This window comes from Acomys russatus, chromosome 26 (assembly GCF_903995435.1).
Source record: "Acomys russatus chromosome 26, mAcoRus1.1, whole genome shotgun sequence".
Taxonomy (NCBI): domain Eukaryota; kingdom Metazoa; phylum Chordata; class Mammalia; order Rodentia; family Muridae; genus Acomys; species Acomys russatus.
Genome location: NC_067162.1, coordinates 41,262,386 through 41,514,027, shown reverse-complemented (window position 1 = coordinate 41,514,027; position 251,642 = coordinate 41,262,386). Strand labels below are relative to the sequence as shown.

General features: G+C 47.5%; 6 protein-coding genes across 7 annotated transcripts; 4 read left to right on the top strand and 2 right to left on the bottom strand.

Moving 5' to 3' along the window:
- Positions 1–11,313: 11,313 nt before the first annotated feature.
- Pkd1l2 (polycystin 1 like 2) lies at positions 11,314–101,603 on the top strand. 2 transcript variants are annotated; one of them, XM_051168732.1, is made up of 43 exons: positions 11,314–11,645; positions 12,280–12,444; positions 12,842–13,027; positions 17,687–17,797; positions 22,036–22,183; positions 28,033–28,262; positions 31,353–31,751; positions 34,049–34,126; positions 34,902–34,951; positions 37,894–38,011; positions 39,083–39,290; positions 41,397–41,517; positions 42,549–42,690; positions 44,133–44,309; positions 47,087–47,232; positions 47,800–47,991; positions 48,842–48,973; positions 51,136–51,318; positions 52,722–52,846; positions 54,269–54,392; positions 55,531–55,662; positions 56,475–56,694; positions 57,904–58,097; positions 63,091–63,321; positions 66,806–66,907; positions 67,221–67,399; positions 69,050–69,196; positions 72,351–72,550; positions 73,515–73,720; positions 75,082–75,298; positions 78,312–78,540; positions 80,243–80,447; positions 82,007–82,100; positions 83,999–84,136; positions 86,240–86,425; positions 88,229–88,556; positions 89,628–89,761; positions 90,267–90,394; positions 92,176–92,336; positions 96,910–97,120; positions 98,797–98,898; positions 99,368–99,499; positions 101,442–101,603. In XM_051168732.1, the coding sequence occupies exons 1-43, from the start codon at positions 11,345–11,347 to the stop codon at positions 101,601–101,603; spliced, it is 7,374 nt and encodes a 2,457-aa protein (XP_051024689.1). In that variant the 5' UTR covers positions 11,314–11,344. The 2 variants fall into 2 exon arrangements, with proteins under 2 accessions (XP_051024689.1, XP_051024688.1); XM_051168731.1 differs by having other exon boundaries at positions 51,136–51,336.
- Positions 101,604–103,905: 2,302 nt separating this feature from the next.
- Gcsh (glycine cleavage system protein H) lies at positions 103,906–115,976 on the top strand. The gene is made up of 5 exons (XM_051168925.1): positions 103,906–104,124; positions 107,435–107,514; positions 109,162–109,225; positions 114,521–114,652; positions 115,477–115,976. Exons 1-5 carry the CDS (start codon positions 103,986–103,988, stop codon positions 115,572–115,574), a joined length of 513 nt encoding a protein of 170 aa, XP_051024882.1. The 5' UTR covers positions 103,906–103,985; the 3' UTR covers positions 115,575–115,976.
- Positions 115,977–128,185: 12,209 nt separating this feature from the next.
- C26H16orf46 (chromosome 26 C16orf46 homolog) lies at positions 128,186–131,046 on the top strand. Its single transcript, XM_051169101.1, has 2 exons — positions 128,186–128,462; positions 129,874–131,046. The coding sequence occupies exons 1-2, from the start codon at positions 128,253–128,255 to the stop codon at positions 130,879–130,881; spliced, it is 1,218 nt and encodes a 405-aa protein (XP_051025058.1). The 5' UTR covers positions 128,186–128,252; the 3' UTR covers positions 130,882–131,046.
- A 7,687-nt stretch (positions 131,047–138,733) lies between these two features.
- Positions 138,734–154,581, bottom strand: Atmin (ATM interactor). The gene is made up of 4 exons (XM_051168712.1): positions 154,258–154,581; positions 145,022–145,147; positions 143,147–143,346; positions 138,734–140,871 (listed from the first exon to the last, which is right to left on the bottom strand). Exons 1-4 carry the CDS (start codon positions 154,579–154,581, stop codon positions 139,068–139,070), a joined length of 2,454 nt encoding a protein of 817 aa, XP_051024669.1. The 3' UTR covers positions 138,734–139,067.
- Positions 154,582–158,136: 3,555 nt separating this feature from the next.
- On the bottom strand, positions 158,137–178,841 carry Cenpn (centromere protein N). Its single transcript, XM_051169090.1, has 11 exons — positions 178,663–178,841; positions 175,366–175,546; positions 172,676–172,721; positions 169,651–169,710; positions 168,934–169,010; positions 167,124–167,300; positions 165,366–165,467; positions 163,607–163,670; positions 162,689–162,801; positions 158,674–158,800; positions 158,137–158,427 (listed from the first exon to the last, which is right to left on the bottom strand). The coding sequence occupies exons 2-11, from the start codon at positions 175,534–175,536 to the stop codon at positions 158,345–158,347; spliced, it is 1,020 nt and encodes a 339-aa protein (XP_051025047.1). The 5' UTR covers positions 175,537–175,546; positions 178,663–178,841; the 3' UTR covers positions 158,137–158,344.
- Positions 178,842–179,645: 804 nt separating this feature from the next.
- On the top strand, positions 179,646–206,529 carry Cmc2 (C-X9-C motif containing 2). Its single transcript, XM_051169050.1, has 4 exons — positions 179,646–179,738; positions 189,364–189,474; positions 201,588–201,659; positions 206,407–206,529. The coding sequence occupies exons 2-4, from the start codon at positions 189,394–189,396 to the stop codon at positions 206,491–206,493; spliced, it is 240 nt and encodes a 79-aa protein (XP_051025007.1). The 5' UTR covers positions 179,646–179,738; positions 189,364–189,393; the 3' UTR covers positions 206,494–206,529.
- The last annotated feature ends 45,113 nt before the right edge of the window (positions 206,530–251,642 follow it).

Genomic DNA, 251,642 nt, shown 5'->3' with positions numbered 1-251,642 from the left:
AAGAATAAATGAAACACAAAACAACTTCAGGGCCTGGGGGATGGCATGTTGTGTGAGCATGAGGGACTGAGAGACAGAGACAGGAAGATCTTTGGAGCCTGCTGGACAGCCAGACTAGCCGAAAGCTTTCAGGTCAACTTGGGCTATCAAGAAGGAGGAACGGCGGCTATCTTTGGCATTAGGATTTCCATGTGTTCGCAGATCCTGAAAGATGCCATTGATTAAAATCTAACATTGCCTTTTCCAGAGCACTGGGTGGGAGTTGGTGACCTCTTGATTCCCACTGCTCAGACTGACACCATCAGCAGCAGGAGGCTGAGGTCAAGCTGCCCTCCACACTACACAACACACACAGCAGTCAACACTTCACAGGACACCTTGTGAATATGTACAATTTCTCTGTTTTATGAAATTGAATGAATTATAAAATTAAACATGATCTGGGGGTGAGGAGCATATTTGACTTGTATAATTCATGTTTTTTGCTTTGTTTTGTTTAAAAAAAAAAAAAAAGCTGGGGTCAGCAGCTTGTATATAATCCCAGTGCTATGGAGGTGGAGGCAGGCAGCTCCCTAGCTGCTGGCCAGCCAGCTTAGCCTCCTTGGTGGGTCCCAGACCAAGGAGAGACCATATTTCAAAAGTCAATAGATAAAGCGAATGGTACTAAAGAAGACAACCTGCCAAAGTTGTCCTCTGCCCTACACACACATACTTACACTGTGAATGCACACTGCACTGGCTCATGTGCAACTGCAGGCACACACACACACACACACACACACACACACACACGCACGGAGAGAGCGAGCCATAGTGCTTGCCTTCACGTAGCCCAGCTGTGGAGAAGGGTGAGAGCTGAGCTGAGAGTTATTCAGGGGTTCAGAACGTTCTAGAACAGGCTGTGCTTCCTCCCAGCCCGCACATTGCCATCACCTGGTGCGAGTTTGCAAAGTGCTGGTGCTGGACTGAGCTCCACACCTACTGCCTCAGAATCTGAGCGGAGCCAGAGGCCAACGTTTCAGTGATGCCTCTACTGTGCGTGGCCGGAGCTGAGGAGCCCATCACCTGGAGAGATATGGAGAGCTTGCCTGACACTGGGCTGGAGTTCCTGTGGGCCTGCGCCATGTTACTCTCTCTGAGCCTCTTTTTCCATAGCTATTGAAGTAGGAGATAATGCTGTCAGAATCCCAGGGCCACTATCTCTTCTCTTTTCTTAGAAGGGACTTCCCTCTGTCCCACATTTCCAGTAAATCCCATGATAACCTACTCTATGCCGCAGTCATATCCAAACACTTGTTTGCATGCCAAAATTATTTATCCCAAGCTGTAAAAGCCACACCCTTGTACAGATGGCTGGGATACACCAAGGGCTCAGAGAAAAGAAAGTTCTGTTGATAGTGCTAAGCTGGCTGAAGAACAAATCAGATAGCCTGTACCTGTAAGCAAGGGAGCAGAGGCATTTGTGACTAACAAATAGTGGGGGTGGGGGCAGTATATCTTAGAGTTTCTGTTGCTGCAATGAAACCCCATGAGCTTCTAGAGGAGGCAAACTGGGGAGGAAAGAGTTTGGCTTACTTTTCCATAGTCATCATCAAAGGTAGTCAAACAGGACAGCAGCTGACCCAGGGGCCATGGAGGGGTGCTGCTTACTGGCTTGCTCCCCATGACTTGGTCAGCCTGCTTTCTTACAGAACCCAGGACCACCAGCCAGGGGAATGGCACCACCCACAGTGGGCTGGGCCCTCCCCCATCAATCCCTAATTAAGAAAATATCCTACAGCTGCATCTTATGGAGGCTTTTTTTTTTTTTTCCTTCTCAACCGAGGTTCCCTCCTTTCAGATACCTCTGCTGTGTGTCAAGCTGACTTAAGAATAGTCAGCACAGGGCACAACGTCAGAAAAGAAAAAAAAAATGGAGAACAGTAAATGTGTGCACTGGTCCACACGTTCAGTCACTCAGCCATCAGTTTCCACGAGTATGGGTCAGCCCTGCCCAGCAGGAGCAGCTCCACACTGCAGGCAAAGGAAAGGGTAGGAAATCCTCAAGCCCGTAAGTGCACAGAGAGTACAGGGGCCACAACAACACGCTTACACAAGGACTAGCAACTGAGCCAAGGCCTGGAGGATGATTGGGTACATCCCACTGGAGAAGAGGAGGAGGGAGGTCCAAACAGAGAAAGAGCTGGGCTGCCTCAGGTGGCCCCAGCACAGCCCCACACACAGAGGACTCCGACCAGGAGAGGTCTAAACGTTGCTTCCGGTGGGGCTGGGGCCTGCAGGAGAGGATGGCTGGCAGGAAAGGAAGGGAGAGGAGAGGAGGGCTGTCAGGTGAAGGCTGGACTTACTAAGAGGAAATGAGAAAAATAGAGGATTGGCATTGCACAGAAGTGTCTCACGCCGGGACCTCCCGTAGGCTTCTGGGTGTAATGTGTTGACTTATTCCTGAGTTATGGAGATCAGCAAGACGGCTCAGTGGTGTAAATGCCCTTGCTTCCAAGTCTTTGTTCAATCCTGGGGACCTACATGATGAAAAGAGAGAACTGACTCCCAAAAGCACACATCCGAGCACACATACACCCATGCACTTGTAATATAAAAATATTTCCTGAAAAAAAAATGTCCATTCAACCCAGACAGGACTGTGTGGTTCTAGCTTGGTGAATCAATGATTTTAGGAGTGTGGGTGAGCCCCAGCTACACCTTTAAAAAGCCCCATGATGCATAGATGAAAGCTCCCCCAGGGATGCTTAGACAGACTCCCCACTATAGTTAATCTTCTACCTCCTGCACACGGAGACCACATGCAACAGGAACAGAATTCCATGTAGCTAGCAAGAGGGTGCAGGCAGGAGGGAGTGGCTACAACTTCAAGTGCAGGGGTGTCTAATCCCCCCCCCCCCAACCAATTCACACTCAACGACCTATACTCTGCGCAGGTCTCATCTCATCCCACTCATCCCATGAATTTTTGCGGAAGCCACCGAGGCTTGGCTGACTTGTGTGCCTCGGGTAGGGATTGTATTCTGTGGTGGGGTGGAAAGTTTGAACACGGGAGCACCTCAGTAATGTGGGCAGTGGGCAGGGGGTCTGTGTCTCCCATTTCTTTTTCTTTTTTTTTTTTTTTTTTTTTTGGTTTTTCGAGACAGGGTTTCTCTGTGTAGCCTTGGCCATCCTGGACTCACTTTGTAGACCAGGCTGGCCTCGAACTCACAGCGATCCGCCTGCCTCTGCCTCCCGAGTGCTGGGATTAAAGGCGTGCGCCACCACGCCCGGCTGTGTCTCCCATTTCATGGGGCAATCTATGCCCTCCCCAACCTCCCCACCCCCAGCAGGATGGATTCATGAGGTTGATAAGCAAATGTGGAGGGTTGGGGAAGTGGCTCATAGCAAAGTACTGGCCATGCAAGAGCGAGGACCCAATTCAATGCCTAGAACTCACATTTAAAAGCTGGGGGTGGGGCTGGAAAGATGGCTCAGTGGTTAAAGCACCAGCTGCTCTTCCAGAGGTCCTGAGTTCAATTCTCAGCAACTACATGGTGGCTCACAACCATCTATAATGCGATCTGATGCCTTCTCTTGGCATGCAGGTGTACATGTGATAAAGTACTCTATACATAAAATAAATACATCTTTTAAAAAAGAATAAAAAGAAAAATATAAGCTTGGTGGGAAGCCAGGCATAATGGTTCATACCTTTAATCACAGCATTTGCAAGGTAGAGGCAGGCACATCTCTGTAAGTTCAAGGTCAGCCTGGATTACATATAGTGACTTCCAGGATAACCACAGGGGCAGAGACAGGTGGACCCCTGGGGCTCATTGGCAACTCAGGCTGGCCTACTTGGTGAAGTCCAGGCCAAAGAGACCCTGTCACAAAAATCAAGTGAAGCATTACTCAAGATCGACCTTTGGCCTGCACATGCATGCACTCCCTCATAGTTAATTACATATTTATTGCTAAAATTCCTTTCACGGTGCGGAGATGTCCACAATGGTAAACTCAGGAGCCATTCCACCCAAGTTCACTCTGGGCAACCCACGAGTCTATCAGGCTGACTTACAGAGCACTGGGAGAGAGGTTACAGTCACAGGCAGGAGAATGAGTGACCTTAAAGCGTCACCCTGGAAGGTCTGCACTCAGTGTGAATGGTGGGGTCCCCTCCTCTAATGCCGCTCTCAAAGACCTTACGTGCATTTAGGGCATAATTGCAAATCGTTGCCGGGAGGGGGGATGGATGCTTACATGAGGGTAGGATGCTCCCTCCTTCCACAATGGATAGTCAACAAGCTCAGCAGTGATAATCTTTTTGCAAGCAGCCGGATCCTGAAGATGGCAGCAATTGGCAATTGTGCTCAGAGGATAGTCCTGTAGGAACACACACACACACACACACACACACACACACACACACACACACACACACACACACACACTCATGCACCTAAGAAGTAAAAGCTGAAATCAGCAAGCTATACAAATTGTGTTATAAAACAACCGGACAGTCTTATTTTGCAACCTTGCACCTCTTGCTAGAAGTTGTTGCCCACAGCCAGTGAGTGTTTCCCTGAAGGAGACAGTGTTATCATATCTAAATTACTTTGCAGTTTTCCAATTAAGTTAACTTCTAGGTGGTGCTGCTAATTAGCCAGGGTGATAAGCTGGGCAGATAATGTGCCCATCTTGGGTCTCAGGTTTAAAGTTGAAAGGCAAAGTCCCCACCGAGGCGGCAGCTGCCCTTTTGGAAGGAGAACAGTGTGTGTGACACACGGTGCGTGTTCAGTAGACACTTGGTGAACAGACACGTGTGTAGTTCGCCGTCCTATGTCCACTGGGTCATGGTCCATTACAAACTGATCAGCTAAAAAACAGGAATTGACCCTCCATTCTGAAGGTCATAAGTTGGAGATCAAGGTGTCAACAGGGCCATGCTTTTTGGAGGGTTTGAAGAATTGTTCTTTCTGCTTCTCAGGGCTTCTACCTCATGTGTGCCATCTCAGTTCTCCTTGGTGTATAAATGCAGTGCTCTAACTCTGCCTCCATGTCCACGTGGCACCCTTCCCGCCATGGATCTACGGCCAAGTTTCACTATTAGGGCTCTGGCCGTGGTACTGGTCTTTTTACTCTTGCATGCCTTATCTTAACTTTGCAAAGTTGGTCCCAAATGATGTCACACTTTGAGGCACAACAGATCTTTCTGAAGAACACAATTTAGCCTATAATACTGAGGAAACAAAGGCTGTGAAAATGGGTGAAGGCATTGGTAGGTTGACCCTCGCAGCCAGGTGCTTTTGGCTTCTCCTGAGCTCTCTCCTGCTCTTTGAAAGCTTGCTAATGTCTTCGAATGAGGGCAGAATGGAAGAGATCAAGCTGCTATGAAGACAGAAAAGAAGAGTCAGTCAGCTCTTGTGAGAGGTTAAAGGGCCTGGGGGGAGAGGTCACCGCTGAGGCTGTTCTAGGGAAAGATTGTGGGCACACGAGTGAAAAAGCCCTTGACAAGACACAACAGCACGTCCAAAGGCTGGAGTGAGACCATGTGTGGCAGACTGCTCTGTGGTGGGTGACAGGGGTGGCTGTAGTTTATGTGTGTGCTGAGCTACTGATAAGAAGCAAGGCTTTGGCTCTATAACACTGTGACCTCCTCCTGTCAACTCTTCCTCCAGTGCCAGCTTCTATCACATTCTCTCTCTCTCTTTCTGCGCACGCACGCGCATGCTGGACACATGTGTGTCCAGTTAAAGGCCAGATGACAAACCTGGGACTGGGAGTCATTCCTTGGGTGCTGACCACTTTTATTTTTTGTAACATGGTCTTTCTCTGGCCTGAAACCTTCCACTTTTGCTACGATGTCTGGTCAACATGTGCCAGAGATCTGCCAGTCTCTATCCTGGGCACTGGGATTGCAAGCAGTCTTCACCACACCCAACTCCATTCTGTACGATTGGTCTTCCAAAGTCCAGGTTATCCTGTGAAATCTGCCAGCAAGCTAGCGAGTCTGAAGGACTCATCTATACACAGGTGTTTATTTATAAAAACAAAACAAAAAAGACGGGTTGGAGAGAAGCACCCCTTGTCAGTTGTCTTCTGACCTTCACACAAGTGCCATGTCATACACACACACGCTGAGGGGTTGAAGAGATGACTCAGCAGTAAAGATAACAGTCTCTCCCAGTACCCACATGGTGGTTCACTACTGTCAGTAACTACAGTTTAAAAGAATCTGACACTGTTTTTTGGCATCTGCGGGCACCAGGCTCACATGTGGCACACAGACACAAATGCAAGCAAAACACTCATACACATAACATATAAATATATTTTTTAATGTTAAAAAATAAGAGAATTCTACTCACCATTCCAACGGCTGAGGCTAGTATTAGTTGCTCCCCAGAAGATGGCTTCCAAATGCTGAATCAAAGAAAACAGGAAGGCACTGCCCAGCTGGGATGCACGCTTCCTAGGACCAGTCTGCCAGGAGGAGTTCTCAAGTGGGATTGGTGACACAAGCCACATTGGGGGAACTAATGAATTTAAATGTAGCATTGAGTTCATGGTGAGAATCACAGGGGTGCCCAAGCCAGGTGGTCCTGGTGTCCCAGTTCTGGGGATACACCTGTGTGAATATGTCACTCCACTGTCTATCAGAAGTAGGTTCCAAGACAAGAGATTTTTTCAGCGGTAAACCCAAGAGATCCCAGCAGGGTGCTGAGGGAGTGAATCAAGGCAAGTGATTAACAAAATGATGACATGATTAGCAGACACTGCGACATTATAAATGGCCTTTAGAAGATGTTGTTTTTAAGACCTTGTAAACAATGGTGAGAAGATATTAACGACACATTGTTAGGCCCATACAGTAACTCAGCCTGCTTGGGGTGCTCCCAGGCTCCAAGGAGTATGTGTGGCTGTGCCTCAGGTGAGTCCCCAGGGAGTCAGGTTCTATCGGTTCCCTTTTTCACTGCTGGGACAAAACACCTGACAAAAGTAACTTAAGAAAAGAAAATGCTCATTTTGGCTCCCAGTTGGAAGGGATACAGTCCATCATGGCGGGAAGGCTTGGCAGCGGAAGCATGAGGCAGCTGGTCACGTGACATCCACAGTCAGGAAGCAGAGAGAGATGCATGCTGGTGCTCAGCTCAATTTCTCCTTTTTACCCGGTCTGGGACTCCAATCAGTGGAATGGTGCTGTTCACATTTAATGTAGGTCTTCTCTGCTGCCAACTAACCTAATCTAGATCCCCCACAGGTGCGCCAAGAAGTTTGTCTCCTAGGTGACTCCAGATCTTGTCAAGTTAACAGTGTTAAACCACCACACACTTCCCATTGGACACAGCACCCACCTCTGACTCTGGCTGGCCATGTTTGTGTTTTCCTGAGAGATGCTGACTTCTGGTCCTTCTATCCTGTCACACTTGAGAAGGGAGGCCAAGAGCGCCATTGCTTGTCTGCAGAAGAGAGGCCTGGGCATCACCATGACAACGGCCATGACCATGATCCTTATCAACAAGGAGAAGGCCTTTGGACTATGCCAGATGGAAATGCAGAGCCACGATGTGGGACACGCACATTTGTGTCTGGGTAGCACCTATCCTCAAGAGATCATGTCCATGAACCCCCTTCTCTGTGAGGCAAACATGTTAGGGTGATGGAGGAACTCAAGAAATAAATAGGTTCCTGCAGAGGGTCCACCAGTGGTTTCTGGGTCTCCTCCCACATAGATTATTTGCAGTAAACCCTCCCCTGTGTTGGCTTCAGAGGAACCCAAGCTAAAATGAATATCATGCCTAGAAGGAAACACTGGGAGCACAAATTATAATGGTTCTTTTTGTATGTATGTATATGTGGTGAATGCACATGTGTGTGGAGACCAGAGAACAACTTTGGGTACCACCCACCTCTGTTTTTCTTTTTTCAGACCAGATTGGAGTTTTCTCAGTGACCCAGAGCTCACAAAATAGGCTAGGATGGCTACCTAGTGAGCCCTGGGCACCTACCTGTTTCTGCCTCTTCAGGGTTGGGATTATAGTCTTGTATAGACATGTATTCCACGCCTGCCTTTTCTACAAAGGTGCTAGGGTCCAAGCTCGGTCCCCGTGCTTGTTAGCAAAGCACTTACCAGTTGAGACATCTCCCCCTGGCGCCTTGTTAGAGTTCTTTTTATGGACCCAATGTTCTATTTAAACCAAGTGAGCCATCTTTCTGCTTTTGTGTCACTGAGTCTACCTACAGGCTCAGATGGCTGACCAGGCCAATAGAAATATGCTCAGATGAAGCCACTTGTGTCCTGACTACTAGAACTGTGACACAGAGGCTAAAGGACATCGAGAGCTGGTGCAGGGACCCCAAGGCTGGCAGCCTACACTTTGTCAGAATTCAAAGAATTTGCAAATAGAACTTAGCCTGCCATGGGAAGTCCCCAAGCACATCTCATTAGAAGTATAAACTAAGCCTTTACCCAGGAGATACACTATCACTGCATGCAGCCTTTCACATAGTTTGCTGCTGGAAAGCACTAGAAGTTTGGCCTCTGCAGATAACAGGGCCAGTTCTGCCCAGTCTGCATTCCAGCCCTTGAGTCACCCGGTGACACCATATCCTGTCCCGCTCCCGCCTCTGTCCCTCCTCTATCTGGCAGCACCACTTCTCGGGGGCTCTGAGAGGTTTGTAGAAATGGGCGTAGAAGGAAGGATCATCCCCAGAAACTGAAGGTGGACCAAAGTGGACACCTTGTGACTCCTCCGGTGAGCCAGTCACGGGATCGACGGGGTTAAAGAGATGCTGCTGTCCCATCCCCCCAGGAAGCAGAGCCTGCAGGCTCTCTAGCTGAAGATGGAGAAAGTGATAAGGTCTGTTCCTAAAGGGGCTGCAGACACTCGACAAGAGGAGGGGGATGAGGTGTGTCCAACATGTGACCAAGGATAGCTGCTAATGTAGCCCAACATAGCATCCTAAGCTTTGGGGCCAGTGAGATGGTTTGGCAGTAAAGGAGCCGACTGCTCAAGCCTGATGACTTGAGATGGAGTCCCTAGAAGCCACAAAGTTGTCCTCTGACCTCTACATGTGCATGTTGACATGTACATCTACTACCTACTACGACTACTAAATTTAGGGCCAGCAAGATGGTTCAGTATAAGGGAATTTGCTACCAACTATGACAGGCCAAATTCAGTTCCCGGGGACTCACATCATGAAAGGAGAGAACCAACTCCCCAAAGTTGTTCTCTGACCTCCATATTCAAGCCATAGCACACGCATGTGCATGTTCATGCAAAGCATATACTAAATAAATATGCAATTTAAAATACACAAATCAGGCTGGAGAGATGGCTTGGCGGTTAAGAGCACTGACTGTTCTTCAAGAGGTCATGAGTTCAATTCCCAGCAACCACATGGTGGCTCACAACCATCTATAATGTGATCTGATGCCCTCCTCTGGCCTGCAAGTGTACATGTAAGCCATGTACATACATAATACATAATTATAAATGAGTAAAACAGAAAATACACAAATCTACAAAAGCTTGCTTGCTTGAAGTGTTAAAGTATCACATGCTTTTTGGGTTTTTTTTGTGATTTTTTTTTTTTTTTTGACACAATCGTGTGGTCCTTAGTGTGAGCTTTGTTTTTTGTTTGTTTGTTTATTTGTTTTATTGTTTGTTTCTGTTTTTACAGGATTGGGGACCGAACTCAGGGCCTCTCACTTGTGAGGTGAGCAAGCCTTCTACATCCCCCGCTGAGTGTGAACTTTATAGACTACAGAGTCACATTACAACGTCAAAAGGTTGTAATGTGCCTGTGAGTACACCCTGGGACATAGGTGAGCCCAGGCAGCCTGATGCTCTGTGAGACAAGCCAGACACAGCAGGTGGCAAACTAGAAGATTCCGTTTGTATGAAACATCCAGGATGGGCAGATCTAGAGGCAGAAATGTGGATTCATAGTTGCCAGGGGTTGAGGTGGGCAGAATGGAGATAAGAGGTGGTAATTACACATGGGGCTGGGGAGAGAGCGCGGTTGGTCAAGTGTTTGCCACCAAAGCATGAAGACCTGAGTTTTATCCCCCAAACCCACATCAGCACTGAGGGCAGCGACACGTGTCTGTAAAGTCCAGCATGGTGCAACAGGAGGATTCCTGGGGGCCACTGGTCAGCCGTCTAGCTCATGAGCTCCACGTTCAGTGAGAGATCCAGTCTCAAAAACTAAAGTGGAGAGATGGTTCGATGAGTGACGGCCTGCACGGGAGAAGGAGAGAGCTGAGTCTGATCCCTGAAACCCATGTAAAGGTGAAACTGACCACACACACACACACACACACACACACACACACACACACACACACGGCGAGGGGTATAACAAAAAGTTTTGGGATGGAAAGCTGGGGCAGCGGGAAAGGCTCGGCAGTTAAGAGCACACACTGCTCTCCCAGAGACCTGACCCTAACTCCTCCCATCTGGCCTTAGGAGCACTGGAATTAAATATGCGCGCCATCACCTCTGGATTATTGTTAGAGTACTAGGTTCAAACGCAGGCTTGGGTGGCTTGTGTTTCAACACCTTGAACCATCTCTCCAGTTTCAGGAAGTAGTTTTTGAGTTAAGCCTTAAAGGATAAGAAGATGGGCAGGAAGGACTGAAATATTTATTGTCAGAAGCCAGACTAAGCAGAGCCTTGTTGACAACGGGGAGACATTTGAATTTTAGCCACAGACCCTGGACGCACACCCGATGGCTCAGGGGATGGGTAAGGATGAATAGGTCTGCATTTTGAATAAAAGGTTATTTGATGACACGAAATAAATTTTGTAGGGATGTTTTATCCTCCTGTAGGTGTAAATGGTGACATGATGAGTCAGAAGGGGGACCTGACCTGTCTGTTCCATCAGATTCTGAACACACCAGGGAAAGACGGTTATCATGTGGGGACAGATGCCATTCCACACAATAGGACTGCATGTGGGTCCCACTGTGTATGTGTGCCATGCCATAACTAACTTTCATGCCAGTTTTATCATATGCCTCCCACATGCTGATGGCTTTTCTGGAAACACTGGGCACTTAGGTAATGGAAAAAAAGAATGGTAAAGAAGCTACTAAACAGGTATTATAGCAAATTCGTCTTTATCTAGAAGAAATTTAAATATGAATTGGTTTTCAAACTGTCATTGAGCAAAGAGCTGGCTGAGGCCAAAACACAGACACATTCACCCCGAGTCTTTTGTCTCATAAACAAAAGAGTTATTATTTGGCATGAAGAGGGAAGGGAAGATGGATGGTGGGGGGTGCCGGGAATGGCAGAATATGAAGGAGTGGGGAAGAGCTCCATCCTGCATCCCCTGCAGCTGTCCCAGGATGAGCATGGCAGGCTTGGTGCTCCTGTGGCTAGCACTGAGCACTGGGGCTGCTGTGGCTAAGTCAGAAGGAAGCGGGCTCTGCTTACGGAGCCAGGTGCTCTTCAGAGACGCTTGTTATGAATTCCTGCCACTGGGACATCCCTTCCAGGGTGCCCAGGGCTGGTGTGAGGGGCACGGAGGCCATCTGGTCTTCATTCGGGATGAAGAAACTCAGCGGTTCCTGCAGAAGCACGTTACCCAGAACAGAGAATGGTGGATTGGACTCACAGGAACCTCAGCACCCAATGGCACCAAGGGAGGTGGGTGCTGTGTGGCTGTGTCTGATGGGGAGTGTGTGATAAACATCCTATGGCTGCCTTGCACCCAGAGGCCCCTGGGGCAAATTAACATGTCCTAATTCTCATGGCCAGGAGACCATCCTCTGGAGTTCTTTCGTAGGTCATGTATAAGAGTTCTAGTAACAGCAGAGGAGCTAGTCTAAAAACCTGTTTGTCATCCTCTTGTTCTGGGGTCTATGCTCTCTGTGCTGTGTCTCTGTACATTCCAGAGAAGGTCAAGTCTTATGCCTGAACAGTTCCAACCACCTTCTTAGGGCTGAGGAAACTTCTGGAGCAATGCAAGGCCCTCTGTACAAGCTCATCCCATGCCCAGACCTCCTGCTCAGGAGTCATTTTCTGTAAGTGTCATGGGACACTCTGGGCTCTGCATCTTGCCACTCCTAATGAGCACCACCTTTTTATGGGTTTTCCAAGATGGTGTCCAGGGAGGTCTGAGCATTTGAAACTAACGATGAGGACACATACCCATTCTCTGCTGTGGGGAAGAGGGGCATTGACTGAGCTCCTATGGCATAGTAGAAGTTGAGTTAGGGCAAACTCTCCACTTAAGAGAGGCAGGTAAGAGAGGATTCCTGATGTACTTGTTTTCACTCAGGCTCTGCGACCTGGCTGGACACTACAAGGGTGAACTACAGCAACTGGCAGGAAGGGCAGGCCACACCTGCCCCAGGGACCTGTGGCTACATCAAGAGTGGATCTTCATCCCAGTGGGCTGCCTTAGAGGATTGTGCCCGGCCCCTTGCCTTCATCTGCGAGTTTGGTAAGCTGGTCCTGTGGGGGCTCCCGCCCTGCCCCTCCATCTCTATCTGCTTATCTGATTCCTTTATAGATCCCCCCATCACTTTATGTTTCTTGTGGCTCTTTCTTTCTTCCTAGCTTAGTCTCTCCTTTGTGCCTCTTTGTGGGTCTCTCTGAGTCTCTTATCTTCTTGTTCATGTGCCTTGCCTGTAGATTTCCTTTGACACCATCTTGTTTCCGTCTCTAGGTCTCCCCTACCCAAGCCTGTATGATGCTCTGTATCTTTCTGGGTCTCCCTTCTTCTCTGGGTCTTCTCTGCTCTCCAGTTGGCCCCACTCCATCCTTGTATCTCACAGATCTGGCCTAGAACTTACCCAGCTCTTGTGTGTTCCTAAGTTGTCACCTTCCCTTTGTTGCAGGGGTTGGCCGTAGCCTGGCCTGTGAGGGCCACAACGCCACCATGCACTGTGGCTCTGGAGAGGTCATCCAAGTCCAGGATGCTTTCTACGGCCGCCAGACCCCCTATTTGTGCACCCGGGGTGTCTGGCCTCCCTCAGACCTGGAGGGAGAATGTGGCTGGGTCGGCGTCAAGGATGAGGTGGCAGGTAGGACCCCAGTGCTCCACAGCTCTGGCTGAACCAGAGAGCAGTTTCTGGTTTTTGAAACACATCAAAGGGTCCTAGAAGATTCTGATGTTTTTCAGACATGGCCTGGGCCTCCTCCATGTGGGGAACCAGTCAGTCTTTGTCTACAGTGCTAAGCTCTTGACCAGGACACTGAGGTAGATCCACCATGGCCATCAAACCTAGCTTCTGGGGCAGGAAGGCACCCCTCCTGGGCGCAGAGAAGGTCAATTTAGTTAACCCAAAACATTTTAAATTTACAGAACTTTTCGATGCTACAGGCGAGAATAAAGACAGCTCGATTGTGTGGCTTACGCCTATAATCCTTGCATTTGGGATATGGAGGAAAAGAGGACCAGGTTCAAGGTCATCCTTAGCTTCTTAGCAAGCTTGGGTTACACCAGACCCTGTCTCAAGCAAACCAGCAAAGAATAAAGAGTTTTGTGATAAACTCCCAGAGGGCTACTACCTATGTAATTACCATGTTAATACCATGTAACCTCGTAGCATTAGCTTAAGATTATTCATAAAGAATGAACCTGACATCACAGGGGCTTCTCCCTGGGCCTATTATTGCTAACAATGCGGTGGTTACTAGCCACACTGCTGGTCCTCAGCTCTGTCTTCTTCCCGTGCATCTCTGAGCCTTGTGTGATCTTGGCTATGGAAATGGTGCTGTCTTCTACGTGTGTCATTCCGCGGCTTGGGTTTTGTGGTTGGCTGTTAGTTTTACAGTTAGCTTCTTGCAGCATAGTGCTTACGGTTGTTGATGAGATGTGTGGTTCAGGTTGTTCTATTTTTAGCTTGTTTCTTATACAGCTCCCACCCCCTGTGTGTATGTAGAGTCAGAAGACGACTTAGGTGTCATCATTTCTCAGGGTTCATCTGCCTTGTTTCTCTTGAGGCAGGGTGTCTCATTAGAGTTGAACTCACTAGGGTAGCAAGCCCCAGGGATGTGCCTGCCTCCACTTCTCCAGCGCTAGGATTATAAACCTGTACCACTATCCCCTGCTTTTTCATCTGGGTCCTGGGGTTGAACTCGGGTCCCTGTGCTGGCGTGGCAGGCATTTTACAGAGAACATCATCTCCCCAGCCACTGGGACAGACATTTCTGATGCTATCTCCTGCATATGTGGCACTTTCCCGCCAGCTCCCCCCACTCCTACCCCTCCTTACTCCATCAAGTACTCAGGGTCTTCCTGGGGATTACAGGGGCTTCCAGGGGTCTCCTGTGAAGACCCCCAGGGCCTTCTTATAGCCAGGACATCAGGGAATCTTTTGACTGGCTGGCTGTTGCAGCGACCACTGTTCAGACAGCAGAGACCTGGAAAGGCAGGTGTTCTCGGCTCTTCAGCTAATGAGGCCAGAACAGTGCGCATGCCCAGCCTGGGAGCCCCAGGGCCTCAGGTCCAACCTCCCAAGGTGTGCCTGTTAGCAGTCCCCCTCTGAGGCTCTGTCTCTAACCAAAGACCTCGTGACAATTATGGGGTGCAGAGTGTTCTCTGAGCCTTCTCCATCTGCGGAGAGCATGTCTCTTCTCCCTTGGAACTCTTCCTTGCCCGCTCCCCTGGGAGCTGGCATGCGGGTAGAAAACTATTGAAATCAGCTTGTACTTCTCAATGTCTCTCTTTTGAGTTCCAGCACTCTGGCACTGTGTCCTCCAAGATGGAAGGACCTCTGCTGGACAAGGTGAGGAAGGCTTCCTCACCACACTACAGTGGAGCCAGGCTGGCTTCTTCCTCACTGGTTTAGCTCCAAGTTTTGGAAACAAGGCACAGCACACCCCAGAGAGAACATTGGAAGGGAACCTCAAACCTCACTGGGAAGGGGGAGAGAACCTGGCAGGGCCCCCAACACCTGACTGTATCTGAGTGCCCAATCACTCAATCATCCAGTGGCCAATAAACATTTATTGAGGACCGATCCTGCTGTGCTACCCTGAGCTGTAGAGAGATAGGATGAATCAAACTGTCTGTGGTCAAAGAGCTCAGAGTCCAGTGGGGAGACAGATAAATGCTGCCATGGAAGGGAGCAAAAGGCACCATGTATTTACTCGAGTAAAACATGCTTTATATGGGGGCTGGAGAGATGGCTCAGAGGTTAAGGGCACTGACTGCTCTTCCAGAGGTCCTGAGTTCAATACCCAGCAACCACATATAATGTAATTTGGTGCCCTCTTCTGGTGTGCAGGTGTACATCCAGGCAGAGCACTGTATACGCAATAAATAAATTTTAAAAAATGCTTTATATCTTCCACATGCTGGCTAACATGTGGATGCTAATGATGTGGGTGCTCATAGGAATATGCAGCCCGATGAAGGGGCATCGCCAACTAGGGCTCATTGGGAATGACTCTAGAGAGCTGGGGGTATAGCTCACTGCACACGGCCTGCCTAGTATGTGGGAGGCCTTAGGTTTAATTCTTAGAATCTCGCCCCACCCCCCAGACTCCCAAAAACCACAATTCAAAGAACCAATGCTTGGTTGGATGCAGTGGCCCATACCAACAGGTCCAGAAACTCAGGAGGCAGAGACAATAGGATTTTTTTTTTTTTTTTTTGAGGTTGAAGATTAAGGTCACCTAAACAGCAGAGTGAAACTCCACCTGCCTCACCCTCCATATTTTGAAATCAATTAGCTGTGGTGGTGCACCTCGTTAACCTCAGCAGAGGTAGGTGGATCTCTCTGAGTTCACGGCTAATTCAAGGCTAGCCTGATCTACGTAGAGAGACCTGGTTCAGCCAGGATGACCTAGTGAGACCTTGTCTAAAAAAAAAAAGAAAAAAAAGAAAAAAGAAAAAAGAAAAAGGAAAAAAAAATGTAGAAAGGAAGAGAAGAAGGAGGAAGGGAGGAGGAGAGGAAGAAAGGAGCAGAGGGTAATAAAACCAAAGAGGAAGAAGAAAATCAATCAATCAATCAATCAATCAATCAGTATGTTAGGTCACTAAACAGGGTGGATTAAAGTTTTCTAAAGTCCTGGAAGTTCTGAGAAGCCAAACAGATTTTACGGTTCTTAAAACTGAGGGTGTGATGAACCAGGCCTTAAATAGCCACTCACAAGGCACAGGGTCTTTGCTGAAGGTCACTGGTCACCTGACTTGGGGATGGAGAGGCTGCCCAGGATTGTCCAGTTGAGAAAAATGTAAACACAGGAGCCCCTCTAGGTGGAACCAGCAGAGAGCTGGGGAGGAGAAGCAACCGAGGTTCCAGATGTGGGTAGAACAGCTGCACTGCTCGGGCTTGGAGAGGCCACATTCAGGGAGGAAGCATTTGACAGGACTGCACTCTGCCTTCAAAGCAGCATTGGCTGTAGTCTTTCCCGGAGCCCAGAGAAAGGAAAGCAGCCCAGGCCAGCCCACCTGGGTTTTTGACCTTTAGAACTGAAGGCCAAGAGTCTATGTTGTTTCAAGCCACTGTTGGAGCAGCTGGAGATGAGGATGTGTCCAGCACATGTGCATGGACCAGGGAGTCAGGAACATGAGCAAACTTGTAATGTGGGACAGAGTTGGATGAGGGGGACTCATGGGCAGGGTCAAGGGTCCACTGACTGGGTGACCCCCCCGGAGGAGTGGGAGGTAAGAGGCTACCAGGAAAAGCGCAGGTGTGGAAGGGAGTGTGAAAAGTCCTATAGGAAGGAGGAGTTTGGTAGTACAGGGAACTCCAGAGTGCATGGTGTGAAGACAGGAAATCCACCTGGACTTTTTCCTATTGGGTAGAGAGAGAGGCTGCTAGGCAGAGGGTGGGGTGGGGTGGGGTGTCAGGGTTGTGGGGCCTGGGACTTGGTTTTAAAGGTACCCCCAAGCTACTGTGAGTGCCTGTGTATGCTAGAACAAACGGGGAGGCTAAGATCTGAAACCTAGGTGGGGAATGCAGGTGGCACATTTGAGAACTGGAAAGACTTTAGACCCAGAAGCTAGCCTCATGGTACTGCTTGTTGGTGGGAGTCCAGGATGCTGTGATGCTTCTGGCTTGGACCACTCTGTGTCCTGAGGTACATAGGGCTAAAAGAGAGACAGAGAGAGGAAGAGTCCCATGTGGAGAGAGAAAAAAAAAAAAAAAGGAAGAGCAGTGTTAAACTGGGGGGTGTCAAGTAACAGACATCAGCTCTCTAACAGTTACACAGGTCAGAGTGCAAGATCAAGATATCAACAGGGCCACAGCCCTTCCCTGCGCCCCTCCCTGCCTCCCCCGCGGAAGCCGTGAGAGAAGGCTTCCCAGCCCCTTCTGGCTGTTTTCTGCTATCTCCTGGTGTCCTTGGCTTTGTGGAATCATCACCGTCTCTTTCTGTTTTACAAGCTGTAGACAGAGAATCACTGGCCCCTGGTTGCTGTCAACGCTGTGATTGAAATCAGCATAGCAAACAGGAAGAAGGGAGGAATCCCAGCCTAGGATGGCATCCGGGGACTCAGGGGTGGGGTGGGGTGGGTAATGTGTCTTCCTGGCTAAACAACTCCCCAGGTACTTAAATATGTCACAGCCTAGAGCAAACATAGGTGGTTTCCCTGTCATCTTACTTAAGGGCCTGTAGGTGCCAGGAGGCATTTGAGCGGATGAAGTAACACGTCTGTGATGCTCTGCTGACTTTGTGTCCTGTTGTCTCTCACACCGTTCCCATCTCTGCGCAATGTGGATGTCTCCCAGGCCAGTGTCAAGGGCTGCAGGCATGCCAGGTGGCTGCAGATGGGACATACTTTGGAGACCCGTGCCCCACGAGGGGCAGCTACCTGTGGGTGCAGTACCAGTGTCTGGAAGGTGAGTCTACAACTAAGTGGATGTGGGTTTTTTTTTTTTCCCCTGCCTCTGCCAGCCTAAAATCCCCCTCCCCAAGAGACAGATCTGATGTGTGAAGTGAACTTCCCCTATAACAACTCCCTGTGGCCAGACATCGCTGCCTGCTGACTTGCTCTCTTGGAGACATTTGCACCCATGCATACACACGATTTCTTTTAAAATAGAATTTTTTAAAAAAGATTTTTATTTTATATGTACGGATGCTTTCTCTCTCTCTCTCTCTCTCTCTCTCTCTCTCTCTCTGTATGTCTATGTGTGTCTGCGTGCAATAGGTGTGTGGTGCCTGCAAAGGTCAGAAGAGGACAGTGATCACCTAGAATTGGGGTTACAGTTGCTGTGAGCCTCCATGTAGGAGCTGGGAACTGAACCCAGGTCCTCTGTAAGAACAACACAAGCGCTCCTAAACGCCAAACCATCTCTCCAGCCTTAACATGAGACCCTTAAAAGTCACAAAATAACCCATATAATCACAATTGGTAAACATTTCATTAAAAAGAAGGGAAAATTCTTCCCTTCAATTTGACAGATCTATTCCCCCTAAGGAAATCCTGTTAATATTGCGAGGACATTTTATTTTCTCTTATATTTTGGTTGTGTGCCTAGTCTCTAATGGCTGAGCCATCTCTTCAGCCTGACATTTTTTTTTCTACACTTAAAAATGCTTACTAACATGGCTATGAGTAAATATATTTGCATTTTGAACTAAAACATAATCATATGAAACATATTAATCTACAGCTCAACATTTTTTTTCATTATATAAACACATACCAGACACATCTCCTAAGTCCCTCCCTTGTATTTTGGAGGATGGAGTAGCTTGGTTTCATGACCCACCGAGTTGAAGCTGGGCCTTGGTGTGAGCATGGCTGTAGCACTGTCCACCAAAGCATGGGCGGTTCAGCAGCGGCTACACCACACGGAAGACTTGACTTCCCCTCCCTGCTGCAGCCCTCCACTACCCATGGCTCCCTAGTAAAGGGTGGGGCCCCAGGAGACTCTCTCCTCATCCTGTGACTGAATGCCACTCACTCAGGGCGGTGCAGGCTACTGCTGCTGTGCGAGCCTAGCTTGACACGGACCTGGCGTCATTTTCTGAGACGAAGTTGCTAGTAGCTAGGGTGCTGAGTGTGTTTAAGTGCTGGTAGATAGCACTGAACTACCCTCCTAAGAGCTGCATCAGTTCACTTTCCTACAGAGAAGGGTGAGAACACCAACTTCCCTTAAGGATGAGACACCGCACTGTACCATCCTGTGACAAATGACTCAGAAAAGCAACTTCTGCCTAGTGCATGAGCAACAAGGACCTGAAAGGAAAAGATGAGTCAGAGTGGGCAGGGTGCCCAGCGGCATCTAGCATGGCAGAGTTGAGGCTGTAGGAGGACAGGTACAGGAAGGGGACGGTGGCAGCCAACAGGCTTTACTCATGGCATTAGTTGGCTTGTCATGTCTGGGTCAACCAAGATGGAGTTTGCCAGTCTCCCTATCTTGTTGTCTGGGAAGAGCAGGCTGTATGCGTTGGCATCAACTTCTGTTTGGTGGTTTTGCTGGTAGGCTAAGAGTGTCTTTTGGAGATCTGCCAGCTGCCGTGTGTCACTGAAGTGTGTGACTTAGGGCAGAGGAGGGATGGGTAGGGTGTGGCCACAACATTTCGCCCTGTCCCTGTGAACCAGTGTGTTCTGATCATAGCTGTCCTCTGATTCACAAAGAGGGAGTCAGTGCCCCAGGTCATGTACTCACAGATCCCCACTGCTCCCTGAGTGCCCCTCACAGGACCCAGCTGTACCCTCAATACCCCTAACAGGACCCAGCTGCACCCTTAGCATCCCTCACAGGACCCAGCTGTACCCTTAGCATCCCTCACAGGACCCAGCTGCACCCTGAGTGCCCCTCACAGGACCCAGCTGTACCCTCAGTACCCCTAACAGGACCCAGCTGCACCCTGAGTGCCCCTCACAGGACCCAGCTGCATCCTCAGAGCCCCTCACAAGACCCAGCTGCATCCTCAGCACCCCTCACAGGACCCAGTTGCACCCTGAGTGCCCTTCACAGGACCCAGCTGCACCCTGAGTGCCCCTCACAAAACCCAGCTGCACCCTAAACACCCCTCACAGGACCCAGCTGCACCCTAAGCACCTCTCACAGGACCCAGCTGCACCCTCAGCACCCCTCACAGGACCCAGCTGCACCCTCAGTACCTCTCACAGGACCCAGCTGCACCCTCAGTACCCCTCACAGGACCCAGCTGCACCCTCAGCTCCTCTCACAGGACCTAGCTGCACCCTCAGCATCCCTCACAGGACCCAGCTGCACCCTAAGCACCCCTCACAGCTGAGGCTGAGAGCCTGATGGCGTTCTGGCTTGCTCCAGGGAGTCTTTCCACACAGATTTTAGCGTCCAAGCACTGGAAGGCTGCAGCACACAGAGTCAAACAGGGCTGCATGGAGTCCTACCCCACCCGATCCAGCTTTTGAAGTTCAAGGCTTACACAGTTTACTATGAAGTGGTTTAGAGTTCAAGTAGACTTTCTTTCTTTCTTTTCTTTTCTTTTTTTGTTTTGTTTTTGTTTTTGTTTTTCTAGACAAGGTTTCTCTATGTAGCCTTGGCTGTCCTAGATTCACTTTGTAGACCATGTTGGCCTTGAACTTACATTGATCCACCTGCCTCTGCCTCCCCAGTGCTGGAATTACAGGCATGCGCCACCATGCCCAGCTTTTTTTTTTTTTTTTTTTTTCTGAGACAAGGTCCTCTCTATGTCAGCCTTGGCTGTCCTGGACAGCCTTTGTAGACCAGGCTGGCCTTGAACTCACAGCAATCTGCCTGCCTCTGCCTCCCGAGTGCTGGGATTAAAGGCCTGTGCCACCACGCCTGGCCCACAAGTAGACTTTCTTAAAGAAGGTTTTTTGTCCTTCTGTCCTTCCTTCCTTTGTTCCTTCCTACCTACCTTTTTAAATTTGAATTAGTTGTTTTAGCCATTATAAAATAGATTTGAATCACTAGTTAAATAAATTAGGTTAAATACATTTTCTCTTCTCTTCTCTGAAGAGAAGAACATGGCTGTGGGACCGGCAGACACACTGATCTCTGTGATGCATTAGGCTAAAAAGTACAAAGAGTATGCACGTTTGTGTGTGCTTATGTGCCTGTGGCTCTCTCTGTAAAGCAACCCAGAATTGTGGTGACAATGCCTGCCACTAGGCACCAGAACAGAGCTCTTGAGGGATATATGTGCTTTCAGGGAGTGAGGTTGTCACCCAGTTGGCAGAGTGCTTGCCTCATATGTGATAGACCCTGGGTTTTCATCCCCAATACCACATATATGCAGGCATAGTGGTACATGCTTTTAACCTCAGCATTCAGAAGCTACAGGCAGGAGGATCAGAAGTTCAAGGTTATCCAAAACTATATTTTGTATTTTGAAGGCTAGGATCTATAGAGCCTGCCTTAAAAATTAAATAAAATTAAAAATAAATAATTAAAATAATTAAATAATAATTAAATGAATTAATTAAATTATAAATAATTATAAAAATAAGTGAAATCATAAATAAATAAAATAATAATTAAGATAATTAAAAATAAAGAAAAAGAAAAAATTTAAAAGGCCAGAGAGATAGCTCAGAAGTGGAGGCTGTTATGGCCTGACACCCTGAGTTCTATACCTGAAGCCCACATGGTGAAAAGACAGGATTGACTCCTGCAGGTTGTCCTCTAACCTTCACGTATACACACATACATACATGTTCATGTATGTCACATACATGTTCATGTATGTCACACACATGTTCATGTATGTCACACACATGATAAATGTTAGATAGATAGCTAGATAATAGATAGACAGACAGGTAGGTAGGTAGGTAGATAGATGATAGATAAATGATAGATAGATAGATAGATAGATAGATGGATAGACAGATAGACAGATATTTCAAAAGTAAAAATAACCAGGAGGCAGAGACAGGAGGATTGATGTGAGTTTGAGGCTAGCCTTGTCTACATAGTGAGTTCCAGGTTAGCCAGGGCTATGTAAAGAGACCCTGTCTCAAAATGAAATGAAACAAAATAGTAAAACTATAATAAACTTTAAATGCCTTGTATAAAAGCAATGGCCACATGGGCAGAAAAAACTGATTATTAAGGAGAAACAAACATCTTTGGTTCACAAAATTCACACAACATCATGCTTGAGTCTGCAGGCTTGCGGCTGGTGGTGCCCAATGGGAGCTTCATCTTTGACAATGTCACCATCTCCCTGACATGGCTCCTTTCTCCCTACATTGGAAACCTGTCCTGCATACTCAGCATGGGAGACGGCCACATTCTTGACCCCTACTACCCACCCAGGTAAGAGGAACCTCAGATCTTTAAGACAGGTTGTATCAGTCAGCTTTTACTGCATAACAAGCTACCTCCAAACCTAATGACTAGAACCATTATTTTCATTTCTGGGGGAGGGCTGGGTGGGCTTCCCAGTTGGGCTGACCCCGGGGGTGGTGACTGGCCAAGGAAGACCTCACTCTCTCACATGTCCCATGGTCAACTGGATGTCAGCTGAGGGCACATGCTGTTCATCATCACACAGGCTGGCTGGGGCTTGATCCCGTGTGGTAGAGGAGTTTTTAGGGCTCCTACAGTGTGCTCAGGCTCCATCTCAGCATTCTGTGCCATCTTCACCTGACCTCTGACCTCCTGAGCTTTGTTTGCACAGTCCTCCTTGGACCATGTCATTTCTCTCCAAGCCTCAATTATTTTGTCCATGAAAACAAGATGTGAGGGCTGGAATCTTAGTTAGGGCTTCTATTGCTGTGATGTTACACCATAACCCAAAAGCAAGTTGGGGAGGAAAAGGTTTATTCAACTTACCCTTCCTCAGCACTGTTTATCACTGAAGGAAGTCAGGACAGGAACTCAAACATGGCAGGATCCTGGAGGCAGGATCTGATGCAGAGGCCACGAAGGGGTGCTGCTTAATGGCTTGAGCCAAATGGCTTGCTCAGCCTGCTTTCTTATAGAAGCCAGGACCACCAGCCCAGGGATGGCCCCGCCCACAATGGGCTGGGCCCTCCTCCATTGGTCACTAATTGAGAAAATGCCTTACAGCTGGATCTCCTGGTGGGCGGTTGAGGCTCCTTCCTCTCTGATGACTCTAGCTTGTGTCAAGTTGATACAAAACCAGCCAGTACAGCCGATGAGAACAGCTCGGTGGTAAAGGACCTGAGTTTTATTCCCCAGAACCCACTTAAAACACAAAAACCCCAAACCCCGCTAGGCATGGTGGTCTATCCTGTCACCCCAGTGCTGTGGATGCAGGAACAGGAAGAGCCCTAAGGCCTGATGGCCAGCCCGCCCATTGTACTTGATGAGTTCTAGGTTAATGGAAGAATCCCATCATTAAAAAAAAAAAATAAAAATAAAAAAATAGGTGGACAAGACCCAAAGAATGACATTTGAGGTTTTCTTTTCACCTCTGCATGCACCCACATACACATGTACATGCATGTATGTGTGCGTGCGTACATGCCTACACATGTCACCCCAGTACATAAGCAATGCTATCTCCCTAATACCTGTCTTGGCAGTAGCTCTAAGCCTAAGCAAAAGTCACTAGAATTTTGTCTCCTTTAAGAGAAATAAGTACAGCCCTCCACCACCACCGCACCTGAGTGATCCAATTTCATCTGCTTTAATGATCCACTGGACCTTGAAATTACCCAGCCACCTCTGTCATTTTTATTCACACTGTGACAGTCCTTTCTCATGCTTTCTTGGTTTGGCCAGCAGCATTAGCACGTGACTCAGTGTGTGGATAACTGCATGGCGTTTTAAAGATTACACAGAAGCCATACTGGACAAATGTCATTATGTTTCCCTCCCCCCCTCCTCTCTTCCCCACTTTCTCCCTTTCCTTCCTTCCTTTATTCTTTCCTTCATATTTATTTCTTCTTTTAAAAACATTTATTTATTTATGATGAGGGGCATGCTTGTGCCATATGCACATGCGAAGGCCAGAGGACTATTTTAAGGAGTCAGATGTCTCCTTCCACCCTGTGGGTTCTAGAAACGGAGCTTAAGTCATGAGACTTGACAGCAAGTACCCTTACCCACTGTGCCATCTTATCGTACCACGCTCCCCCTTCCTCCCTTCTAGATAGAATCTCATTCCATACTTCCCAGGTATCCCATGCTGGCCTTGAACTTCATAGCCTCTTGCATCACACCAAGTGCTTGGATTATAGGTATGAGCCACCATCCCTCCCCCCCCCCCCACCCCTTCACCCTGCTCCCCCCTCACCCCCACCCCTCACCCCATCCCCCTAACTCCCCCCCCCCCCCTCCCACCCCACCCCCCCCTCACCCCGCCTCCCCTACCTCCACCCCCCTCCCCGCTGCTCCCCACCTCCACCCCCCCTGCCCCCCGTCCCCCCCCCCCCTGCTTCCCCCTCACCCCCCTCCTCCCCCCCCCCCCCCCCCCTCCTCCCTCCCCCACCCCCCAGCTCCCATCCTCCTCCCCCCACCTGCCCCCCTCCCCCTCCCCCACCTCCCACCCCCTCTCCCCTGCTTCCCCACTCGCCCCCTCCCCCACCTGCCCCACCTCCCATCCCCCTCACCTCACCTCCCCCACCTCCCACCCCCTCCCCTACCTCCTCCCCTCCACCCCCCCCTTCTGATTTGCATGGTTTTTGCAATGCTAGGACTTGAGCCTAGGGCCTCATGCATGCTAAATTAGGGCTTTACCACTGAACTGCAGAGCCTTGTTGTACTTAGCTACTTGTTAGTCTAAGAGGCAGAAACTCTAAGATTGGACCTCATTCCTAGTGGATACCTGCATGAGCTGAGGGTAGAATCCAACCTCATAGAGAAGCAGCCCTGACAAATCACAGGCTTCTCCTTTGGAAGCACCCTTTTTGCCTTGTGTTTGGTGTCCTTGTCCATACATGTGGCAGGCTGTTCCCTTTCTCTGTCTTGGACAAGCTTCCTCATATCTGAGGTTGTATTATGGCTCTTATGAGTCAATTTATGTAAAGCTGACTTTGTCCAAGCCACAGAATCAGGTAACCACATGCCCCCTGCTGGTACAACTGGGGATTGACTTTTTTCTCTTCCCCACTGGGAGTTGCCTCTATACCTAGGCTGTCTTCAGAGCAACAGTCTTGTTGGGAGGATGCTAATATACAAGGCAACACAAGCCTTGGGGAGGACCAGATGCACACAGGCCTCTGGGAGGCACAGAGGGAGGTGATGGCTGGTGAGAATTTTAAAGCTGCAGTCTTCTGGGTTTGGGTGCAAAAACAGTGGTTTTCAATCTTCCTAATACAGGTTCTCACGTTGTGGTGACCCTAACCATAAAATTACCTTCACTGCTACTTCATAACTATAATTCTGCTACTATTATGAAACACAATGTAAATATCTTTGTTTTTCAATGGTCTTAGGAGATCTCTCTGAAAAGGTCTTTTGAGACCCACAGGTTGAGAAATGCTGATCTAGACTCAGGCCTGGCCCGGACCTGAAGAAGCAGGTTATATGCTGAATACACTCAGTCTTCCTGGTACTCATGGGTATGAAGGAAGACGAAAGGTTCTGGAAAGTTCAACAGTACCCTGGGAGGCCTGGGTAGAAAAAGGCATTAATGCTTGCCTGTGTGAGGAGTCTGTTCCTAGGAGAGGAAGGTGGGTACCCATGAGCAGATACTGATGAGGTCAGGAGGAGGAGGGTACTGAGACAGAGTAGAAGGTGAAGTCAAAGTGGAATGCCGTGGGAGACACTGCTGATGCCACAGAGTTGCAGAGCATGTGCAGCTCTTAGTCCCAGGGAGTGTCATTCACATATTGTCACTGAGCAGCAAATGGATGCTGAATGTCCCTAGGGGACACAATGTGAATTCTTGGGGTGAAGCATCTCCCTTCAACTGAGGGGATTCCTAGAGACACACTCAACGGAGGCTCTTGGGGGAACATGTGTCATCTGCTACAAAGGCAAGAAGACACCTCTTCAGGCTTGGCATGTGATCTGCAGTCTTAGTGCCATTGCCACGGGGATGGAGCAGTGGCTTGCTATGCAAGCACGAAGACCTGAATTTGATTCCCCAGAAACCCATGTGAAACAGCTGGACATGGTGATGCACGGCTGTAATCTCAGAGGCGGGGAGGCAGAGACAGGTGGAGCCCTGGAGCTTGCTAGCTACCAGTCAGGCTGAACTGGATGGACAGTTCCAGGTAATAGCGAGAAACCCTATGTCAGAGCAAGGTGGGCTGGGCGTGGTTGTGCATGCCTTTAGCTCCTGCACCCATGAGATGTAGATCATCATGATTTTAAGGCCATCCTGGTCCCAACCCATCCAGGGATATATAGGGAAACCCTGTTCCAAAATCAAACAAACGACCAAGGTAGATAGAGATCTGAGCAACAACACTTTTTGCCTCCAGCTGCATGGTGGTGTACACATGCAGTGCCTCCAGCTGCATGGTGGTGTACAACTGTAGTGTCTCCAGCTGCATGGTGGTGTACACCTGTAATTCTAGCACTTGAGAGGTGGAGGCAGGATGACAAGAAGTTTTTTTAAATTTGTTGTTGGTTTTTTTTTTTTTTTAAGATTTATTTATTATGTATACAGTGTTTTGCCTGCATATGTGCCTCCATGCCAGAAGAGGGCACCAGATCTCATTATAGATGGTTGTGAGCCACTATGTGGTTGCTGATAATTGAACTCAGGACCTTTGGAAGAGCAGCCAGTGCTCTTAACCTCTGAGCCATCTCTCCAGCCCCAAGTACCAGAAGTTTAAAGTCATCCTCAGCTAGATAGCAAAACTTGAGGCCTGAACTACATTAGGCCTTGTCTAAAACTAAAACAAGATCACACAGATGAACAGGGGAAGGCAAAGCCTTCTGGGAGGAGAGCTACACAATGATTGGTGGCCTTGGAGTGAGACAAAGGAAGTGGAGAGTCCTCTGCATGACCAGTAGGTTAGGCAGGAAAAGGGGCAGGAGATGAGGGCACAGGCTGGGATCGAAAGGGCTGTAGGCCACACTGGACATATTAAGTTAAAATGAGAGGACAAGGTTGCCCATGAGTTTGATAAGTTTCTGTTCACAAATGGCAAAAATGAGGCTGGGAACGGTGGTCTAGAGCAAAGCAGGAAGGCCCAGAGAAGGGGTTCCATGAGCCAAAGTGGGAGTCAGTAGCAGAAAAGAACATTCAGAGGCTGGAGAGATGGACCAGCCAGTAAAGAACTTGCAATGTGAGCCAGGTGCAGTGGCACACATCTGTAGTCCAGCACTTGGGGAGGCGGAAGCAGGTGGATCTCTGTGAGTTCAAGGCCAGCCTGGTTTACAAAAGGAGTCCAAGACAGCCAAGGCTATACAGAGAAACCCTATCTGGAAACAAAACAAAACAAAACCAACCGACCAACCAACCAACAAAACAAACAAAAAACCAACAACAAAAACCAACCCCTAAAGCAAAAACCAAACCAACCAAACAAAAAGAACTTGCAATGCAAGCATGAGGACCTGAGTTTGCTTCCCAGCATCAACATAAAAAGTCAGGCATGATGGCGTGCACTTGCAAAACTCCCAGGCCTGGGGAGGCTGAGGCAAGAGGACCCCTGGAGCTCACTGGACTCTTGAAGAACAGCTGAGATTGACCTCTAGCGCGCACACGCATGCACGTGCGCATGCACACGCATGCACGTGCGCATGCACACGCATGCACGTGTGCATGCACACACACACACACACACACCAGTAAAACAAATAATTGTTTTCAAAGGGCTGGCAGCTGACACTTCTCAAGGCTGGCCAATCCTATTTCTGATCTGCAGCTGAGTTGTTACAGCTCTTCTTCCCTGACACAGACAGCAGGGTGTGCTGTGTGACATCTTTTTCTTTCTTCTGTCATACTTTTATTATTTTTTAGTTTTTAGTTTTTGAGACTAGCTTCAAAGTCACTATATAGCAGAGGATGACTCTGAACTTCTAATCTTCTACCTCCCCCTGCTGGGTGCTTGGACCACAGATGTACTCCATCACACGCAGCTAATAGAGTGCTGGAGATCACACTCTGAGCATGCAAGCTAGGCAAGCCTTCTCCCAGCTGAACCACACGTCCCCCATCTTGTCTTTGCAGAGCAAGGGAGTTGTGAATGTATGCATGCTTCTTAAAGCTTGTATTCCTCTTACCCCCTCCCCCCAAGTGTGTCCAGCAGCGTGACCCACCAGTTTACCTCTCCTGGGGAGTTCACTGTGTTTGCTGAGTGTACGACCAGCGAGTGGCATGTAACTGCTCAGAAGCAAGTGGTACTTCAAGACAAGGTGGAGATGCCCCGTGTCACTGGGTGTGCTGGCCTGTCTGGATCTGGAGCCGGCCTTCTCTGTCAGGTTGTTTTTGGGGAACCACTGTGGATTCAGGTGGATGTGGATGGAGGTGAGTCTGTCGGATGGAGCAAGTTGGGGCAAGTGGGAAGATCCGCCCCCTCCAGATCTATCTTGTTAACCAAAGGCTTTAGTGTCTTAGCTACCATTGTTTATTTATTTAATACCCATGGTGTCTTCACAGCACTAAGCACTTGACCTGTACTGGCCCACTCACAATAGACCCCACATTAATTTACCCCAAGTCAGAAGGCTAGTGAGGCAGTAGGAACCCCCACTTTCCCAAGGCTCTTTCTGTATGTCTATGGGGCAGATTTCAATAAGAAGAGATGGGACTGGGAGGGCTGCCAGCTGGGCCCAAGCCCATCTCACGCCGCCAGCACTGACAATGAGTGTGGTACCATCCTGTGGCCATGAGGCCTGGCAATGTCCAGCTGTGCACAGGGATATAAGCCTATCAACAGTTCCAGCCAGGGCACACTCTGATTGGACACAGTGTCTCCTAATTAAGGAAGAGGCCATTTTGGTTGGTTACAACATCTGCTTTGATTCGTTGAGGTTTCCACACTGATTGGTCACAGCATCCATTCTAATTTATTACAGAAATCACTCCAATTTGCCACAGTAGTCCTTAGCACATCCATCCTGACTGGCTGGTGCTTAGATAGTTTCTACTGATATTTTAAGTAGCACTACTTCTGTGCACAAAGACTCCATGCCTTATGCACAGCAGCCTTTTCCCACAAAGCACAGTCCAGGTAGAGGTCTGAAATGAGCCCTGTTGACATAAATTATGCCGCGCAGAGCTAGGATGATGGTGACAATAATGTGGGGAATGGTGATGGTGATGGTGATGGTGGTGACAATGATGATGGTAACAATGATGATGGTAACAATAATAATGGTGGTGACAATGATGATGGTAACGATGATGGTGGTGACAATGATGATGGTAACAATGATGATGGTAGTGACAATGATGATGGTAACGATGATGGTGGTGACAATGATGATGGTAACAATGATGATGGTGGTAACAATGATGATGGTAACAATGATGATGGTGGTGGTAAAGATCATCAAATGAGTAACTATCTGACTCAGTATGATCTCCTTCACTCTGAGAGTCTTTTCTTAAAAACAAAAAGATTTATTTATTATTTATATAGTACTGCCTGCATGTGTGCCTGCACACCAGAAGAGGGCACCAGATCTCATTACAGATGGTTATCGGCCACCATGTGGTTGCTGGGAATTGAACTCAGGACCTTTGGAGGAACAGCCATCCTCTGAACAGACTCTTCACCTCTGAGCCATCTCTCCAGCCCTAACTTGTGACCGTCTTAATGTGATTGTGATGGGCTCTGACACAGCACACATGTGACTCCTTTCTGTTCTTGAATGCCTACTGCCAAATGAGGGCTGATATGTGCACCTGGGGTAGAGTAAAATAATCTTTCATTGATTTATGTAGTCATTTTGCAAATATAATTGTGTATCAGCTCTTTGCCAGGTGTGGAAAAAGCAGGAATACACATAAAAGTTAAGGGTACTGCTCCTATAGGGCCTTATGCTATCAACAACATCACCAAATGATCACCACCTCCACTATCATCACCATCATCACCAAATAATCACCACCATCACCATCATCACCACCATCACCATCATCACCACCATCACCATCATGACCATCATCACCATCATCACCACCATCACCATCACCACCATCCTCACCACATCACCATCCTACCACCCACAATCCTCAACACCATCCCAACAGCATCACCACCATCACCATCATCACCATCACCACCATCATCACCCATCATCACCATCACCACCATCACCATCCATCACCATCATCACTATCATCACCACCATCACCATCATCACCAAATAATCACCACCATCACCATCATCACCACCATCACCATCATCACCACCATCACCATCATGACCATCATCACCATCATCACTACCATCACCATCATCACCATCACCACCATCATCACTACCATCACCATCATCACCACCATCACCAAATGATCATCGCCACCATTATCTTCACCATGATCACCATTATTATCACCAATATCAGTGCCTCTTCCTTCTCCTCCTCTTCCTCTCCTTCCTTTTTCCTCCCATCAGCATCCAATGAGAAATATATTTGGCTTGGCTTCAACTGGAAAGAATATCATTTGTTACTGGACGTGGTGGCACACGCCTTTAATCCCAGCACTTGGGAGGCAGAGGCAGGTGGATTGCTGAGTTTGAGGCCAGCCTGGTCTACAAAGTGAGTCCAGGACAGCCAAGGCTACACAGAGAAACCCTGTCTCAAAAAACCGGGGGGGGGGGGGAAGAATACCATTTGTTGCACACCTCGCACTTTCAGCCAACTATAATGTTTGGTATCTAGCTAGGACAGTCATATGCAGACTGCTAGGGAGGCCCCACCTTGTGGAGAACAGGCTGAGTTCCATAGAGATCTATCTGTCCCAGGAAGTCATTAATGGATGTTGAAGGATCCACTTCCACCCTCTTTGGCTGAAAACAAGACTTGAAGTTCATTCTCATGCATCAAAATCCTTGTGTCCACTCAGAGGTGCCTTTTTTAAGTTCCCGCCCCAGGGGTGTGGTTATCATCAAGATGGTCTAAGCATTTGCTATAAACTTCTAGGTTCAAGGACACAAATATATAACAGCAAGGCTGTGGCTGCACCTCAGTTGGTAGCATACTTGCTATCTGAGAAACCCTGAGTTTGATCTCCAGTTCCATGTAACCTGAGCATAGTGGTGCTTGCCTGTAATCCTAACACTAGAGAGGTTCAGACAGGAAAATCAAGAGTTCAAGGCCAGCCTCTGCTACATGAGGCCCTGTTTCAAAAACAAACAAACAAACAAACAAACAATATAAAAATGAGCAGAGAGGACCCAGAAAGGAAAACAATAAAAAATTACTTATTAAGCCAAAACTCAGAAATAATTAGCATTTAGGGAGGGTGGTCTGTCCTTGTGTATTTCTCCAGACCCATACCTATGTCTACTGCAGAATCTGACATCAGAACTCAGTCTGCACTATCTTAGAATGCTAGCTGCATAGTTGGTAACAGTCTTCCTCAATTTCCCTTACCCCACCTAGGAGATGATGTGACTTACGCTGTGCTTTCGGGTAATATAACTCTGGCTGAGTTTACCACCCAGAGGGGCTCGCAGCCTTACAATCTGACTCTGGACAGAGAGATCCAGAAACTGCTGGGCCCTGGGAAGCACCACCTGAAGATCCAAGCTGTGGGTACCACCTCTGCCCCCTCTGGGAATGTCACTGTGCACTTTGCGGAGCTGCTGTCGGGGCTGCAGGCCTCCTGGGCTTCTGACCATGTGGAGCTTGGGAGGGACCTGTTGGTCAATGTCTCGGTGGCTCATGGTACCCTGGAGGAGCTGACTTTTGAGGTGGTGGGACTCAACGCAAACTTCTCCCAGAAGGAAGACAGTGTTGGGCGACCCTCTGGAACCTACCGCGTGGCGGTTCCTGTTGAAGGTACTGGGCTTTTCCATTTCTCATTTGGTTCCATCAGGTTTTCTGTGACTCCCAAGTGCAATGATGGCTCACTTGGCCACCCTGCCTACGACCCTCCTGAGTACTATCTGTTACCCTTAGAGTTTCTAGCTGTCTGAAGAGGCGCTCAACCTGGACACTTCTTGTGTCATTTTTGTTGTCTCTTTTTATTCTTTGATAATTTCATATGCGGATATAATGCGTTTTTTTATCATCTTCATCCCTCATCAGGCTCTTATACCCCTCCCACTCCCTCTGAACACCTTTCCCCCAATACTTCTTCCTCTGTGTGTGTCTGTGTCTGTGTGTGTGTGTGTATTTATCCCACAGACTTTAATTAAGGCTACTTGTAGGACATAGGTTATGTCCTAAAGCATGGTCTCATACCACTGACAATAAATGTCTTTTCAGCAACCATTAATTCCCCATAGCTTCTCAGATAGAAGTGCAGCCTTACCTCTGATGTTTGGGACTAGCCAATTCCTTGTCCTTGTGGGGTTTACATTGCATACAGTAGGGTATGTAGCAGTAGCCACGGTTTCTACCCACTAAAGGCAAGTGGTATGTGCCATTGTCCTGGGCTACGACAGCTAAAAATGTCTGAGAACACTGACAAAGGAATTCTGAGAGACACAGTCGACCCCATGGAGAACCACTAGAAGACAGCAGGTGTCTTGAGTGCCTCCCAGCACCAGCATTCCTACAGGAGAGCAGGTTGAGGAAACTTCAGTCTGCTCTGGTGAGAGAGATGAAGACTGAAAGTGGAGATGATGATGATGATGGTGGTGGCGGGGTGGGGAAGTAGGTTGGGAGGAAGCATCAAGACTATGCTGGATGAGGGATGCCTGGCTGGCACCAGCTGGGAGGTCACAGCACACGTTTGCCCTGCATCTGGAATGGACTGACTACCCTGGCAGATGGGTTGATACAATTTTTAGGCTGTGAGTCTTGGGTAGCCTAGGACCCTGCCCACAACTTCCCTGGGGCTCAGAGGAGTGCCAGGAAGGAGGTGACACCGGGCAGGTATGAGGGTCTCAGGCCTTCTGCCAAGGACCTGGCATGAAACAGCAAAGAGAATGGCAGACTCCACAAGAGAGTCCCTGGGGCTTTGCTAAGTGCTGCCCACTACAGCCGCCTCATCCTGCAGAGTCTTGATGGCTCCTTCCCCACGCCCTTCTCCAAGAGTCTTGCTTGGGACAAGAAGGAGCCAAAGGGTGGTGAAATGAGAAAACACACACCATGCTGAGGCTTTAATCCCCACGACAAGTGGCAGACATATCCAATATGTGGTCCAGGATAGATATGAATGCAGTCCAACAGAAAACTGTAAACTTACTTAAAACATTATGAGATTTATTTATTTTATTTTCGGTAACTCAGCTGCTAAGTTCTCGGGTTGAACTTTGTGGGTGACATCATGTCCCAATGCCCTAAGGTGGGCACACCTGCTGGCTTTTGTCGCCATCTGCTCCAGTTGAAGCTATTCATTGAAGTCTATGCCTTTTTAACTGATAGAATCTGGACCAGTCCAGTGGCGTTTTGGCTCATTCTCATATTAACAGATTTCCTTTCTCCCTGAGGCCAGATGATCTGGGCCTCTCTGGTAAGAGAGAGGACACAGAAGGAGCCCATCAGGACTTCTGCCCTTGGTAGACATGTTTGAAATGGCCTCTGTTAGTAGCCTCTGTGGGCTCCTGAGACCAGCTGCTGGGCCCCTCAGACTACAATCTGCAGGGTGGTGAGGGTGGTATCCCCCTTCAGCTGGCTGCACAGAGACAGCATCTTCCTCTCCTGGCCTCTCCTTGCTCCCTCACCATCTCTCTCCCGAAGGCCCACATCTGATCCATAGACAGTTCTTACCCATACTTGGTCCATGTGTTTTCCAGAAGCAGACATGAATCACGTATTCCTGGCCTCTCTCTATTTCCCCACCTTCATCCCCATCACGACTGATCCCAGAGGGCATGAATAAGGAACCTGCCTATGGAGTTCTCCGGCCTCAAAGAACCTTCTCAGCCTTTGCAATGTAGCCCAGTCAGTCCCACTTTCATCTCATGTACCGTACCCCACCCCAAGCCCGCTATATCCCTGTGTCATGTTCTTTCACCTGTGCATCCCCAGAGCCTTGCCTGGTATACAGTAGGACTCACCAGTCCTTAAAGGCTGAGGGATTCCAGGGCTGCACTTAGGCAGCCAGACAGGCACACCTAGGGAGAGCCGTCTCCTCTGTGCCACAGAGTTTGCGACAACGCCAGTGACCCTTTCCCTTTGCATTGCAGGCACTTTTCTGGTCACTGCGCATGTGCGGAACGCTTTCTCAGACTTGAGCTTGGACATTGGAAACATCACAGTCACAGGTAAGGAGTTTGTACTCTCAGGAGTCCAGGGCACAGAATCTGCCCGGGGGTCTAGTGAGGAGCCCTTCAATAAGCCTCTGGACACGGAGCCCATTCCACGGTCTCAGACTCCTCTGCGGGCTCTACAGCTACTGAACGTGCACAGAGGTTCTTCCTGCCGTGACTCCCTGAACTGCACGGCGCAGTGCTCGGAACATAACGTTCATATTATCTCAGGCATTATATCTAGAGGCTATCTGAAGTACGGGAGACAGGCTGAAGCTTTCTTCACCTTCTGTGATGGCCTGAGGGTGTGCCTTAGCCGGTAGAGCTCTTCCTTAGCACACAGAAACCCTGGACTCCCCGCCTCCCCACCCGTAGTGCTACAAAAATATACAAGATGAGGGCTGAGGAGCTAACTCGGTGCGTCAAGAGCTCGCCGTGCAGTTGTGAGCACCTGAGGGCAGACTGCTAGCACACAGGCGAAAGCCAGGCGAGGCAGCTGCAGGTCCATCACCCACAGAACCTTTTTATCTGTGTCTCTATCACCTGAGTGGCTGACATCTTGGGGCATCTTCAACACGATCTCTTTGTTTTTAATTAAAATTTTTTTTTTGAGAGGTGTCTTACTGTTTAGACTTGCCACAAACTCTAGGCTCACATACTCCTGCTGCCTCAACCACTGTCCCCGCCCCCGCCCTGAATATGCGCCACAATCCTTGCATGACTCTGCCTTTGACAATATTTAATAATGTTTCCCACCAAATCTTAATGCTTGTTCTTGTTATCTTCACAGCCCCTTCCAGTCTCCAAGAACCGTCTGGAATAAATGCTGAAGCAAAGAACGTGAGCATCTTTAAAATAATTCAACTTCACAAGAAAAGACTATCCAGGCGCTCTGCTTTAACTTTTGGGTTCAGGATACTCACAGGGTTCCCCGGGAGTCCCATGAGCTTTCTTCCATTTGAAAAGAGGCCCCAAAGCATATGTTCTCTAATCACAAGAGGGTCAGGTTGTAAAACAACAGGCTGGGTTGTGTTGGCAGGCCTTAGCACACTTCTGTTAAAAAAAAAAAAAATAATAGGGGAAATCAGAAAATATTTCATTTCTTTTTTTCTTTTTCTTTCTTTCGTTTTTTAGAGACAGGCTTTCTCTGTCTTGGCTGATTTAGACTGACTTTGTAGACCAGGCTGGCCTTGAACTCACAGAGATCCACCTGCCTCTGTCTCCCGAGGGCTGGGATTAAAGGTGTGCGCCACCAAACTGGCTTCAGAAAATATTTCTAACTAAAATGATAATGGCACTAACTAAAATGATAATGGCATGCAATCGACCCACATTTATGGGCTGTGGCTGACGCAGTACTCAGAGGGAAATTCATAGGGGTTAGCACTAATTTTGGGAAACAAGCTGTTCTGTTTAGTATGTATGCCAGCGTCTTCAGCTCCTTTCCCTTGACAATGGGCAGGCACTTACTGATAACAAAGACCTACTGTGTGTCTACAGTGTTCGAGAAGTGACACTAGGGGCTGAGTTGAGAGGTTGAAAAGGCAGATGTGGGGCTGGAGAGATGACTCAGTGGTTAAGAGCCCTGTCTGCTCTTCCGAAGGTCCTGAGTTCAATTCCCAGCAACCACATGGTGGCTTGCAACCACCTATACTGAGATCTGGTGCCCTCTTCTGGTGTGCAAACTCACATGCAGGCAGAACACTAAATAAATAAATAAATACTTTAAAAAAAAAAAAAAAAAGGAAAGAAAGATAGAAAAGAAAAGGCAGATGTGGTCTCTGCCTGAACCTTAGGGATAAACACCCAGGAAGAAAGAAACTGAGACTTGTGTGTCTAATAGAAACCGTGTGGACTGATAGCAGTGATCAGAGCGTGCCCTCACAGGTGTGCTCAGAGGCGATATGAGGACTGAGAGGATGGCTCAGTGGCAAAAACTCTTGCTATGTGGCATAAACAGGACACAATAGCAAGCACCTGTTATCCTGGTGCTCTGACAAGATGGGAAGTGGGGCCACAAGGATTCCCAGGAGCACAGAGGCCAGGGGAGGATGAGAGCCCGAGTCTCAAACAAAGTGGACAGCAAGGACTGACGGCTGACATGTCCTCTGACCTCCACAGGCTCAGGGCACACACAGGCCATCAGAGGTTGAGTTCCCCTGCAGCCTCATGTTATTCCAGGTCAATGCTTGAGCGAGAGTACCCATAGCTAAGTTGTTTAGCTGGTCCCATCAGCAATTACTTCCGGAATCCACTTCTGGCCTGGTGCTTCCTCCACTGGAACTGACATGCTCTCTGTTGCCTAGCCAGGACTGTCTGTCTTCCTTCTGATGCTTCTGGGAGCAGGTCCCACAGGGAAGCTTCCCTGTCTCCATGGCAACCGTGGGCATCAGAAGCTAGCAAACCCTCAGAGGGACAAATACCTGGAGGCTCAGAACATGGCTGGAGGACACAGGTTCATGACTCTGAGACTTGGCTGGTCCTAAGCCCTGTGTTCTTTTTAGTTTTTCTTTCTTTGTGTGTGAATGTGCATGAGTATGTGGCGACCTGAGGACAACCTCAGGTGTTGTTCTTCTAGAACCATCCACCTTGGTTTTGTTTTGTTTTTGAGGCCAGGTCTCTCTCTATCCTAGAGGTTGTCACGTAGCCTAGTCTGGGTTGCCAGTGCATGTAGTGAGACTTCGGGAACCTTGGTTTCTAAAAACAAACAAACAAACAAACCCAACACAGAAATATTATAAGAATATGTTTTGGTTGTAATCCCAGGTGTGGGGCTATGGGGTTGCTTTGAAGCAGCTGGCTATGATTTGCCTCATGCTGTAGCAGAGGTATAGTTTTGCTATCTGCAGGTAGTTTCTGCGATTGTGTGATGTTTGGAATTCTGGGAACTTTTCAGAGGATATAGAACTGCAGAGGGCCCAACAGGTGGGGTCAGTGGTTTTGCGAAGGGAGCACGGGGTGAGTGTGGCGGCGCGGGGGGAGGGGGAGTTGTGGCTGTAGTTTGTTAGGAGTCATGCTTAAAGAAGAAACAAGAAAAAAATTTAGATTCAGAGAGCTCTCTTTCTCCCTCTACTATTCTTTCTCTCCTATCTACTGAGAGGGGGGTGAAACCAGGGGTGAGGGAAAGAAAAGGTGGGGAGAAGAAGAAACCACAAAGTAGCTTAGACCAGCTACAAGGAAACCCTAGAGATCCACCCGTTTTCACTCCCTCCAAGGCTGGGATTACAAGCAAACATCAGTACCCTTGGTGGGTTTGGGGCTTGGATTCGGGTCATCATGCTTGCAAACCAGCGGCCTTACTACACGAGTCATCTCTCCCTAAATCCCTCAGGCCTATATATTTTTAACTAATTGCCCCATTCTTTCTTATTCTCTTACTTCCTCTAATTGGATCCCCTCTAATGAAACACAGGTGGTATGCTGAGTTTTAAGTGTCCATTAATGTCCCTGTTCTTCCTGGGGACAACAGGGGGTTACTGATGCCATGTCTCCCATCAGCAGCACAAGGCCTGGCCCAGGATGGCCTCTGTCCGTGCAGGTGACTGACTGCATAGTGAGCCCTAAGCCTACATTGGAGATAAAGCTATGTATCCAGTGAGTCTTAGGAAGGCACTCCGTGCCTCCTGAGGGAAAGCCGAGGGCAGGAGACCACCCAGAAGTTTCTCTGCTCTGAGTCTCACCCTGGCACATGCTGTTCTGGTGTGGGGGCAGGTTGGTAGCAGCACTCTACAGTGAAGCCGACTTACGGAGTGTTGCCTCACCGGTGGTCACTTCCTCTGCAGGGAGACAGTGGGAATCTGAAGGTGTTCACTGAGCCTGAACTGTTCGTGGACCCTTTCACAGAAGTCACACTGGGCTGGCCAGATGATGACCCAGGCTTGGACTTTCGCTGGTCCTGTGGTAGGTGGAGCCATTCTCCTGCCCCCCCTTGTCACCGATGAGAGAGCTTGCCTGTTCTCTCTCTTCATCCCTGTGTGTGTCACTGTGTCCGCCATCAGCCTGTGTGCTCCAGAGTGTAAACTGCAGAAACGGGTGTGGAGGCAGCAGCAAACCAAGGAGAGATGGGGGTGGCCCTGAGTTCAGGTTCATCCTCAGCTGGGTTCAAGACTATATGGGATCCTGACTTGAAAATTCTGAACAATAACTACCTTCTCCATGATTAAAAAACCAAGATTGATGTATTCATTTTTATTTTATGTGTGAGTCTTTTGCCTGTATGCATGTGTGTGCACCATGTGTGTGTGTGGTACCCACAGAGGTCAGAAGAGGGTATTGGATCTCCCAGAACTGGGGTTACAGAGGATTAGGGGCTGTCATGTGGGTGCTGGGGATTGAATCTGGGTCCTCTACAAGGTCAACAGGTGCCCTTAGCTGCTGAGCCATCTCACTTCGATGCTGTAGTACCTCCCTGTCCTTCCTGGTCTTCATTGTCAGGACAGCAGAGGGCCAGGGTGCTGTGGAGTCAGTGTTCGTGTGTTTTTCCACTTCTCTGCTCTGATAAACAGTGCTTCCGGTCTTTGTCTTCTCCTGTGGCTACTTTCATAACTGAAAAAAAGTTTAAAAATTGGAGTAATCAGGGCTAGTGAGATGGCTCAGCAGGCAAAAGTGCTTGCCGCCAAGCCTAACAAGTTGATTTTAATCTCTTGGAGCCCACATGGTGGAAGGAAAAAACAGACTCCTTCAAGTGGTCCTCTGCCCTCGACATGCACCCATGACATGTGCACCCGTGTATACACACACACACACACACACACACACACACACACACAGACACAGGACAACTGGAGGTTGGGCATGGTTGCTCAGCCCTGTAGACCTGGCGGTCAGGAGGCAGAAGCAGGAAAATTGAGAGTGTCAGGCTAGCCCTGGGCTGTGCAGCCAGATCTTGTCTCAACAAAACAAAACCACCATTAACAGAAAGAAGCCTTGCTAAACCAGAAAAGTCCACATTTGTCTGCCCATCCCTCTCAGGACATTGCTGGGCGCAGTGGAACGACTGTGTGGAGAGGCACCTGCTCCACACAGACCAAAGGCTGCTGGTGCTCCATTCCTCCTGCCTGCCACCTGTCAACTCTGCTGTCACCCTGCACTTGGCTATCCTAAGGGACCAGGAACTGGAGAAAGAGACAGAACAGTGCCTCTATGTGTCTGCTCCCCTGGAACTTGGGCCTCAAATCAGGTGAGGCATCTGGGCATGCTCTCCATCAACCAGCACCACTCAGGGGTGGGACTTCTGGTCAGGATGGGACTTCCAGATGGGGAGGGACTTCCTGGGTGGGTCAACTACTTCCCCTCTGCTCCCACAGGGATGGCAGCCTGGGGATCAGCAATAAATGGCATGACAGGACAGCAGAAGTCTATGACAACTTCTCCATTCAGGGGACAGAAAGAGCTCCACTGTAGAAGGTGGAACTCAACTGAGACTCAGAGAAGGGGAGTAGGGAGGAGGAGAAAGAGAGAGGCAAGGCCTTGCAGGTCATGCCAGATTTAAGTCGCTCACCCAGGAGTCTCTGGTGAAAACTACCCAAGGTCTCTGGGAAGGAGGGGGCATGATCACAGCTTACTTCCAAACATTCTGCTCTCAGGATAGAAGGGGCTTCGAGGAGATGGCGTAGCATCTTATAGGAGTCAAGACAGGCACTTGAGGTAGGTGGGCCTGTCAGCTCGGTCCCTGCTGGAAGCATATAGCTCCGTGTAGTCAGAACTAATTAAAGGTGGATAAGCATCGTCTTTCAGGTGTGAGGGGACAGAAGTGAAGGAATAGTGAAGGACAGCAGGCAACAGTGCGGGACTACACCAGGGTGGGGCAAGACGTGGCTCCTAGGACTGCAGAGGTAAGAGGGGGCCTGACCAGGATCCCCTCTGAACTGTAGCTGGTGGAGAGAGTGGAGCCATGGCCTTGACCAGAGCATCATTGATTCTGCCACGTTAGCTCTTTGGTAGCCCAAGAATAAATAGCTGCATGCTTTCTGCAAACCAATGCTTTCCACTGGCAGGACCCAAATAGAAGCCCAGAGGGCAGGAGCTGAGATGTTTGTTGCCTCTGGAGAGAGAGAGGGGGGGGGGGGGGAGAGGGAGAGAGAGAGAGCTGAGAATGGCCTGGAAGCTCTGTAGAAACCCACCAGCATGCTTTTACTAGGATAGACATTAGCAAGAAAAGAAGGAAGGTTGGAGGAGTCATGGCATTAAGACTGAGACAATCTGGGGAGGCATTAGACATGCAACAGAGGTCAAAGCACCCTCAGAGGCTCCAGGGATGGGGTATGGCATCATATAGAAGGTTCACGGGGCTGTGGAGACAACAGCTTATTTGATAAAACGTTTGCTGTGCAGGCACAAGGACAGAAGTTCAAATCCCTAGCACTCGAGTAAAAAAGCAGACATAGTACCATGGCCCTATTAAGTTCAGTACAGGGGGAAGCAGAGACAGGGGGAATCCCTGGAGCTTGCTGGCTAGCTTGTCTAGCCAAGCAAGTCATCTGCAGTCTCAGTAAGAGACCTTGTTTCAAACAATAAGATGAAGAGTGAGAGAAGACATCCCAAATCCACCTTTGACCTCCATGTGATTATTGACAAAATTACACGCGTATGCGTGCGCGCGCACGCGCGCGCGCGCGCGCACACACACACACACACACCGAAGCAAAAGCAAGAGAGACGGTCCAGGGTTTGGATCCTGATACACGTTTCATGTTCCATCCACCCACTTAGGAGTCATGTCACCAGGGAGCAATCACGCAAGCCCTCTGAGCCTGGCATGCTCTCAAGTGCCCCAGGGGCTCTGACATGTCACTCTCAGAGCTACCGTATGAGTGCTATGAGGCCACGGCACTGCCACTTATATCAGCACCAAAGAGAATCTCAGAGGCCATGGCACTGTCACTTTTATATCAGCACGAAAGAGCATCTCAGACATCATCTGGCTTTATCCACTTCCTTTGCAGTTAAGAAAACCAAAATCTTATAGTTTAAGCAGCTCCTACAAGGCAAGTCTTTCTAAGTGACAGGGTCAGGATTGGAAGCCATGGCCCTGGCCTGGCCTTCTCCTCCACACAAAGCAAGTTTAGTGGCAAGTGAATCTGGTCATGTCCCAACTCTCGTCACCTGCCTGCAGACCAAGGCTCTGTCTTGGCTTAGGTTGGAGCACTGGTGGCTTTTATTTCATCCTTCATTTGGACAAAGACCATGCCCCATCCTCTCCGCAGACTTGAGAACTGGACAAAGAGCAGGTAAGTGGCCAGGAAGCCCAAGGGACCCTTCTCTCTTTATTCTCTGTACCTGCCAGCTGTGAGAAGAACTGCCGGCCAGTGAAAGCTCACCAAGATATTCTGCTCACAGCCACTGTGGCAGATGAAACCCCAGCGGCCACATTCAGCTGGTACTTAGACACCTCCTCATCAGAGAAGGTGAGATGTCACAACCACTCAGTGGAAACGGAGAGGACCCGACTTGTGTTGCATGCTGGGTCCTGAGCCAGGGTGGGGGGCAGCCAGGAAGATGAGAGGACATATTTTAAGGGGATTTGAAGGAATTTCTAATAGGTGAATGGATACAAAAGAGCCAAGCCTATGGGGAGGCTGACACTGTTGCCCTCAGTCTGAGCCCCTTCCCAGGATGCATACATCACCAGCTGCTATTCAGGAGGCTTGCGGCCTACAACTGATGGACAGGAAAGTCTAACAACCCAGCACCCTTGCCCAAAGGAAGGACATTTCTGCAGCACACCTCTCATGCCCAAGGCCCCACAGGGCCACACTCAGAAGGATGCTTCTTTTTATTTTATTTATTTATTTATTTATTTATTTATTTATTTTTATTTTTTGAGACAAGGTTTCTCTGTGTAGTCTTGGCTGTCCTAGACTTGCTTTGTAGACCAGGCTGCCCCTCGAACTCATAGTGATCTACCTGCCTCTGCCTCCCAAGTGCTGAGATTAAAGGCGTGCACCACCAGGCCCAGCTAGAAGGATTCTTCTTAAAACCACTTGCTCACACTCCCTTCTCTGCCTGGTTTACTTGCCTGGATGATTCCACAGTGAGTCCACCCTCCACAAGTGACCTGCATGCATTCCTCTTTCCTCAGTAAGTGGCCTGTACACATCCTTCCTTAGGCTCCTCCCTCCATAGGTGACCTACACACATCCTTCCTCAGGCTCCTCCCTCCATAGGGGAGGTACCCACACATCCCTCCTAAGACTCCTCACTGCATAAGTGATGTGCACATACATGCCTCCTCAGCCTCCTTTTCTTGGACCCTGAACTCGGACAAGAGGCAAAGCTGGATACTGACTTTTTACTGACCTCCTGGGTAGCAGCAGTGCCCACCATTTGCTCATCAGAGAGAAATTTGACAGGCCCGGGGAGTTGGAAGCCAGGGGACTGAGGATGTCTAGCCATCTACCTACTAGACTCCAGGGCCCTGAGGGCTGTTCTCTTGCAGGCTGAGCCCCTCCCAGTTGTCTGCAGACTCAGAGGATTTTGGCCACGCTCGCTGACCCTCCTTCTCAGCAACTCCTCTATGCTGTTGCTGAACAGCAGCTTCCTGCAGACCTGGGGGCCTGTTATTCGCATCCGGGTCACAGGTGAGACGCTGGCACCCTGTCTCTTGTCAAGGAACCAAGACAAACTTGGAAACACTAAAATAAGAGACTATGGCCTAGCATGGAGCAGGGTATATACGGACTTTCTGCCTGGGAGATTTGGGGCAAAGGATTTGACTTCTTGGTGCCTCAGTTTCTTCAGGGGTGACAAGCTGATCACCCCCCAGTCAACCTGTATGCCCTACCAGGAGGAGCTTAGTCATTAAAATGAGCTCAGTGTTCAAACAGTCACAAAACAAGGATGGCTACACTTACTTTGTCTCTACATTTCCTAAGTGCTAGGCTGGTGGGTAAGTACCACCTGTGCTGGCTGCTGATCCTGTATTTCCTAACGCAGCCCACAGAGCACCCAGAGCCAGGCAAACTGAGGCGGGCACTTGTTCAGTGGGCGTACCTGCTGCTCTACCTCAGGCCTTCTCAACTGATTTAAACCAAAACATCAGTTATAACCAATTAAGATTCTCCTTTGTGTGTGTGTGTGTGTGTGCTGGGGGCTGGAGGAACAGGCTGGAAAGATGGTGCAGCTGTTAAGAGCACTGGCTGCTCTTCCAGAGACAGAGTTCAATTCCCAGCACCCACATGGCAGCTCACAACTGTTTGTAACTCCACTTGTAGGGGTCTGACACCTTCTCATAGATGTATATACAGGCAAAACACCAAAGCACATAAAATAAATAAGTCATTAAAAAAAAAAAAGATGGGCTGGAGAGATGGCTCAGTGGTTAAGAGCATTGCCTGGTCTTCCAAAGGTCCTGAGTTCAATTTTCAGAAACCACATGGTGGCTCACAAACATCTATTGTGAGATCTTGTGCCCTCTTCTGGCCTGCTAGTGTATGTGCAGGCAGAACACTGTATACTTAATAAATAAATCTTAAAAAAAAAAAAAAAAAAAAAAAATCTCCTTTGCTCAGCTCCTGCATCCACGTGCTCTTTTTAAACTCTGTGACTGTGCCAGGCCAAGTGTACATTGCCGCTGGACAGACAGGGCCTCATGATGCTGAGGGTGAGGATGGAAAGAGATTGCTTCTGGGTAGGGTCCACCTGCTTCCGGCTGCCAGCTCTGTTCCTCGCTGGCTTCTGAGTAAGCTGCTCATGAAGTTGCTATGAGGAAGTTATTATTGGCTCCGCCTTACAGACGACAGAGGTTAAATCCAAGGCCACTAGGACAGTAATAGCAGAACTCTAGCCTCCATATGTCTGAGTCTCTCCTCTCACTGCCCATTGTTTCAAAGTGAGTCCCTGGGTCTCTGCATTGGAGATAACTGTTAGATATGAGTATTTGGGGCCCACCCCAGAATCTCCAGAGAGGCCAGAGGCTGTGGGTCTGCAGATGGCCTGGAAATCTTTGTTTAACAAGCTCCCCAGGTTGTGTTGGGTTTTTGGACACACAGTCCCCTAAACATAACAAATCTTCACTTTCCAGCTCTGACAAGCCATTCCTATGGGGAAGATACCTATGTGATCAGTACGCTACCTCGACCTGAGGTCCCTGCCTGCACAATAGCCCCGGAGGAGGGTACTGTACTGACAAGCTTCGCTCTCTCGTGCAACACCTCCACAGCCCCGGGCCCCATGGAGTACTGCTTCTGTCTGCAGACAGGTACTAGCTAAAGACTCTGCTCTTCCCTCAGCCCCTAGGCTCATCTTCTCCAACAATGGGGACTGTCCCTGTCAGGGACCTGTGTTAGAGTATGTTCTGTAATGAGGGGGTCAGACTGGATGAGGGACTCCTAAGCCTTGGTCACCACAAAACACCAGTCCAGTCATCACACCAGAAGGACAGCATGTAACCAAGCCCAGAGGACACAATGACTTTGTCTCAGTGTAGGGTATATGAGAGGGTTAAATGAACAAAGAGTCCCAACAGGTCATACCATACCAGGCCATAGTCCGAGAGAGAGAGAGAGAGAGAGAGAGAGAGAGAGAGAGAGAGAGAGAGAGAGAGAGAGAGAGAGAGAGAGAGAAGCTGTGACTCTGACTCTTTGAGAGTCTGGATTTGGAGCTATCTGGGAAGACAGAGCCGGATCTGGCTCACAGAATTTTCAGCACTTTGACTGACCCTGACTTGTAAATGACAGCAGAGAATGACAGTGCCATGGGACAAAGAAAATTTCAAAGATATCAAAGAGCATTTTCTTTTCTTTTCTTTCTGCGAAGGTTCACAGAGGGTGACCATCAGAGATCTTTCCTACACTGCATGACACCCAACACAGTCAGCCATGCCAGTCATGAAAATTGCAGTTTCAGAACAGCAGTGACTATGAAGGGATGGGTGGCCTGGGGCAGCTCACTCCATTTACTATTCCATTTTGGTGGCCGTTGGTTCTCCCTGTGGACCTGGGCGTTTGGGGACTGTCACACAAGCTCTGTGTGGGCCTTAGCCAAAGCAGAACTTTCTTCCACACTGAGGCACCATGAGTGGTGCTGGCATACTCTGCAATATCCTGCCCCAGACACGACATGACATAGACAGTGTACCTTGACCAGGGAGTGGTGGGTGTAAGCCTTTCTGAGGGAGTATAGTTTTCACGGGGTACCCTGTCAAAGCATATGCAAATGCCGGGCTGCGAAGAAGGCAATGACTGGTTCTGAGTGTGGAAAGAAAAAGAGAAGACAAACAAGGCAATTAGGCTCCATTTCCAACTGCTCCTCCTCTCTGCACCAAAAAGGAGAGGCCATTCCCTGCCCCCACCACCACCACATTTTTGTCCCCAACTCCCATCTCACACAGCTGAGCAACAAGTTAAGGAGGTGTGGCCACACAACAGTGAGTATTCCGTTGCAAGCCAATAGTGTCACAATTGTCTGCACACTACACAGTGACTGGAGACTCCTGTGGTATGTGAGTCTCCTTTAAGGGGAAAAAAAAAATTCATCCAAATGCCAGGCTGTGTTCTGGATGCTAAGTGTGTAGCGGTGAACACAGCAGAGGAAGTCATTACCTTCATGCCCTTTAGCATATAGTAGCAGAGACAACTGGTAAACCAAGACGTGTACCACCGGGGAGTGTTGTTTGAGACATAGGGACAAGGTGCTGTGAGGCTGGTGAAAGTCCACAGGAGAGTGCTTGTCTGGAGTGCTTACATGTGTGAGGCCCTGGATTCCACTCCCACCCCTGTGAAAACACATTAGAAAACTAAGGTGGGCACCAAGGGCGGTGGCTCATGGCTACAGTCCCCGCACTTGAGAGGCTGGGCCAGGAGGACTGCCTTGAGCTCCAAATCAGCCTGGGCTCCACGGTGAGTTCTAGGCCAGCCTGAACTGTAGAGTGAGACATTGTCTCAGGAAAACAAAACAAACCCAGTAAAACCACAAGTAAATAGCAACAAACAAACAAACAAACACAACAATGGGATGACTCGGTAGCTCTGTGGGTACAGGTGCTTGCTGCTTTGGCCTGGGACTTGAGTTTAATCCTCAGACCCACATAAGGGTTTTAGGAGAAAACTAACACCATGAAGCTATCCTCTGCACTCCATACATGTGCCATGATATGTGGGTACTCCTATCACTCACACGAACACACACACATCACATACACACACACACACACTCAGATATTACAACACATCACCCCCCCATGCCACCCACATCACACACCCCACACCACATCACATCACACATATTACACACACACACACACACACAGACACACACACACACAGACACACACACACAAAGACTTAAAACCAAACCAAACTCACCCAGCTTAGTTTGCTGGTTCCTGAAGAGGTGTGCTCTCTTCCAAGGGGAGTTTTGGGGGTCTGTTTCTCTTCCTCTTGCTATTCCTTTCTCTACCGTCACCCTATGACTTCTTTTTGTTCATATTGTCATTTGTTTTTACCACATTAAAGAAACAAAAATCACCAAAACCAAAACAAAGCGCCTTTGGGCTGAAGAGATGGCTCAGCAGTTAAGAGCACTTGTAGCTCCTTCAGTGGACCCGGGTTCTATTCCCAGCACCCACATGGTATCTCACAAACGTCTGTAGCTCCAGTTCCAGGGGATCCAATGCCCTCTTCTGACCTCCTTAGGCACCAGGCATGCATATGATGCGCAGATAAACATGGGGAAAACACCTACACACAAAATAAAAATAATCTAATTTTTAAAAGTTTAAAAGCCAAACCAAAGCAACAAAAATAAACAAACAAACAAAAAACCAAAACCCACTTGAAAATGGGGTGAAGGTCCCTCAATTTGTCACACACATCAGAGAAATTATTCTGAAGGTACAGAAACCTGTGTGGTGGCCTTCTCCCAAACCCTGTGGGTTTCCAGAGTGGCTGCCACACCTTCAGTAGCTAGGGCTTCTCTGTCTCTGTGGACATGGGTTTGGCTCTGCCCTCCTAATTGCTCTAATTCCATTTTTACCAGGTTCCTGCCTCCACTGTGGCCCCAAACCAAGCCTGCCTGCTGTGTACCTACCACTTGGAAAAGAAAAGGATGGCTTTGTCTCGACAGTGGTCATCTCTGTCACCAACCAGGCAGGAGACAGAGAGCAGACCCAAGTGGCAGTTAAGGTGGGTGGCAATTGATGGCTCGTGTTTCTGTACTGGGATGCATCTCTCCACCCAAATGAACTACAAGAACTACAAGGCATGTGGAGGCAGCTGAGGGCACAGGTGATGAATCGCCTATTCGGTCATTCCTTCCACAAATATTTACAAAGCACCGATCCCCCTGTGTGCCAAGTCCTGAGGATACAGCCACAGATACAAGCGCTGCCTTTGTGTATCTTATGACTTAGTAGCCGGAGTATGGGGAGATCCTGGGAGCAGGGGCAAGAGGGAACAGAAGAGCTCAGGGATGAGTTAGGACAGGGATGAGGTGGCAGAGATCTGGGCAGGTGCAGGTGTGGTTGGGGGGGGGGGAGGGACGGAGAGGAGGGAGCGAGCAGCTAGAGGTTTGCCCAAGCTGTGGGGGTGGAAGCCATCCGCTGCCTGGTACCATAAATGGGTCCAGGCACCCTCCAGCCTCAGGAAGTGTGAGTGCCCTTCTACAAGGTCTGCTCTGCTCCCAGACCCATGACTTGAGGAGCCAGCTTCTTGAATAAAGACCACTGAGCTCATTTCTGGCTTCCCTGTCAGGTGGGACACGGTGACACCGGTGTTGAAGAGGTGACATTCCAAAATATTGTGTCAGAGAGAATCACCACGGCTCTGCAAGATGAGAGTGGGCATGAACAGCTTCTCCTATTGGCCAAGGCTGTGTCCTCTGAGCTTAACCAGGAGGACCAGAGCCCAGGTGCTGGGCAGCTTAGAATGGGTGTCAAGCAGAAGGTGAGTGACATGGGTCCTTTAAGGTCTGCACGTGGCTTCTTGGGGTGGGGGCGGGGCTGGTGAATCAGAGGAGCCTTTGTGTGCCTCCCATTGGTCACTGTCACTTCCTGGGACATCCAGGGAAGGAAAGACCCTATTTATTAGTATCCCACTTTCTGGGCTCAACTCCATGGAGCCTTCTGGAACCTGATGGGAAGCTGAGAGCCTCGCTCCAGCTCCCTCACACCAAAGATGACAAAACTGAGGACCAGAGGAGGACAGTGAGTTGGCCCAGATCAGGCATGCTTTGGCAAGGCTGGGAACCTTCTGGAGCCTGTAGGGGAAATGTACTCCTGACTTTTTCTAGCTTCTAGAGGTCATCATCAGCCCTGGGCTAGGAGACCAATCATAGGTCTCCATACTTGCATACCAAGTGTGTTACTAACTGAGCTATCACCCCAGCACCCCCTTAGTACATTTTTGAAACCCTCTCCTCTCCTCTTCTTCCCACCTTTGTGTGCATCACCCATCTCCTTCACCAATGTTCCTGCCCTGTTTCTTGTAGAGACCCTTGTGATTTCACTGTTCCCACCTGTAACTGCCAAATGATGTCCCCATTTGAAGGTGCTGAACTGAACTATATTTTCAGAATGATTTTACCAAAGCATGTTTTCTCTGTGGGGCAACGTGGTCACGGGTTTCTAAGACCCAGATGTGGGTATCTTTTGGTTGTTATCCTGTCTGCCACGCATCCAGATCTACAGAGTCTGAATGAGCCTGGTCATTCCTGGGACCCCAGATTCTTCCAAAATGCCTCCCCAGAGCCTTTGGAATTCAGCTTCCCTCCTGGCCTTTCTCCCTCTGTGCCAAGGTCAGAGAGCTTCTGCTGAGATCACTGTCCCTGGTCACCACTGGCCTAGAGAACATGCAGAGGGTCCAAGGTTTGGCTGAGGCGCTGAGAGAGGTGACTCACCTCAGCGAGGAACTCACCCCTGTGGCCCAGGTGAGAATTTCCCCTGGCTGAGCCAGGCTATTGCACACATTCTTCCCTGGTGTGGGGGTGGCGACTCATTAGGGGATAGATGATCAAAGAAGTCCCTCAGTTATGGTGCTGTCCTGGGGCTACAAGACTTCTGCCATCTTTTTTTTTTTTTTTTGCCATCTTTTTTCTTTTTCTTTCTTTCTTTCTTTCTACGATTTATTTATTTATTTATTTATTTATTTATTTATTTATTTATTTATTATGTATACATTGCTCTGCCTGCTTGTACCCTTGCAGACCAGAAGAGGGCATCAGATCACATTATAGATGGTTATGAGCCACCATGTGGTTGCTGGGAATTGAACTCAGGACCTCTGGAAGAGCAGTCAGTGTTCTTAACCACTGAACCATCTCTTCAGCCCCCTTTTTTCTAAGAGTCCTTCCTGGGTGGAGCAAGGGAAGGTGCTCCAATGCAGGCCCTGGTGCTTCACACTGGGCTAAAGGGCTATGTGCTTGCTGCCCACTGGTGGGTCCCAAGTGTGAGTCCAGATATTGCTGTTGACCCACTGTGTATCACGCTAGCATGCAGCTGCTGGCTTCTGCCGTTCTAGCCTGGGGTCTCCCTGACCCTCAGAACTCTCTCTCTTGCTCTTGTGGCAGGGGGTTCACTCAGTGCTCAGTGGCTGGTGGGTCTGGGGCACATGTACCTCAGTGTCTGGACACTTTTGGTGGGTAAGCCCTGAGCAGGACTGAACCCCAGATCAAACCTCAACAGGCTCGATCATACCTTCTGCGTTGACCTCTGACCCATCTCTCTTAGTTATGGTTTTATTGCTGTGAAGAGACACCATGGCCATGACAATTCTTATAAAGGAAAGCATTTCATCGGGCCTGGCTTACAGTGTTCAGAGGTCTAGTCCATCATCATCATGGCGGGAAGCATGCAGGCAGACATGGCGTTGGAGGAACGGAGAGAGTTCTACATCTTGGTTTGCAGGCAGCAGAAGATTGTGAACCACAGAGTGTAGCTTGAACATAGGAGACCTCAAAGATCACCCCTACAGTGACACACTTCCTTCAACAAGGTCACACCTCCTGATAGTGCCACTCCCTGTGGACCTATGGGGACTATTTTCCTTCAACCCCCACTCCTTCCCTCTCTCATGCGTCCACTCCTCCAGAACGTTCCCAGGGGTCACCTTCAAATCAATGACTTACACTCAAACTCTTGCTTCAAGATCCTCTTCCTGAAGAATTATAGCCAAGTACCACGTTCCTGGGGTTACAGCAGCCCAGGATCAAAACGAAACCACCACAAAGCCACAGAGAGGGGAAAGTGCCCTGATCCTGCCCGGCTGCTCTCCCAGGAGGCCTGTCCTCACAGATCTCCCAGCCCGAAGCCAGCACAGCGGGAACTGTGCCAGGGTGTTGATGGGACACTTCCGTTCCCACCCCATCTGCTCGTTTGTCTGTGTTATGCACCCTTGCATAGACACACCCCTTCCTATATCTCCTATCCCCATTTCTGTGCATTTGTGCTTACACTAATTCACTCATTCTACGAATACCTCTGGAATGCCTGTGTGTGCGGCACATATTGAACACCCACACACATGGACCTCATAGTGCTTCCCAGCTACTGGGGCACCTAGACATTAAACAAGTAATTTTTACAAGCACATATACATTTACAAACTTGGTATGAGTGTTATGTCCAACCATCTACCCTCCATCCACCCCACTCTCCATCCGTCCACCCTCCATCCAGATCTCCTTTCTCTATCAACCCCCTCATTCTTCATTTGTCCTCTGCCCATTTTTCATCTATCCATCCTCAGTCCACCTATTGTCCACCTGTCATCCACCTTCCATCTGTCCCCCCACTCATCCATCCTCTATCCATTCTCCACCCCGCTCATCAGCAAATGTTGCCAAGTGTCTGTCTTGTGTAGGACATTATGCAAAGGATCCTGTGAAAGATTCAGAGGCGGCAGACCAGGGTTCTCTCCCAGAAGAACTGCAATTCCAGTCAGGGGAGAGAAGCCAGTTTTAAGTCAGGCTCTGGTGTAGCTCTTCCCTGGCTTGGGTCTCTCCCACACCCCCTTCAATACACTTCTTGTTCTTTAAATGGTGCCATCCCAGGCAGGGACTCACAGTATTTTTCCTTCTTTGGGTGATCCCAGTGGGAGGCCAGCCGGGCTCTGCAGCATTCCACTGAAGCCCTGTTGGCAGCCAGTGCCAAGGTTCCTCCTGAGGATCATAGACGCCAGGAAGCCACCAGGGCCATGCTTCAGGCAGTGGGGAGTGTACTGGAAGCTTCTGTCAGCCATGGATCAGAAGAGCCCATGGAGGCCAGCAGCAGCCAGGTGGGTGCTCTGGACCAGGTGCAGACCTCGTCCACACACTGCAAGTCCAGCTCATGCCAGCGTTGCTAGGTGATTCCTTCTTGAGAGCCCACATATGAGGAAACAGGTGCAGAGGTTACAGTGCCTCTTGGAAGCTGGGAGGAAGGTTCTAGAAAGCAGTGAATGAACAGCACACAGAACAGGGGTGTTGCCTTCAGTGAATCCCACCTGTCACTTGGGAGCCAAGCCACCCCTCTTCCCCAAGTTTCCTTCCCTCATCTGTACCTGGAGGCACTCTGACTTACCCCATCAGCTGTCCGCTGGACAGGTTATATGAACCACTTTGGGCAATATCCTACTTCCTGTAACCAAACTATGGAATGTCTCTAGGAATCAGCCACACAGAACAAGAGAGAAAGGACAGGTGTGACCCCCAGAGTCACCAGTGGGCCTTAGAGGACTGTCTTTCAGGGCAGCATCATGGCAGAGCCACAAAGCCTAATGGTAACTGCTCCACAGTCCTCTATCCCACGGACCACCTTTCCTATTCTAAGAGAACTGAAAGACAGGCATATGCAAAGATGTCTCACACGTTCAGATACTAAACAGACTCCCAAGATCATTCTTTATCCACTAGTATATGCACACCCTTCCTAGCCTTGTTTGTCATCATAAGGATGTGTCAAACATTTTTAAAAAATATTTATTTATTCAAGGGGCGCACACGACACAGAATGCATGTGGAGGTCAGAGGACAACCCATGGGGACTGATTCTCTCCTTCCACCACATGCGATGAAGTTCTCACATTACTCCTGTGCACATGAATCCCTGGGATGGGACTCGGGTCACCAGGCTTAGTTGCAAGCACCTTACCCACTGAACCAACTATTGGGCACCAAACGTGTCCTAATTGGCAGGAATCTGGGCTTTTCCTGTGGTTCTTGCCTCTCCTGGAGTAAGACCTAAGCCATGCATAGGCACCTGCGGTGCAGAGTCACACACACACACACACACACACACACACACACACACACACACACACACACAGCATGATGCCTCTTTATATGGACCCCAGAGCTAGATTTCTCGAGAGGCCTGGTTCATCTCACCAACATGTGACTTTCCTGAGTCATCTCCTTTCTGTGTTCTCTCCTCTCTTCTGCCAAGGGGAGGGAAAACATTTGCCTCATGGAGCTGCCGTGAGGGTGGAAGAGCCCACGGGAGTCAGGCAAATGGTTTGGATTTTGTAGATGCCTGCTTTGCCTATGACCTGCAGGGCTGTCATGGTCTGTCACTTCCCTGGCCTCTCCTAGTCCCTGCTAAGAGTCCCATGCTTACCTGGTGACAGTAGCCAAGGGGGGCTGTGGTGACGGCCCATAGTCCCACAACATAGAAGTAGTGTTCTGCTTCCATTCATTCCAGGCTCTCATTGGGTCCCAGCTGCTTCAGATTGTGGACCATTTGCAGACTGCTCTTCTACTGGGGACATTGCCAGGGGGCCTTCCGGCCATCCTGGCCACGCCCTCCATCTCTGTGTACACAGACAGGTACTGAGCTGCACTGTGCATACCCAAGAAAGTTGATGCCCTAACCCACATCCCAAGCTACCCAAGGCAGGGTCAGGAGGCCAGTCTTTGGGCTGGAGAAGTACTGGGACCTGGGCCTGGCGTATGGGTGTAGTAGAATCTTCTCACCATGGTAGGTATTTGTATGGAGGGCTAAGGCCAGTGTTAGAGTCACCTGAGCTGTGCAGGTAACGGGGCTAATGAGTGGGACCACCTCCTCACACACGCGATCCTCACTGTGTCCTGGGTGGTCCTGGCTATCCCATTGTCAATGGAAAGTCTGTGGCAATCCCAGGCCTACTTACCTTGAGATTTCCCAGGAAGGTTTGTGTCAGTGAGCACTGACTGTGGTTTCAGGATCCTTTCTGTTGTGTGTGTTTTCCAGGGGAGTTGCTTTGATGTATTGATGTATTTATTTGTTGAGGCAGGGTCTCTCTGTGTAGCCTTGGCTGACCTATGTAGATCAGGCCGGTCTCAGAATTGCAGGAATCACTCTGCCCCTGCCTCTGTGCTGGGGATGTAGGCAAGTGAGCCACTACGGCCAGCCTGGGGCAACTATTTTAATTCACCCACATACAGAGGGAAACAACAGAACAAAGAAATAATGTCACCCAAGTCTAGCTTGGGTACTTAATGAGGTTAGCTACAGGATGTAGGCAGCTTATGGGTGGCTACAGCATCAAAGGGAAGAGACCCACTTCTCAGCAATTATTGCCTGCTTATATGTCGTTGGGGATGGGAGGAGACTTATGTTTCTCTGGGCCCCACAAGCCTTGTGAGCTTTCTTGTGGAATGTTAGTGGGCCTAGTCTTAGGGCCATTAACTGATACAAGATGGTAAAGAGCATGTCCAACTAGAAGAAAACACACACATACCACACACACACACACACACACACATACACATACATACATATAGCACACACATAGCACATACATACACATATACACCACACACACACACACACCACACACCACACACACATACACACAGCCCACACACACCACACACATATACACACATATACCACACACCACACCACACACACCACACACACCACACAGGTGCACACACACACACACACACACACACACAGACACCCCTCAGTGCTACTCCCTGGCCAGTAGGCAAGATGGAGGCTCCTTGACTCCTCATACCAGGATTGTTCTCTTGGGTCCCAGTGGCAGATTCCATAAGCAGAATTCAGCTCTGAAAACATGGACCTCCGATCCACACAGGGGCGCCAGCAGCTTCCGATGTGGCTTCTGTTTGAAACACAGAAGCTGCTGAACACAAAGTACAGCCATCCCTGACAGTAAAGTGGAGCCCATAGTCCCTCTCCCTGCACAAACTGGGGTTCCTCCTCAAACACCAACTTTCTTCCTTTTCTCACTCTGTGCTCAGAATTCAGCCACGGAATTGGCAAGGCTCGTCAGTGCATACTGCCACCAATGACTCTGTGAACTTCACCCTGCCTGCCACCTCTCTCCGCCTTAGGGAGGACAGCCAGGAGCCTGTGGACATAAGGGTAACCCGGCAATGCCTCCTCGGAGACAGCCTTTATAATGTGTCAAGTGCAGACCCTTGCACTTGCTCATTGATGGTGCTAGTAGCCACGCCCCTCCCCCATCCTTTACAAATGCGGTTCAGGGTCTTACCAGAGCCACAGCCAGGAACACAAGTGGACGCAGACCCCCTCAGCTCTGTACACACAAATTCATCCTATTCCAGCAGGCTGCAAGTTTCCTCCAGCGGCCTTGGCTTCGTGTGTTGATAGTGAGGTTCTGCAGACTTCCCTCTGTAACTAGGATGTAAAAGACCAGGGATCCTTCCATCCCACATGAAGGCACATCTAATTCCCCTGAATACTGGTGAAAATAGACCAGCATCTTTCTCTTAGACACTTCTTGCCGCCCCTGGTACCCATGGGGTTAGTTTCTAGAATGTCATGAGCATGAGTTTCAAAGCTGTGGCTGCTCAGTCCTTTATATAGTGTGGTAGAGTAGTCATGCAGAAGGTACACACAGCCTCACATGTACACACACACACACACACACACACACACACACACACACACACACAGGGCAGGGGGTGGGGAAGGAAGGAAGGAAGGAAGGAAGGGAGACTCACTATATTGAGTCTTGGCTGGTCCGGAATTCACTATGTAGATGAAGCTGGCCTTGAACTCACAGAGATCTGCCTCCATCTGCCTTCTGAGGGCTGAGGTTAAAGGCACTGCCACCATGCTCAGCCTACACCTCTGTGTATATGTTAAACCAAGTCAGGGTTGCTTGTAACAGTTTTTATACAATGTAAATGCTAGGTAAATAGTTAATGCTAATGTATTATTTAGGAGAACAGCAAGGGAAAAAAATCAGTACCCATTAGTACAGATGCAATTTTTTCCCCCAAATATTTTCAGTCGACATTTAGTTGAGTCCACGGTCATAAAACTGAAGGTGTGGAGAACTGATTCTGTCAACTCTGGGGGAAGAAAGACTTGCTGATACATGGGGCCAGCCCTCTGAGACCACATCTCTAGAAGGCATCATCAGCTAAAGGGGGGGGTCCTGCATCACCCCATAGAGCAAGGGCTGCTCACTAGGATCGCGTGCTTCCACAGGGCTTGTCACCCCTCATCAGTGCTTCTTGCACTTGCCTTTCAGATGGTGAGTTTCTCACAGAACCCCTTCCCTTCCGGAAGCCGGTTTGATGTCAGTGGAACTGTGGGTGGACTCCACCTGACCAGCCCCAGTGGCCATGCCATCCCAGTGAAGAACCTGTCACAGAATATCGAGGTAGGCACCACGATGTTAGCAGCAGTCGGACAGCACTCAGCTTTCTCTTCAGCTTGGTTTGAGCCAGTTGTGAAAACAGTGGTTAAAGAGAGAAACCACTTGGAGTGCCCCTTGCACTATTAAACATTGGATTCAACTTAAACCCATATGCATGTGACCATTCACACATCTCTGGTGTATGACAGGTTCTCCTGGGGTTATAACCCTGTTGGGTGGAATTCTAATCACGGCACAAACCAAATGTTCATTTTAAAGGCTCAGACTACAGCCCCCAAATGCTTTTCCTTAAACTCTATATGGTTTTCTTTAAAGTCAAACAAGAATGCTAACATGCCACAGTGCAATGGTGCTTGGGTTCTTTTAAGAGCTTATTCACTTTTTTTTTTTAGTCATTTGCTATTTCCTCTCAGTGACCAGTTTTCAGGGATGCCTCCATTGTCACCCATGCATGGTACCCATGCATGTGCCACCAGGGACTTGGCAGAAAGGTGCAGTTAAGGGCCTGGAGATGGGCTGTTACAGCTAGGTAACTCAGGGGCCCAGCAGAGGCACAAGTGACCTCGAGAAAGGAAAGCAGGGTGGGTGGGCATTGACTGCTGTTGATGACGCAAGGAGAGGCTGGAGTGATGGGAGGAACAGACCGGAAACCTAGCCCCAGGTGGCCGGTGGGACTGGAAGGATGGAAAGACAACCTCCCCACCCAAACCTGCAGCAGAGAACTTCTGTGCACATCAGCCCCATAACACCATAGGCCTTTGGATGTGCATCGCGTGTCCTGCCTGATGCCTGAAATTGTTTGTTTCTGAAAACAGATCCTGCTGCCCCGGATTTCAGAACATAGCAAGCCAACGATGCTGAGCCTGGGCACCCCAGAAGTTCTGTGGGTGAATGTGACCGTAGGGGATGCAGCTCTGGGGATCCAGCTGCACTGGGGACCTGGAGTCCCACTCACACTCAGGCTGGGCTATGGCTACCACCCCAATGAGACCAGCTACGATGCCCAAACAGACCTGCCTCCTGTGGCTGCCACAGGTAATCAGCCTCCTCTGATGTTTCTTGAGTGGCCTCCTGGGTGGGGCCAGCTTTCAGACTAAGGTATATATGTATATATATATACACACACACCATATATATGTGAACAACGCTGGGGAGATGGCTCAGTCATTAAAGTATGAGGGCCAAAGCTCCATCCCCAGAAACCACACCAAAATCTTGACATAGTAGCCTATGATCCCCATCCTAAATGGGGAGGGATCAGAGACAGGACAGTCCAGGGGTTCACTGGCTGCCAGCCTAGTGGAATCTGTGAGGCAAGAGGTTTTAGTCTAAGACCTGTCTCAAACAAAAACCAACCAAACCAAAGCAACCAACCAACCAACCAAATAAATAAAAAACCCGATGGAGCTGGAGAGATGGCTGAGGAGAGCACACACTGCCCTTGCAGAGGACCCGGGTTCGGTTCCCGTCCTTCGTGCTGGGTGGTTCACAATCCCCCGGGGACTCTAGCTCCAGGAGGAGCCCTGCCTCTGGCCTCTGTGGGCACCTGCACTTGCAGTCACACACCCCTCACCAAGTTCGGGTAATTAAAAATCATAAAAATGAATCTTTTAAAAAATAAAATAGGATGGAGGAGCATTGAAGAAACCCAGTGTCAGCCTCCAGTCTCACACATGCATAATGTATATGCAAGTGCATATTGCATACACAGATACAGACACACACACACACACACACACACACACACACACTTAATTAAAAAGCAAAGACCAAACTGCCTGCCTTCTTCAGGAGCTTTCATGGACTAGTGTTATTAGTAAACATTTAATACATGCCATGGAGACGTGGATGATCCTGTAAAGAACCTTCCAAAACCAGCTGTAGAAACCTCCACATTCCAGATATGAGCTGGGAGGCTCAAGCCAGGTGCAGAGCAATCCCTGCACTTAGGAACCTGAGGCAAGAGGACCATTAGGGCCAGCCTTGGCTACATAGCAAGTTTGAGGCCAGCCTGGGCTACATAATACTCTGACTCAAAACTACCAAACAAATAAAAATTCAATAGCCAGTCTGATATCACACAGCCAATAAGGAAGGGAGTCAGTCTCAAGCCCTTCATGTCCTGCCATGTCCCTGCTCACTGAGCAAGGAGACTCTGGGGATTCCAGGTAGCAGGTTTACATCCCTGTCAAGTCACCTTGGTGTCCCCTAATTTCATTGAGACCAGAGCCTTGTTTCCTGCAGGTAAGCCCCCCACATGGATCCTGGGTCCACAGGATCTGCCCTTCGGAGAAGGAGCCTACTATTTGAGCGTGGTCCCCAAGGATGACCTGGAGTCCACCTCTGGCAGGAACCTCACAGTTGGCATTACCACCTTCCTGTCACATTGTGTATTCTGGGATGAAGCCCAGGGGACCTGGGACAACTCTGGGTGCCAGGTAAGAAAGTAAAGAATAAGCTGGGGAGACCTGGTGGGCATGTCTACTCTTGTCGGGTCCCCTTTGGACTTCTGGTACAATGTCTCATGCTTTTTTAGGGTGCTCTGCCTATGCCATTTCCAGACTCAGAATGCTCTTCTTGCCCACAATTAGGCCTGTTTTCCTTGAGAAAACTTCAGGGCCCTGACAAGGTCAGATTTCCCACTGTAAACTCTGTGCTCTCCACACTTTACCCTGCTTGGCAGTATAGCCTCCAACCTCTCCCCTGAGGTCATCTAGGGAGCCAGGAGTGCAGGAACAACTGATCACTGAATGAGAATAGGAGTGATTCAGAAGGCTGCCCACTATGTGTATGGTGGGGTGGGAGGGGGGGGGGCGCATGGCCAGCCAGGGTGTCACTTCCCAGAGAATGTCCTCAGCTGTATCCTATGTTCACCTTTACCAGCATTATCTCATCATCACTCAGCTAGCTCCAGGAGACGTGTTGTTCCTATTTCACACAGGGGAGGAGACAATGGATCAGGATACTTGATGGACCTGCCCCCCCCTCCAATGCCACACACATCATGTAGAGGACCTGTGCCTCAGAGCCAGATCTGACTGTGGCCAAATCATCACCATGACAACACAGCTTCCCCCAACTGTTGAGATTCAGAATGACCTTGTTAAGTGTGACCAAGTTTTTACCCACTCTGCCTCATGGAGCTGAAGGCCCAGTGACAGTGCTGGGCCTCCCATAGATTTTCTTCTTACTTATTTCTACCAAGAAAGTTCCAGTAACCCCCATCCCCAAAGCCCACCCCCAGTATCTCCTGGCCTCCCACTCCAGAACTCTCTTCCTGGGGGCCCTTCCAGCTGCCTCCTTCATATTGTTGCCCAGTGTTGGACTTGTTTGTCATCTCATGCCCTACCTGCCTCCATGTAGAATCCAAATGTATCCCTCCTCTCTCTCCATCTATGGACAGAGCATCTTCTTTCATTTATTGGCCACATGTGCAGCCTGTCCCAGTGGAGGGGTTGGATAGACTGGAGAGGAAAACCAGTGAAATAGAAGCCTAGCTGAGGACAGAAACCAGGAGCAAATGATACATCTAAGAGCTGTGTTGCCCTGTAGCTATGGAAGGAGACCACAGAAAGTGAGCTCTTCTGGGCGGTATCAAACTGTACCAACAGCTTGCTTATCAATCCCCACCCTGGCCCTGTCTGCCACATTTAAGACCCAGGTAGCAGGATGGCATAAAGATATTCCTAAGAGACAGAAGGTCTACATGATCCGGGCACCAGCCTCTGCATCTCAGGAACAGGCCTGGGCAGGTTGTGGCCTCCCTGAGCACCCACTCCCCAAAGCCACCTTACATGGCAGACATGGGATTCCCCTGCACCCTGGGGCTCAGGGTGGTGTAGAGTATAGAGGTATGGCGTCTGCCTCTAAATAAGACCTGGGTTTAGTCCTCAGACCTGCTGGATGAACTTGGGCAAGTTGCCCCATATCTCTGAGCTTTACCATCCTAAAATGGGGATAAAGTTGAGTGGAGGTCAGGGATACAAGGAACCACACACAATGCCTAACTCACAGAGTACACTCCACATGTCAAAGGCGATCCCTGTGTTAAAAACCTCTTGTTGTTAAGGGACAACATTGTCTGTAAGATGGAAGCCATGGATTGTGGGTCAGGGGGGTGGCAGGGATACAGCTTGGGATCCGCTTAGCAAGACCCAAGGTTCTGTGTACAGATGTGAGGTCCCAGATGTTTGTGATGCCATTTAAAACACGCTCCCGAGGTTGGAGCGACAGTCCAGTTGAAAGGTGATTGATCTGTAAGCATAGGTCCTGGGTTAGATCCCCAGAGCCCATGTCAAAGTGCCAAGCCTGAAATCACCATGGAGACGCAGAGTCAGGCGCCTCCTTAGGGCTCCCTGACCATTTAGGCTAAGCCATGAGTTCCAGGCCAGTGAAAGATCCTGTAGCAGAGGAAGTGGATAGCTTTCCTGAGAAAGACACTGGAAGTTGTACCCTGCCCTCCACATTCATGTACACATATGCACACAAGTGTGCACTCATACATACACACATAGGCACACACACACATACACAAGTGCACACTCACCCCCCACAAGCATACACACACACACAAGTGTGCATTCATCCATACATACACAAGCACATACACACACACTCACACAGAAGCGCGCACACACACACACACTCAGATAAGCACAGACATAAGCTCACATACACAGTAGCACACACACATAAGTGTGTACACACGCACACACACACATTTCAAAAACTACAGGGGGAGGGGCTTGAGAGATAGCTCAGAGATTAAGAGCATTGCCTGCTCTTCTAAAGGTCTTGAGTTCAATTCCCAGCAACCACATGATAGCTCACAACCATCTACAGTGAAATCTGATGCCCTCTTCTGGTCTGCAGGTGTTACAAGCAGGCAGAACACTATATACATAATAGACAAACAAACAAATCCTTAAAAATAAATAAATAAATCCTTAAAAAAAAAAGTACAGGGGCCAGTGAGATGGCTCAGTGGGTCAAGGAAGCTTGCTGTAGTAGAATGATGGCTTGAGTTGATCCATTCCACCCACATAAAAGTGGAAGGAGAAAACCAACTCCACAAAATTGTCACATGTTGTGGAACATTCAACATTCCCCCCCCCACACAAAATAATTTTCTTCTTTTTTTTTTTTTAGCAACATTTATTTTATTACACATGAATAAAACAAACTACATATGTCAGGGAGAACCATGAGACAATCATGAATTATATAAATGTTACATTCATAGTGATTTGTCAAACTTGAAGTAAACATCTTTTCTATCTTATTGGGTCTAAATTTCTGAGTGAAATTCAATATCTATCCTATCTCATCTCAATTAACTTAAATCCTTTATCTTGATCTAAAAAGATCTTATTCCTTAACCAACTAAACTTGATTGTAAAACTAAACTCTCTGGTCTTCAACCCCCTCAGAGACTTGAGAAGGAATAAAACTTAAATGCCTGAGTGAACCAGTAGTGCAGGTTAGCAGCTCCCAAAATGAAAAAATGACTGAGATAGTTTACTGCCTGAACAGCCACCCACTCTATAATGTTGAAGCATCACCTTCAGCCTTCTAGCCCAATATCTCTTTTTTAAAATATTTATTTATTTATTAATTTTGTATATAATATTATGTCTGCATGTATGCCCGCAGGCCAGAAGAAGTCACCAGATCACATTATGTATAGTTGTGAGCCACCATGTGTTTGCTGGGAATTGAATTCAGGACCTCTGAAAATGCAGACAGTGCTCTTAACCTCTGAGCTATGTCTCCAGCCCCACAAAATACTTTTTAAAGTTTTGCTTATGTATTTATGTATTTATGGCATTCATGTGGAGGTCAGAGGATAACATGTGGATGTGGAGATTGGTTCTCTCTTCCTACCACGTGAGTTCCAGGGATTGAATTCAGATGGCCAAACATGGCAGTAAGCTCCTTAGCTGGGGTGTACCTTAGTGGTGGACTGCTTGCCTAGCATGCAGGAGATCTTAGATTCAGTCAAAAGCACCCCCAAGTGCAAAGAAAGATAATCTCACATGGGGGAAGGTTGGGAGAACCACTGACCCAAGGAGAGGTGGGTCCCTGCTCGGTTCTCTCCTCTGAAGACAGCCTCACCCCTTCCAGTGTACTGCTGGGGTCAGTGATGATGGGAACTCCAAATTCACCCACAGTGCTTCCCTGAAACAGGCAAAGTGGTCTGCAAATTGCTCCCACTGTGAAGGACGGATCTGAAACTGCTAAAGAATAATATTCACAAGCCCAGTGTGGTACTGCACACCTTTGATCCCCGGCACCTGGCACGCAGATCTCTGTGAGTTCGAGACCAGCCTGCTCTACTAGCAAATTCTAGGACAGTCGGAGCTACAAAGGGACACCCTGTCTCAAGAAAACAAAACAGGCCGAGCGTGGTGGTGCACGCCTTTAATCCCAGCACTCGGGAGGCAGAGGCAGGCGGATCACTGTTGAGTTCGAGGCCAGCCTGGTCTACAAAGTGAGTCCAGGATGGCCAAGGCTACACAGAGAAACCCTGTCTCAAAAAACCAAAAAACAAAACAAAACAAAACAAACAAAAAAAAAACCCAGAACAAACAAAAAATCACTCCCCTCCCCCAAAACAAATGAAACCCTACTGGGAAGGTCCAGGGTTTGATCAACCAGCACAATGAAAAGTAAATTATAGTCTCTGAATTTTAAAATAAAATTTCATTTTTTTGTTTTCATTTTCCTCTTTTGAATGTGGGCAAGTGCATATGCCTATGTGTACACATGTATATACAGGCCAGAGGCTGGTGCAAGGAATCACCCTCCTTTTCCCTACCTCAGTCAATGAGATAGGGAGTCTCAGTCAAACCTATAGCTCACTAATGTGACTAGACTAGGTTACCACCTGTCTCTGGAGTCTGTCTTTACCTATGGATGGGATCACTAGCAGGTTAACCAGTCCACTTTTATGCATCCAGGTGGCTTCTTGGACCCTGAACTCTGACCCTCCGTGCTCTCACAGAGAAGCTAAGTTCAGTCAGTACGCAGCACTCACGTCAGCTCATAAACACTTGTAACTCCAGCTCCAGGGGGATTTGATGGCCTAGATAGCCATCAGCCAGAGTCTTGACTAGCCCAGGCTAGCCTTGAATATGTAGCAGGGGATGACCTTGAACTCCTGATCCTTGTACCTGCACTTTCTGATGCTGGGATTACAGGTGCGCACCACCATATGCAGGCTATGTGATATTGATTCAAGCCAGGCCTTCAGCTTTCTACCAACCAAGTTACAGACCCAGCCCTAAAAAAATATAATTTTGATCAGAGGTTGGCTAAATATATGGATCCAAAAGGCTGGCTGTGTGGTGCCCACACTGACGAGTTCATCGCTTTTTCTTCACTGGGCTGAAGCAGGTGCATTTCCAAACCTGGTCTCTTTGGGGTTTGCAGGTGGGCCCACGAACCACCACCTCCCAGACACACTGCCTTTGCAACCACCTCACCTTCTTCGGAAGCACGTTCCTGGTGATGCCCAATGCCGTCGACGTTCACCGGACTGCCGAGCTCTTTGCAACCTTTGAGGACAACCCCGTGGTGGTTACCACAGTGGGCTGCCTCTGCGTGGTCTACGTGCTGGTAGTGATCTGGGCCAGGAGAAAGGACATACAAGACCAGGCCAAGGTGAGGTATGGGCTTCCTGGGAATGGAAGGAGCAGAGGCTGGAGAGGCCAGAGGCCAGGGGTTAGCCCAGGCCTGAACCCCTTGGGTTATCTCAGTCAAACTGGGATCTCAGCCTATGCGTTTATAAAACATCCCCTTCCATCAAATTATCAGGGAGATTATGCACCCGATCATCAATGAAGTACTCACTATGTGCAGGCACTATCCCACTTACGTACACAGCAGCCCTGGGAGGAAGGTACCTGTGTTGGGGTGGGAGGTCACAAGGCCACCTTGTGTAAGTAATTTGCTAAAAGGACTCAGAACTCAGAATAACAGTTGAAGTAATGGTGATGGTTTACTCTTTTTGTTTGTAGGTCTATGTATGCGTAATCCTGTGTGTGTAAGTGCACATGTATGTATGTATGTATGTATGTATGTATGTATGTATGTATGTGTGTGTATGTGCCTCTGAAGACCAGAGGGCAACATCATGTGTCGTTCCTCAGAAACTGCCCTCCCTAAGTTTTGATACAGGGTTCTCTCACTGGGACCTGCGGTTTACACACAGGCTAAACCAACTGACCAGCGAGCTCTAGGGATCCCCCCTCTCTCCAGGGCTGGGCTTACAAGGCTGTGTCACTGTGCCTGGGTCCTCATGTTTGTGTGGCACTTTACTGACTGGGCCGACTCCCCACGGTGGGTACACTAAGAGAACTTGGGTTGAAAGAAGCCGATGACAGAGAGCAAAGTTGGTTCCAGCTTGTTCTCTTGCTGATGACGACAGATGGTGCTTAACTGTCCCTGAGATGCCCTGTGACAACACGGCAAATGCTGCCAATCAGAAGCTCACCTGTGTAGCTGGTCTTTGCGACTTTGTGGGTTCTTCTTTTTACCACTCTTTATTCCCCCCACCCTCAGTTTCTCCCCAAACACTAAATAGGAGAGAAACAAGATAGAGGGGAGAGGAGAATTAGGAATATCCCTCAATCTAATGTCTTTCCTTTTGTGTCTTCTTTGACCATGGCTACTAGCAAACCTCATCCAACCACACTAAACAAGCAACAACCACAGACCCTGCCTTATGTACCCACTGAAAAGTCCCCAGAATTCCAAATGTCACACAATCACAGAAACTATCAGCAGTTGGCAAAACTATGCCTCTGCTAAAGCATGAGGCAAATCATAGTCAGCTGCTGCGGACAGTCCAAAGCAGCCCCACATCCCTACACCTGGGGTTAAAATGAAAGTACATTCTTAGGATATTTCTGTGTTTTAAATAAACCAAAAGCACAGAGTTCTCACTACATGCCTGAGCTTTGGTGTCCTGGGTTTGATTGGGAGTTGGGCCCAGAGGAAGGCATAGCCCACGTGACCAACTCGTGGTCAGCTTCAGACACAGTGTGACCTGAGGTCCCACCATAAATTACATTGTCCCCAGACTGTGTGGTAGTGTTATAATAGAAAAAAAAAGAAAGAAAGAAAGAAAGAAAATTCCAACCATCCAATTTTACCAATGAAGACTCAGAAGCCAAAGGCTGGGGTGAAAAATTGCTAGCTCAGAGAGGCAGAGAAAGCACCCAGCTATGCTGGGCAGTGGTGGTGCACACCTTTAATCCCAGCCTTCATCTTAAGGAGGAGGCAACGGGGGATCAAGAGGTCAGTTAACTGGCTGAAACTGTTAGAGAGGAGCGAGAATTCTAATCCAGATAGGACTCAGGGCACACATGAGATTAGACAACAAACTGTGCAAGGAATTGTTTGGGACAAGAGTTAACAAAGGCATATGGAACGTGGGGTTGGCCTTCAGGAAGTGTTCACGAACGTCTGAGGGAATGTATAGGTGAATGCAAGGGTGAGTGTGGCAGAGCTTGGAGCTGTCCGTCTCTCACTCCCTCCTCTCTGGCGGCACCACTAGGGACAATAACACAAGTGGAATGTCATAAGATGGCATTCAGCATTCACACTGCTGTCTTTGGTTCCTCCATGACACCAAACTTTGATATTTAAACATCTCAGGTTGGGGATATAGAGGAATGGGGTAGTTCAGTAGTTAAGAGCACACACTGCTGGGCTCGGTATAGTAGAGCACGCCTTTAACCCCAGCACTTGGAGGCAGAGGCAGGAAGGTCTCTGAGTTCAAGGCCAGCCTGGTCTACACAGTAAGTTTTAGGCCAAGCATGCATAATGAGATCTGGTCTGAAAATTTAACAATAAAAACAAAACCACAAAAATGGAGCTGGGGAGATGGTTCAGTGATTAAGAGCACTTGTTGCTCTTGCAGAGGGCATGGGTTTAGTTCTGAGCACCCACATGGAGACTCACAACCATTCCTAACCCCAGTAACTCCAGCTGCAGAGGATCCACATGCATGTACATACATACACACATGCAAACAAAACACACACACATATCACAAATAACTAAAAGAAAATTACATACTGATTTTGCAGAGGGACCAAGACATAAAATAAATAACTAAAAACAAAACAAAACAAAAAACCACATACTGATTTTGCAGAGGGACCAAGTTCAAAACCCATTCCTAGAACCCACATCAGGCAGCTCACAACCACTTTTTCCACAGATTCCAGGGGATCTGATGACTATTCTGGTCTTTTAGGTCACTATGGCCATGTGTACAATGTCCCCCCACCCAGTTAATTTTAAAATATAAAAGCTGGGTGTAATGGCACACACATTTAATCTCAACACCTGGAAGCTGAGATGTGTAGATTCCTATGAGTTTGAGGCCAGCCTGGTCTACACAGAGACCTTTAGGCCAGCCAAACCTACATAGTGAGACCTTGTCTCAAAAAATAAGATTTATGCAACAAATCTTACATATCTCAGGCTGACCCCCAGAAGGCAGGCTCTAAAATGGAGTTAAGGCTGTGGGTCCTTCTAAGAGGAAGCTTTAGGGTGAGCCCCAGGGAGCTGGCACGATGGTTACGAAGCAGTGCCAGGCCACCAGTCCCCAGGAGATCTGATCATGCTGAGTGAAATGCTCAGGTCCTAGTCACACCCAGATACCTCACTGGTGGGTCATTGACCATCAGCTGCACTGAAAGAGTATGCCAGTGATGACTCTGCGTCCTCGACAGCAGACCTGCAGCAGCCAATGTAAGCCTTTCACAGGAGAGAGAGCTTCAGGGCACATCCCAGAGGTCACCACAGCCCCCAGCTGACTCAGATCTAGATTGTACAAACAGTTGGCCCACCCCACCAAACACTGAACATGCTCAGCTTAATGCCAAGTCCATTTCCAACTTACCTCCACAGGGCCACACTTCATAATGAAAGCACTTTATACTTCCTTGCTTTTGCTAGTATTTTTTCTGGAAGGCCTGCTTTCATAAAGGACAGTTCTCACTGGATCAGATAACATCGAACATAGTTTTGTTTATGCATGTTACTTGTCATGGATGACTGACTCGTTTCTTAGCTGCTGGGTGGTGGGTGCGCTCGATGAGCAGGGTCCCTCAAACGCTGTCCTTCTGCCTAGGTAAAAGTCATAGTGCTGGAGGACAATGATCCTTTCGCCCGGTATCACTACCTGGTGACCGTCTACACCGGACACCGACGAGGGGCGGCCACATCTTCAAAGGTACCTGCTGGGTGGTGGGTGTGTCTCCACCTTCTATTTTGTATTTTGGAGGGAAGACTATTCTTTAATTTAAAAAGTTAATAGTATGTATTGTGTGTGAGAGTGTGTGTATATGTGAGAGAGAGTATGTATTGTGTAAGTGTGAGAGTGTGAGTATGTGCATATGGGTGTGTGTGTGTGTGCACGTGTATGTGAATGTGTGCACAAGTCTGCATGCCTAGTTTTGTGCAGCGCTGGGATCAACACTTCTGAATGCTGGGCAAACACTGCACCGACTGAGCTGCAGTCCCGGCTACTGGTGTTCGGGTTCTAGGTGACTCTCACCCTGTATGGCTCGGATGGAGAGAGTGAGCCCCACCACCTGTCAGACCCGGATGCTGCAGTTTTTGAGCGAGGAGGGGTGGACGTTTTCCTGCTTTCCACTCTGTTCCCCCTGGGAGACCTGCGGAGCCTCAGGCTGTGGCATGACAACTCTGGGGACCGGCCATCATGGTGAGTTGGGAGACGGCAAATGACCAGGACCATTCACACCGAGTCTGTCCTCGATGCCCGAGTCAACGCCTCGTTTCCTGCATTTCACAAGCCTTTACAAACATATAGAATGGCAAAACACAAGTAAGGCAAGCAGGGTCAGAGAGGCCCCTGGCTCATGGTCCATACAAACCAGACCCGAAGGGAAGTGGGCTGCAGTCCAGCCCTGGTGTCCAGCACTGGGTCCACCCATGGCCTTTCCGCAGCAACCAATTCAAGGCTTTGTCCAACAGCTGCATGGTCAGAGCAAGATCCTATCCATTATTCCTGAGACCGAAACCAGTGACTCAGACAACTAGTGTCAGTGTGACCAGCGATCAGCATGCAGCCCCTTAGAAAAACAGCATCATCAGGCATAGTATGCACACATGCAACCCTAGTGTTTTGGGAAGGCGAGGCAGGAAGAGTGTTACAAGTTCTGCGATATCCTGGGGTACATAATGAGCTCCATGCCAGCCTGGGCTAGAGTGTGAGATTTTTATCACAAAAATGCTGGGCATGCCAGGTTTGGTAGCATATGCCTTGCAAGACAGTATCTGGGAGTCAGAAGCAGGTAGACCTCTGTGAGTTCAAGGTCTACACAGTGAGTGCCAGGACAGACAGGACAGCTACATAGAGAGACCCTCTTTCAAAAATAAAAAAATAAGACACCGGGTAGTGTTCGCCTATAATCCCAGCACTTGATTGGAGTTCAAGGTCACCCTTGGCTTCACAGACAATACAGGAAAGGGAGGGAGGGAGGGAGGAGGGAGGGAGAGAGTGGAGACAGGGAGGAGGGAGCAGGGACACTGCTTAGGTTTTATCTATTTTGACAGGGGTTCTCACTCTGTAGCCTAAGCTAGCCTTGGGGCTTCTGGCAATTTCTTGTCTCAGCCTATAAGAGCTGGGCTCAGAGGCATGAGCCATCACACCCAGCTTACTGCTGTCTTTAACTCACCAGACCCCCAGGGAGCAGACCCTGAGAGGCAGTGAACAAGTGGGGTGTCTATTAAAGAAGCCCTAGTGTCAGCACCTAGGAAGGATGGCCAGGCCTGGGATAGGCAGAGGGACAAGTCAAGCAACGTGTGGATCCCTGAAGCTGTCCCCAAGTTGGACCAAAATGTCCAAGTCCTGCATCACTGGATGTCAGTCTCCCAGGAGGCCCATGGCATGGATGTAGGTGACCTTTGGTTCCCTGATGGAACTGTGCTCATGAGAACTAGATGTGTGTAAAGCCCAGTGGCCACTCCTCTGGGAGTACCCAGGGAAGATCAGCGTTGCTCTTCCTTATTGGCTAGACAGTGACAGAGAAGCCGCTGCTAGCCTACACCTCCCGGGACAGGCAAGATGGCATCTCCTCTAAGGCTTTGAAGCAGCTCACTGGAGCACACTTTCCCACCTGGCTTCTCTTGCTTATGGCTGGGTGTCCCGAGTAGGGGGTTTGGAGTTTTCAAATGTGTCTCCCGGCACCCTGCGGCTTCTCTGCAGGAGACCAGCTGTCACCCAGAATGCATGCACTTTCTCCACATGCTCCTGTTTTGGGGGTTCATTTTCTGAAGGTCTTATCTCTGTGGTGTCCCAGGGAGTCCCACCCCCATACCTTGTCCCCTGGGCTGCGTCTCCCTTCTCCAGGTATGTGAGCCGGGTGCTGGTGTATGAGCCCGTCATGGACCGGAAGTGGTATTTCCTCTGCAACTCTTGGCTGTCCATCGATGTCGGAGACTGTGTCCTTGACAAGGTGTTTCCTGTGGCCACAGAGCAGGACAGGAAGCAGTTTAGGTATTTCTTTTCTGTCTTTTCTGATGATTTGATTGGTATGGTGGCTAGTTCTATGTAAATGTGATGCAAAGTAGAATCATCTGGAGAGAGAAACCTCAGTTGAGAAAATGCTTCCACCAGATTGGCCTGTGGGCAAGCCTGTGATGCATTTTCTTCATTGAGGATTGATGTGGGAGGAGCCAGTTCACTGTGGGCAGAAGCACTCCAGGGAGGTGGCCCTGGGGACTCCAAGAAAGAAGGCTGACCACGCCTGTAGGTCTGCACCTCTGATAGTGCCTGCGGAGTTCCTTTTACTGGGGGAAGGTAAACAGGTGAACAGTATATCGCACGGCCTCTGCTTCCCTTCTTCCCCACATGATGGAGTTTAAACTATCAGATGAAATCAACCCTTTCCTCCCCAAGCTGATTTTTGGTCATGGTGTTTTGTCCAAGCAACAGAGACCCAAGTAAGATAAGTGTTGATTTAGATGCTGGTGCTTTGCAGCCCTTTTTTGTGGTTTTACTATGGGTGGGGTTTCGGCTCACGCTTCCTTTTGGCTTGTTCATTCCTCCATTCCCTTTCCTGATGTTTTTCCTTCCACATTGGTCTGCAAACACATGAACACTAACACGTGCATGCACACACACATCACTATACATTGTTATTTTGTGTGTGTGTGTGTGTGTGTGTGTGTGTGTGTGTGTGTGTGTGTTGGTTGGTTTTATGCACATGGGAGACAGAGGTCATTCCTCATAACCATCCACCTTGTGTTTGGAGATGGGTCTCTCACTGGCCCACAACTTGCCATTTTGACTAGGCTGGCTCACCAGTGAGTCCCAGAAGCCCCTCCATCTGTCTCTGCCTCCACAGCTTTAGAATTACAAGGATGTCACCACACTTACCTTTTTACATATAAGATGGGAATTGAACCCAGGTCCTCATAAGGCAAACACTTTACCAAAGCTACCCACCAGGCCACTTATTTTTCATCTATGGCATTACTGGAAAAATGTTGCCTTTTGTCTTTAGCATAATGAATGTACCATGGTCATCCTTTGAGGAGAATATATTTAGGTCAAATAATTTTCTTTATTTTTGTTTGAAAAAGGGTCTCACGTATCCCAGGCAATGAGCCAAGGATGATGTTAAGCTCTTGATGCTCCTGCCTCTGTCTCCCAAGTACTGGGATTACAGGCAGATTGCATCATTCCCAGCATTCCTAGGGCTTTGCAGCAGCACACAGAATGATGGCGGATTTACTCACACTCATCAAAGGCAGTAGTTCTGCTTCCAGGCCATTTATTCTGGTGGCTTCCTCTCCCAGGGGGCCTTCCGAAGGAATAAATTCTGAATTAGAGATCTGGGTACCAAAGAGGCTGACACAGAAGGTGCCATGTGTGGTGGGTCCTAAATTGATAATACAATAGCTATTTTATCAAATTGAAATTACAGCCAAGATACCATGAACACTGACCACTGACCTACATGTTCACGCCACCTCAATGACTTACAAATATGACGATTTTACTTGGCTGATACAGACAAGCTATAGTGAGTGTGAGGCTAGCCTGAGCTACATGAGATTCTGAATCAAATCAGTAACAACTATGACTTTAAATCCTTCCAAACATCTCATAAGGACAATGCTGTCATTATCTTGAAGTCAATGAAAGTGAGATGTGAAAAATTTTGTGTCACTTGCCTGAGGTCACAGGGCTGGAAGAAGGCAGGCTAGGACTCCAACTCTCTTTTTACACATGCTGTGAACGTTGCTCAGTTGGTAGTGTGCTTGACTAGCAGGCACAAAGTCTGGGGTTCCATCCCCAGCTCCGTATAAACTGGGTGTGGTGATGCATGCCTGTAATTCTAGCACGTAGAAAGCAGAAGCCGGGCTGGAGAAATGGCTCAGAGGTTTAAGAGCACTGTCTGCTCTTCCAGAGATCCTGAGTTCAATTCCCAGCAACCACAAGGTGGTTTACAATCATCAATAATGTGATCTGATGCCCTCTTCTGGCCTGCAGGTGTATATGCAGGCAAAGAAGGGTATACATAATGAATTAATTAATTTTTTAAAAAAAGAAAGTGGAAGCCAGAGGGTCAGGAGTGCAGGGTCATTCTCCAATAGCAATTGTGAGACCGGCCTGGGCTACAGGAGAATCTGTGTCAAAAGTAAAATCACAATCTGCTGATTTTTAAAAAATGTGTGTGGTGTATGTACGTGTCTGTCTGTGACCTGGGCTTTGTGTAGAGGTCAGAGGACAACTCTTTGAGAATTGGTTCTTCCACTTCTTTGAGATGTTATGTGTATGTATGCTTTGCCTACATGTATGTCTGGGCACCCTGTGCATGCACTGCCTGTGGATACCAGGAAAAGGTGACAGATCCCTTGGAACTGGAGCTACAAAGAGTTGTTAGCTGCCATCATGCGAATGCTGGAAACCAAACTTAAACAGTTGGACCTCCTTTCCTTCTTTTTCTTTTCTTTCTTTCTTTTGTTTTATGACAGGGTTTCTCTGTGTAGCCTTGGCTGTCCTGGACTCACTTTGTAGATCAGGCTGACTTCGAACTCTCAGAGAGCCACCTGCCTCTGCCTCTACTGGGATTGCAGGTGTGCACCACCATGCCCAGCTCCATGGGCCTCTTCCTAAGGCAGGTCTCTGCTGCTTCATTGAGAGCTTTTCCTGCCTGCACCTCCCATAGTACCTTAGGAGTGCTCTGGGTTAAAAGCCACTTAATCCAGTTTTTTGTTTTTTTTTAATGTGTTCATACTTGTGGTGTAGAAAGGGATTTTACCCACTGAGCCATCTTGCTGACCCCCAAACAGGCTAAATCTTATAGCTAAATCTCAGGTCCCAGATTGTTTTTGTTTGTGGAGGTGGAAGGCGAATTCAAGACAGGGTTTCTTTTTGTAACAGCTTTGGCTGCCTGAAACTCAAGGGTTAGGGTTAGGGTATAGTCCACGATGGTTTCGAACTCACAAAGATCCACTTGTTTCTGCCTCCCAAGTGCTGGGATTAAAGGCATGCCCCATCACACCTGGCTCCAGGTTGCTTTTAAGTGAGCAGTCCCACTGTATTCAACCAGTCCCACTGCATTCCTGATTCTTTAAATTCATATTTCCCGCCCCCGCCTCTCTCTGTCTTTGTCTCTGTCTCTCTCCTGACCTGTCCACAGCCACCTGTTTTTCACAAAAACCTCCACGGGCTTCCAGGATGGACACATCTGGTATTCAGTCTTCTGTAACTCCACTCGGAGCAGCTTCACACGTGTGCAGAGGGTGTCCTGTTGCTTCTCGATGCTTCTCTGCACCATGCTGACCAGCATCATGTTCTGGGGTGTCCCTAAGGACCCCGCTGAGCAGAAGATGGACTTGGGTAAATCTTCGCATTGCTTCTCTAAAACTAATTTCTTTATTTTTATTTTACATGCATTGGCGTTTTGCCTGTATGTATGTCTGTGTGAGGGTGTCAGATCTTAGCATTACAGGCAGTTGTGAGCTGCCATGTAGGTGCTGGGAATTGAACCTGGGTCCTCTGGAAGAGCAGCCAGTGCTCTTGGCATTGTTTTTCCGATGGCTGCAGCTGGTGGGCGCCAGCCCAGCAAGACCTCTTTTATCTAGAGGAGATTTTTAGTTTTGCTTGATTAGTTTGATATTCAGAGACAGAGTCTTACTAAGTGTCACTAACCAATGCAGGTGTGTGCCACCATGCCTAACTTGGCTCAGTCTTTGTGTCTTGTGTGCACATGTAAGTGGAAACCAGAGTTCAGGCGTGGTATTGCTCTTCAGGAACCATTCCCTGTCCATTTTTGAAGATAGGGGCCTTACGCTCATCAGCTGGGCTCCACTGGCTGGCCAAAATGTCTCAGGATCTGCCTTGCCTGGCCCTCCTCTCAGCACTGGGGTTACCAGCAGGTGCCACCCTGTCTGGGTTTTTACAGTGGTGCTTGGGATCGTGGGATACATGTTCCCAAGCTTGCACGGGAACCACTTTTACAGACCCAGCTGCCTCCTCAGCCCCCTTGTTTCAGCTTCACTGGTGTGGTTGGCCGTGTTCCTTCACAGCTGACCTTAGCCTCTGGCCATCACAAAGAGTAAGCTGAGCCCCACGGCCCGGGCTCATGGTAAACTGCCTTGTTAGCGTGGACTATCTGGCTCAGCCCATAGCTCTGTGTACGCTAAGGACCTTTTAGGAGCTGGGAAGACATCTAAAGGCTCATAGGCCACCTTCCAGGAGGATTTGTGCGTGCTTGGTCCTTCACTGTGTAGCTGCCTTCTGCTGAGAGGCCTCTGGGCATCTGTCTGCATTTGACCTCTCCTTCCCTTCGCTTTTCCCCCAGGCAAAATTGAGTTCACTTGGCAGGAGGTGTTGATTGGATTGGAGAGCTCCGTCCTTATGTTTCCGATCAACCTCCTGATTGTCCAGATCTTTCGGAACACCCGACCTCGGCTCCTAATGGAGAAGGATGGGAAAGGGGAGCAGGGACCCCCTAACCTGACTCCCTCACCGCAGCCCATGGAGGAGGGACTTCTGACACCTGAAACAGTGACCAAGGCACGTCCTCAGCCTCAGCTTGTGTATGAATGGAAAAGGGGTGCTCTGAGCTGGCAGTAGTGGAGGTGTAGGCTGGTGCATGGGCCCTGGAAGCCTGAATTATCTGACAATCTCAGTTGCCAAGATTCTCCAGCTGAGAACATACAAACTGACGTGTTACGTATGTGGGCGCACTTGCGCATGCGCCCCAGGCACATGCACACCTTTTGAGTACCTGTTGTGTGCAAAATATCCTAACCCCCCCTGAAACTGTTGATAAATTCTTTCCCTGGAAGGAGACACAGGCAATATCTACCCTCCTTTAGACTCCAAGAACAATCCAAAGTACGAGTCCACCTAATTCGCTTGGAGAAACCAGTGGGGTTTACTAGGCTTCCTGACAGAGCGATGGTGAAGGGTTATAGACAGGGGGATGGGTGACCTTAGAGCAGTGACCCTGGAAGTGGGGCACACAGCAGTGACAATTTCTGTCCTAGGTAGGGTTTCCTTGCTGTGAAGAGACACGGCGACCACGGCAATACTTATGAAGGAAAACATTTAACGGGGTCTGGCTTATGGTTTCAGAGGTTTAGACCATCATCTTCATGGCAGGAAACATGGCAGCATGCAGGCAGACAAGGTGTTGGAAGAGCTGAGAGTTCTCCACCAGGATCTGCAGGGAGCGGAAGGGGACAGTGTTCCACGCTGGGCCCAGCTTGCGCATAGGAGATCTCATAGCCTCGCCCTCTACAATGACACACTTCCTCTAACAAGGCCACACTTCCTAATAGGGCCAGTACATGAGTCTATGGGGACCATGGCTATCCAAACCTCACAGCTCCTTTAGGCCTGTGTAGGTGGAGCCCCTGCTCCTCCTTCCTCACCAATCTCCTCTAATTCCTGCGTTCAAGACCTAACACAGCTAAGTCAGACTAGGAGGGGGTTGAGGGCCCCCTCCTACTAGGGAAGGTAGGTAGTCCACAGCCAGCTGTCACGTCCTTCTGTGAACAGGCCCAGAAGAACTGAAGATGGCAGCAGTGTGGTCCTAAGGACGGTGCTGTACTGCAGACCCCGAGGCCAGAAGCCCATAAAAATAGACACGTCTGCCTGCACACGTGTACTTGATAAACTTTTAACCCTTGCTCTGTGTGTGTGTGTGTGTGTGTGTGTGTGTGTGTGTGTGTGTGTGGTGATTTGAGTAATGCAGCCTTGGAACAAGTCCATTCAGGCTTACAAGAGAGATTTTAGTGGCTGCAGATCATGCTTCCGAGGGCGAAGCTGGAGTTGAAACAGGGGTCACACAGCCCAGGCCACAGGCTCTCAGCCACGATGCCTGTGGCTCATGTTCCCTCACTCACTGGCCTTTCTTACAGGGTATACAACAGCTCATCAGCTCCCTGTTTAAAGCCCTGAAGGTGTCGCCCCCAGCCTCAGGCTGGGACCCCATGAACCAAATGGACATTAACTACCTCCTCACCTTGATGGAAGACATCATCTGTCCAGAGGACGCAACAGGACAAGAAGTCTGGGAGGGAGCCAAAGGGAGAGAGGAGCCTTTCACCTTCACCCGTGGGTCTGTACAACACAAAGGTAAGCCCTTCCCAGTTCTGTGCCAATGGAAGTGGTCCTCTGGAATCAGGTGGTCCAGGATGGATATCAGGACCTTGCCTCCAGCTCCCAAATGCTGGGACTGCAGGCACACGTGGCATGCACAGCTTCATACTCCTTTAGAAATGATTGCACTTATTATTGTATGTGGGTAAGAGCGTACTTTGAGGTCAGAGGACAACTTGCCATGTGGGCCATCCATCTTGGCAGCAAGTGTCTATGGCCCCCAGGCCATCTTCCTGACCCTTGTTTTGTTTATGATGTCACGTCTATGATGTAAAACAAACAAAAAAGAAATATTTAAGCATTTGGGGGGTATGGCAGTGACTGTCTGAAATCCCGGCACTTAGCACTCAGGGGCGAAGACAGGAGGATCAGGAAGGAGGTCACTGTCATTTCTGCCAACACTGAAAGCTTGAGGCCAGCCTAGGATACATGAAGCACTGTCTCAAAGGTGAGGGACCAGCAATAAAAACACTGCAGAGGAGCTGGGAATGGAACAGATCGCAGTGGGAGAGCACGAGACGAGTCCCTGGAGTCTGTCCCCCAGCACTGAGAGAAATACTGAGAATCTGACATTTCAACAAACCAACTGTAGACAAACTGTAATGGGGATGGTGGGTAAAGATGCTTGCCTCCCCACCCAGCTCCCTGAGTTCAATCCCAGGACCCACTCAGAGAAAAGAGAGAAGCAGTTCCCACACATTGTCCTCTGATGTCCATATCCACCTGGTATGTGAGTGCCCAATGCGCGTACACATACCAGATAGATGATAGATAAATAAATAGATAGATAGATAGATAGGTAGGTAGGTAGATAGAGAGATAGATAGATAGATAGGAAGGACAGACAGACAGATGCTTGATAGATATATCTACGATAGATGATGGAGATACATGAGGTAAGTATATAGATGATAGAGCTAGATAATAGGTAGATGATAATGACAGACAGACAGACAGACAGACAGACAGACAGATGATGGATAAAGTCAGACATAGCTGTTGCTCACATTTGTAATCCCAGCAGTTAGGAGGCCAACGCAGTAGGATCACCAGTTTGAAACCCGCCTAGGCTACAAAGCAAAATCCTATGAAGGAAGAAGAGGGAAAGGAGGAAGAGGCAAAAGAAGAGTTTGAAAAGGGAAGGAAAGGAGGAAGGAGAGAGAGAACATTAAGATGGCTTACAAGGTGCAAGCACTTGCCACCAAGCCACACACATGCACACGCGTGCGCGCGCGCGCACACACACACACACACACACACACACACACACACACACACGATAAGTAATACGTGCTCAAGCATCTTTATATTTTTGGTTGTGATCCTAGCCTTTAATGGCCGAGCCATCTCTCCAGCCCGCTTAGTCATCTTAAAAAGAGGAAAAGGAAGTGAAGCTCAGCTCCTGATACAATCAGAGGAAATTACTATTGGTTGGCTAGTTGATGGGATTATTGTTAAGCACCTTAAAATTTTGTAACGCTGTTGCAGGTTTTTATTGTTATATTTCTATTTTGAAGTTAACGATGCGACCTTTTGAAGGCTTCACCTCCGGCAGAAATGCATGGGCACACTGAATGAAATGGTTCAAGCGTTAAGGCTTGCTGCTGAGTTGTCTGACATACAAGCCTGTAATCCCAGACCTCAAGAGGCTGACTCAGTAGGACGCTGAGTTCCAGGCCAGCCTAGGCATTCCCAAAAGTAAAGCCACGTGAAGAGGCCACTCGGAAGCAGGGCATGCTGCTCCGGGCTTTTGCTCTCTCTCCTGGATGTTTGAAGTGTATTCTGTTCTGTGAGACAGGTCTCACTACTTAGATCAGGCTGGCCCTGAACTTGTTATGACAGGCACGCAAGCACCACGCACCTGGCTCATTTGGAAGGTTTCATAGTTTAAGAAGTGGAAACAAGGCTAGTGAGACGGCTCTGTGGTTAAGAGGGTCTGCTGCTCTTGCAGAGGACCCAGATCCTGTTCCCAGCACCCACATCACAACTGCCTGTAACTCTAGTTCCAAGGGAGCCAGTACCCTCTTCTGGCCTCTGAAGCACTCATAAACATGAGGAAAAAAATAATAAAAAATAAATGTTTTAAAATGTGAAAACAGAAGACTAGGACTTACCCCATCTTTGGCACTAGACAAGACTGGACTTAAATTCACGTCTAACCACATGGAAGGCTTTGTAGCTAAGATGTCCCATGTCTAGGGTAGACTCTAGATGGAAAGCTAGTAAGATGGCTCAGTTGGAAAGGAGGCTTGATACCAAGCCTGACAACTTGAGTGCAGTCCCCAAAGCCCCAGGACCCACATGGTGGAGGAGGAAACTACTCCTGAAAGTTGTTCTCTGACCTCCACATGAGTGCTGTGGCACAAGTGTGGGCACACAGACACGCACATATGCAGACACACACACACACACACACACACACACACAGAGAGAGAGACAGAGAGACAGAGACAGAGACAATAGGTAAATAAATGTAATTTAAAAAACAAAGACTTGGGCAGGGTAGTAAGAGCACTGTTAGCTCTTCTAGAAGTTCTGAGTTCAATCCCCAGCAGCCACACGGTAGCTCATAACCATCTATTCAGGATCTGATACCCTCTTCTGGCATGCAGGTGCACATGCAGATAGAGCACTCATACATAAAATAAATAAATAAAATGTTTAAAAAAAACAAAACAAACAAACAAAAAACCACCCGAGGGAAATGCCCAAACAATGATCACTTAAAGTTAGTCGACGCTGAAGCAGGGGTTGAGGGAAAGTGTGCCCTTCTCTTCATAAGTAAGGACATTTTCAAACTGTCCCTGATAAAAAGTGAAAAGAAAAACACTGATACCCTAGCTGGGTGTTCGAGGCCAGCCTCTGCACTGCAGATTTCCTACACCTGGCATGCAGCCTGTGACCTCAAGGCTGCAGCTATGGTTGTTTTTATTGTAGCCAGTTCATTGTCACTCATCACCCTCTGGTCACTCTCCCCTCTGTCTCCCAGAGAGCACATGGCACCCCAAGTCCAAGCTGGTGGTGAGTGGCCTTTGGAAGGACAGCATCTACGGGCAGTGTCTCTACCTTCAACTGGAGCACGTGGAGAGGGAGCTACGGCTGGTGGGGCCCCAAGGCTTCCTGCATCGCCACAGCCATGCCCAGGCCCTCAGGCAGCTACATGTCCTGAAGGGCCACCTCTGGGGACAGCCTGGCAGCCCAGCACTAGCACATTCCAGGTGATCTACTTCCTGAATGGACACCCCTTCCCTCTCCAGCCTGGGGCTACAGGCCCGGGCACCTTGACCAGCCTTGAAAAGATGTCCACCCAGACCATGCAGGCAGAAGGGACTCAGGGTTTCTTTGAGTACCCTCAAAGCCAACAGGCCTTAAAAGGACAGGGTTACTTTCTGGAAGATACTCAGCTTTTTGCACAGAGCTCTGCAGTTTGTGGCCATATTCGTGTCAGCTCTTCTGCAGTCTGCAGTGTTGGAGCAGTGTCCCAGTCTCTCAGACATGTAGCACTCCTGACTCAAACTTAAAGGATATTTTCTTCTATTTATTTGATTGTTTGTTTGTTTGTTTGTTTGTTTATTATAATGCTGGGGAATAAGCCTTACCCTTATCCATGCCAGGGAGTCTCTCTGCAAGTGTTCATGAAAATAATCAGTAAACTTTGAGGACAGGTTATTTGATGACAGAAGTAAATGTGCCAGGCCTGACGCACAATTCTATCGCCCCACATGCTAGGGATACTGAAGCAGGAAGATCACACATGCAGACGGCTTGAGCTACATGGCAAGTTCAAGGCCAACCTGGGTGTTTTAGTTAAGGTTACTGTTGCTGCGATAAAACACCGTGCCCAAAAGCAAGCTAGTGAAAGAAGGGTTTATCCAGCTGGCACTTTCACTTTGCTGTTCATCACTGGGGGAAGTCAGGACAGGAACTCCAACAGGGCAGGCACCTGGAGGCAGGAGCTGATGCAGAAGCCATGAAAGGGTGCCGCTTACTGGCTTGTCCCTCATGCCATGGTCAATCTGCTTTCTTATAGAACCCAGGACCACAGCACAGGCATGGTCCTACTACAATGGGCTGGGCCCGCCCCTGTCAATCACTAATTAAGAAAATGTCCTCCAGGCTTGCCTACAGCCTGATCTTATGGAGACCTTTTCTGAATTGAGGCTCCCTCTCGGAGGACGCTAGCTGTGTAGCTGGCGTAAAACTAGCCAGTGCTTTGTTTTGTTTGTTTTTGTTGTTGTTTTTTTGTTTGTTTTGCTTTTGCCTGGCATTAATATCTGTGCCCCCAACTTATGTGCCTGCAGAGGCCAAAAGAGGGCTTTGGGGTTATATACAGTTGTGAGCTGCCATCTGGTGCTGATTAGAACCCGGAACCCAGGTCCTCTGAAAGAACAGCCAGGGCTCTTAACCGCTGAGTCATCTCTGCAGTGCCTATATTCCCTTTTTCTTGTTGTTTTGAAAGAAGGTCTCTCTATATAAGCCTGGCTGTCCTGGAACTCACTATGTGGACCAGGTTGCCCTCAAATTTATAGAGATACTCCACCTGCCTCTGCCTCCCAAGGCCGGTAAGTGCTGTGGGGTTACTGGCTTGATGCCTTTTGTATGATGAGACTCTTTTATAATAAAAGATTTAAAAAAAAATTTTTTTTAAGTAGGCTTCTGGGCTTGCTGTTAGGGACTGCCCCCTAGGCAGCACTGGACAAATGACAGCCTATAGAACAGCTGTTTCAGGGACTGTCACCTAGCCAGCGCTGGACAAATACAGAGCAGCACTTTCAGGCAGGTACAAAGTACAGAGGAGAAACAGGCTCTCAGAGGTCAGAGCAGCTTACCCAAGGGTATTTGGAGGATGAGGCCAGAATGGGACTTGAGTGCAGGTCTTCGGTTGCCACCCTGACTGTGTCAGTCTATCCTCTTTTGCAGCACTCCTCAGGCCAGCAAGACCCCCCGTGGCCTGCCCTGGTGGTGTGTCCTAGTGGGCTGGCTCCTGGTGGCAGCCACCAGTGGGGTGGCAGCCTTCTTCACCATGCTGTATGGCCTGCACTATGGTAGGGCCAGCTCCTTCAAGTGGCTCATCTCCATGGCTGTCTCCTTTGTGGAGAGTGTGTTCGTCACCCAACCCCTGAAGGTCAGAACCCCCCCCCCCCTTCAAAGTGTCTGCCCATGTCCCTTATACCTACCTTTACCCTCTTGTGATCAGTTCTTTTTCAAGCATAGCTATTATTTTTTAATATTCATTTAACAAACGCATGAGCTGCAACCTCTCTGCTGGCCCCAGAGCAGAGATAACAGAGATAGAACCATAATAGCCCCCAAAAGACTTGTCCCTCAGTCCAGTGTTATACCAGAGCTAACAGTTCATAATCACCATCATCCTAATCACGAGGTCCTGGGTCCAATGCCCAGCACTCTCACCAAAAACTCATAGACATCTCTCTACAACCCATTGAAAGGACTGCTCCCTTCAGAAACTTGCTCCTATTCCTGATTATAAAAATTATGAGCATATTAGCCTTGGAAACTAAGCCAGGCTTGGAACTTTGGGAGCAGGGACAGATCCGCCTCTGGAAGGAGCCAGGCAGTTGCCAGTCACCATGGGACTGGGGAAATCGTAAGAGGAAAGTGACCATTAAGGGACTCAATACTCATGCTTGGGTACTTGGTTTTGTTTGGCTTTGAGACAGGGTCTTCCCATGCGGTCCCTGCTAGCAGGGCACTCAGTGTGTAGCCCAGGCTTGCTTTGAATTGAGGGCAATCCTCCTGCCTCAGCTACCCAAGTGCTGAATGAAACTAGATATGCACCACCACCATACCCAGCTACTGGAAGTTTTACTCCTGTAGGACATCTCAAATCTCTCCTCTGTCTACCCTCTGACTTGCTGAATTATATGTATGTATTTATGGAAGATAAGGGCATGTAGCCCAAAGTGGCCACAGACTATTTAGCTGCGGCTGGCCTCACACTTCTGATTTGCCTGCCTCTGCCTCCCTGCCGCTGGGATTCCAGGTGTGTGCCATCACGCTCTGTTAATATAGATGCTCCGTTAATGTTGCTGGAGATCAAACCAGGGCTCTGTGCATGCTAGGTAAGCACTCGGCCCACCCAGCTACCTCCCCAGTCCTGAATGGTCTTTGTAATAAGACTCAAAAGCTTCTGTGACAATTCCATCAGGCAAGGCTGGAAGACTGGTAAGAGCAGAGGTGTGCCCTGAGTGTTCCTAACCAAACTACAGGACCCCCCCTTGGTTGAGCATAGCAGACACAGGTGGTAGGCTGTAGCTGCTGGTGCAGGGGTGTTGGGATAGGGTGAGGTAGAGGCAATAATTATTTTTTTTTTAAAGATTGATTATATTATTTTATATACAGTACTCTGCCTGCATGTTCACCTACAGGCTAGAAGAGGGCACCACACCTCATTAGAGATGGTTATGAGCCACCATGTGGTTGCTGGAGTTTGAACTCAGGACCTTCTGAGCCATCTCTCCAGCCCCGAGGCAGTACTTCTTCAGAGTTAGAAGTGAGAGACGCTCTGGGCAGCAAATGGGAAGCTCTGGGAGTTTAACGATATGTCAGCCTTTTGGATTGGTGGTAGCCTTAATGACCTCCTTCTGTGGGGATGGCAGGTCCCATCTCTCAGGGCTTGAGAGAGTTTCCTGCAGCCTTGAGCTCACACAGGATTATTTCCAGGTGCTGGGCTTTGCTGCTTTCTTTGCGCTGGTCTTGAAGAGAGAGGATGATGAAGAGATCTTACCCCCATTGCCAGGACATCTGTCTGGCCCAGGTAACAGGGAGGGTCCCAGTGTGTGGAGAAAAGAGGCCTGACCACCCAGTGGTCTGGCAAGGCTAAGTAGGCCTGCAAAGGACAGATCTGTAAGGTATTCTGGGCCTTGGGCACTCCCTAGAACTTATCTCCCAGCAGCCTTCACACAGGATTCATCAGGCATCCCAGAATAGTCAGAAAGAGACATTCTTGCTTGTCCTTTGAGGAGCCTTATTCCTTCCCTTCCATACTTTCTTTCCGTTAACCCAGCATAACCGTTTAGCCAGGGGTGTGCCCTTGGGGATCTGGCAGGGCTCGTTAGGACCCTCTAGCCAGGGTTATGTCCTTAGTGGTCAGGCAGGCTATATTTTTCTTTTTAGACATAGAATGTTACATAGCCTTGACTGTCCTTGAGCTCCGTATATAACTGAGAATGACTGCACTTCAGATATCACCCCCATCACCAACTCCAGGTGTGTACCACCGGGGACAGAACAGAGGGCAAGCCCAAGTTAGGCCTTCTCAGAGCCACACTGTGTTCCTTACCAAGACGTGGGCCCCTGAGATTGCAGATGGAAACAAAGCATTCCATTAGCTCACAGGCAGGCTGCAAAAAGTGGCTGTACATTAGACTTCCGGGACAAAAAAAAAAAAAAAAAAAAAAAAAAAAAAAAAAGTCTGCAGTCTATAACCAAGGGTCCAAACTGTCCCTGTTGGGTTTGGTAAATAAAGGTTTATGGAAGCAACTATCCTGAACCCTGACGTTAGGGGCCGCTGCTCAGTCCCCTCTTCCCAATGAAGCTCTCAAAGGACCTTGAGAAGAGCTCTCCTCAGACAGATGAACAAACAAAACAGGATCAATAGCTGGCCTTGACCCCAGGAAAAATAAAGCAGGACCAGTGCCCTAGTACACGTAGAGGTTCACCCTGTCCCAGGCTGGAATTTTCCATTCCAGGATAGAGTTTTAACTTTATATATTTATATATATATACATACATACACATTCCCGTTTCTCAACGAAAGAGTAATTGCAATTTCTCTCTAAAGAGATGTCAGCTTCCAGGCTGATCACATTCTCATCCAGTTCCTCCTTTGGCAATTCCTCAAGGACAGCTGGCTGTGTTTCAGGCACCAATGGCTTCAGAGCATAAATGACATAAAATTCACTCACTATTGGATGTAATTCACTGATTCTGTTAAATTTAGAGGGTTATATAACCGCCATCTCTGTGATTGAGATGTAAAACACTTCCTCCCCCCAGAAGGGTCCCTTTTGTTCATTTGGAGTCTTTCTCCGACCCCAACCGTAACCCTGGGCAATGTGGTACCAGCTGAATGCGATGGGTCACAACCCTTGCTGGCATAGACCGTGTTGGGAGGTGACATTAAAGCATGTTAATGCATAAGCAAACACCTAAGGAAGTCTGATGAGGACAAGGTGCAGAGGAATAAGACCCTGCAGGCTTCCCTAGCCATCCCCAGAAGGATAAGGGAAGGAAAGACTTGGGCCCTAGATGCCTGCAAAGAATGAGATGGAACTGGCATTCTATAGCAATCACTAATGGTGTGTCCGGAGCTCAGGGAATTGTATTGAAGGAGATGGCTAATGGAAAGGGTTGGGGAGCAAGGCATGCTGGGACTTGGAAGGTCTGGGGTAATGCTGGGATTTCTGGGGGTTTAAAATATGAGAGAAAGGAGAGAAGCCTTCTCTGCCTTGTCCTTTCACAGAGTTCCCTAGTGTTGCCCTGGAGACCCCAGGTATCAGGCCCAGGTGGAAATGTGAGAGCAGGAAGGAAGTAGATGACAAATGCTGGGGACAGAGTAGGCAGGAGGGCATGAGCACAAAGACGGATGGATCATCACACACCTGTCAGAATGGCTGGTAATAACACGTGGTTTCCCTGTCCTTGTGTCCACAGGCCCCTGTGCCTTGTACCGAACACGAAGACGTAGCAGCAAGGATGCTTACCAGCCTCCGCTCACCACCGCCATTGAGAAGATGAGAAGCACTCGTCTCAAGGAGCAGAAAGCATTCTCTCTCATCAGAGAAATCCTGGGTGGGCAGCCTCCGGTGTCTGGGTTCCTAGCACACCCTGGAGCAGACACACCAAGCATCCTTTGATGAGCCCCTCGCTGCCTCTAGGCCTCAGTTTCTCTAGATGGCCGTTCATCCAGACTTCTTTCTGCTTGAAATCCTTCAAGCTCTTGGGATAAATCTAAGCTCACTATTATGGCTCTACCACCATGGGTCCCCTCTCCTGGCTCCCAGTGTCAAGTTCAGTACTGGTTTTTGCTACAGCTTCTGGGATCTGGGGGCTTCTGTTGTGCCCAGGGCCTTTTGATCTGTTCTGTTATCTCACCTTCCTGGAATGTGTTCATCCTTCTTCCCACATTTCCTTCTGGCTATTTCTCCCTATTTTTTTTTTTTTTAAATTCTTATCCCAGGAGTTTATCTTTAGAGAGGACCCCATCTCCCCATTGCTCGGGCCAGGAGCTTTCAAACCTTAGTGTTTGTCTGCCTGGCTCCCCCCAAAGCAGATCTGGGTGGTTATGGGTCACTGGCAAGGTGATCCCAGGAAGGTAGGTCGGGAGAAAAGTGCAGCAAAGAGAGAAAGAAGCCAAGAAATGGGGTCAGTGGTTCAGTTCTAATGGAGACCTTGGGGAGATTGGGAAACACCCCACCCCACCCCACCCCCACCCCAAATTGTCCTATGCATTATCATCATTGGTATTCTTCCAGGCCCAGCAGAGGCCTGGGTAGTAATGGTGCCTCATGGTGCAGATCCCAAGCCTAAACCTGAAAGGCCTGGCTCAGTAGGAACCTGCACCCTGGTTGTATTGTTACTTGTGATTTTTCTTTCTTTCTTTTTTTCTTTCTTTCTTTCTTTCTTTCTTTCTTTCTTTCTTTTTTTACTTGTGATTTTTCTAATCTAAATCTTTTCACATAACGGGGCCCTTCCAGCCTTCCAACACTCCCAACCTGTCTCCAGTAAGCAGGCGAGCACGGTGAGCACAGGGACCATATGGGCACTATCAGCAACGGAACAGGACAATACTGTTTAAGAACACTTATAGGGGTCTGGAGAGGGCTCGGTAGGTAAGAGTGTCTACTTCGCAAATAAGAGGCCCTGAGTTTGGATTCCCAGCACCCACATAAAAAACCAGATGTGGTTGCATGTACCTGCAGCCCTAGAGCTGTAGGGGGGATAGAGGATCACTGGTGCTTGCTGGCTGCCAGCCTTCTTCTGGGTTCAATGCCAGACCTTGTCTCAAGGGGAAAAGGTGGAGAGTGCTAGAACAGGTCACTAACATCATCCTTGGGTCTGGCCCCACATATGTGCACTCGGGGCACACATATGTGCTTGCATGGCCCACACATAAAGAAAAGGAAAAAGCAGCTTTAGTGGCTCTGGGGTTTGGCGTAGTGGGAGAGTGCTCACTTAGCAAGCATAGGCTCTGTGGTCAATCCCCAGCAGAAGAGCGAGTTAGGCAACTTGCTTAAGCCTGATGACCCGAGTCCACTCCATAAAACCCACAGTAGAAAGAGGGAAGGGGCTTCTGCACTCTAACCTCTGATCTACACACAGGCTGCGGCAGATGCAGGGTCATACTCCCTTGCACACAAGACTAATAAATAGAAGTGTAAAAAAAAAAAAAAAAAGCCAAGCATGGCGGCTCAAACCTGTAATCCCAACACTGGGGAAGATCAGGAATTTATGGCCAGGTTCAATGCCAGCCTGGGACCTGAGACCCCTGTCTCAAAAGAAACACAGAGCACAAGGCCTGGTGGTTGGGTCTTGTTCTAAATGCATTGTAAACATTAGCTGATCCTCCCAGGTCTTAAAATTCCTATCTGAATGATGAGGTATAATCTACAGAGGAGGCTGAAGCATTCAAAGCGACATGTGGAGAGGAAGCAACAGAACCCCCCGGTCTGTACAGGACCCCCCTCATCTGTACAGGCCCCCCTGTCTGTCCAGGAACACCCCCCCGTCTGTACACCACCCTCTTCTCTGCTGGGTCTGTTGCCAGACTGGCAGGGCCTGCGCTGCACATCCCCCCCCCCCCACCCCACCGGTCTGCGTCATGTACTCTCTTTTCCCTCCTTGGACTTGGTGGGAGTCAAGGACCTGCCTGACCAGGCTGTGTATCTTTTCCAGCTTACCTGGGCTTCCTGTGGATGCTGCTGCTGGTGGCCTATGGGCAAAGGGACCCCAGTGCTTACCACCTCAACAGACACCTGGAACACAGCTTCACTCAAGGCTTTTCAGCTGTTCTGGGCTTCAGAGAGTTCTTCGAATGGGCCAACACCACTCTTGTGAAGAACTTATATGGTCATCACCCAGGTACTCCTCTCACCCTGAGACAGCGTGTCCTCTCCCACCCTGCCCCGACTTGTGCATGTAACTGTGTGGGAACAGCTAAAGTCACTGGGCAGCATAAAAACACAAAAGCTGCATGACCACAAGCTTTGACAGGTTATCAGAAGGCTGATAGGAACTGATGATCATCTTTCATGAGAGAGATCAAAGCCTAGACTGACTAGGCAAAAACAGTGTACAGGCGTAGAAAGGACATGAGACTGGCCAAGCCAGGACACCATAATGGCGAAGTCCACACAACTGCAACACATTGAGTGTGACTATTATGGAGTGTCTGCGTGAGTGGTGAATGTAAAGTTGTGTGCAAGCAAGATACAAGGAGACGAGGTTATGAAGGAGTGCTAGTGATCACATTTATCTTCTTGGAGTGGAGGCACCATGGAAGTTTCTACACAAGGAAGCAACACAAATGTGTGGTGCAAGAAACATCACTCTGGAAGTCTGTGGAGGTTGGAGTGAAGGGTTTTTGAGTCAGGATGCTAGAGAGAGATGATGGGGACTGACTGAGGGACACAGGAGAGAGGGGATAGAAGAAGTATTCTCAGGATGTGGTGGCTGTTAGAAAGTGAGGCTTAGCTGGGCATGGTGGCGCACACCTTTAATCCCAGCACTCGGGAGGCAGAGGCAGGCGGATCGCTGTGAGTTCAAGGCCAGACTGATCTACAAAGTGAGTCCAGGACAGCCAAGGCTACACAGAGAGACCCTGTCTCGAAAAACAAAAACAATCAAACAAAAAAAGAAAGTGAGGCTTGGGGAGAAGGCCACAGATGGTTCTTTAGACATCTGACAGGGTGGTGGATATTGTCCCCAAAGAGAACTTACAGAGAGGATGTAGTGTCCAAGATAGAGAAGCAGGGAGGGAATGTATTAAATGTATTCATGGTAGAGTGGCAGTGGTTGGTCCAGGAAAGGAAGCTGACACATCATCAGCCTTCCGCAGTGAGGTTTATTAGGAGGAAGGGCCTCAAGACCATGATGGGCCTCAGTACAGAGGGAGAATACTAGACAGAAGTGGTACAACATATGGGAGAGGCAGCACAGTAAGGCTCTAAAGGCAAGAAAGACTTCCTTTTAAAAGCTGGAGAGGAGCTTCATTAAGAATAAGAATTAGGCCAGGCATGGTGGCAAATGTCTTTAATCCCAAGACTAGGGAGGCAGGGACAGGTGAATTTCTGTGAGTTCCAGGATAGCCAGGGGCTACATAGAGAGGCCACAGTGGGGGCGAGGAGAGATGGGGGGCGGTTGGAGAGATGGGCAGGATGAGAGGGTGAATATGAATGAGATCAGGGAGACAATGGTGGGGAAAGGAGAAAGCCAGAGAGTACCTTCAAAGAGAGTCCCCAGGGCAGTTGAGGAGTCTCCTGAGAAATCTGCAAGGCAATCCCCAGGTCATAGGGCATATCAGACTTTTATAAACTTTTAGTGGGTGAAGAGTTTTATGTCACATGATTTAGTTCAGAGCAGCGCGCCTGACAAAGAGCACGGAGGAGCCAAGTACTGGTTAGGACATAAAACACCACAGAACAACTTCTCAAGTCTGTCCTAGAGAGAGCTGCATGGAGGTGTAATCTCTTCAGGCTGAGGGCTCTGGCTTTTCAAGAGTGACCAGGGTCTTAAAGGGGCAGGGTCATGTTCTAACAGGATGCAGCCCTCGGCTCTCTCTCTAATAAATACACCTATGATCATATTCGCTTCCGGGTTGGGGAGCGTGGGACGTGTTAGAATGCTTTCACATGCCACACCTGCCCTCTGCGTTCTCATCTTTAGGCTTTGTCACTGACGGGAACTCCAAGCTGGTTGGCAGTGCCCACATTCGCCAAGTGAGGGTCCGGGAAAGCTCTTGTTCTGTGGCCCGGCAGTTACAGGCTTCTTTTGGTGGATGCCATGCACCGTACTCCCTGGATGTTGAAGACCTGGGCGACTATGGGGAAAGCTGGAATGCCTCTACCTACAATAACAGCAATGGCTTCCCTTGGGCGTGGCAATACCAGAGCCAGAGCCAACGCCAGGGTTATCCCATGTGGGGCAAACTTACCGTGTATGGGGGAGGAGGCTATGTGGTCCCCTTGGGAACTGATCGCCAGAGTGCCTCAAGGTAAGACTGACTTGATTCTAGCTCAGTGAAGTCATTTGTTAGAATACACACGTGCACGGAGGATTGGAGCATGCAGCCTTCAAGATAATGCCTGGCTGACTTCAGTCATGCCACTGTGGGAGAGGAAGGGAAAGTAAGACTCATTCAGGCTGTCTTTTTCAGACCCCTAGAAATAGTATGCTCCCTGATTTGGGGGGCAAGCCTCTCTGAAGCTATAATTACTAAGTATATATACATGTGCACACACATAAATTTCATTTGGTCTATCTGGAGGCATTGATGTTATCACCATTGTAAATGAGGAAACAAAGGCATATCCTTTATTTTGTTGTTATTTATCAGGGCTGGAGAGAGGGCCCAGTGGTTAAGAGCTCTTCCAGATCAGAGGTCCTGATTTCAACTCCCAGCAACCACATGGTGGCTCACAACCAACTATACTGGGATCTGACTCCCCCTTCTGCCATTCAGGTGTACACGGGTAGAGCACTCTACATAAAATAAATAAATAAATCTTAAAAAGAAAAAGAAGTTATTATCTTGCCCAAGAGGCAGTCAGGATTTGAACTCAACTCCCTCTCCACCCCAGGACATGTTGCTGTTTTGGTTATACCAGGTCCCATGTAAGGTGCCATCCCAGAGAAGCCTCCACAGCTGCCGCTACTGCCTGCCCTCATTGCTTCATGAGGCTCCTCCTCCCTCTAACACTATGGCTCTTTGACTTGAAAAAAGCATTCCACTCCCCTGCATGGGGCACACCCAAACACACATCCCTGCACCCTGGCCCAGCTTTTCTGATGCATCTGACACAGAGCCTGAGAGTCTCTTTTCACAATATACTACAAATGTTGACCGGAGACCCTTGGAGAAACTCTGTTATAACATTCAGGAAACCATAAGCCAACACACCATGTGGCTGGCAAACAGTGACTGCCCCCTGAGAACTAGTCATGTAGCCCAGGAGCAGAGCAGGGCAGAGGAGAAGGCTTAGGCAGTAAGACCTAGTATCATCCAGGGGTTCACGGGCAGGGAGCATCCCAAACGAAGATACCCAAGCACCCTCATCCTCTGCAGGACCCTCCAGTACCTCTTTGACAACAGCTGGTTGGACACCCTGACCAGAGCAGTGTTTGTGGAGTTCACTGTCTACAACGCCAATGTCAACCTGTTCTGCATTGTCACACTCACTCTGGAGAACAGCGCCCTGGGTGAGTGGCGTCTCTCCTGGAAACCCTCACCCTGGGATGGATCCTGCTGCCTCAGGGACTGGGGTCCAGGGAAGTTGGGGTGGGGGTCTGGGTTCACCCTGCAATGGGTCATGAATCCCTGGATCCCCCAAAGCAAGGCATGAGTGCTACCCTAGCCTACTCTCCGTCTTTACTCTGACCTGGTCTCTTTCATTGTCATAAGGGAATCCTGTGGAGTGTGAAGGGAGCTTGTCCGTCTCTTAGTCCCACAGTGGAAAGCACATTCAGCACCCATGCAACCTGCACTCATACAGCTCAGACCAGAGCTCCACACAGGATGCTCACCCTCACTGCTGGGATGGCCTTTCTTACTTCCTGTTCCTTCTTAATCCCATGCCGAACTTTGTCCCTTTATCTCCTTGTCCCAAGGACATTTATCTTCTCTTCACCAACCTAGAGGGGGCTGGAGTCATGTGACCTGAGTCTGGTGAGAAGACGGGACTCCAGTAGGCACTTTTCTCCCCAGGTACCTTCTTCTCACATGCGGCCCTGCAGAGTCTGCGCCTGTACCCCTTCACTGATGGCTGGCATCCCTTCGTGGTGGCAGCCGAACTCATTTACTTCCTCTTCCTCTTCTACTACATGGTAGTGCAGGTGAGGGGGATGAGGGCTCAGTGGGAGAGATAAGTGGGCTCATCCTTTTGCCTTCCCAGCTCTCCAGCTGGGGCCTGAGGCAGGAGGGAAAGGGTTTGGTTTTGTTTTGTTTTGTTTTGTTTTTTGTTTTTTGTTTTTTTTGCTTGGCAGACCTTCTGTTGGTACTGAGGGCTATTACTGGCTGCTGCAGGAAGGACCAGGCCTGGGATTTCCCAGGAACTGACTCCTGAAGCTTGGTCCTTCCTAGGGGTAGGTGGGTCTGCAGTGGTCTTATGGCTTCTGACTTGAAACCTTCCAAAAGGCTTAGGTGAAGGGATGATAGGAGGTGGAAGTGACTGCCCCTATAGGTAAGGCTCTCTGTTCTTAGCACGTGGGGTTTTTAGCATCTCTGTCCTCACCCATGGGCCTAGTACCCTTAACCACCTTCACTGCCATGACACACCACGGAAGCTTAAAGATACCACAACCTTACCTGAAGTGGGTTAGGAGTTCTCCTTCCCCCCAAAATGTAAACAGGATATGTAAACGGGACATTCTCTGCACACCAACGACATATTAATTTATTGATTTTTCCTTTTGTTTGTTTATGCACTCTGTTTTTGGAGACAGTGTCTCACTCTGTAGCTTGGGATATCCTGGAACTTACTGTGTATCCTATAGGCTGCAATCTTCTTTTTCTTCTTCTTCCCCTTCCTTCTCCACCCCCACCCCCCACCTCCTCTTCCTCCTTCATTTTTTTTGTTTTTTGGCACAGGATCTCTCTGTATAACAGTCCTGGCTGTCCTAGACTCGATTTGTAGGCCGGGCTGGCCTCAAACTCACAGAGATATGCCTGCCTCTGCTGGGATTAAGGGTGTGTGCCACCCCATCCAGCTGGCTGCGGCCTTCTTATCTCAGCCTCCTAACACCTGGGATAACAGGTGTGAGGCACTGTGCCTGGCCTAATAACTTCTCTAACGTCAGGATGGGCTGTGAGATGGCTAAGTGGGTAAGGACACTTGCTACTGAGCCTGGTGACCTTCCACACACGCACTGAGGCATGGCACATCACACACACACACACACACACACACAAACACACACACACACACACACACACGTTTGGTCCTTGCCTGTGAAGCAGGCACTATGCTAAGGATGCTAGGTACTTTCTTAAGAAGAGAAAGGTCCTCTAGACTCTGACATTCAGGGAGGCACAAAAGCCCAGAGACCTTATTCACCAAGGTCAGCTGGAACCAAGGACAGCTGCATGCTAGACAAGTGGTTTTCCAGTGAGCTACCCTCTCAGGCCCCAAGTCCAGAATTTGAACCCAGAGTATGTCACCTGACATTCACCCTGATCTTCCATGAGGCAACATGAGCAGGGCGTCTAACTGGATATAGCACATACCTGTAATCCCAGAATTTGGGAGGTGGTGTCAGGAGGATTATCAATGCAAGGGCAGCTTGGCCTACAGAGTAAGTTCAGTGCCTGGCTGTGCAACTTAACAAGAGTCTACCTCAAGATAAAAAGTAAAAGATGGCTAAGGGGGCAGACTTCTTGCCTAGAATCCTTAGGACCCCATGTTCAATTCCCATGAACACACACGCACAGGCATACACTCTTAGCTATTGTACTTACAGCCACAGCCTGGTAGCTGGATTTAGGGGTTGGAGCAGGTTGAGGAGATCTCCAGGGATTCTATGTATGTGGGGCCAGGGTAGCATCCTGCTGGAGGCCTTTGGCACGAAGGGGCAGACATTGCCATCGCCTTAAGCAGAACCTCTGGATCCTTTTCCAGGGCAAGCTCATGAAGAAGCAGAAGTGGGGTTACTTTTGCAGCAAGTGGAATCTTCTGGAACTGGCCATCATCCTGGCCAGCTGGAGTGCCCTGGTGGTGTTTGTGAAGAGGGCTATTCTGGCAGAGCGTGACCTCCAGCATTACCGGAAGCACAGGGGCGAGTATGTAGTGGCTTCTCTTCATCCCTGGCCCTCCCCTGCCTTCCTATGGCTCCATCAGAAAAAGGCTTTGGAAACCCTGCTCGCCCAAGTGAATGGAGGGCAGTCCTCAGGGCATATCTGCAGCTGCCCTTAGATTCACACTCAGTGCCTGGAACTTAGGAAATTGGAGAGGATTCTTTCATTTCTTATTTTCAAATTAATATGTATTAATTGATACCAATTATAAACTTGTGCTATAAATACATAATAATGGTTTCATTGTGGCATTTTCATACATGCATTTAATATTCTTTGATCATAGTCTCTCTCTCTCTCTCTCTCTCTCTCTCTCTCTCTCTCTCTCTCTCTCACACACACACACACACACACACACACACACACACACACACACCATTACCCTCTCTTGCTCTTCCACTTCTGGGTAGAGAGGACTCTTTAATACAAAATACAGTAACAAGGCCAGAAGAAGATTCAGTGGTTAAGAGCATCTGCTCTTATGCAGATGACCATGAGCTCCTGCCTCCTGCTTCCGACTCCCTAGTGCTGGGATTACAGACATGTGCCTCCGTGCTCCACTACAAATAAAGTTTTATCACTATATGGGCACACCTCTTTGCTCACATGCTGCTTATGGCTGTTTTTCTGCTACAATGACACTGTTGAGTCCTTGAGAGAGAAACTGTCTGGCCCATGGAGCTCCAAGTGCAGACTCTCCGACCCTTCCAGAAAGAGCTGAGTGCCTGGAGAACAAAGGCTGGGAGCTCAGAGGAACAGTGCAGAGTTTGTAGCAGGTCGAGCGTGAGATCATGGACCGCAGGGTTTCAACACACACACTCCCTCCTCGCTTCCCCTCATGCTGCATTCTTGACATCCACATGGACCAGTTTATGATTGTCTTGGGTCTTGAACCCTCTGTAGAGATCTCCCCTTTTACAGCGGATGCCAGAAAACATAAAATGGTATCTGCCCAGTTTTCAGAAACCCGTTGAATCTTAGTTCACTTTTGTTTATTTACTTTTAAAGACTCTCTTATTTATGTGTCTGTGCCTGTGTGAGTGCCTGCCAGGAGTGTGCGGGTGCATGCAGAAGCCAGAAGAGGGCATCAGAACCCCCCCCACCCCCGAGGGAGAGTTACAAGTGGTTACGAGCTGAACAATGTGGGTGCTGCAAACCAAACTCAGGCCCTTTAGAAAAGCAGCCAGCACTCTTAACTGCTCAGCCATCTCTCTAGTCCCCCCTTTTTTGTATGGTGCTGCTGAGGATCGAACCCTTTAATCCAGAGCTTTGCTCATTCTAGGTGATTGCTCTGCTAATGAGCCTTGAGCCCAGCAGACCTAAGAGCAGTTAAGCTTCAGTGTGAAGATTTCATTTGAAACTCTTAATTGAATTTAATAGTTTTTTATTAATCTACTAACCAAAGGCTTTTAGTTTTTGTTTTCCAATGCTAAGGCTTGAACCCAATACGTCACATATGCTAGAAAAGCATTTTACCAGTGAACCACACTGTCTCTGTTTTATTTAAAGAAAAAAAGTTGTAGCCAAAGCTGAGAGGCATATTGTAATTAGCACTAATTGCCTTCTCAGATAAGGGTCCGGGAACTGTTATTGTTTCCACATATTGAGCAATCCAGTGACACAAGAGGAGATTGGGTGTTTTATTTTGCTAATTATATTTATTTATTTTTTTATGTGTGTGTGTAGGAACATGCATGTAGGCATTAAAGGACACCTTGAGGGAGCCAACTTTCTTGTTCCATCGTGTAGGTCTTCAACATGATGCGGTGAGCACGTTTATCCACTAAGCCATCTTGCTAGCTCAGGAGTGGGCGGAGAAAAATGCTCACAGAAGCCAAAGGAGGAAGCAGCCACCCATCCCAGCAGCTCCAGTTTGCTCAGAGAGGAGCAAAGCTCTGGAAGGATGGAGACTTTTGTGTTGGATGCTTCTCACTTAGGCCTGACTAGGACCTAAACGGACACAGCCAGCCCATGCCTGTTCTCTCCACGGAAAGCCGCCCTGGTGGCAAGGCTGCTCCTGTAAAATTGTGACTTTTTTTTTTTTTAAATAAACACCAAACGCATGCATAACATTGAAAAATACCCGTTAGAGAAACAGATTTTGAAAGCTATAAATCATGGCTAGTTGCTGGGCACTTATGTAGGCAGCAGCCCTAGTTAAACCCATTGGCTCCCCAAAACAAAAACCAAGAAGGGAGGGGGAGGGTGCCTGGGAAGGGGAGAGGGTCTCTGTAGGAGTGGGTGTAAGAGGTCAAGAGAGAGGGGCTGGAGAGATGGCTCAGCGGTTGAGAGCACAGACTGCTCTTCCAAAGGACCCAGGTTCAATTCCCAGTACCCACATGGCAGCTCACAACTGTCTGTAACTCCAAGATCTGACACTCTCACACAGACATACACGCAGGCAAAACACCAATGCACATAAAATTAAAAAAAAAAAAAAAAAAAAAAAAAAAAAAAAAGAGGTCAAGAGAGAGGCTAACAGGCAGCACAAATGGAGAGGGAAGGGCTTTGAAATTAGACACACCTGGGTTCCAACTCATTCCTCCCTTCAGAAATTGTGTCATTTGTGTACATCAAGAGCCAAGTGATCTTGTACAAACTATCTGCCCCTATCTGTGAAACGGAGATAGCAAAACCTGAATGACGTCAGATGCTCATTTAGCACAACAAATAGCTGACACCTCCATGCTTCTGTCAATATGAGAGCAGCCGGGGATGTACACTCAAATAAGTGTGCAGGATAGAGTGGCATTTAGTGACTCCCAAACAGGGAGATCAAGGTTCATAAAGACTCTTCTCTCTGCCTCCCAACCCCCACCCCCAATATAGTCCCCTTTTGCCATCCTTCTATTGCTCTGCAACCACTAATCAGGACTACTGGTTAAAGTCCCTGAGAACAAACCACTGACTCTTCAAGACCACGTTATCCTCCTCATCTCCACCATCAGCGTTCTCATCATCGTGGTTCGCATCATCACCGTCATCACCATTATCACCACCATCAACATGCTCATCATCACTGTCATCACCTTCATCACCACCATCAGCATGCTCATCATCACCGTCATCACCATTATCACCACCATCAGCATGCTCATCATCACTGTCATCACCTTCATCACTGGCAGCATCACCACCAGCGGCATTCTCATCACCATTGTTATCATCACCATCAACACCTTTATCTCCATCAGCATCACCAACATCAGTGTTCTCATCATCACCCCCCTCATCATGATCGCCATCCTCATCAACAGCATCTCTCTCATCCTCATCATCACTTGTTGTCACCGTTACTAAATCTCCACCATCACCAATGTCATCATCACTACTGTCACCACCATTATCATTCTTTTATTTTCATTGATTTATAAACTTATTTTGTTTTTTTGTTTGTCTGGTTTTTTTGCTTTGTTTTTGTTTTTGTTTTTGTTTTTGAGATGAGGTCTCTGTACATAGCTCTGGATGCCCTAGAACTCACTATGTAGTTCAGGCTGGATTTGAACTCTCAGAGATCTGCCTACCTCTGGCTCAAAAGTGCTGGGATTGAAGGCACGCATCACCACATCTAACATATTTTATTTATGATTATTGGTATGAGGAAGGGAGAGAGAAGGAGAGGGAGGGGGAGAAAGAAAGAGAGATCAGGCACAAATATGTCATAGTACATATGTGGAAGTCATAGGACAACTTTCAGGAGTTGGTTCTTCCACCTTTACCACATGTACGTGGTGGGGGAGTCTGGGAATCAACGCAGGTGGCCAGACTTGCATAAATTACTTTTACCCACTGAGCCATCATGTTGGTACATCCTATTATTCTTATCCCCATCATCATCATCACCATTACTACCACCATCACCATCACCACCACCACCACTACCACTGTCTTAGTTAGGGTTTCTATTGCTACAATGAAACACCATGCCCCAAGAGCAAGTTGGGAAGGAAAGGGTTTATTTGGCTTACACTTCCATTGCTCTTTACAGTAAAAAAAGTCAGGACAGGAACTCAAATAAGGCAGGAACCTGGAGGTAGGAGCTGATGCAGAGGCCATGGAGGACTGCTATTTACTTATTTTCTTCTTAGCCTGCTTTCTTATAGAACCCAGGACCATCAGCCCAGGAATGGCACCACCCGCCTTGGACTCCACCCTCCCTCGCTGACACTAATTGAGAAAATGCCTTATAGCTGGATCTTATGGAGGCATTTCCTCAACTGAGGCTCCTTTCTCTGTGATGACTAGTTTGTGTCAAGTTGACACACAAAACCAGCCAGTACAACCAACAGCAACAACATTCTTCTGTCACCACCCCCACCCATCACCCACCACCACCACTACCCATCACCCACAACCACCCATCACCCATCACCCACAACCACCCATCACCCACCACTGCCACCACCACCACCAGACTAGGGAGAATTGGAACTACTTTGTCTCCTAGCACAGGGCATGCTGACCTCTGAGATCATGGTAAATCTAACCCTGCATCCGGATGGACTCCAGCCATGCTCCTCTGTATCTAAGGTGGGACCTTTCCGTTTTGTTCCCACAGGGGGGTCAGTTTCAGTGAGACAGCAGCAGCCGATGCTGCGCTGGGTTACGTCATTGCCTTCCTCGTCCTGCTGTCCACAGTGAAGCTCTGGCACCTGCTCAGGCTGAATCCCAAAATGAACATGATCACATCAGCACTGCGCCGTGCCTGGGGGGACATTTCCGGCTTTATCACTGTCATCCTAATCATGCTCTTGGCCTATTCCATTGCGGTGAGTGCCTCCTTTGGGAAAACCTCAGGGCGGGTCTCAGTGGGAGGAAAGGCTACAAGGTACTGTGAAGTAGACAGTCGGGGTGAGGGGGAGGCTGGGAATCCAAAGGAAATGACAGAGCTTGTCAATCCAGGATCTTTTAACTGGGAGCTTATGCCACCTCCATGAACGAGGACTAGGGGCCTTAGCAGAATGGGGGTGAGGCAGCATGAGATCTGAGGTGAAAAGGACCCAATGGCCTCTCGTGGTGGGCGGCTTCCTGCAGCTAGCCCTGCTCAGACTGCAGGTTCAGAAACCCCAGTTGCTTAGAAGCCTCGTGGCTACTTTCCAGGCACGAACAGTGAGCTCCTTCTGCGCCCATGGGCGAACCAGGCCGCCTTCTCCTTGAGCTAGGGCAGAGGTGGGAAGTGAGGGTGCAGGCCAATGCTATCCTCAAAACTTGGACTCAGTAGTGCCAATGTTGTTTCACTTATCCCCTCAACACTACATGTTGACAATTACATCTGTTTGTCACTAGGGGAAAAAAAAAACCCTAACAATCACGAACAACATTTAATCTTCAAATCTTTCTTATTATCAAGTAATAAGAAAAGCAAAGACTCTGTCTGGCCTTGACTTCCTCTCTATCCAAATACACATTCATTCCAACCCCAAAGCTGAGGAGGTCCGTGGTTTTCCAACATCGTTGGGTGCACCCACTTGTCTTTGACCTTTGTCCCACCTTGATCATCTCTCACCGCAGCTTTGTCTCCCGCCTCCCGCCTCTCACAGAGCACGTGCCCCACCTGCCCGTGTCTTTGTCTGCCCTCCATCCTTAGCCATCACTCCCAGTGTACATTCCAGTCACTTCAGCCCTGCCTCTTCATCTTTCCTCTCACCTGTAAAAACAGTATGGGGTGCACTGAGAGGATGGTGGAGGGCTTATAAAAGGGTGGGTTTCTTTTAATAGCTCTCATGCAAATGCCCAAAATTCTTTGGATCTACCCAGTCATCCACTTGAAGTTCTGGGACCAGAAGTCACCAACTCAAAATGAGGACGTTCTGAGCTTTTCTCTGATTCCACAGGCCTGGGACAGCCTTGGGGGAAATGAGAGGAAATGTGGTGGGAGGAGGTCTGTTCATCTGCCCTACAGCCAAGAGGCTGGGACATGAGAGTGCCCAGTGTCACCACTGAGTCTTTGAGTGCCCATTGAGTGGTAAATGATACAGAGGGCTGGGCAGGGGTCAACCTTATCAACCACATCTGAGCCTCTGAAGTACCCAGATACTCCCAGTGCTGGTGGGCACAGAGGTGACTGTCACTGGGAGACTGAGAATGCTGCCAAAGTCCTGGACAAGGCCATGGGTCAGACACTTCTAGAGCACACAGCATACACAAACACACATACACAAATGCATACACACAAGTATCAAGCCCACAGATGGAAAGACAGACAGACAGACACACACACACCTCTCACATGTGTGTGGTCATGTATGCACAGGCCCATGGAGAGAAATTCCCATCTTATATTGAACTGGGCATGCATGTATGCCCATTCATTTGCATGCCCACATAGGTGCTCGCAACTTGGCCAGCCAAGAAAGTAGCTGGTATGGCACTGTCTCAAACCTCAGGACTTGGGGAGGGCCTTTGTATTCTCTTTCCCTGTTCATAAAGACTCTTTCCATGGCAGTCAAACTTAATATTTGGTTGGAAGCTCCGTTCCTACAAAACCCTCTTTGATGCAGCAGAAACAATGATCAGCCTTCAGCTGGGGATCTTCAACTACAAAGAGGTAATGGGAGCGGGGGTGAGCAGCTGCTGCAGCCTGCACCACATCTGCATCAAACAGAAAGCCCAGTGCCTGCCCACCTTCCCCTATGTCATCTTGAATGCAGCGCCGAGCCTGGCAAGCATGGGGTCTCTCTCTCGAGACCAATAAACATGTTCCCCCTTTAGGCAGCCTACTCTGGGGCCTCCTGCTTACAGAAGAACATTGGCCCCCCCAGGAAGGCCATGCTGGGTTGCAGAATTTTCCAGTCCTAGGTAGAAAGGGTGCCTGATTTTAGAGGAAACAGCAGTGGGCAGGGGTGCATCCTGTACACCTCCGGGGTCAGCTCTGGAGAGCCCAGTTCACAAACCCAGCCCCAGGAAGAGGGCACCTTCCTGACTCTATGTGGCATGGACGGCCTGGTTTCCTGCTGAGAGTTCCTCAGAGGGTCGTGGCTATGGGAACTGGGAATGACTGGCTTTCTTCCTGGCAGGTCCTGGACTACAGCCCAATTCTCGGCTCCTTCCTCATTGGGTCCTGCATAGTTTTTATGACATTTGTGGTGCTGAATCTGTTTATCTCTGTCATTCTGGTGGCTTTCAGTGAGGAGCAAAAACATGACCAGGTGAACTTCTTTGACTTATTCTTCATATAAACAGGATCATATATGTATGTGCTTTTGTAGCTGGCTGCTTCCCATTAGAACAGTATTTCTTTTTTACTTGCTATTTATTTATTTATTTATTTATTTATTTATTGTGTGTATATGTGTGTGTGTTTGTCTGTGCACCACCTCTACACTACCATGCCTGTGAAGGCCAGAAGAGGTTGTAGAATTCAATGGAACCTGAGTTACAGGCACTTGTAACACCGCCAGTGTGGGTGCTAGGAATCGAACCTGGGTCTTTAGCAAAAGGAGCAGGTGCTCTTAACTGCTTAGCCATGTCTTCAGCCTGAGGATAACACCTTTAAGGCTCATCCATGCTGTAGTATCATCTATCAGTAACATACATACACACACACACACACACACACACACACACACACATACACACACGATTTGTAGATCAAGCACGCTTTCAAATACATAGATCAAGCAGCCTGTGTCTCCTGAATGATGGAATCAAAGGTATATGCTGCCACAGCCAGTCTATATAACCTTTGTAACTAAGTATTGCCCATATTTTCATTGTCTAAGAACATTTTTGGAGGGGGTTAAAACTGTTATGGGTTGAATTATTGTCCCCTAAAGAAATAGGTCAAAGTGCTAAGCCCCACTACTTCCATATAAATCCATATTAGAAAATTGAGTGACTGTTGATATAATTGGTTAAATGGTGTTATTCTGAAGCAATGTGGATCCCTAATCCAAAGGACTATTTTGTGGAATTTTTTGTTTGTTTTTTGGGGGGATGGATTTTTTTGATGATACACGTACAGTTTTGTCCTTTGTTATTTTTATTTTTAAAAGATTTATTTATTATTATGTATACAGTGCTCTGCCAGCATTTACACCTGCAGGCCAGAAGAAGGCATCAGATGCTTGTGAGCCACCATGTGATTGCTGGGAATTGAACTCAGGACCTCTGGAGGAGCAGTCAGTGCCCTTAACCTCTGAGCCATCTCTCCAGCCCTTGCCATTTATTTTAGACATGATCACATGGATTTCAATCTGGCCTTGAACTCCTGTTCCTCCTGTATCTGCCTCCCGAGTGCTGCAGTTACATGTTCTACTGTGTCTATGTGGCTCTGTCTACAGCCTTTAAGGATGGACTACCATTCTTACTTTCTACAATTTGTTTTTGCATTGCTTTGTTTGTTTATGAGTGAGACAGGATTTGGATACAGCTTAGGTTGGATTTGAACTTGAAATTCTGTCTTGGCCTCTAAGGGCAAGGATTATAGGTTTGTGCCACCATGCTTTCTTCTTTAGTTTATAAGGTTCTATCTCTCTGCTTATCATCTATCTACCTACCTATTATCTATATCTATGGCTTATGGTTAAGTATGGGAAAGGCACAGTGAGAAATGCCTATTTAGTTTTTTTGATCCCCGGAAACCCCAATCCCTCCCATGCTGGGCTAGACTGAAAGGCAAGTAGAGGAATCTGAAGTGGCAATAGTCACGAGAGAAAAGCCCCACTGCAAGGTTGAGTGAGGTGGGTGGCAGTCACCTCTGAAAGGTGTCTGAAGCTGTCGGGTGTTTAGATTCAAGTCAGTAACCAGCCAAGGCTTTTCACGTCCAATTTAGGATGTAATGTTCTGCCAGGAAAGCCCAGACATGCTCAGCATAGAGGAAGAGGGCATTCTGTGGACAACATGAAGAACAGCCCCCACCTCTCCAGTGGAGGAAGCACCCAAGAAGTAGGCCACCCCAACCATAGGACAACCTAGTGACTTTAGGCTGAGAACAAACAGGTTGTTTTTATTTTGTAGCGTGGAGGATAAAACCTAGAGCCTTGAGCATACTACCTAGCCATATGCTGTACCACCAAGCCCTGGGACCAAACAAGACAGTAAAATCTTGGGGTGGTTCCACATATATCACTTGGTCCTTTGTTCTTGCAGGTATCAGAGGATGGAGAGATTGCAGATTTGCTTTTGATGAAAATCCTCAGCTTTCTGGGCATCAGATGTAAAAAGGAAGAGCGTCAGAGCAGCAGTGAACAGCCTGAGTTGTCCTTCCAGGCTCTGTCCCCTCAACCAGCACAAGCTCTCTCTGGGGTTTAAACTGTTTATCCACAGGTCGTGAAGGCCAGAGCCACCAGCCTGCACTTGCCAGTGACTCTGGCCTCCCACTGGGGTATTGGCTTTGCTGTCTTTAGAAGAGTTTTAGAATCCAGATAGTAAAATAGTCACAACACACACATATATAACAGCGCCACTGTGTGAGAGCCTGTTTGTTCAAATGCATTTCCTCCTTGAAATAAAATACACACGTGTGGAAAAGAATATTCTCTTCAGAACAATTAATTCACAAGTTTGGTTATTGGAAATTGCCTTTGAATGGTTCTCAAGACCTCTCCAAATGCTGACATGTGTCTTGTTAGCTTGTTGGGACCAAGAACGACAACCTGAGTGACTTAAAAAACCAAAACATCAGGGTTTGGTGGCACACACCTTTAATCCCAGCATTTAGGAGACAGAGGTGAGGTGATCTCTGAGTTTGAGGCCAGCCTTGTCTACAGAGCAAGTTCCAGGACTACACAGAGAAACCCTGTCTTGAAAACAACAACAGCAAAAACCCAAAAACAAAGAAACAAGTCAAAAATAGTTCGTTGGTGATGGTGGTGCAAGTGTTTAACCCCAGCATGCCCAGCTTCTCTGGGGGTCTTGGCTGGGTTTGTTTTCACTGTTAGAAACATAATTAAAAGGCAGGACAAAAATCTCGAACTCTACACAGTAAACAAGGGCAGACAGAATCCGCAGTTGAAGAAAGGCTTTTATGGGAGGTGAGGAAACACACACACATTCAGCAGACATGAAGAGAAAAAGACCCCTGGGAAGCAGAGTGGGGACTTGGAAGCTAAGAAATACAGTTTCCTATTCTTCCTTTTTATACATCTATCTATCTATCTATCTATCTATCTATCGTTTTTCAAGACAGGGTTTCTCTGTTTAGTCCTGGCTGTCCTGGAACTCACTCACTATGTAGCTCAGGCTGACCCCGAACTCAAGACATCTGGCTACCTCTGTCTCCTGAGTTCTGGGATTCAAGGCATGTATTACCACTGCCTGGCTTCCAGTCTCCTCCTCCCCCTCCTCCTCCTCCTCCTCCTCCCCCTCCCCCTCCTCCTCCTCCTATATGATTGCTCTATCTGCATGTACAGAAGAGGGCAGATCACGTTATGGATGGTTGTAAGCCACCGTGTGGTTGCTGGGAATTGAACTCAGGACCTCTTGAAGAGCAGACAGTGCTCTTAACCACTGAGCTATTTCTCCAGCCCTCCAGTCTCTTCTTGAGGGCTAGATGCTTGTTTGTTTTGTTTTTGTGTCTGAAGAGTCTTCCCTATAGGGTTGGTCAGTTTGAAGAAAGACAAGATCACTGATTGGTCCACAAGTATTGTGGCCTTGTGCTTGTTGAGCCCCTCCGTGAGCAAGAGGCCTCCTGGTAGGAGAAAAAGCCCACAAGGCCTTTGTTTTAAGTTGCTATGTTTTTGTCTCGTCAGGAGGGTGAGGGAAAAAGCACCACCTTTGTTACTTAGTCATAGCCTCTCTCTCTGTCCACCTACTAGGGCAGTCTGTCTAACTCCTTGCCACCGGCAGCGCTAGCTCAGCCCGCAAGAGCTGCTATGGAGCTATGGTTTGTGATTTCCAGATTCTTCTGTCTTCACCTTCCGGCTGCTGGGAGGTACTTACCAGGCCTGCATAAATTGTGTGGTTTTCTCTGTCAGTTGGGTTTTGCAGATCTATAAACTAATAAAGTGGCTTCCTGGATTGTTTTCGGTATTTGTTTTCTGTGTAGCCCTGGCTGTCCTAGAAATCACTTTGTAGACCAGGCTGGCCTCGAACTCAGAGATCTTCCTGCCTCTGCCTCTGGGATTAAGGCGTGCCCGGCTGCTTTCATCGTTTTAAAACGCACAGGATCAGTGTGTAGTACCAGTCTTCCGATGAAAAGAATCCCTTCACCGTGGGTGACCTTGTGCAGATCGGAGTGAGCGTGTGCTTTAAAGGGCCTGGTGGAAGCTCCTCTTCCCTAGGACTTTTTGGCTTAATGGCACGAGACTGAGTTTTGTCCAGCAAAGCCATCGTTGCTGGAGTCTTTCTCTGGCCACTGCGGTGATGCAGCTCAGAGGAATTCACAGACTGCCAACCCAGCGCTTCCAATCGCAAGATCCCATTCTTGGGGCCAGGGTCCGCCTTTCGGTGAGGCCCCGCCCCCTACTCGCCCCTCCCACAGCCCCATCCGGGCCTCAACCCGGGCACCCGCACACACCCCTTGCGCGCGTTGTCCTATCCGAAGTGGAACCTTTAAGTTGTCCAATCAGGATGCGTCTCTCCAGAGCCCCGCCCCCGGCCCTCCGGGCTCCGCTTCTCCGGCCCACCCCGTCCCCGCCGGCCCGGTGGCGGAGGCGGTGCGCTGTTACCCGCGGAACCCTTGGAGCCCGGATCATGTCGCTGCGAGTGGCGAGGAGCGCGCGGGCCGTGGCCTGTAGCCTGCGCACTGCCCTGGCCTCCTGCCCACCGCGGCCTTGGACGCCGAGCGCCGCCGCTGTCCGCACCTTGCGCACCGGATCCGCCTTGCTGTCGGGTAAGTGCTGGGCACGTGGTCACGGCTCCTGCCCGCAGCCGATCCACCGGAGACGTCAGGAGCCGCCCTCTCAACCCTCCAGGCCGGAGCGAGCTGCAACCCTGACCGCGCTTCTAGTCGCTCTTGGGATCCTGGTTCTGCGGCCCTTCTCCCTCTTAAAGTAGGCGCGGGAGAACGCGAGCAAACTTTGTACCCCGGGGTAAAAAGGTGGAGCTGGGAGGGAAGGCGGGCTGGACCCACAGGTAAGTAAGCAGGCCACTCCTGCCAAAGTGCATTTGGGTGCACCGAGACCCCAAATGTGGAGTGCTTAGGTTTGCTCCGTGGATCATTTTGGGGAACTGCGAAGTGCAGTTAAGAAGCACGTACTAAAATTTAGCAGAGTGCCCACACACAAATGAAAGAAAAGTCAAAGTACAGAAATGAAGCATTTACTATCAACTCCACAGACCCAAGCATCGTGTTGAAAACTGAGCTGTGAACTACAGGCAGGCAAGAAAGAGTGTTCTAGAGTAATTGAGTCATTGGTGTGTACTGGGGCTGAAAAGAGGCTAATTTGATGGACTGGAAATAACTGGGAGACCTGCCCATTATACTCGTTTCGCAGAGTTTGCTGGGAAACAGTTTAATTTACTTATGTGCAAATAGTGTAGACCTTAACTGTCCTTTGTAAGATCCCTACTCAGGAAGCACAAATCTGAATAGCTGCTCTCAGCAAGTCCCTTGGGTCAGAAATCCGTGGATCTCAAAATGTTGATCACGTTATACCTCAGTGTGGAGTGCAACGTTTGCTGCTTTCTTGCCAAAATTTCTCCACTGTTTGTGACACATAAGTGCGTTCCTGACTGGAGTACAAGCATAAAAAAGCTCTGCTAAAAGCTCTGCTCAAATAAGGGCTCCATTTCAAACCAGGTACAGTGGGCATATCCTCCCTGTAACAGTGTCAGCACTCCTGAGGATCCCTGTGAGGTGGAGGCCAGCTCGAGCTACATAGTGAGTTCCAGGTATTTAGTTAAATATTGTCCAACATATCAATTTCCATGGTCTGCAACTATTCAAGTCTTTTTTATTCTTTCCTCTTTTAACCGGCAGAATTGTGCACACTTAGGCAGGGTACAGAGCCTTGTACTTGTGAAAATACAGACATTACTCAGTTCTGTTTTTTCCTCTTACAGAGACCTCTGTGTGGTCTCTGGTACAGTCTATCAACTTCTCAGAACCCCAGTGCCCCACATTAGAACACTGAAGGCAATAGGTAACCCAGTTACTGGGAGGAAGAAATGAAGTCGGCTTTTGCCACCTGCGACTTGACATATACACACTGAATAGTGTTATTAAATATTAGTGTGTACTGCCAGACAACACTGACCAATATTAAATGCTATATTTGACAATCGGAAGGCAGGGAATGAATGGCTTTCCTCAGTTATAGCTCAGTTTTTCTGAGGCCCCAAACCGCGGTGGGGTTTTGTTTCTTTTCTTTTCTTTTCTTTTCTTTTCGACTGAGTTTCTCTGCATAGCCTTGGCTGGCCTGGGCCTCACACAGATCCACCTTCCTCTACCTCTCTGAGTGCTGGGATTACAGATGTGGTTGCTGAGGCTGATCTCACTTAGCTGAGCTGGAAGATTCTTGTGTAGCTCAGAAGGACCTTGAACTTCAGGTCCTCCTGACATTGCTGGAACTACAGGCGAGCACTCACGCCAGTCTATGCGGTGCTAGGGACTGAATGCAGAGTGGCTCCAGACTGTGGTTTTCAAGGCTTAGGAAGACAGTAATTATTTACCTAATCTGCTTTTTTGAGTCAGGTCAAGGGTTAATGGGGAATTGTAATCTGTGGCTAGGCTAGGTAGCATGCCTGGTCTAAAAGGATAATATGGACTTTGAGGTCAAGTTGACCTACATGTGCTGAGCTCATAATGTTGCTGGCGCAACCTACAGCTGCAAAGTTGAGGCTAGAGTAATGACACTCGATGTTAGCAGGGGGGTGACCAAGTAAAACAGTCACATATTTGTGACTGTCTGCCCCTTTAGTCAGATGCTGTTGAACTGTGGTGATTGGTAATGTGATGAGTGAGTTCTGGACGAAGGAGAGAATGAAAGCTGAGTGCTGCAGGCATATAGCTAGCAGGGCATCTCTTTGACCCAAATCCCTTTTCCCTTACTTTTAGTAGGGTTGGGAATTGAAGCCAAGGTTTTGACAAGCACTCTTCTACTGAGCTCCAGGGCCTGGTTTTTGTCTTTAAACAAAAGAAGCCATTTTCTTCAAGGACAGGCTTAAATAATTGAAGAATTTTAAGAACTTGGCCAGGTTACAATTGTTACCGGAAGTCTGTTTCAGTCCTTAGGACTGAATTATAGCTACCTTAGCCAGTTCTGCCGAAAGAGTCACATTACCCTTTTTAAGGTAAATCTTTTGTGTTTTATATCTTAAAAGGTTCATGTTGCTGGGCGTGGTTGCACATGCCTTTAATCCCAGAGGCAGGCAGATCTTTATGACTTTGAGGCCAGCCTGGTCTACAAAGACAGTCCAGGACACCCATGGCTCTGTGTAACAGAGAAACCCTGTCTCAAAAAACAAAAACCAAAACAAAAATTATGTTGCACGTGTTTTGCCTGCATATACGTCTTTGTGCCATATGTGTGCCTGGTGCCCTTGGAAGCCAGAAGAGAGCCATCAGATTTCCTGAAACTGAAGTTACATATGGTTGTGCGCCACCGTGTGAGTGCTGGAAACTGAACTTAGGTCTTGTGCAAGAGTGACATATGCTCCTAACTGCTGAGCCATCTCTCTAGCTTCAAACCCTGTGTTTTTGAGACAGGATTTGTGTTGCCCAAGTTCTCTTGAACTCTCAGACTCAACTGATCCGCCTGCCTCTGCCTCTCGAGTGCTGGGATTAAAGGTATGCGCCACCATGCCTGGCTTGCTCCGAAGGCATGATCTCTTGGGGCTGGAGAGATGGCTCTGTGGTTAAGAGTGCCAATTGCTGTTCTGGAGGACATGATGCTCCAGTTTCTGGGTATCTGACATCTTCTGGTCTCCATGGACTTTGCACATGTGGTCCACATATACAACATACATGCAGGCAAACCCTCACCTACATAAAAAACTGTCTTTACCTCATTCATCTCAGTGCATCTGTGGCTACACAGATTTTCTTTGTTGTTGTGCTGAGCATCGAACTACTGAAGCCAGTGTCAGTAAGTCAAATACCAATCTTGGGGAAGCCTTAACCTTTTGACAACAGTGATGTTTGAGAGGCTTTTGAAGAAGTGATGCTGCTGTTTTTCTGAAATACTGGTCTTCTGTTTTAGTGCGTAAATTCACAGAGAAACATGAATGGATAACAACAGAGAACGGTATTGGAACGGTGGGAATCAGCAATTTTGCACAGGTACTGGATTGCCTCGAAGTATTTCTAACAAACAGCTCTCAAGTAGTCTGGGTTGTCTCTGCCTTATGAAAATGCAGTAGTGCTTTGGGCTCTTCTGAAATGTACATTAGTTAGGGCAGCATGTGTGTTATAAGAGACACTGTGTTTGGCAAGGTAACACAAAACCTCTTCCCTCATACTCAGGCCGAGGCAGGCGATTATGAGTTTGAGACCAGCCTGGGCTAAACAGCAAGATTCTTCCTTTGAAAACATAGCTATACTGGGTCAACACTTGAAGGAACATTATTTAAGAAATGTTTCATGCTGAGCAGTTACAAAGAGCAAACGCAAGGGCTGAGGGGTGGGGGTGGGGTTGCCATTACAGGAAAAGTGAAAACCCTCGTGACCAAAGTGAGAAACACGGATAGACACTGCTAAAGCAAAGCGAAGCCTTTTCTTTATTAATAATCTTTTATCACTACTGTCATACTGAGATGCTTTTCTTTGAAAGGAAAAAGCCAAGCAGTAGCACAGCCAGTAGTCTCAACATAGTTGCACGTGTGCAGGAGAGAGAGGGGTAATTGTTGGGAAAATGCACAGTTCCTCAGATGTGCTGGGTTCTCAGGTCTCCGGGTCTAGAAACCTTTGGCATGCCTGTGTAGCTCCTGATCTACAAGGGGAGTCACCTATGTGACAGCAAAGTGCAAAGTGCTTGTGATACAGCCCGTCTGGGTGAAGTGAGGAGCGGTGGGTCACACTGGTGCAACAGTGCCTTGGAAGGCAGCTCCATGAGGACCACTGTTTGGTGAATAACTGGGTAGGGTTTTAGGCAGCGCATTTTGGGTCATGGCCTAAAACTGTGCAAGTGGAAAGCAGAGGGTGCTCAGAACAGCTAGTAATCTTTGGAGCATGTGGTTTGTGCCTCAGGTTACTCCAGCCTGGAGGTCAAATCTGGCTGGGGCCTTGTTTCTTGTAATGCAGCTCTTGAGTTAAAACAGTATTTTTAGGGCTGCTGAGATAGCTCGACAAGTTAATGCGCTTGCCACCGAGCCTAAAGAGCCGTGTTTGCTCCTTAGGACGCACATCGTGGGGGAAAGAACTGGCTCCTGCAGGCTGTCCACTAACTTCCACTTGTTCCGCACACATACATGCAATGCATGAGCACACATGCCCACAGTGCACTTAACATTTGTAAGTATTATTTGTGCTGTACTGTGGATTGAACCCTGGGCCTCACACATGTAGACAGTTCACCACTGGGGTGCATATCTAGCCATTTTTACTCCTTATTTTGAGATGGGCTTTGGCTAAGGTGACTTCACTGGCCTGGAATCTGTTCTATAGCCCAGGTAGGTATTGCACTTCTGTTCTCCCTCCGTAGCCTTTTATAGGTCTCGTCTAATTGTATGCTTTTTGTGTAGTGGAGCCTTGTTATGTAGCTGAGACTGGCTTTGCACTTAGGACCCTCCTACACCTGTCTCTCGAGTGCTGGATTTTAGGTGTATCCCACCACACCTGGCCCATTTTACATGTTTAAAGGGGTATAAAGAAAAGCAAAGAACGTAGCCCCTCAAATGTGAAATACGTAGAGTAAAATAGAGACCACTGGGCATTTGTCTCTTGTGGCATCAGCTTCTTAGACATTTTTATGTTGTTTTTGTATTTCAGGAAGCTTTGGGAGATGTTGTTTACTGTAGTCTGCCAGAAATTGGGACAAAATTGAAAAAACAAGGTGAGTGTATTGCTTATTTTGGAATGTCACAGTCCATGACATGATTTTCTGACCTGGTCTTTACCTGAATAACAAGTTGTTTGCACACAGGGTCAGTTGGAGTAATTTCAGGAAAAAGATATATTCAAACAGAAAGGTGTAACAGGTAATGGTTCATTTAGTCTATAGATGGGTGAGGAAGGTTGTTTCACAGAGCCACCAAGGACCCAACAATGTCCTTCCTCACCTTTCTCCCTCAGGGTCTGCTTAGGTGAGGAGGGATGAAACTGTCTCCAGAGAAGTAATGTCTCAGTGCGCACTCGTAGATTTCTCCAGCCAGGTCTGAGTTATATCAGCACACCGAGCTGCCGGGGATCCTGAGCACAGGGACTATCTTTGCTTTATAGTGAAAATCAGGGGGGAGAGGGAGTGGCTCTCAACACTATCCTCCTCACTCTCAAAAAGAATACTGAGGTTTATTTGGTTGTAAAGCATGCTGGTGGTAGCCTCAGTGGTCAAGTGTGCTTGCTAGCATGTGTATGGACCTTGTGCTCTGCCTCCAGCTCTGCAAAAGTAAAAGCTAAAGCCTATCTTCCAATGCATATAACAGAAGTGGGGCACAGGGGCCTGCCTTTTTTTTTTTTTTTTTGGAGGGGGTTAAGATTTATTTTTATGTATATGAGTGTTTGCCTTCATGCTGTAAGTACCCCACGCTGGGCCTGCTTCCTGAGGAGCCATCAAAGGGGCACTGAACTGCTGTAGTTTTAGGCAGTATGGGTATTGAGAGCTGAACCTTGGTCCTCTGTAAAAGCAACAAGTACTTTTAGCAGTTGTGCTGTCTCCTCGGCTAGAACCTGGTTTTGAATCCAGTCACGTGACTTCAGCAAATTACAGAGTTGACCCTGAGTTCCTTGACACATACAAGGCCTTACTGCTCAGCTTGGATGACCTGATTTCTAAGCATCTCTAAGCATCTCTACCACTTTACCTCTTGAGTTTTTCACATTTTCTCTTTGTAATATGGCTTCTGTACATTGAACTCGAGTCCTTGTGCCTAAGGTAAATGTTTTACTGAGTGAATAGTGTCCCCACCCCTTTTTGGTTTATTTGGTTGGGGTTTTTTTTTTGTTGTTTTGTTTCTTGAGACAGGCAGTGCTAGAATGAAGATCCACCTGCCTACCTGCCTCTTCCTCCTGAGTGCTAGGATTAAAGGTGTGCACCATCACCACCCCCACTTTTTTTTTTTTTTTTTAAAAAGACTAGGTATTACTAGTAGTCCTGACTTGCCTAGGTCTCTCCATGGACCAGCCTGGCTTCAAACTCAGAGATGTGTCTGCCTCTGCCTCCTAAGTACTAGATTTAAAGGTCTGTCACCACATCCAGATCAGACCTTTTTTCTTTTCTTTCTTTTTAGTTTTGAAAATAGACAGGGTTTCACCATATAACCTAGACTGGCCTCAAACTTCCTACATGGTTGGATCATATGCCACTATAGCTGCTTATGCTTAGGCCATTAAGTTTGCTGTGATGAGTTTAATTTTTTTTTCTTTGTATGTTTTATTCATGTATCACAGCATAATTTGCTGAAAGACATTTTGCTTGTTTGAGATAAGGTCTTGCTTGGAATTTACTATGTAGACCAGGGTGGCCCCAAGTTTGCTTTGAACCTCCTGCCTCTGTCAAGTACTGAATTACAGGTGATGCCACTACACCTGACTTGAGGCCATATTTTTAGTCTCTATGTATCTTATTTTTCTTGCCTTAGTGCATTGTCCAAGACTGAAAATACAAATGGTGAGAGTAGGTGTCATTGTCTTATTCCTTATCTCAGGAGGAAGCAGTTGCTATTTCATCAGTAAATGTGATTATTGAATGTTGAATTTTGTCAAACTAATTTTCATTTATTGAAATGATATGTTTTGTTTTAATACAAGATTTAAAAAGTTTTAAAATCATATTCAGTGTGTGTATGTGCGGGGGAGGTGTTCACAAGTACATGCCATGACATGTATGAGGAAGTCAGAGACTAGCACAACTTTGGTTCTCTCCTTCCGCTATGTGCGACCTGAGGATCAAACTCAGGTCGTGAGGTTTGACAGCAAGGACCTCAACCCACTCTCTGCCTCAGACTTGTTTGTAGGTAGGTATTTTAATCTTTATGGTGGTAAAGTAATCCTGTGTAATCTTCTACCCCATAGCTTCTATCTAGCTGCCTTTTAAACAGTAAGTACATATCCACCGATGCCACAGGAGCCCTTAAGCTTCATCCTGAATCCCAATTTATTTATTTTTCCTTTTTTTTTTTTTTTTTTTTTTGAGACAGGGTTTCTCTGTGTAACAGCCCTGACTGTCCTGAACTTGCTTTGTTCAGGCTAGCCTCTGCCTCCCAAGGGCTGGGATTAAAGATGTGCACCGCCGCCACCCAGCTCCCCAGCCTTATTCTTGATGTTTAACCAACTTTACGTTACCAGAATAAATCCCACCACATCATGATGTATACACTATTAGAAAGCTGGGTGTAGAGCTGAGTGGGGTAGCCCAGCACTCATGGAAACAGAGGTAGGCAGATCTCTGTGAGTTCAAGCCAGCCTAGTCTACAAAGGAAACCCGGGTTAGCTAAGTACACACAGAGAAACCCTGTCTTGAAAAAAAGATAATAATAATAAAAAAATAAAAAGGCTGGGTGTGGTAGCACATGCTTTTAATCTCAGCACTAGGGAGGCAGAGGTAGGTAGATCTCAGGGAATTCTAGACCAGCCTGGTCTGCATAGAGAGTTCAGCATAGCCAGGGCTACACAAAGAGACCCTGTCTCAAAACAAACAAAAACAGAAATATTTTGTTAATGCCAGGCACGGTAGTGCATACTTTTAATCTCAGCACTGAGGCAGGTGGATGTCTGAGTTAAAGCCCAACTGGTCTACATATCCAGTTCCAGGCTGCCCAGTGCTACATAGTGAGACCAGATCTGGGGTGGGGGTGGGGTGGGTAATGATGAGAGAGATGTGGGGGGGGGGGCGGGGAACCGGGATTTTATGTTTATCTTTATAAGAGAGTGAACATACTATTTTTCCTTCCCTTGAACCTTGTGTGTAGCTCAGGCTCTTTCAATTTAGGATTTCTTTTAAACAACAACATACATATATATATAATGTGTGTCTTACATGTGCCGTGGTGCATGTATGGAGGTCAGAGGACAGTTTGGGGCAGTCATTTCTCTCCTACCACCCTGTGGGTCTAGGGATTAAATTGGCAGCAGGTACTTTTTTTACAGAACAAAAATAAAAGCAAGGTTTCAGGGCTGGAGAGATGATTCAGAGGTTAAGAGCACTGACTGCTCTTCCAGAGGACCCAGTTTGATCCCCAGCAACCTTATGGCAGTAGCTCACCGCAAGCTGTGCCTCCAGCTCCGGGCATCTGATGCTCTCTGGCCTGAGGGCATCAGCACATATGTATGTGGAATACATACAGAAATGTAGGCAAAACACTCATACATAAAAAATTATAAATAAAAATGAATTTAGCTGGGTGTGGTGGCGCTCACCTTTAATCCCAGCACTCGGGAGGCAGAGGCAGGTGGATCACTTTGAGTTCCAGGCCAGCCTGGTCTACGAAGCAAGTCTAGGACAGCCAAGGCTACACAGGGAAACCCTATCTCAAAAAACAAAAAACAACAACAAAAAAAGATTTTAAAGCAAAACAAACAAACAAAAAACCAGTATCTCATTGTGTAGTCTTGCCTGGCCTAGAGCTAACAAGATGCCAACCTGACCTAGAGCTCACAGAGATCCACCTGCCCACCCTAGTTCTGGCATCACGTGCCTGGCTCTTTTTAAGTTTCTCGAGGTGTGAGCTTGCTGTGGTGATATGACTGAGAATGGACTCTGTAAGCTCCTGTGTTTGAATACTGGTCTCCAGCTAGTGGGACTACTATTTGTGTAGTATTCAGAGGCGTGGCCTCTTTAGAGAATGTGTGTCATTAGGGGTGGGCATTGAGGTTTTAAAAGCCACACCTGACCTAGTCTTCTTTCTGGGCCTGCAACTTGTGGATCAGATGTGAGATCTCAGCTATTGGTTCAGTACTATGCCTGCCTGCATGCCACCACCCTCCCAACCATGGTTATAAGATACTAACCCTCTGCAAGTAAGCCCCAGTTAAATGCTTTCTTTTATAAGTTGCCTTGGTCATGGTATCTCCTCACAGGAATAAAATAGTAACTATGACATTTGGCTTTTATTTTGCTTAGTAATCTTTATTCACTCTAAAATGTAGTCTCCCTTGGGGTGGGCTGCAATTAAAATCTTTCAGCTTTACCAAGTCCCTTGGGCGATGTCCTACGTACACATAGTTGAGGGCTCCTTCAGAGACCAGGCTATGCGATGCCATGCATGGCTAGTAACCTGAAAGAAGCATGTTTTCCTGAACAGCAGCGCGCTGGTGTTCAGACACACTGCTGTTTGCCGTTCCCTATATGCAGAATATGTATGTTCCCTTTGTTGTACAAACCCAACAGAACTTTTTTGGTGTTTTTTTCCCCCGAGACAGGGTTTCTCTGTGTAGCCTTGGCTGTCCTAGACTCACTTTGTAGATCAGGCTGGCCTCGAACTCACAGTGATCCACCTGCCTCTGCCTCCCAAGTGCTGGGATTAAAAGTGTGCACCACCATGCCCAGCTCCCAACAGAACTTTTATAACATTTATTTTGGGGGAGATGTCAGGAGGACAACTTGTGAGAGTTGGTTCTCTCCTTGTACTTTGGTACTAGGGATTGAACTCAGGTGCTCAGGGTTAACAACAACCATCTTTACCCACTGAGCCATCCCAAGGGGTCTTTTAAAAATGTTTCTTTGCTTGGGGTATTTCTTTTGAGACAAGATCTTTAGTTCAGGGTAGCCTCTTAGCTTCTGGTGTAGCTAAGGATGACCTTGATCTCCTCATTCTCCTGCCTCTGTCTCCCCAGTACTGTGATTACAGGTGTCACCACCCCCTCCACCCCCCCTAGTTTATGCAGTGCTGGAGCTTAAACCTACGGCCTTATGAATAGTAGGCAACGATCTGTCCACTAAGCTACAGCCTCACCATATTTTCTATTTTTGTTTTTGTCTTTTTCTTTGTTTAGACAGAGTCTCACTATGAATCCTTGGCTGGTCTGGAACTCACCCTATAGACCAGGCCAGGCTCAAACTTACAGAGATAGATCCTCCTATCTCTGTTTCAGGTGCTGGGATTAAAGGTGTGTGCCACCACTCCTAGCCACATTTTGTATTATTAAGTCGCTGACTTGATGTTAACTATTTTCTTTCACTGCTTCCTTTTAGATGAGTTTGGTGCTTTGGAGAGCGTGAAGGCTGCCAGTGAACTCTACTCTCCTCTGTCAGGAGAGGTAACTGAAGTTAATGAAGCACTTGCAGAAAACCCAGGGCTCGTCAACAAATCCTGTTACGAAGATGGTAAGTTGTTGCTCAGAATTTCATCCTTGAAAACAAGTAAGCCAATAGCAGTTTTCTCTGTGTTATAGCTGAATGATGGGCCCCAAAGTGTAACTGGAGGGTCATATAGCCAGTAAGTGGTAATACTAGGATTGGTTGTGGTTCTCTTTGGCCTGTGGCCTTGCCCTTTTTAGGGCAGGCTCGTGCTCTCTCTCCTGTCTCTGTCTTTGTCTTTGTCTCTGTCTGTCTGGCTCTCCCTCTTTCCCTACCTCCCCCACCCCCCTTTCTGGGGGAGTTCAAGGCCCCTCCTGGCCTTGTACTCACAGAGATCTTCCTGCCTCTGCCTTACAAGTGTTGGAATTAAAGGTGTGTACCTGACTCTCTACTGTCTTCCTACTGCCACTAACGCTAATAGTTACAGTATTTGGTATGTCCTTAAAACTTGTTTTATTTGTATGTATGCATGCACAGGTAGGTGCTCTTAACTGGCTTGTTCCTGTGTAGGGATATTTACATTTGAGCACAGGTGTCCTTAGAGGCCAGCCGAGGGTGCTGAACCCCCTGGAGCTGGAGTTCTAGGTGGTTGTGAGCCACCAGATATGGGTGCTGGGAACCCAGTGTGGATCCTTCCTACAGCAGCATGCTCTCTTTAAAGCTGTGCCATCTCACTCTAGCCCACTAATTTCTTATGGCTAAAATATCTTGAACAAACAATGGATGTACGTTAGAGAAACAGCATCACCTAAGGGGGCACTGTATTGATTCTGAGGGACTTAAGGTTTACATGTTGAATGAATTTGACTTTCCAAAAGGCAATTTGAACTGAAGTTTTGTTTTGGTTACAGGTTGGCTGATCAAGATGACACTGAGTGACCCTTCTGAGCTGGATGAATTAATGAGTGAAGAAGCATATGAGAAATACGTGAAATCCATTGAGGAGTGAACATGGCATCCCTCCTCTCCCAAATAAAACTGTGGGAAGGAACCTGCTCTGGCATGTTTGTCTAAAACTAGTGGAGGATAGAAGACTTGAAATAGCTTAGCAATACTGATGGAAACAAACTGTTCTCAACAGTGCTACTTAAGACCCCTACTTCCTAATGGGTGCAAATAAACATAATGTACATATTTTTAATAATCCACATACTAGGTATTTAGACTAGGGGCTAAGCTCTGGTGCTTAGAATTCTTGAGATCATCTGTGATAAAAAGTGGTTATGAAGCTGGGGTTGGTGATAAACCACCCTTTAATCCCAGCACTCAACGGGCAGATGTTAGTTCAAGGTCAGTCTGGTCTACGTAACAAGTTCCATCCAGGCCAGCCACAGTTACAAGGTGAGACCCTACCTAGTGATTGTAAGAATTCTGTAATTCAGGATAACAGTATTGTAAATCTCACATAATATTGCAACTTGCCCATACCCAACACTGGGTTTTGGTTAAAAGACTTAAGTGTGTCTTCCATTGGAAACGCGCGGGAGCGGAGGAATGCTGTACAGTGTCAGATGGAGGACGGTACTGTCTTAATTTCACAAGTGCTGTGTTGGCTGCTGTTTTCCCACTGTGAAGCACTGGCTTTGCACCATGGTGAGAAACAAATAAAGCATCCGTCCTTTGTTTATTATGGTTTTTGTTTGGATATTAATGCGATATTTAGTGAGTTCTAGTTTTAGAAGAGTTACTTTTAATTTATAGAAAGTGTGTGTGTGTGTGTGTGTGTGTGTGTGTGTGTGTACCTGGGTCTGGTGCTAGGGATACCACTGAGATGTAGCCTATCTAGCCACTGGAAGTTATTTTTTAAAAAAAGAAACAAACTTAAGTCGGGTCTGGATAGAGAGTTCAGTGGCACTTGCCCTTGCTGCCTTTGTAGAGCACCTTGGTTCAGTCCTATCACCCACATGATAGCTGCAACCATTCCTAACTCAAGTTCCAGGGGATCTGATGCCTTTTGACCTCTGATGGAACCAGGCACACATAGGTGCACATACATACATCCAGGTAGTGTACATAAAACAAATGTAAAATTAAAAGGGAATTTATGCCTTCACAATGAAAGCCATGAGGAGAGTAAGTAAAGATGTGCTGGATAAGAAGTCATGTTAATATGATTAGAAAGAAATTACCAATGCTTACCTGGCAGGGGAGACGCTGATCAGGAACTGGTTTTCCCAGGTCAAGGCTCACCCACTGCTCTTAGCATGTATTAACCCTTCTGTGTGGGAAGGATTGTAAGCGTTGTCACACGTCAAAGCAGTCTTGGCGGGCTTTCCCCTTGGACACACCACGGATACTCCCTGAGATTAACCTTGAGATAGACTGGGTGGAGCCATCCTGGGCCTGGAATTCAGGAAGCAGACCAGGGGATTGCACCTAGACTATTGTTTCTAATCGACCCTCCCCTCGATGGGAGGCAGAGACCACCCCTTGCATGTGAGAGACAGGCATGCGGAGAGGGACAAGAGGGACAGCAGGTTTAGACCAGGCTTGAGTGCACGTGGATCAGGAAGAGGATCAGCAAACAGGCTGGACCAGGGAGCAGGCCAGAGACACCTAGGGACCCTTCTCATGGAGCGGATACTGGAAGGTTCACTCTTGTTTCCCTTTAACCCTTTTTTCCCTCTTGTGTAAGAGAGTTGGGTTGTATAATAAAGTTTAATTATTAAGAAACAGCCAACACTTCTGCTTTCCCCAAATGCAAATTCACTTATATAACCTGTGATGGTAAGAAACTGCATTCACTTCCTCGCCATCTTCACTTCTCATGCTAACTCAAGAGGAGGGAAGACAAGTGACAGCATTGTACACAGTATGTTTGAACTTAAATCATGTTCAGGTTTCCATTTAATAGGGATAGCAGACACTGGAAATCTCTAGCTTAATAACTGTCTTTACAGCTCAGGTGTACTTACTGCCAAATGTCATTGTCAGATGGCTAATGTGGCATATTTTCTAATATAGTCAACTATAAACGTACTGACTGGGGATGTGATTCTATGCACACAGATATGTGTAGCCAAGTTTGGTGGCTCAAGCTTGTAAACTCAGCACTTGGAAAGTGGAGGCCAGAGGTTCAAGGCTTCAAAGTCATCTTTTGGTTACAGATCCCATGGCCAGCCTGGGCTCATACAAGCTCAAATAAGAACATATATACAAATTCTGCCACCATCAAACAGAAACAAAACAATGTGTGTGAACATACACACACAGGAAAGTAGGTAGACTCTATCATATGCTCTATCATACTCCCTCTGACTACAGGAGAGGGAAGGATTCAGACACTAACCCCTGGTGGTGAGTAGCAAAGGAACAGTTTCCTTGGCAGAGGAAAGTGCTTTCCCAGACACTGCTGATGGAAAACAGCTACCACCAAGTATCACCACAAAGTATTATCATTATCATCACCAAAAAAAGTACACGAGGTGTCAGAGGTCTCTTGTGTGCTTGCAAATTAGGCTAATTAATCTTAATTGCTTCTTTATAACCACCAACCTATGCATTACTATACTACAATCCACAGGAAAGGAAGGTGACACTGATAAGGTCACTGAAAGGGTTTTTACTTTTCCTGGTCTGACTTTTCATTTGTTCCTTAGCAGTGTAACCATTAACTTGGATTGTGCTCATCTGCTCCAAAATTTTATGCTTGAATAGCACAGGTAGAAAACTCTTACCCGACTTCCTGTGATGTGGCAGCCAACATTCATGTGTAGGAAAAGCAGTTAAAAACCAAGCTTGTTGATGATGGCTCAGTGGGTAAGTATAAGGACCTGGCTTTGAATGTCTGGGATCCACCCAAAAAGCCAAAGCTGGCTGCAGGGAGACAGGAGGATTTCTGGGGCTTGCTGGCTTCTAAGTTAGCTCTAGGTTCTGAGAAACCCCATCTCAACAGGTCAGAAGACATGTGTCCTCTATCTTGCAGGCACGTGCATTTCTCTCTCTCTCTCATACACACACATACACACACACACACACACACGCGCGCGCGCGCGCGCGCGCTGACCATATCCTAACTTGCTTTTTCAACTCTCTTGAATATACATTGAACTCTATAATCATTTTTGTGTGGTCCAAATGAATACTGCTTTTCTTTCTTGTCTCACACACAGCAGTCAAGCACTCTACCACTAAGACACATGCCTAGCCCTCTTAAACATAGTATGCCAGTGGGCTTCTCTTTCTCCTGCCTGCTTTGTTTGATACAGAATCCCAGGCTAGTCTTTAACTCCTGGCAATCCTCTTGCCTCAGCCTCTGTAGCACTGGGATTACAGGTGACCCATCATGCCCGATTTCAATGTTCTGTTGGCTTTTATTTTGGCTTGTTTTGTTGTTTTGGTTTGTGCAGTCTGGCTGTCTTGGAACTTGTCTGTAGACCAGGATATTCTCTAGCTCACAAGGATCTGCCTGCCTCGGCCTCCTGAGTGCTGGGATTACAGGTGTGTGCCACCAACACTTGGCTTATTTTGTACTTTTGAGACAGGCTCTCATGGAGCCCAGGCTGACTGGGTGGTACAGTCAAGGACCACTTGGCGCTCCAGACTTTCCTGCTTTCATCTTCCAAGGGCTGGATCACAGGCATCCACCACCACTCCTGCGGACTTTTGAACTCTGAAAGAATATTTTTTCTTCTTTCCCTTATTTTTTATTTTAGTCTGTCTTTTCTTGAAGAATGTTTTCAAAGAATTAAAACTTCAGAAATATAATGGGTGTGGGGTGTGGGGTTGGAGAGATGCTTTAGTTGCTAAAAACTCTGGCTGTTCTTCCCAAAAACCTGGGTTAAATTCTCAGCACCTAGACGGAGGCTCATGACACTTATAACTTCAATTCCAGATGATCAGACCCCTCACCTTTATGGGCACTGTTGAGACCCATGAGAGAGGAACAACAAAAAGCTTTAGAATTTAGGAATTCAGTGTACCTCAGAGAGGCAAAGCCCCTACCTGTCCTGAGGGCTTCATGCTCTCAAGTTGGCTGGAGCATCGCTATTTGTTGCCCTTGTGGCCACGGCATCCCTCATAATATATGAGGGCAGTATCCTTGGCACTTACAATAATAGCAATTCGTCTTCTTCAAGCATTGCTGCTGGAGCAGATTAATGATTCAGTCACCACCTTAGAATTTGGAGAAACAGATTGTTAGTAGTTAGGTTAGGATGATTTTGGTTAGTGACTCTTGTTGGGGGATGGTCTGATGTATTTTGATGCTAATTACTGCTTGCTATCTCTGTGGCTTACCTTTTGCTTAATAAAAAGCCATCCTACCTGGGCAGGGAAAAGGAGATAGGTGGGGCTAGGAGAGAGAGGAATTCTGGGAAGAAGAAAGACTGCCAGGAGAAGAAAGAAGGAGAGAGACCTGAAGGGAAGAGAGGAAGGCCGCCATGTGTTAGCTGGAGAAGCACATGGCCGGCGGCATGGATGGAGAATCCAGATGAAGAACATTAACAAATATTTGGGATTATGGATGGGAGGTAGCTTGACAAAAGTTATTGGAAGCAGATGGCATGGGACTGAGACAGGGATCCCATGCCTGCCCCACTATGGAAGGTAGTTTAGAGGATTGATATCTGCTCTGCCCCAGGTTAACTAAGGCTATTTTAAAATATAACCAGTGTCTGTGTCTTAATTGATCACTAGACAGGCCTACAGGCTCTGATGTAGAAAATATTAGAAAACAATTTGGAGTTCAGAAAGGCACATTCTTCATAGGTGAGCTAGGGATTTTTTTGAGGTCAGGGAACAGGGACAATGACAGCTTGGTTGACTTGATTCTCTTGCTAAAGCTGGGCTGGTGGTCAAGATGATTAATTTCTTATACCCAGTTTAGCCTTCAGCTTCCTGAAATGATTTAATAAATTTTTTTAATGAGTAGGTGTGAACCTTGAGGATTTAGAGCAGAAGTGAAAATATATATATATACACAAACACACACACAGACAGAAAAGAGGCTAATTAAGAGAATGCAGGGAGAGACAGTTAAGAGTGAGTTGAGAGGTAGTGGAGGTTGAGTTTGTAGCAGTTGGTTTGGTGGAATTCAGAAACAGTTTTACCAGGAGAGTTTTACAGAGACAGGTTGAAGAGAGAACACGCTAGACACAGGTGAAGACGAATGAGCCAGAGAAGGAGAAGGAGCCAGATGATTAGAACAGATTGCTAAAGTTAGTCTGAGGTCAAACAGAGCAAAAAGTCAAAAGCTGAGAGAAGCTGGATTGAACCAGTCAGCTTGGATAGGAGTTTAAGCTGGAACAGGTGAATTGAACCAGCCAGCCAGAGTTCAGAAAGAACCAGAAAGGGTGAGTTTATTCAGCACTAAGTCTCAGAGGCTGGAACATTCTAGGCCTAGATAAGACTGGGCCGAGGTTAGCAGATGGATGCAGTGAGCCTCTGAGATGACAATTACATCAGGATAATAAAAGAGACGTCTACAGATTTGTGGTGCTTTTAAGGTTTTTTTTTATAAGATTACTTAAGATTAAATAATAAGAGAATTGATCCTTTCTTTGTAACCACAAAAGCCTGTAAAGAGAAACTGGCTAAGAAAATTACCTTGCTTGCTTAAACTTTGTTAATCTATAACAGGTTGCTTAGTTACAAATGTATGTGGGTTCTTGGGAATACTTTATTTTATTCACCCATAACATGTAAAATATTTTCCATGTAAAGGTATTGGGAAACATGATCATTCACTAAAAGAAAAATAGACTGTAATCACATTGTAATTTTGTTTTTTGTTTTTATTTTTTTGAGACAGGGTTTCTCTGTGTAGCCTTGGCTGTCCTAGACTCACTTTGTAGACCAGGCTGGCCTCGAACTCACAGCGATCCGCCTGCCTGCCTCTGCCTCCCGAGTGCTGGGATTAAAGGTGTGCGCCACCACACCCGGCTCACATTGTAATTTTTATACCGCTTGAAGACTTTGCTGAGATATATAAGCTGTGGGAGGAAAAAAAAAAAATTGGGACTTTGCTCAGTGCACACACACAGTGTGTGTGTCTGTGTGTGTAAGAATGTATGTTGAGTGTGTGCCTGCTTTACGTTTGTCCCTGACCCCACATCCCCTCCTTGGGTTGATGAACACACTCAGCTATCCTTCGACAGGTCACCAGGCATGGAAGTGGTGCACCAACATACATGCAGTCAAAATACCTATATGCTTAAAAATTTTTTAAATAAGTTGCTGGGCGTCGTGGGGCATGCCTTTAATCCTAACATTTGGGAGGCAGAGGCAGGCGGATTGCTGTGAGTTCGAGGCCAGCCTGGTCTACAGAGTGAGTTCAGGACAGCTAAGGCTACACAGAGAAACTCTGTCTCGAAAAACCAAAAAAAGAAAACAAGAAAAGAAATAGGTTGTTCAGAAAACAATAAAACTTAAAAAGGAAAACAACAAAATACACACACACACACACACACACACACACACACACACACACACAACCCACCTTGGAGGCAGCTCTAAGGTTGACCCTGCTGAGACTTATAAGAACCACTAGAAGACTCTTGGCAGTGGACCCAGCATGAAAAAGACTAGTGATTTGGACCAGCAGACTCAGTTCTTCAGCAGATTGGAAATTTGTTTTTCTCAAATTTCTGAGCTTTTCAAAAGACTTTCTTCTACCTTAGGTTGTAAAACTTATGACTGAGTGGTCAGGTCTGGTGGCACATGCTTGTAATTCCAGCATTTAGGGACAGAGGGAAGACACTGACTTGGAGGCCAGACTAGGCAACATAGGGACGACCCTACTTCAAAACACTGAGGAATGGAGACACATCCTGGTGACAGAGCGCTTCTCTAGCATGTGAAGCCCCGCGTTTGCTCATCAGCATTGGAAAACAACAAAAGAGCCACGTTAGGTGTGCCTTTATTACTGTCCAGAATGAATACACTGTACATACAAACACAGGCAAAACGCTCATACACACAAACCTAAAAATACTTATAAATAAAATTTTTAAAATATGTGTCATGCCCTTCTATGTTATGAAATACATTGGAGTGTGTGTTACAGTATTTCCCCTATACACACATACACACATATATATAACACATGTATACACACACACACACACACACACACACACACACACACGGGGAAATACCTTAACAAGCAGTCATAGTCTAGAAGACTTTATTCCAACCTCATAGAACAATGCGCCACATACGTCACATCCTTACAGGTGTTTTATGCTCTAAGTCTGTAAAAAGTAGTAATCCTTAATTTTTCCAAATGGTTTTGACTCACCGCTCTGTTGGAGACTTCCTCTCCTACTGTAGGGATACTTCTTAAACCAGCAAGGAGAGGGGCCCTGGAGCTAGACCTGAGTTGGGGTGCTAGGCTCAGCGCCCGGCTTTAGGCATAGGTTCCCAGCCTGGGGTGTGTCTTTCAGTGCTGAAAAGCACCGAGAGGTGGGGTGGGGGGCTGCACAGTGAGTGCTAACCACTGTGGAAAGGAAGCAGGCATCACTGAGAAGAACAAGAAATCCTTCATATCCGCAGAAGTGGAAGCACTCACCAGTCAGCCCCTCAGTGGTGATTAAGGAGAGCGAGGGAGGAGGGTTGCCAGGAGTTTGAGGCCACACCAGGGTACAAAGCAAGGGAGACCCTGTCTTAAAAATGTGCAAATAGGGGCTGGAGAGATGGCTCAGTGGCCTACCCAGATCTAGCCAATGGTCAGAATATTCTCCACAGTTGAGTGGAGAGTGTGATACGACTTTCTCACGTACTCTGGTGCCTCACATTTGACCATGTCCCCTGGAGGGGGAGACCTGGTAGCACTCAGAGGAAGGACAGCAAGTAGCCAAGAAGAGACTTGATACCCTATGAGAATATATAGGGGGACGTAATCCCCCTCAGGAACAGTCATAGGGGAGGGGAATAATGGGAAAATGGGGGGGGGGGAGGAATGGGAGGATACAAGGGATGGGATAAACATTGAGATGTAACAAGAATAAATTAATTAAAAAAAAAAAAAAAAAAAAAGAGTACTGCCTGCTCTTCCAAAGGACCCGGGTTCAATCCCCAGCACCCACATGGCAGCTCACAACTGTCTGTAACTCTAAGATCTGACACCCTCACACCAACGCACACAAATTAAAATGTAAATAAAATATTTTTTAAAATGTGCAAATAATGAATGAGTCCTCCCAGAGGCTGGAGACATGGCTTAGTGGTTTAGAGCACTAGCTCCTCTTCCAGAGGTCCTGAGTTCAATTCCCAGCAACCACACGATGGCTCACAACCGTCTATACTGTGATCTGGTGCCCTCTTCTGGCGTGCTGGTGTACATGCAGGCAGAGCACTCATACTCTAAATAAATCTTTTAAAAAAAGGAAAGAAATGAGTCCTCCCATTAAGTTCTGGGCCTGCATTCCACTAGAATGCTGGATCTCAAGAAGGAAGGGACAATTCTGCCGAAAGGAGGCAAGCGTCAAATCTACAGACATTGTTTGCCTGGCATCTGATGCATCCCTTCTAGAAGGCAAAAGGCTGCTCTAGGCAGCCCAACGTCGACGGTGCGAAGCTGACAGCACGCGGGCCGCAACTTCCCACAAGAGATGCCACAGCGCGCAGAAATTACCTCACAGGCCCCCAAAGGCAGCGAGCCACCAGCGGTAGGGTGGGAGGGTCGGCGGAGCGTGGGAGAAGCTAGCAACCGCGCACAGCACCACGGAAACGCTCCCTAGCCCCGCCCTCAGAGCTCTCTCCTTTGAGTTGGTTTGTTGAGGCGTTACGTCACTTCCCTCAAGACTGCATCTAAGCCCGCCCCCGACGCGAGAGTAACCTAGGGCAACGGCCTGGCAGTAGCCGGCCGGGACGAGCCACTCCTTACCTTCTTTCCCTCAGGGCTCCGAAAGGAGCTTCTGAGTGGCGGAGGCTGCGTCCTCGCCCCGGGGAAGACTTCCTAGGACACTTCGCGAGCGGAAGGGCCGCGGAAGGAGGCAACCTTTAGGGTGGGTAAGCAAGACGAAGAGGGGTTACTGTTCTAGGGGAGCCTGGAATGGGCGGGACCTGGGGAGCCGCGTGGGCCTGGGGGGGGAGGAGCCATTTGGTGGGCGTGGTCCGCAGGGGCGTGGTGGTCGGGGATTCAATGGGCGGGGCTTGGTGCAGCTCTTTGGGACCCTCCGAAGGAAGGGCAAACTGGTCGGAGCCAGTGGGAGGAAGGGGAGGAGCCAGATGAAATGAGGCGCATTGAAGGAGTGTGTGTTGGGACTGCTAGAAGGGAGGAAGGGATAAGCAGGTCCGAGTGACAGGATTCGAGCTTGTACTTTGTCTGTTGGGAGCCCTCAGTAGGCCATCCTTTCAGGACGAGGCACTTAGCTCAGAAGAGTCGGAAAAGGGCAAAGTGAGATCCTGTCAAAGACAAAAATCGAGACCGGGCAAGAGTTGAAAGTGGTTGGGATAGAAATGGCCTTAAAATCTCAAGGGGGTGGTTCTACATGGTCTACTCCTCAGAAGAATTCAACCAGTGCATCATGGCAGCTGTGGCCCAGAGGCATAGACGCCTATGCTACAGCTAATTAACACAGGAAGAGGTTTTATTTTGCCTGTTTGAGAAACAGCCTTGCTATGTAGTCCAGCCTAGCTTGGAACTTGGTATACTCCTGCCTCAACCTCCCGAGCTGTTGAGACATGTACCACCACACCTCAACTCTGACTGAATCCTGATAGCAACCACAGGATTCCCTGAAGGCCGTCCCTTTCAGTAAGATGAGGTGTGGAGCAACGAGAAGCTATGGCAAGGTCCTAAGGAGGTTTGAGGAACCAGCCTGTCTTTGACATCAGTAGCAGGCCTTTTCCTTCAGTACCCTGGGCTTTTGTTTCTTGCCAGCCAACCTGCTTCCCATGCTTGCTGGTAGATTGGGAATGTGTTAGTTAGATGTAGGAATCTTATATTTCATCTGCACTGACAAAGGCAGACATATACACTACCAATTTGCTTTGGGGGCAGACATCATTAATCGGCCACAGAACTTTTTCTTGCAGTGATCACATTTCTTCTCTTCTCAACACATTTAGGTAGCCTCTGCTTGTATGGAGTTGGTGATTGGAATAGGAACAAGCACTTTTCTTTTTAGACAGGGTCTTTTGTGACCCAGGCTTACTTTGAATTTGTTTGTGAGAATGACCTTACACTTTTAATCTTCCTGCCCACATCTTCCTCCTGCCTGGTTGCTAGGGGCGAAACTCACTGCTTTGTGTGTGCATTCCAACTGCTCTGTTTACAGAACTATAGCCCTACTCCCTAATTTTTCATTCTTTACATTTGTATGTATTTGGGTATTTTGTCTTCATTTGTGTCTGTACACCATGTTGGTACCTGGTACCCTCGGAAGCTAGAAGGAGTTACAGATGGATGTGAGCCATCATGTGGGTGCTGGGATTCAAACCCTGGTCCTCGGGAAGAGCAGCTTTCCATTTTTCTGTGTAGTCTTGGCTATCCTGGAGTTCACTGCATAGATCAGGCTGGTCCCAAACCCACAGAAATCCACCTGTTTCTGCCTCTGCCTCCCTCATGCTGGAATTAAAGATGTGTGCCACCATGCCCAGCAAATTATTCTTAAAGGAGAAAAGAACAAACTATAGGACATCAGAGTCAAATTCTGAATTACCTAAGCCAATCAGTTGCTAGTGCAGAATCAAAATGTCTCAAAGATCCGCCGTGCTTGGAGGTCTGCTGTAGGGCCCCAGCCTCTCTGTGCACTGCACACATTTGGCCGTGTATGGATGCCCTCCTCAAGGTGAAACAGAAATCCTCCAGCCTCCTACATACAGTGAGCGTTTTGGCATATGACCTAGGTTCTGCCATTGAACATCTTTACACTGTACGAGATGAGAGGGAGTAAGCAGCGGCCAGTTGCAGAGGGATGGAAGACTGTTCTTTCATGCTGGTGAGAGCTGGAGACAGTAGTGTTCCAGGACAGTCCCAGTGCCTTACTTCTGAGAGCATGGTCCTGTTCTTAGTCAGCATGGCTCTCAACCTCAGTTTCTTCTGAGTCTGGCATTGGGACCTACTTCTTCCCTGGAGATTCTGTAGGCCACATGGTGACTTGTTAACTATTTTCTTTGCTTTCTTAAAATTGTATTTGTGTTGTTGTTGTGTGTCTCTTGTTTTTTGACATAGGGTCTGTCACTGAGGCTCACCAATTGGATCAGCCAACTCCAGGGATCCATCCATTTTTTGACTCACCTTTGTCGAAAATACAAATGCATGACATCATACCTAACATTTGGCTGGTGGCATTGAATTCAGGTCTCACATTGGTGAGGCAAACAATTTATTGACTTAAGGTATATATCCAGTCTTGGCTAGGGTTGTTTTCTTATTTCAAAACAAAGCAACAAAAACTGTAGCAGTGTGTATACTGGCCTAACCCTGTAGTCTTAGCACTTGGGAGGCAGAAGCCAGAGGATCATGAGTTTGAGGCTACCAAGTTCCAGGACATCCTGGGCAAGATAGCAAGATGATCTTAAAAAAAAAAAAAAAGAAAAGAAAAGAAAAAAAAAAGCAGGAGCTGGGTATAGTGGCGCCCACCTTTAATCTCAGCACTCAGGAGGCAGAGACAGGTGGATTGCTGTGGTTTACAAAGCGAGTCCAGGACAGCCAAGCAAGGATACACAGAGAAACAAAAGCAAAACAACAACACAAAAAAGCAGGGTGTGGTGGTGCACACCTGTAACCCCAGCTCTTGGGGAAACAGAGGCAGGTGGATCTGTGTGAGTTCAAGGCCAGCATGGTCTACAAAGAGAGTCCAGGACAGCCAAGACTACACAGAGAAAGTCTTGAAAAAACAAACAAAAATCAATCAATAAAACAAAACTTCACACCAGCGAGGGTTGTGCTGTTTGCATTGGGCGGACCCAGCCAATTGAGGCTTCAGATTCCATGATTAACCTCACAGTCTGAGGACACTGTCAGTCATACGCACTTCCTAGTTTATACAGTGTTCTCCATCATTGAACTATAGCCCTACTCTTTGTGTGTCTGTGTGTGTATGTGTTTGTGTATGTGTTCAGATGTGCAGGTGTGTGCAAAGAGCCGGAGGTTGACATTGGGCTTCTCCTCAATCGCTCCCCCTTATTTTTATATCTATATAATTTTAAGATTGATTTATTGTAATTTCATGTACATGAGTGCTTTGCTTAAATGTGTGTGCACCATAGGCATGCCAGGTGCTCATGGAAACCAGAAAAGGTCATCAGGTCCCCTGCAAGTAGAGTTACCAAAATTTGATCCCTAAAACCACTGTGTATGTGTTTAGGGATGGTGATGAAAGGAAAGAGCTACAGAACTGTCGTCCTCTGACTTCCATTAGAATTCTGTGGCCTGTCCCTCCACTCCCCGCCCCCCCCACGCAAGCTCACACATGCACATGTATACATGAACACACACACACACACACACACACACACACACACACACACACACAATCCATTAGTCTTTAAAATTAGCCACATCTTTTTGTCAGCAGTTGGAAATGGGTACTTTTGAAATGTTTATTCTTAGTCTTTCTTGGATATATTAAAATATTTCACTTGGGCTACTGATTTGATTTAAAAATAATATTAAAACTAAATTTAATTGGATTTTGCAGGAAGAAGATGCTAAAAACTATAAGCAATCATCCCATTAATGGATCTCTGTCAGGAAAGTGAGACTGTTTTAGGAAATAATGAAAATAAGAAAACTGAAGACACAGAAGAAACTGCACTGACTTTAAGTTGTCCAGATGAGAAAAGCGAAAGGGATCACGTTTGCTGTCTTCTTAGCATCAGCGACCTCACACGGGAAGAGGACGAGCGGGCCTGCGAGTTGACCATCAGCACCGGGTGGGAGGAAGCTGTGAGTGTTTTCTCGGGTCTTTCTCACTTCAGTATCCACTGCAGGTCTTTTTCCAAGTAGTTTATGTTATCAAAAATGTTGTGCTGAAAATAGGAGCCTTGGGATAGAGGTGAAATAGTGACGACAGTGTGTGCTCATGGGCACACATAGGACATCTCAGCGTTTGCTTAGTCTTTCCAACATGTCAGCAGCCACCTGGGGCCTCATACTGTGAATGAGGCTGCTGAAGCACCCAGAGGTGAAGTGTGGCGCCCAGAGATCACTCCACCAGTAGCTCTGCTCCTGAGAGACCCACAGACTATATTCTCCTGGCTCTCTAAAGCCCGTGGAAGGCAGCATTTAAAACTGTAAGGCAGGTGCCTCGCCAGCACATTTTCATAAGGAATGTGGGGGCTTGTGACTTAGTTGGTTGAACTGTTGGCCAGCGAGTTGGCTCAGTAGCTAGAGGTGCTTGCAGTGCAAGTCTGGAGACAGTTTCATCCCTGGATCCTACATCGAGGTGGAAGGAGAGGACTGACTCCACAGAGTTGTCTCTGACCCTCACACTCATATCATGGCATGCTTATCCACACATAGATTGTACATACCTGGGTGGATGCACACAGTCAAACCCATACACTAAAAAATTTAAATAGTAAGGAAACTTCATCAGGTCCAAGATTAAATGTAGGGTTTCCAGGTCATACAACAAGTACAGGCTGCTCTATTTGAGCCTCAGATGAGTGATCCCTCACTTCTTAGTGACGTTTATCGCAGATGCAGTGCTGTGGTTTTAGGTGGCAACGGCTCCAGGAGTAGGTAGGCACCCAGGAGTCCCGGCTTCCCAGGACTGCCTCTGCTCCGTGCTGCCCCTCCAGCCTTTCTAAACAATCTTCCCTGTGTTGGAGAAACAGACTCACAGTACAAGAAACCCTTGGATGAGAATGCACATAGTGCTGAACTGAACTGTGCCTGAAGGGAGCTCTGCCAGTACTCCAGTGGCCTTGGACGGGTGCCACTGTCCAGTGTTTTAGTTGACAACTACCTCTGCTCGTACTCAAGATTAACATACTGCTGGAATACTGTTATAATAATAATGCTCACCTGAGTCTAAAATAGGAAAAGGCTGCAAAGTTTGCTTTTGGGAGCAGAAGCCGGAGTATTATAAGTTTATTGCTAGCTAGGTAACATGATAAGGCAGGTGTGTGTTTGTGTGTGTGTGTGTGTGTGTGTGTGTGTGTGTGTGTGAGAGAGAGAGAGAGAGAGAGAGAGAGAGAGAGAGAGAGAGAGAGAGAGAGAGAGAGGGAGGAGCCAATTTTAAGGAAAAAAAATGTGGTTCAAATCAGACTGCTAGAATAGGAGTGTGGCCAAAATAGAGGAAGCAGGGCCCTGACACCTCTAGCCAGAGGATAACATGCTACTTTGTTTGCAGGTCCATGGCTGGGGAAGGACCTCACCAACTGCCTGCATCTGGTCAAGGAAGAAAGTGAAAAAGGGGAGGGTAGGAGAAGGCCCCAGTGGCGGCAGCAACTGCTTGTTCTGCATGAGTCTTTCTCAAGGGAGTCTGGAGGCCCGGGCCCCCTTAGAGGTTGAGAAATCGGAGGCTGGTGCTGTGGCTGAGGTGAGCCCTGAGAAGAGCTTGAGCAGCCCCTCCCAGGGGCCCAGCGCTGCTTCCAGAGAGCCTAACAAACTCTGCTTTCCTACATACTTGCAAGGAGAAAAAAAAAGCCTGCAAATCAAGGAGTTCATCTGGTGCATGGAAGAGTGGGCTCTTCCCGGAACAGTTAGCAGCAGCAGCAGGGCCGGTGGAGGCGCCAGCCGGGGGCTTCCTATCCCCGACCCCGCCATCCCCGACTCCGTCATGTCCAGCGCCCTTGTGGTTCTGCCCCCGCTGAAAAGCTCTCCCCACAACAGCTTGGATGTCCTGAGTAAGAAAAAAAGGAATGTTTTCTGGCAGCCAGAAGAAAAGGTGCCGAGGGCGGAAAAAACCGAGGGTGTGGCTTGTACAGATGGACTGAAAACAGACAGAAAAGGTGAAAAGAGACACTTGGAGCTTGCCAGCTGCCTGAAGGTCACGGATGGGCTGCCTTTCCCTCCCTCTATGGCCCGGACCCACTCCCTGTCATCTGAGTCCCAAAGGTGCTGCCTGCACTGGTCCCTCCTGTCCCAGAAAAACTCTATGCACACACCCAACCCCACCAACCTCCACTATCTAGCCACCCTGCAGGTTTTGCATAAACGGGGAGTACAAAGCTGCAGGACCAGGCTCAAAGCCAAGGAGCCCAGGCCACCTCGGGCTGCTCATAAGCACATTCTCATAGAGGCCAAGCAGGAAAACAGGCCCCAAGCGCTAGTGAACAAAATGTTCCCCAAACCTCTCCTGCCGTCTCTCACAGTAAGCAGGGTTATCATCCCAGTCTCTTCTCACAGAGTCCTCTGATTTACCACAATATAATTTCCTGGGAATAAGTGCTGCCTGAAAATCATTTGCCCCCGCTTCCTATCTCCCCGCTGTCCTTTTCTTTCCATCCTTCAGCCATTCTTTCCTTTCTCCTTCCTTCCCTATTCTCTCTGCTCTTCACCACCTCCCTCCTTTTTGGATTCATTCTCATACTGAGCTGGGTGTGGCTCATATACCTATAATGCTAGTATTTGGGAGACTAAGGCAGGAGGATGCCAAGTTCAAGGCCAGCCTGGGCTATACAAGACCCTGTTTTGTTCTGTTTTCTTAAACCGAAAACAGAAGAACCCACTGTATTCATGTTACCTATTTCTGCTGCTAAGCCATTTACAAACTGTAAGTGGGGCTAGCCTATATTGGCCTTCTTGCCCAGTGGCTCCCATGGTGGGAGGCAGAGCATGAGAAAGGCACTGTGCTTGCTCACTCTGGCCCCAGAGTCTCCTGATGGAGCTTCTGCCCACAGCAGTGTCTAAGCTTAGTAGTGCATGGTCAGCTTAGAGAGGCACCAGCTTGTCTTTTGAATTAGGCAGCTTATTTCTTTCTCTCAACAAAGATCTTGATGGATGTAAAATCCCAGTTGTATCCAGATAGACCTACAAATGTCCTCGGTGCCTATCTGCGTAGTACAACTAGAGACATATATTGTCCAGTACCTGCTGTGCCTTGGGGGATACACCCTCACATGGCAGCCTCAAGCATCTGTGTCTGCAAGGCTTAGCCACAGATTAATACAATATCGCCTGAGGAGCAGGTTAGGAATAATTGGTTGGTTGGGGAGAAGCACTCACTAATTACTGTGACCTGACCTGACCTCCTTTCTTCAGCCTTGCCTCACCTCTAATATTTGGGAACCCTCAGCCTTTAGACACATAGGGAGCAAAGTGAGGCTGTTACTTTCCCCCTTCTGTCTTCCTTCTGCCTCTATCTCATTTTCACCAGTGCGTAGCTCCGTACATTGTACATTACATGTAAATGAATCATATTTTAATGCCAAATGGTATTGTCATGTGGAGAGATACTCCAACTATTTTGGGATATCTGATCATTAAACTGCTTTGTAATGACATAGTTTGAATTGCTCAGAGTAGGGTGTACTTGAACTCTTGGACTTCCCATCTCCCCAGTGATGGCAAAGGATGGCTGTAGACATCTGCTTTACACACTTGGTCTCTAACATCTTGTCTGTTAGCCTCGGCCTTTTTTTTTTTTTTTTTTTTTTTTTTTTGTCTTATTTTTATTGTTTCTGATGTTTTTGTTTCACCTCAGACTGGCCTTGAGGTGGCTTTGAACTAATCTTCTGCCTCAGCCTCCCAAGTGTGCAGATAATAAGCATGTGCCCCCATAGCTAACCTTTTTGAAAAACAAAATCTAAAATGCTAGCCAGGCCACACAATATAAATTATTAAGTTAGCATGCAAAGTTATGTCCTTATGACATTCATACATGAAATAATTTTTGAAAGAAAGTCTTTGGGGGCTGATGAGAAGGCTCAGTAGGTAAAGGCATCTGCCACCAAGCCAGACCCCACATGAATGACACGTAAGTATGAGAGTGTTCCCAGGCACACATAGAATAGTTAAATGTTTTTGCAAATTAAAAAAAGTGCTTTGTTCAGATAAGAGTTAAGTTCTGGGGGACAAATTAGAGTGAACTATGCATGAAATAGCATGATAAAATCCATTATTGGGCCTTTGAGATGTATGTAGGTAAAGGCACATGTACAAACCCAGTGACCTGAATTCAAGCTTTGGATCCTATGGTAGGAGAGAATACACTCCTGAAAGTTATCCTTTGGCCTTAACATGTGTGCCATGGCCCCTACAATTATTTTGTAGTCTAACTTTAAAACATTTTAAAGCAGCTAGAGAGATGCCTCAGTGGTTAAGAGTTTGCTGTGCAAATGTAAGGATCTAAGTTCAAATCTCAAGCACTCATGTTAAAGGTAGACTCAGTGTGGGTATCTGTAACGCCAGTGCACTTACAAGAAGGAAGCAGAAACAGGGAAACCCCTGGAAGCTTGTGGTCCACCACATTGTTGTACACCGTGGAAAAGCAATGCAGACCGTGTCTCACTGAAGAAGGTGAGGACCAACACCCAGGGTGTCCTCTGACCTCCACATGCATGGGCCCACATTCATTCACATACACAATAAGTTTGAAACATCTACAGATCTTGGTGGACACACGTGACAGACAGTGCTCCTCCGCTGAGCTATACCTGCAGCTCCTTAAAATAACTTGGAATTAGGAGGACCAATCTGAACAAAGGGCTCACATTTCCTAAGATTTGTTGGGGACACAGGAAATGTAGGCATTGGTAGCATGTGCAAGGTCCTGGCTTTAATCCAGGAGCCCCACTGCTTTCCCATACAAACTGCAGTATCGTTTACAAGTTTATTACATTTGTGTGTGCACATGTGTGCACATACATGTGAATGTACACATGTATGTCTACACCTGAATGTGGCATGACGTGTGTTTGGAGGTCAGAGAACTGTTTACTGGAGTCAGTTCTCTTTCTCCAACAAGTGGGTCATGGGAATTGAATTCAGATCGGCAGGCAGGGCAACAAGCTCCTTTACCCACAGAAGCCTCTTGCTGGCCCCTCCTCCCTTGTTGTTTGAAGTGAGATCTCAACAGTATAATCCAGGCTGTTGTTGACAAGTGATCCTCAGACATCCCCGGGTCCAGCTTTTGTATTTCTTTTGATCCGGTTATCAAACAAAATGTCCAGAAGATGCCTCTGTGACACATGCAGAACTTTTTGCATTAGACACTTCCCTGCCCGGGCAGTTATTTAAGTGCCGGATACAGCTGCCTGCAATCTTTCTTTTTTAAATTTCTTTCTTTCATACAATGTTTTGATCATTTTCCCCTTCCCATATCATTAGCATACTTAAGTGGAATTGCAAATAGCTGCCCTCCACTCTTCTCCTCAGAAATGCCTTAGTAATCAATACAGTGTGCTTTAGGGGCTTTGTTTTCTTTCATATTGCAGTTTTCATATAAATCTCTGTTCACATTTATGGCTATTTCTTGGCATTTCTAGAACTGCTGGCCAAAAGCGGGGGGTGGGGGGGGGTGTTTTAATGCTTTTGATTCTCTTTATAAAGTCATCCTCCCTTTTTGTCTGTAGTTTTGTTTTTTGAAACAGAGTCTCTATGTATCGCTGGCTGTCCTGGAACTCCCTTTATAGACCAGGCTGCCTTTGAACTCAGAGATCCTTCTGCCTCTGTCTTCTTAGTGCTGGGGTTAAAGGAGTGCATCACCATGCCCTATATAAATCTCTTTTCAAAAGCATTGTGTAAGCTTTAGTGTGCTTCATGGGAGTTGAGCATTTGTGTCTCACTACACTTCTTGAAGCTGATGCGTTGGGAAGAAATAATTATTTTAATACAATATATTTTGATCACGTTCCTTCTCCTCCCCAATTCACCCCAGATCCCTCCATCTCCCTGCACCCAAAACTTCATGTTCTTTACTTTCAAAATCAAACAAGGGTAAGGCCAATAAGACCAAACAAAACAAAGCAAAACAAAAAACACCAAAAAAGAAAAGTCTATAAACGTCAACCATGAAGTTTGTTTTGTGTTGGCTAACTGGTCATGGGCCTGCCCAGGAGTGCAGTTGATACACCTAGTGACACTCCATTGGAGAAAACAGATGTTTCTTTGTGTCAGTGAATCCCAGTTGCTTACAGCTTCTTGGTTAAGGGTTGAGAGTCAATGTCTACTTCCCTCTCTCAGAACTGGGTCCCCATCTGGTTGAACCTGCGCATGCTGTCACTGCATCTCTGTAAATTCATATGTGCATCAGTCCCGTTGTATGTAGAAACCATGTTCTTTGGAGCTATTACCTTTGGCTCCTACAGTCTTTCTGCCTCCTCTTCCACATAGATCTCAGAGCCTTGAGGGGGAGGGCTTTGATGAAGACAGGGTGCTTGCCTAACATACAAGGCCCTAGGTTCAGTCCCCAGGACTGTATAAAACTGGGCGTGGTGGTGCATGCTTGTAATATATATATTTAGCCCCTACTTTTCAAGTGACTCCAAACCATGTGGAAATCCCATCAGGTCCCCCCAGAATTCCAGGTGGCAGTTTTGATGGAAATGTTTATATCAAAAATGAAGGGACGAGGAATGACATGCCGGCTGTCTGTGTGCGGTCTGCAGAGCACTAGAGACCAGACCCAAGTGAAGGCCATCACCTTTAGGAGGGAAGAGGCACAGGCGTCTCCATCACAACATGCTCAGTACATGGCACATGGCTTCCCCTCTGTGTTAGTGACTGGCAATCCCAATGGGAACTTGCATTCTAGGCACTTCTTGCCTTTTCCTCAGCTTATCACAGGGCTGGCAGGTGGCCTGAACTAATCTCAACAAAACCAGGACAAGGTCAGGGATGACTTCATCCACAGAGATACAAGCTGAACTGGGCTAGAGAGAGGGCACTGTTAAAGTGGCCAAGAACCTAGCTAGCTGAGTCCGGGGCCTAGGGGAAAACATGCCCTACTATTCTGCTGAGAAACACAGTAAGAAAGTGACCCCCGGTGACATTCTTCCTCCCACAGACTGGTGCCTCACGCCAGCATCTTGTAGTAGATGCGGTAGTTTGAGCACCATAGTGTCTACAGAAACACAAAAATACACCTTGCTATAAAAAGGTACAAATGGAAAAAAAAAGGATTGAAAGCTGTTTTACTAGCACTACCAGACTCTCAAGCACAGCGAGACAAAAATAATTTCTGTCAACTGAAACAGTATAAACAATTCCTGAAGCGGCCTGCCAAAGTTGGTGTCATATGAAAGTGTCAACTTTAGAGAAAAGTTGCTGAGAGTTAAAATTGATCACATTTATTTATGTTAGTGAGCACTGTGCCTATTGTATGTGTGTACCACATGCATGGAGGTCAGAGAAGGTCATCAGATCCCCTGGGACCGGATTAATTGGCGGTTGTGAGATGCCATGTGGGTGCTGAGAACTGAACCTAGGACCTCTGGAAGAGCAGCTGGTGCTCTAAGACCGTGAGCCATCTCCCATCACCGCTGAGGAGAATTCCAACAGTTACGTATCTGTCCACGGCAAGTCGGTTCAGATGCACTGACTTCTGCCACGGTTTCCTTGAAGTGTGGGCTCTAGTTTTTTTGTTTTTCAAAATAGGGTTTCTCTGTGTAACAGCCATGGCTGTCCTGGAACTCATTGTAGACCAGGCTGGCCTCAAACTCACCAAAGATCCAACTGCCTCCTGCCTCTGCTGGGATTAAAGGTGTCTAGACTCTACATTTTCTGAAGTTGCTCAGCACAGGAAAAAAAGAAAAAAAGGTAAGAGGGACCAATTTTAAATTCAGTCTCAATCAACATATTTAAGATGCAGTTATACACCCACATCTCACCTGGGGCACGGGAAAAGCAGAGGGACCACCAGACAGCCGAGCTCAAATGGTTCCAAGTAGTGGCAGCAGCAAGATGCCAAGCTCACAACAAGGTCAATTAGAGTCAATATACGTCTTGTATGCTAACCTGTGAAATCTGTGGATTTAGGACCAAGTGACAAATGTTTTCATTTTGTTACTTAGTAAGATAATATAAAATGTCTTTTCCTCTAAGTCTCTTAGAAGAACAAGAAGCCTTGCTGATGTGGCACAAGCAGACAGTGTCCTTTGTTCATTTGCCCAGTCTGGACCGTGCTCCTTCTGAAAACTCCCTTCTCAGTGTAGTCCATATTATTAGCTGCTCGGGGGCCAGGAGCACAGCCATTCCGTTATCACCTTCTGAGAAACACAAGTTCATTAAAAGTCAGGGCAACGACAAACTCACATCATGAGCATGGACAAAACTCACACAGAAAGGTAGACAATTCAAGCTACTCTTTAATCACCGAATTTGTGTACACAAACAACCTTGGGGAGTTCAGGTGACTTAAGGTTTTGTGGGGACAGTTCTTGCACATGAAGGACGACAATTACATGCTCCATTTTTCCCTGTAACTATTAAGAGACATTGCCACAGAAACAAAAACTTCAAGCCGTAGATGGCTGCACTCCTATTTACAAAAAGCCACAAGCAGATGTGCATCTCCCCTTCAGCTGAAGGTCTCAGAGGGATGCCTGAGCATTAAGGCGTAACAGAAAAAAATCTAAGTTAAGGCTTCATGTCTGTTCTGCAACTCACATTCACAGGCAACTGTGACCAAAACCACCGTTTAGCTCCTGGGCTGCGTTCATCTGCTGAGTGTGTTAATTAGCCCATTACCGAGTCTTGCATCGGCTGAATGGGACACAATAGCAGCCATACCACCAATTAATGAATCATCAGTCCCTTCAGGTTTTAATGTGAGGGCTCAGCTTTTGGTAGCATAAGCATATACCACAAGGGGGGGGGGGGGGGCAGGAAGGTTCCCCAGGCTGTGCTCACTCTGATTTGCCTCAGAGTTGGGCAGCAACTATGAATCCATTATCTCGTTAACACAGGGAGCTCCCAAGGCATGCTTGGCCACGCTCTCCCCTCAGAATGTACAAACTATTCTTAATTGTTGAAGTAATTGGTCTCTTTTCTCTTTAAAGGATATGTCACAACGGCATCTAGACTAGCACGCTTTAGATGGATCTATGCTAGACTTGCTGGTCTCAAGGCACACATAATATGTTTGCTAGACTAAAGCGCTTCCTTCAAGGAAGGGATGGGGATGGACGGAAGGAAAGACTTTGTAGGCCATGCTGCTCATGTCAGAATTACAAAGTGCAGAGTACTAATGGGGGGCTGGGCAGAAATATCTTTTCCTCACTCCATTCTTCCCTTCTTAATTCTTAGAGGGTCTGTGGGTACATTATGGGAAGCACTTGGGTACCCCCCACGCTCTACTGTGGAGCAGAATGTTTGCAAGTGTGACAAGTGTGACAATGAGAAGTATGTATTTGCACACAACTTCCCCAGACCCCAAAATATTCAGAAGAAATGGTTTGCTTTTGCTTGCAATGAGATCATTGTTAGCTGGTATCCTCCAGGTAGCTATTAGGGTGGGGACAAGTCTCAGGACAGACCAAGGCATAATTAATGATGGAAAGGCTGGGATGTTTTCAGCTTCACCCCTACCCTCCCAATGCAGCGGGAAATGTGGCACTCGCGGCCACGTGGCTTACCAATGGTAACAACTGAAGCAACTCTACCCACACAACGTGGCAGCCATTAACCCTAGAAGCCTAAACATGCAGATTCTTGCTGGGTGCTATGCCTACAGAGGGCATGGAAGTCCTGTGTCCCTTTCTCACCCACTCGACTTTTGCAGTAACAGTATCCCTGAGTTCTGTAAGCCTCTCTGTAAAGTTAACTGAGCCCAAAGAGTGGGAGTCACAGGTACCCCAACATATAGAAAGTTAGAAGCCCTGGGCTGCAGACAGAAGTAACTGCCCTTAGCCACTGTGTGCTCACAGCTGCCTGCCTGCTGCCGTGTGGCAGTCCCACAGAAGCCCTCTTGATCAGTGCTAGCGAGAGAGCAGAGGGAAGCTTTTCCCCAAAGCAGGATAAGCCCGAGATGAACAAAATGGCAGGGTTCCACGTGCCCGTCTCCACAGTTTGAATGCTTCACTCTTACTATTTACACCAAGTGCTTGCCTTTCTCACACTGGCCAGTAAGTTCAGAACGAGAAAAGAATGGTACGCACAGCTGACACAGCAGCGGCTCAGGAGAGAAGGGACAACAGAGACTATGTAAAAGCTCTCAGACAAGCTAAGGGGAGTGGTGGCTTCCCTTGGTGTTTCCCAGTCAGAAGGGACGTGACAAGGCAAGGCGATCGCAGCTCAGGAGTCAGTGGTCACACTAGCGCTGTACTTGGCTACAGCAGTCGCAAGGCTTGTGCCCTCCTACCTGGCAAGCTTGGCTTCAGCTAAATGGCTCTAAGCTTTACAGTGTGAAATGCTGTTTTTAAGGTAGAAAGAAAAGCTACACAGGGGCAAACATATGCGACATTGAAACGTTTTAGATCAACACCTTACACTTTATAATACACTCACATTTGTACACCAGTCTTGTGTTCACAAGTACAAAACGCCAAGAACTGCAGACTCTAAATAGCTGCCCCACCAGCTACATCCCCCGTCGGCGCCGCTCGCCGTCCTTTCCCCATGTTCTAAACCCACGAAGTGGGGTCGGGGAGCCTGGCTGTACCTTCAGAAGCTGGAGACAGCGTGCAGCTCTGCGCATGTCTGGGTTTCCACAGAGCTGAACTGGGACTCCATTGTATTCCAGGCCAAATCGGCAAGAAGGAAGTCATCCATTGCCGTCTGGGTCTCATTGCTGGTGAGGAACGAGTTCCCCAGGGGCTCGAGGCCATGGCTCATGGTCTGCGTCTCTGTGCTGCTCAACTGGACCTTGCCCTCCAGGGCAGGCGCATGTCGAGCTGCGGTGGCGCCGTCCGTTTGGGTCTCGGTGTCGGAAGAGTCAGTGCTTATGGAGAAGCTGGAGTGCTTGAGGATGCTGCCCAGGGCCAGGCGAGGACTACTGTCTAAGAAGAAGTTCAGGTCTGTCTGGGTTTGCGTGTCAAACATCTCAAGGCCTAGGAAGCTCGAACCTCCCCTGAACCCGTAGTGCTGCGCGGCGGGGTCTGTGAGGAAGAAGTCAGTCTGCGTCTCGATGTCCAGGGACTCCAAGGCCGGCTCAGTGCTCACGGTGCAGAGTTCACTCTCTTCAGTCTGAGTCTGGATATTTGAGGCTGAGAGAAACTCTTCAATATCAAAATCGATCCCGGAATTCTGGGCTGAGCTTGAAGGGAGCTGGGCATCTGACCCGGGGTTTGGGTCAGACAAAAGACTCCGGTTATCCAGAGCTTGACCAGGCAGATTACTTGACAAGATATTTTCTAAGTCACTCAGTAAATCCATGGTTTGGGTCTGATTATCTGTCATGGTCTGTGAAGGAAGCATGCTGTTCTGGGCACTGAAGTTTAACATGGGTGCAGACTTTTCAATGACTTGGCTTAATATCTTAGGGTCATTCTGAGGTAACAGGCCGTGAGCCACTGTCTCGGTGACTAAACTGTTGCTCATGATGTTGTCTGTGGGAATGCTGTACGACGGATGGACACTTTCAAAAATGTCCCCACACAGGCCAGTGTGGCTCACCTGCACTGGATCACCTGTGGGATTTTGCAGCCTGCCGGTTTGGGTTTCTCTGGAGATCCCACCTGGCTGGAAACAGGAGTCTATAAATGCATCCGTCTGAGCGGCTATGGAGGAAGTGGCCTTAGAGCTGGGCACCAATGTCTGGGTGTGGACACTGATGGGAAGGGACACTTGAGAATCAAATGACAGGTCAGTCTGAGAACACGATGACACGGAGGAATCAGGGCTAAGCCACTGAGCAGAAGGTATCACGTTGGGTGAGGCGTAGGACAGATCCGTCTGCACGTTGATTGAGGAAATGCTGCTCTTCTGGCACGCACTCCCTAGTTCTTGTAAAGGACTACACAGAGTTCTACCCAAGTTCACTTGAACACCTGTACTGATCGGCTCAACAATAGGACTGACAATTTTTGAGAGAGGTAGGCTCTCCTTCAGAGAACAGGCCTCTGCATCAAGGCTGAGGATCAGGGTTCCTACGGACAAGGGAACTAAGTGCACAGCACCTGCTGCAGAACCCTGATCCACACCGAACACCACAGGCTGGGCCAAGGACTCCGCTGCAGGCACCAGGACAGGCACAGGCGAAAACTGCATGACTGGAAGTTTGACCAGAGCCACCTTGGGCTTTGGTAAAAGCAACTTCTGGGGGCACCTGGGAGGAGGTGGGACGCTCTGCTTTTTGGCGTGGGAGCCGCACGAGTCTTCAAATGACGCTGCTAGCTTTACTTCTGCAGCCTCTAGTTCATGAGCGTCTTGGTGAAGGGCTGGTTGATCGCTCAGTGGCTCAATTTTACTGGACAACTTTTGGCTTTGCAGGTAGCTTTCCATTTTCCTTTTTTTACTAGGAGGGTCTCTGGAAACAGTGACAAAGCAAAAGTAAAACCAATTTAAAATTAAAACTTAAAAGGAAAAAGATTTATTTTAAAAAGTCATTTATGTGCATGGGTGCGTCTCTGTGGTAGTCATGTGTCCATGGCCACAAAGGCTGGAAATGGGTATTAGATTCCCTGGAGCTGGAGCTATGGGTGGTTGAGAGCAGCCTGACACCGCTGAGCCATCTCTCCAGCCCCTGGAATGGAGCTTTCACCGACTACGCTGCTGTGTCTTCCTTCATTGCTCATCAGTGCCAGCTCCTACATGAGAGGTGGGGTCCAGCCAGTGGCAACCCGTCTCTTTGGCATCTCGGAGTTAGGCCTGCACTCGGAAACACATTCTCACTCCCTCTCTCCAGGGACTTATTCTAGCTCTGGCCTTAGCTTTTGGGACCTCTCCTACCTCTGCCTCCTAAGAGATTTCAGGCATGTGAGAAATACACTCCATCCTCAATGTGCAGTTTTAAAACTTTTTTACAAAAAATTATATTTCCTTATTCTGTGTGCTATGTGTGTCACAGCTCACCTGGTGTGTACATGTGTGTCACAGCTCACCCGGTGTGTACATGTGTGTCACAGCTCACCAGTGTGTGGCAGCCAGAACACCTCAGAGGCATCAGTTCTCTCCTTCTACCTTGTGGGTCCTGAGGCTTAGACTTCGGTCATCAAGGTTGAAGGCAGAAAGAGCCTTTAGCCACTGAGCCATCTTGCTGGCCCCTTAACTTAGATCTTTTAAATCAGAACTTAAAATCAAGAAGCTTATAAGTATCATACCTACAGCAGAAAGCCATTACACCAAACATAAATTTGTTTCTTTTAAAATGAAGTTTAAAACTGAGCTTGTAATTATAATCCTAGCTAGACAGGAGGCAGGAAGTTTAAGAGTAGCCTAAGCTACAGAGTGAGTTCATGGCTGCTGTCAAAAAGGAAGAACGTAGCTTTTTTGCCAAGATGGCGCTGAAAGCTAAGAAGGAAGTTCCTGCCTCTCCCAAAGCTGAAGTCAAAGCTAAGGCCTTGAAAGCTAAGAAGGCGTACTGAAAGGCGTCCACAGCCACAAAAAGAAGAAGATCCGCACGTCACCCATGGTCTGGCAGCCCAAGACCCTGCAGCTCCAGAGGCAGCCAAAGACCCTCGAAAGAACGCACCCAGGAGAAACAAGCATGACCACTATGGCACCATCAAGTTCCTCCCGGCCACTGCGTCAGCCATGAAGAAGATAGAGGACAACAACACACTAGTGGTCATTGTGGATGTCTAGGCCAACAAGCACCAGGTCAAACAGGCTGTGAAGAAACTCTACGACACTGATGTGGCCCTGTTAAGGCCTGACGGAGAAGGAGGCGTGTGTTCAGCTGGCTCCTGATTGTGATGCCCTGGATGTTGCCAGCACGACTGGGATCATCTAGACTGAGTCTAGATATACACTTTTTTTTTTTACCATACCAAAAATAAAAATAAAAATAGAAAGTAAAATGAGGACTGGATGCAACTCTATGCATGAGGCCCCAGATTCAATCCTCAGCACCACAGAGTGCAAGTAAACAGACAGAATGAAACCCTGAGTCCTGACATAACTTTTAGCTCTCCGCAATTTGTTTCTCTAGAGAGAAGATGCTGAAAGTTGCAGTTTTCAAGTGGGAATAGAAAGGGAGCATTAGGGACCGTATGCTGGAGAGGTGGCTCAGTGGTTACAAGCACTTGCTGCTTTTCCAGAAGAACAGCACCCACACTGGACAGCTCACAACTGCCTCTAACACCAGCTCCAGGGGGTCCAATGCCCTCTTCTGGCCTCTGCAGGAACCTTCATACATGTCTCATTTACACACACTGACATACACATAAACATATAAGTAAAAATAAAAACCTTAAAAAAAAAAAGTACCTGGGTCAGCATCTCAGGATGTTCTGGGCACTGTAGCAGGGGGACACACCTGTAACCCCAGCACCTGGGCGGCTGCAGCATGGGGACACACCTGTAACCCCAGGACCTGGGCGGCTACAGCATGGGGACACACCTGTAACCCCAGGACTTGGGCGGCTACAGCATGGGGACACACCTGTAACCATTAGGCCCAGCCTCAAACACAAGAGTGAAAGGATCCTGGCCCAGGGGGCTCTTCCACTATTCTAGAAGCATCCTCTTCAGAGTCACAGATGCTTTCTCCCTGTTCCTTTTGCCCCCTATGTGGCTGGTTCCCCAGGAAGTCCCATTTCTAACTGATCACAGCCACTCAACATCATTAGTCTGTGCGTTACCTGTGTTCTGCAGGGATCTCATGGCCAGTTCGGTAGATATGAGACTGCAGTGCGGTTCTGCTGGCATAGGGACAGCCACACGTACACTGGAAGGTCTTGCCGCAATCCTCCTCGTGTCTTTTCAGGTCCCACTCGGTGCCATAGGAATTGCTGCATTTACTGCATTTGTGCTTCTTTTCTGCATGCATTTTCATAAAGTGCTGCAAAGAACACAGTTGGGGTTAAGAGACAGCATCACATTAAGATCCACCCACACACCCAGCTTCCCAACCATCAGCAGGTACAGCATTTGCAAGCAGACAGACTTCAGTTTAACATATGCTTCTCCTTATGCACAGTGGGCAGGCTGCCTTGGAACCAGCCCGTGTGTTCAGACTCTCAACTACACTTTAAGTGCTGTGGGCAAGAATATACAGTGTGTTGGCTAGTTCTATGTCAACTTGACACAAGCTACAGTTATCTGAAAGGAGGGAGCCTCAGTTGAGAAAATGCCTGCATGAGCTCTGGATGTAGAGCATTTTCTTATTAGGGATTGAGAGGGAGGGCCCAGCCCGCTGTGGGCAGGGCTGTGCCTCGGCTTGTGGTCCTGGGTTCTATAAGAAAGCAGGCTGAGCAGAGACCATGATGAGCAAGCCAGTAAGCAGCCTCTGCATCAGCCCCTGCCTGTAGGTTCCTGCTCTGAGTTCCTGTCTTGACTTCCTTCAATGATGGATTATGATGTGGAAGTGTGAGCCGCATGAATAAACCAATAAACCCTTGCTTCCCCAGCTTGCTTCCCTGGTCATGGTGTTACGTCACAGAAACAACCACCCTGACTAACAAACAGAGTCTCTGCAGTGTCTCCCCAGAACTGCAGGAACCGTTTGACTGGATCTGTGTGCATGCATGTGAACATGAGCTCGGGGTCTGTGGGGCCAGAAGAGAGGTCAGATTTCCGTGGGGTTTCAGGCGGCGTTGAGCCACCTCTCTAGCTAAATCCCGACCTCCTCACAAGACAGCAGCCTCTTGCTGCTCTGAAAGCTCCTTCTCCCTGGGAGAGCATTGGCTCTGTGTCTCACCTTTGCCCTCAGAGGTAGATTTACCCAGGGGTCTGCGTACAAATGGTCTAATTCTTGGCTAGATTGTTTGTTTCTTTCTCTACAAACCTGGGCTGGAATATGCCTCAACATACACCCAGACTGACTGAGAAATGGTTGTCAGGGGCCTGGCCAGCAGCTCCCACAGAACTCACATTCGGATGCCTGGTTATGCTTGCCCAGCAGGTGGAGCACATGCAGAGTTTATGCCCTTGTGCTGGTTTGATGACTTAGCTATATAAATACTGGGTCCCCCACTGGACTGGTGATGATGTCTGGCTAAGTTTAGGAGGTGTGGCCTTGTGGCACTGGGGACAGACTTGGAGGTTTCAAAGCCACATGCCATTCCTAATTTGCTTCCTCTGCTTCCTAAGACACGAGCATTCAGCTTTTGCTCCAGCCACTATGCCTGCTGCCTGCTGATACGCTTCCCGCTGTGGTGGACTCTCACCCCTCTGGAACTGTATGCCAAATCAACGCTTCCTTCTATAAGCTCCTTAGTCATGGTGTCTTTATTTATTTATTTTAAGAAGATTTACTTATGTGCATGAATATTTCAAAACCACGCATGTGCAGTTCCTACAGAGGACAGAAGAAGAGTGTGGGGTTTCCTAGAACTGCAGCTAAGGACAGCTGTGAGCTGCCACGTGGGTGCTGAGAACTGAACCTGAGTCCTCTGGAAGAGCAAACAATGCTCTTAACCACGGAGCGTCTCTCAGGCATACTTGTGGTGTTTTATCATGGTCACAGGAAAGTAATTAACACATATACCTTAGAAAAAGTATAGTAAGTGACATACCTGTTTCACCAGAGAAAACTGAGAAAAAGGTCTGTCAGGACCTCGAGGACAGCCTTTGATTGGACAGCAGTAGAATTTCGGCACAGTTTTCAAATCTTTTCTTATTGTTGGATTTACTATGCCATCCTGTGGAAGTAAAATCCAGAAATTAAAATCTTTTCTTTCTTTCTTTCTTTTTTTTTAAAGACAGGGTCTCTTGATGTAGTCCTGGCTAGCCTGAAACTCACTATGTAGACCAGGCTGGCCTCAAAATCAGAGGCCCACCTGGAATTAAAGGTGTGCACTCCCACACCTGCTTGTCTTACAAAACGTACCACAACAGGCTGGTGGTAGAAATAAAAGAAACACACATCTCTCTATCTGTCCAGTCAGCTTGTCTGCAAGTAGAAGCGCTCACCTTCTACCAGGCTTTACCTTGCTCCTGCTTGTTATCCTCATCCAGATGTTTGGTCTGAGTCTCTCAGAAAACTCCTGTGAGTAGGACCTGGGCTTCTTTGAAAACACCGTGGCTTTCCATTTTTTACTGTGTGTGTTAGTCCTCACACATAGTGAAAATGCGCATGCATGCTGTGCAAGTGTATAGAAGTCAGGGATCAACATCAGCTGTCTTCCTAGATCAGTCTTCATTTTTTTACTTTAAAAATTATGTTTACTGGGGGGGGGATGGGAAGATACAAGCGAGGAGATAACAACTGGGATGTAATCTGAATAAATAATAATAATAATAACAACTACTATTATTAGGCTTTTCAAGACAGTGTTTTTCTATATAGCCTTGGCTGTCCTGAACTTGCTTTGTAGACCAGGCTGGCCTTGAATTCACAGCGATCCACCTTCCTCTGCCTCCTGAGTGCTGGGATTAAAGGTGTGTGCCACCACACCTGGCTCTGAATAAATTATTTTTAAAAATTATGTTTACTTGTTTATTTATGTGTGCATGTGCCACAGCACACATACAGAAGTTAGAGGACAGTTTGTAACAGTCTCTTACTCTATCACGTGGTGGTCCAGGGGGTTGCTTTGTCATCATTTGGCTTGGCAGCCTAGCACCTTGACTTGGTGGGGTGTCTCACTGGCCTGCCATCCTGTTTTTTGGAGACATGGTCCCTCACTGTGATGGCTATTCTTGGTTGTCAACTTGACTACATCTGGAATGAACTACAACCCACAAATGGAGGGCACACCTGTGAGAGATCGTTGGCTTGGGTTGGAGTGGGCGGACCCGCCCCTAGTCTGGACCTCTGAGGAAGGAAGACGGAACACCTTTAACCTGGATCTTGATATGGGCCATACCTTCTGCTGGAAGTCTGCACAGGACAGGGGAGAAGGAAGCTCTTGCTCTGCCTGCTTGCTCTCCTGGCTAGCACCTCCAGCCCTTCACTGGCATCATGGACTTCTCCAGGACTCCAGCACACACTGAAGACCTGCTGAGACACTCAGCTTTGGGGACCCAGCAACTACTGGATTCTTGGACTTTCTCTTCACAGCCAGCCATTGTTGGATTAGCTAGACTGCAGCCTGTAAGTCATCCCAGCACACCCCCTTTCTTCACAAAGAGAGATTCATGCAGTAAGTTCTTACTAGAGAATCCTGACCGCCACACTCACTGAGCCTGGAGCTCATTAACTCCACTAGGCTGGTGGCTAAGGGCTCAGGGACCTCCCTGCCTGCCTTCCCTTCCCAGAGCTAATGTAGGCATGGCCTCCAAGCTTGGATCCTCATGCTCTCATCGCATGCCCTTTATAACTGAGCCACCTCCCAGACTCTACAAAGGCTCCCCTCCCCCCGCCCGTTATACCATGGATTGACCCTAGGGCCTCACCTGTCTAGGCGAGTGCTCTACTACTGAGCTGTATCTCCAGCTGGGGCTTTCTCTGATCTGATTATCATCCCGTCACCTGCAGTAGCTGCAGTAGTAGTCTGAATGTACACACGGGCTGTTTGCAGTGCAATGAGCAGTACAATGCCTAGTGCTGCCCTACGCACTTTCTATTAACCCTTTTGTTGTTTTATATATATGGGTGCTTTGTGTGCCTGTTGCCCACTGAGGCCAGAGAGGGCATCAGAGCCCCTGGATCTGGAGTTAAGGTGGTTGTGACCTGCCATGTGGGTGCTAGAAATTGAACTCAGATATTCTTAACCACTGAGCTACCTCACAGGTCTGATAAGGTTTTGCTAAGGGCAATTTAATTTTTCCTAGCCGAGTATTTTACCATCTGCAGCTCTTCCTCCTGAACTTCCCTTTACAAGGCCTCACTAGGTAGTTCAGGCTGGCCCTGAGCTGTCCATCTACCCCAAAATGTTTGTGTTACTATGCCCAGCTTTTCAAATGGTTTATTTATTCATTTATTTATTTATTTACTTAAAAAAAAATGTGGGCCAATGAGACGGCTCCATGCATAAAGAAAGACACTCGCTGTGTAAGTCTGCTGACCTGAGTACAAGCCCAGAACCAATGAAAGGAGTGAACCATTTCCTAAAAAGTTGTCCTGTGACATCCATAAGTGAGCCATTTCCATAATAACAATAACAATAATAATATAATAACAAATAAAATGTAAGTATTCGAAGAGACATGGCTTTTAATATGTTGCTCAGGGTGGCTCTGAGACTCAAGCAAGCCTCCTCCTTCAGTCTTTGGAGGACACAGGTCTATACTTACACAATCCACCACACCAGGCTACAAGTGACGTCAACTGGGAGGGGCTTATATTTTATGTGCATTTGGGTTTTGCCTGTATGTGTGTCTATGAGAGTGTCAGATATTGGAGTTACACAGTCTTGAGCTGCCAGGTGGGTGCTGGGATTTGAACTCAGGAATGAGGCAAAGTCTCTCATGGCCTAGAACTTGCTAGCCCTGAGATTATAAGCACATGCGACTGTACCACACCAGGTATTGTACTTGCCTTCAAGGGGGGGATCAAATTCAGGTGTGTGGCCAGAGTCTCTTGGTGGCTTCAGACATAATTCTTGCCTGACACCTCCCAAGCTGGCTCTAAAGGAGGGGGTGGGTGGTGTCCTGCCTGTCTTCAGGTCATCAGAAAAGAAATGGGTGGCAGGTTCAGGTGCCAGAGGCTGCAGAACACCTAGAAATCCCATTCTTCTGGCATCCTGCTAAGAGGCACACGGGCCTGGGCCACACCCTCCTCCCTGTCTGCTGTGCACTCAGAGTGTGGGGTTAGGGTTAGGGTTAGGGTTACGGCTACATTAGGCTTCCCCTGGTTAGATGTACATGTGGCCTTGCTGACTGCCCGCTCACTGAGGGGGAAAGCAGCATTGTTTTGTTCAGATTCCATCATGTGTCTTTGTTCACTTCAGATGCAGTCGTTCCTCCGAGGTTTCTGTGCTGGCCCACTCACCAGGATCAAGTCACAGCACAGTCTAGAGCAGTGGTTCTAGCATTCCTAACAGAGTTCCTCGTGTTATGGTGACCACCCCCACCCCCCGACCGTAAGATTATTTTGTTGCTACTTCCTAACTGTAACCTTGCTACTGCTGTGAACTGTAATTTAAGTATCTTCTATACAGGATAGATGATATTTGACCCTCAAAGGGGTTGTGACCCACAGGTTGAGAACCACTGGTCTAAGTGACCACAGCTTTTGCTGAACGTTGACACCTGCTATATAATGACAACCAACAATGTCCCTCACCACCAACCTCATTCCGTTGACCAATTTATCATATGCTTTAATGGAAAACTTTTGAACTAACTTATACATCCCCTGGGGAGTACTATCAGCAAGAGGGAAAGGCTGAATGTGTTCAGTTGAAAGATGCTTCCCAATTGCTTAATTCACATGTCCACGATGGAGTTCCTTCCTGACAGTTCATCCTCAGGAGCTGTCTCTCTCATCAGCTCCCAGGCCATGTGTGCACGCATGAGTGTTCACATACCACAAACACGTGAGGGCCTGTGGAGGGCAGGAGAGGGTGTCAGAGCATCTGGAACTAGGGTTACAAGTGGTTGTGAGTGTCGATGTGGGCACTGGGGACGCAACCCCCACTGTAAGAGCAGCACTCACTCTCAGACATCGAGCCATTTCTTTAATTAATACCTTAAAATTAATTTTAAAGATGTTAAATTTTCAGCCAGATTAATATTGTGGAAACTGACCTTCAATCGCGCCACTTGTGCAGATCATTTCGAACAGCTTCCCACTGCCACCCATGGCCAGATCTCACCAGCGGGGCCCCCACCCTCTCTTGCATTACTGTTATGCCGAATGTTCTGTTTTGGTTTTTCAAGACAGGGTTTCTCTGTGTAGCCTTGGCTGTCTTAGACTCACTTTGTAGACCAGGTTGGCCTTGAACTCACAGAGATCCGTCTTCCTCTGCCTTGAGTGCTGGATTAAAGGTGTGTACTACCACGCTTGGCTTGTTGCATAAAATGGAACTCAGACTGAAATGTCCTTTACAAAGTTCTTGGGATCAGAACTGACTCTAAGATTCAAATATTTGCGTAGGCGATACTGTCTCAGTATCCCTAGGGAAGACCCTCCGCCCCCCCACGCCCCCAGATCTGTTCCCAGATCTGAAGGGCTTTGAGCTTCAGACTGGTGCTCAAAGAGTTCTGGATTTGGAGTCTGTCAGACGCTCAGCCCGTGATTTTAACTCGTCAGCCATTTCGTTTGTGTTACCCATTGGCTCTGGGGGTATTCTGAACCCAGCAAGTGCTCCCTGCAAGCTTGTGCGCTGTCCTAGATGCTCACCTGGCCCGTGAGTGCCAGAACTGTAGTTTATGTGGGGATGAGACCACAGAACTTGTGCAAGTGGATGCTAATGACCCCTCGGCCACGGCAACCACCCATCGCACGCACACTCCCTCTTTCTGGGGGCCAACTCTTTTATCATAGATGCTCACGTAGCTTTGGGGTTTCTCTCTACTTGTTCTGAGATACTTGTTCAAAGGTCAGTTGGGGAGAGGAGACAAAGGCACACTACAACAGGAGTCACAGGAGAAAGCAGTGTTTTTATCTGCTGTCCTCGACACAGCCAAGGACACTTGCCAGCTGGAGGATATGTGTTGTGTGTGACAGAAAGGAGAGTGTGTACCTTCTAGGACTACACTGCTGTGCCCTGCTTTTACTTTACTTTGTGTTCATAAGGTGCTCTACTCCCAGCCAAACACCCCCTTTCTCAGATGGAAATGTGGAGACATTTTATTTAAATACTAATAACCATTATTAATATCAAATAAATAATAATTAAATTTAAATTATAATATTCAAATGGTTTAAGAATTTGCAGAAGAGAAGGCAGTCCCAAAACAAAATGGTGGTGGTGGGGGGGCTGAGGACCTGGCTCGGTAAAAAGCACCTGCCAGCAGGAGTGAATCCCCAGGTTCCGTCCTCAGCACCACAGAACAAAACCGCCAAAGAAACAAGATTGGAAAGAATACACAAATAAAGCGGGGCGGATGGGCTGACAAGATGGCTCAGTGGCTAAGAGCACTGGCTGCTCTTGCAGAATTCAGTTCCCAGCTCACAACCATTTCTAACTCCAGCTCCAGGGGGCCCAGTACATGTCCACACTTTTGCCATGCACACATACACACAAACAAACAAAAAAAATACTTTAAAGAAGAGGAAAAGGAGGGCGGGGGGGGGTGTGTGACTGAAGAGGAGAGGCAAGAAAGACCGTGAAGATAGTGGCAGGAACTGCCTAGCACCTCGCCAACCTTGCAGAAAGCACCCAAGGAGCCCATTGAAAACGGGAAGCCAGTAATGGCCGTATAATGTGGTTCACGGAGCAGCTTGCCACAGCCTCTCTTTCCTCTCTAAGACAATGCTACTGAAAATCTACCCCTGGAAGGAGCAGCATACTGAATGCACTAAGCTGGGCTTTAAACAGATGCATGCTGCTCAAGAACAGGCCCTGTAAGTGCCCACCCGCACCCTTCACTGCCTTCAAATGCTGCTCCTGCAGCAAGGCAGAGCCTGCTTCCTCCCACTCGTCCTCTGGATCACTTAAGTGCTCACTCCAAAGCATCACTGCCCCCTCTCTCTGCTGAGCCCACCGCAGGCATGGCTGGTTGATTTCCTTTCCGGGTGTGGAGCAGACAATCTGGGAGCCCACACAACCCCAGAGGCTGCTTACAGTTCCACAGCCTTACTCACATCACCATCCTTCACGAGGGCTTAGGTATGAGGCTGGGGGAGAGATCAGAATAAAATAACCACACAACAGTAGCAGGGAGAGAATAAAGTCATCGTGGCCAGAAAGACAAGGAAAGAAATTAGAATCATTCAAGTTGCTGTAGCCAAGACAATGAAAATTCCCATTGAGTTGAAGAAAGGCAGTCAACATGGGGCTGGAGAAACGGCAAGGAGTGGTTAAAACTTTATTTTTCTTGTAGAGGACCTGAATTCAGTTCCTAGCACCCATTCAGGTCAGGTGGCTCACAACGACCTGAAACTCTAGCTCCAGGGGAGTCAATGTCCTCTCTGAACTCCTAGGGCACCTATACTTGAGTGCATATATCAACACACAGACACGCAAAACCTTAAAAAAAAACCATCTACTTAAAAAAGTCAGGCGAGCTGGGTGGTGGCAGTGGTGCAAGCCTTTAATCCCGGCACTTGGGAGGCAGAGGCAGGGGAATCGCTGTGAGTTTGAGGCCAGCCTGGTCTGCAGAGCCAATTCCAGCACAGCCAGGGCTACACAGAGAAATACTGTCTCAAAAGAAAAATAAATATAAAAATGAAATTAGAGCACGGTGGCACACACCTTTAATCTGAGCACCAAGGAGGCAGAGGCAGGGGGACTGCTCTGAGTTTGAGGACCGCCTAGTCTACAAAGTTGAGTCCAGGACAGCCAAGGCTACACAGAGAAACCATACCTCAAAAAACAAAGCAAAACAAGAAATCGGAAAATTTAAAATAAAGTCAGGCAATCAGGCAGTCTCTGAGTAGCTTTAGAGCAGGAAGCAGGTAAGCACATGTAACTAACCAATCCTGCTCCCCAAAACACATAAGGGCCTTCTGGGGACCATTTGTCCCCATGCCACACTCTTCTTCCTCACAGTATTTTGAGAAAAACACAGCCAAGACTTGAACTGAAACGCCTCCAGCTAGTGGTTAGCCTGAGGGTACGCACAGCTGCTGTGCTGAGGCCTTACCATAAAGGTATGGCTGTGTCCCACGGGCTCCTTTCCAACAGACAACAGCTGCCTAGGGGCTGAGGACCCTGAGCTTACCAAGGCAGAGGTTACAGGGAAGTGAGCTGCCTGACCGGGAAACAGCAGCCGCAGGGCTGAGGCTGTTTAAATGCTGCAGGACAGAAGCCTCCAGAGACTAGGCAGGAATCTTCTCCCAACGGTCCACCTTTCTGTTGTGCTCAATATCTGGGCTCAGGAATGGACCAGCCTGTTTACTGCTATCTCTAACTAAGAGAACCTGAGAGATGAATGATGATTCTGGAAAGAATGACTTCGCACACACTCTAGGCAAGCAAGGACACTGGCACTCCAACTTGCTCAAATCTGAGTAAAGCTCTTAAGGTTGGCATTCAAATTGGCTAGAGCAGGGCATGGCTGGTGCACACTGTAGTCCCAGCACTTGGGAGGTAGAGGCAGGAACATCCATTCCCAGTAAGTTTGAGGCTACCCTGGTCTACATAGTGTGTTTAGGCTAGCCAGGGCTACATAGACCCTGCCTGAGAACTGAACCAAACCAAACCAAACCTGTATTGGCTCAGACATGTTCCTTCTGTCACCTGTTATGGCTGCCCTCTTGTGTATTTCTGAGCTTTGGGCAGTTAAAAAAAAAAAATCAAAATCTACTGTACATCATCAAACTAGCTCTCCACAGCCAGTGGCCTCTTAATGCTTCCAAGGCATGACCAAGTTTTTTGGGGTACAGTGCTCCTAACAGTGGCTCCAGGGAAAAGAACAAATCACTTGCTAAGAAATGCAGGCCGGAGTCACTGCAGCCAACACTGAGGAAGGTTTTGGTCAGAATAGCAGCTTTGCTTCTGTGATCCGAAACATACCACCTGGGGCTGGGGATGCAGCTCTGAAGAGTGCTTGCCTAGCACCCAGGAAGTCCTGGGTTTGATCTCAATGGTGCATACCTGCAGTCTCAGCATTTGGGAGGTGGAGTTCAAGGTTATCCTCAGCAACACAGTAAGTATGAGGATAGCCTGGGCTACAACAACACATGAATTATCCTATCTGCAAGGGGACAGCACTGGTTGTTGAATGAAATCTACAAGGAAGGGAGGGGTTAGGTTGTGGAATTTTTACAGACACCTTCACTCTTCACCCACCTAAACTGAGGTGAGAGGAAACATTTCGGATGAATGAGAAAACAGCAGATTGAAGCCCAGGGTGAGTTGTACTTGTGTTGTGGAAGGGGGCGCAAACCTTTGCCCAGAATTCCCTCAGCATGCTCCTGCTGACATTTCCTGACTGACCTTTCTACGAGATCACTGCTGCCTCTTGTGCACAGCCAAGTCGCAGGTCACCCCTCAGGAACAACAGAGCTGGCCTACAGGAGGAGCAAAACCTCAGAGTTGCAGCTTGGTCAGCTCTCATGGGAAGGGCCCAAGGTGGAGTTACCTGAAGGTCAGACAGATCCTGCAAGCCTCTGAGTAATGAATGAGTCAAATCAAGTGCTTTCAGTGACTTGCGTTTTCCAACTACAGCAAGGCTGGGATGGAGATCTGACGGTGAAAGGAAGCGTCCTACTGTAAAAGCTAAGAAGCTGTGGCTTAAGAGGTCTAGCGTGGGGTCCCAACATCTGATGCTTCCCAACCTTCCAGAGACTTCCATAGGTTTGAAAGTCACCGTCCCCTTTTATGTAACACAGGGCGGTCTTGCTCAGACTACTGTAAAATTATGTGCCGACGGACCTCCTCCTAAAGATCCAAGGCAGAAACCTCCCTCCCGTCTCATTCCAGAGCAGAGTTGATCTCAGCAACCTTGTGAAACTTGTAGCTCAAGTGCCCAACCCGCAGCTGCTTTTGAATGTCCGGGTAGGACCCTCCGGCAGCTTCGTGGGCGGGGTGGAAAGCCTGTGGGGTTGCACCTGGGTGCCTCGGTGGCATCGCCCGTAGCTCATCCTCGGAACTCGGGTAAACAGGCAGCTCGCTGAGGTGGTGTGGGCACGCCACCGAGAAGCGGCTGGCCCCGGTGCGTGTGCGCGCCCCGCGCTCTCGCCGTGCACGGTCGGGCGCAGGTGGCCGGGCACCGCGCACACCCCGCACACCCCGCGTCCCCGCCGCGGCCCGCTCACCTGCAGTCGGTGGCTCTTGACTAGGTGCATGTTGAGCGCAGGACTGTTGGGCAGGATTTTGCCGCAGCCGCGCACAGTGCACAGAATATTGGTGCGCACAGCCCGGGACAGCTCGCTCACAGACGGCTGGATCAGCTCCCGGGCCGGCGGCACTGGGGCCGCGGCCTGAGCCCTGGCCAGTCGAGGTCGGCTGCTTTGCAGCCGCGACACCGACGGCCCCCACGGGCTTGAGGCGGCGGCGGCTCCCCGCGTGCTCGCCGGCATGACCGGGACACCCGGGACCGGAGCCGCAGACTCAGCCGCCGCCGCCTCCGTTGCCGCCATGGCTCCCGCACGGCCGCCAGACCCCTCTCGCTGTGCCCGCCCCCGCCGTAGCCACTTCCGGCAGGGGGCGGGGCCTCCGGGCTCATTAGCATCCGGCCGGGCGGTTGCCGCAGCGCCCCCAGCCGGCCGCGGCGAGCGCCTATCGGAGGCGCATCCAACTGCTGCCAGAACAGGTGAATTGGATGGGTTCCACGGACCCACACCCATTCTTCTGCCTAGGGACCTGAGCTTAGACAACAGCTGGATAGAAGAAAAAAAGGATGCTTTTGGGTTTAACTTTTTCTTGGTTGTTGTCTTATAATTAGGAATGTTTTATTCTGTACACCATTTGCCTAGCATGCTTAAGGATTTGATGAGCCGCACACTAAAAACAAACAAAAAACCAATTTATTTTATTTTACGACACTGGTCTCAGCTACCAGTCTGGGTAGCTCCCTAGTGCTGGGATTATGCCAGGCCTGGCTTGTGGTGTTGATGATTAAACCCATGGCTTTGTGAATGATATCGGGTACTCTGCCAGCTGAGCTGCATCCCCTGCCCCCAATAGACTAATTAATTATCTCTGAAAAGGGCAGACGTCTGAAATGGATCTACTCGCCTGAAACCAACAGCTGGTTCTTACTCAAGGCTTCAAGGACCTTGTTTTTCCCAGTTTCTAGAGGTCGCCTGGCCCATTCCTCTACCCCCAAAACAGTAATGTGGCTTGAGTCTGTCACGTTCTAAAACTGACATCTTCACTCATCACATCTCCTCTTATATATTGGCCTGGTCTGGGTATCACAGGGCCATAGCTCAACTGCAGGGTCCTTTTACCTTGGGAACATACCCAGACCCCACGGGGTAGGATGCAGTAGGCATCTCAGAGACTTGTTCAGCTGGCTGCTGGGTGGATACTCACATCAGTAGAATAAAGTTACTAATGCTGCTGGAGATGGTGGCTCACCCGTCACCACAGAACTCAGGAAACGGCGGCAGGATTGCCACGGGCTCCAGGCCAGCGAGGCTACAAGGGGAAAAGTGTCCTAAACATGGCCTGCTCCCCCAATGGTTAGAACGCCGCCTGCTTGTAAGAGCTTGGAAATGAGCTAATGCATCTGACATAAGTACCACAGTGTTTACCACTGCTCAGTAAGCAGCCGTGATTCTGAGAGATGGTGGCTTGAAAGCAAATGGCTACCACAGGACCATCAAGTATGAATGCTCGGTTCACGGTGGAACTGTTTAGAAGGATTAGGAGGCGTGGCCTTGCTGGAGGAGGCGTGTCACTGGGGCGGGGCTCTGAGGTTTCAAAAGTCCATGCCATTCCCAGTTTCCTTTCTCTGCTTCAAGCTTGTGGATGAGACGTTAAGCTCTCAGCTACTGCGCCAGCATTGTGTCTGCCTGCCAGCTGCCATGTTCCCTCCAGTGATGGTATTGGACCTTGGACTTTAATCCTCTGGAATTGTGAGGCCCCAGTTAAGTGCTTTCTTTTCTAAGTTGCTGTGGCCATTGTGTTTTGTCACAATAGGAAAGTAACTAAGACAAGGGTTCTCCCGAGGCAGCTCTTTTGACGTTGGCTTTGCAGTTCCTGCAGTGTCTGTCTATCCCCAAGCATTTGCAGATGGCCATATAATAGGTATCTAATAGGTAAGTTTGAGAAGCCCCAAACCTTGAAAAACTTCAGCAGGAGTCTCACTCCGAGGGGTTAACAGGACGTAACCTAGGATGCTACTACAGGCAGGATGGGTTTTCTTTGTTCAGTTTCCAGCTCTTCGTTTCTGCCAACCATAGCAGGGAGAGCTATGAAGCAGCCTCAGGAAGTTCACCAGCTTCTGCAGCCCCTTCAGGCACCTCGTGGGCAGAATGCCTTCTTAGTTTGTGCCATGACAACAGTCAAAGGGAGCTAGTAGGGTTGGAGGAATGGCTCAGTGGCTAAGAGCACTTACAAAGGACAGGCTTGATTCCTGGCACCCAGATGGTGGCTTACAACTATCATTAACCCCAGTTCCGGGGAATGCAATGCTTTTTTTTTTTTTTAAACTTGTGAGGCCACCAGGCATGAATGTGGTGCACACACACAGATGCAAGCAAAAACACTCATATACATAAAATAAAATCTTAAAAAAAAAAAAAAAGGTATGTGTGGAGGCAGTTAAATGTCTTTAAGCCTTAGTTAGGGCCTCTATTGTTGTGATAAAACAGCATGACCAAAAAACCAAGTTAGGGAGAAAAGGGTTTATTTGACTTAAACTTCTGTATTACTGTTGATCATGGCAGGAAGTAGGGACAGGAAGTTAGACAGGGCAGGAACCTGGAGGCTAGAGCCCATCCAGAGGCCATGGAGGGGTGCTGCTTACTGGACTGCTCACCTGCTTTCAGCTGGGCCCTCCCTCATCAACCTCTAATTTAAAAAATGTCGTATAGCCAGCTCTTATGGAGGCATTTTCTCAACTGTAGTTTCTTCCTTTCTGATAACTCTGGTTTCTGTCAAGGTGATGCAAAACTAGCCAGTACAAAACCCAACTACTCAGAGCCACTGAGGGACAAGGGAAGTTTCTGACACGTCTGATCACATTAAATCTAAAATCGTAGTTTTCATATTGGACGACCCACAGCTTGTGCACGTCACATTATAAAGCATTGCTTAGTTCTTCCGTGGCTGATTTTATGTGGTCCACTTAGCCTGGTTGGTTTTCACCCAAAGCAACTGATATGCCAGTTTGTGTTACAGCATATTTGATCACACCATGAACCCTGAGATTGTGTTGTTTACTGGAAAATCTGTTTCTGGTTCTGGTGTGGCTCAGTCCTAGCACACACTTTTAATCCAAGAGCTTTCTACTTGAATATTGTAAACAGCATTAAAGAAACTCAACCATAGGTCAAGAGGCAGAGCAAATATCCAGTTGACAGGGAGTGAACATAGGAAAAAAACCTTAGAGTAAGGAAGTGGGGAGGTTACTTAGGGAGACACACAGGAAGTAGAAGGGAGGGACATTCAGTTTCTGAGGGTGCGGAAAAGGAGTCTTCCTTTTGCCTCTGGGATGTTGGCTGAAGAGGAAGGCCAGCAGGCTGCTTTCTCTGCCTCTCTGAGCTAGCAGGCTTTCACCCCAGCATCTGGCTCCCGAGTCTTTATTGGTGAAGTCAAACAGCTGAGATTTTTGTTAAAAAAAAGTTTGCCAATATCTTTATTCAGAAATCAGTGTAACAGTGATGTTCCGTTTGAATGCCCCATGTATGGAGAAGAGATTATGAAAAGCATGTGTGCAACAGAAAAGCCATTTTATATAAACAAGTCATTAGATACGCAGCCTTGCTCAGTAGCTTAACGCACCAAGCTCTCCCCTCTGATTCTCCTGCAGGTTTTGGGGTCAGGTAGTTTCTATGATCCAGGGTGTATTAGAAATTTCACAGACACCAGAGGCTGAAACCAAACTTCTGAGGGTGAGAAGCAGCAGGAGTTGGAGAGAGGACAGCAGGTGTGATGCTGACTGTGCCATATGCTGGACTGCAGGGCAGCCCAGTGTTGGGGACAACCCACAACACTCTGTGTGTGTGTGTGTGTGTGTCTGCACATGGATCACTTCTCAAATGCCCACAGCTGCTGTGCTTAGCAGAAGAGGAGAGCCAGCACACAGGGAAGACAGATTCAGTCCCAAAAGTTACATTAAAAATGTTGACTTTCCGATGCCAAAGATTGATTTGTGAAACATAAGATTATACAGAGAAGCCAGTTGGCCGTAACTGGAATCGCATGTGCAAGACAAGCAAAGCCACATGTATCTCATTTATCTGTAATTTTAAAATAGTTCATTTTCTTGCTTGGTATGCAGGTGAGCAGTGGAGAAAGTGGTGCGTCTGCTATCCCTGAAAAGAAGAAGAAGAAAAAAAAATCAGAATCATCACAGGGACAATCAGTTTATAAATGGCCAAGATCAGAAGCAAATTATAGGCACCTTCTCCTAACTGCTACTAGACACAGAAAGAAAACAGGGCTTGATGGCAGCAGACGGGAGAGGCAGGAAGGCTCAGAGGCAAGCAGCTGGTTATCTTCCGACAATCAGTAGCAGCTGCTGTTACCTGTCTGGCTGGTGAGATAAGCTGAGCACTTACCGGCTGGTGCTAAGGATTTCAAGGCTTCCAAAAGATGTGGGCTTGAGAACTTTATAAGGCACCGGAGGGGTTCCTTCCTGTCAGCCAAGATGCCCCCACTTCTGGCACTCTTGAACTTGGTTTCCAGCTGTCAAAAAATATGTTTATAAATGATGGCTAAGTGCTGGGATCAGCTGGGATGGTAAGAGATAATGAACAGATTATGTATCCCATTAATTCCTGCATGTGGATCAATACAGGCAGAGCCCATTCCACTTGTCACTGCAAAGAGTCAAAGTGGTATAGGAAAGACAGCAGCAGAAAGTGCCAGCAAAGCGCCTGACCGGCAGGAGAAGTTGACTGTCAGGGCTGAGTGTTCACACTTCCCTCAGCACAGCACCGAGCTACAGGAGAAGTCAAGTGTTTGTACTTCCCTCAGCATGGTACCCTACCTTCGGGAGAAGCCAAGAGTCTGTGCTGCCCTCAGCATTTTGCATTCAGCATAAAAGCAATAAATCCTCTTTTCCCCCTCCCCTTAGGGAACAGAGGTTGACCAGATGTCCCGCCTGGATCCAGCTGGAGAGATGGCTTGTTCAGAGGTTACAAGCATTGGCTGATCTTCCAGAGGTCCTAAGTTAGGTTCCTAGTACACATATGGTGGCTCACAACTTCCTGCCCCTAATTCCAGTTCCAGGGGAATCTACACTGTCTTTTGGCCTCTGCAGGCATTGGGCCCCCATCTGGGGCATATACATACATACAGGTAGAAACAATATATATAACATATATAATCTTTGATTTTATATATGTAAAATCTTTTCATTAAGGAAGACTCACAACATACCTAGAAGCTGGATGTGGTAGTGCCCGCTTTTAGTCCTAGCTCCCAGGAGGATGAGTAAGGAGGACTCCAAGTTTGAGGCAAGACACCATCTCAACAGCCCACTTCCTGAAGAGCCCCTCCCAACCACAGCACACAGAACAGCTCACTGTGAGTCCCACGTGCAACTCACCTAGCTGAAGCTGTTACCAACAGCTCTGGTTTCACCTGTTAGTGCTCCCCAACCCAAGGCTGGTACAAATCTAAAACAATATAGTATATGACCTGTAAATATTTCAGTATGTATCGAAAGGAGACCCGAAAGGTATCTCTGTGCTGTTGTCATAAATTGTATTTTACTTAGGGTCTTCCCATGTAGACCAGGTCTTTCTTGCTCTTTAACCTCAGCCTCCCAGAGTGCAGACTATGGCAAATGTTTTGGAATACTTGCTTTTAATTTTTCAGGGGCTGGAGACTGAACCCAGGGCCTAATATATGTAAACACAGTGGTGCTTTGAATAAGAATGGCTCCCATAGGCTCATATACTTGAATAAGAATGGCTCCCATAGGCTCATATACTTGAATGCTTCATGACCTGGGAGTGGTTCTATTGGAAAGAATTAGAAGGATTAAGAGGTGTTGCCTTGTTGGAGGAAGGGTGTCACTGGTGGCGGACTTTGAGGTTTCAAAAGTCCATGCCGAGCCTAGTCTTTCTCTGCTTACTAGTCAGGATGTAGGTCTCAGCTGCTGCTTTAGCACCTCCCTGCATGTGGCCATGCACCCGCCATGCGGATAATAGATTAAACCTCTGAAACTGGAAGCAGGCCTCCAGTTAAATGGTTTTCTTCTGCGAGTGTCTCTTCATAGCAATTGGACAGTGACTGTGACTAGGACAGCACTTTGCTCCTGAGCTATATACCCAACCCTAAAACTTGAATAATTCTTCAGCACCATCAAATACCTAAGTATCACAGTAGGGGACTCTCAGTTTTTTTCTTTCTGCAAACAGTGCTCACGTGGCCTGGCTGGCCTGGACCCCTGGGTATACCAGCTGCTTCAAACGTGTAGTGGTCCCTCTGCCTGTGCCTACCAACCAAAAACTTGCCTGACTCTTAAAACTTGAGGCTCTATGGATGCTTATTTAAAGTCTGCAATGTATTCGATTTGTGCTTAGAATAGAGAGAAAGAAAGGACATCACGACATGTGGCCACTGGTGACTGAAAGTGGACAAGTGGCTTTAGAATCACTCTAGCCGTTTCCTGAGGTTGGAGGAAATCAGGTGTGAGGGAGTAAGTGCACCTGACTCACAGAGCACAACCGCTCTATGATGCTGAACAGGCAACACCATCTGTTTCCTGAACCAGTAGCTCTGCAGCTATAGTGTGCGGCCTAGAGCAACCAGGAACATGCAAAAACAGATGGCTGGGCGCACGGCTCCTGTCCTGGGAGGAGCAGGGTGGAGCTAAGAGCTGTGCTTCCTCCCCATTCCCAAGTGACTGGTTCTGCCAGTCCGGAGACCACACACTGAGAGCTACTGTCCTGGATTTATAAGCTCTTAAGGGAGGTAAGTGTGGTGGTTATATTGGTGACAGGAGGAAGCAGGAGCGTCAGCAGGTCAAGGCCACCCCTGACTACATAGTGAATGTGAGGCTTTCCTAGGCTACCAGGCTTCGTGTGAAAAACAATCAGGCTGGAAAGATGGCTCAGGGGTACAGTGCTTGCTGCTTGAACATCAGAACCTGAGTTTGGGCCCCCAGCACCCCCAGTGAAAGCTCGGTGTGGTGGATGTGTGTGTAACCCCAACACTTGGGAGGAAGTTGGGGCTCCCTGCAGCCAGTCCAACTGAAATGGAGCTCCAGGCTCAGTGATAGTCTCTGTGTCAAAGAACGGCCCAAAAGATAGCCAACAGTGAGTGACCTTTGGCCTCCATAGCCGTGAGCACATGTGAGCAAAGCAGTGTGTGCATACACATTCCTAAACACACACCCTCTCAAAATCAGCTTGGAAGGCGCCAACTTCTCCCTTTAAAAGCAAGTCAGAAGCCGGGCGTGGTGGCGCACGCCTTTAATCCCAGCACTCGGGAGGCAGAGGCAGACGGATCGCTGTGAGTTCGAGGCCAGCCTGGTCTACAAAGCGAGTCCATGATGGCCAAGGCTACACAGAGAAACCCTGTCTCGAAAAACCAAAAAAAAAAAAAAAAAAAAAAAGCAAGTCAGACCGACCAGACAGTCTTTGAGCCTCAGCGAGCAGATTGATGGCAGGTCCCAAGTGTGTCCTGTGGCTGTAAGAAGACTCAATGGAAACAGTTTTGCTTTTTCTTTCTTTCTTTCCTTTTTTTTTTTTTTTTTTAGACAGGGTTTCTCTGTATAGCTCTGACTGTCCTGGAACTCGCTTTGTAGACTAGGCTGGCCTCGAACTCATAGAGCCCTGCCTGCCTCTGCCTCCCAAGTGCTGGGATTAAAGGTGGGTGCCACTACCACCTGGCTAACGGAAATAGTTTTATTGGGGGTTGGGAGGAAGGCATGGGGAGCACAGGCCCGTGTCAGGTGACTATGATATATAGATCTTCTAATGGTGGCTATGGAATTGTAAACCTGTATCCCCGCACGGCCATGTGAGGGGTGGCAACACCCCTTTGAAAAAAGATTTAACTTACAGTGTACTCACACTGCTGATTTTTCATCTGACGCCAGTGGGCTAAGTAGTCTGTGTGCTTTCTCTTTCCTTGTTTTTGGGTTTCTGAGTCAGTCAGATTCACCTCCAACTTGCAAAGTAGCCCAGGCTAGCCTTGAATTTGAGATCTTCCTGCCTCAGCCTCCTGTGTGCCGGGATTACAGGTGTGTGCCACCAGACCCAGCTCAGTTATTCAAGTACTTAAGAGCATTTAGTGTGTGCTAACACTGTTCTAGGTGTTGAGAGGCTAATAGAGTATAGCCCCCCCTCACACCCCACAGTTAGCCACATACAACCGAACTACTACAAAGACAAAATACAAACTCAAAATTTCATGTCTCCTTTGCTAACAAGAGAACCTACAAATATAATAAAAAGGTATATGTAATTTATAAGTGTATTACATAAAATGGAAGTGATAAATGAAAAGGGAATAGTTTTGGACATGTTTTCTAATTACAGTTTCCACACCTTAAAAAAAAAAAAAAAAGAAAGAAAAGAAAAAGGCAATTTGCAGGTGATGCTCACTGCACCATCCTACCTTATACTGTGCAAATTCGAGCTGCGGCTGAGGGTAAGCTCCAAACGTCTCCCGAGTGACTCTTTGGATTCTCTCCTTTTCTTCTGCATTTTCATGAATGATCATTGAATCCACTGTGGGTGAGTGCGGATTGAGAGCGCCATTAGGAACACACGCCACCTTACACAGTACCCTTTCTACTCCTAAACTGCAGATGATTTGTAGAGCTCAGATGTTTCCAGTCCCCTCTTTTCACTGAAATAACGCTATTACACAGAACGGCTGGGGAGTACAGGCTGACAAAAGGGAGTAAGAAATACCTACAGTGCCATCACTGTCTAGGTTCTAACACACTTCCCATGTGGCTTCCTCACAGTTACCGTGAGTAAATGTGTATCATGTGTCCTAACACGGACCCACAGCAGCTCCTACGCCGTTGCAACGCAGCCCCCGTACTCTGTTCCTGACATCGGTTCTGTTTCCTTCCACTGCTAAATTGAGTTCAGGTTTTCTAGGCAGAGACCCAGTTCTCTGAGTAGCAGCGCAACCACCATATTAGGCTAGAACCAGTGAACCCGGATCACCAGGAGCCTGGGCTCCACCTTTCACACACCTAGCTCCATGACCCTGCTTGGAGCTACCAAGCCTTCCAGAGACCTGCTTTCCCAGGGGATAGCGCGCCTTCACACGATGCCAGTCAACCGCATGCTAGCGGTGCGGCATGCTGCTGGGTGGGAGAGCACCCTCAACGGCTGTCAGCCATTTTAGCAAATTCTGAAGGACGTCTGAGGTAGTGTGGCTTTCTCCCTCCGAATACTTAATTCTTGTTTTTTTTTTTCTCAAAGTACGAATCAGCTCTGTAGGTGCTTTCCTGCACAGCAGCCATCTGACAGCAAAGATGCCCTTCCCAACCCCTCCTCTGTCTCAGAGCACACGTACAATTCACGTCCAGTCCAAGGCTTGCTTCCTGCACAGGCATCGAGGAGTCATGCCTTTCAAAGGTCTGGGAGAAAGGAAAGACATTCATGTTGGGCTGTAGGTAGTAATTGCTTCTAGGGTGTAAAATGTGTTAAATCTTAGTTTAAAAATGCTCTTATGGTTTATGTTCTTAGGAAGTAGAAAGAAGCGACTGCTGTGCTGGTTAGACCAAGCACGGCGCCTAGGACAGCAAGCTGTGCAGCATGGCTGTTTGAGCGACTGGCCTAACAGCGCATCTCGGGAAAAGGATGCAGCTCAGAGGTTGAGTACCTGCCCCAGCATATGCGAGAGCCTGGGTTCGTCCCCGGTACCACACAGAAACCAAACCACCTCCAGGTGCAGGGGCGACACAAAAGCCAGAGGAATGAGAGGCAACACCTGCCACCTGGGCAGCAGCGTTGGGTCTTCATACCAGAAAAAATCTCTCTGGGGACTTTTAGGAAGTTAACTTTGCTATCAGAATGGACATTTCTTGAGTCCTTTCTACTGACTCTTCCTGATGAGTGGCAGTTTGTCCCACTCGGTGACTAACAACGTGAACTCTCTAACGACGCTCCGCTTGCACTGCAACAGAGCTTCCTCCTGCAGGAGGGCGGAGTCAGGGAGAGAAAGCAGCACCAGCTTCTTACAAGGCCTGCCTGGCAGTGCACGCCTGGAATCCCAGGACTTGGGAAGTAGACGCCTCTGCTAAGTAATAAATTGCAGCCCAGCGCTGGGTACACGAGATCCCATCTTAAAGCCCCAATAACAACAGAAGTAAAACTTATTTTCTCTGTTAAAGGAAGAAGCACATATTTGCGTTCACAGTTCGAGGTTCCTGTTTATAGTGGCTAGAAGTCACAGAGGCAGGACCCCGAGGCAAGAACATCTTCATGTATCACCCTTCCCCCTTAAAGAGTGACTTGCGGACAGCCATAGCTTCTAACTGCAAAACCTCTGTAAGGCTACACCCACGTGGAGAGGGTGAAGATGCGCAAACACTTGCCGTGTACAGAAGAAACCTTAGGAGCATAGAGGCAGACCAGCCCTTGTCACTCAATGGAAAATACGCATCCAAACAATTCATCATTCCATCTCTGGGCAGGGCAGGGCCGGGCTCTCGAGGCCTCACCCCTTCCTGAGGAACGCTAGACAGTTAATGGTTGCTGGGGGAAAGGAGTCAGTCATACTCCACAGCAGCCACTGGGAGGCGCTCTTGCTCTAGTGACTAACCGCACACCCAGGCTCACACAGGCCTAAGTTAAATGCAGTGGGCTCAAAAGGACCCTGCCCCATTCCTACAGAGAGGGTCTTGCTGGGAAGAAGGGGTTCAGCAGGATGGGAAAGGGGATAAGAGGATACCGGGGGCCAATATAGCCAAAGGTCATCATGTATGTATGAGCCTGTGAAAGAATAAACAAGCATGGACAAAGTGAGCTAACAGCTTCATCCACTCCTCTCCAGGGCCGGGCTGGAAGCGGCCCTCCACCTGTTCAGTGTGCGGAAGATGAAAGGAAAACTCAACTCTAAAGAGTTCCTGACAGCTGGGCGTGCTGGGGTATGCTTGTGATCCCAGCACTCAGGAGGCAGAGGCAGGCGGATCTCTATGAGTTCGAGGCCAGCCTGGTCTACAAAGTGAGTCCAGGACAGCCAAGGTTACACAGAGCAACCCTGCCTCAAAAGACCAACACCCCCCCCCCCCAAACAATAATAACAACAAAAGAGTTGTTGCCAGGCTTACCTGGTCATACTCTCTAAAAGCAATCGCCTTCAGCGAGTCCAGGTGCCGGCTCCTCAGAACCATCTGTGTGATGTGATGGTGTTTGGTAGCAACCTTTAGTGCCTTGGAGGGAAAGGAGCAAGACTGTTAGGGCTGCGCCTGTATCGACACATGCCGCTCAGTGAAACGCAGGCGCTGCGACTGCGAATGGGAAGAGCCCTGTGTGGAGGTGCAGTGCACCCCCGGGATCCCAGCCCCGTGTGGAGGTGTGGTGCACTTCCGGGATCCCAGCCCATGCGGAGGCGTGGTGCATCCCCGGGATCCCAGCCCCGTGTGGAGGTGCGGTGCACTTCCGGGATCCCAGCCCTGGGAAGGCTGAGGCCTATGCTGACCGTGGAGCCTGTGGAGCTTTAACAGATAGAAGCGGGGAGGGGAGCCACCAGCCAGCTGCAGAGCTGCTCAGCTGCACCCCGCTCCAGCAGGAGCTCCGGAAGCACCGGAGATGCTAACAGGAAGTAGTAATGACTAGGCCAAAATTGGGACGAAATTATTTTTGGTAAAGAAGCTAGGACGCCTACGATATCAAAGTGTAGTCTGAGTCAGAATGCCTCCACTGGCTCATATATTTGAATGCTTAGGCCCAGGAGTGAAAAGTTAGAAAAGAATGGCAAGAATTAGAAAGTGTGGCCTCCGAGGCAGAAGAGATGGCTCAGCGCTTAAGAGCACTGACTGCTCTTGCAGAGGTCCTGAGTTCAATTCCCAGCAACCACTTGGTGGCTCACAACCATCTACAATGAGATCTGGTGTCCTCTTCTGGCCTGCAGGTGTACATGCAGGCAGAATACTGTATATGTAATAAATCTAAAAAAAAGAAAAAAAGAAAGAAAGAAAGTGTGGCCTCCTAGGAGCAGGTGTCACTGGGGGTGGCTTGAGGTTTTAAAACCCCATGCCTCAGTCCCTATGTCCAACCCACCCTGTGGATCAGGATGTAGCTCTCAGCTACTGGTCCAGTGCCATGCGTGCTGCCATGCTCCCCGCCCTGATGATAATGGACCACACCTCTGAAACTGTGAGCCAGCCCCAATTAGATTCTTTCTTTTATAAGAACTGCCTTGGTCATGGTGTCTCTCTACAATAACAGAATGGTGAATAAGACATTAAGGCGAACCCCTTAAAAGAGAGGCTACGTACCTCTGACACAGGTAGTATTTTCATGTACACTATGTGTGGAAAATGATCACGAGTGCCAACTGCCATCAATAGGCAGGTTATAGGAATACAAACACCCACTATTACTGACACTGACAAACCAGCTTTGGCAGGAGACAGCAAAATGACGGTAGCTACTTGGGGTGAATGGAGTAAGGAGGGGTGTTTTTTGTTTTTTGTTTTGTTTTTCTGAGACAGGGTTTCTCTGTGTAGCCTTGGCTGTCCTGGACTCGCTTTGTAGACCAGGCTGGCCTCAAACTCACAGAGATCTGCCTGCCTCTGCCTCCCAAGTGCTGGGATTACAGGCGGAGGGTTTTTAACCCTTAGGGACTTCTGAACTGGTTGCATTTGTTTTTATATTAAGTATGCATTATTTTCACATTAAAAATAGACTAGACTGAGCTGATACCTCCTGTCAGGTCGCCACTGTAGGTAAGAACGCTCTCTGATCCTCACCCTAGCAGAGCAGGAACCAGGAGAACTAGGAAGTAAATCTTTTTGGGTGGCTTCTACCTGCGTGCACCTCTGAGCTAAGGGTCCTGAGTACTCCAGCTGTTGTGCTGTCCTCACCTGATGGAGAAGGGGTACAGTGCTCTTCAGATGGCAGGGGGAAATGAAGGCGTACGGAGTCTGGGGGTAATACACCACAAAAGTGGGCTTGTACTGGTTCGGCTGTGAAGACTGTGACCCCCAAGCAACCCGAATCCACACCGCACTCTTCTCGTCGACTCTGAAGCTGACCGTAACCTTACAAAGAAAAGACTTCTTCCCGGTTAATCTCACCACGGTACCAACTACTACGCCCTGAGACAGAAGCAATATTACTGTAACTTTTCATGCAGTGGACACCTGGCTGCTTTTTTTGGTCTACTTACAAATTATGTTTACTTGTAAGTATCTGTGAGTGCACACACTTGCTACAACATACACATGGAGGTCAGGGGTCAGCTCTCCCGTGCTACCACATGTGTGCCATGGATCCAAGTCAGGTCATCGGGCTTGGCAGCAAGTAACTGCCAGCTGACACATCACGCTTGGCTCTTTTTCTACTTCTTATGACAGTTTTTTGAGAAAAAAAAAAATCCCTTAAAAATTTCAGAGATGGCTCCTTGGTTAAGAGCACTTGCTGCTTTTGCAGGACTACAGTTTGGTTCCTCGCACCAACAGGATGGCACACAACCATCTGGGATTGTACAGTCCCTGGGGATCCAATGCCCTCTTCTAGCGTCTGCAGGCACCAGACATGCGCCTGGTGCACAGATATGCATGCAGACAAACACCAGTCCACATAAAGTAATAAAACAACACTTAGAAATGAGGTATCTGACTGGGCACACCTTTAATCCCAGCCATGGGAGGCAGACAGAGGTAGGCAGATCTTTGTGAGTTCTGGCTAGCCTGGGCTACATAAGTGAGGTCCTACTTCAAAAACAAAGCAAACCTAAGAGGAGGGGTGTGGCTTTCTATGAAGCCCGTTCAGTATTGCTGGTCAACACCCCCTCAAGTTTACAGCAGGGTTTTTGTGTGGCGTGAGCGCACTGATCCTGATGCTCTTACGTATGACATGTGGCCCAGAAGCTAAAAACACAGGAATGCGGCAGCACAGGCGCTTGTGTGGTGTTTGTTTCCTGGCCGGCCACCGATTGGTCTTTCTAAACTTCCAACTCTGACTGGACTTGCTCTGGAATTTAATGGCTGCTGCTAGCTCACCGGCTACCTCCTGCCCACCTTCCCTTTGGGCTCTGACCCAGGAAAGAGGAACCCAAAGAGAGGGCTGACTGGCTTGCTGTTTCCTCCCTCTGAGATCTTACTCCAGGAAGAGCGGGTGGCTATGCTGTCTGCTGGCTTGGAACCACAAAAACACACTTTGTTCAAAAGTGTCAGTGTCATCTAACACGTTACGTGGTGGTTTAAAAAGTGAGTATGCGCTTATCAGTTCACATTTCGAAGTCCTAAGACAGGACCCTAAGCTGTACGCTCTTCTGTCTCAGATAAAGTTGCTCAGCACCAGAAGCTTTGCAATGCCTTTCTGAGGGTCCTCCCTAGATGCCTTTCCTTCTTACTGCAAAGCCAAGGTGACCGATGACCATTAGCACAGCCTCAGGCGGACCATCTATTGGGAATTCATTAAGTAAGTTTGATGATTCATTCACTCGGTCATACCAGCCACCAAACAAGTCCTCACGGGTCAGCAGAGGGTGCTTCTGCCTTGGCAGAGTTCCCCTGGACACTACCACTCCTAAGAAGCACCGGGCGGAATGGGCAGGTGAGAGATGGAAGGAATACTTCAGTTTGTTAAGCTGATGGCATGCTATCCTCCCTCCCTCCCCAGATATTATGAATCTGATTTTCACAGGAGCCCAGGAGGACCATTTCTTACATTTTTTAGTGCTCTCTGAAGAATTTTCTTAAAGGAACTTTGGAACTGTCTCATATCAAAAAGGTCGACATCTTCACCTGTAAAAGTGCAGAGGGCGGGGGGCGGGGGGCGGGGGGTTGGCAGAGAAAGTTAAGGGAGCTACAATGCTTTCATCCTGTGCATCCCAAGGCAGTAAAGACCTGTACCACATACATGGTCCTGATGGTGCAGAGGATGTAGATGAGAAACAGGCATGTTTTCAAAAGGAGTCTAGGTGGGCATAGCTACGCACACCTTTAATCCCAGCACTGGGGAAGCAGAGGCAGGCCGATGGCTATGAGTTTGAGGCCAGCCTAGTCTACAAAGTGAGTTCAGGACAACCTAGGCTACACAGAGAAACCCTGTTTAAAACAAAACAAAACAAAGCCTGAGAGAGCAGATGGCTCGTTGGGCATGGCAGCACATACCTGTAATCTCATCACCCTGGAGAGAAAGGCAGGAAAACCACCACAAGTTCCAGACCAGCCTTGTCTACAGTGAGTTCAAGGCCAGCTCTGTCTATATAGTGAGTTCCAGACCAGCCTATGCTACACAGGGATACAATGCCTTAGAAACCACAAAATAAGGCCACATTTGTTACTCTTGCCAAAACACCAAAACAGATGTTTAATTTTTTTTTTCTTTTTTCTTTCTTTTTTTTTTTTTTTTTTGTTTAATTTTTGAAAGTGGGAAACATACCTGGTTCTTTACGCATCTGAAAGACATTCCAGAGCTTCTGGTGCCGACAGTGCTGAGTATCTGAAAGAGAAGGGCGTCCAGCTTAGGGTCGGGTCTTAAGACTTTGACGTGTGTGTTGATAAACACACATTCGCTTTTAAGCCACCACGTGGTGTGTCAGGTGACAGACAGGTTTGAGCAGAGTAGGTTTTGTGGTTCTCCTTCCCGCCCTCCTGCAAATACAGACTTTAATACTATAAAGTAACAGTAACTCACGAACGACGTGACTCAGCTTTGAAATCAAAGTTCAAACTTTAAAAAACCCAAAACATGGGTTGGAGAGATGGCTCAGAGGTTAAGAGCACTGGCTGCTCTTCCAGAGGTTCTGAGTTCAATTCCCAGCAACCACATGGTGACTCACAACCATCTATAATGAGATCTGATGCCCTCTGCTGGAGTGCATGCACATGTACAGGCACAAGGACTGTATACATAATAAGCAAATCTTTAAAAAATAAAACAAAAAAATCAAAACATAAACTTTAAATTTACTGCAGACAAATCCCAATTTTTCAATTCAACATAGGTGAGGCAGTTCAGTTTTAGTGTTTATCATCACTTTTGCCAGGTCATTTGTTATTTTTATTTATTCTTTTGAAACAAGCAGAGGTATTTTCTGTATATGGGTGTTTTGCCTGAATTTTTGTCAATCTGTGCACTATGAGAGTACCTGGTGCCCATGGAGGCAAGAAGGCAGCATAGAGCCCTTGGATTGGTACCACAGGTGGTTGTGAGGTGCCATGTGGGTGCTGGGAACCAAACTCCCGTCTTCTGGAAGAATAGCAAGTATTCTTAACGACTGAGACATCTCTTCGGTCCTTCCTTTGTTGTTTTTACATACGTCAGCTATGCACAGCAGGCACTCACAGGACGGGATGACTCTGAGGAAGCTGTCATGGCAGGCTTCCTTCTGCAGACACCTCAACCCTCACCTCGGCCTGCTCTTTCCTCAGTGGCTTACCCTGGTTACACTCAATGTGGTCCTGGTCCCCTCCAGGGCACTCAGGAAGAGGAGGCACTCGTTCAGTGCTGTAGCCCAGGCTAACCCTGCCTGCATAGAGCCCTCAATGCATGCGGAGTGTGACACAGAAGATGCCTTTCAGAAGACGAGAAGAGTACCTGGAGGAGGAGAAACGGGAGCCAGCGAGCTCAGCTGTCCCTTTATCCTTCTGGAGTCACACGGTCCCTATGCTGCGTGCGCCTTCTCCTCAGATCATGCCTTCTAATCTCTGAAGGGGATGTGGACTCCGCACTCAGGGTACCATCAACTTTGGCATCAGTGTTTTCCCTGTCTTTCCCTAGGTCCAGCATCCCTAAACATCCCTGTTACTGATCCCTCCTTCTTTCTTCATGGCACTGGGCCCGGTTTTATCTACAGCAGGTGCCAAAAGGCAAAGTGTGATGCCAGCCCCACAAAGCCGTTTTCTTCTGGCATTTTTTTTTTTTAATGTAGATCTGTGTTTAGAGTTGGGAAGACTTGCTAACTGGCCTCTGAAATCAGAGGCCGATTCAGCCACACCACAGCTGCAACAGAGCTGAGAGAGATGAGTCTTTGACATACCGCCAGTGATACTGCAGGGAATGGATGTGCTGGCTAGTTTTCTGTCCACTCGACACAAGCTAGGGACACATGAGAAGAGCGGATCTCAACCAAGACAATGCCTGCGTCAGACCGCCCAGTCAACAAGCCTGTGGTCCAGTTTTTGGGGACTGATGATTGATATGGGATGGCCCAGCCCACTGTGGGCGGTGCCACCCTTAGGTAAGTGTGATGGAATGGAACTCTAAGAAAGCAAACTGAGGAAGCCATGAGGAGCACGCCAGTGACTAACATTCCTCCACAGTCTTCAGTGCTTGCTTCCAGGTCCTGACTTTCAACTTCATGATGGACTATAAACTCTAAGCTGAAATAAAGCGGCCTTTTCCTCTCCAGGTCACTTTTCATCATGGTTTTTATCCCAGCAATAGAAAGAAAACTAGGGCAATATATAATGACAAAAATTAATAATAATAATAAAAAAAAAACAGGCTCTGGGCCAGAGATGGTTCAACTGTTTAGGGCACCCACTGCAAGCCTGGCTGCCTGAGTTTGGTTGGGGGCTTCAAGGTAGGCCAGGCCTGTCCTGACGTCCACAGCTGTGCCACATGTGTGCCCTCCCAATAAATATAATGTAGGAAACGGACCCCACGCCCAGCAAAACCGCTTCTATGTAAGTGCTTGACTTGCACTTCCATTTGACCTTCACCACAACCATTACTATCATTATTACACACATTTGTCAAAAGGAAATGCCAAGGCAAGCGATGTGAGCCAAGGCCGCCCAGTACTTACAGGGAAGCGATGATGGAGCCATGACACCGACGCATGCAACCTAGCCTTAGGGTCTGTGCTCTTCAATTTTAATAGGTGAATACCAAAGGGGGAAAAAAAAAATCCAAGAAGTATCGAGAAAAAGTTACACTTAATGACAAACTCAGTGGCACATTTTCAAATGCGCACAAAGTAAAGTCCAATAAGTGATGGTTCATGTTCACGAAGAACCAGTTCCTGTCTCTAAAGGCCCTGAGTTCCCACCTGTCCTAAAAACAGGGACCGACTGTCCCATGTCCACCAATCTGGGTGAGGTCTGAGGGTCAGAGAGGAGGTATAACTCTCAAAGGACACTAGACCTGTCAGTGACAGAGCAGGAACTTGGTACCGGGCCTGTCAACTCTACGACTTGCATCTTTAAAGACTTGTTTATTTTTATGTGTATATTTTGCGCCATGTGCATGCAGTGCCCAAAGAGGCCAGAAGAGGGCATCAGATCACTGGAAGTAGTTACAGGTGGTTCTGAGCCATCGTGTGGGTGCTGGGAACTGAACCTCGGCCCTTTGCAAGATCAGCCAGTGCTCTTAACTGCTTAGCCATCTCTCTAGACCCTAGAATCTGCATTACCATAGGAAACAAAACTCCAATGTGTAAAGAAAAATGCCCCAAACTTACACACAATGTCTAGAAGGGCCATGTCATCGAGACTTGCACACTTCTCCTGAAAGAGAGGGTGAAGCAATTAGAAAATGAGGCGCTCGCCCCCTTAAGCCCATTTTAGGGCTGGTCCAAGGATTCCATTAGGATGCCCATCTATCTTCAATCCACATTCTCTTGTTAACTAATAGCCACACCTCCAATTCTTGCCACAGCCCACATTCTCCTGAAACTCCCTCCACATTTATCACAACCTTTAGCTTTTAAAACATTAAAAATTCCAGGTATGGTGGCTCACAGCTGCAATCCTAGTGCCTGGGAAGCAACGGCAGAAGGACTGTAATGAGTTTGAGGCCAGTCAGGACTACAGAGTGAGATTGTCTCGAAACAAAACAAAAAACCACTCTGGGGCAGACATGAAACTGCATACAGGCTATGGTTTGCATGTGAAATGTCCCCACAGGTGCACGTGGCGAGCATTTGGTCACCAGTAGGTGGTGCTGTTTGGGGGTGGGGGTGGAGCCTTACTGGAGTTAGCAGGTCACTGGGACTGAAGCCATGAGGCTCTCATGAGCCTGGCCGTATTTCCTGTTCACTGGGTGACCATGTAGCTAGACCGGCCAGGGTGCTTCTGTTGCCACATGCTCTTGCAATGCTGCATGCTTTCAAGAGTCTGGAAGGACTGAACCTCCGGAGCATGAGCCAGAACAAACCGTTTCTCACTGAGGTTGTTTCTGTCAGTGCATTTTATCACACCCACAAGTAAGACAACATACTTCAAATTTTCAGATGTGGCCACGACTATACTTATGAAGGCATTGTCATGTCAGGGGGACAAAGAGGCCCAGAAACCTCTACGTCCAATTTCCTTGTGTCTCTCACCCTCATCTCCTTTTTCTGTCACCAGGTCTCTTCCTCCCAATCTTTGGTGCTGAGGCAACTGCGGCCCCTCCTCCTGTCATAACATTTGTATGTTCTAGTTTTATATGAATGTTAACAGAAGGCTGGATTCTTTTTTAATCTGGCTTCCTTGACTCAGCGTAATTATTTTGACACTCAGCCATTTCTTTTTTTATTGCTGGTACCTTCTGTTACATGACATCTGTTGCTTACCTGTGGAAGCACTTGGGATGCTTCTAGGCTTTAGCCATGACGAACCCTGCGCTAACACACATGCCTTTGGGTGGATATGCATGTGTTAGTTCTCATTTCTCCTGAGAAACTGCCTAGCAGAGGGATGGCTCAATCTATGGTGGCAAAGATTTAGATTTTAAGAGAAACTATCAAGGGGTGGAAAAAGTAGCTGGGGGTTGAGGACTTACTCAGCATGTATGACACCCAGGCTTCCATCCCAAGCACTAACACACAAAATACATGCTGGGTTTGAGGTACAAACAGCTCAGCAGATAGCCCTTAGCATGTACTAGCCCTAGGTCCAATGCCCAGGACCAGGAAAGACAAATAAATCCCATCTATCCCGCATGGGGATGACCAGTCTTTCCAATCCTAGACATTCTAACGACATTTACTTACATTTATCTGGTGACTAGTGGATCTGAACACTTCCTTCGTGTGCTTATTTACCACCTATATGTGTTCTGTGGTGAAGTGTCTAACCAAGTCCTTTATACGCACAAAGAATTATTTCAATGTGTATGGGGGGTTTTGCCTTCACCTATGTCAATGCACCACGTGTGTGCCTCGTGCCCTGGAGACTGGAAGAGGGTGTAAAGTGCCCTGGAACTAGAGTTGCAGATAGTTGTGAGCTGCCATGTTCGGGATGGGAATAGAATTGGGTATTTTCAAAAAACAGCTGGTGCTCTTAACCACTGAGCTACCTCTCCTGCCCTCATTATTATTAATTATCATTATTATTATCTTTAGACCCTCTTTTTCTTATTACTGACCCTTGAGACTTTCTAACACGTGCCAGCAGCAGGTCCTTTACAGGTCAGGGGTTAGAAAGGTTCCTTCAGTCTGTGGCCTTTCATAACAGTATCTTTCTTTCTTTTTCTTTTTCTTTTTTTTTTTTTTGGTTTTTTAAACAGGGTTTCTCTGTGTAGCCTTGCATGTCCTGGACTCACTTTGTAAACTGGGCTGGCCTTGAACTCACAGAGATCCACCTGCCTCTGCCTCCTGAGTGCTGGGATTAAAGGCGTGCGCCACCACATCCAGCTGTAACAGTATTTTTCAAAGGAAAAAAAAAAATCAATTAATTCTATCAGTATATCAATTGGTTTTTCTTTTATGATCCATCTTTTTGTGCTCTAAGAAACCTTTGCCTAGTCCAATGACACAAAGATTTTTCCTCTTATTTTTCCTACATATTTTATAGTTTTAGGTATTACATTTGGGTCTTGGTTCTATTTTTTTTTTTTAACCAGTAGAGGGGATGGACTGACCTTGTCTTACTTGTTTCTGAGACAGTCTTCCTAGGCAGCTGATCCTGAATTCACTATGTAGCCCAGGTGTTATCCCTGCCTCAGTTTCCATAGTTCTAAGACTGAACACATATACCTCCTCGACCAGGAAAGGTGTTTCTGCACATGAGCCTCTGACTATTGTAGCCCGTGTGCTGGGAAGATTGTTTTTCCCTCCCGGAACTGTTCTCTGTAGCTTCACTTTAAATCCACTAACCGTATGTACATACGGTCTAGATATATTCTATTGCACCAATTTATTTGGCTGATAATTTTAAACACTGTTACCTCACACAGCAGAATCACCTCCTGGGCCAGAAATTCCTTTCTCTGCTTCAAGTTTATGGTCTGCAGTTGCTCATCAGACAAAAAGTCCCAGGATTTTAGGATGGTCTTCATCTCCGACACAGGGATTTTCAGGATGAGCCTCCGGAGAAACTCGGCAACATTCTCATTCATCTCCTCGGCCCTTGGACAAAACAAAAAGAACACAGTAGTGTATTAGCCAAGTACAGAAAGTTCAGTGTGAGTTGTTCAGGACTTCCTAGGTCACACACCCAATCCTTACCTTTTCTCAACAGTGTGTGCTGTTTGAAAACACAGAATTTAATTAGGTTCTCTAAGCTGTGTGTGTGTGTGTGTGTGTGTGTGTGTGTGTGTGTGTGTGTATACATACTCTTAGTCTCCTGTAGCCTAGGCTGGGCTCAAACTCAGAACATGGCTGAGGATGACCTTGAATCATTTAAAAAAAAAAAAACACATTTACTTTATTTTAAATTTTAACCATTTGTTCGGTTATGCGTCTTTGCACATGAATTCGGGTGTCTGAGGAGCTAAAGGTGTCAGAGTCCCTGGGACTGAAGTTACGGGCCACCTGATGTGGGTCCTGGGAAGTGAACTTGAGTCTTCCAAAACAACATAAAGTGCTCTTAACTGCTAAGCCATCCTCCTGCCTTTATTTCCCAAGTGTGGGAGTATGGAGTGAGTCACCGGGCCGGGGTCTAGTCAGTGGTGAGTTAAACCAAGGGCTTCCTGCACACCAGGCCAATCCTTGACCAACCGAGCTATATACCCACATCCCAATCTTGATACCTATATCCCAATCGCCAGATTCTTTTCCCCTGCAGCTTTCCTGAGAGAGTGTTTCACTCCGTAGCCCAGGCTAGCCTGGAATCCACTATGTAGCCAAGTCTGGTCTAAAAGTGGTGGCAATCCTCCTGCTTCAGCCTCCTTACAGCTAGAATTAGAAGTATTAGTCACTATACCCAGGATGCTTTAGCATTAAAAAAAAAAAAGTTAGTGCTGTTATAATTTGGATAAGGTTTGTACTCCAAAAGTTTGTGCTGAATACCAATTTAATGGTACTGAGGGGGGGTGAATCTTTAGGAAGCCTAGTGGGAGGTGACTAGTTGGGTCACTGGGGTACCACCTTCAGAAGAGAGTAATGCACACTCATAGGAAGTCAGGTCTCCTGGACTAGGATTACTCTTCTCAAGAACTTTTTTTTTTTTTTTTTTTAAAAGAGGGCTGGGGAGTCCATGCAGCCAGTAAAGAGCTTGCTATACATGCAAACTTGAGTATGATCCCCATGCCCTTGTGAAAATCCTGGTGCTTGGGGGGCGGGGAGCAGAAGGCTTGAGGTGGGGAGGCCTGCTGGCCAGGCAGTCTAGCAGAACCGGTGGGCTGCAGATTCAGTGAGAGCCTGTCTCAAAAAAAAATAAGGTGGAAAGTGACTAAGGAAGGTACCGATGGTTTACGTCTAGAACACAGGTGCTCACACAAGAACACTCACACACATTTGCACACCCAGGCACTCCAAACAACCACACACACAGACACAACTGGGTTGGAAGTGGCAGGATGTTGTTAATTTAGTCACGGGGATATAGACTGTAAACTTAGCCGCAAGGAGGCTGCCCGTGGCTATTGAGTGCTACGATGTACGGCTTTCCCCACTAGCTCTCTGGCTTTTTCCACCACCTGACCGCTCTTCTGCCTTTTCGGCTTGCCCCTCACACACGATCCTGCAATAAAGCCCTCTGCCATACTGTGATGCAGCTGATACAATGCAAGCTACTTAGACACTTATTTCTGGAAGTTTCCAGGTAATATTTTAGTCTGTGGCTGATTCCCTATCATCTGTGCACTACAAATGCAGACGCCTGTAGCATTTTGCTTTCGTGTTTCAATGTACTGCCAATTGTACCCCGCCTTCCTGCCCTGTGGCTGCCGGGAGAGTCTTCCAGCGCCCCCACATGGGATAGCTCCCTCAGCAATGGGTGACCCCAGGAGTAGGGAAGCTGTGGTACAGGGCAAGGAGGTCCTGACCCTTTTTTTCTTCAGAGCCTTTAAAGGGCACAGCTAATCCAACTAGTACCTCAGTTGGAATGCTGCTGCAGGAGGTAAAATACAAACAAGCTGAGTTTCTTTCTTCTTTTGGAGACAGGGTCTTATTATGGAGCTCTGGCTGTCCTGGAACTCACTATGTAGACCAGGCTGGCCTTGAACTCACAGATATCTACTTGCCTCTGCCTTCCGAGTGCTGGGATTAAAGGCGTGCGCCACTATGCCCAGCACACAAGTGTGAGTGGGGCAGTCTCCAGCTATTCTGTGTCTTAACTCCTACAAGATAAAAGGACTCAACTATAAAGTTCTTATAATTTCTTGTGGTAATTCAGTTCTCAGCTTTGTTTCTCCCCAGAAAACTTACTGCAACCATCCAACAAAAAAAATTTTTCCCCAATCTTCCATGCCTTGTTGTTTTTACAGAACCACCTGTAGCTTTATTATTTTATCATAACTACATTAAACTTTTCTTTTTGTGTGTGTGTGCTCAAGCCAGGGACTATGTTCATCTTATTCATTACTATGTCTGTAAAATCTATAGCTGCGCTATAAGTATCCTGGCAGGAGGAAGTCCTTCTAAGGAGAGTCACTTGTGTGCGTCCCCTTTGAGCCAAAGACACCAACTAATGAAAACCGGCCTAGGCATGTAGTGGAGAAGAAAAGGCTGACACCTGGTGCTCGTCAGAGGCGCTTCGCAGGAGAGACTGAAGGCAGACAACAATGGCTCAGACATGGGAAGGGCCACACCATCACCAGGGCTTTCCAGTTGTGTGTATCTCCTGCTCCCTGTTTAATCTTCTGCCTCAGGTCTGAACATCAACGGTGGACTTGGTGGGTGGGGGGGTCACTAGACCTCTTTGTTTTCCTGGTGTGGCCGCACTGAAGAAATTTCTTTTTTCTGCTTTTCATTGTGACTGGCCCCTTTAATTGGCCTACTGAGGATCGTAGCCTACTGAGCCTAGCTCGTTAGGGCTGCCAGGCCCAGGCTCTGACTCTTAACAATTTCAGTGACTGTCAGTCAAGTCACTCAGTGAGTCCAGTCACCTGAGGAATGTTTCAAATACACTTGACAAAAGCCTGAAGGGCGAATGACAGGACAACCTCCCTAAGCAGTGTGCATATGAGAATTCTAGTCTGTAGACTATCAAACTGACCTCATGAGGGATTTCTCGGGCATGGAGGAGGTAAAGTGGGGGAGGGTGTACGCAAAACAGGCATTTCTCCCATCCCAGTACTAACCAGGCTTGATGCTGCTAAGCTCAGGGATCAAGGCATTCAGGTACCCAAAGGCAAGATATAAACTTCCGAAGATTCTTAATTCCGGGTGGCTTGCAGAATGCCATTCCTAAGAGAAATGATAGAAAGGGCGTAAAATAACAAAGTTTGCAAGCCTTTGAATGAACTTTTCCCCTCTATTTCTATTTTCTAGCGCTTTACTACAGTAGTTGCTAAGACGCAGCTGAATGTACGAGACAGAGAAGATTCACTCGAAAATAAAGATCCCGTAGACGCGGGAGGGAGCATGAGGAATAAAGCAACAGGATGCATGGACAAAAAAAGACGCGAGGCAAGGAATCGGAGAGCTAACGCCCAGCTGGAACCCGGGGCTCAAAGTGGAGCGGCCTTACGGCGGGCAGACCGGAGCTGCCACAGCGCAGACTCCAAGGGAAAGTCCCGCCCCACTCCGGGCGGATAAGACGCCACGGACGCGCGTCACCGCACTCTTGCCCCTACCCGGGCTTCACTAATGTCACCTCTAGGCCAAGATCCCGAGGCGGCACTGCGCCGTGACAACTTTCCCCATAAAGGTGTAGGGATAGCTCCTTTGGTCTTCCTGCTGCCTCTCGGGTCCGATTCGGTGTCAGTGAAGCGTACCTTACCGGCTCGCATCTGCAGCCATTCCCGCCGACACGCTTTCGAAGCCACCAATGGTCGTTTGCGTCCCGTCCACAGGGCAAGCCCCCTGCACTGCTTCAGATGCATAGGGGGATGCGGCTGTGGGCGCGCCGGATGAAAAACGCTTCGGGCCACCAAAGCAGCTCTACTCAGGGACAGGATAATGTAAATTAGTTTATCCGCCGCCTGGAAATCCGCCTTGCAGTCAGCGTTGTGTGCTGTCCCCGAAGAACCTCAGTGGTCTGGCCCATCATCCCCCTTAGTCTGCAGCAGTGGACCCGTCCGGGAGGGGCGATGCTCGCCGGGGCGGCGCATGCGCAGAGGCCGGAGGGGGGGGGGGGCTCGTACTCCAGTTGACAGAGCAATGGCTCCGTGTCTCTGACTTCTGTCTCAGTGCTTCCCTTGGGGGCTGAGCGGCGGTGAGTGTCGGGTGTCCCTTAGCCTCCGGGCCCCTGGGAGACCGCGTCGGGAGGACGCGGCTCTTCTGCTTTCCGCGCCTCGCTAGGCTGCGTGCTGAGCTGTACCCGTGTCACTGTCCTTGGACCTTTGCTAGGAACACTCGGTTGTTGAGCCGAGGGCAAGAGATGTCACACTCTGCCGAGATCTGCCCGACGCTCGCTGGCCTAGCGACCTTGGGCGCGCGCCTCGTGGAGTGCGCGTACCCAGTGGCAGCGCTTTGGAGATGCGTTTGACACTGAGGGCTCAGTGAACTAACTGACTGTTCTGGATGGTTTCTAATCTAGGAATCTGCCTGTAGAAAGAGGCTTCTGGGAGAGAGTGCATTTTAGCTGCCCTGAAAGTTCCTGTTCTGAAAAGTCACTTAACTGGCTGGTGATGTGAGTATCCACAAAGATCCCCACGATACACTTGGCAGAGAAAGGCACGTTTTGTTTTATGGGCTTCGAGGACGATGGTGATTGTGTTTTCACAATGGATGTATGTAGAATCGACATAGTAGAAACCTCTGTTAAAACTCTGCAAAATCAAACAAAACCCAAAACAGACAGGGCGTGGTGGTAGGTGCCTTAATCCCAGTTGGGGGGTGGGTGGGATGGAGGCTGGAGTCAGGAGTTCAAGGTCAACCTCAGCTACATAGCGATTTCCGAGCCAGGCGGGACTACATGAGGCCCTGTGTCAGTAACAAAACCACCATTAAATGTAAAAGATTTTGCTTTGGCAAAGGCATTCTCTTGACATCCTTTCTGCCTTGTACAGTCAGTCAGGCCTTGTTAGCATTTGGTTGATGGAAGTGAAAATGCGCCTCTTTTTATCTCCTTTGGTGTTGAGTTTCAGCAATCAAGTAGCATTTTTCTGGCACTTACTATACGCGCTTTCTGGACGACTCACAAGCTTCTTTTCTGTCACCTGTGTGCAGACTGATTATTTATTTACTTATCTCTAAAATTTCCCTCCACTCAGCAGAGTGCTAACCTGCCTCCCTGGTAAGAGATTGATCCAGAGTGAGGCAGAGGAGACCTATTTCTTGAAAAACAGTTTAGTGGAATTCAAAAGTAGTAGGCAGTGTGGCTGAGATGTGACCGTGTGTGTATGTACACGTGTGTACGTGTGCACGTGGGTCAGAGGATGCTCTTTGGGGTCAGTTTTCTCCTTCCTTATGTGAGTTCTAAAGACTGATCTCAAGTCATCATGCCCTGTGCCAACTTGCTGGCCTTAATCAGTGCATGCTTGTGTGTGTGTTCGTATGTATATGTTTTGGGTTTGGGGGGTGACCTCAATGTAGTCAGATCTCACTGAGCTCTATCTCTCTCTTCCTTATGCATCTGAGACCTGGTGTGTCATTGAACTGTGTAAGCTTGCCCTTTTGGCTAGGCTGGCCGGCCACTGAGCACCCTCCTGAGGTCTGCCTGCCTCTGTCTCCTCTTTTAGGGTTACAGACACCCAAGGCACAGCAAGAGCTTTACCCCCAAATATCTCCCCAGCCACTTAGTTTAAACTATTAGAAGTAGCAACTGTAGTCTAGTGCCACCCAGTAGCAAAATTTTTCTAAATGAAACACAGATAACATTAAAATGCAGGATTATCACGTAACTGTTATTAGCATGAGTCTCCTCTCCCTAGAGTCTCTTTATTTTAAAAATGTGCCGCCTGGTGTTAAAGCAAAGGATTTCTTAGAAAAGGTTGAGTTTTTAGGGCCTAGGTTAAATAGCATTCTTCTTGCCAAGAGTAGGGGAAGAAAAAAATTAACATTTATTCTTTGAAATAGCCACCAAGGATAAGCCAGGAGAAGAGCCCATTTTTATTTCTCAGTTAAAACTAAAATGAAAACCATTTTTTCTGACTGGCACTAATAATACTATACATATCTTAAGTAAATCTTTCTTACAGTGGGGAGAAAATACACATAGTTATGTGTTTATGCCTGTATATGATAGGCATTTATAGATTAGTAGCCACATGTCTTCAAGTAAAGATACTTCTTAACTTCCGGTAGGCTTATGTCCAGTTAAATGCACTGTAAGTTCAAAAATTCATTTAAAGGGCAAGGAAAGAGGCTGGAAAGATGGCTCAGCAGTTAAGAGCATTGGCTGCTCTCTCAGGGGTTCAATTCCCAGCACCCACATGGCAGCTCACAACTGTCTGTAATCCAAGTTCCAGTGGGCCCGACTCCCTCATACAGACATACATGTACACCAAATACCAAAACGTACATTAAAAAAAAAAAAGAAATCTAAAAAAAAAAAAAAAAAAAAGATAAAAAATATGAGGCTAGAGAGATGGCTCAGACGTTAAGAGCACTGTCTGCTTTTCCAGAGGTTCTGAGTTCAATTCCCAGCAACCACAGGGTGGCGCACAACCATCTATAATGAGATCTGGTGCCCTCTTCTGGTATGCAGGTGTACATGCAGACAGAACATTGTATACATAATAAATAAATAAATTTTTTTAAAAGATAGAAAATAAAGAACAAGGAGGTGCAATGCAATAGTGCGTGCTTGGTTAGCACGACAAATACATGGCCCTTGGGTTGAGCCTCAGTTACTAAAAAAAAGAAACAAAAAACAAAAAAACAAACAAAAAAACCCAAGGCATTTGTCATACCTAATGGACTGAACACCATAGCTTAGCATGGCCTGTCACCATGCCCAAGCTGAGCAGAATCTTCTAACATAAACCCTCTTTGTAGATAAAATAATTACATATCTCATGGCACATTTATACATTTTCCAGACATGAAAAGAATGTGAAAACAGAAAACAATGTTTAAAAAAAAAAAAAAAAAAAAAAAAAAAAGCTAGCCATCCAGCAGACTGTAGTGCATAGGGTACCACTGTCCAGCGCCAAGGATAACCTTGGCCCAATCCACAAGTTTATGAGAAGTTTGAGATTTGAACAGCAGGTTCTAAGTGCGTGTCGTCTTTCTGTGATGGTGAAGTCGAGAGATTTTAAGGTGGGCCATCAACAGTCAGAGACCATATGTCTGCTTTGCTAATTAAAGAAGCCATTTCCGAACGTCTTATGTTTGTGTTCGAAGTATAAAGGAACAAATTTGAGGGCTGCTTGATCAAATGGTACAAAAATATTTTGACAAGTACATTTTTTGAAAAGAAACATTCGAGTCAGTTTCTAGGTGGCAAATCAGTGTGCTTTCAGGAAAAATAAGTGCCATGAAAACAAGATTAACTACATTCTATGCCCCATTACATGATTCCGCATGGTGGACGGTGCTTATCTCTCTTACAGTAGCCGCCTGTGGCTTACAGTGATGAACGATGTTAAGCTTCCTGCTTCTGAGGCACATGATTTGATTTGTGTCATTAAAACGACCTGTAGTCAGCGCAGAGCAAACAAAGTCTGAACTTGGCTATTTCCATTTTCCATTTCAAACACTGGGCTGGGTGGAACAGGCTCATTTGTGATCTTCAGCTGTGGTGTCGGTGTGTGTTTAGTAGTTATCGAATTGAACAGTTAGAAGATAAAATTGCAATTTAAGATAGTGGCTTCAAGTGGGGCAAGGTGGCGCACGCTTTTAACCCAGCACTCGGGAGGAAGAGGCAGGTGGATCGCTGTGAGTTCAAGGCCAGCCTGGTCTACAAAGCAAGTCCAGGACAGTTAAAGCTACACAGGGAATCTTGTCTTGGAGGGAAAAAAATAGTGGCTTTGTTTGAGTCCTTGGGAATTATTTGTTAGGCTTTCTTTGGTATTTGTTGGTAATTAAGTGGGAAATTTAAGAAGTTCAGAAACATAATACATATTTCTCAGATTTTTTAAATAAAAATTTTGAGGTATAATGTGCATACCAAAATTGTAAATGAATTTAGCTATTCTAGTACGTTTGTGAAAATAGAGCCATCCACGATGTAGTCTTCGTTGTCTCCTTTCATCTAGAATGGGGCTTTTCATCAGGATACAGCATGTGGCTAACAAATATTCTACTGTACAGTTAAGGCACATCTGTCTCTGTGTCTACCTGGTTATGAGATATTGGGTGACTTTGCATTCCTAGGCTTAACTCCTAAGAACAATGCTGCTAACCCAGTATGGATGCACATACCTTTCATCCTAGTCTTTGGGAGGCTGAGGCATGCAGATCTCTGAGATCAAGGCCAGTCTGGTCTACACTGTGAGTTCGAGACCAGCCAGGGCTACCTGGTGAGACCCTATTTAAAAGAACTGTAATAATGAAAGAATAGTGGTTCTGCACATGTTCACACATGTCTTAGTGTGGCCTTAGGCTTTCCTTTCTTGGGTAGGTGCCCGGGTATGCAGCTGCGGATCTGCATAAGCGCATATGTTCTACCTTGTTTCTCTTGGCTATAAGCATAGGTCCTCTGCAATGGTAAGAGAATTCGAGTCGCCTCACTCCAACCCTGCTTTATTGTCTGACTTTCTGATTACAGCCATCCCTGATAGGAAGGTGATTGGTTCAACTTGGAGTGCTGCAGAAAGCAGCGCACAGTTAGTGGAAACCTGCAGCTGAATGTTGCATTTGGTGTTTCCCCTGACTGATGATGTGATGTCTTGGTGGCATGCTGCAGCACCTGGCCAAGGCTCCCAGCCAGGTCACAAGGGAAAACTTGACAGTGTCTGTGTTGCCCGTGCCTTAGGATAGTATGGATCTGCATCCCATCATGTCTAGGAAATGCCCTTCTGTGCATCCGGCTTCTGGAGGAAAGAAAGAGGAGGAACGAGTTCCTCTGGAGACGAGACTCAAAATAATTGCCTAGCACGCAGGTGGCCAGTCAGCCATGGTCATCTCACGGGAGTCAGGACCTCCCCAGTCCACAGTCTCAACCATCTTTAGGATAAGGGGACCAGTGAGGCAGTGAAAGCAGTGGTTGTTAAGTCCACTGTCACCACCAAGAGAGCTGGAGTGATCAATAATATAGAAAATAACTTGTGGGGTACATAGAAGCGTAGGTGAGGAGGTACGTGCCACTCAGCCTGCTGATCCGGGCTAAGAAGTCTTTTCAATGTGCTCAGCTGAACCCTGTTACACAGATGTTTACAGCAGCCACAGGTGGCTCCCATGCTTCAAGAAGTGTCATAATTTTCATACTGTTAAGGTCAGTGTGGGGCACTGCTGCTGATATTGACTGTGCCGAAGCTTTTAAAGAAGAGGTGCATGGGGTAACTGTGGATCAGAAAGACTTAGCAGAACAGATATTTAGTGTTAATGGAGCCAGCTTGCTCAGGAAGCACGTACCAGAGTGTGCATATGCGCATCGCACCCAGAGTCCATGATTACAGTGGGATTTAGAGACCATGTAACTCTGCTTTCGGGAAGAAATGTTACAGGGTTCAAATAAAGCCTTTCTAATCTACCATTTGGAGAATCCTAGAACATTCAAGAATGTGAGCAGGCACACACTTCTTGTTTAATGTCGCCGTAACAAAGTCTGGATGACATCAGCTATGTTAGAAGAAGATTGGTTTCTGAACTGTTTTATTCCACAAGCCAGAGGTTCTGTAGGCAAAGCAGTGTCCCATTTGAGAACCTTCTGGTCCCAGACAGTGGTCCAGATATCCATGGCACGTGGCTGGCAGGCATCCTGATGATGCTCCAGACATCCATGGCATGTGGCTGGCAGGCATCCTGATGATGCTCCAGACATCCATGGCACGTGGCTGGCAGGCATCCTGATGATGCTCCAGACATCCATGGCATGTGGCTGGCAGGCATCCTGATGATGCTCCAGACATCCATGGCACGTGGCTGGCAGGCATCCTGATAATGCTCCAGACATCCATGGCACGTGTCTGGCATGCATCCTGATGTGAAGGCAGTGTGCCTGCTGCTCAGCACCATCATGCTTTCCCCCCACCAATGGACCAGGGCGCAATGGCTGCTTTCAAAGCACACCGTTCACGTCAGGTATTGGCCCAAGGTGAGGAAGCCTCGGAGTCTTTCCAAACACTCTTAAGGTTTTGGAAAGGCGTTAACATCCTAGGTGCCGCCCAGAGCATTGCTGTTGAGTGGAGAGGAGTCACCCAGCAGCGCACGAACTGGAAGAGCGTTCTGAAGATACATGTGAATCCACTCAAGGGTAACAAGACATTAGCGCTAGGGAAACACAAGGAATTGGACATCAATGAGGAAGGCACTCGTGAGATTGTCGGCGTCACAGTGAAGAGCCCATGGAACTGCAGAAAGAAGAAGGAAAGCAGGTGAAATGGAGGAAGAAGTTATGCCCATGGCGCCAAAAAAGTTCACAGCCTAAGAAACTGGCAGGAGCGTTTGCTATTGTTAGCCAGGGCACGCGGAGCTGGAAGACAAGGACAGTCGTTATGAGACACTTGTGAATGCTGACAGCTGATACAGGATGCTTTTGCTTGCTATAGAGACATACATCCCTGGAAACCAGAAAGTGTGTTGTTCGTGAAAGTGTTGGTTTATATGTAAACATGTTTGTCCACAGCTGATAACTGCCTCATGAGAGGGGATTGTGATCTTTGTCAGCGGGTGACTACCTCATGCTTGGGGGGGGGCGTGGCCTTTGTCAGCTGGGATAAATGCCAGTCCCAGGGAGAGACTGGGGGCTTGGAGAAGGAAGAAGAAGGCTGCTATTCTCTCCTGCTGCTCCTAGTTGCTGTGTATGCAGTATGAAGAAGTCAGAGATTCTGAAACAGCGATTGGACTTGCCCCAAGGAACCCTACGACTCTAAACAGCAGGAAGTAGCAAAGGAAAACGACACTCCTCCTCACTAACCTTCTTTGTCTCCTGCCTGGTGTTGGGCTACTGGAAGGGACTGGTGTGGAGAAGGGAGAAAGGAATATAAGCAGCCAAGATTAGATTTTCAAAGTATACCTACAAAATGTGAGGTCAAAACTTGGTATTTCCCTGGAAAAATAAGATGTTTCCTAAACCAACCAGTGTCATTGCCTCTGTCTTGCACAGGCTTTTCTCAAGTCCTGTCAGATGTCATTGATGGCCGAGTCGCTCTAGCATCTGTGCCTTTCATTCAGCAGTGATCGTAGGTTAGGGCTGCAGACCCTGTGTGCTAACACGTGTGCACATTAATGGCAAACGCCCACACAACCTTCCTGTCTTCACTTTCAGTAGAATATTCCATGATGTCTCAGGTAACCCACACTGCTGTATAAGCTAGACTTTGTGTTAGGAGTACCAAATACACTTCTGATTTAATATATTTCTTAAAGTGTTTAAATTTATATAAACGTGTATATTTGTGTGTTGGTGTGTGTGTGTGTGTGTGTGTGTGTGTGTGTGTGTGTGTGTGTGTGTGTGTTTGAATATAAGGACTTGTGGGGTGCAAGGAAGGCATTAGGTCCCCTGGAGCGGGGAGTTTCCAGGAAGTTCTGTGCCACGTCATGTGGACACTGGGGACTGAACCTGGGTCCTCAGGAAGAGTGTGTTCCCTTACCTCCTGAGCCATCTCTCCAGCCCAGGTACAATAATTTTAGCCCGTGATGGGTGTGTCCACTATTGAGGGGCACCTGCTTCACTGTGCTGGTGGCCATCTTGGAACCTCCTGATATTTATTTGCATTTCCCCAAGAACTAGTAGTGTTGAGTGTCTTTATGTACTCCATAACTATTCTTATATCTTAAAAATAAGTCTTCAGACTTTTTTGGGCCATCTCCCAAATTGGATTGTTTTACTGAATTGCAGGCCTTCTTTTTATAGTTGTAGATAACAGTCTATAAATCACTTTTTGGATTTAAAAAAAAAAATAGATTGTAGTTTTCAGAGTAGTTTTAGGTTCATAGGGAAACAGATCCGAAATTATGGAGATGCTGCCCAGACCGCCTTCCTCAACCTGCGCAGAGCTGTCAGAGCCCTGAAAACTAGAGTTGAACCTGTGTTGTGGGACTGATGACATTGTCACACCATCATCACCTGGTGGGACTTCTTTTTTTTTTTTTAAATCAAGATTTAAACTTTTTTATTACAGTTCTTTATTTTTGTATGTTGCTACATCCAGCACAGCTTCAGGGACAGACCTGATTGGGGAGCCAGGGACTGAAGAAAAGACAGACTCAGAAAAGCTGGGATCCGGTAGTCTGGGCTCTTGGCTGGAGAAACAGCATTCCCCCCCCCCACAACTCTGCATGTTTATTATATGGAGTTGAACAGGGAGGTGGGGCTGTTATTCAGCCCAGTCAAGGAAGGCAGTGGCTTGGTCTATGCAGATGAAGGAGACAGCTGAATCTAGGAGACAGGTTTAGCAGTTGTCTGCAGGAGCAGTCTGTGTAAGGGAGCAGTCTTCGGGCCATAAGTGTCTGGGGTTGCCTGGGCTCAGGGAGAAAACCGAGGTGGACATTTCTGCACACGCTATCAATATCCATACACGGACTAGCCAGGAAGACTTCGACGTTTTCTCCATGGGTCTGAGGGTATGGAGTCCTTGACACAGCTGTGGCTATGTCCTGCCTCTGCCTCCTGAGTGCTGAGGTGGCAGGTGTAGGTCCCTATGGCACATTTGACATACACACATACACCTGTGCCTGTGTGTGTTTATGTGCACACCATGTGCATGCAGGTGCCCCTGGAGGACAGCAGAGGGTGTTGGATTCCCCAGAGCTGTAGTTCCCGGGGTTGTGAGTGGCCTGATGTGGGAAGGAACTCCACTTCTGTAAGGAAGTCATTGAGTTCTTAACCTCTTACCTAGTGAGAGTCCTCGCTCAGCACTCCCCTCCCCCAGCTTTCTTTTTGTTTGGTTGTTTGAGAAAGACAGGATTTCTCTGTTGTAGGCCTGGCTGTCCTGGAACTTGTTCTGTAGACCAGGCTAGCCTCAAACTCAGAGATCCACCAGCCTCTGCCTCCCAAGTACTGGGATTAATTGAGTGCATCACTATGTCTGGCAACAGTAGCTTTCTTAACAGGTTTGGAGTGGTTCTTATGTTTTCTTTTTTGGCAATTTTTCGGAATAAAACAAGTGTGTGGGTGTTGTTTTTTGTTTCAGTCATGTTTCTGCATTAGACAATGTAGATTAAAACAACAGTAGCACTAACTATAACAGAGACTTTAAAATAATGTATTTCCTTAACCTTCATTGCTAATTCTCTATTTTGTGGTTGACCCATTAAACTAATCCTGGCATCTTGGATTTCTGTTTTCAGGGCAGTTATTGCCTCTGCACTCAGATCTATTAAGTCTGAAAACTGCCTATCCTTTCACTTAATTATTTAGCTAAGTTTTCTCAGCCAGATGTTAGAGCAGTCTGCGTTAATTCACACTAACGTGAGACTGACTTATGGCCCGTTACAACGCTCTCAGAGGGATGTACAGTTTAAAAGAAGCAATAAGCCAGTTCTCATAATTGGTAAACTTTCACCTGAATCAAATGAACAGTAACCAATTCCAGGAGTTGTTGCCCAGTCTTTAAAGCCTGGCTGTTGACATAGTCAAGCGCTCCTGCCTGAGACTGACCCAGGCTTATCTTTGGGGATGGATGCCTTTCCTCCTCTGGACCTGCAGGCTCTCTACATCTGGATAACGTGCTGGCTTTTTCCATCACAGCTCCTTCACAGCTAACGCTTTCTTCTGATAAAGGTCAGCACTGGCTCTCAGGAAGTCCCCAGTGTGTTCTTGCATACTCAAGGCATTCTTGTGTTCACAGGCTGCCCTGCATCTCTCCGTCCTCCTAAAGATGCACCCGGACTTGTCTCCACACTTGCACACCGAAGAGTGCAACGTCTTGATTAACTTGCTTAAGGAATGCCACAAAAATGTAAGAACTCCCAAGGGAAGTGTGTCTGTTAGCACAGCGCAGCCATGGCTGCACGTTAGTGACCATGTGAACTGCCCGAAAGCTTGGTGTGCGTGATTCCGTGTTCTGTATGACTGGCATGGCAGTTTGTGCAGCCCTATGCAGCGGATGCCATGCATGTCCTCACAGTGAGGTGTGTCGCTTCCCTAGTGAAGGAGGCAGGGGCAGTTAGTTCAGCGCTTGATCACACAGCACCGCTCAAGGTTGTCCACTCCCTTATGTCAGTCTCTGTTAACTAGCTCCAGGTTTTGATTGGCCAGATTTGATGTGTTTACTTAATTAAGTCTTGGTGAAATGGAAAGTAGAAAATAAGCCCATGTGGGGCCTACTTTCAACCAAAGTGACATTTTTGTCAGTGTTGACTATTATGGTTTCATGGAGCGTTACTGTTTTTCTTTAACTTTGTGCATCTGTTTTACCTCATGATGCTATAAACTGTAGCTAAATCACAATTAGTAATAGTAATAGTGACTGCCACTTAGATGAATATGATTAGGACTCAAAGAGTGATAATAAGTAATGCTTACAGCATTTGCAAACAATGTGCTTTGGGCAAACAGATCACACAATATATATGTGAATCAAAGGCTAGGTGCTCTTACACAGGGCCATGGTGACTCAGGCCTTTCATCCCAGCACTAGAGAGGCAGAGGCAGGTGGATCTCTGAGTTCCAGGCCAGGTTGGTCTCCAGAGGGCGTTCCAGGACAGCCAGGGCCACACAGAGAAACCCTGTCTTGGAAAAACAAAAAATTAGGAACTCTTGCACATGCTGTGGCTAACTGGAAAATGAATCAGGTGATATATAACTTCAGGGTTTTTAAAGTAAATCTGTAAAGCCTTATTTTTTTTCAAGTTTTTAAATTAATTTATTCTTGTTACATCTCAATGGTTATCCCATCCCTTGTATCCTCTCATTCTTCCCTCCCTCCCATTTTCCCCTTACTCCTTTCCTCTATGACTGTGCCTGAGGGGGACTTCCTTCCCCTTTATATGCTCATAGGGTATCAAGTCTCTTCTTGGTAGCCTGCTATCCTTCCTCTGAGTGTCACCAGGTCTCCCCTTCCAGGGGACGTGGTCAAATATGAGGCACCAGAGTATGTGTGAAAGTCATACCCCACTCTCCACTTAACTGTGGAGAATGTCCTGTCCATTGGCTAGATCTGGGTAGGGGTTTAAAGTTTACGGCCTGTATTGTCCTTGACTGGTGCCATAGTTTGAGGGTAAAGCCTTATTTTTAAAAGGAGCTAGCTGTGTTAATTTAGGATGGAACATTTCCATGCCATCTGTAGTAAGTTACAGACAAGGACAGAGAAGACAGAACAAGACTGACGGGAAGTGTGTGACCCCTCCCAGAGTGACCTTTCCATCTTGTCACTGAGGGTCTTTAGGTCACAGTGGTAGATTTGGGGCACCATCTTTTCATATGTACTCTCTACCCTGATGAACTAAGGGCCAAGGGTTTCAGTCTTTGTTTTTAGATAATCCTAGTTGAGCTGGGTGTGGTAGTGCACACCTTTAATCCCAGCACTTTGGAGGCAGAGGGAGGTGGATCACTGAGTTCGAGGTCAGCCTGGTCTACAAAGCGAGTTCAGGATAGTCAAGTCTACACAGAGAAACCCTGTCTCGAAAAAAGAAAAGAAAAGAAATCCTAGTTGAACTGGCAAGGTGTCCCAGTAGGTAAGTGTAGCTGCAGCTGCCAAAGTGATTCTGATACGTGTTGTTTGTATATTAACATGTCCTAGACTGTTACAAATTTGAATCATTTTAAGCATTTGGTTCTGGTTTTTCTTTCCAAAAGGTTTCATACAGTAAAGATAACATTTCACATTGTAGACCCAAAGATAAACTTTAAAAGTTAACATTGTCAGGGCCTGGAGGCATGGCTCAGAGGTTAAGAGCACTGTCTGTTCTTCCAAAGGTCCTGAGTTCAATTCCCAGCAACCACATGGTGGCTCACAACCATCTATAATGCAATCTGGGCCCTCTTTTGGTATGCGGGCAGAGTACTGTATAAATAATAAATACATCTTTTTTAAAAAGTTAACATTGTCAATATATATATATATATATATTATATATATATATATATATAATAATTTTAAGTGTACAATTTAATGACTGACCAATACCACCATGTTATAGTCAATACAAAATGTCCTCTTACATCGCTGTCTGTCCAGAATTTGCAGTGTTCTTTACACCTGGCCCTGGGGACTCACCACTACCTTTTTTGTCCATGTTGATCGCTTTGCTGCTCTGGCATCTGTTATCAGTATCCTCTTCTTTGTTGTGAGGCTGGTACCTGCTCTCTGCTGTGCCATTGGCCCCCAGGCAGCTAACTGTTTCTGAGTATGGTGTGTTGTACGAACTTCTAGCTTCTTTCCATCCTGGTAGATACTTGTGCTGTTTAGAGTAAAGCTGCTATGAACATTTGTTTATAAGCAATTGCGTGACGTCTTTTATTTCTCTTGGATGTATACAGGAAAGGAGTGACCAGACTGTGGTGTCTATAAGAAGCCGCCAGACTCCTTCCCACTGGTGCTGTTCAGAGTTCTCACCAGCACTTGCTCTAAGTATTTTAATCGCAGCTTTAGTTCTCGTGAGGATGTAGTCATGTCTCCTTTTGGCTTTCAGGGTGTGTTTCTCTGACGGCTAATAACTTGACGATTATTTTTCATGTGTATCTTGGCCGTTTATACAAGCTTTCCCTTATATTTAAAAATTGGAGTTGTCTGGATTTTATTTTTTTATTTTTTGGTTTTTCGAGACAGGGTTTCTCTGTCCTGGACTCACTTTGTAGACCAGGCTGGCCTCGAACTCACAGTGATCCGCCTGCCTCTGCCTCCCGAGTGCTGGGATTAAAGGCGTGCACCACCACGCCTGGCTTTTGTCTGGATTTTTAAAAATGATCTTCATATAAGTCTGTTTCTTTTCTTTCATTCTGTGGTATTATCAATCTTTTCTTCTAGGACAGGGTCTTACCATGTAGCCCTGGCTGGCCTTGAACTCACAGAGAGCTTCACCTGGCTCTGCCTTCCAAGTTCTGGAAGTAACAGCTTGCAGCACCATACCTGTCTTTTCATTTTCTTCCTTCCTTTTTTTTTTTTTTTTTTTTACATTTTAAGATTTATTTTTTTGTGCATGGGTATTTTGCCTGTATGTCTTTGTGATGGTGTCAGAAGCCCTAGAACTGGAGTTATAGACAGTTGTGAGCTGCCATGTGGGTGCCGAGAATTGAACCTGGGTCCCCTGGACGAGCAGCCAGTGCTCTCAACCACTGAGCCATCTCCTCAGTTCTCATTTTCTTAAAGGTATATTTCAAAGAGAAACTTACAAATTTGGTAAGGTCATGTGTATCTTTTTTCTTAATGTCTTAAGGACCTTTGCTTATTTCCTGTGGTCACAAAGAAATGATTTTCCTGTGTGTTGTTGATTTACTAGAATTGTATGGTTTTGCTTTTATACGTAGGTCTCTGGTGGATGAAGTTGACTTTCATGTGTGGTATGAGGTGTGATCTTTGAAGTTCACTATTTTGCTTGTAGATACCTAACTGTCTTAGCACCACTTGTTGGGGGGAGACGGTCTTGCCCTCCATCCCCAATTTATTTTCTAAAACTCACCTGACCATACCTGAGTAGGTGTGTTTCTGGCTCAGCAGTCTGTTCACTCATTCTTAAATCTAATGTCTTTCCATTTTAAAAATTGTTTCCCTTTTTCAGAGTTTTAAGGGGCTGTGGGTAGAGATCAGAGCTCAGTTGCCAGAGTGCTCTGAGTTCAATACTCCACACTGCACAAATGGACACTGTTAGTGCGTGCCTGTGACGCTCCCACACTGCACAAATGGACACTGTTAGTGCGTGCCTGTGACACTCTCACACTGCACAAATGGACACTGTTAGTGCGTGCCTGTGACGCTCCCACACTGCACAAATGGACACTGTTAGTGCGTGCCTGTGACGCTCTCACACTGCACAAATGGACACTGTTAGTGCGTGCCTGTGACGCTCCCACACTGCACAAATGGACACTGTTAGTGCGTGCCTGTGACGTTCCCACACTGCACAAATGGACACTGTTAGTGCGTGCCTGTGACGCTCTCACACTGCACAAATGGACACTGTTAGTGCGTGCCTGTGACGCTCCCACACTGCACAAATGGACACTGTTAGTGCGTGCCTGTGACGCTCCCACACTGCACAAATGGACACTGTTAGTGCGTGCCTGTGACGCTCGCACACTGCACAAATGGACACTGTTAGTGCGTGCCTGTGACATTCCCACACTGCACAAATGGACACTGTTAGTGCGTGCCTGTGACACTCTCACACTGCACAAATGGACACTGTTAGTGCGTACCTGTGACGCTCCCACACTGCACAAATGGACACTGTTAGTGCGTGCCTGTGACGCTCCCACACTGCACAATGGACACTGTTAGTGCATGCCTGTGACGCTCCCACACTGCACAAATGGACACTGTTAGTGCGTGCCTGTGACGCTCGCACACTGCACAAATGGACACTGTTAGTGCGTGCCTGTGACGCTCCCACACTGCACAAATGGACACTGTTAGTGCGTGCCTGTGACGCTCCCACACTGCACAAATGGGACACTGTTAGTGCGTGCCTGTGACACTCTCACACTGCACAAATGGACACTGTTAGTGCGTGCCTGTGGACGTTCCCACACTGCACAAATGGACACTGTTAGTGCGTGCCTGTGACGCTCCCACACTGCACAAATGGACACTGTTTAGTGCGTGCCTGTGACGCTCCCACACTGCACAAATGGACACTGTTAGTGCGTGCCTGTGACGCTCCCACACTGCACAAATGGACACTGTTAGTGCGTGCCTGTGACACTCTCACACTGCACAAATGGACACTGTTAGTGCGTGCCTGTGACGCTCCCACACTGCACAAATGGACACTGTTAGTGCATGCCTGTGACGCTCCCACACTGCACAAATGGACACTGTTAGTGCGTGCCTGTGACGCTCGCACACTGCACAAATGGACACTGTTAGTGCGTGCCTGTGACGCTCCCACACTGCACAAATGGACACTGTTAGTGCGTGCCTGTGACGCTCCCACACTGCACAAATGGACACTGTTAGTGCGTGCCTGTGACATTCCCACACTGCACAAATGGACACTGTTAGTGCGTGCCTGTGACGCTCCCACACTGCACAAATGGACACTGTTAGTGCGTGCCTGTGACGCTCCCACACTGCACAAATGGACACTGTTAGTGCGTGCCTGTGACGCTCCCACACTGCACAAATGGACACTGTTAGTGCGTGCCTGTGACGCTCGCACACTGCACAAATGGACACTGTTAGTGCGTGCCTGTGACGCTCTCACCTTTCCCGGTGCTGTGACCCTTCAACATATTTCCTCACGTGGAGACTCCCCCAACCGTACAACTATTTCGTTGCTATTTCATAACTGTGATTTTGCTACTGTTATGAATCTAATGTAAATATCTGATATGTGGCCCCCAAAGGGGTTGTAACCCACAGGTTGAGACCCACTGACTTAGTGGAAGTGGAGGAAGGAGCATCAGAACATAAGTTCAAGACCAGCCTGAGCTACATGAGATTTTTATCACAATCAACTAACAAAAAACCTCATCAACTTCTAAAAAGAATATTGTGCCGGGTGTGGTGACACACACCTTTAATCCTTTTTATATGGTTTTGGGGCACTAAACCCAGGTTGTCAGGTTTACGAGGCAACCACTTTTTTCTACTGAACTATCTCCTTAGCTATATGTGTCTGTTCTAATACTACACAGTTTTGAATACTGCTGCCTTGTGGTGCCTCAAATCCATACTCCAACTGTGTCCTTTCTTTTTGGAGATAAGAGTCTTACATTGTAGTCCTGGCTGGCCTTGAACATACAAAGATCAGCCTGCCTCTGCCTAGCTCAACCATGCCTTTTCAAAAAATTGATTTTGGCTATTCTAGAATGCTTTTAATTCCTTAGAAGTTTTAGAAATAGACTGTCACTTAAAAACATATTTTTTACTAAGTGTTTTTCATTTGGGTTTTAGGGGGTTTTTTTTTCTTCTTTTTTAGTGGGTAGTTCATTTAGTGCTTGAAATCATCTGCTGGGTAGGCAAGTTGAGAGTTTTTAGGGTGTGTGTGGAGTGGCTTAGTGGGATTCTAGGTTCTCTACTGCTTGAGTGGTCAGTGAGGTCTCTGGTCCTGTGAGAACTCCCTGGGCTCGTAGCTGTTTTTCAGCCATTGGTTCTGTCGTTCTTTGTAGTTATCACAGCCCTGTGATGTGTCAGCCAACAGGTGAGGCAGTCCAGGGTGGTACCCCTAGCTGACAAGCCAACCCTCTGGGGCTGTGCTCCTCAGCTCCCCCCAAGGTCAGCGTTCTCTGTCTGGCTGTGTGGTTGACCGGAAGCCAGGTAAACACAGGGCCTGCCTCGTTCTGCCTCTTCTCAAATGCCACAGACCTGCGCCATCCTAAAATGGGTTTCTCCTGTGTTCTGGCTTCTTGTAGTTGCTGGAAGGCCAGTTATTTTCCACTTCCCCACTCAGAATTGGGGGATTTCAAATGGATTTCTAACAGACGACATTAGAACAGTTACTTGACCGCTTGGACAAAGTTAAAATGGAGTCTTTATCTTAGACCTATGAATCTAGTCTAGTGGGCCAGGGGTTTAAATGCCTCCCCCCAAAAGCACACAAATAGCAGAAAACGTGTGTGTCACCTGCATGTGGTGAAGACTGCCCACATGTCACTAGTCTAGAGTCTGTCTTTAAAGTTGTTCTTTTCTCCTTTACATAGTTCTTTGAAAGGAAGTTACGGTGCACATTTAAAGACTAGTGAAGTAAGTTATCTCCCTCCTCGATGCAGTAGGTAGTTATTTAATTTTTGAAGTCTGTGCTATAGACTTGTCTTAATTCCCTCTTTCAGTGTGGACTCGTGCATACTAGGGCTATAATCCAATACTTATATCATTACCCATCTGTGTCAGCTTTGGGCACTGGGTGTCTTTCAGTGTGCTGTGTTCAGGTCTTCCATAAGGAGAAGCTAGTGGTAGGCCAGGCCGTCACTCAGGTAGGATGTGCTCAAGAGCTGGTGGCAGGAAAATCAGGAGTTCAGGACAGCCCACGTCACACAAGGTGGGCATGGTGATGCATACCTTTAATCCCTGTCCTCAGAGACGTGCGTGAGTAAAACCGGATAATTATATCCTTACTCCAGATGAGTCAACCGGTCACACCAAAGGGAGCGGCGACCAAAGTCAAGCCATTTGAACTCAGGCTGGGGCAGGAGTTGCTGTTGGTAGAGCGTGGCTCTGGCAGTGGCGTGTGTTAGCCGTCCATGTGTTCCGTGTGCCCCAGAGTTGGAGACTGCTCTTAGAGTCACGCCACACTCCAGCAGCGTCACTGGGGCCTGCCACTCCTTATGCCCACAGTAGAACCAAGTGCCTGCCTTTGAACCTGATGCAAGGGGGGACCATCCCACATGTGCACTTTTTGTAGAGTTTTTGCTAAAGCTGCAACTTTCCGCCTTTTCCTGCACTCTCTGGGCATTCTGGGTGTGTGCCACACACTGCCTCAGTGGTTTAATTGATAGGATGGTAGACCCAACTCCATCTAGCTTCTGCCCTCAATTTGTGTAGCTGTTTTAATTTTTCTCAGTTCTGAGGCTGTGTCACTCCGGACGTCCCTCTCCAGGCAGGACCCTGCAGTGTTCTTGTGCCTTGCAGCGCTTTCACCATGCCTCCCGTGTTTCATGTTCTTTTCTGCAGTCTTTGCAGTCACGTGTCATTCCCACGGCTGTCAGAAACTACAGGGCGCTTCTGATCTACTGGCCTGTTTTGCCTACATTTGTCAGCAAGACTCAAATCATCTACACTTAAAAGACAGACTGTAAAGCAGCTGTGTTCCACAGAGCCACTTGAAGTCCTTAATGCTGTTTTCTTCTGATTTATAAAGGCAATATTTAAGTAGTACATGCCACTGTAGACAGTGTGAAAAAACCAAGAAGGCATCAAGGAAACAGAAGCTGCCATCCCTTTGCCACCCGGAAAGAAAGTCATTAAGAACAGGCCTTACTGGGCATTTTCTTATCTTTGTGTTTTCTCCTTTTGCAGGTGGTGGGTTGGGGCATCTTCCTATTAACATTTTAAATACCTACGTCTTTCCTATCCCAGGAACACAAGCATAAAACCTTGCAGTAATCCCAGGCCAAGCAGACTGGAAGGAGTGTTGGCTTTCTCCTCTTTCAGTCAGGTCTTTGCTCCTCAGGAGGATGCTGAGGCAGCTGAGGTCGCTGCCAAGGGCATGTTTCAGCCGCCTCACCTCTCCAGCCAGCGTTTTGGTCCATTCTCCACCTTTGTCCCTGGTTCTGCTCCGTGTTGACTACTCTGTCTCTTTCCCAGTCTTGCCTCTACTGTGAGCCTGCTTCTCGGCTATTGCTCCTCCTGAGTAATTCTGTGATTTCAGCGACTGAAACCTCTAGCTCAAACATCAAACATTCTCCTTTTTAAATTTTTGTTTATCTCTGCTTTACATCAACTCCATGGACTTAGCTGTTCCAAAAACAAACTCAATTTGTCCACACAGACCCAGCTCTTTTGAAACTGTCCCCCGTTTCTGTCTTAGTGACATCTGTAGCCAGACTTTTGGCTACTTTATTGGATTCTTTTATCTACCTCCCTACACCATCCTTATCCCTTCCAACCCCCAACACTAGGTAGGAGAGAAAGTTAGAGGGAAAAGGAGGTGTTGATATCATTAGACTATTTCCTGCTGATATCAAAATTATATATATATTTTTAACCTTTAAACTTTTAAAATGTTGTTTGTTTAACGTAGGAGTGCTCTGTCTGCATATACACCTGCATGCCAGAAGAGGGCATCAGGTCCCTTTATATATGGTCAGGAGACACCATGTAGTTGCTGGGAATTGAACTGAGGACCTCTGGAAGAGCAGACAGTGTTCTGAACTGAGCCATCTCAGCAGCCCACGCTATGCCTGTTTTTATTAAGGTTTTGGCGGTGTCGCACATGTATACAGTGCCTTCTGTTTGTCCTCATTTTCTCATCTACTTATCTCTGTCATCCTTCCTACCTGGCTGCTTCCCCACATTCATGCCCTTTTCTTTTTACCACCATGAATTTTAACCAGGACCATCCGTGCACATCTCCTGATGACAAATCCTTGGGACCCCCAGGGTGTCCCTGAACTGCAGCACTGTTGTTTGTTGTCACTCTGCAGTGAGAGCTGGGTTGGGGTTCACTTTGTTCACTGCGGACATCTCAGCACCTGGTACCCTGTTCTGTATGTAAAAGGTTCTCGGCAACTAACTCATCACTCATTCCTCCGGGTTGATTTCTGGAATACATATCCAGTACCAGCCAGTACGAGGGAACTCCAGGTCACAGGCATTGTGTACCAGCTGCCCTTGGGGATTTGGGCCTGACATTTTCCACTTTATAAAGTTCTAATCCTCGTCTGGGCTTGGCTAATGTGCGAAAGAAAGGATAGCAGTTAGCTTTAATCTTAGCTTTAAACAATGCGATGTGTGTACATGGGGCCGCTGGAGAGCCTGCTCAGTGGGTGTGAGGGCTGGCTTCTGAGGCAAGCACCTGCAGGAAAGCCAGCCACAGCAGTGGGGGCCTGTAATTGGCCTGGGGAGACACAGACCAGAGGATCCCTGGGGCCCGCTAGCCAGCCGGTTGAGCCTAATTGGAAAACTCCCAAGTTCAGGAGAGAGAGATTGAAGAAAGCGCCAGCGTCAACTCTAGCCTCCATACACATGTGCACACATTGGTTTGTTTTAATTACACACATATGTGTGTATGTGTGCTTATATATATGGTTCGATGGGCACTAAGGTACTGTGCTATGATTTCTAAAAGTGTCATTTTTTTATTAGAGTAAAATTGCATTGTCCCTGTTTATTTGTTGTCACGGTCGTTTAGGGAAAACACAGGAAATGCTTGTTCTGAAAAGGCCATTAGGTGACAAAGAGGAAATCCTGGACTGTTTGAAGTGTTTATTGGAACAACTCTGATCGTTTATTCAGTGTAGAGCTGAGAAGTGCTTCTACAGTGGCACTGAAAGAGAAAAGAGAAATGGCACAAGGTGTCGCTTACTAATTATGTGTTGTCTGACTCCCATGAAAACCATAATTAGGAAGAGAAGAGAACTGTGCTTATGTGCTTATTACAGCCCCAAGCTCCGCGTTTACAGCAGGTCATTACTGCAGATCACTGTGCTGCCCGGCCCGCCTTAAACGGGGTGCTGTGCAAACACTCCTGACGGTAATGGAGCCGCGGTCCTTTGCTCCAGCCTCGGCATCTGCCGTGCGGCATCTGTATAGTTTGGCATCAGGGTTTGAAACCTAGATCAGATTTTTAGTTTTGCCTTTGCAACAAAGCAGACTTTGAACTTCAGACTTTACTTTTTTTTTTGAGGTTTATTTGTCATTATTTTATGGGTTTGGGCGTTTTGCCTGTATCTGTGCACTGTATCCGCCAGTGCTCATGGAGGCCAGAGGGCGTCAGATCCCCTGGAATAGGAGGTACAGCCTGGTAGCTGCCGTGTGGATGCTGGGAGTAGAACCCAGGTCCTCTGTAAGAGCAGTGGCGCTCTTACCCACGGAGCCATGGCTTCAGCCCCAACACTGGTTTTCTTATGAACTAGTGGCTTATTTATGTGACCTGTTTAGGTCATCGGATGGTATTGTATATGTCTAATGTATGTTGATGATACTTAGGACAGAGACATGTGAGAAAGTGGCTTTGGAAGTGAGCGTTTTATTAAATAACTTAAATCACACACACACACACACACACACACACACACACACACACACACACACACACACGGGTATGAGTACAGGTGCCAAGAGACCAGAAGATATCACGGGCTCCCAGCGTAGGTGCTGGGAATTGGATTTGAGCCCTTTATAAGAGCAGCAAGCACTTGTAACCACAGAGTCACCCCTACAACCCCCAAAAGAACTCTTATGGACCAGTGTTTGCTGGTGAAGTAAATTAGAGTTTGCTCATGTCACTGGGGCTGCTCTGTGGCCACACCCCTCTAATAAGGGTGGCTGCTGTATGCTCCTTACGGAAATGATTGGAGGTGATTAAACTTTATTTTTTTAAAGCACGTATATGTGTTTTTCTGGCAGAGCATGTCCATACAGGTACCTCTGGAGGCCAGAGGCATTGGATTGCTCTGGAGCCAGAGTTACAGGTTGCAAGCTGTCCAAGTGGGGGTGTTGGGAACTGAACTTGGGTCTTGGAAAAGCAGCAAGTGCTCCTCACTGCTGAGTCATCTCTCCTGCCCTGTGATTCAACCTTTTTACTCTTTTACACTAAGTAAGGCTTTAATGGGTTAGGAGACCATCTTAGGTTTTTTTTTTTTTAACTAAGAAAAGTAAGTGTGTGTGTGTGTGTGTGTGTGTGTGTGTGTGTGTGTGTGTGTGTGTGTAGGCCAGAGGTTAATGTCTGATATCTTTTTCAGCCACTGCACTTAAAAATTTTTTTATTTATCTTTATTTTATGTGCATTGGTATTTTGACTGCACATGTCTGTGTGAGGGTATCAGATCGTATAGTGGCAGACAGTTGTGAGCTGCCATGTGGGTGCTGGGAAATGAACTAGGGTCCTTTGGAAGAGCAGCCAGTGCTCTTAACCCCCGAGCCATCTCTCCAGCCCCCACTGCACTCTTTCTGAGACAAGGCCTCTCACTGAACCTGGAGCTCACAGATTCAGCTGGGCAGCTGGCCAGTGAGCCCCAGCGTCTTCCTGCCCCCACCTTCCTGGGCTGCCTGACTCATGTGGTGGAGGTGTAACTCAGGTCCCTTACACACATTCTACCCACCCACTCATCTCATTCAAATTTGGTTTTGTTTCTGTCCTGCAAACATTTTTTTTTTCCTGCCACAGAGAAAGGATGGGGTAGGTCTCCTTAGGAATCCTGTTTGCCTCTTACTTGTTTACTCATGGAGTAACCCGGTAGACCCATTGCCATGATAGCAGAGACGCTGGCATATTATGAGATGAACCATTTCACCCTTTTTCTCCCCTTTAGCACAACATTCTGAAATTTTTTGGTCATTGCAACGATCTCGATCGGGAGATGAGGAAGTGCTTGAAGAAGGAGGTAAGAGCAGTGTCCATGCTAAACAGCAGCCCGTTTTTTGATGTTTCATTGTTGCCATTGTAAGATTTCCTATAATTCTAGTGTAACAGAAAAGCACTGTTACATGTATGTCATTCTCTTTAAAAGCAGGAGGGCTGAGCCCAGCTTTGGGAACAGCTTTAGAACGCTGCCGCTTTCTCCCATGTACACACGTTTGCTTTCATTGAAAAATATTCACAAGAACAACGCCTGTGTTATTCTGACACCTGCTTTTTTGTTACTGTTGTTCCACACATATATTCAGTTTTATAGCTCAGTACCTATGTGTACATTGATTGTCCCTGTGTAACTCAGTCATTTTGCCATTGTTTCGATGACTAAGACCTCACGTGACCGCTTTGTTCCAGCCCGTCCCGAGCGTTGTTAGTGAGTCTTCAACGTGATGGCAGGGAAGCTTCTTGTCTGTATTTGTTTTTTTATAAGATTCCCAATTTCCTTGTGTCTTAGTCAGGGTTACTAGTGCTGTGATGAAACACCATGACCAAAGCAGCTTGGGGAGGAAAGGGTTTATTTGGCTCACACTTCCACCTCACAGGTCATCGCTGAAGGAAGTCGGGACAGGAACTCAGGCAGGGCAGGAACCTGGAGGCAGGAGCTGATGCAGAGGCCATGGAGGATGCTGCTCACTGGCTTGCTCCTGCTTTCTTATAGAACCCAGGACCACCAACCCAGGGATTGCACCACCACCCGCAATGAGCTGGGCCCTCCCCCATCAATCACTATTAAAGAAAGTTAAAATTAAAGAAAAAAATTAAAGAAAAAGCTACATGTTTGCCTGCCTGTAGCTGATCTTATGGAGATTTTTCCTTTCAATTGAAGTTCCCCCCGTTTGGTGATTCTGGCTGGTGTCAAGTAGACATAAAGCTCGCTGCTACACCGTCCACACATTTATTGTTTCACGCTGCGGCTTGGGAATATTCTTGTGTCTGATCTTTGTTCTCTCTTCCCAAGTCAGCTCTGCTCTTTTTGTTTCCTTTTCTTTTGTTTTGGTTTTATGCTTTGATTTTTGTTTGTTTGTGTTTTGGTTTTTTTTTTCCCAAGACAGGGTTTCTCTGTGTGTAGCCTTGGCTGCCCGGGTGGCTTCCCAACACAGAGATTCACCTGCCTCTGCCTCTTGAGTGCTGGGATAAAAAGCGCGCGCCACCACATCCTGGTGCCTCCATTCTTTTTTTTTTTTTTTTTAAGATTTATTTATTATATATACAGTGTTCTGCCTGTAGGCCAGAAGAGGGCATCAGATCACATTAGAGATGGTTGTGAACCACCATGTGGTTGCTGGGAATTGAACTCAGGACCTTTGGGAGAGCAGGCAGCACTCTTAACCACTGAGCCATCTCTCCAGCCCTCCTCCATTCTTAAGAGTGGCTTCAGAGGCCCTCCTGCCATCCCTCCATGTGTGGGGAGTTTTAAAGAAACTGTGTGTGTGTGTGTGTGTGTGTGTGTGTATGTGCACGTTCATAGAGATACTGTAGGTGTTGGACTCCCTGGAGCTGGAGGGCAAGGTGGTCGTGAGCTGCCTGACATGGGTGCTGGGAACCGAGCGTGGGGTCCTCTGCAAGAGCTGTCGAGCCTCCACAGCAGTGAGAGCCATCTTCAGCCCCACTGTGTGGCGATGGATGTTCCATGCCACTCTAAAAGGCTCTGCTTGTTTCTGCCTCTCTCTGCTGCCTCTTCCTTTGCTGTTACTGTGTCCTTGGTCCCTGTTGCTTTTCACGGTTTGGTTAACTGTCCCTTTTGTTCTATATTTTGATGACATCTTGGCAGTGACTTTACACTCATCCCTTGCCCCTTTGTTCTACATCAGTATAGACTTTACTTGAGTGTGCTCTGTCATTCACTTTAATGCCTGCTACACACGTCACCTTCTGAACATTTACCTTTGACCCCCTCCTCTCCTGATTGTCCTGGACAGTCCAGTGTCAAATCTTTCTTTTTTCCCCATAGAGCACATATCTCTGTGTTGTAGAGAAGTGTTCTGTATTTTTTTTTTTTTCTCCCAAATGGTCCTTTTGTTCTGTTTTGTTTTTGAGACAGGGTTTCATACAGCCCACGCTGCCTTGGCCTTCTGCACATACAGGTTTGGTTGACGAGCCCCTGTGCCGGTCCTCCCTTATTTCTTCATTGGTTCGTTGTTGTTTTGGTTTGTTTTTTTTTTTTGAGACAGGATTTGCTGTGTAGCCAGGTTGTCCCAGAACTCATAGTTCTCAGGGCTCAGCCAGCATTACCAGTGTGATCTACCACACCCAGCCTGGAGTAACCTTCTGATGGAGAAAGACAGTTTGAAAACTTGTTACTCAATGGCTGATAACATGGTCCATTGGGTGAGGGCGCTTGCAGACAAGTGGAGCCCCTGAGCGTTGTCCCTCGACACACATGGTGGAGGAGAGGGTGACATCCTAAAACTTGTCCTCTGACCCCCGTACATAAACCATGGCTCGTGTCACTCACACACAGAAACAGACAGAAAATAAATGTTACTGTTTGACACAGAGACTCACTTTGTAACCCTGGCTGTCTTAAAATTCACCTTATAGACCAGGCTGGCCTGGAACGCACACTGATCTGCCTGCTTCTGTCTCCCAACTGCTGGGATTAAAGGTGTGCACCACTACACCTGGCAGTAAATGTAATTTTTTTTTTTTTTTTTTTTTTTTTTTTTTTTTTTTTTTTTTTTTTTTTTTTTTGGTTTTTCGAGACAGTGTTTCTCTGTGTAGCCTTGGCCATCCTGGACTCACTTTGTAGACCAGGCTGGCCTCAAACTCACAGCGATCTGCCTGCCTCTGCCTCCCGAGTGCTGGGATTAAAGGCATGCGCCAGTAAATGTAATTTTTTAATACTGCCTTTCAACCAGGCATGGTGGAACATGCCTTTAATACCAGCACTCGGGAGGCGTGGCAGGTGAATCTCTGTGAGTTCAAAGCCAGCCTGGTCTATAGATAGAGTTACAGGACAGCCAGGACTACAGAAAAACCCTGTCTTGAAAAAACAAAGAAAAACCGCATCTTTTTTTTTTTTTAATTGCCATTCAGAAGGATTTATATAGTTCTTCAATCCAAACCCTTAGTTTGAAATTGTATTGATTGGAACTTTTTTTGTTTGGTTGGTTTGGTTTGGTTTTTTGAGACAGGGTTTTCCTGTGTAGCCTTGGCTTTCCTGGACTCACTTTGTAGACCAGGCTGGCCTCGAACTCACAGCATTCTACCTGCCTCTGCTGCCCGAGTGCTGGGATTAAAGGTGTATGCTGCCACGCCTGGTGATTGGAACTTTGTAATGGCTGTGTGGCCTGACCATGTTTGCAATTTTGCCCTCAGTGAGTAGAGGAGTTCAAAAGTTGAAAATCTTAATTTTTTTTTTCCCCCTTGGGAATTAGGAGGAATTCCAGACAAGCCTGTGCTGGGATGTCATTAAATCTTCTATTTTTGTGTCCTTTCTTTCCACGTCTCTGGCTCATAAAAGATGCTCCATTGTTTACTATATGCTCAGGTTTTAATTCACTTTCTCTCTCCTCAGGGAAGAACGATTAATTTGTTTTTAAAATATGTTCATATTTCTCTATCGATAACATATGAACACATGTGTATTTAAGCACTCTGTTTGGATGTAGGTTTGAGAAGATCTAGATGTTGTGTTCTGTATAGCCTACTGCTGCTGCTGGCCCGATATATAGACAGGTACTTCAGCTGCAAACCTCCAAGGTGAAAACTGCACTTAGGCAAGCCAGGTGTAAAAGCTTAGTTAGCTTTGTGGAGGACCAAGTATGGGGATAGCTGATGATAAAGAGACCGTGGTCTGTTTGCCTGCTGTCAGTCACCCTGGGAGTCGATGGAGGCTGTGACTGGCCATTTACTCTTCATATTTAGAGGAACTTTAGAAGTAGGTTCCTCACCTCTGCCTGTCAGCCACTGGCTTGAGTGCTGTGTTCAACTCTAGTTCTGAATCTATAATAAAGGAGGTTGCTATTTAGTTTACATCCCAATCATAGCACCCCTCCCCTTCCTCCGGATCCCTCCCAATCCTTCCCTAAAGGGGAGGCTTGAACCTTGGACCTTTAGATTGAAAGCCTGGTGCCTTACCAATTGTGCTATTCAGGCTCTTTTTTGGGGTGTTGCTATTAAACTTCCCTTTAGAATAAGCCATTTTGCAGGCGTTGGAAGAAAGAGACCATGCCCTGTAAACACTTGGAGAAACCAGCCACATTTGGCTCGGAGAAGAGGAAAAGAGGGACCTCATTGGCCATCGGTTACTTGAAGATTAAAGCAGGCAAGAGTAATGGGAGGCAGGAAAGGGTTACAGGAAGTGCTGGCTTACCTTAACCACCTTGGATAAGCAGGAGAGGGTTACAGGAAATGCTGGCTCACCATGACCACTTTGGATAGGCAGAACCGCCCAGCAGGTGAACAGGCCTTGCTCAAAGCAGTGGTCCCAGCAATTACACAGAGGAGCTGCTGGGACCAGGGACAGAATGCATCTGTCCAAGACATCCCTTGACCTCTGTGGGAAGAGCTTGATGTTCAAGGTGGCTGTCTACGCTGCTGTTGACAAGTCTGTGTTGGACAAGCGAATGCCTCGCACATGCTGTCTCTCGGGATCACACCTCTGGTCTCAGGTTCAGTGAGTAAAGACCAGAGTCAAGTCAGAAAACACATTAGTTTAACTGACGTCAGTGGTGGTGTAACCTGTTGCCTCTTCTCTCCCCCTCTCCTTCCAGTACACAGAGAAGAGGACCAGGAGCAGGGAGCACGGTGCTGCGATGCGGAAGAGGCTTTCCAGTCTTCCAGAGGAAGCTGGGAGATAGCTCCCTGGATGCCTCAGCTGGAGACCTGAAGATGGCTGGTAGCCGGAAAATCCCTTCTGTTTTGGTCACTCGGACCCTATGGATGTGAAGTGATCCATGAGGAAGTAAGCCTCGGAGAATCCTAAGAACGTGCATTCTCAGTGCTTGTCGAGCAGAGGCCTCCTGTGCCGTGCACTGTGCCTGCAAATGCCCCTTCTGCTGCTGCCCTGAGTCTGCACCCACCTGACACTGACTCGCCTCCCACAATAAAGCCGTCAGACAATGCCCGTCCTCCCCTTTTCTTTCACCCTCTCGGGGCTAGAGCAAAAGTGTTGCCAACATGGTGGGTGAAAGTTAGGCACTAAAGACACAAGCTGGCATGGGGAGTGTGGGGAAATTCCAGCAGAGTTAACTATATAGAGGTTCCCAGTTTTATGGTTTTGTAGAGCCATTTTCTGAAAGGTTGGATATTTCTAGTTAGGTCTCAAATTGTGGATGGAAGATATTTGAAAAAAAAAATGGACCTGTAGTGGACATGTATGTGTCCCTTGCCATTCTTGAAATAATACAGTATGGCAACCACTTATACAGTCCATCTACCAGGCACTAAGTAAGCTAGAGCTGGTGTGGCCACAGGTAGAAGTGTGTACATTTTATGCAAATACTTTGCTCTTGAGGGACTTGAGCCTCTGCAGCTTTGAGTAGCGGAGGGACCTAGAGACAGCACTGCCCAGACCTCTGGAGTGATGACTAATATGGATAAGATCGCATCCGGTTAGGGCCCCCAGGAGACTCCACTTTCTCATTTGGTTAAATGTTCCCAGCATAGGAACCAGTTCATTCCTGGGTTCTGGCCTAGAACCCCAGGACTCTTCATGGGTTCCCGCCTCACCCCTACTTCATGAAGACTACTTGCACTGGTTCTGAAACCCGTGACAATTCGGAAGCCAGCAGCTTCAGCCACAGCCACAGCCACAGCAGGGTGTCACAGGCCTTCTCGGGAGCCACGAGGCAGACCCAGCTTTAAGCTTCTGGTAGTGTTTGGAGGATGATGTTTGTATGAGACCTTTGTGTTTAATAAATGATTTTCCCACTGCAGGAGAAGCTGGGAAGTCAATCTGCAGGGTGGCTAAAGAGGATAACACAGCTGATGAAAGCGGTGGGGACAGAACCGGAGTCCTTGACGTCCCTTCTGTGGTAGCTGACCTGCGTAGTTTTTGTGTTGGTCACTGTGAATACATAAAAGACATTTTCCTAGTAGAATCTTACAGCAAATCAACACACTGACTAGTAGTCATAGTCCGTTACCAAAGCCCCACAATTAGGGAGGCGTTAAAGAACACGAAACAGGGGCCCTTGTGCCCAGTGATCACGGAGTCATCCCAGGAAAGGTATTTGGGGAAGATGGCCTTTGGCCAGGATGGGTTGGGATACTGTCATGGCACCAGCGGGGCATCCGTGTGGCTGAGAGATGGAGCGGATGGAGAAGAGCCTGCAAAGCCCTGAGTTCTATGGCTTTGGCTGCAGTATGGATCCTAAGTGTGGTAGTGAGAGATTTAGGGGGTAGAGTCACAAGAACGGGCAGTTTCAATTTGTATCTTAATGAGGTTTTAAAAAAAATTACATTTTGGGGCACAAAATCAGTCATTTTGCTCAAGGCAGCTTATTTACAGGAAAATGGGTGGCAGGAGTGCTGGTGACAGGAACAAACAGAACTTGGTCATTAGCACTGACTTTAACACCTGCTCAGGGCCCCAAGGACGGCTGGCTTGCCCTCTGCCTCAGTCCTACAAGGTGAGCGAGTCTTTGGTCGAAGGCTGAGTAGCTACTTGCTAGGTGGGTTGAGGAAGGCAATGAGACCCAGGTCTGTGGCCTGGGAGCAGAGGTCAGGAGTTGAGAGGCCTCTGGTCTGAAGCCCCCACCTCCTCATGATCACATTAGATTAGCATCCAACTGCAGCTCCCCTACAGATGGCCACGGGTGTCTCGAGGTTTATTAACCATGCCATGTCAGCCTCTGGTTCAACTCTAACACCAGTGAGCGTTTGGGTTTTTTTTTGGGGGGGGGGACGAGCGTGCATGTGTATGTTTATACATTCGTATGTACATGTGTGTGTGTGTGCACATGCATGCATGTGGTGACTTGAGGTTGGCAGAATTCAAAGCACACGATAGGCAAGCACTCTCCCACCAAGTTTCTCTCCAGCTGAGATGACATTCTTTTGCCTTAATGAATTTTGTCATCATGAGCAGTTTGTTCAGGTTGTTTTGTCTTGTTTCCTGTCTGATCTAGGCCTCAGCTTCCGGTGCTGACATTCCTCACCTCTGTTGGAGTCACTTTACTATTTGGGATTTGTAGTGGTAGTGGTAGTGGGGTCCTGCAGAGAGGCTCAGAGTGTCCTACGCAGTATGGTTCACCTGCTTTAGTCTGGCTCCATCTGGGGTGTTTGCATTACTGCCTGCGAAGCCTTTTGCCAGCTCAGCTAGCCATGAGTAAGGACTTGAAACCATCATCAATTCCTGTGTAGTAAATACTCAAGGTCTTAGCAACATGAGCTCTCTGCCTTGGAGCCTGAGAATGAGAAGACAGGAGCATGAACAGGGCTGAGTCAGACAGACAAAGGGGGGAACGGGAGGAGTGGGCAGGTGCATGTTGCCTTGGGAGCCACAGCATGCAGCATGGACTTTATTTATTACATATTATTGTATGGAGCGCTTTTAAATGTGGGGTTGGAGGTTGGTCTAGTGCTATGCCTTATAATGCTAATTACTGGCTCCCAAGAACCTCACCTGCCTGATTGGCTGAGTAAAGGGCCTGCCCCTGGGCAAGGCAGAAGGAAGGGGCAGAGCGAAGGTTCACTGGCTTGGAAGAAGAGGATCTTGGGAAGGGGAAGCGGACAGGTCCTGGAGGAAGAGGAGGAGGAGGACCACAGCGATGGGTTAGGTGGAGAGAACACGTGGCCCATTCGGCGTGGATGGAGGAGATGGACAATATTAGCAAGTATTTTGGGATTATGGAGGGGGGATGGGCTGGGAGATATGGAAGGTAGTTTAGGGGATTAATATCTGCCCTGCCTCAGCTGAATCAAGACTATTCCAAATTCATCAGGTGTCTGTCTTTATTGATTCTAAAAGCAGGTTAGGTAAGTAATTACATACCTAATAATAAACACTTGTTAGGCCATGCCATTAAACTAACAGCAACACAGATTGATCATGACCTTCCTTCAGTTTTATCTCTGTGCCTCCTGGGAAAGAATGGTGATAGTTAAACTAACTCAAGCCAGTGACTGCCTGTCATAGAGGATTCATTGAGATGTATGGAGGAGCAAATTCTCTGGCATAACGTAAAGGCTGTGCCGATATTGCTGTTCTTGTAACTGCATACAAAGTAGGGTGTTGGGAACAGGTCCCCTACATTTCTACAGTATACACCATATGACTTGGGTTCCCCCCCCCCCCATTATTTGTGCAAGAGAGTCCACCGATGGGGGACGGGCTGGGTGCAGGACTTTCTAGTGGACAGAAGGAGGGGCCAGGTCCATAGAACTCACCCTGTTCTAGCTTGCCTGCTATTGCTTTGATAAAACACCAAGGTAGCCTGGGGAAGAGAGGGTTTATTTCACCTTGCAGGTTATCGTTGGTCATGCAAGAAAGGCAGGGCAGGAACCTGGAGGCAGGAACCGAGGCAGAAACGTACAGCATCCATAATGGGCCCTTCCCACATCAAACATGAATCCAGGAAACGTCCCACAGATTGGCCTATAGGCCAGTCTGATGAAGGCATTTTCTCAATTGAGGTTCCCTCTTACCCAGTGTGGTAGTTTGAGTTGTTCCCCCATATTCTTGGGCATGTGAATACTTGGTCTTCTGTTGCTGGCACTGTTGGGGGTTCCTTAGGAGGTGTAGCTTTGGTGTCGAGGGTGGCTTCGAGGTCTCAAGCCGTGTGGCATGGCTAGTTCGCTCCCTGTTTTGTTTGTGGTTCAAGCTGTTAATTTTCAGCGTCCAGTGTCTACAGCCGCACCTGCTGCCTGCTGTCTCTGCCGTTATGGATACCAAGCCTCTGAAACTGTAAACACCAAATAAGCCCTTCTATAAGTTGCCATTTCATCACAGCAATGGGAAGTAATGAATACATCTGATTACTCAAGCTTGTATCAAGCCAAAAAACCAGCTCGTACCCCAACCTCATTTCCTTGGCTCCCTCCATTCATGGATGAGAAGGGCGACTCTCATCACAGCACCGTTGCTCAACACCGTGTCTGTACTTTCCTTGATTTTCTTCAGCTCCCTGTAGATGAGCATGGGATCTCCCTGTTCCTCTTTCTAGAGCAAACAAGAGTTTTGAAAACATTTCTCTTGGTGAAAGCAAGGAACAGAGCCCCCTCTTTTCTTGCTTTCCTTCCTTCTTTCTTTTCTTTCTTTCTAGATTTATTTAAGCATTTAGACATATATAGGTACTTTTGTGTGCATGTATATCCGCACACTAGAAGATTCCATCAGATAGCTGTGAGCTGCCATGTGTGTGCTGGGAGTTGAACTCAGGTTCTCTGGCAGAGCAATGAGTGCTCTTCACCACTGAGCCATCTCTCCAGCTTGCCCCCCCCCCCATGCCCCCTTTTTTCCTCCTCTGTATAGCCTTGGCTGTCTTGGATGTGATTTGTAGACCAGGCTGGCCTTGAATTCACAGAGTTCTGCCTGCCTCTGCATCTTAGAGTGCTGGGATGACAGGTGTGCACCACCACCCCCGGCTTACCCTGCTTTCTTGCCTTTGCAGAGCTGTGCCTCTGCCATTGCTGAGTGCTGCAGATCGGTGAACATCTGGGAGGTGGAGTGGGTGGGGTCCCGGGTGGGTGGGGTCCTGTGACTGCAAGTGCAGCTCAAGTCATCTTCCGAGGTTTAGCTTTGCAGCTATAGGAACCGAGGAAGCATTTGGTCTGCAGAATACAGTCTGGTGAACAGATTTACTTTCAACTTCCTGAACCTTTGGGTCATAAGGTACAGTCTCTTAGAAGTTGAGGGGTTCAGGCGATGGTTTTCCTGAGAAATTTAATTTCCCTCTGCTCATAACAAACTTACTAATGTTTATTGCAAGAAGCAGAAGGAATTTTATTTAAGAGTGAAGATAGGAAGCTGAGCTTTGTCTGACCTTTTGTAAATGGAGTTTAAAATTGGGTCCATCTCCAGAGGTTTTTAGCTGAATGCACAGAGTTTTCCTGAGAAATCGTGGCCTGAATCAAATAAACTGTGCTCCTGACTTGCCTGGTGGACTGGGAGATCATTTTGAAGTTGGCAAAGACAAACAGAACCCATCCCACAGGCACAGAGGCTCTGCCCTTTTCACCACAGCCTGAAACAGATCGGTGCCTGTGGACGATTGTATCCAGCTGTCCAAATCTGTCCATTTTACGTCTCTCGTCCTCCCCGATCTCCTTTTCTTCCTTTTCTGGTGCTGGGGCCAGGGAACCAACCCAAGGCTTACTAGATAAGTATCTCATCACAGGGCTAAGTCTCCAACCCCTTAGATTCTTAGACTTGCCTGCTTCCTCAAACCCTAGCCTATCTGCCTCCCCGGGAGTTCCCGGAAGGCGCTAAGTACCCGTGGGAAGAGAGGTGAAGATGTTAAGTGCTTCTCATGTTAGGCCTTTGGATTCTTGGTCCCCAGTTGCTGGTGTTTCAGAACACTAGAAGGCGTGGCCACGTTGGAAGAAGTGTGCCACTGGAAATGAGCTTTGAGAGTTTCCGAGATGCCTGCCATTTCTAGTTTGTGCTCTGCTTCTTGCGTATGGTGTAAGGTGTGAGCCTTCAGCTTGCTGCTCCGGTCATCGTGCCTGCTGCCTCTGCTTTGTTGTCATGGACTCTAACACTCTGAAACTATAAGCCCAAACAAGCTTCCTTCTGTAAAGGGGCTTTTATCACGGCGCTACAGAAGTAACTAATATGGCTGTTTTGTCCCCATCGCCTACTTTTCTGTATGGGGAACGGAGGTGGGCTGCTGGCCAGGGACGCTTCCTCCTTTGGGCACAAGTCTATTCTCACTAACTGTTGGTACATGGGAAGATGGGAGACTAAACAGGAAGGGGACCGTAGACAAGAGAAAGGCAAGTAAGTGGGCTAGCAGTAGAATCTAGTTGATGGTGTCTGTCCATTCTGAATCAGTGAGAGAGGAGGGAACATTATACTGGCAATAGACCTTTTATGTGAATGTTGACCTTTAACGATGAATTTTTTTTTTTAAGGGAAGCATGCTGGTTAATGAGTGATAGCTACTACCTAGCTTTATTTGTAGCAGCATTCTACCATACTTGTTTTTGGTTTCTGTAGTAGTCAGGGTTCTCTAGAGGCACAGAACTGAACGAATGAATGAATAAGTCAGTCTATCTATCTATCTATCTATCTATCTATCTATCATCTATCTAGTATGTATGTATAAAGGGGATTTATTAGAATGGATTACAGGCTGTGGTACTGCTAGTCCAACAATAGCTATCTATCAATGGAAAGTCTAAGAATCCAGTAATTAAAAAAAAAAAAAAAAAAAAAGATGACCAAGAAGAGACTTGATACCCTATGAGCATATAAAGGGGGAGGAAGTCCCCCTCAGGCACAGTCATAGGGGAGGGGAGTAAGGGGAAAATGGGAGGGAGGGAAGAATGGGAGGATACAAGGGATGGGATAACCATTGAGATGTAACAAGAATAAATTAATAAAAAAATCATGTCACTGTGTATTCAAAAAAAAAAAAAAAAAGATGTATTTACCTATGTATACAGTGTTCTAACTACACCAGTGGAGGGCACCAGATCTCATTATAGATGGTTATGAGCCACTATGTGGTTGCTGGGAATTGAACTCAGGGCCCCTGGAAGAGCAGCCAGTGCTCTTAAGCTCTGAGCCGTCTCTCAAACCCTCAAGAACCCAGTAATTGTTCCATCCACAACAGTGGATGTCTCAGTTGGTCTTCAGTATATGTCAGTTTCCCGTAAAAAGTAGGCTCCAGCTGGGCATGGTAGTGTACACCCTAAGTCCCAGTACTCAGCTCACAGAGGCAGATGGATCTCTGAGTTCAAGACCAGGTTGGTCTACAGAGCAAGTTCCAGGACAGCCAGGGCTGTTACAGAGAAACCGTGTCTCAACAAAAACAAAAAGAAAGAAAAGAAAAGAAACAAAAGGAGAATGTAGGCTGTAATGCCAGTGAAGGAACAGACTTGCTAGAAAGAACAAGGGCAGTCAGGCAAAGAGAGCTTCCTTTTTTCATGTCCTCTATATAGTCTGCCACTAGAAGGTGTAGATATAGATTAAAGGTGGGTCTTCCCACCTGAAAAGATTTAATTAAAATTTTTTTTCCTTCGGAGTTGTGCCCAGCCTCTTAGGTTTTAGTTAATTCCAGATGCAGTCAAGGTGACAACCAAGAACAGCCACCACATTCTCTCTGTGCTGTTGGAGGCCCTATGATATTCTTGGGTGCCAATCCTCAGGTGCCACTCACCTTTTAAAATGCTCACTTTTTTTCTCTTTGAGACAGGGTCTTCCACTGACATGGCACTCTCCAGGCAGGCCAAATTGGCTGCCAGAGAGCCCCCAGAGACCCGCCTTCCAGCACAGGGATTGCAAGCACACCTCCGTATTTGTTTTAAGGAGTTTGGAAATTGAGCTCAGGCCACAGCACACACCTTACCAACGGAAGCACAGCCTCAGCCCCCTTTTCTCTGTGAAGGTTTTAAAAATTATGTGTATGTCTTGAATAGGTGCCTGTCGAGGCCAGAGGCACCACTTCCCCTGGAGTTAAGAGTTAGAGGCAGCTGTGAGCTGCCTGGCACAGGTTCTGGGAACCAAAAGGGTCCTCCGTAAGAGTAGGGAGCTCGTAAGTGCTGCTCAACTGGCTTCCTTGTCAGATTTCCTTTATTATTTTTTTAAACACATTTTTATTGAAAAATAAAATAATTCATATTACATCTCATTTTCTATCCCATCCTATACATCCTCCCATTCCTCCCTCCCTCCCGCTTTCACTCCAATCCCAGATTTCCTTTATTTTTAAAGAAACAATACTTTGCAAATGTGACTGAAGCCCCCTGGGTCTCGTCTCTCATGCCTGTTCCTCTTGTTAGCAGAGATAACTGCTACACAGACTCAGATACAGTTCATTTCAATATACGGTTTTACCTTACTACACATGAGTGCTCATGCACAGAATATTATTTTACATTAAAGAACATTTTGCTTAGGCAGCACAGTATATGTAGTGTAGTATCTATAATTTGTTTTGGTCACTTATTCATTTTAATTGAATGCACACACACAGACACACACACACACACACACACACACACACACACACTATTTTCACTCTCAGGAGAAGCTGTGTAGTCCAAGCATCGCTAATCTCTGTCCTGGATCTGGGTTTTCCTTTTCCAGACCTTTTGCATAAGTGAGAGTGCACGACATGTATTCTTTTGTGAGTTTCTTTCACCTAGCCCAGCTTTTTCAAAAGCGCAGCCATGCGCTATCAGCTCTTCATTCTTTTTATGTCGCTGAGTAATGATAAAGCTCTTTCCTGAAGGATCTCAGTTAATAAGCATAGGAAGACAGAATAGCGCGTCTTTGCGGCACCCCATTACAATAACAGATCAGTGATGTTTAAAACCGGTGTGATTCCAACTGTTCAGCCAAAGAGAATCACTGACAGGCAAGTGGAAAATGAATGCATCAGACCAGTGAACCCTAAACATGCCGACTGAGCCTGAATTCTGTAAGTCACTGAAGGTGAGATGAGCAGGACATGTAGTGTGCCTTTTTTGTTGTTGTTTTTTCGAGACAGAATTTCTCTGTGTCCTGGACTTACTTTGTAGACCAGGCTGGCCTTGAACTCACAGAGATCTGCTTGCCTCTGCCTCCCGAGTGCCGGGATTAGAGGTGTGCACCACCACACCCTGCTGGTGTGCTTCCTTTAAAAGAATGAATTGCCGGCCACATAGTTTCCAAAATCTAATCAGGCTTCTAGTTTTAGCTTCCCACTCAGGAACCTGGGAGCTGGAGGAGCAAGCACGACAGCTGACACAGGCGTTGCCATGTAGCAGTGCCTTAGCAAGTAAATGGCGTAGAACAGAGGGTGGGGCTCAGTTTAGATCAAAGAATGAGGATGGGCCAGTAGGTGGCTCACCTGTTGTGCAGATCTGACTGTCTGAGTTGGCTCTATGGGACCCACAGTGGAAGGAGAGAGCTGATTGCTGAAGGTTGTTTGTCCCCTGCCTCCCCCGATGAGTACCCAAAGTGACATACTAATAATGAATTTTAAAAAATTTTAATTCCTTGTTTGTTTTTTTCAAGACAGGATTTCACTGTGTAGCCTTGGCTGTCCTTGAACTCACAGAGATCTGCCTGTCTCTGACTTCCCGGGTGCTGGGATTACAGGTGTGTGCCACTGTGCCCGGCTTCAATTCTGATGGAAACAAACTGACAAGAAGAAAAACCAGGCATTTTTGAGACAGTTGAAAAAGCCTGAGCATGATGAGGTTTGTGGCGATGACAAGCGATGTTGGCGATCTTGTTATCTGTGATGGTGACTTCACTTGTGCTCATCAGAGTGGTTGTGTCACTGAAGATGCACTAAACTATTCACAGGTGAAATGATAGGTATGTGTGGTTCTGCAAACAGAGAGGGTGGAGAGGGATTAGAGGAAGTAAGGCTGGCCTCAAGTAGATGACTGCTAATACTGTGAAAGATTGAGAGGGCTTTGTTACGCTTTTCTTTAAGGAATGTTTGAATTTTCCATGGCAGTTTCTTAGGAAAAAAAAAAATCTCAGCTGGGCATTGTGACGTACACCTTTAATTCTAGTACTCAGGAGGCAGAGGCAGGCAGGTCTCGAGTTCAAGGCCAGCCTGGTCTACAGAGTGAGTTCCAGAACAGTCAGGGCCACACAGAGAAACCCTGTCTTGAGAAACAAGACAAAGAAAAAAAAAAAACCCAAGAAGTTGCATAAATAATTCAGTGGTTAAGAGCACCTGACACTCTTGCAGGGGACCCAGGTTCAGTTCCCAGCACCCATGCGGCAGGTCACAACTGCCTGCAGCAGTTCCATGGGATCAGATGCCCTCTGCTGGCCTCCATGGGCACTGCATGCACACACTGCCGTAATACACATGCAGGCAAATACCCATATAATTAAAAATAAAACAAATCTTTAACATCCCAAAACTGTGAGGTCAAGAAGCAATTTTATATAAAAATATAACTTGTCAGAAATAAGCATTTCTCTGAGGAAAAAAAGATTTAAACTGATTGTTTTTTCCTTTCTTAAATGCTTAAGATTTATTTTGGTCTTTTTGATTTGGAAGAGTTCTGGAGTATTGTGCTAAAGACAAAAACTGGCTTTTAAAAACAGTAACCCCCCAACTAAAACCAAAGCAAATGTTAGCAATGGAAGTGCCAGGCACGGAAAAAGAATATGGTCTGACATGAGTGTGTGCTGCCACTTAAAAAATTACTCAAAACTACTTTGAAGACCTTTTTCCCCACTCCATGGCTCCGTTTAAAAAATATATATCTAAGTTTTGTTTTTAAATCTTTATTTATCTGTGTGTGTGATGTGCATGTGTGGATTGTATATGTCCCCCCAGGTGTGTGTGTGTGTGTGTGTGTGTGTGTGTGTGTGTGTATGTGTGCATGTGCGTGCCATGCTGCACATACAGAGGTTAGCAGACAACCTACAAGAGTCAGTGCTCTCATTCCACCATGCAATGCCTGGGCCTTGAACTCAGGTCGTCAGGCTTGGCAGCGAGTGCATTTACAGGCTGAGCCATCTCATTGGCCCTCAGGTTTTCTTAAGGGGTGGGCTCCTGCTTTGATTAGAAAGTTGGAATCAGAAGTCTATTCAGGTTCTAGCTCTCATCTGTTAGCTCCGGTGACGAAGGTCAAACTCACTTGAGCTCTGAGAACCTCAGTTCTTTCCACCAGGATGGGAGTAATTAATTATAGCAGCTGCGTCATCGACTTGTGATGAGAACTAGGGAAAGCCTGGTCCATGTATGGTGGGGCTTAATTGTTTAGCATGTACGCATGAGAGAGAGAGAGAGAGAGAGAGAGAGAGAGAGAGAGAGAGAGAGGGAGAGGGAGAGAGAGAGGGAGAGGGAGAGGGAGAGGGAGAGAGAGAGGGAGAGAGAGAGAGAGAGAGAGGCGCGCAGGGGAGAGAGGGCAGCGCCAGAGAAACACAACACATATGACCATACTCTGGCACATACCTTCTTCTTCCTTTAAACTGCCCCAGCTGAGACCCATGGCAGTCTCAGTGTGGGGAATCACGCCTCTGAAGCGAAAGCTTGAGGTGGACTGCCTCCCTTTCTGCAGCTGACTACTCAGATGTGTGATTCCAAGTATTTGTATCACCTTCCTTCAAACTCGATTGGTCTTCTCAGCCTCCCGTGGGGAAGAAAGAGAAGAGGAAAGCAGCCAGTCACAGGGACCTTTTGATTGGTTGAGGCAAGCGCCACCAGATGCGTGCTTGAGAAGGCCTGGGATGTGTGCACTCTAATGGTGTGAGATGTCATGCCTGTACCATGTGTTGGGTTCTTGTGGACAACTGTAAAACATCACCACAGCTGTGGTTAGCCTTGAGACAACAGTTTGTGTGTTGTCTCTGAGGTGGATGGTAGTGACTGAAATGTATTGGGAGGCTGTGGCTGTGCTCCCTGGAGGTGCTGGGGAAGAGCCCGCCCTGGCCTCCTCCCTGTTTTGGTGGTTGCTGGTGCTCCTCGGCCTATAGGACATCCATCTGTTAACATCTAGGATCTGGATCAAGTTCATTTTCTCCACCAATGACGTCTCTGGGGAGAAACCCTTCAGACACAGCAGGTGGCCAAGGGCAAAGAGACTTTACTACTACAGGTGAAGAAATGCTTGTGTGCGCACATGTTCAGAAGAAAGCCCACACATAGATGTTCCCAGGGCAGAGAGAGGACCAAAATCCAAACCTCCTGGGAGGGCCCAGATCTTTAAAGTGTTTCTGGTGACACAGGACAAGTCTCCGCCTCTGATTTGGGGTTGGTCAGTTTGGATAAAGAACTAGGCACTGATGATGGGTCTACAGCTCAGGGTTAATATGTTCAGGTCTGGCCTGGAACATGTCTGCCTAGTCTGGACTGGTCTCTGAAAGGGAGGGGCCATGATGGCTGGAGAAAAAGCCCCCCTTCTCAAAAGCGGGCTGGTGGTGACCACTGTCATTGCTTGTTGCCTGCCTGCCTGCCAGGGAAGGTGTCTTCTCAGTATTCTGAACAGACACCTGAAGTTGATCAGAGGGAAGGGGAGGGAATCTGATAGCCTTGCTTGGCCCTACTGTCAATTATCTTGATTTGTTTAATGCCAGATCACTTTTACTGAGAGGTCAACTGATGAGTATGTCCCAGAACACCCTCTACCAATAGTTAACTCACTTCCAACCTCCAAGCTGTGGTAGGGACCTGGGCTTGAGTAAGAAGAACCCGAACAACACTGCATTGGAGCCAGACAAAGGCTCCATTGCTCCCTCAGCTGCACAGGGGCTGGAGCTTAAGCACTGTGCCCCTGCATTTGGGACTCTACAGGGACTGCCCACCATGGCCCAAGGACAGCCTGTAGCTTGGGTGTGGAATGGCAGGCTTTATTGTATCATCAAATCCAAGTGGTTAGGAGGTGAGTTTTGTAAATACAGCTCCACAGCGTCCACATTTCAACAGGAAACAAATACCAAGCATCTCCCTTAGCGTAGCTGCTCAGAGTCATTGGAATGAAACACAAACCCACTCCTTGGTAAATCGAAATGCCTCCCAAAAAGGCCAGGATGTGGGGAGGGCAGTGGGATGGGAAAGGTGAATCTGTAAGGCCTGAATGCAGGGTTAGGCTTCCGGAAGTCCTTCGTTTCAGCAAAAGAGGCTTAAAAATGATATATTTATCACCAGAGGGATATAGAAATGCAATTATAAAGCAAAATGTGAGTCACAACACTCTTGTTCAAGCAGGGAACAAAGTAGCTTAGAGACGGAGTAAAATGATTTCATTTGTGTCTCTTAAGAACATGATGTTCCCTGTCTGCCTGTGTCCTCAGAGGAAAAGGCAAAGTGTCAGCCCTGTTCTGAGATGGTCATGCTTTATGGCTGGCCTCTTGTTGTCTGAGGCTCCTTTTCAATGTACTAATGACAGTAAGCATATTCACTAAGGGCCAAGCTCCACACACTGTGCTCACTTGGACTTGGCTCATCCTCCTGTTACCCTGAAAGGAAGTGACACAGTCACCATTTTACAGATGAGGAAGCTGAGGATTACAGAGACTTGGCCACCTACCAATGGTCAGTCTCATCAGGTAGGTGAGAGCCCAGCTGTTAATCTCTTGCTTTATGGTTTTGAAGGATGAGACTCACCCTCTCCTCCTCCCCACCCCAGTTACTAACCGCTGTGGCAGATTCTGTGCAGTGGTGCCAGCCGTGGTCAGCCTCAGTACAAAGGGTTCACACTCAGAGCCAAGCTGCCTTCTGGCATCTGGGTGTTTGCATGTTTCTCATATGTTGTCTTCTCCTCCTCCTCGTCCTCCTCCTTCTTCTGTTTTTCAAGACAGGGTTTCTTTATGTTATCTTGGCTGACCTGGACTGGCTTTGTAGACCAGGCTAGCCTCAAACTCACAGCAATCTGCCTGCCTCTGCTTGACCACCAAATGAGCATGTTTTGCACTCAGACAGACACATACATACAAACATACACACACACAGGCAGACAAAGAGACAGACAGAGAGTGCTGGGATTAAAGGTGTGCACCACCATGCCCGGCCTATTTCTCATATTTCTAAGTGGGCTCCAGGACAGCAGCATCCAGGAAATTCCTGGGAAAAGAGAGCATAATATTTACCCCACATGTAAAGAGAATTCCAGCTTATTTCCTAACAAGCTGTGCTTCCTTCCTTCGGATTCTTACTGGTGCATTAACACCTCCAGTACACAGTCTGTGTGCAACAGGTGCCTGAGTCCCAGAGTTAGTGCATAGACTTCTGTGCTTTTTTCCCCTCAACAAGTATTTATGGAACCCCTCCCTTCTTGGGCCCACAGCTATGAAGACATTTGGCCTTCAACCACTGACAGGGTTCAGAAAGGTTACTGTCAACTTTTTAGGCCAGGCAGTTCCTCACCCTCTATTTTGTTGACTGTAGGCTATTTCTGTCCCCCCCATCCCCCGCCAGTGCCCCAAGCAGAAGACCATTACAAATGTCACGACACACCTCCATGTCCTCCAGGGGGCACCACTGTCCCTCACTGAAAACCACAGCAGGAAGTTTAGCTTTTAACAGACTACTTGGGTGGAGTCACTGTCAGTTCTGTCTTGGGTAGGGTGGGTGTTTGTCTTTAGGAATTTGGCCTATGTTTAGGACAGTGTAAAAAATGTGTTTGAAGTGAACTGGGGAGCTAGCTCAGTGGGAACAGTGCTGGCTGAAGAAGCCTGAAGACCCAAGTTTGATGCTCAGCAGCCACATAAAACGCTAGGTGGGGGCCCAGAGAGACAGCTCAGCAGTTTGGAGCACTTGTTGCTCTCAAAGAGGACCCAGGTTCAAATCCCAGCCTCTACAAGGTGGGTCACAACTGTTCATCGCTCCAGTCCCAGGGGATCTGATGGCCTCTTCTGACCCCCGTAACAGGTGAATGTAAAGACTTTGAAGTGGGCACAAGACATCCCAAGACCAGATGTTCTCATCACAAAGGAGATTTATTTGCTCCAGAGGGTCAAAGGTCAGGCATTAAGAAGCAAAGACAGGAGATAGAGGATGAGGGAGAAGAGAAAGGGGACAAGGGAGGCAGGAAGGGGAATCTGCCCTGGATGGATGAAGGACTGCCTCTGGATAGAGAGGAGACAGACATGAGCCATAGGCAAATGGCAGTTTATAAAGGGAAAAGTCCGTGTAAAGGTGAGGTATTTAATTTTAATTGGGCATGTTAACCAGGTGAGCCAAACGGAGCTTTTGATTGCTGGACTTCAACACTTTGGTAGCTGGACCTTGGTAGTCAGCCTCAAGAGGAGGAAGTGTCCAAATAAGGAAATAGACTTTGGGGGCTAGCTTTAGGAATGTGATCTAACAGTTTAGCAAGGTAGAGGAAATGGAGGAGGGCAAAAGGCAAAGCCTGTTGCCTACATGTTAGCCATGCTCTGGCTGGTCTGTGAGTATCCCAGAATGCTCCTGTTACCAGAGTTGTCAGGTCGCAGCCTGGGCTGCCGCAGTCCTAGCAACCTGGGCTTGTCCACCTGCTGCCAGTAGGCCAATTCAACAGATAAGCAGCAGCAAACAAGAAGAAGGAGATGTATTTAACAAATACACAGAAGGAAAGAAAGAAGTCCAGTGACCTACAAGTCAAGTCACAGCAGCAGAAACTAAACCCGAGAACCACCCATCTATCTTGTCAGCGGTTGGTCCTCCTTGGCCTCCATTTCCATCTTGTCGGTTCTACATGCAGTTCTGCTCCCTCTTGAGGAGCAGCCACTAGGACACTGTAATTGGTAGAGCAAGGAGACGAACCTGTGCTGTTTGTATCATCCCGTCTCTGAACCCCACCCCACCTTTGCTTTTCTGGAAGGTGAGCCAGGAAGTACTCTTAAAGATGAACTCCTTTGGCCGGGACTTCCTCTCTGGCAGCTGACAGCATCCGCCTGTATCCCATAGGCTGCTACAGAGTATACAGAATTATTTATAAATCAGAAAGAAAACAGTTTAAAAAAATTGATCCCACTTTTAACTATTCCTCTTACTTTTACCTACATGCTTATCTCCATATTAGTCTGTTTTATATGTCTGTATCAGAATGCTAGAGGCTAGGTGCCTTACAAAATAAAGAAGGTTGTTCATGTTATACTTTTGGAGTCCTAAAACCCCAGATTAGGCAGCCCCATCTGTTTGGCTTCAGGTGAGGTGGCATCTCAACATGGCTGGTGGTATCAAGAAGAAAATGGTCATGAGAGCTGGGCATAGTGGCACATGCCTATAATCCCAACACTCAGGGAGGCAGAGGCAGGTGTATCTCTGTGAGTTTGAGGTCAGCCTGGTCTATAAAAGTGAGTCTAGGACACCTCAGGCTACATGAGAAACCCTGTCTCAAAAACAACAAAACAAAACAAAAAACCCAAAAAGGTATGGAAAGGAAAGATCATGGCAAGACAGAAAGTCAGAGAAGTACTCAGGTCAAGCTAATTAGTTTATTCTCTGTCTCTGTCTCTCTCTGTCTGTCTCTATCGCTCTCTCTCTCTCTCTCTCTCTCTCTCTCTCTCTCGTGTGTGTGTGTGTGTGTGTGTGTGTGTGTGTGTGTATGTATGTATGTGTCTGTCTGAGTCCAAAACACACTCATGTGGTGGTCAGTTCACTTCTTCCACCATTTGGGTTGTGGCAGTCAAACTCAGATCTCCAGGCTTAGCTGCAGGTGCCTTTGCTTGCTGAGCCATCTCACTGTTCCCAAACTTGTAACAACTAGCTCGCCAGCATTAATTCTTTCTGAGAACAGTGCCCCCACGGCCTACTGCTTTCTCCAAGCTTCACCTCTTTTCAATACCATCATCACATTGGGGACCATGTTCCAGCACATGACTTTGGGGGACAGTACCTACACACCTTAGGGGACAGACCATACCTTAGAAGTAGCATGCTCTGCTTGCTGACTGTAAGTACTAGCAGGGCTTGGTGGCTGACTAGACTTGTCTCAAGAAGCACAAAGGAAACCTGACCTTGGTGGGAGAGACCAATGTCAGCCAGCTCGTCTTCTGAGAACAGGTGCTAGCTTCCTTCCTGTTCATTTGTGTCTGTGGAAAAAATGATCACAAAGCAGGTGGTTTTGTTCAGTAGAAATTATTCTCTCACCATTTAGGAGATTAGAAGTCTAACAAGAGAGGCCAGGTGTGGTGGCGCATGCCTTTATTCCCAGCACTCGGGAGGCAGAGGTAGGCAGATCACTGTGAGTTCGAGGCCAGTCTGGTCTATCAAAGTGAGTCCAGGACAGCCAAGGCTACACAGAGAAACCCCATGTTGAAAAACCAAAAAAGTAAAACAAGAAGTCTAACAAGAGACTAGCAGGCCCATTCCCTCTAAAGAGAGGTGTGTAGGTACTAGTTTTTAACTATTTTTATTTGGGGTTCCTTAAATGTCTCTACCTCCCTTCCACCACCACGCCACCCTAGGTAGGAGAGAAAGAAGGTTAGAAGGGACAGGGCACATAGACCTCTTTAGACTTACTTCTGGCTGGTTAGGGTCATTGGGCTTTTTGGGAAAATACCAATTTCAATGTTCAGAATATCCAGCAGTCCAGTAGAACTAGCAGCCGCCTTCTTTCTCCGCCTGTCTCCTCGAAGCCCCCGTCTCTCTCCTGCCCAGAGTCCAGGGCAGGGATTGGAAAGGAAGTAGAGACATTAAGGAAAATAGTGTTAAAACCAATTAAAATAATGTTAAAAAATAGCACTTAGGTGGCGCATGCCTGTAATCCCAGCACTTGGGAGGCAGAAGCAGGTGGAACTTTGAGTTCAAGGCCAGTGTGGTCTACAAAGAGAGACCAGGACAGCAAAGGCTACACAGAGAAACCCTGTCTTGGAAAAACCAAAACCAAACCAAAACAAAACAAAGCACTTACAAGTGGCACCCAACGTGGGGCACCACTTGTAAGCACATAGTTTTTAAAATCTGTTTCATTTTATTGGGGTTTCTTATATCTCTTTCTTCCTCTCCACCCCAAATCCCCCCATATAACCTTCCAACCCACCCCTCCAAGCACAGGTAGGAAAGAAAGAAGGTTAGTGGGGAGAGGGGGTATAGTTTTCCTTAGCTACTTTCTGCTGGTTAGGATTGTTGAGTTCCTTGGGGCAAGTCCAATCTTCCCTTCAAGATATCGCCAACTTCTCATCAAACTGTATCAACAGCAACCAGGAGCAACATCAGGGAACACTGGCATTCTTCTTTCTTGAAGCATCCCCCTTTTCTCTGGAATCCTCAGAATTAAACTGTCTGCATCTGCCAGAGTCCCTCTTGAGCCCTCATGAGGCAAATAGTCTGCTGCTGGGGACAGTCTGAAGCAGCACCCCCCTTCTAACCGCCCCCCCCATATTAGAGACAGCATCTCACTGTATAGCTCTTGTTGTCCTAGACTCATTCTGTAGACCAGGCTGGTCTGAAACTCAGAAATCCACCTGCCTCCGCCCCCGGAGTGCTGACTTTAAAGGCATGCACTACCACAACAAGCAAATAAATATCATCTTAAGAGTTAAATGTAGTAGGGTGAGTGTTTTTCCTCCTGGCCCAAAGCTCCCAGAATAATGACTCATGAGACTCAAAATATATTTATAAATATCTAAGCCATGTAGCTAGCCTCTTCTCTCACTGGCTCATAACTTTAAAATAACCCATTTATTGTCTTCTAAGTTCTGCCACGTGGCTGGTTACCTTTGCTCAGGTGTCATGTGTATAACATTTTTACATCTTCCAGGGTGAATCACCTCCCCTGGCTCTATCCCAGAATACTCTCTGCCTGCCGGAAGTCCCATCTTCTATTCTACCTTTTCCTATAGGCCATAAGTGTTTGTTTTTTGTTTTTTTGATTGACAGGCAATGCATCAATATAATACACAAGATATTCTCTCTACAATTCGAGTTTTTGGCTTTTTTTGTTTGCTTTGTTTGCTTTGCTTCTTGAGACAGGGTCTCATCTGTAGCCCTGAGCAGAGCAGAGCTTCCTATGTAGACCGGGCTCGCCTTGGCTTCATAGAGATCCACCTGCCTCTGCCTCCCTAGTGTTGGGATTAAAGGGGAAAATGTTAAAGTTAAAAAAAAATCACAAGTGATGAAGGAGGGGTGAGTTTCTAATCTATGAGGATGTTCAGGGACCATTTTTATGAGAACATGTCATTAGAAATCTGAATGATGATCTGGAGGCTGGAGGCAGGGGAATTGCAGGCAGAGGGGATAGTGTATGGAGGAGTGAGAGAGTGTTGGTAATAGGACTGGCATCCACTCTCATAGCAAGCTGCTCCTGTATGGAGAACTGGACGCCACTCTCCAGGCCCTGTAGGGGACCTCTTTTCTCTTCCTCTATTGTTTCTGTCAGCACTCTCAGTGAGGAGGAAGAATTGGCCACCTCCTCCTCCGTGGCAAGTTTCCTGGTACTGAGTTCCTTCCTTTTGTGCAATGGTATGTAGCAGTGACATTGACACTTATTAATATTTCTAGGATGAATCGGTGGGCACAAGACCAACCTAAGGATCACAACAAAGCAGCAGCAACAACTGCATAACCAAAACCAAAAAATAATATTGAGCTTCCTGCCTGGTCTCCTAAAAATACTCAAGGGAGTCAAATTCACAATCAGCAGCCATCCTCCCTAAGCTCCCCAAGGTGACGTTGAGTGGTGTCCACCCATCATCTATACACTATGTCTTCCTCACAAAGATGAAGGATATTTCCTTCTCCTTCCCTGCGGGGCAGACTCAATGATGCTCATCTCCCCCTACCCCACCATCCACACACAAAGATTCATATTTATGTGTGTGTGCTCAAACATGCATACACGTGTATATGTATGTCCACACAGACCAGCAGAGCGCATCAGACCCGCTGGAGCTGGAGCACCAGGCATCTGTGGGCCATGTAATGGGGTGCTGGGAATCGAACTCCAGTTCCTGTATTGGGCATAGCAAGTACTCTTAACCACCAAGCTGAGTGGTTAAAAGCCCTTGCCAATGACTCTTTTCTAACCCTTACCCCCCTCCACCCCCTCCCTCTCCCTTCCCCTCCCCCCACAGAGAGCCCTTGTGGTGAGAAACCATAGGCATCCTAACTACACAAGACCCCTTGAGTCACAGAAACCTAGCTTGGCACCTCTGAAGTTCCTGATCTGCAGAAGCCAGGGTAATAAATACTCCTTGATTTAGTCACGGGATACCTTGCTCTGCAGCAGTGGATGGCTGGCTCTTTCCTTGATCTATGCAGCTCCCTCACAGCACGGAAGAGTCCTCCTCAGTCTGACAGCTTGTTTCCTGACCTCCCGCTCTCCTCCAGACTTCCACAAGCGCATCCCGTCTCCCTCTGTATTCTGCACCCCCCCCCAAGCTCTTCCTAATTTCATCGTTTATCTTATTCTCCTGTACATCCCCGGTCTTACTTCTCTTGCTCTTCTATTGGTTGTCCAATGTCCCCGATAAAACTCTAAGAGAGATTACTGTGTGGGAGGAAGGAAATGCAACCAATGCTAGCTTTAAAAAAAGAGGGGGGCAGGGTTTGCAGGCAGAGGGAGAAGGGAATGCCACAGATATACCTACATCAAACAATGTTGTCCCTATTAGGATTTAGAATCCAATTTTTCTAGTTCTTCAATGTATATTCATATTGTATTCTAAAAACATATCCCACTGTGGTAGACACTAGTGTTTCTCTCTCTCTCTTTCCCTCCCCCCTTCTCTCCCTCCTACCCCTACCTTTTTCTAGCTGATGCCAGGGACTAAATTTAAAGGCCTCATGCTTCCCAGCCAGGCATTCTATTACTGAGCTATGTCCCCAGACCTGTTATCCCCATTTTTTTTTGTTTTTTTGTTTTTGTTTTTTTTTTTTTGGTTTTTTCGAGACAGGGTTTCTCTGTGTAGCCTTGGCCATCCTGGACTCACTTTGTAGACCAGGCTGGCCTCGAACTCACAGCGATCTGCCTCCCTCTGCCTCCCAAGTGCTGGGATTAAAGGCGTGTGCCACCACACCCGGCTGTTATCCCCATTTTTAAAGGAGAAAATGGAGGCTCGAAAAGTTAACTCATTTGCCCAAAGTTGCAGAGCTATGAAACAAGACCAAGTGTCAAGGTCTGAGTAACTGAAAGCCTAGGGCTTCTGTCCCTGTCCACCGTAAGCCAGACCAATGGACTCTGGCTGCAGGGCTGACTGGCCACAGGTTCCTTGCCAGCCAGGAAACTTAAATCTCTGTCTCCTAATCTCTATTGGGTCAGAAAAAAAGAGATCTGGGATGTCCCAGATAATGAACCCGTGGTGGCCTTTCTCTTCCTTTAACCTCAAGCAGAATCTGCAAGCGGAAAATTTCAGGAATGTCTTGGTCAGGGGAAGTAAAAGCTAATTTATTTACCAAACCAAACAAACCAAAACCAAACAAACAAAAAAACCCAAAACCCAAAAAACAAAAACCTCAAAAAACAAAAACACCACCAAACAAAATGGAACAAAGTAAGCAAGCAAGCAAAAGTAGCCAAGGAGAAGGCTATCTATCCTCTTGTTGCCTTCCCATCTGTCAGGGATGATGGGCAGGACCAATTGCTGTTGACATGCGCACCTCACAGCCTCAGCTGAAGGGGAAGCCTTCCTACCTACCCCCAAGGTCCCGCAGAGAAAAGCAGCTGCCTCTGTTGCCTGGCTCATGCTGTTTGGGGCTTCAGGAAGGACATGTGGCTTAAAAACAACAACCCCATAGCTTTCTTTCTTTCTTTCTTTCTTTCTTTCTTTCTTTCTTTCTTTCTTTCTTTCGTTCTTTCTCTCTCTCTCTCTTTCTTTCAATAATTATGAAAGTAGCACAATAGAGCACAGGGGGAAATTACTCATCAATATGCCCAAAACAATGGCTATTCTGACATTCACGCACCCACCGGGGTCATTGCATTCAGATGTTTTGTTAGGTCCCCAATTGGGCTCCAGATGTTGAAATCGCTAATGTTCAAGGTCTTGTTTTTGCCAGTCCCGAGCCAGGCCTCCATTCCGGGATCTGGGAATTTCCTCTGTTCTTTCCACCTGTTCTGTTGCTGCCTACGCTTTCTGAAGCTATGGGGCTTCTCCGCGTGTTGTTTGTGTCTCAGGCTAACCTGGCGGGCGCTGGTGCTATTTGCTACTTTCATCTCTCCCGCTTTGCCATGTGGCCTCCAGGAGCCATTCCTGTTTGCAGAAACACTCCAGGAAGCAAAAACAATTTCTTTCAGGAGTGGTTCCGGTAGGTGGAATATGATTGTGGGCTCAGCCCCTGGAATGTGAGTGGACTTGGTTTATTTGGAGGCCAAGCATCATTGAGAATGCAGAGCTGGGCTCTGTCTCTTGCTTTCCTGTCTTCTGCCACAGATCTATAAGTGCCACAGTATGGCTGTTCATTCTTCCGGAGTGTCAGAGTGAGAGAGGCACATGGAGCCAAGCTGAGCAGAGACATACCTCAGTAGCTAACTCGAGTGCAAGAAATTGTTTGTTTGAATCTAGGGGTTGGAGAGATGGCTCAGCAGTTAAGTGCACTTGCTATTCTAGCAAGAAGAACCAGGTTGGGTTGCCAGCCAACTGTCTGCAGTTCTAGGGTGGTTGACACCCTCTTCTGCCTATCTCAGGCACCATACACATGTGGTACACATGCTTAAGCAGACAAAACATTTTAAATAATGTAAAAATAATTAAAAATTAAAGTTACATTTATTTATTTATTTTTGTGTGTGTGTGTGTGTGTGTGTGTGTGTGTGTGTGTGTCTGTGTGTGCAGGTCAGAAGACAGCTTGTGGGAACTGGTTCTCCCCCTCCACTTTTTGAATCCCTAGGGTGGAACTCTGATCTTTAGGCTCATCACTAAGTGCCTTTACTTGCTAAGCCATGTCACTGGCTTTTACTTCAGAGTTCTAGATGTGAGGAATAAATGCAGTTCAAGGCAGAGGTGATGGGCGTTATACTCGGACACACTGATGGAGTCTGTCTGCTCAGGATGGGATGAAGGAAGTTCACAGAATGGAGAGAAATCCACATGTGCCTGAAGATCCCACTGTGCACCGCTCACCTCTTCTGGCTTCTGTGACTCTATCCTCCGCTCACTCTATGAGCCTTCCCCAGGGCTCAAGAAGCAAAGGTCCGCACAATGATCAAGGAAGACCTTCGGCTGGCTCTGGCTTGGGTTGTACTGCTGTGCCTAAACTCCCTGTCCTGGAAGTCGGTCCAGTGTTCAGTTGATGCGTGCCGGAGTGGAGTCAGGGATCGAAGAAAAGATCTCTCAATTGTATCACACAATAGCCATAGTTACGGTTAACTGGTGGTGTCTGTGTGAAGAGCCCGTGGTATTGGAGAAAAGGCAGCTATAAAGAATGAGGCAATTGTGTCTCAATAAACCTTGATTTCCTGAGAACAGATCTTTTGTCCCTTGATGGTTGGTTGTGGTGAATTGAGGTGGTACAGTGATACCCCGGAACACACACCCAGGAGACTGTTTCCTGCCCCTAGGTTCTGTTGTCCTTGTACCTGGGACTGTTTAGATATAATCTTTTCTTCCTCTCTTTCTCATTCATTCCCTCTATCTCTCTCTCTCCCTCCCTCCCTCTCTCTCTCTCTCTCTGTCTCTCTCTCTCTCCCTTTTACTTTGCAGTAAGAAATACAGCTTTCACAGGGCCCAAATGACCCCCATTGGTAGCTTCCTGTGTTCTCTTGCAAGAGGGAAGCCAGACAGGAAAGCATATAATCAGAGGCCAGTGTCCCAACAGTGACCCCAGAGTATACTAAGACTTCCCAGGCAGACACCTGAATTCATGAGGTTAACAGTTTTCGGCCTACGTGGCAGAATGAGGTCCTCTGAAAATCTCAGTGAAGGTAACAGGCACTGTTCCCTAGAAAGGAGCTCCATCATACATAACCTTTGCGGAGGTTCACGGAGCTCCAGGAAGCCATCCGTGGGACCCCGGCTTCATTTCTACCACATTAGACGTGTCGTCTTGCCAAGAAAGCTCAGACCAGCACCCACTAACCTGTGCGGTGTGTTGATGGCCACTGCCAACTCTTCCTTCATGGCCCTTGCATTGTCTATCACTCATTTGTGACCAGCTTCCTTTCTTATGGGCACATTCAATGTTAAGTACCTTAAAAGTGTGTTGGAACTCAGGTTGGCAGGCTTGGTGGCCAGCACCTGAGCTATTGGCCAGCTGGCTCTTTTTTGTTTGTTTGTTTTTGTTTTTATTTATTTATTAATTATTATTATTATTATTATTATTATTATTATTATTATTATTATTATTATTATTATTATTATTATTATTATTATTATTTGCTTTTTAAAGAAAGTACCAATAACCCACAACATAGATCTTTAAACAGTAGACATGAGGCCAAAGTATCTCATAAGGAATGCCCCTTGAAGGAGGCGTTCCCTTAGGACACAGTTGCTAGGATAGCATAGATCACTGTCTGTCATATAAAGCTTGGCCTTCGGGGACCATGGATGTCCTACTAAAGACCTTCTTCCTATCCCTGCATTTTCACTTAGCGCACCCCAAGTGCCAGATGCTCAGCAGGCGCTCAACACTACGCTTTACTTTCTCTGCAGTCTCCACCCTGAGGGTGAGGTGAACTTAGCAATCTTCTTCGTTTTAAAAATGAGGGCAGCGGAGGCTCCCAGGTGCAGCTGACAGGGGCTGGAAAGAGCCAGCACTGTTGGGACAAATCCAGCTCCTTCCAGGTCTTGTAGCAGGTGCCTGGAGCCACCACGTGGGGCAGGAAGGACTTGGGCTTGTGCTTGTGGTGTTCCTAGGTCAGGGGAATCAGAGGGGATCTGGTCTGCAGGGGCCAGGATCCAAGAGACTCCAGCGAGGGTCTGTTCTTTTCCAAGGCGAAAGGAGAGGTCTGTGGGGCTACAGCAGCAGGCAGAACGAAGCAGGTTAGTCTTTGCAGAAGCCTGGCCTCCATTTGCAGGGAATGTCCCGCCAGGAAGCGGCTTGGAAGGAAACTCATAGCCCTTGGCATCCACAGAAAGCCCTGGCGTGCAACCGCCTGGCTCCCTCCGGGGCTCAAGGCTTCGCAGTAGCGCTGGCTGCAAACCCTACCGAAAAAGTAGGTCAGCCTGCGGCCAGCAGCCTCCTGGAGAGTTTCCTGCATCTCCTGAGCCCAGGCTCCCTTCCTTCCCAAGCCTCTTCCACTCTCTGCTTCCCCTGTCTCTCCCCCATCAATCTCCTTCTAAGAGGCAACGGATTCTTTTAAGTAAATCAAAAGGTGCAATAAACTTTACACTGGAGAAAACCTAAAAAATCTCACGATGGAGGAGGACTAACCATAGTTAACAAGAAGCAGACACCACTCAGGTGTGTTTTATTTTACGTGTATATGCAGTTACAGGAAAGAGATTATTAAAATGGTACTTAAAATTAGTGCCTTTAAAGCGAAAAAAAAAATTCACTTTAGTAATTTTATGTGGATCCAAGAAACTACGGTGAAATGGGAAGAATTGTTGAAAATTTAGGTAAATATATTTTACCACAGGATATACAATAGAATATTCTTTATTCCTTTAAGAATGACTCAAAAAGGAAACTGGAGAAAGGAAAGGGGAGAGAAGGGGCAGAATTAAGTGGTTGGGAATTTTTAAGAAGCTCAGGGTTTCAATTTTAGCTAGTTAATTAATTCCTGCCAGGGAAACTGAAAGCATTTAGCAAAATCTTCCCTTCCACCTCCTCTTTGGCGTCTTGATTTGTAAGGTATACTATGATTATTTTTAATTTTTCACATTTATAACATCAGTGCTGAGTTAGGTAAATATATTTCTTATTCTTCGTACTGTTGCTTATTTATTTAGTCTATATTTTTTGAAAGACAGGCTGGCCTTGAACTTCTGTCCTTTTGTCTCCACTTAATTTTTTTGTTTTTGTTTTTTTTTTTAGACAGGCTTTTGCTGTGTTAGCCTTGGCTGTTCTGGACTCTAGACCAGGCTGGCTTCGAACTCACAGCGATCCGCCTGCCTCTGCCTCACAAGTGCTGGAATTAAAGGCGTGTGCCACCAGGCCCGGCCCCCCACTTAAATGTTTTTAGTCACTATTTTTATTTTATATGTATGGATGCTTTGCTTGCACATATGCCTGTGCACCATGTATTTTCCTGGTGCCTATGGAGGCCAGAAGAGGACATTGGATACCCTGGAACTGCGGTAAATTGTTGTTTGTGAGACAGGTTTTCAGGTCGCCCAGGCTGTTTTTAAACTTGCTGTATAGCTGAAGAGGACCTGGAACTTCTAATCCTTCTGCCTCTACTCTTGAGTGCCAGGGTTCCAGATGAGTGTAGGGTCCCAGGTCCCTTTGTTGGCATTTCTGAACTGCCATCTCTTAATGCCTGGATTACAATTTGAAAATGCTCAATCTTTATTTATGAATCTTGTTTTTTTTTTTGAGGAAGGACTATTGGGCTGGGTATAATATTTTCACGATAATATTCCTCTTCCCACATTTAGATCTTTGTGACCGTTTTCCTAGTATTTTCTTCTTTGCTTTTATTTTAGGAAAACAATATGTATATCTCTGGGTATATCTTGTGTTTGTTGTACTATTTAAAAAAGAAATCTATCTAAAAAAAATCTACCTAAATAAATCTATCTAAAAAAAAAAAAAAATAGAAACACAGTATGCATTTTCTCTCCTGTTTCTGTTAACTTCTCTAACAGTTCTATCTGACATTTTAATTATAATACAGACCTCTTATTTCAATAATTTCAGCTCTCGTCATATAGTTATGTTTTCTTTGTTGTCCTCTACAATTTATTAGTTCTATAATGCTGTTGTCTGAGTCCTCAACTTCTCTCCTAAAGTCTCCATTACAAAACATCTTAGCTAGGTCTGATGTACACACCTATAATCCCAGTATCCAAGAGGCTAAGGCAGGAGGATCACATGTTTGAAGTCAGGCTAACCTGATTTAGCAAAACTCTACCTCAATTAAAAAAAAAAAGAAAATCTCATAGTGTTGTTTTATCCACTTATTTGAATTTTTTTTTTAAGTTGAGATTTATACTCTTGTTTGTTATTCTGTAGTATGAACTCCCTCTCTCCTTCCTTTTCCTCCCTCCTTCCTACTTTTTCCTCCCTCCTTCCTTTTCCTCCCTCCTTCCTTCCTTTTCCTCCCTCCTTCCTTTTCCTCCCTCCTTCCTTCCTTTTCCTCCCTCCTTCCTTTTCCTCCCTCCTTCCTTCCTTTTCCTCCCTCCTTCCTTTTCCTCCCTCCTTCCCATTTCCTCCCTCCTTCCTTTTCCTCTCTCCTTCCTTTTCTACTCCCTTCTTTCCTTTTAATGTCATTTCTCTTCTACTTGCTCGTGCTTTGGAAACCTTGGCCCGGCATCAGAATCATATACCAGATACTGTCTGGACTCTCTTCCTACCCTTCAGCAAACCAGTTGTTTCCCCAGAGCTGTGTTTTGAGCAGTAGGTCTTTGTTCCAACCACTGGTCTGTGGCCCGGGGGGAATGGTGAGTGGACAGCGAGACACCAGAGGTCAGAACGCTGTTCCAGTCTCCTAAGATTGCCAAACACCTCCAGTCATCAGAGCACCGCATTAAGCTGGATGAATCTGTACTGGGTCCTGAGGTGGGGCTAGGCAGCAGCAGCTCGGCTGGACAGAAGCATCTGGGTAGGCTGGTGGGGTTGGGACTGGAGTAGGTGGGCCTGGGGTGGGTGGGGAGGGACATCCTGGTATTATATTTTCCAGTCTTCATCTGCACTTGGGACCTTTATCTTTTTTTAATGCTATTTTTTTTGGAGATTGTAATATAATTACATCACTTCCCCTCTCTCTTTCCTCCTGCCAAATTTCATCTCTATCTATTCTTTTTTTCTCTTGTGTTTCTTGCTTTTTCTCTATTTCATCTCAGCGAACATTTCTTCTGTTTCTATGTCAGTGAGATGATGAGTTAGGATCTGATATGTGAAACGTGTGTGGAAACTGTTGATTTACTGTTAAGACGTAATTGGGGAGAGGGTGGCTTGTGAGCAAGGTCATGCCAAACTTTGTTTTACTCCAGAGATGTGTGTGTGTGTGTGTGTGTGTGTGTGTATGGTTTGTGCACATGTGTGTGTTATTTGTGTATGTGTGAATGTATTGTGTGATTTGTGTGTGTATGTGTGTGAGTGTATGTGTGTATAAATGTATTATGTGATTTGTGTGTGTATGTGTGTGTGTATGGATGTATTGTGTGATGTGTGTGTGTGTGTATGTGTTTGTGAGAGTAAGTATGCATGTGGGTGAGTGTGTATATGTGTGATTTGTGTGTGTGTGTGAGTGTATGTGTATGTGAGTTGGTGTGTGTGATTTGTTTGTATGTGTGTGTGAGTGAGCGAGTGTGCGCGTGTGTGTGATCTGTGCGTGTGTTCATGTGTGCAGGTGCGGATGCATGCACCCCACTGAGCAAGTGTAGAAGTCTGAGGGATCCCTTAAGCCCTTTTCACTTTGCTTGGAGACAGGCTGTCTGCAGCTCAGCCCATCTAGCTGCTTTGGAGCTTCCGGAGAATCTCTTGTGTCCATCTCCCCAGCCCTCCTGAGGTTTTTTTCTTCCTGTAATTGATCTTTTTTTATTTTATACCTTAGCTCATCATTCATTGCTATGGGTAACTTTTTATTTTCTGGTTGTGCTGGTTTGAATGAAAATGGCCCCTGTCGGCTCATAGGCAATGGCACTATTAGGATATGTGGCCTTGTTAGAGGAAATGTGTCACTGGGGGTAGACTTTGAGGTCTCAGATGCTCAAGTCAGGCCCAGTTTCACTCTATCTTCCTGCTGCCCACCAAGCTGAATGAAGGACTCTCAGAGCACCGTGTCTGCCTCCGTGTCGCCGTGCTTCCCACCATGATGACAATGGACAAGCCCATTGTGCCGTAAGCCAGCACCGATTAAATAATTTTTTAAAAATAAGAGTTGCATTGGTCATGGACACTCTTTATAGCAATAGGAACCCTAACTAAGACATGGGTGTGACTACTTTCTTTGGCACCACTGAGAGGTGGCTCAGTGGCACCAGTGGCCTCCAATGGCACCAGTGCACATGTAAGCACACACACACACACACACACACACACACACACCAGTACTCTCTTGAACTTTTTACAATTTACATCATCAGTTCTACGGTTCATCTTCTAAATTCATGTTAAAGTCTTAACGTTTTTTGTTTGCTGGTGATTTAAACTCTCTTCTTATATAGCACATTATAGGTTAGAAATAGGCAATATGAATACTGGAGCTCTAAAAGGAGCTCCTCACTTAACAGTCTGGCTGAGGACAATTGCACTCTTGCTGGAGTGGCAGCCACACTCGAGTCTGCCTTACTTTTGGTAGGTCTCCCAGAAGCTTATGCCCTGGCCTGATGCATCCATCCCTTCTTTCCGAGCATAGCCCTTTGCCTGCCTCTTGTGCTTAAAGTCTATGGTAAAACCTTTTAAATAAAATATCCCAGTCTGCCTCACATGGCCCCAAACTGCAGTTCTTTTCTGCATCGAAGCCACAAATCTGGGTTTACTTAAATTCAGGTCCTTAAAAGATTAGGAGGGATGCCTCAGGTTGCTAAAAGATGACAGCATGGAACTGTGTCCCCGTGCCTCATCACTGACAAGCAGAAAGTATTCTCCTTCACCTTTCCCTTCTCTGATACTTGTTATTTATCTAGTTTAACAGTGGACACCTAAGGGGTGTGACCCTCCTACATAGCTGATAAGGAGAGGAAACCTAGGAGAAATGGAATTGGACACAGTTCTGCTCTTGTTTCCCAAATGGTACCAGCTTCTGTTATCTTGAGATATATGAGCTGTTCTTGTTTACAGACAGTAAAATTTCATTCTTTGTAGTGAAAAGCTATTGCACGTGAAATTTTGTATCATTTTTAAAAACCCCAGCAAAACTCATTATCATCTTTATAGTCTCTTAAGATTTTCTGATGTCATTTTTTTTTTTTTTACTGGATATGACGTAATTTATCATCTTAGTTTCCCAGAGTTAGCTCTTCAATTTCTAGTCATTGTTACTCTTCTGTATTAGCTGACAATGTAACAAGCATATTTGTGACACATGGCATTTTGGTTTTGCTGAATTATTTCTTTTCAGAATACATTTCCAAGGCTGAAATTACGGGAAATGCTTGCTGCTGGTTTCCAAAGAGATCACTTTTGTTTACACCAATACCCATGGTGAATGTAGGCTCTCTCTTCATTGCCACCAGCCCACTAAACATAAGGGTTAATTTGGGAAATCTAACCAAGTTTGCAAATGACATGTCAAGGTTTCTTTGGCACCACAGTGAAATTTAACAGGGAGCAGGTGATTGCTCAGGGTGTTTCTTAGTTTCTTTCCTGTTGCTGTGATAAAATACCAAGACCAGAAGCAAATTAAGGAAGCAAGTCTATTTTGGCTTACAATTCCAGACTGCTAGAATATACAATAATTGGGAGAGCATGGCAGCAGGAAGCTAGAACAGAAAGCCAGTTGGTCACATTTTGTCACCAGGAAACCAAGAGAATGAACTGGACCTGAACTGAGGCTATGGCCTCTTAAAGCCTCCCCTCCCTCCCCGCAAGACATGCTTTCTCCAGCAAGGCTCTGTGTTCTGAAAGTCCCCAAACCTCACAAACACCACAGTGTGGCGGTGTGAATAAAAATGGCCTCCATAGGCTCCTATATTTGAACACTTGGTGCTCAGTTGGTAGAACTGTTTGGGAAGGATTAGGAGTGGGTGTGGCCTTGTTGGAGGTGTGTCACTGTGGGTGGTCTGCAAGGTTTCAAAATACAGCATTCTCGTGAGCTCTCTCTGCCCTGTGATTATGGATCAAGACGTGAACTCACAGTCAGGGGTGGTGGTGCGTGGCTTTAATTCCAGCACTTGGGAGGCAGAGCCAGGCAAATGGCTGTGAGTTCGAGGCCAGCTTGTTCTCCAAAGTAAGTCCAGGACATCCAAGGCTACACAAAGAAAGCCTGTCTTAAAAAACCAAACCAAACCAAACCACCAAAAAACAAACCAGCACAACAACAAAAAATCAAAACCAAAACCAAAAAACAAACAAAAAACCCATAAAAACAAAAACAAGGGGCTGGAGAGATGGCTCAGTGGTTAAGAGCACTGCCTTCTCTTCTAAAGGTCCTGAGTTCAATTCCCAGCAACCACATGGTGGCTCACAACCATTGGTAATGTGATCTAATGCCCTCTTCTACAGATAAAGTACTCATACAATAAATAAATAAATAAATTAATTAAAAAAAAAAAAACACAAAATACATGAACTCTCAGCTCTTCCTGTCACCATGCCTTAACCCCACCATCATAGACTCTCCCTGAATCGGTAAGCCTAATGAAATGCTTTTTTTTTTTAAATAAGTTGACTTGGCAGGATATTCTGTCACGGCGATAGGAACATAAATAAGATGGAGGATAAAGGTGCTTGCTGCCGAGCCTGACAACTCGGGTTCAGTCCCCAGGATCTACAAGGTAGAAGGTGTGAACTTGTCCTGCAACTTGTCCTCTGACCCCCACAGTCACGCTATGACATGTATGTTCCTACACACATAAATGAACACAAGCAAGAAAATTCAACAGCATAGATTCCCTCATATGCCTTTCTAAACAATCTGTATTGGCCCATATACTTTTTTTTTTCTATCCTTTCCCTAGCTATGCACCAGGTCTTAAGATGCTTATATAATTCTGAATTACCTCAAAAATGGGCACCTGTCATCTGAATACTTCCTTCTATCTTTGTTGTGTGAACAACTGGATACTCAGTCCAGATAGGCCATCCTTGACACATCAAAGCGACAGTTCCTTCCAAGTCTACTTGGTGAACCAACACATTTATTGGGGGTTATTTACAGGAATGTGATTGACCCCCACACAGCTGCACCAATGAGAACACCCACCCCAGTGACAACAGCCCTATAGCTGCACATACGAAGTCTTCGCTTCTGTTACCTTGCCACCAATGTGGCGGGGACAGAATTACATACAGCTTGGAGCAGATCTGGGGAGCCATGGCTGTAGCTTCAGGTTAGGGTCCAGTGTCCTCACTACCCCTCTTCTTTTATAACAGGCCAGACCCTGTGGAGAGTCTCAACCACGGTCAGTCTGATTAGGACGCTGATAGCTATTATATGCAGATGACATAGTTTGATGGTCTCCTTTTCATCCATGCAGTAACCCTATCTCTATGATAAAAACTCAAATTTAAACAGCTTTGACAAGTGTGCACAGTCAGGAAGATCCAAGAACAGTTTCACCTACCCCATGCTACTTGATTCTTCTTCCTTCAACCCCCCCCCCCCCGCCCCAACCTCAGGCATCCATGGCTCTGTTCTTCTGCCTCACAGTCTCCCCTTTGCCAGGACGTTGTGGGAATGGAAATGAGCTACGTGCAGCCTTTTGAGTCCGGCAGCATCACTTGAGCATGAGCCACTCTCTGTTCCCTGCCCTGTGAGCTGTGAGTTTTCTTCACCACGGCATAAGTTATTTTGCGGCTGTAGTATGGTGTGACCCTCTCCCCCCATCTCTTCAAGCCTTGTACGTTTAGCTTCGTGACATCTTCCTTTCTAGTTTTAAATATTTGCATCTGTCATTTCGCCTTCTCCTTTTGCAATCACTTCTCTTGCAGCTCTTTTTGCAAATATGAGAACCCGGAGAGCGGGAGTCTGCCCGTGTTTATTCACCACCCTTTTCTAAGGCGATTGACAGTCCGAATCCCATCTTCTGCCACTTTGGAGCAAATTTGGGGCATCCTGGTAACACGGAGACAATACTAAGAGTGTGCTTGCTGTAAGCTTTCATTTTCAATGGAGTTTTAATTGTTAGTGGCAGAAATAAAGATGCTGAAAAAAATATGTTGTCTCAGAGGCAAGGATGAAGATAAGAGATGCCATCTCACCTGGCCAAGATGCCATGATGCACACGCGGTGAATACGGCTTAAAGTTCAATGGAACAGTTTGTTTTTGGATGAGTTGAGTTTAGTGGAAGTTTTGGTGTCTTTAAAAACTCAGTTGTGTTAATGTGAACTTGTGTGTTTTTGTTTTAATCCCAGGTGTGGGATATGGGGCTGCTTTAGTTTGTCCACAGCTGTTAACTATGGTTGTCTCCTGCTCCGGCAGGGGCGTGATCTGTGCCATCTGCACATACTTTAATTCTGGGGTCTCTCTGAGAGGGCCTGGGGTTGCTGCTGCTCTCCTGGGGTGGCTCGTCCTGCTGCTGCGTTTCCTGGTGCTGGATATTCTTACTATGAAGATTGGACTTGCTCCCAAGGAACTACGTCCCTAAACAGTAGAAAGTAGCTAAAGAGAACTATGCCTCCTCTCCCCACTAACCCTTCTCTCCTACCCAGTGTTGGGGGGTTGGAAAGTATTTGGGGTAGATAAGGGTTGGAAGGGAGATGTAGCTATAAGAACCCCATTAAAACACTAAAAAATAGACACCTACAGCTGAGAATGCAGGCATTCTGCTTGTCAACTTAGGCTATCTCAAAAGGTGGTGTTCCATTCGTGCAGGCCACTGCTAGGATTGAGCTTCCTGGTTTCCTCAGAGATACATGGGAGGAGTGTCCATGAGGCCCTATCTGCCTAGGGCCTCTCCCAGTCTATGACTAGGAAAGAAACTGTGTATCAAAGAACCATTTACCTTCCTAGGATTTCAGCGATTCAGCTCAGTTTGAGGGAATTCCCTCAAAATTTTGTAAATTGGTTTTTCACCCTGGACAGTTTTTAAACTATTGGCACCAGGTCACTGAATACAGAATCAGAGACAAGTGCAAGCCACTCCCGTGAGCTAGCCAGCTGAGCAGGAGCTGGCAACAACACACTCCTGAGGCCACCAGCTCCGGTTTTCTAAGGCTCCACACTGTAGTGGCTACCACAGTCCATAGTCTATTCACATATTCACACTGCCCCCCTTGTCATCCTACCCTCTTGACAGAGCGACAGAGCAAGAAGGAAAGGCAGAGGAAGGAAGAGCCATTTCCAGGATACATGTGACCTTCCCAAAGTCTTTGACTGATCATTAAAAAAAAAAATTTTTTTTTTTTTTTTTTTTTTTTTTTTTACTATCTATCACATGAAAGGCACAGACTATATCCTGTGGTTTCCACACTGGACAAGATGGACACGGTGCTTGTACTGAGTGAGACAGTGTTTCGTCTAATGGTGGAGACACTACAGAACTAAAAACAGAGGCCGGGCATGGGCTTGCCATGAGGCATGAGGGGCAGAGTTCGGATCTCCAGAAAGCCATGTAAATGGCAGGGGGTGTGGTGGTCCATCTGTGATTTCAGCTTCAGGAAGCAGAGACAAGAGCCTCTAGAGGAAGATGACTAGCCATATCTGTAAGCTCTGGGCTTGATTGAGAGACCCTGCCTCAATGCATCCGTTGGAAGAGCGATGGAAGATGGTTCCAGATCCCGACCTTAGCTCTCCACACCATGCAGCACATCTCATGCATGCATGAAAAAACAAACAAACAAACAAACAAACAAACAAAACGGGGAGGGTGGTCCTCAATAACAAGCAACTAGGAGGTCACATGACACTGGATGCTGCATGGAGGATCTCAGCAGAGTCAAGCTATAGAGTCCAAGGCAGATGCCATAGGTGGAAAATCGGTAGATTTCTCTGAGGATGCGCCATGCATTTAAACAGGCTGGGAGGACAAGAGGAAGAAAACTTGTCTGATTGCTCCCTGAATCTCTCAATCTCTCTCTCTCTCTCTCTCTCTCTCTCTCTCTCTCTCTCTCTCTCTCTCTCTCTCTGTGTGTATGTTTGTCCATGCACACAGGCACACACATGTGTACACTAGGACTTGAACTGGTGCCTCATTTGTACTCAGCTTGTGCTCTCCTGGGGAACTCAGTTTCTAGACCCCAGATCTTCCATTCTAGCACCAAGCCTTTCCCTGACATTTTCCTGTGCATTGATTTTACCCATGTGTTTAGAATGGTGCTCGGCGTATAGTTGGCCCTTGTGAATATTTATTGCATGGATACATAATTGAACATGATTTGCAGTTTTACTCCCAAATGGCAAGGCATCACCTTCAACATGGAGACCCATGGTACCTGGCTGTTCCAAATCAGAGCTGGGCCTGCTGAGATCATCAGAGACCTAACCCAGACAACCCTAAGCCTCTGCGTAAATGTAGGGCCTTCACCATCTCTCCGACTCTGTGTTTAGTGACATCATGCCGATAGATTAAAACAGTCCAGGGTGAAAACCAATTTACGAAATGTTGAGGAAATTGCCTCAAACTGAGCTGAATCGCTGAGATCCCAGGAGGGAAAATGATTCTTTGATACATGTTTCCTTCCTATTTGTAGACTGTGAGAGCCCTAAGCCGACACAGCCCCACGGACACTCCTCCCACACATCTCTGAGGAAACCAGGAAGCTAGCAGTGGCCTGCATGAGGGATGGGACATCACCTTTGAGAGAGCGATGAACAGAGAAAATTAGAAAACGCCAGTTTGAGTTTCCCTTTGAGCTCACTGCACCTCTGTCTGAAAGTTTCTTTTTAATAGCATGGGGCTTCTCAGATTCCCCCATCCTTAAATGGTTAATCTTGATAAAAATGTAGGACCTCCTAGGGAGTACACGGCTCTTGGGTCTCCTGATGCTGCATAGACTCACTCCCCAGGGAAAGGCAGCTCTGACCAGCCTCAGCTGGTGCTGTGGTTTGTGACGTGATATGTCCTGTCTCTCTGTGGTAGATGGTCCTGGATGGAAGACTGGCTCCAAAGATGGTTTTAGCCTTTCTTCAGTCAAACATTTCTTCAGTAACTCCTTCTCCATATCTCCTCTCCCTCCTCCTCTTCCTCCTTCTTCTTTTTCTTCTTCTTCTGTAGCCTTGGCTGTCCTGGATTCACTTTGTAGACCAGGCTGGCCTCGAACTCACAGTGATCCACCTGCCCCTGCCTCCTGAGTGCTGGGATTACAGGCGTGGACCACCACGCCAGCTTCCATCCCTTCCTATAGGTCATGTCTCTTTACTTCTTGTGGAACAATTTCCTTGTAGCTGTGAAGCGACCTCAGGTTATAGTCATTTTACTCATTCTGATCAATTGCCACTGTTACCATTAGCCGCTAGCTGAGGAGCTGCAGACAACAGCTGAGGCAAGGGGTGGACCCTAGACCATCTGTCTCAAGGGGGCATGTGCATGGGTGGGGTGACTTCATGTCCATCAAGAGCTCCCCTGCTTCAAGAGTCCAGTGGCATTACATTGCACATTAGGAATAAAGCCCAAAACAAACTCCCTTTCCTGTTACCACTAAGCAGCTTTCTGGCTTCCTCCCTGAGCCTGTAACACGTCTAGGTCCTGCTCCACTCAGGCCCCACAGAGGTCCCTTCCATCTTGCTGAGGCTGGATCCTTTTCGAGTCTTGGACCAGCGCTGTCTTTCAGTGGCTTTCCCCCATCACCCTGCACAGCTCAAATGTTCATGTCCCTCATTGCTCTATCCCACTTTGGGCTTATGTGTCAATTTTGTCGTTAATAATATGAAAAGACTCAAACATTGAAGGTTTGGTCCCTGGTGTGAGCAGCAGTCCAGAAGTGGGAGATGTGACTGAGTCATGGGGGACTCTGAAGAGATTGATGAATTAACCTTCAGATGGACTCATAATTGAAAGGACTATTGGGAGATGGGCTCTGATTGGAGGAAGTAGGTTGCTAAGGCGTGTGTTTGAAGGGTATCTTGTCCCTGTCTCCCGCCCCATCTTTCTCGGCTTCCCATGCACTCCACAGCGGGCAGCTTTGTTCTACGATGCATTCTCCGTAATGTTTTGCCCTGCCTTGCACCAAGAGCAGCGGGGCTCACTCACCCTGGCCCGAAGCCTCTGAAACTGTAAGCTAAAAGAAATCCTTCCTTTACTAAGTTGTTTCTCTCAGAAGAATGGCTAACAGAAAAGAGCTTTCTCTGATATGTTCAAAGGATATCCTTGCTGCCTAACATGACATTTGCTCTGTAGGGGTATTAAATGAAGCTGGCTGAGAGCTGAGCCCGGCGGCCACATTACCCATAGGTCCCTGTGCTCAGCTCGCTTCTACTCTCTTCCGGCACTTAGTTGATAGCTTGCTCCTGCCCTTCATTCTGGGCCCAATGTACGACGAGGCCTCTCCACAAGCAGAGGAGGGCGCTATGTGTGAAGCAACATCCTCTTGTAGCCCGCGTACTGGTGGCTCTGATGGCTTCCAGAAAGAAAATGCATGCAGGGACAGAGTTCAGAGGTCTGCTTTGCCTTCTGTCTGTGCAAATTCACAAACATTTGTTTTCTGTGTCTCCCTCTGGGAGTCTGGGCTTGCTTGGTATTAGTGAAAGTTGCGCTTTTTTTTTTTTTTTTTTTTTTTTTTTTTTTTTTTTTTAAATTACAATTGGCAACAGAAGAGCAAACTCCACACAACTATGTTTGCCAAGATTGTAGTATCATGTGAAACTGTTGTGAGTATTAAGATAAAGGTTTGATCGCTGTTCCTAGGTGAATTATTTACACGCTGTTGGTGGTTTAAATGAGAAATGTCCCCCATTGGCTCAGGTACTGGAACACTGGGTCCTCAATTGGTGACGCTGTTCTGCTGTTTCGAGAGGTTTAAGAGCTGTGGCCTCCATGGAGGAAGTACGTCATTGGGGGTGGGCTTTGGGGGTTTTATAGCCTCACCCCACTTCCGGTTCCCTCTGCTTCGTGCTTATGGTTGAGTTTGGGTGCTCTCAACTTCCTGTTCCTGCCTGTTGCTGCCATGTCTCCTCATCGTGATGGACTCTTAGCCCTCTGGAACCCCTCCCCCCACCAGTAAACTCTTCCTTCTATAAGCTGATTCTGGTTATGGTGTTTTCCCACAGCAACAGAAAAAAAAATAACTAACACAGCATTTGTGACTTGCCTTTGGCTTCTAAATTCCAGGAATAAACCCCGCATAATCATGCTCTGACTATACTAGGGCTGTCTTTCCTGTGACTGCTTTGCTTATCCTCAAAGGCCCTCACCCCAGGACCTATGCATAGACTGCTGCCGCTGCCCCAAGGACAGTTGCTTTGAGTACACACAGTTCACCTCCTCGTCTTCTAATCTTTCCTCAACTCTGTGAGTCCTGCTCCGATCCTCCTATTTAAAAGTGCAACCTCCCTCCCAGGATAAGTGTGTGTCCCTCCAGGACCCTCGTTCCCATTGACTACTGTGATAGCAGTTATTGTGATTTCTTGACTAACTGACTGCGTGTGCATGGAGGCCCCGAGGTTGAAGTCAGGGCTCATCCTCAATCATCTTCCCACTCCTCCTTGGAGGCAGAGCCCCTCAACCAAACTCTGAGCTCACAGTTAAGCCTAGACTCCCGGCCACCTCGCTCAGAGGTTCTCCTGCTCCACCTGCAGAACCCAGAACCATAGGTGGGCAGCTATGCCACCCAGCTCTTGCATGGGCTCAGGAACCCAAGGTCTGGTCCTCATGTTTATGTATAGTCCTATTTCTTTTTGCTAACTTGCACACAGCGAGAGTCATTTCAGAGGAGGGAGCTTCAACTGAGAAAATGCCCTACCAGGTTGGCTTGATTAATGATTAATAAGAGGAAGCCACCCCAGTGTGGGTGATACCATCCTGGGCAGTTGGTCCAGGCTTGTGTAAGGAAGCAGGATGAGCGAGCTATAAGGAACAAGCTATTAAGCAGCGTTTCTCCATGGTTCTGCTTTAGTTCCTGCCTCAGGGTTCCTGCCCTGACTTCTCTCAGTGATGGAGTTGTAAACCAAAATAAACCCTCTCCCCAAGTTGCTTTTGGACATGGTGTTTATCTCCGTATCAGAAGCCCTAAGCAAGACATGAGCACTACCATTTCTCCTGCCCCAGTCTGTGGGATTTTGATTTTCCAAGACAGAATTTTTTTTCTGTGTAGCCTTGCTTGCCTTGGACTTGCTTTGTAGACCAGGCTGGACTTGAACTCACAGAGCTCTGCCTGTCTCTGCCTTCCTGAGTGCTGGGATTACAAGCATGTGTCAGTGCGCCCAGCCCCAAACCATGTTTTACAGTTTCTCCAAATGCTTTTGAGATTTGAGAGTAGCTGCTGTGGATCAGTGTAAAATTTTAGGTTCCGTGGCCCCCTGGTTCTCTTAGCCATACTCAGTTTGCCCTGTCATAGTTACTTCAGAGGTGGAATGCAAATTGAAAAGTGAAAGTAGTTCATTTCTGTGAGCCTTAGTTTTCTTTCCTGCAATGCATGGGTAAATAATAGCTGCTGTAGAACATGATTATAACTAAGTAAAAATTAAATGAAATGGTACATATGAAGTTCCTGGCACACAGTAGATCCTCAATAGCATCTTTGATCACCTTGCCTTCCTCCTCTATGAGTCTGGACTTTGGGGTGAGGGATCAGGTTGTAACTATCTGCAAGTTAGTGGCTCAGCAGTTAAGAGCACTGGCGGATCTTGCAGAGGACCCAGGTTCAGTTCTCAGCATCAAGGTGTTCACAATTATCCTTAGCTCTAGTTACAGGGGATTTGATGTTTTGGCTTGTATTTTTAACTATTTTACTGGGGTTTCTTATGCCTCTACCTCCCTTCTCCAACCTGTATCCCTCCAATACCCCAACACTAGGTAGGAGAGAAAGAAGGTTAGTGGGGAAAGAGGACAGAGTTCTCTTTGGATGCTTGTGGCTGGTCAGGGTCATTGGGTTCATGGCAACAATACCAATCTCAGCCATCAGTATATCTAGAAGTCCAGCAAACCAGCAACAGCAAGCACAGCAGAAGGATGAACCAGCAACAGCACAGAGAGCAGCTGCCTTCTTCTTTCTCTGACTGTCTCCTCAATGTGTATTTTTTTTTTTCTCTCTCTGGGCTCTGATATTTATACCCCTCAGAGTCCTCAGAATTCTACTCACTGTAGGTGGCAAAGACCACACTCCTCTCTGAGCCACACAAGGCAGTTTTCAGCTGTGGACAAACTAGGGCAGCCCCGTATCCCACACTTGGGATTAAAACAAAAACATATTTGCCTAACATAAGTGAGCTTTTAAAGAAACCGAAACATCCACTACAAATGCCTTCTTCTGAGCTCCACAGGCATGAGGTATGCACATAGTTCATCGTGCATATGTGCATTCAGGCAAAACATTTATACACATAATTTTTTTTAAAAAATGAAAGACATTTAAAAGAAAGTTCATTCATAGTACCTAAGGAAAATTAAAAACCTTATGGGCTCAAGGGATTTCTGGAAGGCTTGTTCAAACTGGCTACCATTAATGTTGCTTATAATAATAATTATTATTTTTGAGACAGGGTTTCTCTGTGTAGCCTTGGCTGTCCTAGACTTGCTTTGCAGACCAGGCTGGCCTCGAACTCAAAGTGATCCGCCTGCCTCTGCTTCCTGAGTGCTGGAATTAAAGGCATGCGGCACCACGCCCAGCTTGCTCATCCATTTCTATCCCACCCTCATCAGGCTTCCGTGTCTATGCTACTCCGCTATTGCACTTGCCCAGGCTCCTGTGACTAAATCCTGTATGCAGTATTTGACACAGTCAGTGACTTTCTCTTCTCCGCTTCTGGGGTAGCCTCCTTCCCTGACTCTCCTTCCATTTCTGGGTAGTCAATCTTGTTGACTTCTGTCATTCTTTAGCTGTGGAATACTAGAGGCTCTCCTTGATCTGGCCTTGGGTCTCTTTTCTATAAGTACTTTCTTCCTAGGTGATCTTATCCAGCTCCTTGTCCCCATGCCCCCATGCTGCACTCTGCTTTGTATGTCTTCTTTAAACTCTGGAGTCTACAGCTGCATCAGCAGCAGCTTCACTGGTGGCTGCTTTACAGAAACATCCTGCTAAACAGAGATCCTGATAATCCCCACGGATGACTCACTTTACCCATTATCCATTTCTCTGGAGAACCTTGCCTAATACAACATGTTTAACACTAGGCTGAGAGTTAGGTGCTTTGGCCTTGTCCTTTGCTGGAGATGATTCTGAGAGCCCCATCTAACACTGGTAGTCTAAAACTCACTGACCTTGGCTTGGGCCTGAGAAAAAGCATGCAAGAGGGATGAGCCATCAAGAGAAACATGGTTGGGTTTCACCAGGGCAGCAGATCTTGCTTGAGTGAGTAGCAGTTCTTACCTGTTACTAGTAAGATGGCCAAACTCCATCAGAGCAGCACTGTTTACTGACCCATTGCAAAGAAAAGGCAAACAAAATGACAGGGAGGCTGTCTGAGAGGCCAGGGCTACCCAGTCTTCACTGAGGAGACAGACGGTCCGTCTTCCCCAGAGTCCTTTTTGGGTCTGGTCTGAACCAGAGCAAGGAGGAGCATGTTCCCAGCAATAGGCCTGTCTATGTGCTCAGCTTTGCTTCCCCAGGCTAATGCATAAGAGCCTTGGGTGCATGTCACTGCTTAGACACAGAGCTCAAGCCCAACAGTGATTCCAGACCCTGAGAGCCCTTGGGTCATAGGTTGACAAGTGCCTCAATGGTCCAGAGTCTTGGAGGCAGGAGGACCAACTTCTGTACTAACCAGCTCAGGATGACGATGATCTCAGCTGCTGTTCTGAGAGGGTAATGGGGCAGAGTAGATTTCAAAACAGAAGTTTTAGGTAAAATTGCCTTAAGAGTCCCCTTTCTCCTTTGTCTAAATCCTGGAGGGAGAATGATTATGGAAATTAGGAAGAAAAGTGGAATATTCCTCTTGAGAGGCTGAAAGCAGGTACCAAAGTCCACTTGAGTTATTTTTAGAGAGAACAGTTTAGATTGAGTGCCTCAAAAATGGGTGATGACTGTTAGCTCCAAGACATTGTATGCAAGGCTAAGAACACTCTTGAGCTTTGAGTGGCTCACAAGGGGAAATTACTTCCGGTAAAGCATGGGAAAACAAAAACAAAAGCATACTGAATGCACTGAGAGCCACAAAAGTCTAGTTAGAGAAGTGGCTGACTAACTTGTTCATACATCTTGATGTGCTGGCCTCAATTCCCTTCATCTCAGTAAGTGCTACAGTTGTTTGTTTTGATTAAAAGACCAAGTAGTTTAGCATTCTACATTATGAATTCTTCCTATGCCTTATTTCTCTTCTCTTCCCCCAGGATACCTCTTTCTCTTTTTTTCCCCTATAATATTGAACTTGCTCTTCTTGCTCAGAGGGTTCATCAGGAATGCCACTGTGTCTTTTTTAAAAAATATTTATTTATTTTCATTTTATGTGCATTGATGTTTTGCTTGCAGGTATGTCTATGTGAGGGTGTCAGATCCTGGAGTTATAGACAGTTGTGAGCTGCCATGTGGTTGCTGGGAATTGAACCCAGGTCCTCTGGAAGAACAGTCAGTGCTCTTAACCACTGAGCCATCTCTCCAGCCACTGTGTCTTAACATAAATTCTCATTTACCATTGATAAAGCTCTGCTTTAAAGTTAGAAGCTGTGGAGCAAGATGTGCTTTCAGTGCAATAGTGGCATGGCCGTGTTGAGGGTAACCAACCATTTTCTACTTGAATATGGGATCTGCTCCATTGGAAAGAATGCTCATCTTCTATTATAAATCTGGTCAAGAGCTGGCAGCTTTCAGGCTCTTGAGACAGACGCTGTCATTGTTGTTTTGCTAAAGTTACACGGTACGCATGTCAGTTTGCCTTCAAACTATTTATATTTTTGCCCAAAGATTTGTGGTGCTGTCCAACTTCAGAGAAGCAGCATTTTAAAAAGAAAAATTAGGTGGTGCTATTGCAGAGACTCCTAGGAAGTAAAGATGATGATACCAAGTGACTGTGGAATGCTCAGCTATAAAGGCTACATCTATATCCCTTCTACCAAGGCCCAGAGGCCATCACAGAAGGAAGGGTAGGAAGAATGTCAGAGCCAAAAGAACGGGTGCAGGGTCAGACAGCCCTGTCTGCTGGCCACAGTCACCTGCATGATGTCCAGCAGTCAACATTCCAGTGTGGAGTGGGGAGGCCCCACCCTTCCCTCAAGATCTGTAATCAGCTTATGGCTTCTGGGGAAAAGAGCAACATTTTCTTCAGCAGTGTATCTCCTGGTACATTGCCCATGCTGCTGTAAGTAAACCTAATTGAAGTCATGGGGTCACCAAAACAGAATAAAACAAAGCACAGAGCCCAAGTAAAACCTATGGAAGCAGCAGGGGGGATTAGTTGAGAAGAAGAAGGGAGTCCTCCAAAGAGGGGGAAAGATAAAAGAAGGTAACGGTGGTATGATTAAAATACATTGTGTATATGTATGGAAAAGTCCTGAGGAAACACATAATTATGTATCATTAATATTTGCTACTACAACTTAAACATTTTCGTCCTTCAAACATATAAAAACATTAGAAGAAGTTGCTCTGCTTTAATTTGTTTTTCTTTATTTGACGGAATAGAAAATTTAGTGTAAAAGCATACCCATGCCATCTCCGTGGCTCACAGGCTTCCCAAGTAGATTCTCACAGCCCTCATTTAGAAGTTTGATTCAATGATAGAAAAGCATAGGTTTCAACCCTATTGACAACAGTTCGTACACTGTCCAGGTAGCACCGGGACAGCGCACACCCACAGGGCAGGCAGAGAAGGCAAGAGTGAAGCCATGCATCTTGGATATTCATGAGATGTCAGGAATGTCCCAGATGGAACCTGGCAACATGGAGAGAGGAATGGGGTGTGGTGGACAGAAGTTCTGTTGTGTAACCAGGCTAAAGGTACCGGAGAGCTTTACATTAACAGTGTTTCTGGAGCATTTCTGAGGGTCTTTGCAGGGTGTGTTAGCACTTGAGTCCGTGGGCTGAGTGAAGAGCAGCACTGCCCCCCCCCCCCATTCAATGTGGCAAGGCATGGTCCCCTTTGCTGAGGGCTCATGAGAAAAAATAGCAGGAGAAGAGTGAGTTCTAGCTTCCTGAGCTGGGGCATCATCTATCCCACCTCAGAGGTGAGAAGCTCTGGGTCTCAGGTCCTTGACTGCGTGGCTCACCCTGTGTTTGATCCTCAGCCCTTTGGCCTCGGATTTAATCATATCACCAGTTGACCAGCCAGAAGTGGGACTTTCTTGGCCTCCGTAATCCTGAGATGATTAGTTTTGGTTAGGTGGGGGTCCTGACTAGCACAGGTCCAGGTGGGAGGTGTCCAAAGGCACCCGTGGGTGGTCCAAGGGAAGATGATCCCTATGGATTCTTTCCAGGCATAGACAGGAATCTATAGCTTTGAGGGGTCTGGAGTTGGCAGACGGTGAGATGCAGTGAAGCGAAAGGCAGGACAGGATCATCAATCAGGGGTCTTGAATGTATAAGGAACAGTCAGAGGCACAGGCCACATGCAGGTGAAATTCTGTATTTTAGACTCAGGGAGTAGAGAAAAAGTCACAGAGAGATGGACACCTGGGGCGTCAGGGACAGGGGATGTCCTGAGTGACCTTCAGAGGGGCAGCTTCCCAAGCTTTCTGAGAGAAGAAAGCAATCAAGAGAGGCAAGTGGTTCCAAGTGCTGTGCCGTTTCACCTGCAGCCGATCATTTATTTAATGGAGACCTGCAGGGGCGGGGGAAGAGAGCAAACATGATGGACCCCACAGGCCAAAAGGTTGCTTTGGGTTTGAGGTAAGTTGAGCCAGGTTCTAGTCAGAGGGGAGGAAGACACAGGATGGACGTGGAGGAGGAGGGGTGCCATTGGACAAACAGCGTTCTGTTCTCAAGGTTACAGGGAAAGTCCTGCAGGAAGCATCCACGTCAGATGGGTTGAAGCATTTTAATTAGGAGACTAATCTTAGAGGTAAGCCTAGGGTTAAAGAGACCCACAAGGGCTCTTGAGAACCTTGCAGAGTCGCCACAGCTGGAAGCCTTTTCCATCCATGGCCTCGCAAGGACAAGAGGAAGGAGTGGGCTGCAGGAACACCAGCTGAGGGTAGACAGAGAGGGGCTATGGCCGCTGTAGAAGTGTACCCTGACACTGGTTCAGTTTTAGAGTCCTGGGGTGCTGTGCACTGGGTAGCTAGCTTCAGGGGCAGCTGGTGGACAGACTGAGGTGGGTAAACTGAGGGGATACCTTGAATGAAAGCAGTCATCAATAGATGGTGGAGAAGATTCCTTAAGAGCAAAGGGGAAGTACTACCATGTGAAATTATTATGGGATATAGCTAATTTTGGCATGCTTCCAGGATGTGGCACCAGGGCTGGTGTAACACTGAAAGGAGAGGTTGAGTTGAGGCTGTGTGAGGGACCTCAGGCTTGTCTCAGGTAGGGGTCTTCATGTCATTCCTCTGCAGATTTGGGTTTTTTTTTGTTACGGCCGCATCTTTCTCCCATGTTCAGGTTTTGGCTGGAGCCTCAGCTCTCGCTCCCCACACTCAGGCCCTGAGATCCAAAGTAGTCAGAACCATTCTCTCCTCTGGACAAATGACTGTCTGGAGGGTAGACATGTGTGGCCAGGGCAATAGTTCAGTCAGTGTGAAATGCTTGTGAAGGTTGAATTCCATAAAACAAACCTATGTACATTAAT

Coding starts and splice junctions, on each gene's coding strand:
- Pkd1l2 (XM_051168731.1), top strand. CDS start 11,345: ATGAGCATGGCAGGCTTGGTGCTCCTGTGGCTAGCACTGAGCACTGGG. Junction 42,691..44,132: donor TATTCGCATCCGGGTCACAG/GTGAGACGCTGG, acceptor TTCACTTTCCAG/CTCTGACAAGCCATTCCTAT. Junction 51,337..52,721: donor AGGTGGGTGCTCTGGACCAG/GTGCAGACCTCG, acceptor CATTCATTCCAG/GCTCTCATTGGGTCCCAGCT.
- Gcsh (XM_051168925.1), top strand. CDS start 103,986: ATGTCGCTGCGAGTGGCGAGGAGCGCGCGGGCCGTGGCCTGTAGCCTG. Junction 104,125..107,434: donor CGGATCCGCCTTGCTGTCGG/GTAAGTGCTGGG, acceptor CTTCTGTTTTAG/TGCGTAAATTCACAGAGAAA. Junction 114,653..115,476: donor CAAATCCTGTTACGAAGATG/GTAAGTTGTTGC, acceptor TTTTGGTTACAG/GTTGGCTGATCAAGATGACA.
- C26H16orf46 (XM_051169101.1), top strand. CDS start 128,253: ATGGATCTCTGTCAGGAAAGTGAGACTGTTTTAGGAAATAATGAAAAT. Junction 128,463..129,873: donor GCACCGGGTGGGAGGAAGCT/GTGAGTGTTTTC, acceptor CTTTGTTTGCAG/GTCCATGGCTGGGGAAGGAC.
- Atmin (XM_051168712.1), bottom strand. CDS start 154,581: ATGGCGGCAACGGAGGCGGCGGCGGCTGAGTCTGCGGCTCCGGTCCCG. Junction 145,148..154,257: donor TCAAGAGCCACCGACTGCAG/GTGAGCGGGCCG, acceptor TTACTTCCACAG/GATGGCATAGTAAATCCAAC. Junction 140,872..143,146: donor GAGATCCCTGCAGAACACAG/GTAACGCACAGA, acceptor CACTGTTTCCAG/AGACCCTCCTAGTAAAAAAA.
- Cenpn (XM_051169090.1), bottom strand. CDS start 175,536: ATGAATGAGAATGTTGCCGAGTTTCTCCGGAGGCTCATCCTGAAAATC. Junction 169,011..169,650: donor TCAGATGCGTAAAGAACCAG/GTATGTTTCCCA, acceptor GCACTTTTACAG/GTGAAGATGTCGACCTTTTT. Junction 163,671..165,365: donor CTTTTAGAGAGTATGACCAG/GTAAGCCTGGCA, acceptor CCTTTCTCCCAG/ACCTTTGAAAGGCATGACTC.
- Cmc2 (XM_051169050.1), top strand. CDS start 189,394: ATGCACCCGGACTTGTCTCCACACTTGCACACCGAAGAGTGCAACGTC. Junction 189,475..201,587: donor TTAAGGAATGCCACAAAAAT/GTAAGAACTCCC, acceptor TCTCCCCTTTAG/CACAACATTCTGAAATTTTT. Junction 201,660..206,406: donor GGAAGTGCTTGAAGAAGGAG/GTAAGAGCAGTG, acceptor CTCTCCTTCCAG/TACACAGAGAAGAGGACCAG.